This window comes from Lactuca virosa, chromosome 6 (assembly GCF_052849685.1).
Source record: "Lactuca virosa cultivar CGN04683 chromosome 6, Lactuca_virosa_CGN04683_v6, whole genome shotgun sequence".
In the NCBI taxonomy this organism is placed as follows: Eukaryota; Viridiplantae; Streptophyta; class Magnoliopsida; order Asterales; family Asteraceae; genus Lactuca; species Lactuca virosa.
The window spans coordinates 131,224,024-131,512,381 of NC_136431.1; the positions used below are offsets into that span (position 1 = coordinate 131,224,024).

The window sequence follows — 288,358 nt, forward strand, 5'->3', positions numbered from 1 at the left end:
ATTTTGGGCAATGTGTCTAGGTGTTCCACAGTGAAAACATGTCCTTTTCTTCACTGAGGAATTGGTTCTTCCTGCCCCTGGTGGCGTGTCCTTGCCTTGTCTTTTATTGTTCCCACAAGCACACTTGCAACAGGCAATCTGTTTCACTGGAATTGATGGCCTGTATTTCTCAACAACAGGTTTGTTAGGAGTGACTGAGTTAGAAGCAACAGGTTCAGAGTTCAAGGAGACATTGGTTTGTTCAATTGTGTTCTCCTTGTTCTCTTCTTCCACTACTTTACCTGCACAAGAAGTGGAAACATCAGTATTTTTCATCTCAGCACCCTCATTTGGCCCTGATTGTTCAGTCTTAACTAAAACTGGAACAGGGGGTTTGCCATACTTAAGGTGTGCTTCATTTTCAATTTCTTCCTTAGTCAGAGGGGTGAAAGTGTAGTGATCACTGAAAGGAGGTGGAACATCATGATACCCTAGACCCTTGTTTTGATTATCTTTAAATGTTAATTGTTTTTCTATCATGGACACAACTACCTCACTTGACACATCAAATTTTTTAAAGTTGAATTCAACATCTTTATATATTGCTTTTAATGCATCAAGTTCGGCAGTTACAGGATCAAAATCTTTCTTAAGATATCTATAATGGACACACTTGTCACTGTACTCTGCCTGTAATTCCCCAAAGTCCTTAGTCATGGCCTTTAGTTGTTCTATTAATGGTTTTAGGCCTTTCCTAAGTTGGTACCCCTCATATTTAAGTTCCTCATTTTCTCTTTTTAATAAATCGATGTGTTCACGTAAATTTTTAACAGTTTTAATGCAAGTTTGAGAGCATGAAACTTCATTGACCGGAATGTTTGAGGAACTCTTTGTTTAAAAATATGCCCTTTGACTTAAAACATCAAAAGTCAGCCTTGAAAGTCAAATTTAAAAAGTCAAATTTAAAAAAGTCAAACTTAAAAGTCAAACCGAAAAGCTAAGTCTGAAAATTTGAAAGTTAAACGAGAAAGTCAAAGTTTAAAGTCAAAGGTCAAACTTGAAGTCAAAGTCAAAATTTTAAGTCAAAAGTCAAAAAAATAAAAGTCAAACGTCAATTTAGAAATTCAAAAATTAAAAGCTAAAATTTTCGGAAGAAAATGGAATTTAAAAATAAAAGGAAATTTATTTTTGGGTTAAAAGTGTTAAAATGAGAAATTAGGATCGAATGGGAGTCCTTTTGAATTAAATTCGGAAGGTTTGGAACAAGGCACTTGCTAGTCCAACTGGTAAGGCGTTGGAATGATGAAGCAGGGGACCAAGACTCGATCCCTGGCAACCCCAAAATATTTTCCTCCTTTTTTTAAATGAACGCTGGCCGCGAACATTAGACTATCTGATCGAAGTCTCGCACACGCTGCTGACCGAGACTGAGGCTGCTGAACGAGCAACTGGGCGGAGGAGTTGCTGGGCCGAGGAGTTTCTGGACCGAGGAGTTGCTGGGCCTCAAACTGCTGAGCCGTAAACGTCCGAGAAACCCTAATTCGTGATTACGGCCGCCGCCAAGAAACCCTAGCTGTAAACGCCACCGCCGAGAAACCCTAGCCGTAAACCCTTCAATGGTCGTGAACCCTTCAAGAGCCGTAAACCCTTCAACCGTTATGAAAAAAAACGACTTTTTTCACCCTTTTTGCTCCAAAACTCGTTTTTATCAAAAACAGGAAGAACAAACCCCCCTATTTTGCCAAGATCTATCCAAAAACGCAGAAATCCTTCAAAAATAAGATCAAATACGCTCCAGATCTGACAAAAATGATTGATACAATCCAAGCTCTGATACCAACTGTAAGTCCCAAATCTGCTTGTATATCAATCAGTCTGTTTGATGGTGCGGAATCCCAATCAAACGGATGATGCCAGATCTAATGAACAATAAGTAGAAGAAGAATAAGATGAATCTAATGTATTGATGATATGAATGAAGATCCTTACAAGAGATTCACACACACACACACATTATTCTTCTCTCTAGTTTCTCTCTCTTATCTGTAAACTCCTTAACCACTCCTCACCCCTAACACACACACACACACACACACACACACACACACACACATATATATATATATATATATACTTGGGGAACAAGGGCCGTAAATGGGTTCACGGCCGTGAACCAGTTCACGGCCGTAACACCCACCTGGACCGTGAACACACCCATGAACACATCTAACCGCAAACACCAAGGATTTTACGGTCCTAGACTAAAAAATACAATTGCCTAGAAAAGCAAAGTATAAACCATAATTTTAGACCCAATACCAAGCACTTAGGGGTGTCATCACAAAATCATCGAGGGGCCCACATATATCGCTTTTATCCCTCCAAGGGTAAAAGGAATGGATAAACTTCGACTCATATGCTTGTCCTACTACTTTTTGAATCATACACAAAGGCACGTTTTGTAACATCAAGTTACTGATGCGTTTTCATGCAATCAATGTATAACCAACTCATAGTCAACAAGTCATATCTCTAGGTTTGAAGAATATAAGATATTATCATCTCATGATCACTCGCGATTAAAATCCATGAAGTGATTCAAATGAGCGTGGGTTTAATCCAATACTCGAATCTCATTCCAGGAGCACTCATGAATGTTGTAGCAACTCTTGCTATGTCCAACACGTTAAACATCTACAAGCCAACTTCATGACAGTCTTGATTCATATCTACTTCCAATATATGACTGATTGTGGAGAATTTGAATAACCTAGTTATTCGGGAAGTCAAAACCTGCAAAGTGAAACACATGAATAATACTAATCCTATATGGCCCCAAGCACCTTTGAGAGTAAATAAAACACCTTTTATTTAAACACCATATTGATTACTCATTATTCATTGTATAATGTTTCGAATTTATCAACTTAATACTTGAATTAAAACAATAGTGTTCCCATGCTCCAATGCATGTACAATATGTTTTCTAAACAATAGGTATGCCATACACCAAGTATGCACACTATGTTTGTCTATGATCCTTACTTTGTGAAATATACCAATTGAACATGATTCCAATGATGCTCATTTCACAAACCCAAATCCTTACGGTAAATGTAAGAATTCCAAATTCCTCCTATATAGCGAAATCCGTTAGATTCTAAACTTATATGCATTGATCCTCTTGTAATGACTATGCACAAAGTCACAAAGACTTTGCAACAGACATTACAAAGTATTCCAATGGAGATCAATTCCATGGAACCGAACTCTCAAATTCAAAGTACATTGCTTTGAACATCCTTCTTGCATTAAGTCTTCTAATCTTACATAGATTTAATGAATAACTTCCACCTATGGAAACATTTCCATATTCCTATTTTGACTATCACTTCTGAACAAGAGTTGCTTCTTTTCAGAATGTGTCAATATGGTACTTCCAAAATTAACACTATACTTCCGACTGTCCATGAGCAACCAATCTTTAGTAAACCATCGATTGTCCTTGACAATTGCTTAATCACTTTAGTCATATCAGATTCTAGACCTTTTCCCCTCTTAATGCCCTAGGCATTTGGAAAATTTAGAAATGATAAGTATTATAGCACATGTAATCGATCCTATACCCGAAGCATATGGGACACGATTCATGATGTCTCACATAAAGACATGATCCTAGACCACCCTTTTGCTACAATATTTTTTATTTGCCATGTTTTCATAATTCGACTATGAAGAGGGATGTCGTAATCATAATCGAAATTTGAGAAAGCAATATATATAGAATTTCCTTATGTGGAACCATTCTAACATAAAATTCATATATATATCCTTGACTAAAGATGAATAAAATATCAATCTAAGCTTTTAGAATTGAAATGAAGTATAATTTCCTCTCCCTTAATTATAGCAATACAACTTTTTCCCAATTGAAACTTTTGTTTTCTATAATTAACATTGCTAACTTGCATTACTTATCACAATCATAATGCTCCCACTAACATGATAATTGTTAGCATAACACTTATGCTCCCACTAGCTTTGACATGTACTCAGATATCAGCTGGACTTATAGAAATCAATACTTTATTGACTTTCTTACCAAAGTTCAGATTTCTGATACGAGATGCTTCGATAATACTTTATCAAAATCATACACCTTTCCTTAGATAGCTCATATGTGTGTCTAAATAATTTTAGAACTATTAAAAGGGATGTCGTAATCATAGTCTCAATTGTTTAGACCTTTTCCATTTCTCACAAGTCCATGTTAGTGTGTCAGTTAACCACACACGCTCCACTAACGACTTTGAGAATGCAAATATCATAATTGCTATCTACTTAAAATCTATTTGGTGAAAGCGTTTCCTCACCATCATTTTCATGAATCGGAGAGAAACCTTATGAAACTTAGATTTTATGGTGTACGTGTTCCTATTCCATGTGAATTTGTCAAAACCATAATCACAGGACAAGGTTAGTGACAAATCCAAACTCATATGGACTGAACTTGTGCAATCTTAAATTCTTGCCACCTGACAGCACAAGGGCCTGCCATTGGTTCCAAGTAGTTATGTAAACAACTGAGAACTTGTAGAACTCAGATGCATAGTCAACTTTAACTAGAATGGGCACATAAATAGGAATATGTCAACACGATAGGTTACAAACCTCAAGTCGAGCGCTAGTGATAAACTACAGGTTTTATTCTTGATCAGTTCTTGAAACTCTTTCAGGATCTTTAAGACTCCCACTGTCCTCTTGACATATAAGACTCTCTTGCCAAGAACCATTCCTTGACAAACAAATATTCAAGAGATAGTGCAGATTCTTATCAAGACAAACACTTCACACAGTTGGCCTTAGTTGGTCTTTGTTTTATCCAAAACATCACAACTTACCAACTTCAAATGTACAAGAGTAGAACACATTTTGCTCTTACATTTGACAAGTGTTATAAACCTTCTTTAAGATATGTCACTCAAGTTACAATCTTAGAGTATGACTCTAAGAATTGTTTTGGAATGAAGTATGACTCATCTTCTTGATTTAACCACTTCAACAATTCATGACTCCTCTTCTTAGCCATAAGAATGCACTAAGAGATCCTTAGAGGATGAATTGTGATATAGTTTCATAATCATTAATATGAGCATTAAAAATGATACTAAAGTACTCTCCCATCTTTACAAAATCGAGAAACTTTTATCTTTCTGCCTAATTTGATTTTTCTCATCTGTTCTGCCATACATCAAAACTTTTCCAATGTTTTAGAATTATACTTAAACTTGTAAGTATAACCATATTTACTAAACTTTAGTAAATCATGACGAATATTCTAATCGATCTTTTGTGGTGGACTTGACCAGTGCACAAGAATGTGTACTCGATCACTTAGTCCTTCACTTGACTCACATATACATGTGAACAAGGTATTAGTCTTAATTTTCCAAAGATGAAAATTCTCATTCATCATACAATACAACTTGCATGATTCCAAGTTTCAGTCCAATTGAAACTTGGGTGATGAGAATCTTTCCTTATTTGGTAAATTTAGATACTACCACAAAAGAAAGAATCAAATTCAAATTTCCAATATTGCTAGAAACATACAAAAATAAATTTTTCATAAATGCCATTGCAAGGAGATATAATAAAATAAAACAAAATTTTATTTATTTATAAAATGCAGAAAAAACTTTTTCCTTACAATGAAATATAAATGAAAAATATGCTATTAAATATTTCCTAGGATCTATCATAACTCCTAAGCAGCAGCTCAAAAATCCGATCTTCAAATCATGCAATTGAAATCCATCTTCACGATCAGATTTAGCATACTCTTCCTTTAAGTTTCCTTCCCTTTGCTTGATTCTACCATACATCAAAATTGTAATCTAGTCACATCATGTATTAAGAATCAACAATTAGGAACTTAATAGAGTTAGATAGTGGACTTAACTGAAGCAGAGTCAAACTTTTTGATTCTTCCTTCTCTCAGATCTTTCAGGTAGTTAGGGTAGCTTCGCAACCAATGCCCCTTCCTTTGGTAATAGAAACATATGGACCCTTTGAGAATGGTGCACAGGACTATCTCAGACTTAGCCTTTCTCTTTACCATCTGGTCAACCGGGTTGACCATGGCCAATCCCTTTCCATTAGGAAGAGAAAGATTTTCTGGATTTCCAATGTTACCATTGTCAATATCCATGGAAGTTTGGGAATTCGATCTTCCAATCAAATTTGCTTTACCAGTGCTCCAAATCATTGCTGATTCAGCAGCATCAAGCAAATAGGTATGATCATTAAGGGTCATGTCATAGTCTGTTACATAGTAGTCCTTAAAGAGCTCACTATGTGACATAGAAAGTGATTGAAGAACCTAGTCAACAACCAACTTTCTCAAGACTTTGACACCCAACTCTCCCGGCTTGTCAATATGTGACTTCATCTCCAAGAGGTGAGCACACATAGACTTTGCTTGCCAATAGGGCTTTAGTGACCTTGAACTATTCAAGAACTTGTGGGTTAGGGAGAATAATTGGAGGAGGTGGAGGAAGAGAAGTATGATTTCCATTATCCAACCACATAACATCATCTTCATTATGAAAGCTTGTTCCAAGAGATTTGGGAAGATCATAATTGTCTGAACCAGACATCTATGAGGGAGAAATTCAAGTTAGTTGATTAAAGTCCTTAATATAACACCCAATATGAAATATTAAGGCTAGGACCCAACACAATATTTTATAAATTGGAAGAGGGATGCCGTAATCCAAGCTACAAAATATTTGAAGGTAGGTGAATGACGATTCACCAATTTCCACCATGAAAAACGAAATAAATTATTAGGTTTTTAATTGGCTTTGAAACTCCTAGATCTTTTGAGATTCATTGAACTTTTCAATGTCATGTTTAAATCTCGATTGTGTCCTCTCAAGTTTGTGACTGGGATGCCGAGGATCACAAACAAGGTGTGAATAACCATGCAAATTAACTTGGTACCCTTAATTTTATCACCTAATCGATGTGCCGGTTACCCACACGCGCTCCATCGATCTATGATAAACATTAAGTCACCCTTTGCCACTCTTACTAGTCCATGTTAGTGTGCCAGTTACGCACACACGCTCCACCAACGACTTGGTAAGGTACAAAATGTAATTTCATGGGTTAGCACCAATTTCACATTTTCCTAAGTAACTAAGATTGGGAATTTATAAGTGTTTAGTTACTTAGTATTTATCATTATACTTTTAATGAAAATTATAGTCCTTGTCCTACCCGTTCGGCTAACGACCCTCCACCAGTCAAGGAAGCGGTGGGTGAGAGTGCACACCCATTAAACTGTCATTTTATAGGCAATAACCTTATACCCCCCTTATAGATCGACTTCATGAATAAGGCCTACTAACGGTAAGACTGACTTTGTTCTTATACATATATATATATATATATACATATATATATATATATATATATATATATATATATATATATATATATATATAACTATTAACTATTAATATTATAATAGTATAAGGGTTGAATTTAACTTTTAAAACTATAGGGTTTGGAATTAAAGTGTGTGTGAGACTTTACAATTTCCAAAAATTGAGGGCAAGTATTGAAACTATTCAAAAACTTTTCATTTCTATAACATATGAGTTTAATATGGCTTTTAATGGAAAGACTCTTGGATATCCATAACTTGAGGATAAGTTATGGAGCTCATAAAACAATTTATTGGAAGAGACTCTTCAAGTTCATAACCTAAGACTCTTTAATAATTCTTTTAAAGAAAAAACTTTTGGTTTTCCATAACTTGAGGACAAGTTATGGAATCCATTATAGAACATTTAGATCATCAAATAAACAAATTTATATGTCAAGAAAAACTATGATCTAGATTAAACTCATATGAACAAGACAATTCAAATCAAACAATTTTCATGTAATTAGCCTAACCATTAAATTAATACAAAACATGAATCTATTGACAATTATCTTTGGAATTGGATTAGAATGATCATTACCACATGAAAAACAGGTTTATAGGTTCAAAAACAGCTTAGGGTAATGATTCTAGTCCAATTCCAGCCTTAAAACATCGAAAATATGCAAACTGGAAGACCAACTTGTCGAGTTTTATAAGGAACTCGTCGAGTTCAAGCTTTAACACATGAACTCGTCGAGTTTTTGTCCAGAACTCATCGAGTTTTCAGTTTGGGCAGATTCTTGGTTTTGAAAAATAAGTTGCATCAAGTATAATTGAAAACAACCCTAGGCTCTGATACCACTGATGGGTTTTGAGCATTATAACACTCCTATGATGTACATGCAACCATATAAACCTTGGATCTATGTTTTCTCTATTATACATGCAAATATTCAATATTCCAAGGTTTCATCCTAACTCGCATAATATGAAGCAACTATACTACAAAAACCTATTTAAATGATATACCTTTTGATGGAGCTTGAAGTCTTGGTCTTTAAGAGCTTAGCCCCAATAGTGTGGAAGCCTCAAGTGGAATCACAAATCACCAAAAACACCTTGGAAAACTTGAGAGAATAGAATGCACACTAGAAATCGGCCCACTCTTGTATCCTCACACACTAGTGCTAATTTCAAGTGCCAAGGACCTCTTTATGTAGTATGGGTGATTAGGGTTTCTTCCATGTAAACCCTAATACCCATGACCTTTCATTTCCATAGGATCCATGGGTTAAAAACTCCATGGACTATCCATGCAAGCTTAGCCCAACCTAAATGAACTTTGCCCATGCTATATATATAAGAGTCCATATTTAATTAGTTCCTTTTTTATCACTAAATTAATTCAAAATTAATTCTTGATCAATACTAATTAAATAATATGATTACATATTAATATGTTAGAACTTATAATATATTAATATAAATAATAAAAATACTATTCTCAAAAGACTATCCATATAAATTGTTCTGGTAAAGTGCAACCCAAATGGACCATGCTACTCTCGGGTTGAATACATACCAATAATAGTTATGGGCTTAGACATCTAATCAAATAGAACGTACGGTGTATGTAATGTGTATGATTTGTGTGATGTATGTGATGTATGTATGGTATGTGATGCATGAGATGTATGTGATGATATGCTATGTGTGTTTTCCTAATATTGTACTTATGGTTGACTCACTTAGCATTTGCTGACACTTGTTTCTTTGTTTGTTGTTGCCTTGTACTGGTACAGGTAGCATATTTTGACGGGTTGGTAAGGATGGGGACTTTGGTTAGTTACATTCTAGCTTATGTTTTAGTATTGATACAATTTGGACATGTCGTGGAGTTTTCTTAACACTTGTTTTTGAGAATTTGTTTTTGATATGGTTTATGAACTTTATTTTGATGAATGATGTTTTTGGTAATAAAAGTAGCATTGGTGATGTTTTCATAAAATTAAGAATAAGACTTCTGCTAACATATTATGTTCAAAAATGTTTTAAAAGGAAAAAAAATTGGGTGAAAATCACGATGTTATATTTTGGCCAACAGACCAAACTACAAGGGTCGAATATGCCAAAAAGAAAGGTGTTTTAGTTAGGATTTTCAAGGAAGAAACACTTGTGGAGCTCGTTTCATACCATTTCGAAGCTAGGTATGAGTTACAACTTTCCCCCCAATGTCACCCTCAGAACTTCCCCACCGCTATGGAGACTGGAGTTGCCTCCTTCACACTCCAAACATCCTGAAAGCCACATGTTGCAGGATTTCTATTGTATAGTATGTTTCTAGTTTTAGCTGATCTCAAAGCCCTCAATCCTTGTCAAAAACTTCCTATAATCATCCACTAAGCTCAAGCATTCATTTGGTTGTGCTAACTCATGAAAAAAAAACACCTTAAACTTCACTAAAACCTTCATTTATCGAGAATTAATAGGATCTTGGAGTCGGGATTGTTTCAAGAGTATGGTAAAGTTCTAGAGCCATGAATCTCTTGATTGATCTTCTTTGGGATTTCCATGATGTGCTTGATCCTTGTAGCAAGCTTGGATCGAGCTGGAATGAGCTCTAGGCCGCTAAAAATGTATATGCACCATCGTGAGTGTTATGAGTTGATTTCTAAGGTTTGCAAACCATATAAACGTGTTTCCTTAAATCCAAATAATGTCTAAATGTTAGTAAATAAATTCATAATGTTAGAACCAAGCCGTACATCCTTTTTAGCTTAATAATCATGTTGCTTTAGATTAAAAAGGATAAATGCAAAAGAAATGCAAGAGTAAGGGTAGGTGTGTGTGTGTGTAAACTTTAAAATATGTTTGTGAAAAGATGAATAAAAGTGTGTGTCAATTAATGGATATATGTATGGATAAGTATGAGTGCATGGGTGTGAAATATGTTAAACGAATGACCACTACTAATGCATATCTGTATAGAATGGTAAAGAGATGTTAAAAGGTGCTTAATTATTGTAAATGTAATAAAGATGTTAAGTAGTATAATTTCAACCTAAATGCATATTAGTAATATTTGAAATTGTTCAAACACTAAGAAAAACCATGTGAATGATCATTAGTGTAACATCCATTAAATTCATGAATAATTTAAACTTTTAAAAACCAACCCAAAATTATAAATTGTTTACAACATAGTTTTCAAAACCTGTTCCATATCAGAGTTTACCAAAATCATAAGTCCAAAACATGAGGATGTGTACGGTCACACCTTCGCCTTCCCATGATCCTCTAAAGTACCTGAAGCATAACCCCAAAACTATAAGCCAACTCTTAGTGAGTTCCCCAAAGTACCAACACAACACATACTCATAAAAATAACAGTAAACAACATTCATATAGAGCCTTCAGTTTGACTGGAACGTCTATAGTCTATCTGGTACGCTCACAGAATCTTTAGCATGACTTGTATACCTCACCAGGCCTTCAGCCTATCTGTTACGTTCTTCGGGCATTCGGCCTAACTGGTACTCCCCACCGGCGTGCAGTCTATCCGGGACACCCTGGGTCTCTTGGACTTGAGCACATAACATTACCGCCTCAACACAACATACCATCACGTATCAACATATATCATATCAAACCCTAACTAGCATATACAGACAGTCATAAAGATCTAACTAATCACTAGGAATAGCATCATCCTAAATACCAAGATGCAGATCTAACAGATCACTACAACATACAATCATATGATAAATCAGGATAACAATCCAAAGGGGCCGGTCTTGGTTCCTTCGACCCAAAAGTAGTGTGAGAAAAACTCACCTCGCAAATCCGAAAATATAGCAGAAAAGAATATCGGTCTGCAACTCCACTCTACAGATCACCTATACACAGGGAAAGACCCAACACTAGGCTTCATAACAAATACCCAAAATGCCCCTAGGGTCAAACTAGGTCAAAAGTCAACAGTCAACGAAAATTCAACCCAGCTGAGTACCCCCAACGTACTCAACCTCTACGCCCAGTGTACTCTGCCCTTGACCAAAAGTGGGAAGTTGACCACCTACGCCCAACGTACGCCATGGTACGCCCAACGTACACAGTGGCCATGCAAAACATCCCTTAAGTGCTTAATTTAATAAGTCTAAATGTCCAAATCCAGATCCAAGTTTAAAAGGTGCTCCTAACCATAAAGTTTCCAACTTTATGGTTATGCATGCCTTAATAAGTCTCAAAACCAAAACCCTAGCTTGTCTTAACTACATAAGACGTCTATATCTTCCATGCAAGCACTAAATGAGTCAAGATAGCATTTTTACAACTTAATGCACCTCAAATCTTCAGAAAGGACAAATCCTTTGGTATTAGAGTAGCTCTTACTCATTAAGTCCAATAAAAAGGACTAAAAAAATCATATAACTTCACATCACTAGATCTTAAGGAAACACAAGTCAAGATCAAAGCTTTATATCTTCTGGAGCTTCCTAAAGAGGCAAATGTCCCAGATCTATAAGCTTGCTTTCATACCAATGCTCATTAATGAATCTTCTTTCTTCCTTCAACAAACCAAGAACACACACTCAAGCTTAAAACACACACTCAAGCTCAAACCACACACTCAAGGGTTAGGCTTTTCCAAAAATGTCTCAAGGAGAGTGGAGGCTGAAGTGATGAGGGAAATGAGGCTATAAAGATAATTATATAAGGGATTAACCCTAAAATTTAGGGTTTCCACACCTAGCGAGTAAGCACCGCATACGTTGATGTACACCCATCATAATAGGGTGCGCCCTAGTACGCTAAGCGTACACAGGTACACATGGCGTACTCCAATTCCTTCCAAAATTACAATTTTGCCACTAGGGCTTCCAATGGACACATCCTTCTACTTAGTGTCCAAAACGCGATATAAACAGATTATAGGGTTGAATTTAAAAGTACATGAACACCGGGATGATACAATTCTCCTCCAATTGATCTAGACTTCGTCCTCGAAGTCTGTTGCGGCGAATAGCTCTGGATAATGCTCCTGCATCTCAGCCTCCGCCTCCCAGGTCCACTCGGAGCCCCTATGATGTTTCTACTGCACCCTGACCAAAGGTATTTCCTTGTTGCACAACACCTTCATCTTTCTTTCCACAATAGCCACTGGCCCCTCAACATTGTTCAGGTGCTCATCGACCTGAATATCATCCAAGGAAACCACTACATCCCCATCCAATACGCACTTTCGTAGCTGTGAAACATGGAAAGTTCTGTGAATCTGACTGAGATCCTCAAGTAGATCCAATCTGTAAGCAACCTTACCAACCATGGAAATCACTCGAAACAGTCCAATATACCAGGGACCCAATTTCCCTCTTCCTGAAGTGTATCACACATTTCCAAGTTAAGACCTTCAGTAATACCATGTCGCCGACATAGAATTCCAACATGGATCAACACAGGTCGGCATAGCTCTTCTGTCAACTCTGTGTAGTCTGCAATCTCTACCTCATCTCCTGAATAAGCTTTATGGTCTGAAGGACCACTTCAGTTCGTCCCATAACCTTGTGACCAACCTCACCCCAACAAACTGGGGTATGACATCTTCGCCCATACAAGAGCTCAAAAGGCGGAGCACCAATGCTGGAGAGACAACTGTTGTTGTAGGAGAACTCCGCTAGAGGCAGGTAGGAATCCCAGCTCCCACCAAAATCGATAACACAGGCCTGCAATATATCCTCAAGGGTTTGTATCATCCGCTCACTCTGGCAGGTATAAAACTTCGTGCCCAGTTCCCCGTGGAACTTCTGCCCGAAATGGGAGGTGAACCGAACATCACAGTGTGAAACAATTGAGACCGGGACCCCATGGCGAGCAACGATCTCGTGAAGATACACATCAACCAACTTCTCGGCCGAAGAACTCTCCTGAATCGCTAAAAAGTGAGCACTCTTGGTCAAGCGATCAACGATGAACCAGATAGCATCAAAACCCTTTGCCGTCTTCGGTAACTTAGTGATAAAATCCATCGAAATCTGCACCCATTTCCACATGGGAACCTCCATAGGTTGCAGCTTTCCATGCGGCCTCTGATGCTAAGCCTTAACCATCCTACAGTTTATGCATCTCTCAGCATACCAGGCTATCTTTCTCTTCATACACGACCACCAATAGCTCAATCTCAGATCCCTCTACATCTTGGTGGACCCCGGATGGATAGAAAAATGAGACTTATGAGCCTCCTCTAACACAATCTGTCTGACCCCACCAGAGATTGGAACCCAAACCCGAATACATCGGGTCAACAGCCCTCGACTATCTGTGATAAATCTGTCAATCTTACCTCTGATCCTCTCTTTCTTCCAGTTCTCTTTCCGAACTCCCTCGGCCTGAACCTCCCTGATCAAACCCAAAAGCAGAGAACCAACCGATATCCACATACACGTCACACTTTCTGAAGACTACGCCGACTTGTGGCTCAAAGCATCCACTACTACGTTCTCTTTACCCGGATGGTAAAGGATCTCACAGTCATATCCTTGACTACATCCAGCCACCTACGCTGCCTCATGATCAAGTTTGGTTGTACCATAATATGCCTGAAACTCTTGTGATCTGTGTAGGCAGTACAACATACCCCTTAAATATAGTGCCTCAAAATCTTAAGGGCAAAAACCACTGCCCCCAATTCCAAATCATGCGTGGGATATCGTGACTCATGCAGCTTCAGTTGCCGCGAAGCATAAGCAATCACCCGTCCTCTATGCATGAAGACTGCCCCCAAACCGGTGATGGATGCATCACATAATACAACAAAATCCTCAACTCCCCCTGGGAGTGTCAATATCTAGGCCTCACATAACCTCTACCAAAGAGTCTCAAATGTTGACTGCTACTCTGGGCCCCATCAAAAATCCACCCCCTTCCTAGTCAGATGAGTGAGGGGTATCACAATCTTGGAGAAATCTTGAATGAATTTCCAATAGTACCCTGCTAAACCCAAGAAACTCTTGATATTGGAGGGAGATTACAGAACCTCCCACTGCATCACAACCTCGATCTTGGCCGGATCGACCAAAATCCCATCTTGGTTAATGAGGTGCCCAAGCAACTGGACCACTCGTAACTAAAACTTTCACTCCGAGAACTTAGCATAAAGTCCTTCTTGTCTCAAAACCCCAGAAGCTCAAGAAGGTTCTCCTCATGCTGCTCCTTGGACTTGGAATACACCAAAATATCATCAATAAACACAACGACGGAATGATCGAGCATCGTTCTGCATACCCGATTCATCAAATCCATAAATACCGTAGGCGCATTGGTAAGCCCAAATGGCATCACCATGAACTCATAATGCCCATAACGAGTCCGTAACTCGGTCTTCTCCACGTCCTCCTCTCTCACTCTGACCTGATGATACCCATACCTCATATCTATCTTGGAGAGCCAAGATGCACCTTGCAACTAATAAAAGAGGTCGTCAATCCGCGATAGGGGATAATGGTTCTTCACTGTTAACTTGTTCAACTCCCGGTAATCAATGCACATCCGGTGTGAACCATCCTTCTTCTTGATGAATAGTATCGACACATCCCACAGAGAACTGCTCAGTCTGATGAACTGCTTCCCTAGCAGGTCCTGCAACTGAGATGACAACTCCTGCATCTCAGGCGATGCCAAGCGGTATGGGGCCTTGGCAATCGGGGCCGCACCTGGCACAAGGTCGATCCTAAACTCGACCTGCCTATAGGGAGGCACCTCGGGTAGCTCCTCCAGAAACACATATGCAAACTCCCTGACAACCGGGACCTCTGAAACTGAAATCTTATCCCTAACATGCGTATCCACCACATAAGCCAAGTAACCCGCACACCCATGTTGAATATATTGACGAGCCATGGTCGCTGAACAAAACCCTGAACCCATCCTAGTGTCCTCTCCATAGATAACCAGTTCTCCCTAACCTGGAGTTCGAACTACTACTCGTTGGCCCTCACAATCAATCATGGCACCAAACCGGCTCAGCCAATCCATACCCACTATCACGCAAACATCTACCATGGGAATCAGAATCAAATCAATCGGGTAAGGCACCCCGAAGATCTGTAGCACACATTCCTGAAATACCGCAGAGGCAGAAACCCCGTGTTCGTTGGCGATAGAAACCCGCAGCAGACACTCTAACTCCCTAATAGGAAAATCAAACCCCTTACTAAAAGAGCGAGATACAAAAGACTGACTCGCACCCGAGTCGAACAACACAAGAGCAGGAAAAAAGTTCACTAGGAACGTACCTAACACAGGCATAAATATAAGCATAACACAAAACATAATCAACTGAATAATTAATAGGTACATATATGGAGCCGCTCTGGCCTCCTCGGTAGTGAACTGAAAAGTGCGACCTCGAGCCCTTCCGCGCTCCGCCCTCCCCTAACGCCCATCGGTGATCCTCAAAGTAGTTGGTGTCACGGCCTGCGCCGACTTGGCGGTGAGCAATGAACAGTTAACCTTCACATGACCAACCTGATAACAATGATAGCAAATCCTGGAACTTGGAGATTGGCCGGCTGAAGACAACCCCTCGCAAAATTCCCCTCTTCGCCATATTTGTGCCACACACCTCCTGATCGACAGGCCCCTCATGAACCTTGTCGCACTTCCCACAAGCGAGGCCCCTCTGCCCTCCAGATCTAGAATCGACAGCGTTGAACCGCTTCGACGCTAGACGCGACTGCGTCGGAGTCAGTCTAAAACTCTATCTCAATCTCACGCCGCCTGACGGCCTCCTGCATCTCCAATAAAGTATCATAATGTTTGGTGGAAACAAACTGCCTGATATCCATCTTGAGCATGCTCAAGTAATGGGTCTTCTGAGCCTGCTCAGAAGCAAACTCAGGGCAAAACATGGCCCTCTCTGTGAATATCCTGGTGATCTCTGTCACTGACTCAGTCCCCTGCCTTAGGTCCAAAAACTCATGGGCCAACCTCCCTCGCTCCACCCTCGACACATATCTAGTACGGAACATCTCCGTGAACTGCTCCCATGACACAACAACTCTCTGCTCAGTGGAATACAATCTGGTAACCAGTCTCCACCAATCCTTCACTCCGGACCTCAGAAGGTTTAAAGCGCACCTAACCTTCTGGTCAGTTGGGCAGGAGCAGGTAAAAAAGCATCCCTCCACATCAGACAGCCACCTCATGGCTATGATCAGGTCCTGAACACCATCAAAAGTCATAGGCTTCGTATTGTCGAAGTCCCAATACTAAAAAACCCGACCAGCACCAACCCCTGCAGCCGCGACGGCTGCAGCAGCAACAATCTCAACAATGGTTGTGTATCTGTCATCAAAGAACTCCATCATCGCGATATTGATAGACCCAAAAAGCTCCGGTATCTGCCCCCATACAATAGTCACAACCTCCTCATGGATAATTTCCCTGATACAGTCCTCAGTTACTGCCGGCCTATCCTGGCCACCCGATCCTGATCCTGATTCAGATCCCGCCTCAAATCGCCTCGTCATAACCATACTCGCAAATAAACCATGAACACATTAGACCCAACAATTATCATACCATGGAACCAACTCCCAGCAAAGCCCTAGGGGTTGTGACTTCCCTGACACGTGTGTAGGTCTTGTGCTTTCAATAGTGGGGGCCCATACTACCTTCCACATCTACACGTATTTGTCTCAAAGTATCATCACAACAACCCTAGCAATACACTACACAATATCACACACATGCGCTCCATCTTCACTTCCTAGAGTAACACTAAATATAAGGCAACTGGCCGGCTGACCCTACACAACTCACCCTACCACTAACTGCCACACGACCCTCCATTTGTTCCAGATAACAATCGCATGAATACAATCACCTGCCGTACAACATAAACAATCTTAGACTAAAAGATTCAATCCTACAACGGTTGGACTCAGACAAGAGCTGAGCAGTAGGACCAAATCCCTTATCCAAAGATCATGTAACCCATGTAGCATGTGACATAGCGTATTCACTCAATAGTCAGTTCACACCAGAAAGACTTATACAACAATCAGTCAAGTATTCTATAAGAGATAAGACATCATATATCAGACACTTCTATTATACAGTTCCTGAAGATCACTATCCTATTACTAGCATGATGTTCTAACATATCATAACATAATCTCAAATAAAGTGTGTGGTAATTTGGGGTCTACTTACTGGCTCCGACTGATCGTACACATCGCACCTCCTTAATTATTTTGAAAACCATTTGAAAATTGTTTTAAAAATCTTTTTCCTTATTTTGAGACTAGATTCACACGAGTGTTCCTCCAATTCAGTCAAACCAAGGCTCTGATACCAAGTTGTAACATCCATAAAATTCATGAAAAAATTAAACTTTTAAAAACCTACCCAAAATCATAAATTGCTTACAACATAGTCTTCGAAACATGTTGCATATCAGAGTTTCCCAAAATCATAAGTCCAAACCATGAGGATGTCGGTCAAGCCTTCGCCTTCCCGCGATCCTCTAAAGTACCTGAAACATAACTCCAAAACTACAAGCCAACGCTTAGTGAGTTCCCCAAAGTACCAACACAACACATACTCATAAAAATAATAGTAACAACATGAATACATAGCCTTCAGTCTAAATGGAATGCCCTACAGGCCTACAGTCTATCTGTTATGCTCACAGAACCTTCAGCATGACTGGTATGCCTCACCAATCCTTCAGCCTATCTGGAATGTTCTCCGGGCCTTCGGCCTGACTGGTACGCCCCATCAGCCTGTAGTCTATCCGTGATGCCCTGGGTCTCTTGGTCTTGAGCACATAGCAGGACTGCCTCAACCCAACATACCTTCACACATCAACATATACCATATCAAACCCTAAATAGCATATACAAACAATCATAAAAATCTAACAAATTACTATGAATAGCATCATCCTAAATACCAGGATATAGATCTAACATATCACTACAACAGACAATCATAAGATAAATCAAGATAACAATCCAAACGGGCCGGCCTTGGTGCCTTCGACCCAAAAGTTCAGTGAGGAAAACTCACCACGCAAAATTGAAAAGATAGCAGAAAAGACTATCGCTCCGCGAGTCCACTCTACAGATCACCTATACACATAGAAAGACCAAACCTTAGGCTTCATAACAAATACCTAAAACGCCCCTAGGGTCACACTAGGTCAAAAGTCAACGAAAAGTCAACCAACTGAGTACGCCCCGCATAGTCCGCCCTTGACTAAAAGCGGGCAGTTGACCACCTATGCCTAGTGTACGCCATGGTACACCCAGCGTACGCAATGGCCATGCAAAACCTCTATTAAGTGCTTAATTCTACAAGTCTAAACGTCTAAATCCATATCCAAGTCTGAAAAGGTGCTCCTAACAATGAAGTTTCCAACTTTATGGTTATGCATGCCTTAATAAGTCCCAAAACCAAAACCCTAGCTTGTCTTAACCACTGAAGACCTCTATATCTTGCATGCAAGCACTAAATGAGTCAAGATAGCATTTTTACGACTTAATGCTCCTCAAATCTTCTCAAAGGACAGATCCTTTGGTCTTAGAGTAGCTCCTACTCATTAAGTTCAAGAAAAGGGACTAAAAACTCATAAAACTTCACATGGCTAGATATTAAGGAAATGCAAGTCAAGATCAAAGCTTCATACCTTCTGGAGCTTCCCAAAGAAGCAAATATCCCAGATCTACAAGCTTGCTTCGACACCAAGGCTCCTCGATGAATCTTCTTTCTTCCTTCACCAAACCATGAACACACACTCACGCTCAAAACACACATTGAAGCTCAAAACACACTCAAGGGTTAGGGTTTGCCAAAAACATCTCAAGGAGAGTGGATGTTGAAGACGTGATTGAAATGAGGCTATCAGGATGATTATATAGGGCTCAACCCTAAAATTTAGGGTTTCCACACCTGGAGAGTACGCCACGCGTACGTGATGTACGACCAGCGTACTAAGGCGCACCCTAGTACACTAAGCGTACAAACGTACGTATGACGTACTCCCATTCCTTCCAAAATTACAATTTTTCCAGTAGGGCCTCCAATGGACACATCCTTCTACTTAAGGTCCAAAACGCAACATAAAACGATTATAGGGTTGAATTTAAAAGTACATGAACACCGGGATGTTACAATTAGGATGATAAAGGTAGGTAAATTGATATACCATGTGTAAAAGAGTGTAAAATAAAACTTAACATTTAAAAGAATGAACACATACTTAAATAACTAAGTTAAAAGGGTGAAATTATGTTATAAAGTGAAAAGTCCGACCTCGAAAATAATATGTTCTTTTACACAAGAGTGTAAGTATTTTAACCAAGACTATAATAGGAAGGATGGTAAAGTGTTGTACCTTAATTGGTAATTAGGGTTAAGTATATGTATGTATTTATGTAGAAGTTCGAAAAAGTTTCAGTGCCACGTAGCTCCTTGTATGGATACATCTTATTAGTTATTTAGGTGATTTCTCATTAACTTACTTATTATATGGACTATGTGATGTTATGTGTATGTTACACCATTATAGGTCCCAATAAGGTTTAGTGGTGTAATGGTGAAGGTCCTACTGTGGGTCGACTATTGAAGGTCCCAATGTGGGTAGGTGGTCTATATGTTGAGTCTATGGGTTGCGCCATTGGGCTTAGTTAAGTTCGGTCCATTTGTATTCACGGTTTGGGCCTGCCCAACCGTGTGTTTGTTTTTAGGGTTTAGTATTTATGGTGCATGCATGCATCACTTTTGTTACGCTTCTGAATATTTCTTTTGACAAGTACTATAACCCTAGCACACCTCTAAAGTAGAAAGTTCTTCATCGAGCTCTTCTGAGGTGTTGCAGTTTTAATCATTCGACATCTGTTTGATTCATAGTTGTGTTTATTGTTTTCTATTGCTTATTATTATCTCGTCGATATCTGTTTGAATCTATCGATCTAAGAGAACTTTATTCTCATCAATTGGTATCAGAGTGGGAGGTTGTGTAAATCATACACATCTCTTCTGTTTGAAGAATTTTCTTAGGGTTTCTGCTTTTATTGGATCTATTAACCCGTCATTCATTCATTGACGTTGTTCATAGATATCGATACTACCCTATTCAATCTTTACAAGTCTGATTCTTAACAGATATCTGAAAAAGTATTTCATGTCTCACGAAGATTCACAAACCAATCCAATCAACATCTCCAACAGCATTGGATCCACAACCAGAATCCCCATTCTATACACTCAAGACTATGACGTATTGACGCATCACTTTGATGACTATGTCGTTGGTTCTGAAAACAATGGTTATCTCATCTGGGAAGCAATAACATTGGGTCCTTTTGTTTATTCTGGAACAAATAGAACTATTAAGACTCAAAAGGAGTACAAAAAACTCTTGACCGATGTGGACAAGATTCCTCAAGTCGAAAAAGATAAATTGTTGTGCAACGTTAAAGCCATGAGAATGATCAGATTTGCTTTGCAATCTGATACCTTTCGGTTGGTAAGCTCTTGCACCACGGCAAAAGAGATCCGGGATAGACTTAAAGAGCTGTATTCCACTGATGAGGACCTAGAGCATTATATCCAAACTCTATTGCTCTCTGAGTTCGGTGCTTTCCAACAAAAGCCAGATGAAAAACTTATTCAGACATTCGATCGCTTCAATCATCTTTTGAGCAAGATGATCAAGCACGGCATTGGAAGAGAAGTGATCGAACAGAAGGTCACATTTATGAATGGTTTAAGACCCGAATGGATGGATGTAGTATCAACTGTGAAGGCTCACGAGCAGTTTAAAACCTATTCATTGGTGAAGATGGTGGGCATTCTCAAGTCTCATGAAAGTGTTGTGACAAAGGAAGCGAAAGTGGTGTCAGGTATGGGATCCTTGGCCCTTCTCTCTAAGTCGAAGAATGTGGCAGAAGATGAAGAAGAGTCGGAAATGTCAGAATGTGATCTGACAAGCGAAGAGTATGCAATGATGGTTTCCAACCCAAAGCAGTGTGCTCGCAAAAAGTTCCCCATCTCCAAGAACCGAAAATGGCAGGGAAGCTATAGTTCAGAAAAGGTAAAAGAGGAGATCAAAAATAATCCTCAAAAGGAAGACGAGAAGAAGGAGAGCAAACTGGTGGGAGACTCCGGATATGATTGCAACATCTACCATGGCAAAAACCACTTTGCCAAAGATTGCATGTTAATAAAGCTATCAGAGAAGAAGGAGGGTGAAGATGATGAAACATATTATATGCGCAACCTATCAGAGATAAAGAAGAAGAAAGCCTCTAATAGTTCAATGAATGCTTTGATTGTGCAGGAGAACGTTGTGGATGATGAGTTTTGTGGCGTAGAGGTCTGGTCTACAGACTCTGAAGATGAAGAGGTACGTAAACCCACGCATGGCAAGGCATTTGTGGCAAAAGAAGATGGTGCTGAGTTTGCAGGGAGATGCTTGGTGGTGACAGCTGGAGTGTCACAAATGAGGGGCTATACAACCGAAGGCGAGCGTGAGGAGGCGAATCTGAATGAAGATAAGTGTTTCGCTGCCAAACCTGTGAGCGAAAGGATCAACGACTGCGATCAGTTGATCAAGAAGGTACAATCCATTCTCGAATCACTTAAAATACCTGTAACAAACTATGAAAAGGAATTAAACGAATTAAAATTCAATTTTTCTAGTTTAAGAGGCAGTCTAATGCAAACACGCCTCACGAATGCTAACCTACCGATCAAATTAGCAGGGTGACATCCAAGAATGAGGAGCGAAGGATGTGGATAGAGAAGACGATGTTAGAGTTAGTTAGGTCGAGAGACGAAGTTATTTATTTGCAACGTGATAATTTGAAACTTTTGAAACAAAGAAACATTTTTTGCTTGATTGCTAAACGTTTATATACCAATATCATAGATTGTGAGATTGGCAAAAAGATTCACAAAATGATTTTGCCCTTCCTGGAGTTAAAGGAGGATGAAGTTGATATTGATGGTTATAACTGTGAATCTATTGTTTCTTCAGATAATATCTCTGACGCCTACAGGGTTGGTCTGGACAAAATCGAGTCCTTTATAAAGTCCAAAGACCATAAGGAGATGCTTAAAAATCTGTTGGATGAGAATGATAAATTGAAAATCAAGACCGAAACCATACAGAAATTTGATTCGTTGAGTACCAAGTTGAGTTCAGAAAACAAAATATGCGTCGAAAATACTTCTGAATTTGATGAGGACAGTGATATGAGTGAAATTTCTGTGGAGGATGTGGTTGACTGTTCAGAATTTGTCAAGAGCGAAACTGAACTCTCCAAAGGTCTTATATCTGAGAATGCGGATGAGTTCGCTCGAATGTCCCAAGAAAAATCCAAAGTTCTAAAACCGAAGGAAGTGGTTTATCAAGAGGTACAAACTGTACCAAGTCAGGTTTACACCACGTCAGGGGTTACTCAGAAACAAACGGCTGAACTTACATCCATAGTAAACGAAGATAACGCTGGTGGTTGTGATAATTATTTTTGGTCTACCCCAATCGACAATGCAGATGAGACTGTCGGTTTATCAGAGAGAACCTCATGGAGGGTTAGAGGCAGATATGTGGCAGAACCACTCAACAAGCCTGCAAGCTTTGATGTACCAAGCACAAGTGGTACCAAAGAAATCCCAAGCGAACCAATGACGACTACAAGCGAAACCTCTTCTTTGAAGAGCGAAACTCATGCTGAGAGACCAAAGCCAAAGGCAAACATACACAAGTCTCAAAAGCAGCTTGCTGAACAGAAACGCCAGCGAAACAAAAGATATCAAAAGAATCTTAATGAAAGGAAGCAGTTTTGGAACTCCCAAAACTCCGATTATGTTCGCAAAGAAAAGGCGTCAAATCTCAAGGCGAAAGCAGGATCAGAGGATAATTCTGATCCGTGCACTCACTGCCAATCCTGCAGTCAAGCGAACCGAAAGCCTAGTTTCGGTCCCAGAACAAATGTTGACAAGAACTAAAAGCCCAGTTTCGTTCCTAATTCTTGCAGCGACAAGAACGAAAAGACTAGTTTCAATCCCAAGACAAGTCTTGATAAGAACCGAAAGACCAGTTTCGGTCCTATATCCCATCCTCCTCATCCTCGACCAAAGAAAAATCCTAACAAGGATGTCAAGGATAGCAAGGGAAAAGGAAAGCTCGTCTCTGAAGACAAAATGCAGACAAAGAAGACGTCAGCTAACGCTAGGAAACTCGAAAACAAGTTTGTTAAAGATCAAAACAAAAATCCTAAATCTGATTTAAACAAACTCAAGGTCTTTACCATCAAAAGGAAAGACGAAACCACACTCATAAAAAGAACTTATTTGGTTGATCTTTCTATTGCTATTCCATGTTCTGTAAAAGGCTTACGTTGACCCAAGCAACTTTGGGTTCCTAAATCTGCTTGATTTTTGCAGGTTATAAGTGATGAGCAGTTCGACGACGAATGGTACATTGATGGTGGTTGCTCACGTCACATGACAGGAAGGAGGGAAGAGCTAAGGGAGTTTCGGGCTCTTAAGGATGGTGGATGTGTCAAATATGGGAATAATTCATATGGCACGATCAAAGGGTACAAAATGATCACAAACAGGGAATTCTCAATCCGAAAAGTAGCATATGTAGAGGGATTGCAACACAATATCATCAGTGTCTCTCAACTAGTTGTGGGAACTGGCTTGAAGGTTTCGTTCGATGATGAAGGTTCAGAGATGATGAAGGTTGTCCTGTTAAAATCCAAGCGAAAAGGAGAAACGTATCCTCTAAATCTTAACCCAATTCGAGGAAAGCTAGTTGTATGCCTTTTAATGAAAGCACGCTCTGACGAAAGTTGGCTATGGCACCGAAGGCTCTCACATCTCAACTTTAAGGATATCAACAAGTTGGTTATCGATGACCATGTACGAGGACTTCCACTTCTCAAATTTGAGAAGGCACACTTGTGCGCAGCATGCGAGATGGGAAAGAAAAGCCGAAAGAGTCATCCCATAATTGTTAACACAAAGATCATTGAACCTCTTGAGCTTCTTCACATCGATCTATGTGGTCCTTCGGCCATAAAAAGCATCAGTGGCAGTAAGTACATTTTAGTTGTGGTTGATGACTTTTCACGTTTCACCTAGGTTTTCTTTCTTAAACAGAAATCAGAGGAAACTCCAAATCTCAAAGCATTTATAAAGCAACTGGAACTTCAATTGCCAAAGGTGGTTAGAAATGTCCGAAGTGACAATGGGCTGGAATTCAAAAACCAAGAGTTTGAAGAATTTCTCGCCGAAAAGGGAGTGACTCACAACTTCTCTGCTCCCTATACTCCACAGAAAAAATGGCGTAGTTGAAAGACGAAACCGTTCGTTGTCTGAAGCGGCCCGAACCATGCTAAGATTTGCTTCTCTACCTCTGTACTTCTGGGCTGATGCAATTGCTGCTACCTGCTATACCCAGAACCGAACTTTCCTCAATAAGAGATTTTCCATCACTCCATATGAAATATTGAATAATCGCAAGCCAAATGTCAAGTTCTTCCATGCGTTCGGTTCAAGGTGCTTTATTTTGAACTCCAAGGAGAACCGAAACAAGTTTGATGTAAAAGCAGATGAAGGGATTTTTCTTGGTTACTCGCTAACTTCAAAGGCATATAGGGTTCTGAATAAATGCCCAAAGAAACTTGAAGAACCCTACTATGTCACCTTTGATGATAATTATGTGAAGAAACTGCAATCCAGCAAAGTACCAATGGAGGAAATCTTTCCAAAATCAGGTCAAGTCTCGGTTCCAATTTCCAATCTATTTGAAGAATACATGTTGCTCTTTGATGAACCAGAGAAAGCAATTCATTCTGAGGCAAAGGCAGTTGACAATAAGATCGACAACTTGAAGAAAATTATCGAGGAAGCAGCTAAAGAAATGGAAAGCGAGCATCAAGGACCAACCGAACAGTCAGGTCCAAGCGAACCTCGAGATCAAGGCGAACCCCAAAGCTCAAGCGAACCTACTCATAAATGTTCTACATTCCAGGGGGAGAGTTCATCTACACCAAGGTGACCAGACATACGATTCCAGGGGGGAGAACCCATCTCCAACAATTACCCATGAAAGTCCAATCGAGGAAGAGAATTCCGAACCAGATGTTGAGCTTGTCTCGTCATTCGGGGGGGAGAAAAACAATACAAATTACAAAGATTCTCAATTAGAATTCGGAAAAGAAATAAATACCGAATTGGATCCTGCCTATGATCCAAACTACCCTCCTCTCACAAAATGGAAAAAAGATCATCAAAAAACTCAAGTAATGTCACACCCCCAAATCAGAACGGCGGAAACGTTCGGGGGCGGAGAACGTCATGCTCAGTATCATAACCATAGTGAAGAAAGTAAACACAACCATCATAAATATAATTTAAAAGGTTACATCGTTTCAAAAGTACATGTTTCCAAATAAATTACATATGATGTCAATATATAGCAAAAGAATCTACTCCTTAGCGTCTTGACTTCAGAAATCTTGTGATTACCTGAGAATACAAGTTGTTTTGAAAGAGTATCAACATAAAGCTGGTGAGTTAATAAGCAATTTATGAATGAAAAATGAAAGATTTTCCTTTTTGTTTGTTACGAGTTTGTTTCCAAAAAATCCAATATTTTCTAAAGGTTTGTTATAGTCTTAACTAAACCAAGACTTAGTGTATGTAAGTAAATCGTCATACTTGTGTGTGTGTGTGTGTGTGCTTTTATATGTAAATAAAAACTCCTTAAATCCCCGTGAACTGTGTGTTTTGTTAATTCCGCATGTGAGATGTGATAACCATACTAAAACTCGAAGACCTCGTACTCGACGTTCTTCAGGCGTCGGAATGTTATGACACTTGTCACCCTAGACCTGCCGGTCTAGCTGTTGCAAGCAGCTTAGGTGCGAGTTTGTCAGACCCAATATAGATCTATACACAACTATCACGCTCTCCCTCTAGGAGATTCTGATTATAACTACAGGACTTTTATGTGGTACTTAAGAGTACCCAAAGGAGAATGTCTCACAAATTTATTCATTAACAAGTTCACGTAATTTGTAATGAAATACCCGTTTTGTAAATCGATTGTGTTACTGTTTTCTTTGTTAAACGAAGTGCTCAAACTATACCTATTATAGTTTATCAAAAGTGTTGTGTGTTTGAATGAAACCTTGTTATACATGTCTTTGTATTTCAATAAAATGACATTGAAAATACTAAGTGTAAATCGTACACACCTTGCTCAGCATGTTACAAGGTGTGAATAACTCTTAAACATGTTTTTGACAGTTTTACCCTTAACTGTCACTATGTTAGAATATTTAGAGAAAAATCATCGTAAGTCGAAACCTGAATCCGTAAACTCTGAGTGTTCGGAAAAAGAGTCTACTATGTTCATATATTTTTCTATAATTTTTGGTAGTCTCAAACCAGTGTGAAAATGTACATCTTCACAACCTGGTCCGATTTTGTTGCTGCAATGATAGGCAGTTTTGTCAAAATCACCATTAATTGTATAAAAATCGTATGGAGGTGTGCAAGTAGTCATTTTAAAGTTATAAACCTGAAATGTTTCGATATTAAACAGTTATGAAAAATATTAAGCTTAAGTTGTGTAAAACAGTTCGTGAACAGGTCACAACTTTTTCTGTTGTAAGCTGTCAAGTTAAGTTTTAAATATATCTTGGTGTTTTAACTTCTATCCCCCCCACCCCCCTGAAAACTAAATAAATCTGAAAAATGTACGGGTATGAACTCACCTTGAGTGATTTATTGAAGAGTAGATGGTTGAAGACAAGGAGTATCAAGTCAAGAACACTTGATGAACACGTGAAAGCTTGGATGATCCTAAGAACAATTCTTTGGTGTTAAAATGTGTGTAGATGATTCAAGGATGTTATGAAAACATTGAATAACACTTGAGTTTAGATGGAATACTTACCAAAAAGTGAAGTAATAGCTCAAGAGCACTAGCAAAAAGTGGTGGAAAGTAGAGAGAAAAGAAGCTTTCTTGAGGGGTTAAGAAGTGTGTAAGTTTGGAATGATCAAGGTAAACCAAGAAATCCTCCAGGGATTTCTTTATATAGAGAAGGTTGCTGGAGCAATTTGCAAGTTGAAATGATGTTTACCTTGGTTTGTGTGATGTGGATAAGATTGGGCTAATGAGAGGATGACACATGGAGGCGAGTGGGCACACTTGACCCACTTGTAGGGTAGAATACTCCTCTTAATATAAAATAATGATTTTTAATTAATAAATCCTTGAGAAATGAATAAAATATGAGTTTTGGTGGTTTAAAATGGTAAAAATATGAATTTGGTGAAAAATCCCTGTCAAAAACGTCAAAAACGGGCTTAGGAAGAGAAAGTAGTCGAAAACCGGGCATTAAGGAGCGAACCTGCGAGGTTCGGCTCTTAGGAGGTGAGAACCAAGAGAAGGGAGAAGGGACCGAAGGTGGAGGCTCGGTCCGAAGGTGGCAGGGAACCGAAATGGACCGAGGGCTCGGTATATTTCGGGTGCGAAAAGGTTCGGTCCTATGTGCTCAGTTCGGTTCTCAGGCTTCGGTTTAGTCTTGGCAGTTAGGTCCTGAGGGACCTTCGGTCCTAATAGGAGGGTTTCGGCTCTAAGAGGTTCCTTCTAAGAGGTTCGGTTCCTAAGAAGGGTTTCGGTCCTAAATGGCTGATTTTCAAGTTAACTTCCCGTTGCAAGCGGTTTTTGGCCAAGTTCAGGGTCGGGATGACCCGGATGACTATAAAAAGTTGAGAGAGATTTTGAGAGAGATTTGGGAGAGATTTCACATACTTGGAGAGATTTGGGAGAGATTTCATATACTTGAAGAGATTTCACATACTTGGAGAAATTGGGAGAGAGTTCACATACTTTGAGAGATTTCACATACTTGGAGAGATTTGGGAGAGATTTCACATACTTGGAGAGATTTCACATACTTGGAGAGATTTGGGAGAGATTTAATTTTAGCCATTATTATCGTATAATCTCGTAATGCAAGGTTCGTGAACCCCCGTTATGCTTCGTTTATGATCATTTCAAGTCCCCAAAAGGGTCCATAGTCGTGTTTTAATGCATTTAACTCCCTTTTTAGGGTTTTACATTGATAAGCACATAGATTCTCCGAGACACTTGAATTCTTGACATACAAATGCACATTTTTATACATAGAATAACTTTTAACGTACAAGTACTAGTTAAGTTTGACCGGTTTGACTTGTTGACTTTGACTTTGACTTTTACTTTTTGACTTTGACTGTGACGGTTGTCATATTATCCCCCCCGTTAGAAGGAATTTCGTCCCGAAATTTGCATTTCGAGTGGGACTTCAAGGGTTGGGGAATAGATGTGGGTACTTTTGCTTCATTTGGTCCTCACGTTCCCAAGTAAATTTGAGTCCTTGCTTGGCGTTCCAGCGGACCTTTACGATGGGAATGCGGCTTTGTTTCATCGATTTGACCTCTCGATCCATGATTTCAATAGGTTCCTCTACGAAGTGGAGGTTCTCATTGATCTCAATTTCTTCCAAAGGAATGACAAGGGTCTCATCAGACAAACATTTCTTTAAGTTCGACACATGAAAGGTAGGATGAATGTGATTAAGTTCCTGGGGTAATCGTAGCTTGTATGCCACCAGGACAATCCTGGCGAGGATTTCGAATGGTCCGATATACCTTGGATTTAGTTTCCCACGTTTTCCGAAACGTATTAATCCCTTCCAAGGTGATACTTTTAGTAGTACTTGATCCCCAACTTGGAACTCCAAGGGTTTTCGTCTCTCATCCGCGTAGCTCTTTTGTCGGTCTTGAGAAGCCTTCATTCGTTCTCGAATTTGGACGATCTTTTCTGTTGTTTCCCTTATAATCTCCGGGCCAGTGAGTGTGCTGTTAGGAACTTGCCCTCTTGCTAGTTGCGTATCGCCCACCTCAGCCCAGCACAGGAGGATCTGCACTTACAGCCATATAGGGCTTCGAACGGAGCAACTTTGATGTTAGTGTGATAACTATTATTGTATGAGAACTCGATAAGGGGTAAATGAGCATCCCAAGCTTTACCAAAGTCTATCACACAAGCTCTTAGCATGTCCTCTAACGTTTGAATGGTCCTTTCACTCTGCCCTTCGGTCTGTGGGTGGTAGGCTGTACTCATGTCCAGCCTAGTTCCCATAGCTTTATGCAGTGACTGCCAGAATCGTGACGTGAACTGACTATCTCTATCAGAGATAATGGATACCAGTACTCCGTGAAGTTGCACAATTTCTTTAATGTAGAGCCTCGTCAGTTTCTCCATTTTGTCTGTCTCCTTTATTGGTAGGAAGTGTGCGGATTTGGTTAATCTGTCGACGATGACCCAAATGGTGTCAAGTCCACCCATTGTCTTGGGTAACTTGGTAATGAAATCCATTATAATCCGCTCCCACTTGCACTTGGGTATCTCTGGCTGCTGAAGTAGTCCCGAGGGCTTTTGATACTCCACCTTAACCTTGGCGCAAGTCAGGCACTTGCCCACAAAGGTAGCTATTTCGGCTTTCATGTTCGGCCACCAATACAGCTTCTTGAGGTCTAAATACATATTGTCAGAGCCGGGATGCACTGAGTAACGAGTTTTATGAACTTCGTTCATGACACGTCCCTGAATCCACCAAATTTTGTGTCCAGACCCGGTTCATGAGACAACGAACTCCGTCATTCCTGACTTCAATATTTTTGTCCATTCCTCTCAACGCTTCACCTGCCACGTTCTCTGGTTTTAAGGCTTCTTCCTGTGCCTCTTTGATTTGTGCGGACACGTGTGAATGGATGGTCATGGTTAACGCTTTTACTCGGCGGCCCGAGTATTCTTTTCTGCTCAAGGCGTCTGCAACCACGTTGGCTTTTCCGGGGTGATAACGAATCTCACATTCGTAATCGTTTAGTAATTCCACCCATCGTCTTTGTCTCATGTTGAGTTCTTTTTGATTGAGGATATGCTGAAGGCTTTTGTGATCGGTGAAGATAGTGCACTTAGTGTCGTAGAGGTAATGTCTCCAGATTTTTAGGGCGAAAACTACTGCTCCTAATTCGAGATCATGCGTCGTATAGTTTACCTCGTGCGTCTTTAGCTGTCTTTAGGCGTAAGCAATGACTTTTCCTTGCTGTATTAACATACATCCTAGACCTTAGTTTGACGCATTGCAATAAACCACAAAGTTTTTGGTTCCATCTGGTAAGGACAAGATCGGAGCACTGCACAGAGTTCGTTTCAGCGTTTGGAACGCAACCTCTTGCTTATCCCCCCAGAAGAAAGTCACTCCTTTTTTAGTCAAGGTGGTGAGTGGTTTTGCGATTTTGGAGAAGTTTTGAATGAACCTTCGATAGTAACCGGCGAGTCCTAAAAATTGTCAGATCTCCGTGGGTGTTCTTGGTGCTGCCCAGCTTTCGATTGCCTTGATTTTTGAAGGGTCCACATGGATTCCTTCCTTGCTGACTACATGTCCGAGGAAATTCACTTCTCGAATCCAGAATTCGCACTTTGAGAATTTTGCGTACAATTTCTCCGCCCTCAGTGTCTCCAGGACTTGACGTAAATGCTGGCTGTGTTCTTCCTTACTTCGGGAGTAGACTAGTATATCATCGATGAAAACAATCACGAACATGTCTAAGTAAGGTCGACACACCCGATTCATCAGGTCCATAAACGTTGCGGGTGCATTAGTTAAGCCGAAAGGCATCACTACAAACTCGTAGTGACCATAGCGCGTTCTGAAAGCTGTCTTGGGAATATCCTCCTCTTGAATTCGTAGTTGATGGTACCCAGACCTAAGGTCAATCGTCTAGAAGAATCTTGCTCCTTGTAGCTGGTCGAAGAGGTCATCGATTTGAGGCAAAGGGTATCGGTTTTTAATGGTGAGTTTGTTTAATTCACGGTAGTCAATGCACATACGTAACGATCCATCCTTTTTCTTGACGAACAAGACCGGTGCTCCCCAAGGCGAGAAGCTTGGCCTAATGAAACCTTTGTTTAGCAGTTCGTTTAATTGACTGGATAATTCCTGCATTTCAGCTGGGGCTAGACGGTATGGCAATTTGGCTACGGGGTAGCTCCAGGAATTAAGTCGATTCGGAATTTGACTTGTCGAGGAGGGGGCACTCCTGGAAGGTCTTCCGAGAATACATCGGGGAAATTACAGACCTCTGGAATGTCCTTGATATCTTTCACTCCTTGTTCCTTGTCTACGACGTGGGCTAGGAAGGCGTGGTACTCCTTGCGGAGATACTTTTGAGCCTTGACACAAGAGATGATCTAAAAGTTTGAGCTAGGCTTGTTGCCATAGACGACGAGAGTTTCGCCACTCGGCAGATTAAGGCGAACGGCCTTTTCGTGACATAGGATTTCCGCATGGTGAGGACATAACCAATCAATGCCAATGATAACATCGAAACTTTTTATGGTGACCGGCATAAGGTCGATTTGGAAAGGGTGATTGTTTAAGGTGAGGTTACACCCGGTGTAAATATCGTTAGTGTTCTCTATTTTTCCGTTAGTCATTTCTACGGTGAATGTGTCTTTTAGTGTTTGTGGTGTTTGTTTAAGCAAACGTTTAAATTGGTGGATCACGAAGCTTTTCTCCGCGCCACTATCGAAAAGAATGCATGCGTATGTATTGTTGAGGAGGAACGTATCGGTAACCACAGTTGGATCTGCGACGGCTTCCTCATGACCTATCGCCAAAACTCTGCCCACTTCGCCGGGGTTGGGGTTTCTTGCCTTTGGGCAGTTACGTTTGAGGTGTCCTGCTTCTCCAAAACCATAGCAGGTTCGATTTGCTCCGGCGTTGGCGGCTTGTGCGTTCTGTTGGACCGAAGTTCTACAAAATCGGGTGGTGTGCCCCTTTTTGTTACAGTCGGTGCAATGCATTTAATGGCATGCACCGTTGTGGTGATAGCTGCACTTGTTGCACTTGGGTAGGTTCCCGGCGTATTGCCTTATCAGAGTTGGGTTGGTAGTGGTTGTGGCAGCGTGCACAGCAACCACTTGTTGTTTCTTGGCAGGATCTTGAGCAGGTTGGCCCTTCTTCTTCTCCCAGAACTTCCTTTTGTTGTTTCCCCCTTTTTCTTGCTCGGAGGTGGTCGTCACAGTGTCATGGCTGGCTTTATGGTCGATGAGTTGCTATGCCAGTTCCTTGGCACTATCAAAGGTAATTGGCTTTGAGGCCAATACGTTTCCTTGAACTTGGGGAGATAGTCCCCATATGTACCTTTCCACCTTCTTGCTTTCAGTAGGAACTATCCCGGGACACAGCATGGCTAGATCGCTGAACCTTGAGGTGTATGACAGGATGTTAGAGCCTGTCATTTTGAGACCCCAAAATTCTTCTTCCAGCTTCTGTATCTCGCCCCTGGCGCAGTACTCTTTCATTAACATGGTTTTCAGGTCTTCCCATGTTATCGAATTAGCCGCCGGGAGTGTTAGTGCCTTGACGTGGCCCTTCCACCAGGTGAGGGCTCTTTCGGAGAATGTGCATGTAGCAAATTTGACCGTGCTTGCTTCAGGGCATGCGTATATTTCAAAAATGGTCTCGGTTTTCTCGAACCATTGTAGCAATGCTATGACACCTCCGCTTCCGTTGAAGGTTTTGGGCTTGCCGTTAGTAAAGTCTTTGTAGGTACACTCTCTCGAGCGTCCCTGGCCGTCCCCATTATTAGAATTTGAGGTACCACTACCCGCACCTCCTGAATTAATGGGGTTGATTTGGGCTATCGCGGCTGCCACTTCGACCGTCACGGCAGCCTGGAACATTGCTGGGTCGAACTGAGGGGGCGGTGGAGGTAGTGGTGGCGCTGCAGCTCCCGCGGCCCGCCGCGTCTAGGATTTCTACGAGGTGGCATTTTCTGCCATATCAAGAATGAAAAGTCAATAAGTCTTTGATAATACTCACAAGTCGAGAGTTAAAACTAAACATTATTAGTTCTTTATATGCATCATGATTCCGGCTTGTAAAGATTTTGTATGAATCCATTCATACTAGAGGTCTATAGATAATGAAATATAGACTTTATGAATGCTCATAGTTTTGATTCACATGAAATGTCTGTACTAGAATCCATACCGGGCCCATCCATCGATCGTTTGAGGTATAATATTTATATAATTAAGATTAAATAAACTTTCGAACCTAATGGGTCTGCCTTGGGCCCACAACCGAACAAGGAACAGGATCCAAGGCGGAACCACCATTTCTAGGTCGACATGGTCTTAATTATATACAACTTTGATTTATACACCAAACAATCATAAATCAGACACCAGTAAATTTAATCTGAAAACAATCCCTGTCATTAACTTGATGTAATAAAGCAAATAGCGTGCCAAATTCATTGATATAACTTAGTATACAATATTGGGGAAAATTTGACCCTACAAGGGGTCTATGCTACATCAATGTATGGTAAAATTTTGACCGCTAAACAGATCCCGGAAGTGTAAACACTTAAATCGCGAGATTGAACATGAAATTCTAGAAAACAATAGTAATATTTATCCGCAAAACTAGATTAAACTGAAGCGAGCAGTGCAAACACTACTTGCGGCGGTTGAAGCTCTGAGGATCACGAAGTGAAGACACGAAGTTCCTTATTTCGGCTCTGGATTCAGCCGCCTGGCGTTCTGCATCTGCCAGACGTCCTTCTAGAGCGGCTCGAAGTTCTTGCACTTCAGTTCGGGTCGCGACCATTTCCCGTCGAAGAAGCTCGGTGCGGTCTCGAGTTCGATCGTGGTCATCATCCAACCGGCGAAGGCGAACATAGTTGACTTGGCTGGTGGCACCAACTTCCATGAGATGTCAGGTGTTAACTCTTGTTTGCTCTTCGTGGTACGTGACACGGTGAACTATGACAGGGAGGGCTCGGTCGGCTGATCCTCCTCTGCTGAGATCGTAGAAACCTCGTTGCATGCCATAGGGAGGACGTTGACCTTGCTCTCGGCTCCATCTATGTATAGTTTCGGCCCACTGGGGCGTCGGGCCCTGGAAGTGTTGCAGAGGGATAGGGGCAGGGTGTGGAACGTAAACTTCGGGTTCGGAGTCGGTTCCATCTGAGTCTTCTTCCTCTTCACCGTATACGGATTCTTCCTCTTCCATGGGTTCCTCATCCTCCTCCATGGGTTCCTCATCCTCCATGGGTTCTTCTTCGGGTTCTTCCTCTGGGTCTTCCACAATCCAACCGGCATTCCCTTGGTTGGGGAAGTAGGGATCACCTGGTATGTGAAATCCTGCCATTGCGCCTGTACGAGAATAGGGATAAGAAGGATATCACGAGAAATTTTGGGAATAAGAACTTAGTTATCGAAATTTATAATGTGGTTATTACGGTTTTTGAGTTAAAATACTCCTATAGTATTTTTATGTTTGATTCTCGAAGTTTTTGGTTAGTTGAAGACTTGTTGCTCATCATGATCCTTCTTCGGCATACATTGGTCCTACCTTGGCTAAATATAGTTGATCAGACTATATTCATCCAAGATCTGACTACATACCCCGAAGCTGAATCATGGTGTTCAACTTGTCTTGATACTTTTATGTTATTGCCATTATAATACTGAATTAGTATTTGCGATTGTATGAATACTTTTATAAAAAATATTACTTCATATTTTAAAGTATTTTTGAAAAGCTACGTCAGAGAATTTTTGTGTCGTTGTATTTATAGTTTGTATATCTTATGTGGTTCGATATACTTAGTTCACTATAAACAAAGCTCTGATACCAATCTGTCACACCCCCCAAACCAGAACGGCGGAAACGTTCGGGGGCGGAGGACGTCATGCTCAGTATCATAACCATAGTGAAGAAGTAAACACAACCATCATAAATATAATTTAAAAGGTTACATCGTTTCAAAAGTACATGTTTCCAAATAAATTACATATGATGTCAAAATATAGCAAAAGAATCTACGCCTTAGCGTCTTGACTTTAGAAATCTTGTGATTACCTGTATTACTGATTACCTGAGAATACAAGTTGTTTTGAAAGAGTACCAACATAAAGCTGGTGAGTTCATAAGCAATTTATGAATGAAAAATGAATGATTTTCCTTTTTGTTTGTTACGAGTTTGTTTCCAGAAAATCCAATATTTTCTAAAGGTTTGTTATAGTCTTAACTAAACCAAGACTTAGTGTATGTAAGTAAATCGTCATACTTGTGTGTGTGTGTGGTTTTATATTTAAATAAAAACTCCTTAAATCCCAGTAAACTGTGTGTTTTGTTAATTCCCCATGTGATATGTTATAACCATACTAAAACTCGAAGACCTCGTACTCGACGTTCTTCAGGCGTCGGAATGTTATGACACTTGTCACCCCAGACCTGCCGGTCAAGCTGTTGCAAGCAGCTTAGGTGCGGGTTTGTCAGACCCAATATAGATCTATACACAACTATCCCGCTCTCCCTCCAGGAGATTCTGATTATAACTACAAGACTTTTATGTGGTACTTAAGAGTACCCCGAAGGAGAATGTCTTACAAATTTATTCATTAACACGTTCACGTAATTTGTAATGAAATACCCATTTTGTAAATCGATTGTGTTACTGTTTTCTTTGTTAAACGAAGTGCTCAAACTATACCTATTATAGTTTATCAAAAGTGTTGTGTGTTTGAATGAAACCTTGTTATACATGTCTTTGTATTTCAATAAAATGACATTGAATATACTAAGTGTAAATCGTACACACCTTGCTCAGCATGTTACAAGGTGTGAATAACTCTTAAACATGTTTTTGACAGTTTTACCCTTAACTGTCACTGTTTTAGAATATTTGTAGAAAAATCACCGTAAGTCGAAAACTGAATCCGTAAACTCTGAGTGTTTGGAAAAAGAGTCTACTATTTTCATAAATTTTCCTATAATTTTTGGTGGTCTTAAACCAGTGTTAAAATGTTCATCTTCACAACGTGGTCCGATTTTGTTGCTGCAGTGATAGGCAGTTTGTAAAAATCACCATAAATTGTATAAAAATCATATGGAGGTGTGCAAGTAGTCATTTTAAAGGTATAGACCTGAACTATTTTCATATGAAACAGTTTTTAAAAATATTAAGTTTAAGTTGGGTAAAACAGTTGGTGAACAGGTCACAACGTTTCTGTTGTAAGCTGTCAAGTTAAGTTTTAAATATATCTTGGTGTTTTAACTTGTATTCCCCCCATGAAAACTAAAGAAAACTAGAAAATATAGGGGTATGAACTCACCTTGAGTGATTTATTGAAGAGTGGAAGGTTGAAGACAAGGAGTATCAAGTCAAGAACACTTGATGAACACGTGAAAGCTTGGATGATCCTAAGAACGATTCTTTGGTGTTAAAATATGTGTAGATGATTCAAGGATGTTATGAAAACATGGAATAACACTTGAGTTTAGATGGAATACTTGCAAAAAACTGAAGTAATAGCTCAAGAACACTAGCACAAAGTGGTGGAAAGTAGAGAGAAAAGAAGCTTTCTTGAGGGGTTAAGAAGTGTGTAAGTTTGGAATGATCAAGGTAAACCAAGAAATCCTCCAGGGATTTCTTTATATAGGGAAGGTTGTTGGAGCAATTTGCAAGTTGAAATGATGTTTACCTTGGTTAGTGTGATGTGGATAAGATTGGGCTAATGAGAGGATGACACGTGGAGGCAAGTGGGCACACTTGACCCACTTGTGGGGTAGAATACTCCTCTTAATATAAAATAATGATTTTTAATTAATAAATCCTTGAGAAATGAATAAAATATGAGTTTTGGGGGGTTTAAAATGGTAAAAATATGAATTTGGTGAAAATCCCAGTAAAAAACGTCAAAAACGGGCTTAGGAAGCGAATGTAGTCGAAAACCGGGCATTAAGGAGCGAACCTGCGAGGTTCGACTCTTAGGAGGTGAGAACCGAGAGAAGGGAGAAGGGACCGAAGAGAAGGGAGAAGGAACCGAAGGTGGAGGCTCGGGCCGAAGGTGGCAGGAAACCGAAATGGACCGAGGGCTCGGTCTATTTCGGGTACGAGAGGGTTTGGTCCTATGTGCTCAGTTCGGTTCTCAGGCTTCGGTTCGGTCTTGGCAGTTCGGTCCTGAGGGACCTTCGGTCCTAATAGGAGGGTCTCGGATCTAAGAGGTTCCTTCTAAGAGGTTCGGTTCCTAAGAAGGGTTTCGGTCCTAAATAACTAATTTTCAAGTTAACTTCCCGTTTCAAGCGGTTTTTGGCCAAGTTAAGGGTCGGGATGACCAGGATGACTATAAAAAGTTGAGAGAGATTTTGAGAGAGATTTGGGAGAGATTTCACATACTTGGAGAGATTGAGGAGAGATTTCACATACTTGGAGAGATATCACATACTTAGAGAGATTTGGGAGAGATTTCACATACTTGGAGGGATTTGGGAGAGATTTAATTTTAGCCATTATTATCGTATAATCTCGTAATGCAAGGTTCGTGAACCCTGTTATTCTTCGTTTATGATCATTTCAAGTCCCCAAAAGGGTCCATATTCGTGTTTTGATGCATTTAACTCCCTTTTTAGGGTTTTACATTGATAAGCACATAGATTCTCCGAGTCACTTGAATTCTTGATATACAAATGCACATTTTTATACATAGAATAACTTTTAACATACAAGTACTAGTTAAGTTTGACCGGTTTGACTTGTTGACTTTGACTTTGACTTTGACTTTTTGACTTTGACTTTGATGGTTGTCACAAGTAATCGGTGAAACATCTGAAGGAGTTCTTACTCGTTCTCAAATAAAAGCGAAGCAAACTGCTCTATTCTCTCAAGTAGAATTTTGCATGTTTAATTCGTTCGTCTCGAAAATAGAACCAAAAACGGTTAATATTGCACTTGATCACTCCGATTGGGTACATGCAATGCAAGACGAACTCCACGAGTTTCAGCGAAATCGAGTCTAGAGACTGATTCCCACACCAAAGGATGTATATGTGGTTGGATTAAAATGGGTAATCAGGAACAAGATGGATAAAGAGGGGAATGTAATTCGCAACAACGCAAGGCTGGTAGTCAAGGGATATTGTCAGGAAGAAGGTATAGATTACGAAGAAACCTTCGCTCCTGTAGCAAGGTTAGAGTCAGTTCGGATCTTTCTGGCATATGTTGCTCACAAGAATTTTGAAGTCTTTCAAATGGACGCCAAATTTAAATTCTTGAATGGAGAACTAGAGGAGACTGTATATGTTGAGAAACCACCAGGTTTCGTGAACGAAAAGTATCCTGATCATTGGTATATTCTGGATAAAGCCGTCTGTGGTTTGAAGCAAGCTCCTAGAGCCTGGTATGAAACCCTTACTCGATTTCTGAAAATGTCCAAGTTTAAACAAGGTTCGGTTGACCCAACCTTCTTTCGCAAGAAAGAGGGTGACCACTTAATGATCGTCCAAATTTATGTCGATGATATCATCTTCGGTTCCATGTATCCTAGCCTCACAGCTGCATTCAGGAAGTTGATGGAGACTAAGTTTGAGATGAGCTCGATGGGTCCAATTAACTTTTTCCTTGGCTTGAACATTAGACAGGGACCCGAAGGCATATTTATCAATCAGGAGGCTTACACAAAGACCCTACTGGCTAAGTTTGGCATGATGGGAGATTCCAAAGTAAAAGTTCCTATGGCATTTGGAACGAAGTTAACACCATCTTTGGAGAAACCAGCTGTTGATATGACCCTCTATTGGCAAATGATAGGATCTCTAATGTATCTAACAACTAGTAGACCAGATATTATGTTTTCTGTATGTTGTTGTGCCAGGTTCCAAGCTAATCCACGCGAACCTCATATGGTGGCTGTTAAGAACATCTTCAGATATTTGAAGCGAACCTCATCTCTCGGTCTATGGTATCCTGCTAAATCAGGATTTTTTGTTCAAGAGTTTTCTGATGTTGATCTTGGAGGATGTGGTTTGGACCGAAAGAACACTACAGGCGGATGTCAATTCCTCGATGGTAAACTCGTCAGCTGGCAGTCCAAGAAACAAACATGTGTTTCACTCTCTACAACCGAAGCTGAATATATTGCTGCAACATCTTGCACTTCCCAGGTCATTTGGATCAAAAGCCAATTAAGAGATTATGGCCTGAACATGAAGAAGATTCCACTTTATTGTGACTCAGAAAGCGCTATTTGAATATGTCACAATCCAGTGCAACACTCCAAAACGAAACATATAGCACTGAGATACCATTTCATCAAAGATCATGTTGAAGATGCTAATGTGGAAATTCACTTTGTTAGATCTGCTGATCAACTAGCTGACATCTTCACGAAAGCCTTACCTGAAGTAAGTTTTAATAAAATTCTCCAAGGCTTAGGAATGATGGAAGCTGAATCTGTACCGAAACTACTTTCGCCTCATTAAAATTGATCAAGCGAAATAGAGTGAATGCTCGGTCTATTTCGGCTCAGATTTTTTGGGAACCGAAATGGACCGAACGCGAAATAGAGCAAACGCTCGGGCTATTTCGGCTCCAGATTTTTCGGGAACCAAAATGGACCAAACGTGAAATAGAGCGAACGCTCGGTTTATTTCGGCACCTGATTTTTCGGGAACCGAAATGAACCGAACGCTCGGTCTATTTCGCCTCACTTCTTTTGGGAGTAGTTTCGGTTGTATACTTTGTACACTATGTATATCTTTTCTCACTTCCTTTCTTTTCAGAAAACTCAAAAATATTTTCCTTCTGTTTTTAATTCTTTTTCAGAAAATTCATAAAACCCAAAAATATTTTCCTTTCTGTTTTTAATTCTTTTTCAGAACATTCATAAAACCCAAAAATACTTTCCTTTCTGTTTTTAATTCTTTTTCATAAAATTCATAAAACCCAAAAATATTTTTCTTTATGTTTTTAATTTTTTTCAGAAAATTCATAAAATCCAAAAAGTATTTACCTTTCTGTTTATATTTCTTTTTCAGAAAATTCATAAAATCCAAAAAAAATTATTTTTTTTATTTGTTGCTTTTTATAAAACTCAAAAATACCAAAAATATCACTGAGATGTATCATTAGTCATTCAAATGATGGAGCTGGGACAGGTATATATTTCTTTATCTTTGTACTAGCTAAGTGTCCCTAGAAGCATGTTGTTGTATGTTGACCAAAGCCTCAAAGACTTCAAGTGAAGCCTTACTGATTTTGATATACACCAATCAAATCTTCCCAATCACGCTGATAAATTCACTTATGTCATGAGCTACCTTACTCGTCTCTCTTTGAGTTAAGAGTTGTCTGCTCGGTCCTTATTATATAGCAGAGGTACTTTCAGTTCTTTAACCTTCTTATCACTTTTCTCCATCTCATTTCGGTTCATAATCATAACCCTTGAGACTCTCAGTATTTACCACTGAGGTTTATGGTTACACAACATCTGTGTTGATGATCTTAGCTTCGTTTCACCATGTGCTAAGTTAAACCCAAAGTCCAACACCAATAACGAATTGACGGTGAACAATCAAATGTTCTAGTTTTCACCCACATTTTAACGAAACCACTTTCGTGCAAGATACCAGGAAATCTCTTTTTAATTTTTGTGCGATCTTTATGAAATTGTCTGACACCAAGGAGTTTCATCCCATAAGATCCGATTTATATTTTTGTTTTTGAGATTTCTACAAATATCACCAAGCCACTGAATATATTATCTAACCTACTTGTTTAATAGACTACACTGGTCTCACAAGTACTTCATCCCACTTTTGGTCTTATGTCAAGTACTGAAGTTCGGTTGAAGCTGAGCCACCCTTCATCCATAGTTTCGTGTCTACAATAGACATCACTTAAATCCCACAAATATTTTGCTTTATTTCTTTTCTATTGGCACACTCTTGCATGAAGATCATTATGATTTTCCCAATTCTTGTTCGTGGTACTAATGGCAATTTTTCAGATTTGATGTTTCGGTTGTAAATGCGATGGTGGTCTACAATGTAAAGGGCGAACATTGCAAGCTTTATATGAAGCGAAAGAGTTTGTCACAGTTTGAAAAGGAATTTGAAAAGTTTTTGAAGTTCAAACGGCGGTAACAGGATAAGATTTTAAACGGGAGTGTGAATTTGAAACGACTCCTAACATCACGCCTGATGACGTCTTTCTAGGGAAGCACAGTTGTCAAATCGTGCTTTTTCAGGCATCGATTCAGAAGATCGTCGAATCATTACTGTGGATTTTTTTCTCTCTCCTAGAGATGGTATAAAAGGTTTTCTCACACCTCTTGTATCACTTTACCAATTCACAATTCTCTCAAGAACACACCGGCGAATTTCAACTGTTCATCTTCTTCTTCACACCTGCAACAATGGCTGAATCTTCATCCGTTTATGAACAATCTGCCCGGTCCTCTCTCCTCACCATTAAACCAAATCAAAACCTCATCATTGATCTATCACCTTTCCAGTATGATCCCTACATGCTGCAAGTGGTTTAATGCCTCAAATATTCACCACTTCTCGTTGCCCTAACCAAGGTGGAGTGTGTTCCAATGGCGTTACTCTCTCAGGTCTACTCAACCGCTGTCTACGATAAAGCCAAGGAGCAAATTTTCTTTGATATCGTCAATCACAAGACGTTGATTTCAAAAGCTAGGTTTTGTCTGTTGCTAAGGATTGCTCTTGATGACTCCATGATCAACCCTGATTCCATCACCAACACTCAACTCTTCACCATGTTCTATGATGGTACACTGAGGTTCTCACCACTCTCACAAAGTTCAAGAAATCGTGACTTCCTCCTCAGTGGAATGGTCTATTTACCCTCCTCTCTAAGGGTTTATCGGAGAGGGTTGCAGGTTCTGACGGCGCAAGCAAGGCGTTCATGACCCTTCTCTACGGTCTATACCATGGGGTTAACATGGACTCTGGATCTATCTTACGGTCTCAAATGGTTCAAAGTATCAGTTCTACTTCACGCTTCTCTGAAATTTCTTGCGCTAGGTTTTGGACCCTTGTTACTCAATGGGCGATGGAGAAGCTTCACGTTCCAACGATGGCAGACTCCCTGATGTCGTCTATTGCCACTTTCCACACGACGAAGAACATTGTTTCTGATCCATCCAAATTTTTGTTTATTGGTTCAGTTCCGGAATCCATGTACCGGTGTGTTTCAAGTGAAAGTAAAGTGATTGTTGAGTACAAAAAGCTACCTCCTTTAGGGCCAAGGCAACTTACTCCTGAAATGCAAAACTCCCTAGACGTAGCAGATAAACCAGCGAAAAGAGGGAAGAAGCCTAAACGAAAAGGGGAGAAGGAAGGTCAATCCTCCACAGTTTCAACTCCCAAGAAGCGAAAGTCTGAGCAAGCAGCCACTACTGATCCAAAGAAGCGAAAGATTAAGAAGAAGGCCCACAAGCCGATGGCTCCTTCCCCTTCTTTAAGTGACTCTGACTACATTCCATCTGACCCGCAGCCCGAACCAGAGTCCAGTGATGACGACGCTTCTCAACACGAAACTCCGCCTCGAGGTAATTCGCTTCCGCCCTCACCAACTCATGAAGGTAACCGAAACTCACCTCCTCCTTCTCCTACACAATCGGTTCCTATTACCATTGCTCCGTTCCCACCTCCCATCTCATCTTCAACTACAACTTCAATTCCCATTCCTACCCCTTTATTCAATGAAGTTACCACAACTACTACTACTACAACCGAACCAACTGTTCGTGTCAACGTATCTGATATAGGGGCACCTATTTTCGAAACTGACACCCCAATTACCTGAAAACCTATATCCCCACCTCCCTCACACGAATCTGACCATGTTCTTGGAGGAGCAGAGATAGAGTTTGATTCAGTTTACTTCAGCCCTTATCAAGTACAGAGCGATGATGACGCTGACGCTCCTGTCACAAAGAGGCACATAAAGGATCTGAATAACAAGATTGACCAATTGCTTTCTTCGTCTTCTACTTCAAGTAATGCATATTCTGAAGCGGCTATCAAGGCTCTGTTGGCAACCTTTGTCAAAGAGCATGACACATCCATTTCCAATGCTGTCAAAGATATTGATGCTTCCACTTCCACATGTCAGAAAGCTTCTAGTGCCGTTGAAGAATACTCCAAAGATTGCAAGCAGGCGACCGCAAATGTCGAAAAACTAATTTCTGACACTCAAATTTTTCTTGATTCTCTTCAGGCTGCAGCTCAGAAAATGCTCAGATGGTGAATGCTTCTGTGGATACTCTTACCAGCTCGCTTCAAGCTGAAAAGAAGCACTTTGAGGAAACACGCAAAGCCATTCAGTCTGCCAACACTGAGCTTCACACCTCAGTTGATGCCCGTCTCACTCAACTTGAAGTCGAACTCGCTGTGGAAAGAAAGATAATGGATGAGCTAGATAAACGAACTTCTCAGCTTAAAATTCAGAACCTGAAGCTAAGGACGGTGACCAAGGAAATTGAAGAGCTTAAGTCTGAGCGAGAAGTAATCAAAAGCTCTGTTGGTGATGTGCATTCTGTTCTTCTGCATCTTCTGGAAGCACATGATTTGGTCCTTACCATCTCCATTCAACGCCGCTTGGCTGAGAAATTGAGACCTACTCTAGACATTCTGAGCAGGATAGAAGGTGTTCCGGAGGCCATTGTCCCTCCGAAACAAGGGGGAGAAAATATTACCCAGGGTTAGGGTCAATCAAAACCACCTCCAGTAAGCAAACCTATCAACCAACCAAAAGTCACTGCTGAACCGAAGGGTATGCAGCTTCGGGAAGTATGAAGGACAAACAAAAGAAGAAAATAGGTGATGATGATGAAGATGAATTCGATGATGTGGCTGGAACAGAAGAAAAAGGTTCCAAAATCGAAAGTCTCAAAATCAAGCCAAATGATCAAGAGCTTATGGAGAAGGTTCGTAAGGCAAAGGAAGAAGTTGACAGGGAGAGGAAACAGAAGGTAGCGAATGTTGTATCAGAACAGAGGAAATCTATGTTCCCTCTGTGAACTATGGAAAAGCTTCTGAAGGAAGTAATTGAAGCTCCAAGCTCACATTGGCTCGAACCGGTCCTTTCATTCGATCTTGAGAATTCCAAGGATTCTCAATTTGATATGCCAATCACCCGAAAGGCGTTCATCTTTTATTGTTTTGAGTGAACTGTTTCCATCCCCTCTCCAAACCCGAAGGTTGATAGAGACCTAATCGAGTACTATCTTATGTTCTCTCAACCACAATACCTGACTTGGAGTAAATAGAAGATCACAACAGTCAAGGTGTTGAAACCCACTTCAGCAGGGAAATTTATCAATGTCAAATTCAAAGTGACTCGAGGCTCAGACAGTTCGGTTCACACGATCTCCCTTGCTGACCTTTCAAATTTGAATCCTCATGACTGGATTCTCCTGAACAATATTTTGCTGACTAGTCAACAAGAGTATGAGCCTATCGTTGATCATATTAAGCGAATTCGTGTGTGCTATATTCTTGAAGTTGCAAAAATGGATCAGGAAATCGCCTCTGCCTTGAGAAGAGGCCCACTATCAAACCAATAGGAAAGAAAAGCGACATCAACTTGATGATGAAGGGTAAAATCGACCCACAATTTCCTACAGTCACGTTCCTCAGGGGCGAAGGTCAAAAATGCCTGTTCGCTCTTGTCGACAAACACCTGTTCTCCATTTCCTGCTTGGAGCATATTCTTGATATCATACACAGGTGCAATCAGAACAGTGAAGCAGATAAGAAGATGTTTTCATATATGCTTCGATGGTACATTAATTTTCGTCAAACTCTTCTTGCCATCAATCCAAAACTGTAAAAGACTGTGAAGAAAGTAACCGTTACTCAACCAAAGTGATCTCTCGCCTCAATTGGCGCAAATGGGGAGATTGTTTAGTCTATGAGTTGCGCCATTGGGATTAGTTAAGTTCGGTCCATTTGTATTCACGGTTTGGGCCTGTCCAACAGTGTGTTTGTTTTTAGGGTTTAGTATTTATGGTGCATGCATGCATCACTTTTGTTAGGCTTCTGAATATTTCTTTTGACAAGTACTGTAACCCTAGCACACCTCTAAAGTAGAAGTTCTTCATCGAGCTCTTCTGAGGTGTTGCAGTTTTAATCATTCGACATCTATTTGATTCATAGTTGTGTTTATTGTTATCTATTGCTTATTATTATGTCGTTGATATCTGTTTGAATCTATCGATCTAAGAGAACTTTATTCTCATCATTATATAGGGCAACTAGAGAAAAGCCTCTTAACTGAGGGAATCTAGTTTTGAGCAATGAACAGAATGCTAGCATACGTTATATGTTTAGTTATGTATGATGGAATGTAAGTAATATGTGACATATTACTTGAAGTATGTGTTATTATCTACTATTATACGTATTTCATATGATCTGTACAATGGATGATTGTTGCGATTACCCACTAAGCCTTAGGCTTATAGTTGCTACTTTATATTTTTATATCTAGGCCCCTTCAAGATCGAAGGGCAAGGAGATGACATAATTAGGAAATCTCATGGTTTTCTAAACAAACCTAGCTTTCACAATTTTACCGTAACATCCCAAAAATCACAACCAACATTTTCATTTTTAAAACCATTCCAAATCCATAAATTACACAAAACATAGTTTTCCAAAAAAACATAATAATGAATCAGAGTATCCCAAAATCATAAGTCAAGTACGAATCCAAGATAATGTGCACAATGACGCCTTCGCCTTGCCCCTATCCTCTGAAGTACCTGAAACCATAAAGTTAAAGAATAAGCCATAGCTTAGTGAGTTCCCCCAAATACCACACATAACTAAACAGATAACAACATACATATATGAGCCTTCAGCCTGTCTGGACCTCCTCACAAGGCCTAAATCCTATCTAGACCGCTCAACGGGCCTACGGCCTACCTAGACTGCCTCGCAAGGCCTATAGTCTATCCGGACAACCCTGGGTATCTTCTCCTTCAACACAGAGTAGGACCGCCTCAACCCAACCCCAATATGTCAACATATGCAGCAGATAAACATAAACATATAGCCAAAAAATATAGGTAATCATATAGATCTACCAACCTAATAGTTCGCTAAATTATAGCAACATCCTATATACCAGGATACATAAGATAACCTAGCTGGCTGTCATTCGTGCCTTCGACCCACCAGTACAATAAGGAAAACTCACCTCACAGTCTGAAAGATAGTTGAACTGATCACTGCTCCAACGCTGACTCTACAGATCACATATACTACAAACAAAGACCAAGCCTCAATCCACTACTCAAAATACCCCAAATGGCCTAATGTTAAACTAGGTCAAAGTCAACGGTAAATGGTAAAAAGTCAAAAGTCAACCTCCAGTTGGTCGCCATATCGTGGCCATCCTTGGCCATGTCGTGGCAGCGAAACGATAAAACAGATGAGCCCTAACCCAGTCGCCACACCGTAGTGACCTAATGTCACGCTGTGGGCACTAGGTTCCCAACAACTTAAATGGTTAAGTGTGAGAACAAGGTGATCTGATGCGCAGGGACAAGGTTTGAAAACTCAAACGTTGAGTTAATGCTTAAGATCAATGTCTGCTTACTAAGTAATGTTCCAGTCAAGTCTGGCAAGACCTGTCAAGTTTGAGTTAATGCATTTAACAAGGTATTCAAGATATTAATGAAGAGTGAAGATAATGATCAAGGTAAAGACAATAAATGAGGAAAAAGAAGAATGTTTGAGAGAATAACTTGAAAGGTGAAGTAAACTAGAAAATTTCTATATTTGTTTGAACAATCTGTCACTTGATTTATCATAGAAAGCTCCTTTAAATAGGAGACATATTATATTGTATTGACCAAATACAAACATAGGACCGGATAATAGAGTTGTTTATGACACTCTGATTATCTAGGTTTGACAAAATAGATTAAGTCCTATAACATGTTAAATCAAGCTAAATGAAAAATACAATTAATTCAGACATACAAAAGTACATTCGGACAACATCAACTCCGGAACATAGACTTCGTTCTAGACACCATCTTCACTCCAGAACACTGAATGTCTCTGGAATTACTTCTGACTTCGGAAACACCATCTGACTTTTGAACTGGCTTACCCCAAAACATACAAGGACAGAGATTGCTGGAGGTTCACTTTCAGGTTCCAACAATCTCCCCTAAGTGAACTTAGCAATCTGGTAAGTTTAGCTTGAATCTTCCTTGATGAAAACGTATGCCATGTACAACCATTCTCTAACCGTAATATACCATTGAAGCAATCTTACGAACTTTGCCTTCACATGCTCTGCAGCTTCAGACTTGGATGCTCGACTGATGAACTTCTGAAGAGCCTTAGTGGGAACCAGGTGCTTGTCTTGGACTCGGAAGAAGTCCTTCTGATTTGTTTTTCTTTGAAGGTAGACAAAGCCTAACACCGGTTCATCGATGGGTTCTTCTGCAAGGATTTCAGCTTCAGGAAGTTTGAAGTCGATTTTGGCAAAAAATTTATCTGTTCCGAATAGGTGGGCCAATTCGTAATCGCATCTGCAGAACTCATCAACGTAATCCTTAAGAAAGCTTAAGGCAGAATGGTAAGCTCCCATGTTGAGATCATCTGACTGGATGCTTCGGAAGTGAGCAGCAATAGTCAGGATATCATTTCGATTAAGAGTAGGGAAATCAGCATCTGTAATGGTCTTGCAGGTTGGTTTGTTCCAGAAGATGTGATATCGGAATAGAATACAGTTGAGTTCAAATTTTGTCAGTATCTTCCTTCCGAATCCGGAGATCTTAGTGATCCTTTTCCGAGACCACACTTCTTTGAGAGGAAGTGCGTTCTTGTCATAAAAGGTCTTGAGTCTTTCACGCTCAGTCTGGATGATCATTTGAGGATCATACTCGGGATGAAGAGGAGCAAATTTGGTGTAGAACTTGCTGAAGGGAGAAAGAGGAAGGTCAAGTTGTTCCGAATCATTGTTGGCAATGTCATAGTACATGAAGGGTACTATATCGACATCCTTTAGGATTCTTCTCGGCAGAAGGGAGAGATCCCTAACATTATATGGGGATTGTCATCTTTAAAGGATTGAATCCAGATGCTCTCTTTAAGGGCTTGAGGGATCTCTTCTTGACACCAACCACTCATTTCCATCATGTGAGGAGTATTGAAGGGATGGTCCAAAATGGGCTTCTTGCCTTTATCCTTAGACTTCTGAATAGTGGAGAGGATGTGTTGCATATTTTCATTGATTGTGAACTTTGGAGGAGAGGAATGCAGAGGCTCTTCAGGAATGTCATCTGGCTTCCGTAGTGGGGAGCCTTTGTCGATAGGAGCGATTTTTGGAGCCGGAATAGGAGACAACATCGAGGTAGTGGCTCGGAAGGCATCATCAGTCAATTCGCTTTTGGCCTTAGCCATTTCAATGCTCTTGTGAAGGACTTCAACCACAGTGGATGGCCATGATACTGCAGACCATATTCGTTGTTCTTCCTTCGTAAGGACCTTCACATGGAACTTCCTTGGAGCTTGCAATGCTAACACTCTCTCTGTTACAAACACATCTTCATCCTCACTGTCATCATTATCCTCAACACCTAGGATACTTGAAAGAACTTGAATACTGTCATCAAAATTTTCATTTTCATCTCGGAGCTGATATTCTGAGGCATATTTCCAGGGTTGACTTTGGCTTTCTCCCCCTCTTGCAACGGTGGGTCTGACAACCGTTGCAAGGACAAGTGACTCCTTCAAATCAGAAAAGGTCTCAAACACCTTCTGAAAGCTGGTATTGAGTTGAAGAGTCAGGGTGTCATAGGCTTCAACGGTGGGGGCTTGGGCTTTGAGATGATTAAACAACTCCTGAAGAATAGACAACATTTCATCGAATTTGTTATTTAGAGCATCCACAATGTTCCAACAGGCTTTGAGAAGCTTAAGGAGAACTTGCTGCATGATGAGGTTCGTTTCATCTCTCTTCGGAATCTCTTTACCTACTCATTGAATTTGCTTCTCATGACGAACATGAGTTTTCTTGATGAGGTCATTTGTGGCAGTTTGAGCCGAAGAGAGATAAGTTGATCAAGTTGGGCTTCACATTCATTAATGGTTGGTCCAAAGGTGTTGATTGCAGACAAGGATTTCAGGATTTCATCCAGTTTGGAATCCAATCCGAAAACCTTGACGTTAAGTCTGGTGTTAAGTCCGACCACTAAAGCTTCTATTGTGTTCACCTTCTTCATGGTCTCCAAAACAGAGCCTCGAATTTCATGGAGGGAAAATTGATCAACGTGAGCACTTGCGGAAGATCCGGTGTTCGAAGTGGAATTCTGGAACTTGTTCTTGTTGGCTTCTTGATTGGGTTGCTGTTAAGGAGAGTCAGGAGGAGTGGGAACAGCGTTGATGTTCTTGGGGGTAGACTCAGCTTCGCCCTAAAGAGTATCTTGGACATGATCCTCTTTATTGTTTTGTTCATCATCAAGTTCCGAAGAAGAGAAGGAAAGTCCGAAATCTAAATTTGGCCTATATGAGGAAGGATTTGAAGGAAATCGAGATGAGGAAAACATTTTGGGAGCAGGATTTGAGGCTCCTTAATCATCAAACATCACTTCATGAAAGGGATCTTCATTGGGATCGGAATGCATTGCATCATGAAGTGGATTTGTGGGAGTTTCTGCAGAAGCAAACTCCAAGGTAGTTACGTCATCAGTAGGGACCACGAAGGGCATGTTGCTTTGGATTGCCCTATTTCTCATTGAGATGAGGGTTGCTTCCACCTAGGATCTAGTGACTTCCGGATGTCTATATTGGGCCCTGTCAACAAAGTATTCCCATATAGGGTCGTTAACGCTTGGTCGTCTTGTACTCCTTCCGGGTATCAGACCAATTGAGTCATCGGAAGCAGGAGGGACAGCTCCCGCTTCGGAATGCTTAGGGTCCGGAACTGGGGTTCTGGACCGTGCATGTGTGGAAGAAATTGGGATATCAAAAGTGACACGTGGGTTTATTCCAAGGGGTGCAAGGAACTTGTTTCAACACCAGCATCAGCTTTTTGGGAAGGGGAGGGTCGATTATGAGCAGACTCCCCGTGAGTGTGTGCTTGTGATTTTGAAACATCGAGGGGTACCTCGGATGAGTGGGCAGGTGGGGTAGACGGATGGCCAGAGTCATCCTGAATGTCCTTGACTCCTTCCTGTTGAGATGAGGAGTCAACTTTAGATCTCTATTAGGCCTTAGGATTTGAGGGCGAAGTCTTTCTTTTAGCGGACTTCTTTTTCTTGCCTCCGGAAGGAACTACTTTGCCCTCGTCCGAAATAGGCTCAATACATACATGGGGAGATTGTGTAGGGCTATACACAACCGAAGTCTCTAAATGTTGTTTCAAGTAATGGGAATCGGACGGAATAAGGGGCCAACATATGTTCTGGTAAACGTCTAACAGGTCCGAAAGACCATTGGTCCGGAAGGTGATAGGTCTTGATAGTTTTAAAGGAGAGAAGTACCTCTTCTGGAATGACATTGACAGGAATTGGTTCTTGGTGTTCCTTGTAGAGTTGTTGAATAGTAAGAGCCCAAAAGCGAGGACTAGAGATCTCATGTGGCTTATGGTTGATGACAAACTTCCGAAAGTCTTGCCATAGCACTTCGGAAAAATCAACGGCATTGGGTTTTTTGGAGTAGATGTTGTAGACCACGTACATCCAATCCTTGCTCAGAGAGTCAGTACCGCCATGCTTGGCCGATAAACCTTGAATGATGAATTGCATCAAGACAGTCCATAATCCGGATACAACTGATTTCTTGAAGTTTTTGGCTTTGTATTCTTCGCTACACCCAATATGATTGAGAAACGACTGCAACTCTTCAGCCGCGGGTTCTTGAACAGTGAAGTTTGGTGGGTTTTCTGTAACCCCAATTGCCTTCAATAATGTTGATTTTTGAATGGGCACAATTTGATCTCCAGTAATGCGTCTTTCGAGAACTCCATCTTCAATCTTAATGCGATCAAAGACTAAGTGTAGTAGAGAAAGAGGAATGGGAGGATCTGGAACCTTTGAGAGAGGTACTGCAAATGGATGATGAGCGATGAACTCGATCATCACTCGAATCGATTCATCGTAGTCATTGGGATCGAGAGAGAATAGTTAGGTCGTTTCCCTGAAAAACGGTTCAATGGATATTGTTGATGATGAACCCTTGGAAGACTTCTTCTTCGTGATGGATTTTGAGGTATGGGTAGTTCTTTGGGATTTCTTGGTTGGAGATAAAGAAGCCATTGATGAAGGTGGGATGATAGCTTGAAGAACACAAGAACACTGAAGGAGATGTGAGGGTTTAGAGGGATTTGTGTGCGTAAAGAGACAAATGAGGGTTTAAAGAGGCTTATATAGGTAATGGAAACGGGTCGGATTAAGAAGGGCAATGATGAGATCCGAAATTGGGAACGGGTCACATTTAATTTTTTGCTATTTTGAGGGTGAGTTGACCTGTGATGACGAAAGTTCTTATTGGCTCTATGCCAGAATTAGAAACCATCGTTTGAGTGATGGGAAGTTTGCTTTTTGGAGACGTGCAAACGTGGTTCAGATTTCGAGGGTACAGGATAGGTAGCGAAAAGAGTAACCGTTGGAAAATGTTTCACCTTATAAAACTTTGGACTTCACAGCGTTTCATTCCGGAATAATGGTGTTTCGGAAGTTTTGAAAAATATTTTCATAAAATGAGAAGTCCGGGATGAAATTTTGTGAGTTGTTCCGGAATGAAGCATAAGAGCTTAAAATGGTCCAGAGTTATTTTGAAAATTCCGGAGACACAAGTTTTGAGATAATTCCGGAGCAAAGAATTTAAAAGATTCCGGAGAGGAAAATCTGAAATTTGAAAAAGATTTCTGGAGCAAAGTTTGAAATTCCGAAATGATCATTTAGATGTACCGGAGTGCATTTGAAATAATTTCCGGAGTAAGATTTGAAAAACTTTCGGGGTGAGATTTGAGCAAATGCCGAAGTTTAGAATACAATACCTTTCCGAATTTGAATTCTGGGTTGACCTTATGAAGTTAGTTCCGAGGTGAAAATTTGACCAATGTGACTATGTGGGCTATGGACATCATATGATAAGATGACCTGTACAACTTAGAACTCAAGTGGTGGTTAGAGATAAAGACAAGTAAAATGATCCTATATATTCCGAGAGACAATAGTTCCGAGATGAAAAATAATTTTGAGTTCGGAACCAATTTACTTTCTGATGTTTCCATCAGAGAGTGCAAGTCTCTTGAAAGAACTGAGTATCAGGCATCATCATACCCAATTTTTTCAGAAAACCATTGAATTTGGTTTCGTCTAATGACTTAGTAAAGAAATCAGCAATTTCATCGTCAGATGGAACAAAAATGATTTCAATGTTACCATTTAAGACATGATCTTTAATGAAATGGTATCGTATGTCAATGTGTTTCGTCATGGAGTGCTGAATTGGATTGTGCAAAATCGCAATGGCACTTTTAGAATCACAATAGATTGGAATGCGTTGAAAACGGTAACCATAATCCAAGAGTTGAGACTTCATCCAGAGAACTTAAGAGGTACAGCTGGCAGCAGCAATGTATTCTACTTCGGCTGTAGAAAGTGCAATGCAGTTCTGCTTCTTGGATGACCAACTAACCAATCAACCACCTAAAAATTGACAGCCACCAGATGTGCTTTTTTTATCCAATTGTATACCACCATAGTTTGAATCTGAATATGCTTGAAGTAGGAAACTCTCATTTGCTTGGTACCAGATTCCAAGATTCTTTCTACCTTTAAGGTATTAGAATATTTGCTTAACATCCAAAAGATGAGATATCTTTGTATTGACTTGAAATATGGCACACAAACATGTAGAAAATATGATATCCGAACGACTTACTGTGAGATAGAGTAGGGATCCAATCATTCCTCTGTACTTCTTTTCATCAACAGCTACACCTGAAGGGTCCGAAAAGATCTTGTGTCTGAATCCCATGGGTACCTTGGATGAGGCACAGGTGTCCATTGAGTACTTTTTGAGGAGTTCTGAAATATACTTCTCTTGGTGAATGAAAATTCCTCTATTAGTCTGTTTGACTTGGAGGCCAAGAAAGAAGCTTCATTCCCGATTCATACTCATTTGAAGTCTACTGACCATTAACTTAGCAAAGTCAGCAACCATTGAAGAATCGGTGGATCCGAAAATGATGTCGTCAACATAAATTTGGACCAGCATGAGATGCTTTCCATTTGACCTTCGGAACAAATTAGGATCTAGAATTCCTCTTTGAAAGCCTGAACGTTTGAGAAAATCAGTGAGGGTCTCGTATGAGAGAGGAGCTTGCTTAAGGCCATAGACAACTTTCCAGAGTTTGTAGCAATAATTCGGATATGATAGATTGACAAAACCGGGAGGTTGTTGAAGATATACTTTAGTATCAAGTTCACCATATAGAAAAGCACTTTTGACATCCATCTGGTAAACCTTGAAGCCTTTATGAGCAGCATAAGCAAGAAAGATTCTGATAGCTTCAAGACGTGCCACCGGAGCAAAGGTCTCATCATAATGAAGCCCTTCAATCTGTGTAATTCCTTTAGCCACCAATCGTGCTTTGTTTAGAATGATAACTTCTGCTGTTGGATTTGGTGTCTAAGCCCATAACTATAACTAGTATGTACTTGACTGTCACAACTAGCAATTTTAGCTAGGAAATTCTATGCTCTTGTAAACATTGTCTATGGTAACAATTGTAACCTTAACATGATGATATGTTTGATACTCATTCAATGACAACAAGTACAGTTCGGAATCATCAAGTAAAGATCAAAACTCTATACAAAACATTTCAAATAGTCAATTGAAAGTTGGAAACCCTACGCATACCGGTTTAAGTTCATTGTGAACTATGAATTCCTTATTGGGCCTAATGGACCAATAAGTTTCCAATTTGACTATCTTGGTCTAATGGGACCCACATTCATGAAACTTAACGTTTTGGGCCATAAGGGGTCTAAAATGGATTAGTTTACCCTTAATGGGCCTTATTAGGCCATAAATGATTTCCATTTACCCTAATGCATTTTTATTGGGCCGTAAACCACTCTAAGGGCCCAATGGGCCGAAAAATAATTTTTGGGCCTCATGACTTCGATCAAAGGCAAGGAATGACCCAAGATAACCCATTCCTTCCTCATAGCCCAATTAATCGGCCCATATATATACATATATACGTATATATATATATATATATATATATATATATATATATATATATATATATATATATATATATATATATATATATATACAAGTAAAAAAAAAGAGGGATAAATTGTGAACTTGCCACCTCACTTTTGCATGGTGGGTTTCCATGCACCTATCACTTCAACCCTCTCTCCTTCTCTCTTCTTTTACCCTTGGCCGAAGATCACAACACCCCCATCATCTTCATTTTCTCTCAAAAACTCTCTCCAAAAACTCCTCTTTACTCCTCAAATTTTCGTGAATTGTGTGGGTGTATCCAAGAATTCTTCCACAAAGATCACTTCTAGGTAAGTTGCTAACACATTCAAATGATTTGTCTCTATTTCATGCAAGAGTTCTCATCTATAAACACTCTATTTCATGATCTAGCTTCCTAGAACTTCTTAAGTTCGAAATCCATTCAAGAAAGCTTGCTAGGGCCGAAAAGTCACTCACATCTTCTTCAAAACCAAGAACAACAAGCAAAGGTGAGTTCATACACCCTTGTTTTTGGTTTTTACTTGTTTTTGGGGGAGAATACAAGTGTTCATGTGTAGATCTATGTATTATTGCATGTTGTGTGTGATTTTCTTGGTTTATGTTGTGTTTGTGTGATAAAACTCAATGGATCTATGAAACTTCAACAAAAATAAGTGAGATTCATAAACTCAAACACTCTAGTCACCATACTACAAAGTTGAAAGTGTTATACATGCCTAAGTTGTTAAAAACAAAAGACAAATCTTGTATAAGGATCATTTTTGGCAAATAAACAAAAGATTGGGACAAACGTGACACTTACGCTTTTATAGGGACCAAAAGGGCCTCATTAGCATAAAAATGAGTTTTTGTAATCATACTTTTCCAAAGGGCCAAAAGTGTAAAATTTTGCATTATGGGCCTTAATGTGGGGCTTACGGCTTTTTGGGCCCAAATTGCAACATTAACAAATTTTATGGATCAAAATGTTATGAAATAAAAACTCGAGCCAAAAATAAACCCACGAGGGGCTGAAAATGACACTTATTTAAAGAATTGGACCAAAAATATTAATTTTATAAAAATTGAGCCGAAAATGTCATCTTATTCAAAAAATAGGGCTAAAATTGTAATTTTCTGCAAAAATGGGCTGAAAATGTCATTATATGTATTTTTGGCCCAAGCCCATCAAATACTAAACATTTGGGGCGAAAATATAAATTTTTATAAATTTATGGACTAAAATGTTATTTCTAATTTAAAATAGACCAAAATCACATTTTATGTAAAAATAAACCTTTAAATGTTCAAATTAGTTCTTAAGGGACCTAAAGTGTAATTTTTTATAAATACGGGTTCAAATTATAGAATTTTGACGTATCAAACTAAAAATATCATTATAACAAAACATTGGACTTTTTATAATGCCATGGATAAATGATTCGACTAAATGAACTATACTATAGCAAATAAACGAAATACAGCAATGGTGCGATTATTGGGCCTAGTATTTGCTATACATGTTTATTGGGCCTTCGTGATCCATTTACATGTTTATTGGGCCCAATATATTTATCACATGTCTATTGGGCCTCAGTGACTCAATTACATGCTTAATCGGCCTAAATTAGTCTTTACATGTTATTGGGCCTTAGTGGTCCATTTACATGCTAATTTAGCCTGTAATAATTCATCATGTGCTTAATGGGCTTAAATGCATCCATGGCATACATAACAAGCCTGGAAATAACTTACATGTCTAATGGACCATAGTTGTCTTTTCTTCATGTTTGTTAGGCCTTATCTTTTCATTTCATCCATCATCTAGTGTCGAACTTTTAAATACAAATAACGTTATACAAATTCATGTGGAAACAATTGGGATCTAGTGAGACGTGTCGGTTGACATCACTGAGTGTATGGCTGTAGCCTGTAGTTATAATCAGAGTCTCCTGAAAGGAGAGCGAGAGTTTGTGTATAGATCTATACGGGGGTGACTCCCCCACACCTGAGTTATTCGCTACAGTTAAACTAGGCCAGTCTAGGGTGACAAAACCTTGATCGAAAATCCTGTGTATGGAAAAATGTCAAGACAGGCAAAATCAGTCACTATCATGCATGGTTATAATGACTCATATAGATATCCATTCCCATCACGACATTACGGAAATTAAAAACTCGTAAGTCATATTGATACAAGACAAATCATACGACAGTGCAAAGACCGTAACATTTTTATAAATCAGAAAATATCGGATTTTCTGGGGAAATACTATTATTCAAATACCACCTACTTACAACAGAAAGAATATAAAGAAATTTGAACTGCATTCCTACATGTTACTACTATGAAATTCACACATGCATTTATACTCGATTTTCACATCATTTTTCAGACTTTCTACAGAAAATATCGGATTTTCTGGGTTTTACAAACAATATAAAGACTTTCATTCAAACATGCTTATGAACTCAACAACATTATATATGTTGACCGTTTTCAAAATAACTTGTTTTCTCAGGTAACTGTTAAGCAAAAGGACTTTCAAGTGTGTATGGATTTATTTTGTGTAATGTCACTCATCGTACTATTAATATTTTGGAATTATGTAACCTAAGACAATGTACTTGATGTGAACAATACCAGTTGTAATATGTAATATTTTGTGATGAATGTGTTATTTTTCATGTATATTCATTGTGATGATATTTCAATTGATAATCACACGAGCCCTCGGACGTTTCCGCCGTGTTGTTCGGGGGTGTGACAGGTTGGTATCAGAGCATTGTTTATAGTGAACTGGCATATATCTAACCATACTTGATATGCAACTATAAATACAATGGGACTAAAACACTCTGAATAAAGTACATACATTAAAACAATAACATTAAAAGTCTCAAGAGGAAATGGAATGCTGTGATTAAACCCAGGCATTTATGTAGTTATATTAGGGGTAAATATAGCCTGATCAACTATATTTAGTCAAAATATGACCAACATATGTTTGGGGGTAATTGTGGCGGGAAATTGACCTAGAAACTTACCTCATATCCAAAACTTCTCAGGAATTCAAACATAAATAATGAAAATACTATAGGAGTATTTTGAAATTTTATATACACCCCTTTTACACACTTCTCACTCCCAGCTTCTCGCATAGCCACCATGGATGGAGCGCATCATGGCATTCTTTTCCACCAGAACCTAGTGGCTCATAGAGAGATTGAAGAAGACCCTGTGGTAGGACCTAAGGCAGCCTTTGACCTTGAGGGTGAGTAGTATACAGATATGGACTACGAGTTTGACGAGACTGATGACGACGAAGAGGACGATAAGAACACTGATAAAGTTCATGGCGAGCCTCCTACCACAGAAGTGCATCAGGACCACCCCATACCGCCAAGGGACTCCATTGGTGGAACCCGCTCTTCGGAAGAAGAAATTGCCGCACTTCGACAGCAGCTACTGGCAATAGAAACGCGAGTCGTGCAAGTGGAACAGGAAAGGGATGAGGTCATTAGAGAAATGACCGAGATGGCTACTTTGGTAGCGCAGCATTTTGGAATATGATATCGCCATTACTGTTAGACTCATCTCGTTATGACTTACTAGTATCGTTATGTTTCCTTTTATATGTATGCTACTTTATGTACTATCGACCATATGTTTAAGTGATTACACTACTCATAGGGTCGTCATGCTGTTGGATTATATGTTTCCCAATTTACTGTATGCCTTCTGGCAAATTTTCATGCATTAAAAACAATTACTATTAATGGAAATGCTTTATGTTTTTATCGTGATGTTGTTATCTGCTATGTGTTTATTTCCTTGTTTTATGTTAATACATGGAATCACCTAAATGCACACTCGATACGCCGAGTCTATGGAATTCTAAACTTGGGATACGATATGTACTCAACATCTTTCCGTTCTTTGACAGAAAGATGCCTCAAAGACCCAACCGTGGAAACAACGCAACACCGACCCCGCCGGAAATAAACTCACTTGCATTCCAAGCAACAGTGTCCGCTGCGGTCACTGCAGCACTTGCGCAGATTCGTAATGGAAACAACGAAGAAGGCAACGGACAGGGAACTAGAAGCACAAATCAAGGAACAAACCACGGAGCCACATGAACATGCACCTACAAGGACTTCACCAACAGCAAACCTCGAACCTTCAATGGAACGGGAGGTGTAATAGCCATGAAGCGATGGATTGAGAAAAATTTACGGGTGTCCGGATGGGTGCAAGGTCAAGTTTGCGGCTTGCACATTCACTGATCAAGCTCTCTCCTGGTGGAATGGCCACGTAGAGGCCATGACACTCGCGGTGGCGAACGCGTTGCCATGGGAAGAGCTTAAAGAAATGATGTTTGCTGAATACTGTCCAAGAGGCGAAATTCAGAAGATGGAACAAGAGTTGTGGAACCTCACGGTTCAAAACTCCGATATCGATGCATACATATCCAAGTTTAGTGAGTTATCTCTCTTGTGCCCCGGAATGATCACCTCAGAAGGGAAAAAGATTGAGAGGTTTATCTGGGGATTGACTGCACCTATCCAAGGGAATGTCATTGCGACAAACCCTGAGACGTTTGATAGTGCCAAGCGGCTGGCTAAGAAATTGTATGATCATGGAAACAAAAGGGTGCCAAAACAGGAGAAGCGGAGGTTAAGAAAGAAGGTGAGAGCAAGAAAGGGAAAACAACAAGAGAAAGGGAAAACAGAACTCCGAATCGTCAAAGAAACAACAAATTGTGACTGTCTATGCTGCAACTCAAGCTACCACCACACCATATGCTCCAATCTCATCCACGCCAAATGCTCCAAAGCAGTACTCAGGAAATCTCGCCAAATGTAACAAATGCAACTTCCACCATCAGGGGGAATGTAGAGAAATGATTTGCACAAGGTGCAACCAGAAAGGCCATACAACAAAGTACTGTAGGACTCAGCTTCAACAAAATCAGACTCCAAACAACAGCAACAACAACAACAATAACAACCATAACAATAATGATAACAACACCAATGCTGGGGCCAATCATACATGTTACGGATGTGGGAGAACCGGGCATTTTAGGCATAATTGCCCCAATGTTAACAATCAAGGAGCTGGAGGATCCGGAAGAGTTTTGACTTTGGGACAAGGTGAAGTAGTCCAGGACCCTACCGTTGTCACCGGTACGTTCCTACTTAACAACACATATGCATGCATCTTATTGGACAGTGGAGCATAACGAAGTTTCGTTACTAACAAGTTTAAACATTTACTAAAACAACGACCCCAGAAGCTCAATGAAACCTTCACAGTGGATATCTATAAATGTTAACACTAAAGAATTGTCACACCCCGAAACCGGAATGGCGGAAACGTTCTGGGGTGGAGGACTTCATGTACAGTATCACAACAATGCATAATAGTAAAGACAAGCAACAACATCCATTGCATTAATAGAATAATTTTGATACAAGCGCGTTATGTTTAGTTTGTAAGACACCAAAATGAATGATCAAAAACAAAAGATGAGTCTTGTATGTGATCCATCTTCTCAAAAGCTTCATCGGTACCTGCCTACTGATGACCTGAGAATACAAGTTATTTTGAAAAGAGTTTATCAGCATAACGTTGGTGAGTTCATAAGTATTTAGTTTCATTGCCTGTATGAAAATGTTTGTAACGACGTAGTGTAAATGTTCGTAGCTGTTTGTAATTGTTTGCAAATGTTTGTAAATGGTTGGACTCCCTAGAAAATCCTATATTTTCTACTGAACAGTAGTCTTCTACCAAGACCCGGCTATTTGTATGTTTGTTCTTTTGTAGTATAAGAGTTTTCCCCAGTGAAACTATCATTATGAAAATATAGTTTAAGACCTCAGTTATGCAAGATGATTACAAAATAAATGTAATAGCGGAAAGTAATGTTTTACCCCAGCAGTATCACTGCTGGCTAAAAGTGATGAAAATACAGACTCCAGGTAGTATTAAATGTACGATACACCTCGGGGAGTCTGTTTTGCCTTTAATTCTTAATTGGTTAATTAAAGGTTTGAATGTGAACTCGTATGTAACCATGCTGATCGACGGCTGAATAACGGATGACCCTCCGGTGTCATATGTAGTGAGGTAACATTCGGTCACCCCTTGGCCTTGTCGGCTGGGACTGTAGCTAGCAGTCGGGGTGTGGGAGTGTCTGTCCCGTATAGATCTATACACACAATGCCTGATCTCCCTCCAGGAGACTCTGGTTACAAAGTGATACCACAATGAAGTGTCGTATCGAGAAGTAGTATGTCACATTCTGATTATCATATTCAAATGTTGGTATAGTATGTCATAGTGTAATAATGTTTTCTCTGCACTAATGTATAGTATAGCTTCTTGTATAGTGTATAGTATGCTCTCTTGTATAGTGTATAGTGTGTATTGACTCATAACTGTACTGAATCTTGTATGTGTCATTGTAATAGTAATAGTGAGAAGTAATTCCTTGACTATACCTATTATAGTTAAATAGTAATGTTGTTTGTATGCCTTCGTTACACAAAGGTACTGAACTGAAGTGAAATCTTTTGTATCCAACACATATATACGATATATAACTAAGATTTCAACGACATTCGGACAAATAACAGGATACCCTAAGTCCACAACCAAACAAGGAACATGAAATAAGGTGAGCTATCAGTCCTAAGTCCTTCAAATCTTACGTATATAAATATATTAGTATAGATATGAGTTTTGACAACAATGCAAGTTTAAAAAGATTTGAAAACAGTTTTAGCATCTAAAACAGTCTAATAAAGGGTTTTGAAGTGCTTGAAATCCATAAGTTTGATAGCAATTTGAAAGCAATAGAAAATCTTTCTGTTTGTTCTAGTCATTAATCACATGTGATTAAAGAAATAACTAGAATGTTTCAACTTGTATCCCCCCCATAAAAGCATTTAAAATCATTTCAAAGGTTGATTAAGGGGTATGAACTCACCTCTGGTGAGTAACTCGAATGAAAGATCGATATAGGATTGTTGGGTGTCAATTGGAGTCTTGAGCACAAACGAATCCTATTTAACATATAATTACACATATATGAATACATTTAATGTATACAACCACTAATGGTGATACGGACATGCCTTAAGGACATACAAACACTTAGAATTAAGTGTTACCAACACATATGGTTGCCCATAAGGGGTGTATGGCCCTATATTGGAGTGTAAGGCCACAAAAACATGGGTTTTGTGTGTGTGCGGCCAAGTGTGTGTGCGGTCGCACACTCACTATGAAGTGTGTCAAAAACGTGTTTCCAAGCCTTAGGAATGTTCTAGGGAAGGTGTTTTGACCATTGCTTAGCCGGAATGGAGGTTTGTTGCTATTTTGGACCCTTAAAATGGCGTGTGCGATTACACATGGTGTGTGCGGTCAGGTCTGTGCGGCCAAGCCTGTGTGCGGCCGTACACTCCCATAGAAATGTGTCAAAATCGATTTTCCAAGGCTTTGTGATGATCCTAAGAAGGTGTTTTGGCCGATGCTATGTTTAGATGAGTGTTTAAGTCCATTTTAGGACCAAAAGATGTGTGTGCGGTCACACATGATGTGTGTGCGGCCGTACACACATGAAGATGATCTAGAATGATGATTTCATGGATCAAACTCAAGGAAAAGGCTTTCTAATGTGTTGTATCAATGATCTAAGGATGTTTACTTACTTGTCTTGACGATTGGAGAGGAAAACTTGAAGGATTCTTGAGAGAAAATGTTCCAGCTTTGAAGGAGTGGAAAAAGGGTGTAAGGTTGGCTTAGGGTCCTTTATATAGGCTGGAGTTTGAGGCAGGGAGGGTGTGCGGTTGGTTGTGTGCGGCTGGCTGGCCGTACACTCGGGTGTGCGGCCGCACACACCTTGCTTGGTGTGTTTGGCCCGATTTTGTGATGCTACACACATTCTAACCCTTCCTAAGACTCATATCTAGGTTATACTAAGCCTAATACACTTATATAGACCCAAAACTTCATTACAAAATAGCAAAACGAGGCTAACTTTGATAAAAATGAAGAATGTACAAGTTAGAAATTTCGGGTTGTCACATCATCCCCCCGTTAGAGGGAATTTCGTCCCGAAATTAGAGTTCAATCAACTAAGTTATTACAAATAACTAAGTAAAAAGATGAGGATATTTATGTTTCATTTGATCCTCGCGCTCCCAAGTGAATTCCGGTCCTCGCTTGGCGTTCCAGCGAACCTTCACTATTGGGATACGACTTTGTTTCGTTCACTTGACCTCTCGGTCTATGATCTCTACTGGCTCTTCCACGAAGTTGAGGCTCTCATTGATCTCGATCTCGTCGAGTGGTATTACAAGAGTCTCGTCGGATAAGCACTTTTTCAAGTTTGAGACGTGGAAGGTAGGATGTACGTCACTAAGCTCGTGGGGTAGGTTGAGTTTGTAAGCTACAGGGCCAATACTAGCGGGAATCTCGAAAGGCCTTATGTATCTTGGATTTAGCTTTCCACGCTTTCCGAAGCGTATCAAGCCCTTCCAGGGCGAGACTTTCAAAAGGACTTGGTCTCCCACCTGGAATTCCAAAGGTTTCCTTTCTTTGTCTGCGTAGCTTTTCTGTCGGTCTCTAAAGGCCTTCAATCGCTCACGAATCTGAACGATCTTCTTTGTCGTTTACCGAATGATCTCCGGACCTATGAGAGTGCCGTCAGGAACTCGTCCTTTAGCTAACTATGTGTCACCCACCTCAGCCCAGCACAGAGGGGACCTGCACTTCCGGCCATAGAGGGCTTCAAATGAAGCAGCCTTTAAGCTAGTGTGATAACTGTTGTTGTAGGAAAATTCGACAAGGGGTAAGTGAGTATCCCAGGCCTTCCTAAAGTCGATCACACAGGCTCGCAACATATTTTCTAAGGTTTGGATAGTTCTCTCACTTTGTCCATCGGTGTGTGTATGGTAGGCTGTACTCATGTCCAGCCTCGTTTCTAAGGAGCTTTGCAGCGACTGCCAGAACCTTGAAGTGATCTGCTCCCACTTCCATTTAGGTATCTCATGTCCATAGTGATATGCTCCCACTTCCATTTAGGTATCTTCGGTTGCTGAAGTAGACCTGATGGTTTCTGGTATTCGACCTTGACCTTGGCGCAAGTAAGGCATTTACTTACGAAGGTAGCAATCTCTGCTTTCATGTTAGTCCACCAGTATAACTTCTTAAGATCCAGATACATCTTATCTGAACCCGGGTGGACGGAATATCGAGTGTTGTGCGCTTCCTTCATGACCAAGTCTCTGAAACCACTATGTTTCGGTGTCCAGATCCTGTCCATGAGGTATAAAGCTCCGCCACCCTTGACTTCCAAGTCCTTATCCATTCCTCGCAGGGATTCTCCCGCCACGTTATCAGGTTGCAAGGCTTTGAACTGAGCCTCCTTAATTTGTGCGGATAGATGCGAATGGATAGTCATAGTTAATGACTTGACTCTTCGACCAGAATATTCTTTCCGACTTAGGGCGTCCGCTACTACGTTGGCATTACTCGGATGATAACGAATTTCGCATTCATAGTCATTGAGTAGCTCAACCCACCGTCGTTGTCTCATATTGACCTCCTTCTGCTTGAATATGTGTTGTAGGCTTTTGTGGTCTGTAAAGATAGTGCTTTTTGTACCATACAGGTAGTGTCTCCAGATCTTCAGGGCAAACACAACTGCTCCTAATTTGAGGTCGTGAGTGGTGTAGTTGACCTCGTGTGCCTTCAGCTGTCTCGAGGCATAGGCGATGACCTTACCTCGTTGCATCAGAACACAGCCGAGCCCTTGATTTGACGCATCGCAATAGACCACGAAGTCTTCTGTCCCTTCGGGGAGGGACAATATCGGTGCGGTGCATAAGGCTCGTCTTAATGTTTGGAACGCTTTCTCCTGCTTCTCTACCCAGTCAAAGGCCACGCCTTTCTGGGTCAATGTCATAAGGGGTTTAGTAATTCGAGAGAAGTTCTGTATGAACCTGCGATAGTAGCCAGCGAGGCCTAGAAATTGACGAATTTCTGTAGGCGTCTTCGGTGCTGACCAGTTCTCAATAACTTTAGATTTGGATGGGTTCCCTATTCGCTAACCATGTGTCCTAAGAATTCGACTCTCCGGATCCAAAATTCGCATTTAGAGAACTTCGCATAGAGTTTCTCTGATCGTAAGGTTCCTAGGACTTGTCGCAGATGACCACTATGCTCCTCCTTGCTTTGTGAGTAGATAAGTATATCATCGATGAAGACAATGACGAACCGATCTAAGTAAGGACGGCATACCCTATTCATCAAGTCCATGAACACTACGGGGGCATTGGTCAATCCGAATGGCATCACTACGAACTCGTAGTGTCCGTAACGAGTTCGGAAGGCTGTCTTCGGAACATCCTCCTCTAGCACTCGTAACTGGTGATACCCAGATCTTAGATCAATCTTAGAAAAGTAGTTCGCCCCTTGCAGCTGGTCGAACAAATCGTCTATGCGAGGTAGAGGGTAACGATTCTTGGTTGTAAGCTTGTTGAGTTCCCTATAGTCGATGCACATACGGAACGATCCGTCTTTCTTCTTGACGAACAAGACCGGGGCTCCCCAGGGTGAGAAGCTTGGTCTTATAAAGCCCTTGCTGAGCAGTTCGTTAAGTTGACCTGACAGTTCTTGCATCTCTGCCAGTGCTAGACGATAAGGCGATTTGGTTACGGGGGTAGCTCCTGTCACTAAGTCGATTCGGAACTCGACTTGACGTTGCGGGGGTAACCCTGGGAGTTCTTCCGGAAAGATGTCAGGAAAATCGCGCACTACGGGGAGGTCTTTTAGGTATTTGGTCTTTTGGTTCGCATCGACTACGTGTGCAAGGAATGCATGATATTCCTTACGCAAGTACTTCTGGGCTTGAATACTTGAGATGATACGAAGGCTCGTACTGGGTTTGTCTCCGTAGATCAACGGAGTTTCGTTATTTGGTAGCTTTAGGCGGACTGCCTTCTCGAAGCACAGAATATCGATACGATGGAGACTCAACCAGTCTATGCCCACAATGACATCGAAACTCTTGATTGCTACTGGTATGAGGTCGATTGGAAACAAGTGATTATCTAGCGTGAGGGTACAACCTATGTAAATCTCGTTAGAACTCTCTGTCTTTCCGTTGGCCATTTCTACGACGAAGGGTTCTTTTAGTGCTTGCAGTGCTGGATTAAGTAAGTGTTTAAATTTTTGGTTTACGAAGCTCCTCTCTGCCCCACTATCAAATAGTATACAAGCATATGAGTTATCGAGAAGGAACGTACCCGTGACTACGGTGGGGTCTGCCACGGCTTCATTATGGCCCATAGCAAGTAGTCTTCCTGCTCCTCCCGCATTCCTAACTTTCGGACAGTTTCTTTTGAAGTGCCCTGTCTTGCCACACCCGTAGCAGGCCTGACTTACTCCTGCACCCGGGACCTGGGTGTTAGGTTTGGGTGGCGCTCTGCAAAACCGGGCGGTATGGCCCTCCGGTCGCAATTGGTGCAGTGCATTTCCCGGCAAGGGCCGTTATGATGGAAATTGCACTTGGTGCACTTTGGTAGGGTCCCTGCATATGGTTTGGCTGGTACAGGAGTAACAGGAGTGGTGGCAGCATGGACAGCCACAGTCTGTTGGTTCTTGGAAGAGGGTTGAGCTGATTTGCCCTTCTTTCGGTCCCAACGCTTTCTCTTGTTGTCGGCTGTTTTGGTTGGTGCAGAGGCAGCCGTTGTAGTTGTTGTTGGAGTAGAAGGAACCTCGTGATCGATCAGCCTGTGGGCCAATTCTTTGGCACTATCAAAGGTCGCAGGGTGCGATGCTAGAACGTTCCCTCGATACGGGGGTACCAGACCCCAGATGTATCTTTCGAATTTCTTGCTTTCAGTGGGGGCCATGTTGGGACATAGCGTCGCCAGGTCGCTGAATCGGGCCGTATAAGCCACTATGTCGGAACCTTTCATCTTAAGGTTCCACAGTTCCTCCTCGAGTTTCTGAATTTCGCCCCTCGGGCAGTACTCTTTCGCCATTAGATCCTTCCGTGTCTCCCAACCCATAGTGTTAGCTGCTACCAGTGAGAGTGATTTGACGTGGCCATTCCACCATGTCAGGGCCCTTTCGGTGAAAGTGCAAGCAGCGAACTTTATCTTGCTTCCTTCGGGGCAAGAGCACATCTCAAAGATTTCTTCAGTTCTTTCGATCCATTGGGACAGCGCAATGATCCCTCCGGTTCCATTGAATTATGTTGGTTTGCAGCTGATGAAATCTTTATAGGTACACTGCCGTGTACGTGGTTGGATTTCACCATGACTAGAGTTGGTGCCCGTTCCAGCTCCACTTGCACCAGCAGAATTCACTTGAGCCATGGCTGCGGTCACGGCTGCTTGAAACATCACCGCATCGAACGGCGGAGGGGGTGGTGGTGGTGGATTTTGATTCACAGGTGTGCCTCTGGTCGGACGCTTGCGGGGCGGCATCTTTTACTGGAAGTTTATAGAGATGATGATAATAGTAAGAATTAATTGAAAGCATGATGAGAGTGTTTCATGGACTAAATCGCCATAGTCCAACCATCAGATAGAGGTAGAACAATAGAGTAGGGAAAACACAAAGGTATAGACTTTCCCATAGATTAGATAACTGCCAATATTACTGGTATTAATGATGTAAAATGAGTTCGGGGAAAATGACCTAACAGTAGGTCTTACATCAAACCATAAGGGAAAATGTTCGCAGCTTAGAAGTCTAGTTAGAGTACTTTAAAAGTTAGGAATATTTTACAGACAACTGCTCCATAGAGCACAGAAAAGAAAGGCTATTCCTTATCCCAAAAGAAAAGATGAGTCGACATCTTCTACCGGCGACGGGTATCCCTCGGAGTTCCATGACTTCGGCTTGGGATGCAGCTAGTTGTTGCTGCAGAGCCTCGTTGGTCCTCCTAGTCCTTTCCATAGCCTCTTCGAGTTGGCGAATGCGGACCGTGTTAATGCCAGAGTTGGCGTCCACTTCCATCAGTCGGTCGATGGCTGCACGACCTTGCTCGACGTTCCGAACAATCCTCCAGACCGTGATGGGTAGGACTCGGTCAGCTGAGCCTCCCTCACTTATATTGTAAAAGCTTCGGTCTCCGTTGAAAGGTAAAGGCTGACCCTGCTCATCACTCCAACGGTTCAAGTTTGTTGCCCACAAGGGTGTGGGACCTCGAAATGATGGACATGGGTTGTGATTCGGGACTTGGCCTTCTTGGGGTAGGTTGTTGACCTCTGGTTCGGAGTGAGAGCCATCCGAAAAGCCTTCTACGAGGTGATCATCCAAAGGGATTGGATGGTCCTCCTCTGGCTCCTCATCGAGCCACCCACCCTTGCCTTGGTTGGGATAATACGGATCGTCGGGAAGATGGAAGCCAGCCATGTTATCTATGCGAGAATGGGGAAAAGAATAGTTAATACACGTACTAATGAAGATCCTTTTTAGTTTGCACATAAGTAATTATAGTAACACCAAAATACTGCTATAATATTATAGGTTTATGTTCTGTTCTAATGTTCCCGTTGTAGTAGTATTGGTAAGTTTTTAGACTTGTTGCAACACCACAATCATTCTTAGGCACATGCTAGTCACTCCTCGGAAAATATAGTTGATCAGGCTATATCCCCCTAGATTTGACTATATGTCTCTAAGCCTAATTGTGTTGTTCAACAATCGTAATACTTTTGTTCTGACCTAGTATGATACTGACCTTGGTGTGAGTAGATGTATGTATACTAAGTTAAATATTTTTATTATTTAAAAGTATAAATTCTTGGTCAGAGTGTTTTAATCCCGATGCGTTTATAGTTTGTATATCTTTTATGGGTTGATATACTTGATTCACTATAAACAATTCTCTGATACCAATTTGTCACACCCCAAAACTGGAACGGAGGAAACGTTCTGGGGTGGAGGACTTCATGTACAGTATCACAACAATGCATAATAGTAAAGACAAGCAACAACATCTATTGCATTAATAGAATAATTTTGATACAAGCGCGTTCTGTTTAGTTTGTAAGACACCAAAATGAATGATCAAAAACAAAAGATGAGTCTTGTATGTGCTCCATCTTCTCAAAAGCTTCATCGGTACCTGCCTACTGATGACCTGAGAATACAAGTTATTTTGAAAAGAGTTTATCAGCATAACGTTGGTGAGTTCATAAGTATTTAGTTTCATTGCCTGTATGAAAATGTTTGTAACGACGTAGTGTAAATGTTCGTAGCTGTTTGTAATTGTTTGCAAATGTTTGTAAATGGTTGGACTCCCTAGAAAATCCTATATTTTCTACTGAACAGTAGTCTTCTACCAAGACCCGGCTATTTGTATGTTTGTTCTTACTTGTCTTGACGATTGGAGAGGAAAACTTGAAGGATTCTTGAGAGAAAATGTTTCAGCTTTGAAGGAGTGGAAAAAGGGTGTAAGGTTGGCTTAGGGTCCTTTATATAGGCTAGAGTGTGAGGTTGGGAGGGTGTACGGTTGGCTGTGTGCGGCTGGCTGGCCGTACACTCGGATGTGCGGCCGCACACACCTTGCTTTGTGTGTTTGGCCTGATTTTGTGATGCTACACACATTCTAACCCTTCCTAAGACTCATATCTTGGTTATACTAAGCCTAATACACTCATATAGACCCAAAACTTCATTACAAAATAGCAAAATGAGGCTAACTTTGATAAAAATGAAGAATGTACAAGTTAGAAATTTCGGGTTGTCACAACAACCACTCTTTTCGAATAGATTTGATGCCTGTAAATGTTAGGAGTTTTGATGTGATAATTGGAATGGATTGGTTAAGCCCCTATCATGCTAATATTATGTGTCGCGAGAAGGCCGTTCGCCTTCATCTTCCCAATCACGAAACCCGAATAATCTATGGGGATAAACCCATCACAAATCTTCGCCTTATCTCGTGTATCATGACACAAAGGTGTCTACATAAGAAGAACTATGCGTTCCTCGCTCACGTCGTAGATAAAACCAAAGAAGAGATAAACATTCATAACAACCCAGTGATGTGCGACTTTCCAGATGTATTTCCTGAAGATCTTCTAGGGATACCTCCAGAAAGGCAAGTCGAATTCCTAATCGACCTCGTGCCTGGAGCCACTCCGATCGCCAAATCACCCTATAGGTTGGCTCCCGCTGAAATGCAAGAATTATCAAGCCAACTGAGTGAACTCCTGGATAAAGGATTCATAAGACCAAGCTTCTCTCCATGGGGAGCTCCGGTTATTTTCGTTAAAAAGAAAGACGGATTCTTCAGGATGTGCATTCACTATAGGGAACCGAATAAACTCACTATCAAAAACCGGTATCCCTTTCCACGAATCGATGATCTATTTGACCAGCTTCATGGGGCTAGTTACTTTTCGAAGATAGATCTGAGATCCTGTTATCATCAACTCAAATTTTGAGATGAGGACATTCCTAAGACTGCTTTCCGAACTAGCTACGGTCATTACGAATTTGTCGTGACGCCCTTCGGTCTAACAAATGCCCCCGCTGCATTTATGGACCTCATGAATCGAGTCTGCCGCCCATTCCTTGACAATTTCCTGATCGTTTTCATCGATGATATTATCGTATACTCTCGAAGCAAAGAAGAGCATAGCCAACATCTCCAACAGATCTTAGAGACCCTGCGGGCTGAAAAGTTGTATGCGAAACTCTCCAAATATGAGTTTTGGATCCGCAGTGTAAATTTCTTGGGTCACGTTATCAGCAAGGAAGGAATTCATGTAGATCCTTCCAAGGTCAAAGCCATTAAAGGCTGGGCAAATCCGACAACACCAACGGAAATTCGCCAATTCTTGGGTCTTGCAGGCTACTACCGAAGGTTCATTCAGAACTTTTCCAAGATAGCCAAACCTTTCACCACATTGACACAAAAAGATGTACCTTTCAACTGGATTGAGAAGCAAGAGATTGCCTTCCAAACCTTGAAGCAAGCCCTCTGTAGTGTACCAGTGATATCCTTACCGGAGGGAACCGAAGACATCGTAGTGTACTGTGATGCTTCGAATCAAGGTTTAGGTTGTTTCCTTATGCAACGCGGGAAGTAATTGCGTATGCGTCTAGGCAACTAAAAACTCAAGAAGTGAATTACACCATCCATGATCTCGAGCTGCGAGCGGTGGTCTTCGCCTTGAAGATTTGGAGGCACTACCGTTATGGTACCAAGTGCACCATTTTCACCGATCATAAAAGCCTCCAGCACATTTTAAATCAAAAGGAACTAAACATGAGGAAACGGAGATGGGTTGAGCTGCTAAATGATTACGAGTGTGAGATCAAGTACCATCCAGGAAAGGCTAACGTGGTAGTCGATGCCCTGAGCCGAAAGGAGTATTTAATTCGTCGCGTGAAGACTCTGTCAATCACCATCCAATCTCATCTAGCCTCACAGATCAAGGAAGCCCAATTGGACGCATTGAAACTGGAGAATGTCGCTAGCGAATCACTGCATGGAATGGATAAGGGACTTGAAGTTAAAGAATACGGAACTCACTACTTCATGAATAGAATCTGGGTTCCCAAGATGGGGGGATTCAGAGAAGTAGTCATGCATGAAGCCCACAAGACGCGATATTCTATTCATCCGGGGTCAGATAAGATGTATCTAGATACCAAGCAACGTTATTGGTGGCCAAATATGAAGGCAGAGATAGCCACTTACGTGGCCAAGTGTCTTACTTACGCCAAGGTGAAAGTGGAATACCAAAAGCCCTCGGGATTATTGCAACAGCCAGCGATACCCGAGTGGAAATGGGAAAGGATAACCATGGACTTCGTGACCAAATTACCAAAGACAACAGACGGATTGGATGCTATCTGGGTAATCGTCGATAGGTTAACAAAATCCGCTCATTTCCTACCAATAAAAGAATCCTACAAAATGGAAAAGCTGACTCGAACATACATCAAATAGATCGTGAGACTCCATGTAGTGCCAGTGTCTATTATCTCGGATCGAGATAAGAGGTTCGCTTCAAGATTCTGACAATCTCTTCAGAAGGCAATGGGAGCACAGCTACATATGAGCACTGTCTATCACCCACAGACGGATGGTCAGAGCGATCGTACCATCCAGACACTTGAGTACATGCTCTGAGCTTGCGTGATTGACTTCGGCAAGTCATGGGATGCCCACTTGCCTCTGATCAAATTCTCATACAACAACAGTTATCACACAAGCATCAAGGTTGCTCATTTCGAGGCGTTATATGGTCACAAGTGCAGATCACCTCTATGATGGGCTGAGGTGGGTGACACCCAGCTAGCAAAAGGGAAATCACTGAACAATACTTTAATAGGGCCAAAGATTATTCATGAGACGATAGAGAAGATAATCCAAATCAAAGCTCGACTTCAAGTATCGCGAGACCGACAGAAGAGCTATGCCGACAAGCGGCGAAAGCCATTAGAATTTCAAGTTGGGGATCGAGTGCTATTGAAGATCTCTCCCTGGAAAGGGGTGATTCGCTTTCGGAAACTGGGAAAATTGAACCCGCGATACATTGGACGGTTCGAGATTCTTGCCCGAATTGGTCAAGTGGCTTAAAAGCTGCAGCTACCTGCCGAGCTCAGCAACGTACACCCCGTGTTCCATGTCGTGAATCTGAAGAAGTGTCTATCAGATGAAACTCTTGTCATTCCTCTAGAAGAGATCGAGATCAACGAGAATCTCTTGTTTTTCGAAGACCCAGTCAAGATATTGGATAGGGAAGTGAAGCATACGAAGCAAAGCCGCATTCCGATTGTGAAGGTTCGATGAAACGCCAAGCGTGGACCGGAATTCATATGGGAACGCGAAGACCAAATGAAGCAGAAGTACCCTCACTTATTCTCGCATCCTCAAACCTAGTTTTCAAAAGAATTTCGGGACGAAATTCCCTCTAACGGGGGGATGATGTTACAACTAGCAATTTTAGCTAGGAAATTCTATGCTCTTGTAAACATTGTCTATGATAACAATTGTAACCTTAACATGATGATATGTTTGATCACGAAGTAAAGATCAAAACTCTATACAAAACATTTCAAATAGTCAATTGAAAGTTGGAAACCCTACGAATTCCGGTTTAAGTTCATTCTGAACTATGATTTCCTTATTGGGCCTAATGGACCAATAAGTTTCCAATTTGACTATCATGGGCCTAGAACCCTCAAATGGGCTCTAATGGGACCCATATTCATGAAAATTAACGTTTAGGGCCATAAGGGGTCAAAAATTGATTAGTTTACCCTTAATGGGCCTTATTGGGCCATAAATGATTTCTATTTACCCTAATGGATTTTTATTGGCTCGTAAACCACTCTAAGGGCCCAATGGGCCGAAAAATAATTTTTGGGCCTCATGACTTTGATCAAAGGCAAGGAATGACCCAAGATAACCCATTCCTTCCTCCTAGCCCAATTGATCGGTCCATATATATACATATATACGTGTGTGTGTGTGTATATATATATATATATATATATATATATATATATATATATATATATATATATATATATATAAAGAGGGATAAATTATGCACTTGCCACCTCACTTTGCATGGTGGGTTTCCATGCAACTATCACTTCAACCCTCTCTCCTGCTCTCTTCTTCTACCCTCGGCCAAAGATCACAACACCCTCATCATCTTCATTTTCTCTCAAGAACTCTCTCTAAAAACTCCTCTTCACTCCTCAAATTTTTGTGAATTATGTGTGTGTATCCAAAAATTCTTCCACAAAGATCACTTCTAGGTAAGTTGCTCACACATTCAAATCATTTGTCTCCATTTCATGCAAGAGTTCTCATCTATAAACACTCTATTTCATGATCTAGCTTCCTAGAAATTCTTAAGTTCGAAATCCACTTAAGAAAGCTTCCTAGGGCCGAAAACTCACTCACATCTTCTTCAAAACCGAGAACAACAAGCAAAGGTGAGTTCATACCCCCTTGTTTTCTGTTTTTACTTGTTTTTTGGGGAGAATACAAGTGTTCATGTTTAGATCTATGTATTATCGCATGTTGTGTGTGATTTTCTTGGTTTATGTTGTGTTTGTGTGATAAAACTCGATGGATCTATGAAACTTCAAAAAAATTGGTGAGATTCATAAACTAAAACACTGTAGTCACCATACTACAAAGTTAAAAGTGTTATACATACCTAAGTTGTGAAAAACGAAACACAAATCTTGTATAAGGATCATTTTTGGCAAATAAACAAAAGATTGGGACAAAAGTGACACCTACGGTTTTATAGGGACCAAAAGGGTCTCATTAGCTTAAAAATGAGTTTTTATAACAATCATACTTTCCAAAGGGCCAAAAGTGTAAAACTTTGCATTATGGGCCTTAATGTGGGCCTTACGGCTTTTTGGGCCCAAATTGCAACATTAACAAATTTTATGGATCAAAATGTTATGAAATAAAAACTCGAGCAAAAAATGAAAACCCACAAGATTAGGGGCTGAAAATGACACTTATTTCAAGAATTGGACCAAAAATGTTAATTTTATAAAAATTGGGCCGAAAATGTCATCGTATTCAAAAAAAGGGCTGAAATTGTAATTTTCTTCAAAAATGGGCTGAAAATGTCATTATATGTATTTTTGGGCCAAACCCGTCAAATACTAAACATTTGGGGCGAAAATATAATTTTTTATAAATTTATGGACTAAAATGTTATTTCTAATTTAAAATAGACCAAAATGACATTTTATGTAAAAATAAGCCTTTAAATGTTCAAATTAGTTCCTAAGGGACCTAAAGTGTAATTTTTTATAAATACGGGTTCAAATTATAGAATTTCGACGTATCAAACTAAAAATATCATTATAACAAAACATTAGACTTTTTATAACGCCATGGATAAATGATTCGACTAAATGAACAATACTATAGCAAATAAACGAAATACAACAATTGTGCGATTATTGGGCCTAGTAGTTGCTATACATGTTTATTGGGCCTTCGTGATCCATTTACAGGTTTATTGGGCCCAATATATTCATCACATGTCTATTGGGCCTCAGTGACTCAATTACATGCTTAATGGGCCTAAATCAGCATTTACATGTTATTGGGCCTTAGTGGTCCATTTACATGCTAATTTAGCCTGGAATAATTCGTCATGTGCTTAATGGGCTTAAATGCGTCCATGGCATACATAACAAGCCTGGAAATAACTTACATGTCTAATGGACCATAGTTGTCTTTTCTTCATGTTTGTTTGGCCTTATCTTTTCATTTGATAGATCATCTAGTGTCGAACTTTTAAATACATACAACGTTATACAAATTCATGTGGAAACAATTGGGATCTAGTGAGACGTGTCGGTTGACATCACTGAGTGTATGGTCGTAGCCTGTAGTTATAATCAGAGTCTCCTGGAGGGAGAGCGAGATTTGTGTATAGATCTATACGGGGGTGACTCCCCCACACCTGAGCCGTTCGCTACAGTTAGACTACGCCAGTCTAGGATGACAAAACCTTGATCGAAAATCCGGCGTTTGAAAAAATGCCAAGACAGGCAAAATCAGTCACTATCATGCATGGTTATAACGACTCATATAGAGATCCATTCCCATCACGACATTACGGAAATTAAAAACTCGTAAGTCATATTGATACAAAACAAATCATACGACAGTGAAAAGACCGTAACATTTTTATAAATCAGAAAATATCGGATTTTCTGGGGAAATACTATTATTCAAATACTACCTACTTACAACAGAAAGAATACAAAGAAATTTGAACTACATTCCTACATGTTACTAGTATGAAATTCACACATGCATTTATACTCGATTTTCACATCATTTTTCAGACTTTTTACAGAAAATATTCGATTTTCTGGGTTTTACAAACAATACAAAGACTTTCATTCAAACATGATTATGAACTCACCAACATTATATATGTTGACCGTTTTCAAAGTAACTTGTATTCTCAGCTAACCGTTAAGCAAAAGGACTTTCAAGTGTGTATGGATTTATTTTGTGTAATGTCACTCATCGTACTATTAATATTTTGGAATTATGTAACCTAAGACAATGTACTTGATGTGAACAATACTAGTTGTAATATGTAATGTTTGGTGATGAATGTGTTATGTTTCATGTATATTCATTGTGATGATATTTCAATTGATAGTCACACGAGCCCTCAGACGTGTCCGCCGTCTGGTTCGGGGGTGTGACATTGACCCGATTGTAGCATGGTCCTTTTTGGTTGCCTTCACCAGTGCAATTTGATAGGATGGATTTTGAGAATAAGGTTATTTATGGTTTATTAATATATTACAAGTATAGTATATTAATACAAAATTATTTAACTAGCATTGATCAAGAATTAATTTATTAATTTTGTGATCAAAAGAGACTAATTAAATATATGGGGATTGATTATGTAAATCAATGATTCTTGTACTATGGGCCAATGATCCATGATTATGTAGATGGGCTAAACTAATCCATGGATAGTCCATGGAGGTTAAAACCCATTGAGCATGAGAGTGTGGAAAGTCATTGGTTATTAGGGTTTACCAAGTGTAACCCTAGCATGTGCAACACTATAAATAGAACCCTCCATGAGCCAAAATTGGTTGCACCTTCTCTTTGAGATAAGTAGCTTATTCTCTTAAATCATCCTCTTGCATATTGGTGTTTGTGAACCATTAGAGGCATCACACTTGAGGTGCTCAAGCTTTCAAAGGTCAAGAACTACAAGTCCTTCTAAAAGGTATGTCATCTATGTAGATGTATTATTCATTTGGCAATTTGTATGCTAGTTTGGAAAATGCTTTGGAGAAATTGAAAATATGCATGTATAATAGAGAAAACATAGATCCAAAATGTGCACCATATCAGTGTTATAGTGCTCAAAACCTAACAGTGGTATCAAAGCCTAAGATTGTTTTCTATTATATTTGATGCTTACTAGTTTTTCAAAGCTGAAAAAGTCGAAATTTTGTCCTCTGACTGGTGAACTCGCCGAGTACATGAACAGACTCGATGAGTCCACTCAGTAACGGAGGAACTGGCCGAGTCCAGTTCATGTACTCGACGAGTTAAAGGCTCTGTGTGTAGACTTTCGAGTTTCTTGGCCTGGTTTGGATTGGGAACACTACCGTAAACTGTTTTGGATCATTGGAAAAAAAATTTATGATATAGTAGTGCTTGTACTCATCCAAACACAAGATAATTGTCAAAGTTTTAAAATAATTGTTGTTTTTATATGATAAACAAAATTCCTTTCAAATTGCTGACTAGAAATTATCTTGATTATGAGTTTAGTTAGATCATAGATTATGTGATAATTTTAGATGTTAGAAAAATGATCTAAATGAATTTTAATGACCTCCATAACTTGTCCTCAAGTTATGGAAAATGAAAGGTCTCATACATTAAAATCCAATTAAACTCATAAGTTATGAATATGAAGAGTTTTGACAAGTTTCAAAACTTGCTCTCAAGTTTTGGAATTTGTAAAGTCACTCTAATGATACTTTAATTCCAAACCCTAGAGTTTTAAAAGTTAAAATTCAACCCTTATACTTTATAATATTATAAGTTAAATATGTATATATATATATATATATATATATATATATATATATATATATATATATATATATATATATATATATATATATATAAGACAAAGTCGGTCTTACCGTTAGTAGACCTCATTTACGAAGTCGGTCTATAAGGGGGTATAAGGTTACTGCCTATAAAATGGTATTTTAATGGGTGTCCACTCTCACCCACCGCTTCCTTGACTGGTGGAGGGTCGTTAGTCGAACAGGTAGGATAGGACATTAATTCTCCCCTATTAAAAGTATAATGATTAAAAAATAAAGTAACTAAACTTTTATTAAATTTCCCAATCTTAGTTATTTTAGGAAAAATGTGAAAAGGTGCTAATCCATGAAATTACTCTTTGCACCTTGTTAAGTCATTAGTGGAGCGTGTGTGGTTAACCGGAACACTAATCTGGGACTGACAATGTGTGGCAAAGGGTAAATTGGTGTTAATCATAGATCAATGGAGCGTGTGTGGTTAACCAGCACATTGATTAGGTGATTTGTAACATTGGGTGTACCAAGCTAATTTGCATGGTTATTCACTCCTTGTTTGTGATCCTCGGCATACCAGTCACAAACTTGAAGGGCACAATCGAGATTTAAACATGCCATTGAAAAGGTTCAATGAATCTCAAAGGATCTAGGAATTTCAAATCCAATTAAAAATTAATAATCTATTTCGTTTTTCATGGTGGAAATTGATAAATTGTCATTTACTACCTTCAAATATTTTACAATTGGATTATGGCATCCCTCTTCGCAATTGTAGAATATTGTGTTGGGTCCTAACCTTAATATTTCATATTGGGTGTAATATTGAGGATTCTCATCTAATCTAAACTTTTTTCTTCTTCATTTATAGATGTCTATCCCAAACAATGCTTCCAACCCAATCCCTTCAGGCTCTTTCTCCCTCATAAACCTATGTGACAGGGTCATTTTCGATGGCTCGAACTTCAATGACTGGATTCGAAACATCAGGATGACTATTCGCTATGAGGACAAAGAATATGTCCTAGATAAAGAGCTTAAAGAGATTGATGTCACCACTGCTACTCCTGAACAAATCATTGAACACACTACTCATGAGACGGATGCGACAAAGGTGTCGTGTCTAATGATTGCAACCATGACTGCTGAGCTGCAGAAGTCCTATGAGGACTACTACCCCTATGAAATGTATCATGATTTGATGGAAAGATACCATCAAAGTGCTCGGCAGGAGAGGTATGAGATCATTGCATCCATGAAGAGTTGGCCATAGACCCACTTGCAAAAGATGCAGAGATTTGTGGACCGCTTGCTTAAATTAAAAGTCAATTTTGATGAAGAGTTGGCCATAGATATCATTCTACACTCTTTACCTTCTTGCTATGATCAGTTTCATATGACTTATCATATGAACAAGGAGGAAGTCACTCTTAGCAAGCTTCAAGGCCTTCTCAGGACTGCAGAAAGCAATCTGAAAGGCAAGTCGGTTGTGTCTACTCCTACTACTACTTCTGCCCCTGTTCTGGCAATCAGACATGGGAAGTGAAAGAAGAGGAAGGCTCCCTCCAAGAGCCGCAAGGGAAAGTCTCTTGATGGATCCTCTTCAAGTGGAACCAAAGTTGGTTCTATTAATCGCTCTTCCAATCCGACGGAAGTAGAGTGCTTCCACTGTCATGAAAAAGGGCACTAGAAATGAAGTTGCCCCAAGTACTTGCAGGACATTAAGGATGGGAAGATCAAACCCTCCTTTGCAGGTATTTACATTATTCAGTCTAATAACTCATCACATGCTAATTCTTGGGTCCTTGATATAGGTTGTGGTATTCACATTTGTTCTGATTTGCAGGGACTAAAAGGAAGTAGGGATGTGGAGCACGGGTAGATAAACTTAATTATGGGAAATAGAAAAGTGTCGCTTGTGACCAAGATTAGAGTTTATTCTTTATTTCTTAGTAATGGTTTAAATTTGGATTTGAATAATTGTTGTTACTCGGCTGATATGGCGAGAAATGTTATTTCCTTTCATAGCTTGTATAAACAAGGTTTTACCTTTTCCTTTAATAATGAAAATGGTGGTATTTATTCTTATTGTAATGGTGTATTTTATTTTGAAGGATTACCTTGCAATGGTAAATATGAAACTATGATGGTTGTAGATAACTTAGGAAATAATGTGTTGAATATTGATTCTTCCAATGAATTGGATAAGGAATGCTTGTGGCATTGTCGTCTTGGACATGTCAGCAAGAAGCGTATAGGCCAACTCCAAACGGATTGAGTTTTGGAGTCATTCGACTTAAAGTCGGATGACACTTGCGAATCTTATTTACTTTGAAAGATGACCAAATCACCCTTCACTGGTACTTGTGAAAGGGGTGAAGGTCTATTGGATCTCATACACACTGATGTGTGTGGACCATTCAGAACCGCCACAAGGGATGCTAACCGCTTCTATGTGACTTGTACTGATGATTATAGTAGATATGGGTATATCTACATAATCAAGCATGAGTCAGAATCTTTTGAAAAGTTCAAAGAGTTTAAGCAAGAAGTGGAGAATCAAATGGGCAGGAAGATAAAGATGATGCAATTCGATCGAGGAGGAGAGTATCTTAGTATCTAGTTCCTAGACTATCTTAAGGAATGTGGAATTGTTTCACAATTGACGCCACATAGGACACCACAGCTTAATGGTGTGGCTGAGAGGCGCAACAGAACCTTGCTAGACATGGTTCGTTCCATGATGATTCGAGCTTTGTTACCTATCTCATTCTGGGGGTATGCCTTAGAGGTTGTCGCCCATATCCTTAATCTAGTCCCTACCAAAAAGGTTTCCAAAACACCTCACGAGATATGGACAGGGAAAGTTCCCACATCAGACCACATCAAAGTTTGGGGTTGTTAGGCTTTTGTGAGAAAAGAAACTCACGACAAGCTCGAACCTTGGAGTGAGCGATGCATTTTCATCGGCTACCCACAGAAATCCATTGAATATCTCATCTATAGACCGAGTGACAATATTGTCTTCATTGCAAGGAGATCAGTCTTTCGTGAGAGATAGAACTCATAGGCCAAGGAAAAAATAGGAGGCAAATTGACCTTGAAGAGCTTCAAGTGTCAAGCGGTGAAGGAACCTAAAACACTAGCAATCAACCTGAGGAGGAAACTCCAGTTGATCCAATTGACAAGTCCTTACCTCTGAGGCATTCCAGTAGAGTTAGAAATACACCTGAGGTTTATGGTTTCCATATTACTACTGAAGGTAGTACATTTGATAGCACACTGGTAAATTTGGATGAACCTAATAACTACAAGGAAGCCATGGCAGGCCCCGAGTCTGCAAAGTGAAAAGAGGCTATGGACAGTGAGATTCAGTCCATGTATGACAATCAAGTTTGGAACTTGGTTGATAATGTATCGGGTCGTAGGACAGTCGGGTGCAAATGGATCTTCAAGAACAAGACCGACATGGATGGGAAAGTACACATATATAAGGCGCGGCTGGTTGCGAAGGGCTTTACTCAAACTCCGGGAGGTGACTATGATGAGACCTTCTCACCAGTAGCGAAGATTAAATCTATAAGGGTTATGATAGCCATAGCTGCATTTCATGACTATGAAATATAGCAAATGGATGTCAAAACCGCTTTCCATAATGGAAAGTTGGCTGAAGATGTTTACATGAGTCAGCCAGAGGGTTTTGTTAATGCTAAGTACCCTAACAGAGTGTGTAAGCTTGAGAAATCCATTTATGGATTGAAACAAGCATTTCGCAGATGGAGTCTTTGTTTCGATGAGAAAGTCAAAGAGTTTGGATTTTCGAGAAGCGAGGATGAGTCATGTGTGTATATCAAGGCTAGTGGGAGTATAGTTAGCTTTCTGGTGTTGTATGTGGATGACATACTACTCATAGGAAATGACATTCCAACCTTATAGGAGGTTAAGTCCTGGCTTGGGAAGTATTTCTCTATGAAGTACCTTGGAGAAGCTGCTTACGTCCTAGGGATAAGGATATTCAGAGACAGGAGTAAAAGACTAAATGGACTTAGTCAAAGTACCTACTTGGATAAGGTGTTGAAATGATTTAGCATGGAGAATTCAAAGAAAGGTGACTTACCCATCCAAGGCAATGCCAAACTGAGTAAGACTCAGAGTCCGAGTACAGAGGCTGAAATAGCATAAATGAGTCATAGACCATATGCTTCCGCAGTTGGTTCGATCATGTATGCTATGACTTGTACCCGTCTTGATGTGGCCTTTGCTTTGAGCATGGTCAGCAGATATCAAGGGAATCTTGGTAAAGCTCGTTGGACTGCAGTTAAGAACATTCTTAAGTACCTGCGGAGGACTAAGGACTGGGTCCTTACCCTCGGTGGGAGTGATGACTTGAGAGTGACAGGGTATAGTGACGCCAACTTCCAAACTGAGAGAGATAATTTCGTCTCTCAGTCGGGTTGGGTGTTTACCCTTAATGGAGGAGCAGTAACATGGAAAAGTTCCAAGCAGGAGACTGTAGCTGATTCAATGTGTGAATCAGAGTACATAGCAGCAAGCGAAGCATCGAAGGAGGCGATATGGTTGAAAAACATCATCGGAGACCTTGGAGTAATTCCATCCATAAAGGAGCCTGTGGAGATTTTCTGCGATAATGAAGGGGCGGTTGCCTTAACCAAGGAACCGAGAGATCATGGTAGATCCAGACATATCGACAGAAAGTACCACTTCATAAGACATCAAGTAGAAGAAGGGCACCTCGTGGTAAAGGGGATATCGTCAGAGGACAACCTAGCAGACCCCTTACAAAGGGACTGACTAGGGTTAAGCACTTGCAGCATGCAAGGGGCATTGGGCTAAAGGACGATATTAGTTTTAGTAATTAGATAAATCGAAACTTGTAATAGCTAAATTGTAATTGACATTTGAGGATTGAATAAAATGAGTTTTATTTATAAGTAAAGTTACTGTCTTGTGTCAATTATTTACTATTGTTTCACTGTGCATGTTTTGACTTCCAGAATAATAAAATTATAATTATTATTATTATTCAAACTGTCCACAGTCGATCATACGTTGGAAGTAAGTATGAAATAAGACTGTCATGAGTTGGCTTGTAGATTGTCTAAGGAGTTATACATAGCAAAAGGGTGCTACACCATTCATGAGTGCTCCTGAAATAAGATTTGAGTATTGGATTCAACCTGCGCTCACCTGAATTACTTCATGGAATTTATCACGAGTAATTGTGAGAAAATAATATCATATAATCTTCAAACAAAGATATATGAGTTGTTGACTACGAGTTAGTCGTGCATTGATGGCATGAAAACGCATCAGTAACTTGATGTTATAAAACGTGTCGTTGTGCATGATTTGATGAGTAGTTAGTACAAGCATATAATGTCGAAGTTTATCTGTTCCTTTTATCCTAAAAGGATTAAAAGCGATATCTTGGGCTCCTCGATGATTCTATTTTGACTTATGTGTCGGGCCCGGTCAGAATTAAATTGATGTGTTCAGTTATGTTCTATGTCAGACGAATCAGAAATCGGGAAACAAATCGCAGGAGAATAAGCATGACTATGTTCCATGTGTTTGTCTGCATAGATATCTTGAGAACAGAGGAGTATATGATCCCTTATCTGAAGGACGCGTCACTGACTAGGTCAGAGTTCGACAACGGCTTTTGAAAGCTTATGATTGCTAAGTCGGATCCTAAAGTGCATAAGTAGTAATAGTTATTAGACTTATCCAAGAGGGAGACTGTTGGATTTGGGGTCTAAGCCCATAACTATAATTGGTATGTACTTGACCCGATTGTAGCATGATCCTTTTAGGTTGCCTTCACCAGTGCAATTTGATAGGATGGATTTTGAGAATAAGGTTATTTATGGTTTATTAATATATTACAAGTATACTATATTAATACGAAATTATTTAATTAGTAATGATCAAGAATTTATTTATTAATTTTGTGATCAAAAGAGACTAATTAAATATATGGGAATTGATTATGTAAATCAATGATTCTTGTATTATGGGCCAATGATCCATGATTATGTAAATAGGCTAAACTAATCCATGGATAGTCCATGGAGGTTAAAACCCATGGAGCATGAGAATGTAGAAAGTCATGGGTTATTAGAGTTTACCAAGTGTAACCCTAGCATGTGCAACACTATAAATAGAACCCTCCATGATCCAAAATCGGTTTCACCTTCTGTTTGAGATAAGTAGCTTATTCTCTTAAATCATCCTCTTGCATATTAGTGTTTGTGAACCATTAGAGGCATCACACTTGAGGTGCTCAAGCTTTCAAAGGTGAAGAACTACTAGTCCTTCTAAAAGGTATGACATCTATCTAGATGTATTATTCATTTGGCAATTTGTATGCTAGTTAGGACAATGCTTTGGAAAAATTGAAAATATGCATGTATAATTAAGAAAACATGGATCCAAAGCATTTAGGGTTGCATGTGCACCATAGGAGTGTTATAGTGCTCAAAACCTAACACCTGGATCATCTAATTTGTTGCGAAACACCCATCTAGTACCAACAACGGGATGGTTCTGGAGGGGAGGGACGAGAGACCAAACTTCATTTCTATCAAATTCTGCCAATTCTTCTTGCATGGATGTAATCCAATCAGCATGTTCAAGTGCTTCTTTAATGGATTTGGGTTCAACCATTGAAATAAATGTCGAAAAATGACATTCATTTTGAAGACTTGTGGCAGAGCAAGTTTGTACGCCAACGTTTGGGTTTCCAATGACTTGGTTTGGAGGATGATCTTTGGTCCAAACATGTAACCTTGGAACTTCTTGTGCGGAAGACGATCCAATATCAACAACGGGGTTGTGTTGCTCCCCCTGAATAGTTTGAACGTGTGGATGATGCTCCCCCTGAACTTCTCAACCGGATAGGTTGACGTCATCTTCAGGTGGGAATTCAAATAAATTTGCATCATCATCGATGTTGATAGGATTGGAATCGAATTCAGCAACTGCATCATGAAATCCATCCACATTTGATTCAAGGGAGGAGTGACCATTCTCCCCCTCAACCTGAGAAGGTTGAAACGGTTCAGAATCAAATGGAGGAAGACTTGGTGTCGGACCGGACACGTTTTGGGAGACCGGAGCTTCGGACATGGTTGGTCTTGTTTGAGATTCCGAATCAAGAGCTGTTTCTGAGGGTCCGAATAAGGTCATGAAGTCAACTTCAAAGAGTGTTTGCTGGTTGGGACATCCTGGCACTGGAGCATCGGACTCCATGATGTGAGTTGTAACATGGGTTGGGTCAGAATTCCGAACGAAGTTGTCATCAAAGGTAACATCAAAGCTTTCTTCCAGAACATGAGTTCTCTGATTAAGCACTCGATAAGCCTTTGATTTAGAAGAGTTACCAAGGAAGATGGCTTCATCAGCTTTGGTTTGGAACTTGGTAAGCTGATCACGATTGTTCTTGATGAAGCATCTGCATCCGAAAACATGAAGAAACAAGATAGTTGGCTTCCGACCGTTCATGGCTTCATACGGTGTTTTGTTAAGGCGTCGATTGATGATACTTCTATTCTGAGTAAAGCATGCAGTAGAAACAGCTTCAACCCAAAGATAGAGTGGAAGATATGCAAAGTTGAGGATGGATCGAGCAGCTTCAACAAGTGTTCTGTTTCATCGTTCAACTACACCGTTTTGTTGAGGAGTGTATGGAGCAGAAAAATTGTGGTCGATGCCCTTCTCGGTAAGGAAGTTTTCAATGGTGGAGTTGGTGAATTCCAAACCATTGTCACTTTGGATTCTCCTTACAGGGAGTTTGATAAGAACTTCAATCCCTTTGATAAAGTTAATGAGCTCGGAGGCTGTTTCTGATTTCAGCCTTAGGAAGAAGACCCAGGTGAACCTAGTAAAGTCATCCACAATCACAAGAATGTACTTTTTGTAATGCAAACTATCAACTGTTGATGGTCCACACATATCAATGTGTAGAAGTTCCAATGGTTCCGAGATTGATTTTTTAATGATGACTGGATGACCCTTCTTTGACTGCTTTCCACACTCACATGCAGCACATAAATGATCATTTTTGAACTTGAGGAGTGGCAAACCTCTAACCATTTCACCCGAAACAACATCCTTCATATATCTAACATTCAAGTGAGCAAGCCTCCAATGCCATAACCGACTGGCGTCAGGAACAGCTTTTGAGATTAGGCATAGTTGGTGCTTGCCTATGATCATGTTGATATGAAGAGGATACATGTTCTTGTTATGATTTGACTTGATCAAGCATTCATTTCGATCTTCAGACATGACGTAGCTATGTTTCTTGCAGAATTCAACTCGACGATTTACATCAGCGAGTTGAGCCACACTTATCAAATTATGCTTCAAGTCAGCTACATATGCCACGTTTGAAATGGAGAAGTTTCCATTGGTAAGGATGCCATAACCTCGGATCTGAGAATTTGAATTGTTGCCATACGTCACATAGCCAACATTTAATGCAAGTTTGAGATCTCGCAGAAAGTCCTTCTGCCCCGTCATGTGCATGGAGAAAGCACTATCAATATAGCATATTGTATCTTGCTCCATAGCATAGAGTGCCTGCAAAATTAGTGAGTGATGGAGTTTTTAGGCTCCGAGTTAGGTTTTGGGACAAAGTCACGAGTCTTAGGCTTCGGTAGTGACTTTTGAGCAACTAATGGTTTGGAAGGTTTGTTCTGAGATTCTTTAGGAAACAAACAGAAGGTAATAGTTCATTCATCTATCCAGTAGTCATACTCAATGACATTAGTGTTCGGAAAAGCTTTCTTCGGACTTTTAACTTCCGGAGTAGTGGGAACTACTTTGTCTACCGGAGTGGTTGTTTCATCAATGTGAGTTTTGACTTTCCAAACAAGGTTTTGTTTTGAAGATTTTGAAGATTTTGTTTTCTTAACACTTTTTGTTTTGGTTGATGGCACATTTGTTTTTGAAATTTGAGGTTTAAAAATTGTGCCATCGGTTTTTGCAATGAAAACAAGATGAAACAGTCCGAGGAGAGGTGTTTCGGACAGATGTGGTGCTTACACTTGACTTTTTAGGAATAGGACTGACCACTTTCTTTGGTTTTACAAGACTAGGAGGATTGGAAGGCCTTTTGAGGATCTTAGTGGGTGTAAAGGAGTTTTGACTATGGGTTGATGAATGAGAATTCTGAGATACACTTTTTTTTCGAGTTCTCAAGGAATCTTTAACTTTTTCTAGTCTTAACTTCCTTTTTGTGTGCGTTTCGAGCTTCCACTTTTGGATCTACAATATCCTTCCTATTCAACATTGGCTTTCTTTTGGAATGAGACGAAGATTTGGATGTTTGTCCTACTGAGGGATTGTTGAACACAGGATTAATGGGAACTAGATTTGTTTTGGAAATCCCTTGAGGTTCAGAATCACATGAGATTTATTCATCAACATCACTGTCTAAAGATGCCCAAACACATTCTGAAGGTTCAAAAGCCGTTGATTCCGGAAAATTTTCCTCAACAACACAGTTTTTAGAAGGGTTGTGGTTCAGATTAGGAACAACAGACTTTGGAGTACTAGGGTTGAGTTTAGAGGTCCGATTCAGGTCCGGGTTTGTCAGAGGCGGAAATTGCGTGGAATCGGGACACTTGACAACTATAGGCTTAAAATCAGGAATCAAAGATGCAAAATGGTCAGGAGTCTCATGAAGGGGTGACAATGGAGGAATAGGTGTATCCAAATGTTTAATGTTCGGAACATCTCCCATAAAAGTCAGATTTTGTAATTCCTTCAAGGGACGAACAACTGGTTTCGGAAACTCACTTCCGAGACCAGGAGCTTTTGACCAAGGATGACGAAAATTGTAAGTCATCCTTTCATTTGCTTCAAGAATGTCTATGGCATGGTGCATGACATCAATCTTAGCATTAAGACGTTTGTTATCAGAAGTTAAAACATTTCTTTCCTAATAAGTGATTTCACATTTGTCTTTAAGAATGATACATTCATCTATTGACATTACAAGCTCATGTTCTAAACACTGTATTTTTAACTTCTTATCCTCGAAATGTAACCTAAGACGACTCAATCCACTATCCTTCTTCTCACTCGCTTCTATGGCTGACTCATAGCCTTTGTAAATGATGTTCATATCTGATTGGATCTGGCTTAGATATGGTTCACAAAGAGACAAATCAAAATTATTATTAGTAATCATTGATTTTACCTGTTGAATGATGCTTCTGCCAGGTGCATCGTTAGTAGCTATGTAGCAGTAGTTCGACTCAGCATCTTCATCGTCTCTTTCTGACCCAGACGACCAATAGCCTTCATCACATTCAATTTCTTGTCGAGCCATAAGACACATGTTTCTGCCAGTGGTTACATCATCATCATCTCTAGACGACCAATACCCTTCCACATCTCTTGATACAGTGGTAACAAAAGCCTTTTCACTTTCAGCCAATTCTTGAGCTCGGCATGCATAGTAACCAGAGTCGTTGATCTTTGGTTTTTATGGGACTTCAGCCAAGCTATCTTTAGCAAAGTGTTTTGCATGTGCACGTTTTTGACACACAATCTTGGGTTTTTCAGACTTCGGAAGCTGTGGAGGTTCTGCGGTGTGATTCGGAGTAGGAAGATTAGGCTTGTAGGCTAGTGGGTTTTCGAAAGGTTTGTTGAATGGTTGATGACTATTTTGGTGAGGAGCTTGAAAACAATTTTTTTGGTGAGAATTTTGGAATCAATTTTTCTAAGGCTTGTTGAAAGGATGGTTGTATTTCATGGATAGAAGAGCAAACTGTTGTTGAAAACGTAGTTCGGAGTCCATTTCATCAGGATTAAGAGTTTCCATAGATTGAAAGTTAGTGTTTGTATGAACAGGAATGGTTGGAGGTGAGGGTTGAATAGGAGGAGTGTATGGAACAACAGCGGTGAGAGGGTCCGAAATGGTTGGGTTTGAGGTTTGTGGATCATAAGAACTGACTAAGGCAAGAGGACCTCCAGTGAGTTCGCGTAGAGTTTGAGCAACATTTGACTCATGACCTTGAAGCTCATCAAAAAGTTGATAGAGCTTGAGCTTTTTCAGAGATCCATTACTCTAAATACATGATTTCACGTTTCCCTATCCCTTTCCAAGACTATTGATGAACTTAAGATTGTACTCAAGTTGAGTTCAGACTATCCCATGAGCTGTCATGTTGTTGACAACAATTCGGCATCTATTTGAGGCTGAAGCAATAGATTCACCAGGTATAGTAGTGAAAGTGTCAAACTCATTGACAACCGAAGTCAAGAGCTTATCCTTCATGTTCCTTGACCCTTCAAACAAATCTTGAAGTGTGTTCCAAATCTCTTTTGCTGACTTGCACAGTTTGATGTGCTCAAAGAGAGAAGGTGGAACACCAAACACCATTTCCAAAAAGTCAACTTGATCAGCATGTAACTTTTCAAGATCATCAGCAATGAGAGGTGCTTGTCGTTGTTGATCCTGTCCCAAGAGAGTTGCAGCAGCATCTCTAACCACGGTTCGAACTGGAACATGAGGACCTTCTTTAACGGATCTCCAGATAGATTCACCTTTCTCTTCTCCAAGTAAAAATCTTTCCATTCTAACTTTCCAGTGATCATATTCTTCAACAACTAGCAGTGGGGCACGTGTAGGGCAACCCACGCTATTTGCTATTTGCATTGAATACCTTTGTTAAGTATTAGAAGCAGCCATTAAAGTTAAGATATTTTGAGCAAAAGTGGTATATAGAAGAACTTTTATCCTGAACACATAAATGATCGAAATACCAAGGTAATCTCGAATCAACTATAATCTGATCTTATGGATTCAAAGGACAACCACTCAAGCTCTGATACCAATTGTGAGAACAAGGTGATATGATGCGTACAGACAAGGTTTGAAAACTCAAACCTTGAGTTAATGCTTAAGATTAATGTCTGCTTACTAAGGAATATTCCAGTCAAGTATGGCAAGACCAGTGAAGTCTGAGTTAATGCATTCAACAAGGTATTCAAGATATTAATGAAGAGTGAAGATAATGATCAAGGTAAAGATAATAAATGAGGAACAAGAAGAATGTTTGAGAGAATAACTTGAAAGGTGAAGTAAACTAGAATATTTCTATATTTTTTTGAACAACCCGTCACTTGATTTATCATAGAAAGCTCCTTTAAATAGGAGAACATATTAAATTATATTGACCAAATACAAACATAGGACCGGATAATAGAGTTGTTTCTGACACTCTGATTATCTAGGTTTGACAAAAGAGACTAAGTCCTATGACATGTTAAATCAAGCGAAATGACAAATACAATTAATTCAGAAAGACAAAAGTACATTCGAACAACATCATTCCAAACATCCACTCCGGAACATAGACTTTGTTCCGGGCACCAGCTTCACTCTTGAACACTGAATGACTCCTGAACTGCTTCTGACTTTGGAAACACCATCTGACTTCTGAACTGGATTACCACGGAACATACAAGGACAGAGATTGATAGAGGTTCACTTTCAGGTTCCAACTTTTTCCCTTTAGACTCTCCAAGAGATAAAGATCTCAACTCCTAGGTCCAAAAAAGGGCAAAGCATAACTTTGCTTAATGAATAAGCACTTAATCTTGAAGACCTCTTGTCCAACATTTCCAGAATGGTTTCTAGCACTATAACTAACATAAAAATCCATCCATTTCAGACATGCATTTCTTGAACTCCTATTAGGTCAAAATGAGGGGTAATGGCCAAAAATCCATGCATGACACCAAAACTCATTTCTAATCCAGATCCAAAGCATCAAATACCCCAAATGGCTTGGAGATTTATAAAGTTGCAAACTTTATGAGACCTCACCACTCAAACCCATGAAGACATGAAGAAAAAGGACAAAATCTAGGATTCATAAAGTTGCCAAGGCACGGTCAATGGTTGAGCACGGCTTGTTGACTGACTATTGATTGTTGACTTTTTGACCAGGTTGAGTTTTGGGCAATTTGTTAGTTTTAGTTAGTACACTAAGTCTTGGCCTTCTGTGATTCATTAAGTGGTATGTAGTATCAACTTCTTGACCTTGTGAGTTGTGGTGTAGTCTACTTTGATTTGTGAGAAGAGTCTTCTCACTATACTGTATAGTGTCACACCCCCGAACCGGAACAGTGGAAACGTTCGAGGGTGGATGACGTCATTGCACAGTATCATAACAGTTGAATATAAATGAAAACCAGAAAACAGATAACTGAAAAGCAGAAAACATGTAACGACGACGCCGGCCCTCAAGAAGGGTTGAATACCCGTCTATTGGTTTCCTGAGAATACAAGTGATTTTGAAAAGTGTCAACAATTAAGTTTGTGAGTTCATAAGAATTTTGAAATGAGAAAGGTTTGTAGCTGTTTCGTGAAAAAATATGATTTTTGTAAACTTCTAGAAAATCCGATATTTTCTTTAAAATGAGTGTAGGTCTTATCCTCAAAAACCTAAATGTATGTATATTCCTTTGTATCATTTCCTTGTAATGTGAGAGTGTTAGTATCCAGAAAATCCAATATTTTCTTAAATATGAATTGTAGTCTTAAACCCTAAAAACAAAAAGTGTAAGTAGTGTTTTGCTGAAAATGGTATGTAGTTTTATCTTTTTATAAAACTATTGAAGTGTAAGTCACCCCGTAAACCAAGTAATGTAGTTGATACCTATGTGAGTTATTATAACCATGCTTAATACGACTATTGGCATGTACGACGTTCTTTAGGCGTCGGAATCGGTAGACTTTTGTCACCCTAGACTTCCCGGTCCAACTGTAGCGAACATCTGAGGTGTGGGGTTGTCAAACTCGTATAGATCTAAACACAACGGTCTCGCTCTCCCTCCAGGAGACTCTAGTTATAATACAGGACTTAAGGTGTACACTAGATAGGTACGGTGAAGAGAGTGTCTCACGAGAGCATCAACAAATTCACGGGAACTATACCCATTACAGTTTATTATGAATGTTTTGTTAAGTCCATTTATATAATCAAATATATAAATACATGTACGTTATCATGTCTACATGTTTTAAAAGATTATAACATAAAAACTTATATCCAAACACATGCATAAAAACATTTAGCATGATGAAGATAATTTCTAGTTTTTGACTTTTCTGTCCATGTTTTCAGAAAAATTATAGAAAAATCATCGTAAGTTGAAATCTGGATCCGTAAACTCTCAAAGCTTATAAAACGAGTCTAATTTTTCCATAATATTTTTCCCTGACCTTAAGTGGTTCCTAACCAGAGCAAAAATGTTCATTTTTACAGACTCATCCAAAAATGTTCTAAAATGATAGTTAGGTTTGTAATAATCACCATAAATTTTAGAAAAATCGTATATACACGTGCGAGTAGTCCTTACAAAGGTATAGACCAGAAATATTTTCATATTTAACAGTTTTAAAATATATGAAGTTTAAGTAGGGCAAAACAGTCCGTGAACAGACCACATATTTTCTGTAAAAAGCTGATTTTTAAGCTTAGATATGTTTTAGTGACATAACTTGTAGTTTTAGTTTGAAAAGCCTTTAGATCATTCAAATAAGATTTGTTTACTTGTATTACCCCCCTAAAAACTTTGAACAACTTGAAAATGAAGGGGTATGAACTCATATTGAGTGGATTTCTTGGTGGATAAAGAGATGAAGATGAAGATTTCGAGCCTAACACTTGGATGGTGTTGATGATCTTCTTGGAAATGTTAGTATCCTAAGGTTTAAAAGATAATAATGTGTGTACAATTGATGAAACTAACATAAAATTGCATTAAAACACTAGAGGTTCATGAAATTTCTTACCAAAAACCTTAGGACCAGCTTGGAGAAGGTGATTCTTAGGAGAAATCGGACTTGTTCTCGAGAGAAGGAAGGAGTTGAAGTAACAAGAAGGTGGTAAGAGTGGGAAGAACCCACTATTGGCTGAGATTTAAATAGGAGGGAGGAGATTCCTTCCTAGATATTCGTTGGTTAATTATATGCCTTACATGGAGACATGGGGGGGGGTACTTGGATGTTCAACATGGAAGTATGGTGGTTACTTGCATTTTTTTCATGGAGGTATGAAGGGTAAGAGAATATAAAGTTGTTTGTGGTTAATTGTGTGCTTTGCATGGGGATATGTTGGGTAAAGGAGTGTAAAGGTGAGATGACAAGTCATTTGATCAAACCTCGGTCTCCCCAACTATTCGTGATTCTTAAACCGAGGAGAGGTTTTCGGGTTTTGAACCCACCAAGATCAGGAGGGACTTCGGTCCTAGGGTGGCCGAGAACAGGGAGTTTTCGGTCCTGCCTTGTTGCCTTGCATGGGTTTTCGTTCCGAGGGAGGGGGTTCTCGGTTGTGAGTCTTCTCGGCCCAAGCTTGAGTGTTTCAACTACAAATTGAGATTTTCAATTCCTTAATCCAAGTTTAAAAAATCCTCCATGCAAATTGAAATTTCCGGAAAATTTTGATCTATCACATTCAATCTTCAAATTTTTATTACAACAAGATTGTGATGTGGTTTTATACTATCTATAGAGGTACATTGCTTGATCAAAATTTCCTGGTTGTCACATAACCCTCCCCCCCCCCCCCCCAATTAAAGGGAATTTCGTCCCAAAATTAGTTTAGAGTAGGCACTCATGAACTGGGGAAGAGATGTGTGTATTTCTGTTTCATCTGATTCTCCTGTTCCCAAGTGAATTTGGGTCCTCGCTTGGCATTCCAGCGGACCTTCACAATTGGTATTTGACTTTGCTTCGTTCTTTTGAATTACACGTCCATGATCCCCATATATTCCTCTTTGGGGTGTAGGTTCTCGTTTACCTCGATTTCGTCGAGTAGGTCTATAAGATTTTCGGCGGACAGACACTTCTTATGGTTGTATACGTTGAATGTGGGATGTATGTCGCTGAGTTCTTGTGATAACCAAAGTCTATAAGCTCTTTGTATTTAATTTTTCCATGCTTCCTAAGCGTGTCATCCCCTTTTGGGGCGAGACTTTAACCTCACGCGGTCGTTGACTTGGAAATCTACGGGTTTTTGTTCGTTTATCAGCATAGTATCCCTTGTGGTTGTTGACTTTAACCTCACGCGGTCGTTGACTTCTGGGATATCCTTGATGTCTCTCACTCCCTGTTCTTTATTATGATTGTGGGCTAAGAAAGAGCGTGGTATCCCTTGTATATGTATTTTTGAGCCTAGATACATGGGACGATTCGGAGGTTTGTGTCGGGTTTGTCGTTATAGATAACACGGGTTTCGTTATTTAGTAAGTTAAGTCGAACAGTTTCTCGTAACGTATGATACAGGTTTGGCGAGGGCTTATCTAAAACATGTAAATGGTCGCGTCGGAGTTTCCTACTGTTACTGATTTTAGGTCGATTTCGAAAAGAATGTTCGTTTAGAGTTAGAGTGTACCCTAGGTATGTATTCTTGGTTGTTTTTGTTTTTCTCCTAGTCATTTCTACCGGGAATATTTCCATGAGTGTTTGAGGGTTTTTGATTTAGCATGCAATTATTCCTTAGGACTTATGAGTTTCTTTTCCGCATCTCTATTGTAAAGTACGCATGCATATGAGTTAGTTGGAGAGAAGTGTACTGGTTTTCACAGTAGGGTCCTTCATTGCCTCCTTGTGTTCCATGGTTGAAATGATTCCAACGTCTCGAACATATTTTTCCTTAGTCCTTGGGCACTCTCTCTTGAAATGCCCCGTCTCCCCGCATTCGTAGCAAGCCTGACTCATTCTAGCTTTAGCGGCTTGGGTGGCCTGTCGGGTTGGCACTCTACAAAAGCGAGTGGTATGCCCTTTTCTGTTGCAATTCTTGCAATTCATCTCTCGGCAGGATCCTTTGTGATGGAAGTTACATTGATTGCATTTAGGCAATTTCCCCGTATATGGTTTCGCTGGTACGGAGTCAGTAGGGGCAGCGGTGGTATGGACTGCCACAATTTGTTGTCTTTTGGCAGGTTCCTGAGTCGAGCGGCCCTTGCTCTTGGTCTAGAACTTTCGCTTCTTGGGTAGTACCCTTCCATTGTCGTGGGTGTTCATGGGTTTGTGATTTGGGGTGTCCTTGCAGGAACACACCCGCTGGTGTCCTTGGTTGCCAACGGGGTTGTCACCATGACGGCTGTCACGATGGCTGTTATAGTGGCTTGGAATGTAGGGAGGTGCATTTGTAAAACTGGTGTTTCGCCAGTATGCTGGTCACTTCCTTGTTGTGGCATGATTCTGTTGTATGGTATGAAACGAGTCTGTAAGTAACTATGGTCGTTGCTAGTTGTATCTCATCTATATTTATATGTATGTACATACGCATATAAATTACATGTTTTGTTGTTTGATTCCCAAATGTTTCCATCACATCATCAAAATGTACTTATGGTGGTAAGTAGTAGGGATTGTACGAACGTTAAGTTATCAAAATAGAACATAACCATCAATTCATTGCGTTGCCTTGGGTTACATCGGTCTTGGAAGGCATACCTCTCTTGATTTACTACTACTAGTTGTGAGGAAGAACATAATAATCATAACACATAATGCGAGTAGTGTAGTCACTAACTGACTCGGTTATACTAGCCTATCATATGCCAAAATGGCACACAAGGTTCCCGACCATCTCACTCATTTCACGAGTGGCCTCTTCCGTTCTTTGTTCTGATAAGATTGCCCTAGCCTCAGCTGCAAGGATATGTTGTCTCATGGTGGCCACTTCTTCCTTAAAGGAGTGTAGACGGTTCGTAATCTCTTCCTGTTCGGCTTGCTGGTTCAGTATAGCTCCTGAATGGCGTTCTTGTTCTTCGCGGATCCGTAGAATCCACATTGTCGCATTTCGGGCTTCGCCTCTAATCTCCATTACATCATGATGGAGAGCCTGAACCCGGGTGTCTAGACGGACCACTTGTGGTACGATCGGAGGTGGTGCTTGATTTGTGAGGGTGCTGGAGCCTGTAGTATGGTGTAGTAGGTACATGACTAATGCGGATCTCCAGCCGTCTTGTGACAACCTTCACTTTCTGGTCAAGTCAAAGTCAAAGAAAGTCAACAAGTCAAACTGGTCAACTCAACAAGTGCTAATATGATTAGGGATTTCTTTATGGTTACTAATGTATGACTCTAAATCTTAAATGCAAAGTAACACTTGAAAGTTTCAAATGTTCAAAATTCTAAACCCTAAGCAAAATGAAGGAAGTAACAACTCTATAAAACACTATCACGTGCCCTTCGGGGGTGTATAACACTCAAAATGGGATTTAACTAAGTTTGCGGTCTTTGAACTACCAAGAAAAACATTAATAAAGGCTCCCGACAAACTCTCTCTCAATCTCTCCCATTGTATCTATCTCTCTCCCAAATCTCTCCAAGAATATGAAATCTCTCCCAAATTTCTCCAAGTATGTGAAATCTCTCCCAAATCTCTCCAAGTATGTGAAATCTCTCCCAAATATCTCCAAGTATGTGAAATCTCTCACAAATCTCCCTATGCACCTTCCTCAGTCGAAAACAGCCCAAAACCAATGGAGAAAACCCAAAAGGACCCTCTTGGTCCGGAACCCTCTTGGTCCAGAACCCTCTTGGTCCGGAACCCTCTTAGTCCGGAACCCTCTTGAGAACCGGACAAATTCGCATCTTCGGACCTCCCTCAGCTTCGCACTCCTTCACTCCGGAATGCTTTTACCTCACACGTCTCGGAAGACCTCGCCCCGGACAGCCTCGCACTTCGGAAGCCTCTGATCCGCTTCGGAAGCTGCTGACCCGCTCCGGAATCGTAGAAGTGACTTCGGAATATCCACCTTTGGCTCCGGAATTGTGATTTTGACTCCGGAACCCTCGCAGGTTCGCTTCCTTTTCCCGGTTTTCGACCACTTTCGTGTTTTAAGCTCGTTTTTCATGATTTTCGCGTGGGATTTTCACCCAAACTTATATTTTGACATATAAGGCCATATATATTCACATTTTAATTGCATTTTTGGGGAAATGTTAACTTAAGAACAATTTCTAATGGGTGAGATATTGTGTTAGAGTCTTGATTTTCCATGAAGTGTGACTCAAGCTAACCCCCATACCCACATAGGACAACCCTCAGTCACTATTCATCCATACCTAAGTTAACTGTTTGTCTTCTCACACCTCTCCTCGAGCTGGTAACTTGATAAAAATCTGGAAACCCTCAACTCCCCTTCCACTTTACTTATTCTCTCACCAAAAAGCAAACACTTCTCTCTCATTTCCCTCTCTAAGAACTCGAGACTCCAAGGCTGCCTTTGAGCTTTTCACCCTCATTCAGTAAGTATTCTCATCCTACATTGAACATTCTTCACTCCTTCACTCAGATTATGAATCTCTCATGACAAATAACACCATAATTGTTCTTAGATCTTCAACTCTCCAAGCTCCTACCAAGTGTTCTTGACTTGAAAACCCTTTCTCTTCAGCATACATCTAAGGAAACCACTCAAGGTGAGTTCATACCCCTACATTTTCATGTTTTATTCTAGTTTTAAGGGGGGGATACAACTTAATTCACCAAAAACTTAATTAAACGCAAACACTAGTTTTCATCAGAAAAGTTGAGTCTCATTCACGGGCTGTTTTGACCATCTTAAACTTAATATCTTTCAAAACTGTTTTGTATGCAAGTAGTTCAGGTTTATACCTTTCTAATGACTACTATCACATCTCCATACGATGTTTCTAATATTTACGGTGATTTTTACAAAAACTGCCTATCATTTCAGAAACGAATTCGGACCAGCCTGTGAATATGAACAATTTCACACAAGTTAGAGACTTCTAAAAATCATAATAAAAATTATGCATAACTAGACACATTTAATAAACTCTCAGAGTTTACGGATTCAGTTTTCGACTTCGTATGATTTTTCTATGATCATTTTAAAACAGTGAAGAAAGGTTAAAAACTAGTTAACAGTTTACTACTTACACTTTGTAACATGTTGAGTAAAGTGTCTATCCTTGATGACTCTATCTTTTACATGTGTTTTCTGCTGAGTTACATTTAAATGACAGAAATGATTCACAAAATTCTAAGAGTCCTTTATCATTTTAAACATACTACGTAAAGAGGGGATTTATTTCCACCACTCAAAAAGGTTTTATACTCAAAACACACGTAAACTCGTTAACGTAAGTTGTGAGACAATTCTTCAAATTGTACTCTTAGAGTACGAATTAAAAATTCCTGTAAGTTATAACCAGAATCTCTTGTAGGGAGAGTGTGATAATTGTATATAGATTTATATTGGGATTGACACCCCACACCTTGCTGCTAGCTACAGCGGGACCTGAAGGTCTACGGGTGACAAAAGTCATAACAAATTCTAACGCCTGAGAAACGTTGTAGCAGGTCATCTAGTTGTAGTATGGTTATAACGACTCACATAGGGATTTAACAACACTTAAAGTTTACGGGAAATTCTACTTTAAAAAGGGTTTTATCTATTTAAAACTGCATTCTTCGTTACAACTACGAAGCACACTCATACATTCGGTCTTGGGATTTAAGACTACATAACATTTATAAGGAAAATATTGGATTTTTCTTGTATATACGTTACATTTACAAATAAGGGTTTTACAATCACTACAACCAAAATCTTATGAACTCACCAACTTAATTGTTGACACTCTTTCAAAACTACTTGTATTCTCAGGAAACCAGTGAAACAGGTGATCGTCTGCTTTTGAGGATGGGACGCAAGACGTCAATTAATACATTTTGTGATCATAATGTAATTGTTTTTGAAACATGTGAACTCATACTATGGTGTAACTTTATCAATTATATTTATGATGGTTGTATTTAATATGATCACTATTATACTCGTTGTTGTGATACTATACATGAAGTCATTCCCACCCCGGACGTTTCCGCCATCCTTTGTTTGGGGGTGTGACAGATTGGTATCAGAGCATTGTTTATAGTGAACATAGTATATCAAACCACATAAGATATACAAACTATAAAGACAAAGGGACTAAGATTCTCTGATTTTAATGTTTTTCCCTACAAATATACTTTTAAAAATAATAAAAGCGTTATTTTTATGAAAAAGTATAAGTACATACATGCATACCCGTATAGTGTCACGTCTAAGGAAAACGTGAAAGTTAAAAATAAAGGAGTTGTGCAATGTGAACATGCCTTGGGATATGCAATCAAGTCTGGGAGGAATATAGCCTGATCAACTATATTCGTCCGAGAAGTAACTAGTATATGCCGGGGGATAGTCATAGTGGACAAAAAGTCTATCAACTTACCAACACCCATACAAGAAACACGTTAAGAATCAAACACAACCGTTAAAATACTATAGGAGTATTTTATGTTAACTAAGCACAATATTTCTAGATTCATTATGTGCCTCTTACACCCCTATTATCGTACAGACGACATGGCAGGATTTCATTTACCCGGAGACCCCTACTTTCCGAACCAGGGGAATGGTGGTTGGTTAGAAGCAGAACCGCAAGAGGATGCCGAGGAAGTATTCGAGGAGGAGCCCAAAGAAGACCCCGAAGAGGATGAAGAAGAAGAAGAATTGGAGGATGAAGAAGAAGAGGAGGAGCCAGAGGAGGAAGTCATCAACCCTCCGCTGGGAACCGTTTTGGCTACAACGGGCCTGAGCCCCGTTGGGAAACAGTGATCGAGAGATGGAGCCGTCAACAACGACAACGATCACCATTTGGAAATCAATGAGGTTACTACGACCTCAGTCATGGGGGACCGGCTGACAGAGCTCTCCCAATCGTGATCCAACAAATCACGAACCTGGGAGACCATAATAGGGAAATGGCAGATCGAGTTTGGGATCTCAACGCTGTTGTAGAAGCCTCAGATGCTCGTACCAGGGACTTGGAAAAAGACTTCTATCCCATGGACCAACTCATCGAGGACCTTACCACCGCTCGGACGGAGGTAAGGGAGTACCAGGTAAGGCACGTAGCTCTCGAGGAGAGAGTGATCGCGGCCGAACGCCGAATTGCGGAGCTACAGGGAGCCTCGACCTCGTCTCAAGGCCCACAAGGGACCAGCTGATACCACCCGCCTCGAGTAGTGCTTGCAACTACTCACATTTTGTTATAAATTAGGTTTACGATTATGTGTTGGGACTACTCTTTCCTGCAAGTAGTTTTGACCCTACGTCTAAGCGATTACACTAGTCGAAGGGTCCATGTGCTGTCAAAATTTTTCGTTATGTTGATATAATGTAGACCTTCTATAAGGCCAAATTTGCCTAAGAACATGTACTAAATGGTATCAATGAAAATTGGCATGCATTTTATTTTATTGGGAGTTTACCTCAGATTAAAAAACATAGCATTACAAACGATTTGCTTATGGTAACTCTAAGATTTTTTTTTAATATATACCTCAAGGTTATATGTAATTAAGAGGAAATCGACTTAGAAATGGTGAGTCCGCCTTGGATCTTGTTCCTTGTTTGGTTGTGGGCTTAGGGCAGACTCATTAAGTTCGACGGTCTATTGAACCTTAGTTACACACATCTAGTATACATTGAGTGGTCTTATGAGTGGATCAGGCATGGAACAAAGATTACAAGATTTCATTTGAGTCATTACTATTAAATTCATGAGTTTATTCATATAGACTTCTACCATGAATTGTTTGCAACATTTGAAAATTCGGAAAATACTATACTTGAAAACTAATAACCTAGTTTTACGACACCCGACTAATAACCATTACTAAAAGACTTATACTCATTTCGTCTTTAAAATTCTATGACAGAAAGATGCCACCTCGTAGGTCTACTAGACGCACTGGCAGGACACAAACAAATCCACCACTGTCGTCTCCCCAGTATGATCCTTTTATGTTCCAGGCTGCGGTTACGGCCGCAGTGGCAGCTGCTATGTCCCAAATCAGCACTGACGGCTCCAGGAGGATAGGGAGCGGTACTAATAACTCCACTCAAGGAGATAGCCAAGGGCGTTCGAGAGACTGTTCCTATAATGACTTCACTAATGGCAAACCCGATTCATTCAATGGTAGCGGGGGAGTCATCGCTTTGATGCAGTGGTTCGAGAAGACTGAATCTGACTTCGAGATCTGTGCATGCCCCAAAGCAAACAAAGTCAAATTCGCAGCTTGCACTTTCACCAGCATGGCCCTTACTTGGTGGAACGGCCACGTAAAATCTCTAACTCTTTCCGTGGCTAATTCGATAAGCTGGGAAGACTTGAAAAATATGATGCTGAAGGAGTATTGCCCAAGGGGTGAGGTGCAAAAAATTAGAGCAATAATTATGGAGTCTCAAGATGACGGTCTCTGACCTTGCAGCTTACACTGCCTGATTCAATGATCTAGCACTCCTCTGTCCGGCGATGGTCACTCCAGAAAGCAAGAAGGTGGAACGATATCTCTGGGGATTATCTTCCCAAATTCAAAATAGTGTGTTGGCCATCCATGCTGCCACTACTCCTTCCACTCCAGCACCACTGAGACAATATGTTGGAACCCTTCCCAAGTGCAACAAGTGCAACTTTCACCACAACGGTCCTTGTCGAGAAATGCACTGAAAAATATGTAACAATAAGGGGCATATCGCCCGTTTCTGCAGGGCATCTGCCCAACAAGCCAACCCAGCCGCCAACGCCGGAGCAAGTCGAGCCTGTTACGGCTGCGGGGAAACTGGGCACTACAAGAGGGATTTCCCAAAAGCTAGAAACGCAAACACCGGCGGTGTCGGAAGGATCTTGGCCTTAGGGCAGGGAGAAGCAAGGGAGGATCCTACGGTGGTTACCGGTGCGTTTCTCCTCAATAACTCATATGCATGCATATTTTTTGATAGTTGAGCGGAGAGGAGTTTCGTTAGCCACAAATTCAAACAATTATTAAAACAAAATCCCCAATCACTAAAATATACATACGTTGTAGAAATGGCAAATGGAAAGACAGAAAGCACTAACGACATATACTCATGGTGTACCCTCACTCTAGACAATCACTCATTCAAAATCGATCTATTGTCGGTTTCAATAAAAAGTTTTGACATCATCATTGGCATGGATTGATCAAGCTCAAATCATGCTGACATTCTGTGTTACGAAAGGGCCGTACGCCTTAATCTGTCGAGTGGCGAAACAGTTGTCGTCCACGGCGACAAACCTAGTGCAAACCTACAAATCATCTCGTGCGCCAAAGCCCAAAAGTACCTCCGTAAGGAATACCACGCCTTCTTAGCCCACGTAGTGGATAAGAAACAAGAGGTGAAAAACATCAAGGACATTTTGGAGGTCTGTAATTTCCCGGACGTATTCCCAGAAGACCTTCCCGGAGTCACACCCACACGACAAGTCGAATTCCGAATCGACCTAATCCCCGGAGCTACCCCCGTAGCCAAAGCGCCCTACCGTCTAGCGCCAGCCGAGATGCAAGAACTATCCAGCCAACTAAACGAACTGTTGAGCAAAGGGTTCAATAGACCCAGCTTCTCGCCTAGGGGAGCACCAGTTCTGTTTGTGAAAAAGAAGGATGGATCGTTTCGCATGTGCATCGACTACCGTGAGCTAAATAAGCTTACCATCAAAAACCGATACCCCTTACCCCGAATCGACGACCTATTCGATCAACTCCAAGGAGCCTCTTACTTCTCAAAGATCGATCTGAGGTCGGGATACCATCAACTACGGGTTCAGGAGGACGATGTTCCCAAAACGACATTCAGAACTCGGTACGGTCACTACGAGTTTGTAGTAATGCCTTTCGGGTTAACAAACACACCCACAGTGTTCATGGATCTAATGAATCGGGTGTGCCGGCCTTACCTAGACAAGTTCGTGATTGTCTTCATAGACGACATCCTGGTCTATTCAAGGAGTAAGGAAGAGCATAGCCAACATCTACGACAGGTATTGGAGACACTAAGGGCAGAGAAGTTATATGAAAAATTTTCGAAGTGTGAATTTTGGATCCGAGAAATGGACTTCCTCGGCCATGTGGTTAGCGAGAAAGGGATACACGTGGATCCCTCCAAAATCAAGGCAATCGAGAACTGGTCAGCACCAAAGACGCCTACAGAAATCCGCCAATTCTTAGGCCTCGATGGCTACTACCGGAGGTTCAACCGGAACTTCTCCAAGATTGCCAAACCACTTACCACCCTAACCCAAAAGAGTGTAACTTTCAGCTGGGGAGAGAAACAAGAAACCACCTTCCAAACATTAAAACAGGCCCTGTGCAGGGCCCCTATTTTATCCCTGCCAGAGGGAACCGAAGACTTTGTGGTCTACTGCGACGCATCAAACCAGGCCCTTGGATGTGTGTTAATGAAACAAGGAAAGGTCATTTCCTACGCATCGAGGCAATTAAAAACGCACGAGGTCAATTACGCCACACATGACCTCGAATTGGGAGCAGTAGTATTTGCCCTAAAGATCTGGAGGCACTACCTTTACGGAACAAAGTGTACTATCTTTACCGACCACAAAAGCCTTCAGCACATCCTCAATCAAAAAGAGCTCAACATGAGGCAGAGACGATGGGTAGAATTACTGAATAATTACGAGTGTGAGATTCGTTATCACCCAGGCAAGGCCAACGTGGTAGCTGACACCTTAAGTCGAAAAGAATACTCAGGTCGCCGAATAAAGTCATTAACCATGACAATCCATTCGCACCTGTCCATGCAAATCAAAGAGGCCTAGCTGTAAGATTTGAAGCCTGAGAATGTGGCGGGTGAGGCATTAAGAGGAATGGATAAGAATCTAGAAGTCAAGGACGACGGAGCTCGTTATCTCATGAACCGAATTTGGACACCGAAATTTGGCGGGTTCAGGGACGTCGTCCTGAACGAAGCACACAAAACTCGATACTCCATACATCCCAATTCGGACAAGATGTACTTGGACCTAAAGAAACTCTACTGGTGGCCGAACATGAAAGCCGAGATCGCTACCTTCGTGAGCAAGTGTATGACTTGCGCCAAAGTTAAGGTAGTGTACCAAAAGTCTTCGTGTCTACTCTAGCAACCTGCGATACCCAAATGGAAGTGGGAACGAATAACCATGGACTTCATAACCAAACTGCCTAAGACAACGGGTGGTCTTGATACCATTTGGGTAATCGTCGATAGATTGACCAAATCCACACACTTCCTGCCAATAAAGGAGACCGACAAGATGGAAAAGTTGACTAGGACGTACATCAAAGAGATTGTACGACTACAAGGTGTGCCGATATCCATTATCTCTAACAGAGATAGTAGATTCAGTTCACGGTTCTGGCAGTCCTTACAGAAGGCTCTAAGGACTAGGCTAGACATGAGTACGGCCTACCATCCACAAACCGACGGGCAGAGCGAAAGAACTATTCAAACCTTGGAAGATATTCTAAGAGCTTGTGTTATTAACTTCGGTACAACATGGGATACCCACTTACCACTTATTGAATGCTCGTACAACAACAGTTATCATACTAGCATCAAGGTCGCGCCATTTGAAGCTCTTTATGGCCTCAAGTGCAGATCACCACTGTGTTGGGCTGAAGTGGGAGATACGCAGTTAGCAAAAGGGCAAGTCCCTAACAGCAGCCTCACTGGACCTGAAATCATAAGGGAAACTACGGAAAAGATTGTTCAAATTCGAGAAAGACTGAAAGCATCTCGAGATCGACAAAAGAGCTACGTCGATAAGCGACGCAAACCCTTGGAATTCCAGGTTGGGGACCGAGTGCTACTGAAGGTCTCACCATGGAAAGGAACGATACGTTTTGGTAAACGTGGTAAACTAAATCCAAGGTACATCGGTCCATTCGAAATCCTTGCCAGGATTGGCCCGGTGGCATATAAACTTCGGCTACCCCAAGAACTTAACAACGTACACCCGACCTTCCACGTGTCAAATTTAAAGAAGTGTCTATCTGACGAGACTCTTGTGATCCCACTCGAGGAAATCGAGGTCAACGAGAGTCTCCACTTCGTAGAAGAACTGGTAGAAATCATGGATCGAGAGATCAAGAGAACAAAACAGAGTCGCATCCCTATAGTGAAGGTCCGTTGGAACGCTAAACGAGGACCCGAGTTCACCTGGGAACGCGAAGATCAGATGAAACAAAAATACCCACACCTCTTCCCAAACTCTTGAAGTCTCGGTCAAAGTAATAATTTCGGGACGAAATTCCTTCTAACGGGGGGATAATGTGACAACCGTCACTTTCTGGTCAAGTCAAAGTCAAAGAAAGTCAACAAGTCAAACTAGTCAACTCAACTAATGCTAATATGATTAGGGATTTCTTTATGGTTACTAATTTATGACTCTAAATCTTAAATGCAAAGTAACACTTGAAATTTTCAAATGTTCAAAATTCTAAACCCTAATCAGAATGAGGGAAGTAACAACTCTATAAAACACTATCACGTGCCCTTCGGGGGTGTATAACACTCAAAATGGGATTTAACTAAGTTTGCGGTCTTTGAACTACGAAGAAAAACATTAATAAAGGCTCCCGACAAACTCTCTCTCAATCTCTCCCATCGTATCTATCTCTCTCCCAAATCTCTCCAAGAATATGAAATCTCTCCCAAATCTCTCCAAGTATGTGAAATCTCTCCCAAATCTCTCCAAGTATATGAAATCTCTCCCAAATCTCCCTATGTACCTTCCTCAGTCGAAAACAACCCAAAACCAAAGGAGAAAACTCAAAAGGACCCTCTTCGTTCGGAACCCTCTTGGTCCGGAACCCTCTTGGTCTGGAACCCTCTTGGTCCGGAACCCTCTTGAGAACCGGACAAATTCGCATCTTCGGACCTCCCTCAGCTTCGGACTCCTTCACTCCGGAATGCTCTTACCTCGCACGTCTCGGAAGACCTCGCCCCGGACAGCCTCACACTTCGGAAGCCTTTGATCAGCTCCGGAAGCTGCTGACCCGCTCCGGAATCGTAGAAGTGACTTCGAAATATCGACCTTTGGCTCCGGAATTGTGATTTTGACTCCGGAACCCTCGCAGGTTCGCTTCCTTTTCCCGGTTTTCGACCACTTTCGCATTTTAAGCTCTTTTTTCATGATTTTCGGGTGGGATTTTCACCCAAACTTATATTTTGACATATAAGGCCATATATATTCACATTTTAATCACATTTTGGGGGAAATCTTAACTTAAGAACAATATCTAGTGGGTGAGATATTGTGTTAGAGTGTTGATTTTCCATGAAGTGTGACTCAAGGTGTAACATCCCAAAATTCAAGACCAAAAATTTCGTTTTGATTAATTAAAAACCGCTTAATAAATTTTGCTCAATCATTTAATAACATTCTTAATAAAATAATTATAAGAATTTTAAATCCCAAAGATCAACTAGTGCGGAAAACATGGTGTGATGCGCTGCGATCGCCCCGAGCTCCTTCCTTGGAAAAACATTAGTACCTGAAACAAATAGCTGAAAACCGTAAGCACGAAGCTTAGTGAGTTCCCCAGATACCACATACCATACATATCAACTGATCCATACATGCCATATGTAACCATGAGCCATACATAACAAACATATCCATAATCAACTAAGGTGCTATGTGCCAAACATAGTCTTGCTGTTATGCCACGGGCCGCACGTGGTCTTTCTTGTCAAGCTTGGGGCCACTCCCTGGGTCTTACAGACAAGTGCCAAGGGGCACCCCCTAGTCTTCCATGCAAGCATCACAAAGACAACTATACATACTACTCTACTAGGCTACTCAGCATACAGTGTGCCAGGAGCCACCTCCGGGTCTTTCATTCATAATAGCATATAGTATGCCAGGAGCCACCTCCTGGTCTTTCATACATGTTGCCTAGGGTTAACCCCCGGGTCTTCCTACCATACATAATAACATACTGTGTGCCAGGAGCCTCCTCCTGGTCTTTCATGCATAATGCCTCGGGCTAACCCCCGGGTCTTCCTACCATACATAAACTAAATGGGCTGGCATTATGGCCGTAGACCCATACAAACAGTGAGGAGACTCACCTCGATGTCGTGTAGTGTCAGTACGATCCTCGGCATGGAAATCAGCTCGTCTCAACTCTTCAATCCCTACACAACAACCCTTCTCGATTACTAATTCATAATCATAACCCTGTTACAATAGTCAACCCAAGTCCAAGCCAACAGTCAAGGTCAAACCCTGGTCAAAGTCAACATCCAGTTGACTCGACTCGCCGAGTTGGCCCTCCAACTCGTCGAGTCCCTTTTTCCATAAAATGCTAAAACCCTGATTCTACCTGCCGAGTCTAGCAACCACTCGACGGGTCCTTCTTCACCCATAACATCGGGACCATCTTCAACCGACTCGCCGAGTTCATCTCCCTCATATGAACGTGTTCAGTCTATGACTCGCCGAGTTGTATGAACAACTCGTCGAGTCCATCTTCATGAGTTGGGAGATTGCCTTGGACTCGCCGGGTCTGTTCATAAACTCGTCGAGTCCTATGATTTCCAGGTCCAAGACAAACCCCTAGCAGGCTGAGTGTTCCTTCCACTCAATCTAAACCATTTCCAGAAGACGTTTTGGGGGAAAAAGCGTCCCGACTCGCCGAGTCACCCAAGTGACTCGCCGAGTCCCCCTTTGTCCAAAACTATATAGTTGATTACAATGGGTCTCAATGCATCAAAACCATAGATCTGACCTCCTAGGGTCCATTTCATACGTAAAGTTCCAATCTTGACGTTCATGCATGGGGTTTTTGGCTCAAAAAGCCATAAAAGAGGTATATATATGAAGCATGGGTCTCCCATGGCCATAAAGTTAGCACCTTTATGCCATGGGAACCCTCAATGGTTCCAGATCTGAAGCACAAACCCACTTATGCACACAATTCCGACTATAGCTTCACTAAGGTTTAGGAAAAAGGTAGAAAATAGCCCCAAATCAAGATCTAAGCAAAGAATAGTAAACGTTTCAGCTTTATACCTCAAGTGAGCTGGAATTGGGGCACAACCTCTAGATCTACTAACTTCCACTTGAACTTCCAAGCTTCCTTCTTTTCCTTCAACTTCTAATACACACAAAAGGCACCAAAAATATCAAGAACACTCAATAATGGCCTAGGGTTTCGAGTTAGGGTTTCTCTGGGTTGGGAGGAACAATGGACGCTGGGTTGAGGCAAGAAAAGTTGTTTAAATAGGGTGCAAACCAAGAACATTATGGTTTTGTCCAGACAGCTTCTACTCGTCGAGTCGGTCCCCCGATTCGTCGACTAGGTTACTAAAACTCCCGCATAATGTCGAGTTTACTCGACGACTTAAGGATCCAACTCGCCGAGTCCTAGAGTAAATCCCAATATTTCTTGAATTCGAAAACGTACCAAGAACCGGGTGCTACACAAGCTAACCCCCATACCCACATAGGACAACCCTCAGTCACTATTCATCCATGCCTAAGTCAACTGTTTGTCTTCTCACACCTCTCCTCCAGCTGGTAACTTGATCAAAAGCTGGAAACCCCCAACTCCCCTTCTTTACTCACTCTCTCACCAAGAAGCAAACACTTCTCTCTCATTTCCATCTCTAAGAACTCGAGACTCCAAGGCTGCCTTTGAGCTTTTCACCCTCATTCAGTAAGTATTCTCATCCTACATTTAACATTATTCACTCCTTTACTCAGATTATGAATCTCTCATGACAAATAACACCATAATTGTTCTTAGATCTTCAACTCTCCAAGCTCCTACCAAGTGTTCTTGACTTGGAAACCCTTTCTCTTCAGCATACATCTAAGGAAACCACTCAAGGTAAGTTCATACCCCTACATTTTCATGTTTTCTTCTATTTTTAAGAGGGGGGGGGGGGGAATACAAGTTAATACACCAAAAACTTAACTAAACTCAAACAACAGTTTTCATCAGAAACGTTGAGTCTCATTCACGGACTGTTTTCACCATCTTAAACTTAATATCTTTCAAAACTGTTTTGTATGAAAGTATTTCAGGTTCATACCTTTCTAATGACTACTTGCACATCTCAATACGATTTTTCTACAATTTACGGTGATTTTTACAAAACTGCCTATCATTTCAGAAACGAATTCGGACCAGCCTGTGAATATGAACAATTTCACACAAGTTAGAGACTTCTAAAAATCATAATAAATATTACGAATAAACTAGACACATTTAATAAACTCTCAGAGTTTACGGATTCAGTTTTCGACTTCGTATGATTTTTCTATGATCATTTTAAAACAGTGAAGAAAGGTTAAAAACTAGTTAACAGTTTACTACTTACACTTTGTAACATGTTGAGTAAAGTGTCTATCCTTGATGACTCTATCTTTTACATGTGTTTTCTGCTGAGTTACATTTAAATGACAGAAATGATTCACTAAATTCTAAGAGTCCTTTATCATTTTAAACATACTACGTAAAGAGGGGATTTATTTCCACCACTCAAAAAGGTTTTATACTCAAAACACACGTAAACTCGTTAACGTAAGTTGTGAGACAATTCTTCAAATTGTACTCTTAGAGTACGGATTAAAAATTCCTGTAAGTTATAACCATAATCTCTTGTAGGGAGAGTGTGATAATTGTATATAGATCTATATTGGGATTGACACCTCACACCTTGCTGCTAGCTACAGCGGGACCTGAAGGTCTACGGGTGACAAAAGTCATAACAAATTCTAACGCCTGAGAAACGTTGTAGCAGGTCATCTAGTTGTAGTATGGTTATAACGACTCACATAGGGATTTAACAACACTTAAAGTTTACGGGAAATTCTACTTTAAAAAGGGTTTTATCTATTTAAAACTGCATTCTTCGTTGCAACTACGAAGCACACTCATACATTCGGTCTTGGGATTTAAGACTACATAAGATTTTATAAGGAAAATATTGGATTTTTCTTGTATATACGTTACATTTACAAATAAGGGTTTTACAATCACTACAACCAAAAGCTTATGAACTCACCAACTTAATTGTTGACACTCTTTCAAAACTACTTGTATTCTCAGGAAACCAGTGAAACAGGTGATCGTCTGCTTTTGAGGATGGGACGCAAGACGTCAATTAATACATTTTGTGATCATAATGTAATTGTTTTTGAAACATGTAAACTCATACTATGGTGTAACTTTATCAATTATATTTATGATGGTTGTATTTACTATGATCACTATTATACTCGTTGTTGTGATACTATACATGAAGTCATTGCCACCCCCGGACGTTTCCACCATCCTTGGTTTGGGGGTGTGACACGTCTCCTTTAGCCCATGCATGTAGCTGGTTTCCCCCTTATGGAGGTGTATCCTGGACAAGTTAGATGTCAACAACGAAGCTTGCCCTTGCATGGCAATATTTTCTTACTAGGTATGTTCATCCCAAGAGGACCCCTATCGGGCACTTACATACCTGGAAAGAAGGAGGAGAAAGGGTCTCTTGCCCGCTCCCGATAGGGTAAGGCTTGCTAAGGATCTCTCCAGCGCCTTCATCCTCGTCTGACTCCTTATCAAAATCCTCCCCTTCGTAATCCACCTCTTGGTATTCTTCAGGACCCACTTCTGGGTTCTCCTCATGAACCTCTTCTGGCTCCTCCTCGATCCATCTGTTGGCTGCTATGGCAGGGTAGTAGGAGTCTTTGTGGTGAAATTCAGTCATGTTGTCTGCGCGATAATAGAGGTATGAGAAATACGTAGAGGATTTAAGTGTGTGGTGCTATGATATCCTAAAATACTCCTATAGATTTTAAATGTTGAGTTTGATTCTGGGTATCTTAGTGCTGGTAAGTGTAGACTCGTCGTTTACTACGACTATTTCCCAACATATGCTAGTTACACCTCGGATAAATATAGTTGATCATGCTATATTTATTCAAGGTCTAATTACATATCCCGAGGCCTACCCGTAGTGTTCAAATCATCATACTACTTTTATAATATAGTTATTATGGCACTGTTCCTAGAATGTATGCATGTATGTATACTTTTATAACAATGCTTATATTTAGAAAAAGTTTATTTTTAGTCAGAGTGTTTTAGTACCATTGTATTTATAGTTGTATATCTTGTATGGTTTGATATAAAAGTTCACTATAAACAATGATCTTGTTGAAAAATGTTTTTATATGTGATCATCACTGAAATAAGACGAATTGGTTTTATATTATCTAACAAATATTATCAGTTATTTCAGGTTGCGTGGATTCGTGCTTAATTATGAAATAGAAAAATATGCAAAAGACGAAATACGCAAAGACGGAAAAATAGACGCAATATTTGGTCGTTTGAAGACAAAACAAATCAAGACTAAAATTGTCAAGAATTTAAAAACCTCAAGGGTCAAAAATGGAAATTCAATTCACAATTGGATATATATATATATATATATATATATATATATATATATATATATATATATTATAAATATATATATATATATATATATATATATATATATTATATTGTATATATATATATATATATATATATATATATATATATATATATATATACACATGAATCATGCATATATATATATTGGAAAGAAATCTTCACAAAAGCAAAAGTACCAAACATCATGTGTGCTTCCAACCTTTACAATCAATCACTTCATTACTTTTCCTTAAACAAACAAGAGTTGCTTGATTCCTTTGCATATATATAGATGCATGTTTACATGAGTTTTTGTGTGTGTTTTGTGTTTCCTTGTAATATATCTCCTATTACTCTCTCATCTCCAGAAGAATAAACACATAGCCAACCTCAAAATACTCTCCAAACACCCTCCAAATACCCTCCTTAAATCTCCTCCAAAAACCATTTCAAATCACCACAACCATCACCACCTTGCTGTTTTTCGACATCAGAATTTGAAAGTTAAGAAAAAAATCACCGAGCACAACTCAACAAGATAATACGGGAGAGATTTGCACCGCAAATTATTCAGGACCTTACCTACATCCAGGAATTTTCCTCGATTTTTTTGACCACTGCAAACCCCAGAGAGACGCGAGAGAGAATTGGCTAGCCAGAGAGATTTACTACGAAAATCTATATTCATAACCACCCAAAGCTCTTTCAACATCACCCTCTTTGTTACCTTATACCACCAAAACTACAACCTTATTCCACCTTCTACCACCCTCCAAATACCCACTTCAACCTCATCAAATCACCTTAAAAAACCTCATACCCACATACAAAAAACATTACCCGTGTATTTTGTATCGTTTTGTAAACAATTCATTGTTACATAAAAAGAACTTACTGTTACTTACCGGATGGAACTTTGAACAAATAGAGACACAGTCTATTAAGATCCAGTCCAATTCTAAACCAGTTCAGTCAATTTATTGACGAACCGACTTTATATATATTTATATATTTATATATTTTATTACAGCTTTACGTCATTTAAATACTGTCATTTATTTCATTTATAGCTTTCAGTCATTTATAGCTTTCCAGTTTATATTTATTCCGCACTTCTTGTTGAAAATATACGATCTGATTACCACGAATAAAGGCTTCAACAAAAAAAAAAGTGCGGAATAAATATAAACTGGAAAGCTATAAATGACTGAAAGCTATAAATGAAATAAATGACAGTATTTAAATGACGTAAAGCTGTAATAAAATATATAAATATATAAATATATATAAAGTCGATTCGTCAATAAATTGACTGAACTGGTTTAGAATTGGACTGGATCTTAATAGACTGTGTCTCTATTTGTTCAAAGTTCCATCCGGTAAGTAACAGTAAGTTCTTTTTATGTAACAATGAATTGTTTACAAAACGATACAAAATACACGGGTAATGTTTTTTGTATGTGGGTATGGGGTTTTTTAAGGTGATTTGATGAGGTTGAAGTGGGTATTTGGAGGGTGGTAGAAGGTGGAATAAGGTTGTAGTTTTGGTGGTATAAGGTAACAAAGAGGGTGATGTTGAAAGAGCTTTGGGTGGTTATGAATATAGATTTTCGTAGTAAATCTCTCTGGATAGCCAATTCTCTCTCGCGTCTCTCTGGGGTTTGCAGTGGTCAAAAAAATCGAGGAAAATTCCTGGATGTAGGTAAGGTCCTGAATAATTTGCGGTGCAAATCTCTCCTGTATTATCTTGTTGAGTTGTGCTCGGTGATTTTTTTCTTAACTTGCAAATTCTGATGTCGAAAAACAGCAAGGTGGTGATGGTTGTGGTGATTTGAAATGGTTTTTGGAGGAGATTTAAGGAGGGTATTTGGAGGGTGTTTGGAGAGTATTTTGAGGTTCGCTATGTGTTTATTCTTCTAGAGATGAGAGAGTAATAGGAGATATATTACAAGGAAACACAAAACACACACAAAAACTCATGTAAACATGCATCTATATATATGCAAAGGAATCAAGCAACTCTTGTTTGTTTAAGGAAAAGTAATGAAGTGATTGATTGTAAAGGTTGGAAGCACACATGATGTTTGGTACTTTTGCTTTTGTGAAGATTTCTTTCCAATATATATATATATATATATATATATATATATATATATATATATATATATATATATATATATATATATACAATATATACAATATACATACATATATATATACAATATAATATATATGCATATATATTTATATAATATATATATATATATATATATATATATATATATATATACACACGAACACTTATATATATATATATATATATATATATATATATATATATATATATATATATATATATATATATATCCAATTGTGAATTGAATTTCCATTTTTGACCCTTGAGGTTTTTAAATTCTTGACAATTTTAGTCTTGATTTGTTTTGTCTTCAAACGACCAAATATTGCGTCTATTTTTCCGTCTTTGCGTATTTCGTCTTTTGCATATTTTTCTATTTCATAATTAAGCACGAATCCACGCAACCTGAAATAACTGATAATATTTGTTAGATAATATAAAACCAATTCGTCTTATTTCAGTGATGATCACATATAAAAACATTTTTCAACAATTTCCCCCTATGTGATCATTGATGAAATAAGGATAGATATAATCACATTAACAGTCTTAATCTTGAAGATTTGGGATAAAAGTTTTGTCAATGAGAAGATATATATAAAACCATTGTAATCGTTTTGAAAGTTTGTGACTTGGTTTAACATATCTTATGTAAAAGATTTTCAGAAATTTGTTTCCGAATCAAAGTCTCGGGTTCGGTTATCAAAGGGTAGTCATATATGTATCTAAAGAAATTTCCTTAGATTTTATTGCATTATTAATGACGACAAGTGGTCTAACAGGTCGATTCAGATGAACGCTCATAGGTATAGCTCACACTTCACTTGGGTGTTTGGTTGTTCTGGCAGCAGAACAAGTTAATGATCACTAAAAATGAGTGATATCTCTCTCTGACAACTCACACTCATATTGGAGGTGTTCAGCTATGCTTTTCCTGTAAAGTCACCTAGTCTCATTATTAGATAATCAATCACATAAGACTGGTTTCGGCATTACTCAGCGGGTTTCTTCATTCATGCCATTAAAGTTCACTCTCTCTCCGTCGGGAAATACATGTAGAGGGGTTTAGCAATTTTCATAGTGCAGTTTGCAACTAAGATTCTTTAGTGATGAAGGCTACAGTATCCCAAGAAATCCATTGTTGTTGCAGCTTCTTCTTTGATAGTATCCTGTTTGTTGATCAATATCGATTTATTGTAAAAAGATATTTTGTTTTAGCATTGAGAATTTGCTACATTTGAGACCTTTTTAAGAGTATTTGACTTGAGTGATTGAGATATCTTCTTTTGTGAAAAATGGTTAAAACAAATCGCGGGATTTTATGATTTTTGTTTTGAAATAACCATTTGGTTGAAAGTTTGTTTGAAAATACCAAATATAGAATATTTTTTTTTGTTTTGTTTGGTATATCTTTATTGAATCCATTTGTTTTCTTGTTGATTTGTCTTTGAGGATTAGATGTTGATAGATATTTGTTTCTCCTTTGGTTTTCTTGTAAGGATATGTCGTTGTTTGCTTGATGGATCATGGGATCGCAAGTCTTCATTTTTGGTTGGCTTTTATCTAGGTAGGGATAGGTGGCATAAAAGACAGTTTGTCTAGTATGTAAGAAATGAATGTATCGTCCCTGGTCATTTTGATATCTAAGCAAAAATGAGACCGTGACAAGGTATAATTGGGTATACCTTATAAGCAATAGTGACACACCTAAGCTCACAAGAAATGATTTCCACAATGATTTAGATCGACGAGGCACAAATTCTCACATGGGTTTTTGTTTTCATCTGAACCTCCTAACCTTATGTCCCTTGATTGTTTAAAATCGTCAATAATGAAATAAAATCGAAGGAAATAAAGTTATATACATTATGAAAAGTAGCATATTTGAACCTTCACTCCAATTGAGAATCAATATGACTTAAAATCTTCATCGAGCATAAGCATCTGAAAATTAAGTCAAGAGAAGATTAATCACAAGGTTCTATAAAAGCTTATTATGACAAGTCTTTTATTAATTTTTTTTGAAGATTTGTTTTTCTAAATGTTTTTGGAAATATTGGTTATTTGAATGTTTTTGGTAATTTTTAAAAGGAAAGCAATTTTCAATTGTTTTTGAATTTTCCTTTTGAATGAAAGTAAACACACTTTTGTACAAACAAAAAGTAAAAGTTTAAGGATAGATGTTATCTGGATTTAACATTCCTAGACGGCCTAGGAAGTATTGAAACTTTGTTTCATCGAGAGCCTTAGTGAAGACATCGGCAATTTGATCTTCGGTGTTGATGAAGTGCAATTCGATATGACCCTTTTCAATGTTGTCTTTGATGAAATGATATCGAATATCGATGTGCTTTGTCATGGAATGGTGAACGGGATTGTGAGAAATGGCAATTGCACTGGTTGAGTCACAAAATATGGGAATTTGTGAAATTTTGAAGCCATAGTCTCGCAGTTGAGTTTGCATCCATATGACTTGCGAACAACAGCTGGCGGCAGCGACGTATTCAGCTTCTGCTGTTGATGTGGATACACAAGTCTGTTTCTTTGAAGTCCAAGTCACTAGTCTACCTCCTAGGAATTGACAGCTACCAGATGTACTCTTTCTATCTAACTTGCATCCTCCATAGTCTGAGTCGGTGAAAGCATTCAGCTGAAAATCGGATTTAGCTGGATACCAAAGGCCAAGTTTGGGAGTGCCTTTTAGGTATTTGAAGATGCGTTTCACAGCAACTACATGGGATTCCATAGGATTTGCTTGGTATCTGGCACAGACACATGTAGAAAACATGATGTCAGGTCTGCTGGCAGTGAGGTATAAGAGTGATCCGATCATTCCACGATATCTTTTCTGATCAACAGGTTTGCCATTTAAGTCTGCATCGATTTTGTATCCAAAAGCCATTGGGGTTTTTGCGGTATTGGATTTGTCCATTGAAAAGCGAGTTAGTAGGTTTTTGACATAATTCTCTTGGTTGATGAAAATGCCATCAGTTGACTGTTTGATTTGAAGTCCGAGAAAAGTAGTCATCTCCCCAATCATGCTCATTTCAAATTTGCTTTTCATTAGATCTGCAAACTTAATACTCAAAGATTCATCAGTAGAACCGAAAATAATGTCATCAACATATATTCGTACGATTAAAAGATGTTTATTAAAGATTTTACGAAAGAGGGTTTGATCGATTGAACCTCTTTTAAAACCTGATTCTTCGAGAAAGGTTGTCAATGTGGCATACCAGGCTCGGGGTGCTTGTTTCAAGCCATAGACAGCTTTCTGCAATTTGAAGCTGTGATCAGGAAATTTGGGATCTTTGAAACCTAGTGGTTGTTGGATGTATACATCACGATCTAACTCTCCATGTAGGAATGCACATTTAACATCCATTTGGAATACTTTGAAGTTCTTATGTGCAGCATATGCAAGAAAGATGCGAATTGCTTCAATTCTGGCAACTGGAGCATATGTTTCATCGTAGTCGATTCCTTCTTGTTGTGAATATCCTTTGACTACGAGACGTGCCTTGTTTCGACAAACGATTCCTTGATCGTCAGTTTTGTTTCTGAATACCCATCTTGAACCTATAACAGAAACATCGGGTGGGGTAGGGACAAGATTCCATACGTCATTTCTTTCAAATTCTTCTAGCTCTTCTTGCATAGCTTTTACCCAGTCTGGATCTTTGAGAGCAGAATGTATGGTTTTGGGTTCAGTCATGGATAAGAAGGCTCCAAATAAACAATCATTAGAAGTTGCGGCTCTAGTTTGGATGCCTGAGTTTGGATCTCCGATGATTTGGTCAGTTGGGTGGTTTCTGGTCCATTTTATTAAGCGATTCTCTTCCGCTATAATAATTGGAATTTTAGTATCCCATTGTTCTTCTCCGGGAGTTTCATCTTGGAATAGGTTTGAAGGTTCCCCCATAAATGATGCATCAGGATTGTTTTGGATATTTGGGGATGGGGTATTTAAAGGAGGAATTGGTGTTTGTTCCAATGAAGAAGTATGTGTAGGTGGTTCCCCCTCGAATTGATCTGCATCATTTCGGTTTGTTTGTGGAGTTCCTTCAGTGGTCGTTCCTGTAGAATCAATAGAAGTAGTTAGAAGTTCAGAATTGTAAGCGGTTTTGGGTTGTTCAAAAAGTAAATCAAGATCGATTTCAATATCTCTGTCAGGAGAAGGTGTTTGTTGAATTGGATTTTGAAAAATATTATCGATCATTTTTGAACCAAAATGTTCACGATCCAATTTCCTGACATAAAATTCATCGAAATGAACATCGGTACTTTCTTCAATTACTCTGGTACGTTTGTTCAGTACTCGATAAGCAGCTGAAGAAAATGAGTAACCAAGGAAAATTCCTTCGTCCGACCTTGATTCAAATTTTGAGAGGTGGTCTTTATTGTTCTTTATGAAGCATCGACAACCAAAAATATGGAAAAATTTGATGTTTGGTTTTCGGTTGTTAATGACTTCATATAGTGTTTTATGAAGATGTTTATGGATTAAGGAACGATTTTGAGTGTAGCAAGCTGTGGCTATTGCTTCTGCCCAGAAGTATTGTGGCAGATCAGCGAAGATAAGCATTGATCTTGCAGCTTCACATAGAGTTTTGTTCCTTCTTTCGACAACTCCATTCTGTTGTGGAGTGTATGGGGCTGAGAAGTTATGTTCAATTCCTTTATCTTTGAGAAATGAATCTAGAGTCTTGTTTTTGAACTCTAAACCATTATCACTTCGGATTCTTCGAACAGGTCGTTTGAGCTTCAGTTCGATTTGTTTTATGAAGTTGATCATCTCTTCAGGTGCTTCTGATTTTAGTCTTAAGAAGAAGACCCAAGTAAAGCGCGAGAAGCCATCAACGACAACAAGAATGTACTTCTTCCCTTGTATGGTTTGGGTTTTGGCAGGGCCACAAAGGTCTATGTGCAGCAATTCTAGTGGTTCGGATACACTAGATTCTGAGATGCTTTTGTGAGTGGATTTGGAAAGTTTTCCCTTTTCACATGCAGCACACAGAGTTTCATTATCAAGCTTCAGAAGTGGCAGTCCTCTAATAAGATCATCGCCGATCAGTTTGTTGATGTACCCAAAGTTTAGATGGGAAAGGCGGCGGTGCCATAACCAACTGATATCTGTTGGGGCTTTTGATAGCAGACATATATCGGGTTTACCATAGATAAGATCCATGTCAAGTGGATACATATTTCCGGCACGGTAAGAATCAACAATGATTTCTTTGGTTTTGGCGTCCATGATCAAGCTTCTTTGTTTGGTGAATAGGACTTCAAGATTGTTATCACACAGTTGAGAAACACTGATGAGGTTGTGTTTCAGGTCATCGACATAGGCAACTTTCTTTATGGTGAAGTTATCATTTGTTATGTTTCCATAACCCTTGATTTTTGCCGTCATGTTGTTGCCGAAGGTAACGTCTTGATTGGTTTGGGTGGGTTTGAAGTCACGAAGGTAGTTTCGGTTTCCTGTCATATGCTTGGAGCAGCCACTATCAATATACCATGTATCATCCTTGGGTTCTCCAGCATTAGATACCTGCAATTTAGACAGAAGATTTAGGTACCCAAATCTGAATGGGTCCTGGTTTGTTAGTTGTTTTTATTTTGGGTTTTTTGTTTACTGAACTTCTTGTAGCATTTGACTTCATATTGCTATAAGAGTTTGGTTTATAAGGATGGAATGGTTGAGGTTTGATTTTATTTATCAAATTTTCCCAAAAAGTGATTTGTTTCTGAAAATTCGTTGGTTGATAAAATCTGTGATTTGGTGAATGATATCCTAGATGTGAAATTTTTTTTGAAAAGTTATCTTCATATCTGGGATGTGATTGGCGGTTATGAAAGGCTTTTTGAAGATGATGTTTTGAAACTTTCTGATTTGGTCGTTTTTGAAAGTTCCTTGAATTTTTAAAGGTGATCTCTTGAAAGCGGTTTTCAAAAGGTTTTTGAAACGGTTTTGGTTTTTGTTTGGAAACCTGTTTTTGAGGTATGACGTATGGTTTAACAGGTTTCTTTGGTTTGTTTTCAAAAGCCTTTGGTTTGTTAAGTGAGGTTATGGTTGCTTCATTGGTATGTTTGATTTGGTTTGTTGAAGAACTAGCAGAGTTTGTTTCAGATTTTACAACTCTTTTGATAGACTTTTTGGAAACAGTGAAAGCAGTGTCATCTGGGCTAGAGTTGATAACTGTTTCGTCATCTGAATCTTCCTCATTAGCAGATGTGAAAAGATCTGGAAGAGTGGATTCAGAGTTTTCACAAATTGTCATGTTTTCTTGTTTACCTAGTTCATTTTCAAAGGATTCTCTTCCAATTCCTGGTCTGTAATTCGTATCAATTTTGCCAGTTCCTAAGGTGTTTGCTTTGGTGAAAACATCATCACTTAGTTTTCTAGCAATTTTGATAGAATTCATATTCCATATCAATCTTTTGTTTTCAGATTCAAGAAAATTGGTTTGGTTTAAAGAATCAGTCAGTTTTTCATTTAAAGTTTTGTATTTTTCAGTTGATTCTTGAAAGTTTTGTTTCAACTGAAGGATTTCCTTTTCTAAAACATCTTTTGTTTCAGAGGAAATGACTGACTGATTTTTTTGTTCCAAATCCTTTTTCTGAATTAGGGTTTGATTTAATTGTTCCAAGACGTGATTATAATCTTCTGATTTTCTTTCAACGTCTCTTTCCAATTTGTTCTTTATCCTTGTTGATTCTCCAAATTTGAGTTGCAAGGTTTGTAACTCAGATTTGCAGATATCGGAATTGATCATTGTGTCATGATATTTTTTGAGACCAGCTTCTAGACTTTTCTCAATCTTGGTTATATGGGACTCAAAAATTGATTTTGAAAGACCAAGTTCAGAGATCATAGACCATACCTGTTCTATGACGTTTGGAGCTCTTGAAGGTCTATCAACACCAACTACGAAACAGAAGTTTGATTGTGTTGGTTCATTGTCAGCTTCGTCTTCAGAAGTTGGCCAGTATTCCACGTTTGGTTCATGGATTGCCATCAATGCTCTTTGCTTATCTTGATTTTCCTGTTTCTTTAATTCATCGGCTTTTTGAGCGTAGTATGCTGAGTCTTTGACTTTGGTTTTGTTTTTGGCTCGACATTCTCTGGCATAGTGATTAGTTCATTTGCAGTTGTGACAAATGATCACTTCTTCATCACTGTCATCCTTTTGACTTTTAATCGGAAGTCTTTCAGGAGCTTGAGTTTGGATTTGTTGGGAAGATTGGGAAGGGTTTTGTTGGAATCCAAAATTTTGGTTGTTTTGAAAGCCATTGTTTTGATTAGTGTAACCTTGATTGTGGAATCCTCTGTTTTGGTTTTGAAAACTGTTGTTTTGGTTATTGTTATGATGACTTGAGTTGGGATTGTTTTGAAATCCCTGGTTTTGAAAACCTTGGTTTGAATTGTTTTGGAAGGAAGGTCTTTGAAAATTTTGTCCAAAATAAGGTCTTGGTTGAAAACCTGAGTTGTTTTGAACAGGTTGAGGTCTTGGTTGAAATCCAGAATTATTTTGTCCAAATGATGGTCGGTTTTGAAAATTTGGTTTAAAATTCGATTGACCGTGATTTGGAATAAATCTCTGGAGGTTTGTGTTTGCTACCAAAGCACACAGTTGTTGGTAGTCTGCTTCATCATTTAAATCAGATTGATCAAAAGAATTGTTCAAAAAGGGTTGGTTTTGAAAAGATGTCTGATTAAAATGATTGAAGTTTTGTTCATTAAAAGGTGTTTGGTTTTGAGAAGATGTGGAAACGAGAGCAAGTGGTCCTCCAAAAGCTGTAGTGGTTGGTGGGTCAATCGAGGATTCATACGATTGAAGTTCTCCATACAAATTGTATAAAGTTTCAGTATGAATGGCTGGATTTCCCTGAATGATGAGTTTAACCATCTTCCAGCTTTCGTAAAGATTGTTTAGAAACTTGAGATTTATCTCGTGTTGTGTCTTTTTGATGCCCAAATTGTTCATTTTTACCATGATAAAATTGAACCTATCATAAGCATCATGGATGGTTTCTGATGAAAGCATCTTGAAATTATCGAATTCATTTAAAACATATGTTCTTTTGTTTCCAATAATTCTTTGATTTCCACAAAAACGATTTTTTAAATTTTCCCAGATTTGATTTGCAGTCAACAGTATTATGTCATACATTTGACTTAGAATATTGTGGGGAATTCCAGACACAAGTTCCTTTTTGGCTTGGAGTTGCAGCCTTTTTTCGGTTTCAGCAAGAGTTGCTTGATTTGTAACAAGAGTAGTCATGTCTTCTGGAGTAATATATGTTCCTTCTACACAATTCCAGACATTTTCGTTTATGGAGTTGAGATGAAGATTCATACGGCCAACCCATGAATTATACTCTTCGGGAATAAGTATGGGTGCCCGTGAACCAGATCCCAAGCTGTTAGCAATAGAAACAGAGTTCATGTTGGAATAATTAGCAGAAGACATAATAAAATTTTTGTTTTTGAAAGGATTTTGAACAAGTGATATTAAAATGAAATTTTTAAAGAAAAGCTTATGGAAGGTTTATAAACGCTAACCAAAAGTTTTCGACAAAAATATTAAATTAAATCACACAAGCTCTGATTTTTTTTTGTTTAAGATTTTTTTTTTTTTAAATTTTTTTTAAATTTTTTTAATTTTTTTTTTAAGGATTTTGAACAAGTGATATTAAAATGAAATTTTTAAAGAAAAGCTTATGGAAGGTTTATAAACGCTAACCAAAAGTTTTCGACAAAAATTTCAAGGTAAATCACACAAGCTCTGATACCAATTGTTGAAAATATACGATCTGATTACCACGAATAAAGGCTCGGATACCAGTTACTGGGTGACATATATATATATTTAAGGAGATAAGATGCGGAAAAAAATAAGAAGTGCGGAATAAATATAAATTGGAAAGCTATAAATGACTGAAAGCTATAAATGAAATAAATGACAGTATTTAAATGACGTAAAGCTGTAATAAAATATATAAATATATAAATATATATAAAGTCGGTTCGTCAATAAATTGACTGAACTGGTTTAGAATTGGACTGGATCTTAATAGACTGTGTCTTTATTTGTTCAAAGTTCCATCCGATAAGTAACAGTAAGTTCTTTTTATGTAACAATGAATTGTTTACAAAACGATACAAAATACACGGGTAATGTTTTTTGTATGTGGGTATGGGGTTTTTTAAGGTGATTTGATGAGGTTGAAGTGGGTATTTGGAGGGTGGTAGAAGGTGGAATAAGGTTATAGTTTTGGTGGTATAAGGTAACAAAGAGGGTGATGTTGAAAGAGCTTTGGGTGGTTATGAATATAGATTTTCGTAGTAAATCTCTCTGGATATCCAATTCTCTCTCGCGTCTCTCTGGGGTTTGCAGTGGTCAAAAAAATCGAGGAAAATTCCTGGATGTAGGTAAGGTCCTGAATAATTTGCGGTGCAAATCTCTCCCATATTATCTTGTTGAGTTGTGCTCGGTGATTTTTTTTCTTAACTTGCAAATTCTGATGTCGAAAAACAGCAAGGTGGTGATGGTTGTGGTGATTTGAAATGGTTTTTGGAGGAGATTTAAGGAGAGTATTTGGAGGGTGTTTGGAGAGTATTTTGAGGTTGGCTATGTGTTTATTCTTCTGGAGATGAGAGAGTAATAGGAGATATATTACAAGGAAACACAAAACACACACAAAAACTCATATAAACATGCATCTATATATATGCAAAGGAATCAAGCAACTCTTGTTTGTTTAAGGAAAAGTAATGAAGTGATTGATTGTAAAGGTTGGAAGCACACATGATGTTTGGTACTTTTGCTTTTGTGAAGATTTCTTTCCAATATATATATAGATATATATATATATATATATATATATATATATATATATATATATATATATATATATAATATACAATATAGATACATATATATATACAATATAATATATATATATATATATATATATATATATATATATATATATATATATATATATATATATATATATATATATATCCAATTGTGAATTGAATTTCCATTTTTGACCCTTGAGGTTTTTAAATTCTTGACAATTTTAGTCTTGATTTGTTTTGTCTTCAAACGACCAAATATTGCGTCTATTTTTCCGTCTTTGCATATTTCGTCTTTTGCATATTTTTCTATTTCATAATTAAGCACGAATCCACGCAACCTGAAATAACTGATAATATTTGTTAGATAATATAAAACCAATTCGTCTTATTTCAGTGATGATCACATATAAAAACATTTTTCAACAGATCTGATACCAATCTATCACACCCCCGAACCGGAATGGCGTAAACGTCCGAGGGTGGTGGACGTCATTGCATAGTATCATAACAGTTGAATATAAATGAAACATCGCAACACAAACATTCATACATTAAGATTTCAAGTATTACATTGTTTACAAATCTATGTTTGTTCAAAAGTTGAATACAGATAACTGAAAAGCAGAAAACATGTAATGACGACGCCGACCCTCAAGAAGGGTTGAATACCTGTCTACTGGTTTCCTGAGAATACAAGTGCTTTTGAAAAGCGTCAACAATTAAGTTGGTGAGTTCATAAGCATTTTGAAATGAGAAAGGTCTGTAGCTGTTTCGTGAAAAAAATATGATTTTTGTAAACTTCTAGAAAATCCGATATTTTCTTTAAAACGAGTGTAGGTCTTATCCTCAAAAACCTAAATGTATGTATATTCCTTTGTATCTTTTCCTTGTAATGTGAGAGTGTATGTATCCAGAAAATCCAATATTTTCTTAAATAAGAATTGTAGTCTTAAACCCTAAAACCAAAAAGTGTAAGTAATGTTGTGCTAAAAATGGTATGTAGTTTTATGTTTTTATAAAACTATTGAACTATAAGTCACCCCGTAAACCAAGTAGTGTAGTTGATCCCTATGTGAGTTATTATAACCATGCTGAATATGACTAGTGCCATGTACAACGTTCTTCAGGTGTCGGAATCGGTAGACTTTTGTCACCCTAGACTTGCCGGTCTAACTGTAGCGAACAGCTGAGGTGTGGGGTTGTCAATCCCGTATATACACAACGGTCTCGCTCTCCCTCCAAGAGACTCTGATTATAATACAGGACTTAAGGTGTACACTAGATAGGTACGGTGAAGAGAGTGTCTCACGAGAGCATCAAAAAATTCACAGGAACTATGACTCATTTTTCTTGTAAAATGAAATAATTATACTTTTGAATAATTATATGGTTCGTCCAAAAAGATAAAGTAGTATTGGTGACTCATAAACTATACCCATTATAGTTTATTATGAATGTTTTGTTAAGTCCACTTATATAATCAAATATATAAATACATGTAAGTTATCAGGTCTAGATGTTTTAAAAGATTATAACATATAAACTTACATCCAAACACACGTATAAAAACATATAGCATGATGAAGACAATTTCTAGTTTTTTGACTTTTCTGTCCATGTTTTTAAAAACATTATAGAAAAATCATCGTAAGTTGAAATATGGATCCGTAAACTCTCAAAGCTTATAAAATAAGTCTAATTTGTATATAATATTTTTCCCTGACCTTAAGTGGTTCCTAACCAGAGCGAAAACGTTCATTTTTACAGACTCGTCCGGACATGTTCTGAAATGATAGGCAGTATTGTAAAAATCACCATAAATTGTAGAAAAAATCGTTTGAACGCGTGCGAGTAGTCCTTAAAAAGGTATAGACCTGAACTATTTTCATATTGAACAGTTTTGAAATATATGAAGTTTAATTAGGGCAAAACAGTTCGTGAACATACCACATATTTTCTATAAAAAGCTGATTTTTAAGCTTAGATATGTTTTAGTGACATAACTTGTATTTTTAGTTTGCAAAGCCTTTAGATCATTCAAATAAGATTTGTTTACTTGTATTACCCCCCTAAAAACTTGGAAAAATTCGAAAATGAAGGGGTATGAACGCACCTTGAGTGGATTTCTTAGTGGATAAACACTACTAGAAAGTTGAGTTTCTGCTACGGATTTAGAGAGTGATTTATTTTGTAGCAAATTTTAGGCTTATAGAGTGGGAATTACTAGAGATCTATGATGGTTTAGACGATTGTGTTATTTATTTATTATATAGCATATTAGAGAGGGTTTAGTTAGGGATCAGCTACGGATCTCACAAAGTATTTATCGACCCACCCTTATTCCTCGGTAATCGGTGGAAAACGAAGGGATTTGGCGAGGGTTCAACGAGGGAAAAAAATTATCGACTTTTTGCCATCTGGTACGTGTTTAGCGAGAGAATGCCGATGGAGCATACGCACAATATGTTTTTTTAATTGACGATCTCTCGCTGAAATTGGCGCAATCCAATTCCAGTTTCACGACGTTTGTGTAAGTTTCCTTCACTCCCAAATCTGCTTAATCACTCCAATTGAACACGCATCACTCTCGAGTTACAGCTTAACCTAATCTCACCCTCTCCGTTTAAACAGATGACGACACCATGGACCATTGCAGCTTCCGATTCCGACAGCCTCTACATTCTTAAAATCTAAAATTATTCTTCGTTAACTTCCGATTCAGGTAAATCTCTTGATTTTATTTGATTTAGTCATATATTAGGTTAGGTTTGGTTCGGTTGCACAATATATTATGTTAGGGTTTAATTTCTCCATTTTTTTCCCTTTTTCAGTTGGTGTTCCTCTTATATCGATTGCGTCTATATTAGAATAGATACTTAGAATTAGAACTTGATTTGGGGCTTGATTGGTTGCTTTAGTCATATATAAGCCTAGCAGCATAAGTTTTGTGCATCAAAGCTTCATCCTGAAGCTCTCCTGTCATCTCTGCCATCTCTGTACATGCATCCACAAGCTCTTCAACAAGCCCAACAACACCAGTTTCATAGGCAATCATTGTTTGAATGGAGAAGAGTCATCACCCATCTCATAGTTGTAGGATGAACTGCTTAATCAAAAAAGTAAGTTATCAACTTGGAGGAGACAATCTTATGTCATTGTTCAAGAAGCTCTTCTGATGTAATGGTCACTACTAGATCAATTAGCATCTCAAGCAACATGGAGGTGACACATTCTGATATACAAGGGTTGTTTATCAACAAATGTTCTACTTGTGTTTTGTTATTCACATTTACATACTTCACCCCATGATTTAGAATTACAACTTTTTCAGATTCTCCACCTTCATCCAAACCATATGACTGTTTCACAATATGCATCTTGCTAGTAACTCGATAGATGCCCCTAAAAATACATATAATATAGCAAACAACACTCCAAGAACATAAAAAATATAAAATACCCTTTGGTCTCGATGACCTTTTTACCATTCTAGTCACATGAGTAACATCACCATCAACATTGCTGATTCTACAAAACCTAGGATTCCGTCCCACCATCATCTTCTCCGGTTTTCCAATTCTGATTCACATCGGAATCGGGTATTCCAGACTTGTCATTTATATCTAGAGAAAATAAACATACAAACGACAAAAAGAACTTGCATATCAGCTAACAGTTTACATTATATTAATACCACACCGATGACAATGAACTCTTGAATGTTTGGCTCAAACTCTCCCCTGTTCACAGTTGGGCTCAAGAGTTCTCACCATTTTCCATCTGATAAAGACCCCCAAAATGTTAGCCAAATGTAAAGGAATGTACACTAAGAAAGGTGAAAATCATAATTTATTTACATTTCAATGTCAAACATTGTCAATGATTGATAAACAAACCTTGTATATCAGAATGTTTTGCTTCTTTTTTTTTATGTTTTATGTGCCTTACATTATGTTTAGTTCTTCATATTTATTAAATAGGAGGTGGGAGTGAAGAAGTTTCAGTCCTGCTTTACCTAGAGTTGAAGAGAGAAGCAACTGTTGAGCCTCTGTTCTACTCTATTTTCTTCTTTCTGGATCAGGTGTTATTGTTTTTGTCCTCTTACACGTCCCTTCTTCACATTCTACACTTAATTTTTATAATAGTTTGGTCAAATATTTATTTGGTGTTAGATTTGTTATATATTTTAGTTGTTTGATTGTTTTATAAGTTCCTGCATGCTTATTCTATCAATAAGGAGGTATCAATTCACAAGATTAAAATTGAAATGTACCTTTTGGTCATGGAGTTGTTTTTATAAGTCTTATAACTACAAAAAACATATATGGTGTTTGTTTTACATCAATATGACTTTCTAACTATTTGTCAAAGACTATTTAGTCTTCTGCTTTTGTATTTTTCTAATAGGTTTTTTACATAATGCTTTAGTAAATCAAAATCAACATATGTCACCGTTTACATATTTTTACTCCCTATGACTAAGAATGTGTTTGGTAGACTAGTTGAATAATTAGATTTTAGTTGAAATACTAGCACTTGTCTGATATAAACTAGCTAATAGTTAATAATTTAATAACATTTGGTAAAAACTAACTAATAACCTAGATGAAAAATATAAAATGACATTTAAATATATAATGCTAAAAAATAACATATATGAGATACTTGTGGAAAAAACTCGATATTTCAAATAGTTTAAAAAAAATACTAGGTTATAATCATCTTACAACCACCAAATATTTCCATTTGTATGGTTTGATAGACTTGTAAGAGTGTATGTTAATGTTAATATTGTTCATCTAATTCCTTGTAGACTTGAAAAGCTTAGATTAAAAAGTATTTGTGAACAGTTTGATCTTCGATTCAAATCTCAACTTCATGTTTTGCCATGTAAAAATATTATAAAAAATATAAGTTACCAAAGTAACAATATCAACTAACTCTAAGTTTACTTCCTACAAGGCTCTTAACCTTGTGATAAGAAAAAAAAGTTAACTACTATTTTTCATTCTGATCAAAATTGAAATGCATTGGATGTTATTTTGTTTACCCCTGGTTTGCTTTTCTCTTTTCTGACCGTTTTACCCCTGGGCACCAATGCATGGATCTTTGCTCTGTTTTGCCCCTGGTTCCTTTTGTTGAAAAACATGATAACAATAGTTTAAAACTAGGAAAGATCATAAGTTCACCCCATGTCTACATCTAACATCTTTTTGAGTACATATCATCCAACTAATGCTGATGTGGCAAATCGAATAACAAATAAATGTCACAAACATACATAAGAGTTAAGACAACCTCATATAAGTTCATAATTAAACCAACACCAAAACCTTTCAAATGTTACAAAAACAACTCTTCAAAATCTTGAAAAGTGAAAACAAATTCGTGTATCACCTCCAAAATCACTCATTCCGAGTTCCAAAATGAAAAGGAAAAAAAAGATCAAACAAACAAACAAAACATTGCTCAGAAACTAGTAAAAAGATTCCTTTTTACTAGTTTTGCTAATAATCCATTTTCCAAAATTGATATGAAACATTGAAATAAGGACCAATTTTGGAAAAGCATTGGATTTTGGACTAAAAATGTAAGAACCAGAAAAAACGGGAACCATTTTAGTAATTTAGTTTTAGTCTATATGTTATCTTATGTACCTGAGATGGAGTCCATACTACTTGACTAATGGCATCCATAGCAGCCTATCTGAATCCTTCCACAGATGCAAACCATTGTGCAGTTGCCCTAAAAATTGTGGGATTTTTTGTCCTCCAATCATAAGGATACTTATGCTATAATATCACGAACACAATGGCATTTAAGTAATTAACTATAAATTTATATTAAACCATTTCAATGGTGTCTTTATGACTTAATGTAAGGTTCCACCATGACAATTTATGAAAGTTGATCCAAGTGATCAATTACAGCAGCATTCACATCTCCTAACACATCATCTACTAGGGATATTATTGGCAAATTGTATTTTAATCCTGTTATATAATCATCTTGTCCATATCCAGGGGCAGTATGGACAAGTCCAATTCCTGATTCTGTTGTGATGTAATCTCCTCCAATCACAATTGGACATTCTTGCCCATTTATTGGGTGTGCATATATGTTCAAAATAAGTAATTTCAGAAAAAAAAAGTAAGTCTTAATAAAAACATGAAACTATGAGACTTGTTGGTTGGATGGAATCGCTCATTCCAATGGAATGTATAGAATGAATGGAATGAACAATTCCATTCCTTCCTAAGTATACCTGCAATTTTCAAGATCTAAGCCCAAAACTGTTTTCTTAACAGCAAGTTTCACATTCCATTTGGAATCCATCTTTTGAATTCTTAACTTGATTGAAACTCTGATGTTGATTCTTGGAATTTTGTTCCAAGAATCAGATCTGTACATAGGGGCACATTCGGGACATTCATTTTCATTGTCTTTTTTTAGTTTCATTTACTGTGTTTGACTTCAGATTGAAGGGAAGTGTTATGTTTATCACTTAGTTCATCTTCATGGAGTGTTTTGTTTTAGTTGCAGCCTGTTTTGTTCCTATTCATATATTTTTCACCTAAGGTCTTTTTTGTTTATTCTCTTTTGATTATTTAACAACAATATCTTTAAAACTCATTATAAATTATTATTTAATTATTTTTATTTTATTTATTTCCCCAAAAAGTTATTTCCTATTAGAAAAGGCAAAATTGTTAGACCTATTTTAGAGAATTGAATATTATATTTGAATATCCACATTGGAATTTTGTTTTCTTTTCTTTAACAGTAAAAAATGAAAGTGTTTACTATGGACCATGTTAAGCACTCTTTATAGACAATTCACTGTTTTAAACTTTAGTACAGTTTTGCATGTAAAGAATTGAGTGAATTACTAAAATGACCCCTGTGGTATATGAAAACTACAGATTCAATCCAACTTCAGATCTCTGACATGGGTCATTCTTGGGTTTCATTTTGTTGTGGTTTTGGTACCCTCCAACTAACAACTTTAGATATCAGAACTTAAAATGAGGGCAAAATAGTCATTTGAAAGGTGTTTAACAAAATGAAATCACAAGTATGAACCATGTAACAAAATCCAAAACTGGACTGAACCTGTAATTTCCACTATACCACAGAAAAAAAAAACAAAAAAATGATACTTAATATTTTTCATTCTGATCAAAATTGAAATGCATTGGATGTTATTTTGTTTTCTTTTCTCTTTTCTGACCGTTTTACCCCTGGACACCAATGCATGGATCTTTGCTCTGTTTTGATAACATGATTTCAGAAAGATTCACATAGTTCTTTTTGTTGAAAAACATGATATAACAATAGTTTAAAACCTGGAAAAGATAATTAAAAAAATCGAAACACACCTGCAACCACAAACCATCTTTTAACATTTCAAGTGACTTTTTCAAAAGTCTTTTTTTAGCTTTTTTATTGTGTTTGACTTTTAAGTATTTTCCCTATTCTACACAATCATGTATCCTTGGTTGAATCGTTGTTGCTCACTGTCCATGTAGAAGTTTACAAGGTTCATAAAATTATTAATATATTCTCTCGTAGATTGATTTATTAACTAGTAAATTACAAATTTGGTCCTTGTGCTATATTGTTTTTCAGATTTGGTCCCTAAAAGAATTTTGTGTGTTTTTTATATCCATATGGATTCATTTTGCTTTAAATTTGGCCCCTCTGCGATTTTTTTTTGTTTTAATCTCCCCATGGTTTCATTTTGTTTTGGAATTATATGGTAAAATGACAAATTTGCCCTAAATTTTGTATTTTTAATATAAATTTGATAAGGGCCTAAGGGGGGATAAGATGGTCATTTTGCCATGATCTAGCAACAAAATTTCTTTTTGATAAACCACATTTTTGCCTTACCGTTTTTTATTAGAGCATATCCAATCCTGGTAAAATTATCATTTTGCCTACATTTATATATATTTTTTAATAAACCACAATGATAAAGTTTTGTAATATATTTTTGGTCAAACCAAAACTAATAAGTTATACCAAAATTAATAATGTATATAGATATTATTATATATTAAACTAAAAGTTTAATTTTATAAAGAAATATCCGACTAAATGTACGGGTCATACAACCAACCTTTTTTGTCTTCATCTTTGGAAATACAAAATTAATTAATTAAAAATAAACCGGAAACAAACATACACAAAACTGTAATCACACAACTTCCACATTAGAAAACGCTTAATGTCTTCATCTTCGGAGGACAAATGCTTCTTCGATAATAGTATATTCAAATGCACATATTTGGAGATAGAATATGAAATTTCTAAACACCATTTACACACACAACATTTAGGAAAAAAAAAAACATGGCTTGGTTGTAATTGTGAAGGTTTATTACAACATTTAGTATCTATACCCAATCTATATGCACGATTAAGATGGTCATATGACAAATAACTAAAATTAGAAGAATACATATTATCCATCTCCGACATTTACCTCTACAATACAATAAGCACAATGAATATACTTTGAAATGTTAATTTTTTTATTAATAGATTATATAGCATAGTCACTTGTGTAAGCATATTGAAGCTCTATCTTATTCTTTGCTATATGTCTATCACTTAGAATTTATTTGATTACTTTCTCTCCCTTCCAGCTCTTGTTTATTCCAAAGTATGAAGTAATAGCAGCTCTTGTCATTATCTAAGTTCTGAATAGTAGTTATATATTTGGAAAAAAACTTAAATAAATTAGAAGATGGCTCTATTTCCAAACATATTGGGGGTTCTATATCTATTCTTCAACATAAGAAAAGAATGGTAAGATGTTTGCATCTCACCTTAGTTTCCACTTAGACTATTGATTTTTTGTTTTTTTTAATGTATTACTAACGGATTTTGTAGCAAGCAATGTTTAAACGCCCTCCTACAGGAGTTGAACTTGATGCAATGTTGCACACTAAACAGTCTACTCAAGAGTACATTACACCAAAGGCAGCTAAAGTTCAGGTATTTTCAATTCTTTTGTAGGAAACAAAACTTCCTACTACTCGGGTTAATCACTTGGTTAAAGCAACAAATTGATAGAAAACTAATGTTTTGTAAGTAGTAATCAACTTACAAAAGAAAACGAACAAATTATTATCTCTAAATGTTTGATCCTCTGCCTAGTTGTAATTAATTATTTTGTAAGTAGTAATCAACTTTATGCAAGGTTTGATTCGATAAGACTAAAAATGGTTTATCATTGATTAATTATAAAAACAAATACCAAAGTTTGAGTATTAATTAATAGGAGGCTTATGAAGTGGTTCATCCCATTCCTCGATTATGATTTTAATGGAATGGAATGAACCATTCCATTCCTTCTTTCATGTTTCTGTTTTTTCATGTTTTTTTTGTTATAATAGGAGGCTTAGATAATGAAACATGGTGTGATGTTTCCGGAGGAGTCAAGAAAGGAAGAATATATGGATTCGGATCTGTGTCTGATCCAGTAGGCTTTTTGGAAGGAACATCTAGAACAATAACATCCCAAGAGGTTCGTTTAATTTTTTACTTTATAAAAATTTCCTATCATGGCATTGTACTTACAAAGTTTAATATCATGGCATTGTACTTACAGAGTTCCCTATCATGGCATTGTACTTTAGGTTCTCTATGAACGTGTATGAAACGAGATGCCTGGGTAAATGGATGCTAAAGCTGCAGAAATGGACGCTAAACATCAACAAATATGTGAGGAAATAGATGCTAAAGATGCAGGAATAGGTGCCAAACAACAACAAATTGATGCAAAATATGAAGCAATGGAGAAGATGTATGCAGCCTTGCAAAAAATGATGGGAAATTGAAAATTAGAGGTAATATGATGTTAACCATTGGTATTTGATGTTTTTCAATGACTTGGTAACCTTTTGTATTTGATGTTTTTGATTGTTTTGAATAATGTTTTATAGGAATGAGAACCAAAGATGATTGGATGAACATGAGATGAAGAGAGCAACTAAAATGTTATTTTGAAGTTATGTTTTGTGAAAACTCATTTCCTGATGCTTATTTTGAAGGTTAAACTTTTTTCTGTTTGTACCTCTTTTGCATACTTTGGATTTCTTGCTATTAAAATGTTCTCAAATGTTGGGAGTTTGATGTTATGTGGACAGTTTTGTTTTTGGATGTTTTTTTGAATGATAGTTTGGTAACCTTTGATAGTTTTGGTATTGTAATGGTTGGTTGTATCATTATTTGATGTTTTTTTTTGTATAATAGTTTGATGATTTTTTGTTTTAGAATCATAATAAAAAACACATGATATTACATGTTTTCGATGCACCAGTGAGGGAAAAAAATAATGTATGAATTTTGCGAGGGGTTAGCTACGGAAAAAAATTCATGTCTAAAGTTTGCGACGGATCAATCACGGAAAAAAAATTAATGTATGAATTTGCGAGGGATTAGCTACGGAAATAAATCATGTTTATAGTTTGCGACGGATCAGCAACGGAAAAAAGAAAAATTAATGTATAAATTTTGCACGGGATTAGCTACGGAAAAAAAAGGAAATTTGCGACAGAAAAGCAACGGAAATTTTGTCGCCAATGTCCTGACTAAATGTATTGAGTGACCATTTAGCGATGGATATTATGTCGCCAAATTTGTCACAAGGGAAAATCGATCCGTCGCTAAAACACTCGCTCGGTCATTAGCCACATTTTAATTATCTATGGACTGTATCTGTCGCTAATCCATCGCAAACAACATTTAGCGACGGAATAGCGACGAATTCGTCCGTCTCTAAAGCCCATGTTTCTAGTAGTGAAAGAGATGAAGATGAAGATTCCGAGCCTAAAACTTGAATGGTGTTGATGATCTTCTTGGAAATATTAGTATTCTATGGTTTAACACATAATAATGTGTGTAAAAATGATGAAACTAACATAAAATTGCATAAAAACACGAGAGGTTCATGAAATTTCTTACCAAAAACCGTAGGACCAGCTTGGAGAAGGTGATTCTTAGGAGAAATCGGACTTGTTCTAGAGAGAAGGAAGGAGTTGAAGTAACAAGAAGGTGGTAAGAGTGGGAAGAACCCACTCTTGGCCGAGATTTATATAGGAGGGAGGAGATTCCTTCCTAGTTATTCGTTGGTTAATTATATGCCTCACATGGAGACCTGGGGGGTACTTGTATGTTCAACATGGAAGTATGGTGGTTACTTGCATGTTTTTCATAGAGGTATGAAGGGTAAAAGAATGTAAAGTTGTTTGTTGTTAATTGTGTGCTTTGCATGGGGATATGTTGGGTAAAGGAGTGTAAAGGTAAGATGTCAAGTCATTTGGTCAAACCGCGGTCTCCCCACCCATCCGTGATTCTTAAACCGAGGAGAGGTTCTCGGGTTTTGAAGCCACCAAGATCAGGAGGGACTTCGGTCCTAGGGTGGCCGAGAACAGGGAGTTTTCGGTCCAGCCTTGCTGCCTCGCATGGGTTTTCGTTCCGAGGGAGGGGGTTCTCGGTTGCGAGTCTTCTCAACCCACGCTTGAGTGTTTCAACTACAAATTGGGATTTTTAACTCCTTGATGCAAATTTAAAACATCCTCCATGCAAATTGAAATTTCTAGAAATTTTTGATTTATCACATTAAATTTTCAAATGTTTATTACAACAAGATTGTGATGTGGTTTTATACCATCTATAGAGGTACCTTGCTTGATCAAAATTTCCTGGTTGTCACATAAAGAATGCTAGATTGTCTTTCTGACTCTTACATGTATGTTGGGCGAGACCCGTTATGTATGTTGTGGAGTGTTATGTATGTTGGGCGGGGCCCGTTATGTATGTTGGATGGGGCCCGTTATGTATTATGGGCCAGACCCATATTGGTATATGGTTTTTTGAGGAACTTACTAAGCTTTGAGCTTACTGTTTAAAGTTATATTGTTTCATGTACTTCTAGTAACAAGGGGGAAGACCCAACTTGATTACACTGCATCCATCAATTGTTTCTGCACCGTATGATTTTAGGATTGGTATGATGTTTTTATAAAATCTATGAACTCATGGTTGGAATATTTGACTTACGATGTTTATGGAATGGTTTTTAGTATTTTAAAAATGAAGATTTTTCTTAGTTTTTTTTGGGTGTGTTACAATTGCCAAGAAGCAGGCAGGAATGATGTGAAACAAGTATTTAGTGTCATTAAGTGGTGTTGGCACATACTCAAACTCGCAGCACTATCATTCATATGATTCCTAAGGTTGCAAAACATAATGTATATGTGCATCATATTATATATAATTTTAGAAGAATGAACGAAAAGTGATATGCTACTAGAATGAAAACTAAATTTTTTCAGCCTTTGAAGGAGTAGTTGTTGGTATGCCACAATATAGAGCAAACGGAAGGGAAGTACGTGATCGTGATATCCATCATGCCCTTTCGTGTTGATTTGTGCAACATACTTACATGGCTAACATATAGATTTTGATCGAGTATAAGCACGATGATCTGTTTGATGATACATATGAAGATTCATATTTGTTCGTCGAGGATTCAGACGAAATTTCGGAAGAAAATTCGGTGTGATGTAATATATTAATTACTGTTATATTTTAGTGTTGATTCTTTATATTTATTTTGTAATAATTATTTTCAAGTAATAAAATATTTCTATTTTTATTAACTTTGTGTTTAATTATATTTTTTATTAGTTTTTTTACTAGTTAAATTATAGCTACGATGTTACCCGCAGCGCGTTGCGACCACAATAAAGAATTTAAGTAGTAGAAAGTAAGTTACTACATGTCGAAAATCGACAAAAATGTAGTTTCTGTTTTTAAGCGGCGAGGCGTAGACAAACTCGAATTAATATAGACACTTACATATTTTTTTTTTTAAATTAACGAAAAAAAGTTCAAATTTGTCGTCAAAACGTTGATGACGTCGAATATATGACATATACATAAAAATAAGCACGTAGAAATTTAGTTTTTTTAAGTTAACAAACGAAACATATTAGAAAAAATCAAATTCTGTTATACAACAAAAAATAAGAACCAAAGTTTAGAAAATGGGGGGAGAGGGTGAAAGTGATAATGTACAAACTCGAAGTTGAAGGAGTCAAAATGACATTAAAAAAGAATATATGTGAAAAATGTAATTATCAAGGTTCTAAATAATGTTGGCATGATTTGGCAGCAATGTCAAGTCTTAGGTTTTTTCGAGTCGTGACGAGCCACGTCGTATGAAAGACATAACTTAAAGCAATAATTTTATAGATAATTAATAATTTAATATATATTTTCTACTATTTTATATATATATATATATATATATATATATATATATATATATATATATATATATATATATATATATATATATATATATATAGAGAGAGAGAGAGAGCTAGGTTCAAATGTGGATTGACATCTATTGTGCGGACGTATGAACAATGCTATTCTGTGAAAATGACAAAGAAAATATGTTGTTTGATAATATGAATACGTCCAATCTTACATAATTATTGTCATTATCACACATTCTCACAAATTAAATCGTGTATAAGGTTATTATAGAATTATTATTATTATTCTCATTCTGTAAGAATGTTTATTGAGTCGTATTCTGTCAGAATGAAAATGAGTGAAAAACGATGTATGAGAACAAAAATAAATAAGAATTAGTGAGAATGAATGAAAATGAAGATATTTTTGTAAGGTTGAACGTATTCGAATGACTAAACAACATATTCTCTTAGTAATTCTCATATAATAGCGTTGTTCACACGTCTGCATAATAATTGTCCATCCACATTATAACCTAGCCCTATATATATATATATATATATATATATATATATATATATATATATATATATATATATATATATATATATATATAATTTAAGACCACATTTTATTAAAGTTTGACAACAAATACAAGCCTTGAAGTCATGGAGTGCTATGACGATTTTTTTTAGAACCATGGTAATTATACGAAATAGAGGGGTGTAGATTATCTAGTTAAAAATAAAAATGATTAAAATGACATTTTAAAAAGTGAAGAAATAAAAGAAAAAAAATCATTTTTCAAAGTAGAATTCCATGTTAAAATCCGGAAAGTCAAAATGATATTTTAAAAAATAAAAAATAAAAACAATTATTTTTCAAAATAAAAAGATACAAACTATCGCTGAAAACGTCTATCAACTTAAAACAAAATAAAATAATTTGATAGGAAATGAAGTTCCTAAGTTGTGAAAAACAAAAGGAAAATTAGGCGACACAAAAGGAAAAAGAAATTGTAAAATATGACCAAACTGGTCTTATATATTTTTTGTATTAAAGAGCACGATTTTTTTCTACATGAGATTAACATTAGGAAACAGCCAGAACCGTATAGGCGATAAGCAAGTGGGTAGGCGGGTTGCTCAATCTTAATGGCAAACATGAAACACTAGTATGTGGTCAATGTGGTCAATCCACTAGTTCACCACGTGTCCTACGTAACATCAAGCATATACTACCGTTGACACGTATCATGCCACCTGCCAACTATCATCCTTGTATATATATCGGCGACGTTCACCTTCTCATTAAATATATTCTCCGCTTTACTCTATTACTATATTTGGATTTGGATTTGGATTTGTCAAGCTTTTTGATTGATCTAAAATGGCGGAAACAGTGGGACGAAGCATTGCTGCACCATTGCTGTTCCTGAACCTTGTTATGTACTTTATCACCTTGGGATTTGCTAGTTGGTGTCTTAACAGGTTCATCAATGGCCAGTCCTACCATCCTAGTAAGTTATCTATCTGCCCGCAGCTACCTGATGCGTACTGTTGCAATATCTGACCTTTTCTATTGCAGGTTTTGGAGGAAATGGAGCAACAGAGTTCTTCTTGGAGTTTGCCATTCTAGCTTCTGTTCTTGGAATAGTCTCAAAATTCGCAGGTGGCAACCACCTTAGGGTATGGAGGAACGACAGCCTTGCCGCCGCTGGATCATCTTCTCTGGTTGCGTGGGCCGTCACTGCTCTTGCTTTCGGGTAATATTTTTGGTTTCACATGCAAGTAAGTTAATGGTAACAGGTGATTATTGAATTAGGTAATTGAGAGTTGAATTACAGGTTGGCATGCAAGGAGATAAACGTAGGAGGACACAGAGGGTGGAGGTTAAAGATGGTGGAAGCATTCATTATAATCTTGGCATTCACGGAGCTGTTGTATGTAATGTTGCTGCATGCCGGTTTGTACAGCAGCAGGTATGGACCAGGCTACCGTGACGGCGACTATGGAGTTGGAGGGCATCATGCGGAAGAAGGTGTCATCAAAGGGACCAGAGTTTGATCGTCGTTGAATATGCTATATGTATGCATTAAGGTATAGATATATGGTAGTATAAATATAAAGGAAGGTAGATTTAATTAATATCAAGATGTTAATTAGGTTAAATGGTGTATGTAGTAGAGACTGGGATTAATTAACCAAATCTTAATCAGGTCTTGCTGTGTTTTAATAGTCTAGTAGTCACTGTACTCATGGGTTTCAGAACATCGGTTTCACAAAGATCGGCTTGTTAACGGTATCATTTTGTTTGGTTTTAGAATACTTGATTGAATAATATAGTAATATAATTATAATTATAAGTACTTAATATAAGAGTAACCCTCTTTTACTTGTAGAGCCTACTTAATGACGTGTGTTTTCAAATAAATCGTTAATATCTTTTGTTTGTTTGAGTTTTCTTTCTGCCGTTTTCTTTTTATTAAATCTTTTGTTTTTTTTGAGCTTTCTTTCTTCCCTTTTCCTTTCATTAAAGGATATCTATTGGAATTTAAACAAAAAAAAAAAATTGAAGAGTGAAATACAGTCTTGGTCCGTGTGGTCCTTATTTTGGGAAAAGTAACACCTTTGGTCTTTAGGAGGGTAAAAGTAACACCACGGGTATTTAGGGTTTTGGTAACATTGGTGATAACACCAACAGACCATTACCATCAGCCCCAACACCACCGTCAACATCGCCACTATCGGTGATATCACCAATCACCATCATCTTCAATCACCATCATGAATCAATCACCACCACACAACACACATGTTGCATCATGCCTATATATATATATATATATATATATATATATATATATATATATATATATATATATATATATATAAAAGACGAAAACACATTTGCACCAATCACCCACAACCATTATCCATCAGCCCCAACACCGCTAGTCATATATAAGACGAAAACACATTTGCACCACTGTAACAACCGGAATTTCGGGTATGATAGTTCGTGTTTCGATTTTGAGGATTTAGGAGGGACTCGACGAGTCGTAAGTCTGACTCACCGAGTCACGTCGTGTTGATCACGTGGATTTAATGAGCGGACTCGACGAGTCTAAGTATGGACTCGCCGAGTAGGTACTGGGCAGAGAAAACCCTAAGTTCCGGGGTTGGAGCCTATTTAAAGGAACTTATGACCTTGGATGCGCCTCATATCTCCTGTGAGAACCCTAAATCGCCATTGGAGCCAAGGGAGAGTTATTGTGATGAAATCAAGTAATTTTGGTGTGATTTTGCAAAGGAAGTGAAGGGATTCAGCTAGAAGGACCAAAGGAGGTTGTTATTATGAGACATCCAAGAAAGGATCTCCATTCTGAGGTAGTATTTCGCCCATTCCTTTTGTTTTGTGTAGAATCCTTGAATCTAGGGTTTTCTTTACCCTTTCTTGGATAGTATATGATGCATATGAGGTCCCAATGTGGAAAAAGTCTTAGATCTGGACCTTAAGAGGTGGAGTCCCAACCATTCTGATTTATGCTGTTCCTTTGGAGATATGAGCCTAGGTTGCCATTTTAGAAGCTATTTCACCAAAAGAAGCCTTATGTGTGTTGCATGAGTGCAAAGATTGGACCTTTACGTGATTATTGAGCATTGGGAAGTCAGATCTATAGGTTAGAGAAACATATCTAACCTCAGAAGGTCATATGAGTATTGCCATGGAAGGAGCTCGTCGAGTCGAGTCGGGTTGCCCCGCGATTCGTGTCCAGTGGTAACCCGTCCAGTGAAAGGTCAACTCGACGAGTTGAGTGAGGCTTTATAAAGATTCAGAGGACACGCATGGACTCGTCGAGTCACGCGAGTGCACTCGATGAGTCTGGTCAAAGTTTGACCATTGACTACGGTTGATTTCAGTTGACCTTAGGGTTTTGGTCATGCTGAATCAAGAGAGGTCAGGAAGGGTAGAATGGTCTTCTACCCATTCATTAGAGATGAGGACAAGAGGAAGTATTAATTAGAAATGTTTGCCTTATGTGTTAGGCGGAGGCTCGATATTATCAAGCCAGAAGGTTTACTAGACATCATGTGAGGTGAGTCTTCTCACTATACTTTACCTAGAGTGGTAATTATGTGTGACCGGACGGTCTTATGTGCTATGATGAGTATGTGATGTATGCTGTTATATGATATGTATGTGCTATGTGATGAATCAAAGAATCGAGTATAAAATGAATTAGAGTATAAAATCAAGTAAGAATGCGAAATTGAACACCGGATGTAAATATGATCTTGTTTCAGCTCTATTACGCTTTCGAATGTTTACAGAGTACAAAGACAGGTCTGTAAAAACTCTTATCTAACTCTAGTACCTATTTATAGGGGACAGAAAGCGTACAAAAAATATACTAAGGCATAGACACTTAAGCTTCGAATAAAAGCTCCTTAGTAAAATAGATTACAAAACATTCGAAGAGTGCAAAATACATTTCGACTAATTACAACATTTTGACCCTTACAATCTCCCCCTTTGGAATCATAGTCGAACTTCTTAATTTGTAAGAAGCTGGATGGAATACAGCATCACTCTTCGAATTTCCGTGTACCAGGAAATAATATTCTTTAGCTCTTTCTTATCTCCTTCATTGTTCTTCTTAAAATGATTCATACGAACAATTAAGTTCGTATATTGAGACGTTGAATATCTTTCCACTTCGCATGCCTGGAATAAGAAACGTTTTGCTTTTCCAGCCTTGTCTTTTCCTGCGAAGACCATCCCAAAAGGCTTCAAGCAGATTTCACCATCAACATAGTTTTTCAATTCTACTTGAGTCTTCGTAGGAGCCATTGGAGCTTTTATTTCCATACCTTTAGCTGTAGCTAACTCCACATCTGTTAGGGCCAAGCACTCATAATAATTTTCGATGAAAATCTTGATGTGAGCAACCCCAAGCTTAAATTCATCAGGTTTAGTGTTTTAAAGATATGAAAACGATTTGTCTTTCAGAATCAATGCAACTTGTATAAGATCATACAAGTTCATTAATGGAAAATCTGCAATTGTAAATTCGCAAATATTTCCATTTTCCCTAGCAACCACATACTTGATATTTTGGACTGTGTTTTCGAACACCAATCCTTTTTCATACTGATTACTTTCTTGATCTTTATCAATGACCAAACTTCCTCACGGGCTTTTGCAAGAACAACATGAAATCTAATTTTCATGTGTGTACCATCATCCTTTTCTTTGAAATTTCCTTCTGCTTTAAATTGAGGCATGATGAACATCATTTCATTTATTGGAAAGTCCAGCTGACTTGAATCAGTATTCGTAACCATATAACTTTGTTTTGGGTTCTTCTCAAACGAATACATATGATTAAAAGCTACCTTGGCCTCAATTGTTTCATAATTGTAGTGTTTGGACGGATCACCTTTGTCCATGCCCTTCGGATCACTTGCACGCTGAGTCATTATGCTTTGAATCAACCTTAGCTTTTCAATTTCAGCTTCTGCTTCGGCTTTCCTTTCTTCTTTCGATTTTTCCACCACTATTGTTTTCCCTTTATCTTTCAAGACTGAATCATCTTTCACCTCCTTTTTTTCGAACTAATCCCAACAGTATTAGTAGGTTTACCAATCACAATTCCTTTCGAAATTGGTCTTGTAATTGGCATAGTTGTTACGACTGTTGAAGTAACCGGCCCATCAGATGCTATAACTGGCTTTGTTATTGGGATCTTTGAAGAAAACAACTTTCCTACAACCTTCGCATCATCACCACTAGCCTTCGAATCACCAGTTTTTCTTTCTCCCCCTTGCACCCCTGTGAAAACAGGTGGGGCATTTGTGGTTGGAAGAAGGCTTGATATGTGAGAGAAAGGAGCAAGTTGCTTGTTGAGAATTGCTTCGAATTGTAGGAACTTTTGAGATAAAAATTCAGGAGTAATCAGGGAAGAAGAAACCGGCTGGACAGATAGTTCTTTTAATTCCTTTAACAAAGTAATCACTTCCAAAAAGTTGGTACGTTCTATTGTTGAAAGTTGAGGACTCAAACTTTCATACAATTTGACAAATTTTGTGACAGCGTCACAAATAATATCAATCTTCTGATTCAGAGATGCATTGTCTTGTTGAACATTTGCAATCTCTTTTTGCATATCTTCGCGAAGTTCACGAATCTGCAAATTGACATCCTCCCTGACTTTCTTTACGTCTTGAACAAAGAGAACATGCCTTTCCTTTGTTACATTCTTTAATTCTTTCATATCTCCGACAAACTTCGAAGTTTGAGAATTGATTCGTAGTTCATTGTTTTGATCACTATGATCAACCTTCTCCAAAATTCGTGATTCGGAGTCTTTAATCATCCCAGATACTTTACTTACGACTCTGGCTTCGAACATTTTCAACAAAGTATCAACCTCTAAACTTGAAACAGACGAAATATCCCCCCAGATCAGCTTGAGATTGAATTATAGAATTCAACTTCTGATTCAAAATTTTAAACTGCTTCATTGTCATCAGCATATGATCTGGAAAATCCTCTTCTTCTTCATGAAACTCTAATTCCTCAAACGTACCACCAAAACCCTCATTATCAGTTTCTGTCTCCATAAAAACGGTTTCTTGAACGGTTGAATTAGGTTTGGGTGTATCAGTGGATTGAGAAGAAAAAATAGAAGTAAAGGGTTGATTGATAATGTTTTCGAATGTAGGGGAATCAGTGGTTGAAGTAATTGGAATAATTGGTGGAGGTAAAGAAACAATATGTTCGAAGGCTATAGAAGTTGGATGACCTTGATCTTCTTTCTTCGAATCTCCTTCACCCATATTGACATTTGCATCCGTATCAGATACGTTTGCAGGGATGCCTGAAGTTCGTACCTCCTCAGAAACTAATTTGGCAACCGAATCTTCGGGTGGTATGACTATTGTCTGCTTAGGAGTTGAACTTTCTGCGTGAAGAGTTACTTCTGGTGTTTCAGGAATTCTTTCATCGTCATCTTTTGTAGACTCAGTAGAAAGCATAAGCTTTCGTGTCTTCTTCTTCTTCTTCTTTGACAGATGTTTGGCCATATCCTCAGCCCTTCGTTTCTTGGATAATGGAGAAACAGGTGCTGACACTTCTCGAATTAAAACACCTTGATGAGTGACATGAGGTTTTCGGACCACTTTATGTGTTGGAGACTTGCTTTTATGTGTTGACTTCATTTTGATTCTTCGAAACATACCTGTCTTCGAAGGAATGATCACTTGCTCTTGAGTATCTTCAACAACAGGCTCAATCAATTGTGTCTCAGCAACAGACACTTCAACTGTAAGAAGCTTCTTCTTTGGAGATTTCGAAGATTTCAACTCTGTGATTTTGTTTTCAAAAGAAGTAGTTTCATTCTTCTTTGACCGCTTGGATTTCTTGTCTTCCCTTTCCAATAGTATCCCAGTCTCGACAGTAGAATCAATAGTTTTCAAATATGCCACTAAGACAGAATTCGAAGGATCAACTCTTTTGAGCATTGCATCAGGAATACGAGCAACAGATGGAAAATCCTCAGCACTATCTGTGAGATCCTTCGGATAGTGGTACGATTGAAAAACAACCTTTTCCTCATCATTGGGTACCAAAATCCCTTCCTTGTTGTAAAAATATTGCAAAATCAAGCTCCAGTATCATGCACAAGAAATACCATGAAGAGCATTCGTGTGTTCTACACTCTTTTGGAATTCCTTCAACAATTGTGTAGAATAATCCACTTGAAGATCATAGTATAGCCCAACAACCATGGCATATACCTCCATTCTTCCTTTATCAAGACCAATTGTTCTCCCAGTTAAACATCTCAGAAAAATACCAAATAAGAAATTCCAGATACTTGGAAGACCAGATTTCTTAAAATCACTAATCTTGGATAGTTGAGGCTGATATCCCATCTCATTAAACATATGAACGATTTGAGGGAATGTGAAAGCAACATACGGAGGTGAATTCGGAATTTCAAGAATTTGGCAAAAGAGTTTCTTTGATAATCTGACCTTTTTGTCATTCACCAGATGGAAAGTAATGGTATCAGAAGCTTTGTTGTAAGTAGCGGTTGATCCTGGTTGAGAAAGCCACGACATTGGAACTGAGAACGAACAGAACATCGCCTTAGACAAAACAGAGCTCTTCAAGGCAACGATTAACATCTTCAATTCTTCCGGGTATTTAGAGACATCACCCTCCAAGTAATAGTTAGTTGCTTGAATCTTCATAATTGGTAATGAAGAGAGATCATCGGTGGTATGAGAAGGATCAGCATCAACATGAACAGAAGTCGCCATTGTTAGGGTTTGAAAACTTTGAAGATCAGAGAACTTGGGAATTTTTCTTTTTGATCGCGTAAACTGATAAGGAACCCTTGAATTCCTTTTTATATGTAACCCTGAAGTTTGAATTTGAAGCGGGATGTATATTTAATGAGATCTGACGTGGCACCTTGAAAATCGGACCATTACTGCGTAAAAGTGGCCATGCGTCAAAAAGTAGCTGTCACATCACCTTCAAATCCAGACAAAATACCATACGTCATTAAAAAAACAGCCTGTATTGTTATCCCCAAGAAGATTGTAACCGTCAGAACCCTTCGTATGGAAGCAAGGCTCTTTCACTTTTGGGATGAAAAGCGAAGTCATATGCCAGATGTTTGAAATCATCAGCCTGAGTCGGTATTACTCAGAACCTCAAGGATTTCGTGAGTGCAGTGTTCCAAAGAATTTAGACGAGAAACAAAGATAAGAAAAATTTGGGATACTGTGATGTCAAAATATTAATTTGACACAAAGGCAGATAAAATCCCGGGCAAAGATTGCTTCATTAATCATTAAGAGAAATGATCAACAGCTTGTGTAGGTTCCCGTGAAATACAATCGAATACTTGTAAATAAGTATCGAAGGGCTTCTTTTATAATGCTTCGTGGGTAGTTAAAAAATTTCGTTACATGTCATCCTAAACATAAGGTGATAAATTCTAACAAAAATTACTTGTTTGACCTGTGTAGTCAGAGACAAGTTTGTTTTGATAAATTTTAAGTGACATTGAAGTTCGAATGAAACTCACACGAAAATCATATTCAAGAAAAAATTTGTGCTGGATCTTGTTGGGTAACAAACATCATGGGTTTAGAATGTTTGATCAATACCACTCATACAAAATGAATATGATTTGAAGTTTCAAATTTTGGTACTGAACCAAATGTTTCGTGAAAATCTGGAACACAGTTCCCCGTCAATTCCTTAAAAGTTTAGAAAATTGGGTTTCACTTTCATCACGGTCTCATGATGTCAGATCATAAACACATATTTTTGATATATCTAAGTCTCGATGGGTTTGATCAGAGACCTCTCGGACATATGTCTTCGTGTGTGATCGTGTAAGAACTTTATAGGTGAAAAAGATTGATGTAAGACACGAAAGGTACCTCTGTTATATTTGGACAAAACAGTAAACTCTTAACTCATTTTGAGAAGAGTCAGGTAGCTTAGGAGACTAATATGAATATAAGCCTTATTGTGAAGAAATTTTCGTATGAATAATTTCATTAAGGCTTTCGTTCACACATATTGAGTCATTGGAGGCTTTGGACAACATGCAGCAGCATGCTTCTAGGGACAACTTAACTAGTTCAAAATATTGAAAAATTTATCGATTCGTACGAAAAATGTACCTGACCCTAGAACTGCAAGCATAATCCACTGTGTATCATCATGAATATTTGCAACAAAGTACTAAAAAGAAATAAGAAACACAATATTTTTGTTGTTTTGATTTTTCGAAAATAGAGACAGAACAAAAACAAAACAAAATCTTTTTGGATTTTTAATTTTTCGAAAATTAAATGACAAAACAAAAACAAACGAAAATCTTTTTGAATTTTCAAATTTTTCGAAAATTAAATGACAAAACAAAAACAAACGAAAATCTTTTTGGATTTTTAAATTTTTCGAAAATTAAATGACAAAACAAAAACAAACGAAAATCTTTTTGGATTTTTAATTTTTCGAAAATTAAAACTAACTGTACTTGTTGCAAATACACGAAATTTTATCATCCCCTGACAAGTGACAAATTTACGAATTCGAAGGGGTTCGAAGCGTTGACTATGAACATTAACCTCTGAATCAACCCTTCAAATATATGATAAATTTACGAATTCGAAGGGGTTCGAAGCGTTGACTATGAACAGTAACCTCTGAACGTTGACTGTTATTGCTTTGTCTTTCATTTAGCGCCTCTGAATGATTCCTGGTCAATTATCATTCTCCTTTTTCGCATGGAACAGAATTTCCATCTATCATTCCAAGTCCTTCTAAAATTTTCACAAATGATTTTTCATCTAAAGGTTTCGTGAAAATATCAGCTAACTGATCAGTTGTTTTCACGAAATGTACTTCAATATTTCCATCCTCCACGTGATCCTTGATGAAATGATAACGAAGAGCTATATGTTTAGTCTTCGAATGCTGCACAGGATTATGAAAAATTCTTATTGCACTTTGAGAATCACAATATAATGGAATCTTTTTCATATTGATTACATAATCACGCAATTGACTTTGAATCCATATAATTTGTGATGTGCAAGCAGCAGCAGCTACATATTCTGCTTCAGCTGTTGAAATTGATACACATGTTTGCTTTTTCGACTGCCAGCTCACCAATTTGCCATCGAGAAATTGACATCCACCACTTGTGCTTTTTCTATCAAGATTACAACCACCCAAGTCTGCATCCGAATAAGCTTGTACAAAGAACCCAGTTTTTGAAGGATACCACAATCCTAACGAAATTGTTCCTTTAAGATAACGAAATATATCCTTCACAGCAGTGAGATGTGGTTCTCGTGGATTTAACTGATACCTAGCACAATTACACACAGAGAACATGATATCAGGTCTACTTGCTGTAAGATAAAGTAATGAACCAATCATGCTCCTGTAAAGAGTTAGGTCAACTGCAGGTTTATCTAACGAACGTGTCAACTTTATGCCTGTTGCCATAGGAACTCGTAACTTTGTGCTATTCGTCAATCCAAACTTCTCTAGCATATTATTCGTATATTTTTCTTGATTAATAAAAATTCCTTCTCTGCTTTGACGAATATTCAGTCCAAGAAAATTATTGATTTTTCCCATCATGCTCATTTCGAACTTACTTTTCATCAAATCTTCGAATTCTCTAGATAAGGCAGGGTCAGTTGAGCCAAAAATAATATCATCAACATAAATTTGAACAAGCATTAGATGATTCCCAACTTTCTTTCGAAATAATGTGGGGTCAACAGATCCTTGTTTAAATTTAGATTGTTTCAAAAATGAAGTAAGAGTTGCATACCATGCTCGTGGTGCTTGTTTTAAACCATAAACTGCCTTATCTAAAATATAAACATGATCTGGATATTCTTCGTTAATAAAACCTGGGGGTTGTTCCACGCAAACTGTTTCTTCAAGCTCTCCATTTAAAAATGCACACTTCACGTCCATTTGATAGACATCAAAGTCTTTGTGAGCTGCATAAGCCAGAAATATACGAACAGCCTCGAGTCTTGCGACAGGGGCAAAAGTTTCTTCATAGTCGATTCCTTCTTGTTGTGAATATCCTTTAACAACAAGTCTGGCTTTGTTTGGAACGATATTTCCATCTTTGTCAGTTTTGTTTTTGAAAATCCATTTTAACCCGACAATCGAAACATTTTCAGGTTTAGGAATTAATCTCCAAACCTTGTTTTGTTCAAATTCATACAATTCAGATTGCATAGCAACAACCCAATCTAAGTGTTCCATTGCAACCTTAACTGTTTTTGGTTCAATTTTAGAGATGAAAACATTGAACATGCAAAATTCTTGATGAGTATTTAATACCTCATTCTTTGGACGAATTTGAGCTCTTGTTAAAATACCCTCTTGTGGATTTCCAATTATTTGATCTTTCGGATGATCTCTTGTCCACTTTTCCAATGACGGATAAGCTGGATCAAATTCCAAAGGTGCATCTTCATATAAATCATCATTCTCTAAACCTGCAATCGAACAAACATCATCAAAATCATTATTATTCTCAATGTTTTCTAAATGCTCCCCTTCAACATTATGCTCCCCCTCAACATCAGCATTCAATCTCTCATTCTCCCCCTCGAAAGAATGCTCCCCCTCAACTAGAGTGTTCGAATCCAAGTGCTCCCCCTCCACTGGATTATGTTGCATACTTTCGCCTTTCTCTTGAGAAATTGATGTTGAATCATCAGTAAACTTCGTTAACTCAGAGAGATGATTATCATTTGCATTAATTTTAGCATCAACAGCATGATCTGAAATACCAAAAATTAAATCATAATCAATATCTAAGGTTTGTGAAGATTCAGATTCATCTTGTATTTCTTTTAGAATAGGATGATTTTCACACTGCGTTTCGGTTTGTTTAATATAGTAATCATCAAATGTAAGATTAAAAGTTTCTTCAACTTTTCCAAACTTGATATTTTTTATTGTTTCCAAACTTCACTACTCCAGCATTCTTTAGGCTTCGAAAATCACGTAAATTCTCCTTCTTCCCAGTCATGTGACGAGAGCAACCACTATCAATGTACCATTTATTATCATATTACTCGTCACATAGTACCTACAATCAGTGGAAAAATTTAGGTACCCAAGGCTTTTTGGGTCCTTGGAAATTAGACTTCAATTTCGAATGTAATGATGAACTTTTAACCCAATCACAAACTTTGGTTTTGAGACTATCAATTAAGTTCACATCTTCATTTAAAGGAACCGAAACATAAGATTTTGATGGTTTCGAATGTTTACTGACATTTCCCTTCGTATTCTGTGTTTGTGAATGTACATTCTTTGTTTTGATTACTGGTTTCCATGCTTTGACGGATATGTTCGAATCCTTAGAAGATAAACTTCCATTTGATGAAGTATTTACATACTTTTCATAGGCTTCGTGAATTTGCTCCTTTGAAAATGAATTCGATTGATACATTTTTCCTTTGCCTTCAAGCCAATGATCAATGTTCTTCCTTGAAGTTATCCCTTTTTCATGTGAAATTTTCATTGTTTCTTTCTTTGTATGATTAGGAAAATTTGGCTTTTGAGGAACAAAATCAACTTTTGGATTGGTTAGAAAATATTGACCATAAGATGTATCAACAGTGGATTTAAAATATTGACGTTGAAAGAATTTTTGATTTGGATTTGATGTATTTGAAATATTAGTTTCTGAAACTTTCGAAAACTTTGGTTGTTTATACACTTCAGACCTTGAATGATTTGATTGTGATGAATGTTGATTATTTGTTGAAAAAGAGGAATTTTTATCTTTGAAAACATTTTTGGGTGATTGTGATTCAGACATCTTTTGAGACTCAATAATCTGCCAAAATATTTTCTTCCTAGCTTGTCTTTTTGAAATGTTATTTTCCTTCGAAAATTTGTCAATTTGATCTTTGAATTCCTTGGAGTTTAGTTTGACAACTTTTTCATTTTCCTTTACAACTTGTTTTGAATTCTCTTTTTTGAATTTTTGATTTTTCAACCCATTTTCTTTGTGGTTTTTGACGATGAAAAACATACGAATTCTTTGTTAGGTTGTTTTCAACTGTGCTTTGATTTGCAAAGAAACCTTCATCAGTTGTTTTCAAATTATCTTCTTCAACTAACTTCTTTAATTATGGTTTGATATTCTCAACATTTCCAGTAGTTACGAATACTTGATTTGGAAAAATGACATCATCTGTACACTTGAAATTTGGATAAACCACAGTATTCGTTTCAAGATAATGATCACCTTTTTCATTCATTACTTTTTCGAACTTTAGTGTATCACCATACACTTGATCAACCACTATCCGAGGAATTTCTTCTTCCTTCGAAGATTTCTTTTCCTTCGAAATTTTCTCTTCTTTTTCATCATCCCTATCATCAGTTTGACTGTCTCTGAGATCCACGAAGTCCATATCACAAACTTTCGAAGTTGAGGGTATATCAGTTTCTTTCTTAACCATCAAATCCTTAACTTTTTCTTTCCCTTTAAATGTTGATGCAACATTAACAACAGACAACTGGGAACAATCAACATCCTCAAGATCACTAATTTCACTATATTGTCAGAATTATCTTCAATATCAGCAAAATTAGAATGAGAATCAGATGTTGAATTCTCAGTCTTTTTCAAAATTTGAATTTGTTCAGATTTAGTCAAAGTATCATTCACTATGTTAACTTATTCATTCGCATCAAGACATTCATCAATTTTGACAATTTCATATTTATATCTATCATCAGGAACTTTGTCAAAATCAACTATTATTTTCTCACAATCATACGAAATATTATCTACCTTAGCTCTTTCGTATGCTAGAAAAGGTAGTAATTTTCTATGTTGCTCTTTACTTATTTCACATGAATGATGTAAATCAGTTAATTTGCCATAAAGTCTCTTAGCAGAATTACAGTATATATTTCTTTGTGCTAGCAAAAGTTTGACTTCATTTGATAAAGTATCCCTATCACACATAATATTCGTTATCTGTAATTCTAAACAATCAACTTTACTTATTTTCATGTCTAATCGCTTTTTGGTCTCTAATAACTCCATGGACAACTTGTTGGCCTCATTGCTAGCAGACACAACAATTGAATCAAAATAAGTAACAGTCTCATCAAAAGATATTAGTTCAAAGTCATAAGCATGTGTAGGAATATTAAAAGATTCGAGAATATTACGTACCTTTGTTGTCATTGGAGATTTTTCTGCTGTGTTGGATACGAAGCGTCTTCCTTTCACTTCGAATTCCTCTTCATCTGAGTCCTCCTCCATCTTCGCATACATTGCTCCATGTGTTGGATTCCTCAATTCTTCATCGTCTGATCCGGATGACCATATTTGATAAGTTTCATCCTCCTCCTGTTCACCCCTTGCGACAGTGATAAATTCTTAGCTTTCGCACGAACCTCCTCAAGCCTCTCTGCATAATAAGACTCATCTTTTACTTTATTCTTTCTCTCATCCTTCTTCCGAAGCATACAATCATTCGTAAGATGATTGGATCCATTGCAATAATGACAATCAATACCAGCATCACCTTTCAGATTCTTCTCACTCTTTCCTTCAGACATTTTCGAATCTTTCTTCTCAACCTTCTTTTTCTCCTCAACAACAGTTTTACTCACAGTACCTCCTTTTACATCAGCAAGCATAGCCTTCGGATTGAACGACTTTTTGAAAAACTTCTTAACACGATTATTCGAGTAAAATGCTATTGCCTCATCATCCGAATTCATGATGAATCCCTCTTCTTCCTCAGAATCACCATTTTCAGCTTCTTTCTCAGATATCTTTGACACAAGTGCCAATGGACCTCCCAAATTCAGCTTCGTTTCCTCAGCAATTTCATTTACCTCAGTTTCGTGTGTCTTCAACTGATTGTACAAATCATTGAGAGTTGATGTATCAAAACTTTGCTGATTCTTCACCATCATACTCACGCTTCTCCATTCTTTTCGAAGACCCATCAATAAAATGATATTGAATTCCATTGAAGTCCTGGTAATTCCATAACGATTACAACGTTAGATTAACTCGTTCAGTCGATCATAGTAGACTTCAATTGTTTCACCTTCTTTTTGTTTGAAATCTTTCAGCTCGACCAAACACTGTTTGACTGAATTGATTTTCGTCTTCTCACTTCCTTGAAACTTATCTTTCAGATTGTTCCAGATCTCCTTTGCAGTTGTACAACTCCTTACATAATTGTACACAACTGGAGGTAAAGCTCCTCGCAATTCCCTCATACACCTCTTCTCCAGTTTCTTCAGACGATCAGTTTGATTATCAACACCAGAACTTGTAGAAGATGATCCAATTGCTTGAACATTCACTAGAACATTGACATTTCCAGTGATACATGACCATAATTCTTCATCAAGACCATTCAGATAATCCTGCATACGATCAGCCCACTGATCATAATAATCAGGGATTAGCATTGGAATTTTGGTTGATGATCCTAACAAATGAGAAAACGAGGTCATCGAATTGAGATTGAAGCTCGCCATTGTTGTACGGAAGATGATTTTGAAAATTTTTAAGAAGATTTGGAAATTTGAAAACAAACTGGTTGAATCAAATCGGAATTACAAGAAGAACACTCGATTCAACAACTCAAATGCAGAATCAAATCACAAACTAAAATCTAGACAAATTTTCCACTCTCAAAAAGTGCGAAAACTTTTGAACCAAAAATTTGATTCAAAAACTTTTTAAATAGATGAAAATCAGATCACAGATGTGATTCCAGCTCTGATACCAATTGATGAATCAAAGAATCGAGTATAAAATGAATCAGAGTATAAAATCAAGTAAGAAGGCGAAATTGAACACCGGATGTAAATATGATCTTGTTTCAGCTCTATTACGGTTTCGAATGTTTACAGAGTACAAAGACAGATCTGTAAAAACTCTTATTTAACTCTAGTAAATATCCCTATTTATAGGGAACAGAAAGCGTACAAAAAATATACTAAGGCATAGACACTTAAGCTTCGAATAAAAGCGCCTTAGTAAAATAGATTACAAAACATTCGAAGAGTGCAAAATACATTTCGACTAATTACAACATTTTGACCCTTACACTATGTTATGTTATGAGTATTATGATATGGACCGGAAGGTCAACAGTGTATGGGCCGGAATGGGACCGGAAGGTCGGAGAAGTGGGACCGGAAGGTCAGAGAAGTGGGACCGGAAGGTCTAACAGGATGATGGGACGGAAGTCCCCTGAGACACATTGACCGGAAGGTCTTGTAGAGTTATAGCCTTGAGTGGCGTATATGCGTATGTGGTATTTTGGGGAACTCACTAAGCATGCGTGCTTACCGTTTATGTGATATGTGTTTCAGGTACTTCAAAAGATCGCGGGAAGGCACCGACAAGATTGTACACACACACTACGTTGGGGAAGAGCTACTGTGGATCTTGGATTTTATATGATGATTTTGAAAACTTTGTTAAATGAATATTTGGTGTTGAACAATATGGTATATGTTTTTTTGAATTGAAAATGAAAAATTGGTTTGAATTTTCACGACATTACAAGTTGGTATCAGAGCTTTGGTTTGAGGGATTCGGATACACCTTCGGGCATATCTGAACTAAAACTGAGGATTTGAGAAAAGTTTTCAAATGAAACAATTTTCTAAGATAATTAAAAGATTTGCAAGAAAGCGGAGAAGAGCAGTGTGTACAATCAGCCAGCGCCCGGACGGTGATTTCCCAAAATACCCTTACATTATGTGTTATGAGATATTATGTGATATGCTATGTATGCTAGAGTAGGCTAGGTATTCATATTAGGACTAGAGTGGCCTGATTTGTGATGCCTTAGCCTAGGAGATTGCTGCTGCTATGAGATGCCTCGAGAGTGAGTAGGTAGGAGTGAGGAGAATTGTGAGGGGTCTACCGAAGGGTAGCCTGTGCTTAGCGAGAAGTAGGGTACTTGTGATCTGGGATCCTAGGAGGAGGACTTGGGATGAATGTTGATGCGGTGTGGAAGGTAGTATAGGGCCCGTACTACTGGAAACACCGGATCGGTGAGCAGTCCAAGTAAGAATCCTTAGGGTACTAAGGAACAAGTAGGGTTGGGTGATCGAGTGCGAGTATACTCGATCGAGTCTCTGGTACCCTTGTGTTGTGTTTTCAGAGACCTCATGGTGGGTACACGTCACACACCAGAGAGCAGCGGAGTTAGCAATAACAAGGTTCGCAGGACGATTCGTGATGAGGTGGCCGCGACCATGCGAGAGGTCATACTCGAGATGTTTAGGTCTATTGAGACCACATTGATTGAGACGTTCGATGAGCGATACGCTGCTGTTTCGTAGGCTGCTGCTGCTGCAGTCACCGCAGCTGTCGCAACTGCTAGGCCGCAAGGGGGTGACTTGTTGCTGTACCGGGAGCTCAGCAACACGAAGCCACCAGAGTTTGATGGGACAGGATCCGATAGCCGCGAGAGGCGATATCATGGTTCGAGTACCATGATTAGTAGTAGAGCGAGAGGTGAAATCATGGTTCGAGTACCATGATTGGTAGTAGATTGAGAGGAGATATCATGGTTCGAGTACCATGATTGGTAGTAGATCGAGAGGAGATTTCATGGTTCGAGTACCATGATTGGTAGCAGATCAAGAGGTGATGTCATGGTTCGAGTACCATGATTGGTGGCAGATAGAGAGGTGATGTCATGGTTCGAGTACCATGATTGGTAGCAGATCGAGAGGTGATGTCATGGTTCGAGTACCATGATTGGTGGCAGATTGAGAGGTGGTGTCATGGTTCGGGTACCATGATTCGTAGCAGATAATGCTTGTACAGCTTTCCGGTTATTCCGTCATGAATGATTAGGCCGAGATCGGATGCGATAGAGTATGGGGCCCAAGGGCCAGACTAAATGAGTTTTGATGAGGCATACCTTGAGAGGGAAATCGGTTTAGTTCCGAGGAATCGGTGATGAGATGACAGTGGGAGTCGCAAGACTCAAGGATGAGTAAGGATGGTGTTTTATGGGGGATTGTGGCCCGAGTTGAGCAATCAGCCGATAGTGGAAATGTTGCTTTCTGTGACCTAAGTGGTGCTATTTCTGTTCCCGGTGGGGAAACGTAAGAGGTATTGAGGTTTCGGTTTCTGAGCTGGGGGTGAACCCTATGGGGTAGCATCGTTAGCGATCTTCCACCAGGGTGGCTAGGCAGTATGTCTTCCATAAAGTAGTAGTATAGCATGAACCAGTTGTCAGTAGGGACTGAGACGGTCAAGAGCAAGGAGATACCCCATTTGAGTATAGTAGAGCATGTGTTAGCCGCAGCGTCGGGCGATCACGAGGAGTATATCGGGGCGGTATCCCTTATGGTCTATGCCGGATATCGGGTATGGGAGTGAAGTCCCTGCTCTTATGGTAATTTATGTGATGGAACGATGGTTTGGGAGTCGAGGATTAGGAGTATGATGATTCATTATTTCCGAACTAAGAGTCAGGATTTTTACTGGACAGTCGAGATGTCTGGTAATGGATTGGTATGAGATTCGGAATGATTAGAGGCAGTCATGATGAGAAGTTTCTGAGGATTTCATTAGAAATCCGGTATATTGGAGTTGCTTAATCTCCATCGGGGAGATTATCGCACAACACCTTCCAAGGGTAAGTGTGATGTTTCCGGCGGAAACGGTCTGTGAGATAGATTGTTAGTGCGCTAATTGGTGATGGTCCGAACCCTGAGTGGGGGAGGACCGGGTACTTTATTGAGGGGATCTGAGATTTGTTCAAAAGCGGTTAGAGATCTGGATATAGAGATCTGCGGTTCAGGTTCATGAGATCATGGGCATTGGTGGTCGAGGTGAGACGTAGAGCGAGATAATGCATGTAGTGCATGTTGAGAACGGATGAGTGTCCCCACGACAAGTAGCCGTGGGTCGGAGACCTTGAGGTGGTTAGGAAATTCTTCGAGATTAAAAAAAAAAAAACCGAAGTAAACATATTTTTGTATTTTTTAATTTTCTGATTTTTGTTTGATTTTTAATTTTTTTTTAATTATCCCCCTAAATTTGTGCATAGAGGAAAACTATGAACAAATTTAACAAAAACAAAAATGATAACTAAATTTAAGACTTATTTGGGATCAAAGTTGTCAGGCAATTCAATATCGTTTATCAGCACACACCTACATGTCTAGATCTAGTCAATCACTGGTATTGTAGTTCACTTAAACACAAAGGATATTTGACAAATTGGACAAATTATAAGTGAAAAGACATTGTGATCTTTATTCCTAAATGGACCATTTGGCTGACGACGACCAAGGATATTGTTATCCACTTAAATTCAGCAGCAAGATCTACAGACAACCTATTAAATGGTTCAATTTGAGATGCACTAGAACGTGTTCTCCACTTTCCGACGTACCCCAGTAACCAAGAACTTCCAAAGAACTCTTTACTTTAGGTGAGTATTCAATCATTAAGAGAGAAGATAGGTATAGAAATGCATATGTTGTATCCCAGGTCGGATGTCTTCCAATCATGCAGAGGGAACAACATATGACTAACATAGATAGAGGATTATAGAGATAGTAGGGTGCATATGCTGTGTCCCAGGTTGGATCTTCTGATGACACAGAAGGGACAACATATGGCTAACAGATAGAAAGAATTTCATAGATAAGAAGATGCATAGAGATAGAGTTGCATATGTTGCATTCCAGGTCGGATATGTTCCAATCACGCAGAGGAAGCAACATATAACTGAAAGATAGAAAGCAATAAAAAAAATTTCTACAGACCTACTTTATCAGAACCCCCCAGTCGCCCTATCAGTACCAGAATTAACGACATGAGTCCATACATCGAGGAAATGTTAAGCCACAATTCTAGATATATATAACTTTTAGTGTATCATGCAGGTTCCCATGTTTATCTCACTGCTCAATCTACCCAAGCGTCGTATTGTGAGTCTAAATAGAACTATCTAAGTCCATATTGGCAAGTCCGTGCATTGTCAATCAATGTCTAGTCCTTTTGAATCCTTTGTGCCTACCAGCACATTGAACACAGAGTCTAGACAGTTCAGATTCAGTTCCTTACACTTGTTTAAACTGCCCGTTATCACTCAATCTTGATATCACTTCCCAAATAACACCTGCAAACGAAAAACATAAGAACATATTTTTGTAATTTTTGATTTTTCTTAATTTTTGTATTTTGATTTCTCCCCCTGAATTTGGGCATGGGGAAGAATGAAAATAAAATAAATGTGCAAATTTAAGAAATTGTCTTTGAAACGAATCATTTTAAGAAAAACTCAGGAGTATCGAGAAGAAAACTCAAACCGTAATTCATCAATTTAAGGTGCAACCAGATGATCTGAGAACAGCACGCATATTTCAATCTCAGAACAGATCCGAAAATTCTTCACATCGTTAAGCACAAACCCCATTTGTGATCCTTTCCTTTCTTTCTTTCCCGCAAAGGACACATACATTCACTAAAAGTTTTGAACGTTGTACAGTTGAGAGATGTCCCATATCATGTGCTTGGAATAGCCACTATCAAGAAACCGAAGTCTGATGATACGCCTCCATAGGTGCTCCAGCACAGAGTGCGAGATTAGTTGGTCTTTGGAACCCAATCGATTTTGAAAATGGGTTGACCTTTGTCATCAACGCAAATTACTCTATCCCATGACATATCGTGCTTATCACAAACAGAAGATGAAGAAATGTTAGAATCATTTGAAGATTTGGGAGTATGAACCTTTGGTTTAACCCATTTCTTGTTCGAGCGGATGGATGCCTTATCACTTGATTTTGAACATGAAGCCGATTGCCGAGATGACTTTGACCTAACCGGTCTTGGTTTCACTGGACCATCTCTTGAATTGGACTTCTTGGCAAACATTCCCTTCTTGACCTTGGGAGTTGGATTCTTGGCCTTTTGCGCGTTCCAGTCACCATTGCATGATTGTGACTTTGAAGGGTTTCTTTTGGAAAATCTCCTTCTTGGCGCATTCTGCCATCCTTGTGCATAGTAGGAAACATATGCACGATTCAGACAATTTTTGGCAATGTGTCCAGGTGTTCCACAGTGAAAACATGTTTGTTTCTTCATGTAGGAGTTGTTTCTGCCTGTCCCTGGTAGCATGCCCATGCCTTGTTTCTGATTGTTCCCACATGTACACTTGCAGTAAGCACTCTGTTTTGCTTGTTTTGGTGGCCTGTATTTACCAACAGCAGGTTTATTAGAGGTGACTGAATTAGAAGCAACAGATTCAGAGTTCAAAGAGTTATTTGTTTGACAATCAACAGAATCAACAGAACTAGAATTAATTTTGTTCTCCTTGTTCTCTTCTTCAACTACTTTACCTGCACAGGAAGTAGAAACATTAGAATCCTTTAGCTCAACACTCTCGGTTGCCCTAGATTGTTCCGTCTTAACTGAAGCTGGTACAGGGGGTTGGCCAAACTGAGCAGGTATTTCTTCCTCATTAGTTTCAATGGGTGAGGTATAGTTGTCATTGAAGGGAGGTGGAACATTGTGATACCCTAGACCCTTGTTTTGATTATCTTTACATTTTAGTTGTTTTTCTATCATGGACGCAACTACCTCACTTGACACATCAAATTTTCTGAAATTAAAATCTGCATTTTCAAACTTATTTTTCAATGTGTCAAGCTCGTCACTCAAGCTGGCAAGCTGTCTCTTAACATAGCTATAATTTTCACATTTATTACTATATTCTTCTTGAAGTTTTCTAAAGTCCTTTGTCTTGGCCTCTAGTTGTTCTTTTAAGGGGTTTTGGTCCTTCCTAAGTGTATATCCTTCATATTTAAGGTCCTCATTTTCTCTTTTTAATATATCGATTTGATCACGAAGAAACTTAATTGTAACTTCACAAGATTGAGAACATGAAACTTCATTAACTTTGGTGTTTGAGGAACTCATTGTTTACCAAAAGTACCCTTTGACTATAAACCTTAAAAGTCAAATTTAAAAGGTCAAACTTAAAAGTCAAACTTAAAAGTTAAACTGAAAAGCCAAACGTGAAAACTTAAAAGTTAAACGAGAAAGTCAAAGTTGAAAGTCAAAGGTTAAACTTGAAAGTCAAAGACAATTTTTAAGGTCAAAAGTCAAACTAGTAAGTCAAAAAATCGAAAGTCAAAGCATTATGCCGAAAACGAAACTTCAAAATTAAAAAAATGAGTTTTTGGGCCGAAAATGTCAAAAATTCGAAACTTGGACCGAAAATGCAAAGTTCCTTGGTCCTAATCGAGACGACTCGCTGCTGACTGAAAAAGGCTGCTCCCTCGCACCGAAAACCAATCTCGGCTGAGAACCTCCGGACGCTCTACCGAAATTGCTTCAGACCGGAAACACCGCAAACCGATTTCGCCCGTAAACACGCTTCTGACCGAATACTCCTCGGAAAACCCTAGCTCCTGACCGAAAACCGCCGCCAGGGTCTCACTGGAAGCGACCAAAAAACATGATTTTTTCACTTTTTGAAGCAAAACTCGATCTAAAACTCAATTTAATGAAGAGCACGAAGAACAAACACCCAATATTTTGTCCAAAACAACTCAAAAACGCAAAAACCTTCAAGAAAAAGATCAAAAACGTTCAAAATCTTACCAATTTAATTGATATGATCCAAGCTCTGATACCAACTGTAAGTCCCTAAATTTACTTGACGTATCAATCCGATCCACTTGATGGTGCGGAATCTCAATCAAGTAGATGATGCAAGATAGAATGGAGAAGAAGAAGAAGAAGAAGAAGAACAAGATGAATCTTCAATGTATTAAATGATTTGAATGATGACCCGGTTACATAAGATTCATACACACACTTGCACATTCTCTCTACTTTCTCTCTCTAGAACACAATTATGACAATGATAGCTCCTTCCTTGACTGAAAACGTCCCACCCTCTCTAATGCTTCCTAAAACAAGCCCCTAATGACTATTTATACTTAAGGACCCAAAATACATAGCCCAAACCGAAAAGCCAATAGCTTGACCGAAATCACATGTGATTTCGGTCCAAACAACAATTAAACCCAATATTGTTTTTGGTCCAAGACCAAAAACTACAAATGCATAGAGAAGTAAAGTATGAACCATATTTTAGACCCAACACTTTCAATTTTTCATCAATCTGTATTTCTTCGTCAACACGTTCTGAGGAGGAGGATGAAAGTCCAAAGTGGAGAAGAGTGGAAGATCGCCAACGGAAGCGCTATCATCGTCGAGCATGAATTTTGGTGAGTGTTTTTCATCCGAGGGAGGCTGGAAGTCATCACCATGTAGAGACTTTGGAGAATCATCATGGATGATTGTTGTGTCATGAGCTTCTCCTGTGGCAGCGGTCTGGGTTGGATCCGACGAGGTAAACTCTTTATCTGTTTCTGCATCAATGGGAGCAGTGAACGACAAGTTGCTTTGAATGGCCCTTTTTCGCATGGAGAGGAGAGTGGCTTCAAATTGAGCTCGAGTCAGCTCCAGATATCTTTTATAAGCCCAGTCAACAAAGTCATTCCATTTATCGTCAGTAGTACCTGGTCATCCTTTAACTGAACCATGTATCAGACCAGTTGGGGCTCTAGAGGTTGGAGGGACATCTCCAGCTTCTGAGAGCTTAGAATCTAAGGCAGGGACCCCATATTGTGCTTGTGTAGAAAGAATAGGAATGTGCGAAGTGACATGTAGGTGTGTTTTAGGGGGATGCAAGGAACTATTGTCAACACATACACCATCTTGTTGGGAAGATGAGGGTGGATTATGTGGAGACTCCCCGTGATTATGTGCGAGTGGTTTTGAAACTCCGAAGGGCACTTCGGAAAAGTGGCCAGGAGGGGTTATCGGATGTCCAGAGTCGGACAGAATGTCAATGTGCGATCCCTTTCGAGAGGAACCACTGAATTTGGATCTCTTTTTGGCAGGATCTTTGGAAGGATAAGTTTTTCTTTTAGCCATCTTTTTCTTTTTACCACCAGTCAAGGTTGGTATGTTCACATCCAAGGGTTGATTTTCATCCGAGACTGGGGCAGACTGTGTTGGGAAAAACACAGTCGAGGTCTCCAAATGATGTTTGAGAAAATGTGAGTCGGATGGAAGAACAACCAACATATGTTGTGGCCACCAAGTAGTAGGTCTGAAGGATGACTGGTTCGGAAGCCTATACATTTTAATAGCTTTGAATGATAGAAATACCTCTTTTGGTTCAATGTTGATGGGAATTGGCTCGCTTCTTTCTCTATAGAGTTGTTGAAGTGTAAGAGCCCAGAAACTCAGACTGGAGATCTCGCTTGGCTTTCTCTTGATGGCAAACTTCCGAAAGTCTTGCCATAGGACTTCGGTCAGATTGAATACATTTTTCCTTCCTGAATAGATGTTATAGAAAACATACAACCAATCCTCGCTCATTATTTCCATTCCGCCATGTTTGCCTGATAAACCTCGAAGAATAAGGTGCATTAAAATGGTCCAAAGTCCAAGAACCGCCGATTTCTTGAATTTCTTCCCCTTGAACTTTTCATTTTACCCAATATCATTTAGAAACGTCTGCAACTCTTCAGACATGAGTTCTTGCACTTGAAAATCCTTGGGGTTTTTAGGAATTTCAATTGCTTTGAGGAATATTTGCTTCATAATGGGAACAATTCTATCTCCTGTGATTTTCGTCTCAAGAACACCATCTTGGATTTTGATTCTCCCAAAGGTTGTGTGAAGGATGCGTAACGGGATTTGAGGGTTTGGGGTTTTGGTCAGTGGAATAACAATGGGCTGATGGGATATGAACTCGATCATCACTCGAATGGATTCACCATAATCCATAGGATCGAGTGAAAACAGTTGGGTTGTTTCACGAAGGATCGGTTCAGTGGATGAAGATGAGGTTGAACCCTTCTATGATTTCTTCTTTGTGGAAGGCTTTGAGATTTCAGGGATGTTTTGAGAGGAAGCCATTGTTGAAAGTATTAGTGCTCGAAGAACAGTTGCAGAGAGAATATTGGAGAAGAAGATGGATAAAGGCGTGAAAAATCAATAGTTGACATTTGAAATTTTTTTATAGGTTGGACTTTCGGGACGAGTTTAAAAAAGCGTAATGAGGACACCCTTTTGAAAACTGGGTTGCATTTATTGTTTTTCCTAAATTAGCATGCTTAAAAACCGCAAGAGCGAAAGATGGGATGGCCATACGTGCGAAAAGAGAAAATCGTCGTTTCAGTTGAGTTGATGTGCACTTTATCGAGACATGTGAAAAAGCATGTTTGTTGAGGAGTTAAGGATAATCATTAAAAAAATTACTGTTAACTCAATTAATAAAAATATTTCCGAATTAAAAAAACTTTAATGAAAGCCTTTTAATTTCTTTTGCAATAGAGGATCTCGGAATATGAAAGTTCCGAGATGAGATGTTATAAGATACTTCGAAGAGAATATGAACACATCATTAATATATCATATAGAGTTCAAGATGGCACAGTCTTGGACTGGATATCAAAGGTAAAATGCAAGAAGATCTTAGAGGACAAATTTAAACAGATTGAGATTCAGAGACATGAAGGTTCAAAGTTCATACAAGATTAAGAGGTGAAGGCACATTACCGTTTTGGACTTGAATTCCGAGGTGAACCTTAAAATACTTCATTCGAGATAAATTTCGAGGAGAGATCAAAACAAACACACCAATGTAACTATATTGGTCATAATATCCAAGAGATGAGGAAAGTTGTACATCTTAAAACTAGAATAAGAGGTTAGACAAAAAGACACGTAAATTGATTCTATATTTTCCGAGATGAAATGATTTGACTTTGGAATTATTTCACTTTCTGATGTTTCCATCAGAGAGTACAAGCCTCTTAGAAGAAATGAGCATCATGCATCATCATACCGAATTTGTTTAGAAACTCATTATATTTTGTTTCGTCTAATGCTTTAGTAAGGACATCAACAATTTCATCTTTAGATGGAACAAAAATAAGTTCGATGTCTCCTTTTAAAATATGATCTTTGATGAAATGGTACCGAATATCGATGTGCTTCTTCATGGAGTGCTGAATTGGATTGTGAGAAATCGCAATGGCATTTTGATAATTACAATAGATTAGAATTTGTTCAAATCGATAACCATAGTCCAAAATCTGAGATTTCATCCAAAGAACTTGTGAAGTGCAACTAGAAGCAACATTGTATTCCACTTCGGCTATTGAGAGAGCAATGTAGTTCTGTTTCTTAGATGTGTAACTAACCAATTTTCCACCCAAAAATTGACAACCTCATGAGGTGCTTTTTCTATCAAATTGAAGACCTCCATAGTTTGAATCGGAGTATGCCTGAAGAAGGAAACTTTCATTTGCTGGATACCAAATTCTGAGGCTCTTTGTACCTTTGAGGTATCAGAATATTTTCTTGACAGCCAGAAGATGAACATCTTCGGATTGACCTACAATCTGGCACATAAGCATGTTGAGAACATGATGTCCGGACGACTTGCTGTAAGGTAGAGTAGCGATCCAATCATTCCCATGTACATCTTTTGATTGACAGCAACACCAGACCGGTCCAAGAAGATCTTGTGTCTGAAACCCATATGAACCTTTGTAGAGGCAAAAGTGTCCATCAAATACATTTTCAGAAGCTTGGAAATGTGCTTCTCCTGGTGAATAAAGATTCCTTTATTCGTTTTCTTGACTTGGAGTCCGACGAAGAAACTTAATTCACGATTCATGCTTAACTTTGCAAAATCAGCAACCATCATTGAATCTGTGGATCCAAAAATGATGTCGTCAACATAGATTTGGACTAACATGAGATTGTTTCCATTTGATCTTCGGAATAGGGTAGGATCGAGAATTCCTCTTTGAAGACCAGAACGCTTGAGAAAATCGGTGAGGGTTTCGTACCAGGCACGTGGCGCTTGCTTAAGGTCATAAACAACTTTTCGGAGTTTGTAGCAATAGTTCGGGTAAGAAAGATTCACAACACTAGGGGGCTGTTGGACATACACTTTGGTATCCAGTTCATCATTAAGAAAAACACTTTTAGCGTCCATTTGGTAAACCTTAAATCCTTTTTGAGCTGCATAAGCAAGAAAGATTCTGATGGCTTCAAGATGAGAAACAGGAGCGAAAGTCTCGTCGTAATCAAGTCCTTCGATCTGAGTGAATCCTTTTGCCACCAATCATGCTTTGTTTCGGATAATAACTCTGGCGTCATTAAGCTTGTTTTGGAAGACGCATCTTGTACCAACAATAGGGGATTCTGAGGAGGAGGGACGATAGTTCACACTCATTTCTATCGAATTCTGCTGATTCCTTTTGCATGGATGTAATCCACTCAGCATGTTCTAATGCTTCCTTGATGGATTTTGGTTCAATCATTGAAATAAATACCGAAAAATGACATTCGTTTTGGATGTTAGTAGCAAATCAAGTTTGAACACCAGCATTGAGATTTATGATGACCTGATTTTGAGGATGATACTTTGTCCAGATGTGTAATCTCGGAAGATCTTGTGCAAAGGATGATCCGACATCAACAATAGGGTTGTGTTGCTCCCCCTAAACAATTTGAATTTGAGGGAGATGCTCCCCCTGAACTTCTGAACTGGATATGTCGACATCGTCTTTGTTCGGAAAGTCAAAGAAGTTAGCATTGTCGTGGTTCTTGTTCGGAGTAGGATCAAATTCAGCGAATTCATCTAATGCATCTTGAAATCCATCCACATTTGATTAAAGGGAAGGATGAACATTATCCCCCTCAACCTGAGAAGGTTGAAACAGTTCGAATCAAATGGATGAAAGGTAGGTGTCGAACCAGAAACATTTTGAGAGATTGGAGCTGTAGTTGATGTGGATGATCTAGATCGAGATTCCGAATCAATAGCAGTTTCTAAAGGTCCGAACAAAATTTTGAAGTCAACTTCATAGGTGATTTGAGAATCCGGAGACCCTGTAGATGCAACATCGGACTCCATGATGTGAGTTGTGACATGAGTTGGGCCAGAATTCTGAACATAGTTGTCATCAAAAGTGACATCAAAGCTTTCTTCAAGTACACGAGTTCGACGATTCAGAACTCTATAGGCTTTGGATTTTGTTGAGTATCCTAAGAAGATTGCTTCATCGTCTTTGGGTTTAAACTTGGTGAGTTGATCACGGTTGTTTTTGATAAAGCATCTACATCCGAAAACATGTAGGAACGAGATACTCGGCTTGCGACCATTCATGGCTTCATACGGTGTCATGTTGAGACGTCGATTAATGATACTTCAGTTTTGAGTAAAGAAAGCGGTGGACACAGCTTCAGCCCAGAGATAGAGAGGTAGATTAGAAAATTTGAGCATTAATCAAGCGACTTCAACGAGCATTCGGTTTCTTCTTTCAGCCACACCTTTTTGTTGAGGAGTGTAGGGAGCAGAGAAATTGTGTTCTATTCCTTTGTCAGATAGGAATTTCTCAATGGTGACAATGGTAAATTTCGAGCCATTTTCACTTCGGAATCTTCTCACAAGAAGTTTGACAAGAACTTCAATTCCATTGATGAAATCAATAAGTTTCGAGGCTGTTTCACAAATTTTTGCCTAAGGAAGAAGACCTAGGTGAACCTTGTGTAGTAATCAACAATCACAAGAATGTACTTTTTGTGATGCAAACTTTATATAGTGGAGGGTCCACAAAGATCAATATGCAGAAGTTCTAATGGTTCCGAAATTCGCTTTTCAAAAATAACGGGATGACCTTTCTTGGATTGCTTCCCATATTCACATGCAACACATAAATGATCATTTTTGAAATTGAGGAGTGGCAGACCTCTGACCATTTCACCGGAAACAAGATCATTCACATATCAGAAGTTTAGATGAGAAAGCCTTCGATGCCATAACCAACTGACATTGGGAACGTTCATTGAGAGAAGACAAAGTTGAGGCCTGCCAATGATGATGTTAATGTCTAATGGATACATGTTTTTGTTGCGATTGGATTTGATTAGACATTCTTTCCGATCTTCTGTCATGATGTAGCTATGCTTTGTTTAAAACTCAACTCTTCGGTTGGAGTCAGTGATTTGTGCCACACTAATCAGGTTGTGTTTCAGGTCGGCTACATATGCCACATTTGATACAAAGAAGTTGTCATTTGTAAGGATGCCATGACCTCGGATCTGAGAATTGGAGTTGTTGCAAGGATCATTACAAGAGGCTCAGTTGCAGTGCGACAATGTTGATTGTCCCAGAGAAGCGGGAAGGATGGTGCTGAATCCAGCAACCATCGTTCTTGCTAGTATTTTATATTGCGTTAATAATGTACTCTAGTACCATTTATTTAAGCATGTGTGTTGGTGCGTTTCTAGACGACTTTGTGCTTGTCGTGATCTTGTTCAGTTTATGATCATGTTATGCGAGAAGATCACTTGTTGTGGGCACGAGCAGTAATGCTACTTTGGGAGCATCAAAGTCATTAATATGACAATCAAGGCTTTCTTACAAATTGTTAGGGAGCTATAAATCACATAGGCATAGTCATTAATATGACAATCAAGGCTTTATTCCAAATTGTTTAGCTCATTTTATTACTTCTTTTCCTAGTTTATTTTAGTTCATTCCATCTCATTTTAGTTAATCTTCATGCACATTTTCTCTTTTTGTTATTTTTCTCCTTTATCGGGTGCTTTCCAGTCTTTTGAGCTTAATTGAAGGATTTACCGAAGACTATTCGACTTGGAGGTATGGAAGGGATGTGGGACCTTTGGAAGCTTGCGGTTTGCATGTGGACTTGAAGTGGTGCAAATGGGCCAGTTTTCAACATAATCAAAGGACCTAGTTGGGCTTAATTTTAGATGAAGAAAGATGATGAACTGAAGAGAATTTGAGCTAAACAAGATCAAGGAAGCAATGGGCCATCTTGGGAGGTTTTATAAGACACAATTGGGCTATCAAGAATCTTTGCATGTGGGCTGGACCAATAAGTAAAGGAGCAAACTAGAAGGCCAATCAAAGGGGCCAAATGGCCCACTCAACAGAATTCACGCAGGCCGCCTGTGCTCCAGAACTTGTCCGTGTGTCCTACAAATGGTCTGTGTGTACTCGCCAGGCGTCCGCGTACAACATGCAGTGAAGAAACCGGGTTTTGTGCTTTTGCCTCTATTTTGGGATGGTTGGTGGTTATTTCCAAAAGAAATTTAGATCCGATTTTTTTAACTTTTCTCTGGAGTTTGGAGCTTCAAGAACACCAAGAACATTGTGAAGAACATCATCTTTTCACTCTTAAATCTTGCTACATGTTTGGTACTATCTATTTTTATTTTAGTTTCTTGAGTTTAGCCATGCTAAGCTAAACTTATTATGGTTGACTTGGATGTAATTTCTTGAATAATTCGGTTGTTTTAAAGAACTCCATGAACTTCTGTTGAATATCTATGATTATATTTTCTATGAAAACTTCCTTCATGTTTATATATCTCTAGTCATGAATATTGATATGTGAATGTTATTTTTGTTGGTTAAATTCTTGGCTAAGTAATGGGTCTTCAATTTAACAAGCAACAATTAGTTTAAATGTTTGTTTTTATTTCATTTAGACTAAGAAAATATTTTCTCCATAGTGGTAATGAAATCAATAGATTACTCTTTGGATTTGCTGACTCTTAAAACCTAATGCTAATTGATTTTCACAAAACTACATGCTTCATTAGTTTTGTGACTTTGATTTAGGAAATGTGCTATGAGCTTCTCTAGTCATTTTAATACAAAAAAAGTGTTGAGGCAAGTTATGCTTATAAATTGCTATAGCCAAGTTAGATTATAAATACAAGTATTGCACCTTGGTATCCTCATGATTATTTAACCAAGTGTTCAAGTGATGAAAGTCCAAAGTCAACCATCTTTCTCTTATTGATTTTACATCAAACTTTTCTTTTGTTGAATTGTGTTTTTAAATCTTAGTGTAATTCTAGTTTTCTTTTAAACATCTCAAAAGATCAAAATCCCCCATTTTTATTTTATTTTACTTTTACAAGTGTTTGTACAACAAGACTTTCATAGAACTAACGAATTGAACCAATCTCTGTGGATTTGACCCCTTTACCACTATACACTATTTTAGCGTGTAATATTTAGGGTATTAATTTTGTTGGCCTCGACAACCACCAAGCATCAAAGTCATTAATATGACAATCAAGGCTTTCTTCCAAATTGTTAGGGAGCTATAAATCACATAGACATAGTGAACTTGGGCGTTAATTGATTATGGGTAGCAGCAAATGATGGTTCGAATGCAATTCGGGGAGAACCGACCTTTTGGCGAGAAAGCAAGAGGGGAAACTCCACTTTCGGTTTCGACATGAAGGTCCAGAATAGTTGCGAAACAACTATGTAGGGTTATTAGTCTCGGATTTTTTATGATGATGAAAAGAGAAATGAGTCTTCTACCAGAATACGCTAAGTCTATAAGTTTTCCCATTGTGCTTCTCGAGGAATGGTTAGATTTTACTTCCAAGTGTTAGGTAGGATCCAAGAATTGACTGAATTCTCGAGTACGCTTTAGATGGACAAAAAGAACCATATAGGTCCATGCCTTAAAGGATGTAGGAGTTATCCTCACAGCATAGGAGCAGATGGATAAGAAATTTGCTAGGTCGAGTAGTCGCTAAAAGGATCGTCGAGTGCTTTCGTGAAGAAAAAGGATGGAGCACTCAGGGTATACATCAGATTTAGAGAGTTTGGGTTAGCTTGTTGTCTGGATTTAGTTATCCTGTGCCAGGGATTGAAAGATGTAGTATCAATGTCAGAGGGGAGTGTGTTTTTCTTCACATGATCTTTTTGTGCTATCAATTGATGTGTGTATAGGTAGAATAAGGAACGCCTAGAAGGAGATTTTTAAGATGGACTATATCCATTAAAAGATGTGGTAATACCTTCCAATGTTTGCTAATGTATCAGCGGTATACATAAGATTGGTGGATCGAGTCGTTGATCCATGTTCGATTAGCAGGTGTTGGTGTTATCGTCAGCATCTAAGATTATTCTAGGATCCTTGAAAAGGAGTGGTAAAGTTTTCGGTAAGGGATCGTCTCTTCGTCAAATTCTCTGAGTGTTGCCTTGGTTGTGAGGGGCTTACTTTCAGGGCATATCACCAACTGTTTTGGTATCATGGTTGTGTCAGCTAGGGTTCTGAAGTCTCCTTATGGAAATAGGAGTTATTGTAGGTCAGTAGGGTATCGTCAGAAATTTGTTCAGGCTTTTCAAGTTTTTGGGTGCACAGTTTCAGTTGGTGTGATAGAGAACACATAGGATAGTAGGAGACCAGTGAAATTTTTCCTAGGCATGTTTGTTTAGTTAAGGGTTATCTTAGATTCATAGATCGTCGAGTGAGTGTCATAAGGGTTTCACGTAATCTGAATGAGATATCCTAAGAACTCTTGATCCGTATTCATTTCATGGTTCTTGTCTGATATATTGCTTTCTAATAGGAACAAGCATTTGAATGTCTATCCTATTTGCTGACTATGTGAGACTATGCATTCTTCTGGTGATGTGTTAGTGTTATCTTAGACTTCAGGGTAGACAACGTGTTTTGGCTAGTACATATCTTGCTTTTTTTTATTATTAGATAAATGTCAAGACGATGATAATTGGTTTCCTTCAGGTCGATGGGATGACAATCGTGAGCCTACAGGCATGTCGAGTTGTTAGTGGTGAGTCTTCAGGCCCGATGTGGGATGATGACAAGAATAGAAATGTGTCGTGAGTCAATAGTCTCAGTAATTTAATTTTGTCACAACATATCGTGAACCTGCTCGTGTACAAATTACTCAACATCAGTTGTGTTTCGATGCAGTTCGGGTAGTTAGAGCCTTGCTGGAAGGCTATTAGTAACGTAGTGGTCGTTATCGTCTAGTGCTGTGAGAAATGTTTGACTTGTTGAAAAGGTAATAGTTGTGCTCTAGAAGTTTCGTATTGGGCTTTAACACTTCAGTTGAGAATGAGTTTATTTTCAGGTTGTTTAGTTCCTGAACCAGGTGGATATACCGATTTTGATGTGAGGTTGTCAGTTGATAGGAAGGGTATACCTTGGAAAGGTGTTTTTTTGATAGGAATTAAGGATGGTGTACCAGAATCCCATCCTAGGCATGATCCGGAATGTGGATTTCATTGAAATGTTATGGATGGATTGTCTTAGGTATTAGCTTCATAGTGGGATTGGTAGTATTCCTCATCAAAGGAATGGATAAACAATCTACGTCAGGAAGTAATCATTAGTTTTATAGTACCTATTCTAGAAGCCCATACCGAAGAGCTCCGGGTTTGGGGGAAATTTGTGAGGAGTTTATATGGTGGAAACGAAGTTTTGTTTATTAGAAAAAGTACAACTGTGTGGAATTGATGTGGCAAACTGGCTAGGTTCTGATTAGTCTCGAAAACCCTGATAAGATGGTTTGTGGGCACTATCTTGAAGTTAAGTAGGATCTGGATTTCGGGGATGAAATCCTTGTAAGCGGGGGAGAGTTGTAACACCTGGTTTTCACTTTCAAAAATATATAAACCCTTGTTTATAAAAATGAAAGTGAAAATACTTTGTGTATTAGACGAACACGTAGATATAAAGAATGTCAAAAAACGGAGTTTGTATGAAGAAGTTATGATTTTTATAAAATTTGGCAGATTTTATAAAAATCACCGCGACACGGTCCCGAGAAAGCACGACATGGTGCATTTAATGCACTAACTCCACTGATCTAAGATTGCGTGCAAGTGAGAGTATCTCAGTCGGGTTAGTGGCTGCAGCACGATGACCAAATTTCAACATTATAAAAGGATGATCACCCCTCCTCATTTCTTTGCACCATTCTCTTTCAAAGAGTCTCTTTTTTTTATCTCTCTCTTTCTCCATCTCTCTCTCTACCTTGAGCATTTTTGGTCCTTTGCGATTCAACATCTCGTTTTGTAGTATCGTTTACCGAAGCGCTGGAAGTTTTGGAAGGATCCTCAGGAGAAGGACAAAGCGTCAAATTTCTACTCACGGCTATTTGGATTTCATCAGTTGGGTAAGTTACACTTTCACTTAAGTATAACTTGATATGGAATATAGCCATTGTCGTTATTATAAACTTGTGTATTATATTAATTATTAATCCCAATTATTATACTGATTGATCTGATTACGGGTGTGGTGTCTAGGATAAACACATTGACCTCGTTGTTGGATTTCAGAAAAGCTATATGCCGAAATGATCCTACCACCTGACTGTCTTGACTGGCTAATCCTTATTGATAGTCATTTCAGTATTAATGGGATCAATGAAAGATCTAGCTATTTAGTTAGTAGAATTCCATAGTTGTTGATCAGTTATAGTATTATAGGTTTATACTTGTTTGGCGTGCCTATTCGCTAGTGGGAATGCTGGTAGTTGTTCGAGTAAATTGTATAGGTGAGTTTTCTTACTATACTATATATTACAGTATGTATCCTTTATATGTTAGGATGTAGTTATGTTGTAGTATACTGTTAGGCAAGCATACTAGTTTATTTAGTTTCTTGTTGTGTTAGATTGTTCGCTTGTTTATATGTTATATCATGTGGGGAGTTGAGAGCATTTCAGCTATGAGCTGAAGGCCAAGATACTCACGGCAGATCAACTTTATGATGAAGGATAAAGGGGCGCAACAACTTTATGTTGCAGGACAAAGGGGCAGACCAAATTTATGTTGAAGGCCAAATGGGAAGACTAGCTTTATATGGAAGGCCAAAGGGGCAGACTAGCTTTATGTCGAACGCCGAAGGGGCGGACCAACTTTATGCTAAAGGACAAAGGGGCGGACCAACTTTATATAGAAGGTGATGATTTACATGTGTATACTAGAATAGTCATTTGTATGTTTGTTTTTTATACATGTGTTTGCATGAGGAGTTGAGGGCAGAATGGTGACAGGTCGTAAGCCTATGGACTCGTATTGACGGCGCAACGACGATCAATTATGAGTCCAGATACACATGTTATCGGTGGGACAATGAAAGTTCACGAGACATTGTTTGTATGTATTGTATATGTATTATGATATGGTATTTTTGGGAACTCACTAAGCCTTAGCTTACAATTGTTGATTCAGTGATTTTAGGTACTTCTTCATATTGTTGGTGGGGGCAAGGCTTGATTGTATATGAGCATCGACATCATGTTTTGAGATTTCTGCATGTTATATTTTACAATTTAATTTGAATAGTAATTTTTGATTATCAAACAAGGACTTTCTTTATGAATGAATGCATGTTTAAATGAGATATTATCTTTTAAAAATTAAAATTTTGGGTTGAAAAATTATATGTTACAAATAGCTTTCTATAACTTTGGATAATGCATCACCCAATGATGTATGTGTTGAGTTGCTTAAGAACTAGTTTTGTTTTATGAAGTCTTTGGTATATGATGGCAAGTTATTTCATCTTAGATGTTGTGCTCTTATTCTAAATATGATTGTATAATATGGGTTGAAACAAATCGATGTTTTTATGGAGAAAGTAAGAGATTGTGTGAAATATGTCAAGGGATTGACACTAAGAAAAGACCGATTTATTCAAATTTTCTCACAAAATCTTCTAGACTTCCAAAAGGCTTTGGTGCAAGATGTTCCTGCTAGATGGAATTCTACTTATAAGATGCTTTCTTGTGCAATTTATTATCGTCTTGCCTTTTATCATTTAAGCTTGAGTGATTCGAACTTTTCATCCTCTAATGAATACATGTTAGCTTCTAAAAAATCAACAGTGACATCTAAGTTGGCATCTTTACAAGGCAGTGGCAAATTAATCCTCGACAAAGTAGTGTTGGAAATGTTGGCAGAGGCTCTAATCATAGTATTTTTGAGGTAAATCCTTTTTTCATTACATTTGCTTTATATTTTTTTTAAGTTTTTTAATGTATTATAACTCTTTTTCATATTTTATGTAATATAATTGGAGTTTGATGAATACGATAATGATGATTTCGATTCGACCAAAAAAAGTCAATTGCAAGTAAACCTTCTTGATCCAAGAACTTAAAGAACTTCCTCTATTAACATGCTTGAGTTTTTAGAAATCCCAACAATACAAGTATCCGGAATTAGCTAAAGTAGCTATGGATATATTTTATGTTCCCGTTTTAATAGTAGGATTTGAATCGACTTTTAGTCTCAGTGGAAGAATTTTGAATGAATAACGAAGTTCCATGAAGCCTGACATTGTTTAAGCTTTAATTTGTAGTAGGGATTTGTTGTTTGGAGAAAAATGTAATATTTAATAATTTATTGTTTACTTATATTAACTACTATTTTCGATTGATTTTTTATTTTTATTTTTCTTATCTAGTTGATGCACATGTTGAAGTTAATAAACTAACTCAAAGCGTCGTGGATATGAACGTTGTCGATGACAAAGCAGAGGTTATGAATTCTAATAAACTTTAAGTTGATGTTTGGTCAGTTATTTTTGATGCCAATTGTAGATTTTCACTTATGTGTCTTGTAATAAGTCAAATTTAACCTCGCATATTGTTTCTACTTGAAGGTTAAAACTCATCATAAAGAAGAAAACGGTGTTGAAAATTGACAAAAGATTTTGTTTTTGGCAGAAAAAATGGGAATTGTGGCTATTAGCACTTGAATTTATTTGTGTTTGCATTAATGTTTTTTTTAATATGTTTGCACTTGAATTTATCTGAGATATAGTCCTTAAGTTTAAAAAACCTCATAGATAGTTCCTATGGTTTCAAATTTTTTAACAAATAGTCCCTCACCCACTTAAAAAGACTTATTTACCCTTTTTAATATATTTTGACTTTCTTTATTTAAATCGATTTTAAAAGAAAAAGAAAACTGAAAATAAATATGTTAGGCCTACACCTCTCTCTATCTCTCTCCTACTACAAGACTCATCTCCTCATCTCTTTCATCTTATTCTTCTTCTTCACTTGATAGATCATCTTCTTCCTCAAAACACACACACACACACACAAATCTGTACCCAGTAATACCCATTAATGCAAGAATAGAAGTTTATAAACCATAGTTTCAAACTTTAGATATTATCAACCATGGAAAAAGCAATCTGGTCATCAAACCCGACCCATATTTGTCACATCCCCAAACCGGAACAACGGAAACGTTCGGGGGCGGAGAACGTCATGTACGGTATCAAAACAATTGTATCATAGTAATCAAAGAAAACACAACCATTACATTGATAAAATATAGCATTTACATCTGTTCAATACATAGTTTGTATGACATAAAAAATGTATAGCAAAAGTGTCACACCTCCGGACTAGACGGCGGAAACGTCCGGAGGCGGGTGACTTCATTATGCAGTATCATCACAATTGAATATAAATGAAACAGAGCAATCCAAACATCATACATTGAGATAACAAACTTACATTGTTTACATATTGTATTTGTCCTTCAAATTACACAAAAGAGACATAAGCAGAAAAAATCCAAACTACAGCAAAATAGTCCTTCTTTCGCGCCCCTTTTTACCTGCTTACTAGATCCCTGAGAATACAACTCGTTTTGAAAAGCGTCAACTAAAAAGTTGGTGAGTTCATAAGCATTTTTTTATAAAATAGTTTTAAACTTGTTTAGAATCCTTTTTGTTGTACTTTCAGAAAATCTGATATTTTCTATGAAATCGTTTGAAGTTGTCACACCCCGAAACCAGAACAGCGGAAACGTTCGGGGGCGGAGGACTTCAGGTAAGTATCACAACACATGCAATATAGTAATCAAAGTACAAACAACCATTGCATTAATATGTATAAGTTTTACAAAAGTGTTTAAACATTACATATTCAAACACTAAAGTAGGTACAGTAGAAGACAAGAGTCGCGGTACGGTACTAGGTAGTCTTCGCAAAAGCTTCGGGAGTGTACCTGTCTACTGGATTCCTGAGAATACAAGTTATTTGGAAAGAGTAGATCAACATTTAAGCTGGTGAGTTCATAAGTATTTTAGTTCTGTTAAGTATACTCTAAGTTCTTTGGAAAAGTTCACTGGTTCATCCAGAAAATCCTATATTTCCTGAGGTGATAGCCTGATAACCTCAATAGTTTCCCTCTGTAATTACTTAGTTTACACTAATTATATATAATCCAATATCGAATGGACAGTTAAATGGGTGTATCTGCCCTAAGCCCACAACCAAACAAGGAACAGGAAGTAAGGCGGAAGTCACACATTTCACTGTTATACTAGTTTAAAGCGATTGAATGACTAAGTTCCATTTGATAATTAGTTTAATTCCATAAACCGATTCATTTGTAAAAGTGGTTTAATCCCATAAACCGTTTCATTTGTAAAAGTGGTTTAATCCCATAAACCGCTTCATTTGTAAAAGTGGTTTAATCCCATAAACCGTTTCCTTTGTAAAAGTATTCTTAGTTATATCTGTTCTACAGTAAAACATTAGTATTAACCCTGGAAAATATTATATTATCCATAATACTGCCTTGTGGTTTTAAATGTTCAAAACCAAAAGTACAAGTATATTTACGATACTTGATTTCATGATACATAGTTCTTACTGTATGTAAAAACTACAGAAGGTATATTTGGTCAGGATGTAATTATCTTTTCTTACTGTTTTAAGAGAAGTATATTACTAAGTAATTCACTCGTTGTTTTATCCATGTGAGTTCTATTAACCATACTAATATGACTGATATACATGCGGCGACGTTCTTCAGGCGTCAGAAATGGTATGATATTTGACACCCTAGGCCTGCCGGCCAAACTGTAGCGAATAGTAGAGGTGAGGGATTGTCTGTCCCATATAGATCTATACACAAATTCACGCTCTCCCTACAAGAGATTCTGGTTAATAAGTTAGGACTTAAGGTCGTACTTAGATAAGTACACCATGAAGAGTCTCACAAATTTATTGTTTCAACGAGATTTACGATGTGTTATTACCCCGTGATTGCTAACCCTAGTACGTTGTATTTGTACCTTTGTTAATGCAAATCTGGTATGATGTATTATTACCTCGTGATCGCTAACCCTGGTACTCTGTATGGTACCTTTGTAATGCAATCCCGGTATGATGTATTATTACCTCGTGATCGCTAACCCTGGTACTCTGTATCGTACCTTTGTTAATGCAATCCTGGTATGATGTATTGTTACTTCTTTAATATGTTGTTCATATATTAAAGGTATTATACATATCCTGGTATAGTTAAATAAATTTTGGTACTTTCCTTGGAATGTGAATCATACTTGTATATTTAGTTTTGAATCATAAATTATACCTATTATAATTTATATGTTCTATCTGATTAGCATGATTTCTCATGGATGAACACCTTTGCTCAGCATGATACAAAGGTAATGATACCGAATGAAGTAACCTTTTATATTCATATATGTATAATATATATATATATATATATATATATATATATATATATATATATATATATATATATATATATATATATATATATATATATATATATATATATAATTAAGAAGGAAACGACCTTCGGACAAATAACACCACCTTAATTCCACATCCAAACAAGGAAAAGGAAATAAGATAATTCATTAGTCCTAAGCCCTTCAAATCTTATTTATATATTTATACATATATAAACATGATTTTGGCAATTATAATTTGAAATAGTTTATACAACCTTTTTCAAAAAAATTAACGGAGTTTACATGACTTTAAGTGATTTTGGAAGTATTTGGTGATCCTTAAAAACATAAGGAAACCCTTTGTGTGATTATTATCACATACAATTATTAACACAATTTATATTGTGTTGAACTTGTATTCCCCCCCTAAAAAGCATTTAAAAACCATTAAAAAGGTAAATTATAGGGGTATGAACTCACTTTGATAAGCGGTGATTCGGGCAGCGTTTCATTTCCCGGAAAGGAGTTTGTTTGACGAGAAACCGGCTTAAATTGAGCAGAGTTTCGACTGCAGAGAGGTTAACTTCTCGTGAATTCCGGGGCTCCGGGGCTTGGTTCGGGTTTTAGACACGATACCGGGGCCTTGGGGGGTCGTGAGGAAGTTTAGGGGGTGAAAAGGTGAAAAATGGTGAAATTTGGGGTGAAAAACCTCTCAAATCCGAGAAGTCTCGCACCCTTTATATAAGGGTGCGAGGGTTCGGCCGAGGAGGTGTATCATCGGACAGGTGGCGACGCTCGGACAGCTGGCGAGGGCGAAGGCGAGTCAGCAGGACACGCGGCAGCTTCGCATGCGAGGGGGAGGATGACTCAGCAGCCACGCGTCAGAAGGAGGAGCGAAGCTGGAGGCGGTCTCGGAAGCTTCCTCGGTGGTGTCAGATCAGGAGTGGACCGAGCTTCGGTCCAATCAGGAGATGCCACACTAGACTTCGGTCCAATCAGCAGCGAACACGTGTCCCATACGTGGAAGCCTCGCATGCGAGGGTGACGTGGCCGAAGGGGGTCCATGTGAAAATTCCCGGTTTTCAACATTTCTTGATTTTCGTGCCAAAAACTTGCGAAATTCATAACTTTCGCATACGAGCTCCGTTTTTGGCGTTCTTTATACACACGCGTAGGTAAAATTATACTCTACGACTTTCGTTTAGACTTCGTCGGCAAATTTCGAATTTATTTTTAATATTATTATTTTTAACAGACCAGGACAGAAAATCCGTTCAAAATTCATAACTTCTTCATCCGACGTCCGTTTTCGTCTGTCTTTTTACCGTTGTGCTACTTTTGATGAGACCTTTGATTCTCGTTTAAGTTGTGTCGGCTAAATATCGATCGATTTATATTTCGAATTTTTAGATGTCTACTGCTAAACCGAAACATAGAAAAATCATAACTTCCTCATACGAAGTCAGATTTTTACGTTCTTTTTATGAACGTTCTCGGTTTAACATATTCTACAACTTTCATGTAGATTGCTAAGGCTAAAAATCCTTTTATCGAAAATTCACTTTTTACACTGAACAGTGTTTTGTCGGTTTTGTCGCGGATTTTCGATTGGTCATAACTTCTTCGTTATAACTCAGATTTCAGTGTTCTTTATACTTTTGGAAACCTTGTTACAATCTATACCACTTGGTTTATCCTAATTACAATTATTGTTAAATTTATTTTTGACCTAAATTTGACTGGTGTCACATTATCCCCCCGTTAGAGGGAATTTCGTCCCGAAATTAAGTCTAAAGTGATACTCATGGACTAGGTCTAATCTTCTCTTTCCCAAGTGAATTCAGGTCCCCAGTTTGTAATCCAGCAAACCCCACTAACGGGATAAGACTTTGCTTGGTTCTTTTGATTTCCCTATCCATGGTTTTCATTGGTTCTTTTACAGAGTGTAGACTTTTATTTAACTTGATTTCATCGAGTGAAATAACAAGTGTTTTATCGGATAGACACCTCTTTAGATTAGATATGTGAAAGGTGGGATGAATGTTATTAAGTTTTTGTGGTAGTTTAAGTTTATAAGTACAAGACCAATTCTAGTAAGAATATCAAATGGTCCTATGTACCTTGAATTTAGTATTCCACGCTTTCTCAAGCGTATTTTGTCCTTCCGGGGTGAGACCTTCATATAACAAGGTCATCAATCTTGGAATTTCAAGGGTTTTCTTTTATCGAAGCCGTAGCTTCTCTGATTAACTCTGGAAGCTTTATGTCGCTTCCTGATTTGTATTTTGTTTTTGGTAGTTTCTCAGATGAATTCCAGATCAGCGAAGGTGCTGTGTGGAAATTGGATCTCTAGCTAGTTGCATATTACCTAATTTAGTCCAGTGCAAATAAGATCTACACTTGTGACCATAGAAGGTTTCGAATGGAGCAACTTGAATGCTAGCGTGATAAAGGAATCGACTAATTGGTAATTGGCTATCGCATTCTTTACCATAGTCGATCACATAGGCTCATGAATACTCTAGTTCCAAGAGATTTTTGAGTGACTGCCTGAATTGGGAGATGATTCTATTATCTCAGCAGAGATAACAGATATTGGAATACCGTGCACTCACACGTTCTAGTTATCTTCTCTACTTGCCACATTTTCAGGTTTCAAGGCTTCTTGTTGAGCCTCCTTACTTTGTGTGGACAGATTTGAAAGGGGTTATCATAGTCAATGATTGGCTCTACGACCTGAGTATTCTCTCCGACTTAGGGTGTCAGCTACTATATTGGCTTTGTCGAGATGATAACGAATTTTGAATTCGTAGTCATTTAGTAGCTCGACCCATTGTCGTGGTCTCATGTTGAATTCCACCTGGTAGAATATATGATGAAGGCTTTTGCTCCGAAGTTCATGATAAGACTCGTACTTGGCTCATCTACCATCACCTCGTGTATACCAGTCGTATATAATTTAGATTTCACAAAACGTTCGGATGGGTGACTCTGCCCCAGGTCCACAACCAAACAAGGAACAAGAGATAGGGCGGAATTACACATCCTTAATCTTGTTAAATCTAAATTATATACCACTCTCGTGTATACACTTAGCAGCGATAGATTAACTTAATGAGTTCTTAGTCTCTATTCTTGAACTTGACCTGCGGTACAACGATTTTCCTATGAGATCTATTGGGGTACTTCGGTAGTTACTGACTTCTAAGACTACTTCGGTGCTTTTCGTTTGAAGTTTCCTGTCTACTGGGTAGGCTAGAATGGTGTGGTACCCTTCACATGGGTACTTCTGAAGTTTTAAAATGAGAGACAACCTAAAAGTTTGCGTTATGGATTGGAAGAATTTCATCTTACGACTGATTAAGGAAAAAGTTCTCTTATACAACATAAGAATTTTCACAAGGTAAGGGCCAGGCCAAACCATGTCGAATGAGGATGTCGGAATTTTCTCGACGAAAAAGATATTAAGTCATTATGGGAGGAATGATTAGTAGGATGATATCCTATGTACCTAAGTTTTCAAACTTCTGGTTTTATTCTGTTATTATCGCTACGAACCCCTTTTTGATTCGAAATTGGCGGGTACTACCAATATGAGGGTTCTGATAATTTGAAATTATGAACTTTCATTAAAGGATCCTTACTAGGTCTCTCTATAATCGCTTGGTGTATACAAGTCATGTATAATTAAGATTGGTAAGACCTTTGACTGAGCAACCATGCCCTAAATCCACAACCAAACAAGGAACAGGAAATGAGGCGGGATTTATCACTCTAAGTCTACAAATCTTAAATATAAATGACCCTTATGTATACACTAAGTCATCATAGTTTGCCTGTTAGGGTTTCAAATTTCATATAATTGTTGTGATTTAATTTGAACGGGAGAGTAATCATAATTATAGATAATTATCGGGGTTTGGAAGCGTACCAAAATATAGCAGGGTTCTTTGATGCTTTCCCATGTAATGGGGTCAAACTCCTCCTGCTCCCCCATCGTTCTTCTCTGTTGGACAGTCCCTCTTGTAATGTCCTATTTTACCACAAAGGTGACATATGGGAATGGTTCCAACATCGGTAGTTGAAGTGATGAACTCAACCGGAATTCTACAGATGCGGGCGGTATGCCCCTTCAAGTTGCATCTATTGCAATGTAGCTCTCGGCAAACTCCATGATGATGGTAGTTGCACTTGCTGCAATGTGGGAGGTTTCCTAAGTACGGCTTGGTCGGTGCTAGAATAACAGGGCTGATGGGGGTATTGACTGCCCCAGTTCGTTGCCCTCTATTAGGTTCTTGAGTTGAACAACTCCCTTTCTTGTTTTCGAACTTTCGTTTCAGGATATTAGGCTTAAGGTTCGAAGTGTCCTTACAAGTAGGTGCTCGTTGCTGTACTTGGCCATCATCACGATCGGGGTTACCGATCGAATTACTACTAACACTTGCATTGTTAGCATTAAGGTGTGCCATGACACCTGCTACAGCTGATGTGACCGCAGCTTGAAACGTAGCCGCATCTATCTGAAGGATTGGTGTTTCGCTGGTCGGTTGGTTACATTTCTTTGGAGGCATGATTTTGTTACATGATAAGAAAATGAGCTCATGAGCGACGATAGTTGTCTCTAGATGTATTATAACCATTGATATCTACGTATAAATCTTTCGTTTTGTTATATTGTTCTCAATGATTCGACCTGCATCCCTATGATGCAGTCCTTGTAAGGAATAGAATTAAGTTTCTAGAATGGTTATGAACTGAGTATCATCCGAACTAAGTTACCTTCGTTTGGTGGATATCGTTTTCCAATTTTCGAAAATATTCGAAAACAATTCATAACAGTGTCTACATAAAATAGACTTATGAATTTGAGAAGTAATCACTATCAATTAAGATTTTGTGATCTGATTTATTATTATTAGCCGTGACAGGAAAAGAGGATAAGCTTAAAATCTAATGTGAGTCATGAAATCACTAACTCACTAGGTTGAATCGACTTGCTAGTTATTACTTAGATGAAAAGGCGCTCAACACTTCACATGAATCACACGTGGTTTTCTTTTGTTCTCTGTTCTATTCTGGGTGGTAATGATTTGTTTCCTCCTGGTATCTATAAGGTGTCCTTCTCCTCTGTAGGTATATTGAATTCCCGAGCTGTCTTACTTCTGATTCGGACACTGATCCTTATTACTTCGTAATGAAGATTTTGAATCTCGGAAGTTCACGCGAATCTCTCATTGGTGTCCTTAATAGGGTAAGGGCACTAAATGATTTCTATAGTTTATTTACTTCTCATATGTTTCTTTCTTGAAATTCTCCTAATGAAATTCTGTTGGATCCTCCTTGACTCTTCTATTGATTGCTGGAGTAACTATGTTTATCTAACGGGTTTACACGAGAATGGGAATGTCTAAAGAATTTATGAGAAAATTTAAATTTTTACGAAGGTGATCCTTTCTGGTCCTTCTATAATCACATGTTGTGTACCGATTATATATAATCCAGATCAAATAGACCTTTGAGTAAGTAATCCTACTCTAAAACCACATCCAAACAAGGAAAAGGAAGTAGAGTGAAAATCACATATTCTAAGTCTATAAAATCTCGGTTATATATAACCTTAACGTATCCACTTAGTAATTATAGACTTATCAGAAAAGATCTTTTTAACACTTCCTCGAGGTTATTTATGGTATCTAAAATACCTCCATGGTATTTTAATTATAAGTTTGATTCTTGGACTTCTAGATATAAGAACTTGACAAGTTTTCAGTTTTCTTGTTATATCATCCTAAAATACTCCCATAGTATTTTAATCTTTATGTTTGGTTCTAGAATTCTTCTAGTACTTAGGTAAGTTTTAGACCTGTTGCAACACTACAATCACTCCCCAAACACATGTTGGTCATATCTCAAACGAATATAGTTGATTAGGCTATATTGATCCCAAATATGATTACGTCACTGTCTAGGTTTAACTGTAATGTCCAACATCCAAATACTTTTGTTTTGTTCTTCTTGTGATACTCATTCTAGTATATATATTATGAATGTACTTATACTTTTATAAAATATTGTTTATATTTTTAAAGTATAACTCTTGGTCAGAGTGTTTTTATCCCAATGGGTTTATAGTTGCATATCTTTTTTGACTGATATACTGAGTTCACTATAAACACTGCTCTGATACCAATCTGTCACACCCCCAAACCAGAACGGCGGAAACGTTCGGGGGCGGAGGACTTCAGGTAACTATCACAACACATGTAATATAGTAATCAAAGTACAAACAAGCATTGCATTAATATGTATAAGTTTTACATAAGTGTTTAAACATTACATATTCAAACACTAAAGTAGGTACAGTAGAAGACAAGAGTCGCGGTACGGTACTAGGTAGTCTTCTCAAAAGCTTCGGGAGTGTACCTGTCTACTGTATTCCTGAGAATACAAGTTATTTGGAAAGAGTAGATCAGCATTTAAGCTGGTGAGTTCATAAGTATTTTAGTTCTGTTAAGTATACTCTAAGTTCTTTGGAAAAGTTCACTGGTTCCTCCAGAAAATCCTATATTTCCTGAGGTGATAGACAGATAACCTCAATAGTTTCCCTCTGTAATTACTTAGTTTATACTAATTATATATAATCCAATATTGAATGGACAGTTAAATGGGTGTATCTGCCCTAAGCCCACAACCAAACAAGGAACATGAAGTAAGGCGGAAGTCACACATTTCACTGTCAATCGGATATTACTTATGTATAACTATGATGTAGCAATTAAGGAATTATAGAATTAACCACTAAAGGTCCTTTGTGTTATACTAGTTTAAAGCGATTGAATGACTAAGTTCCATTTGATAAGTAGTTTAATTCCATCAACCGATTCATTTGTAAAAGTGGTTTAATCCCATAAACCGTTTCATTTGTAAAAGTGGTTTAATCCCATAAACCGTTTCCTTTGTAAAAGTATTCTTAGTTATATCTGTTCTACAGTAAAACATTAGTATTAATCCTGGAAAATATTATATTATCCATAATACTGCCTTGTGGTTTTAAATGTTCAAAACCAGAAGTACAAGTATATTTACCATACTTGATTTCATGATACATGGTTTTTACTGTAAGTAAAAACTACAGAAGGTATATTTGGTCAGGATGTAATTATCTTTTCTTACTATTTTAAGAGAAGTATATTACTTAGTAATTCACTCGTTGTTTTATCCATGTGAGTTCTATTAACCATACTAATATGACTGATATGCCTGCGGCGACGTTCTTCAAGCGTCAGAAATGGTATGATATTTGACACCCTAGGCCTGCCGGCCAAGCTGTAGCGAACAGTAGAGGTGCGGGATTGTCAGTGCCATACAGATCTATACACATATTCACGCTCTCCCTACAAGAGATTCTGGTTAATAATTCAGGACTTAAGGTCGTACTTAGATAAGTACACCATGAAGAGTCTCACAAATTTACTGTTTCAACGAGATTTACGATGTATTATTACCCCGTGATTGCTAACCCTGGTACGTTGTATTTGTACCTTTGTTAATGCAAAGCCGTTATGATGTATTATTACCTCGTGATCGCTAACCCTGGTACTCTGTATCGTACCTTTGTTAATGCGATCCCGCTATGATGTATTATTACCCCGTGATCGCTAACCCTGGTACTCTATATCGTACCTTTGTTAATGCAATCCTGGTATGATGTATTATTACCTCGTGATCGCTAACCCTGGTAATCTGTATCGTACCTTTGTTAATGCAATCCCGGTATGATGTATTATTACTTCTTTAATATGTTGTTCATATATTAAAGGTATTATACATATCCTGGTATAGTTAAATAAATTTTGGTACTTTGTGACAACCTGAAACTTTTTTGCTTTGAAAGCTAAGTCAGTCCGCTCAACTGAGTGTCAGACTCATTTCTAATGAGTTCTAGCCTTGTTAAAAGTCATTCTAAGGAGTTTTAGCCAAGTACACTTAAGGAATGAGTGTTAGAATGTACCTGCTAGAGACACTGTTCAACAAATCAAGCCTTAACCTCATCAAAAAGAGTTCACGGCCACAACACTTGAGTTTACGGCCGTAAACTCAAGGTGGGCCGTAAACTCCTCCTTACAACCTCATATCCTTCAACTTTCTTTCATTATTTCATTTCCAACTCAAGAACACTCCATTTCTCTCTCAACTATCATCCCGATTTTCATCCTAGATCTTCAAAAACATAAGTGTTCTTTCCTTAATTTGTTGTTACACTTCATCTCCTAGTTACACTCTTTGATTTCATCCATGAAAACATTCATTTTAACTAGATCTTCAAATCTTCAAGTTCACCAAGAACACCAAGAACGCACACTAGTGTTCTTGGACCTTAATCACGATTTCAACCCTCGATATCGTAAGTACTCTTCCTTATACTTGATATCTAGTTAAGACTCATGCTTCGAACCTTGAAAATATCAAAAATGCAAGACCAAAAGGAGTTTACGGCCAAGCAATCTCCCTTGGCCGTAAACCCCTATAAAGGTGCCATTTGAGCCCTAAACTCTTCCTAAGGCTTGGATTTGAGGCTAGAACACTCCCTTGTGCTTTGTAAGACCTTGAATCATCACCAAACTCATCATCAAAGAGAGTTTACGGCCAGGAGTTTACACCTGGGCCGTAAACCCTCATAAGTGTGGTGTCTTGACTCTTGAGCCTTAAACCATTCTAGATCCTTGCTAAACCTTAGAACACTTGAACCCTTGAAACTCCTTGCCTTTAAGACCCAAAATAAGTCTATTTGGAGAGTTTACGGCCGTAGGTTTACACCCTGGCCGTAAACACCTCAACACCCTCCATTAAGTTGGTCTTTCTCATCCTTGTGTAGAGAAATGGTCCCTCAAGATTCCCTAACCTTCAAGCACCCTCTTATGCATGTTTGACCATGCGTTTACGGCCGTAAACTCCCCTGGCCGTAAACACATGGCCGTGAACACAAACCCTTGGTCTTAAACATCCTTTAGTTGAATCACATGTGATTCCAACACTTGGTCAAAGTGTTTCCTAGTCCCGTGAGGTGTTTCTTGCATTTGGTTGCTTCAAAACCCTATATTTATGTCATTTAGGAATTTTTAAGTCTCGGGACTTCATTCGTGGAGCTTCTCATCCTTACGCGCGTATTTGTTGAATCACCCACATCAGGTGAGTTCATACCCCGTAATGAATCTTTTAACTGTTTTAAATGCTTTTAAGGGGGGTGGGGGGGGGGGGGGAATATAAGTTAAACACAACGATAATTGTGTAAATGTTTGTTATAAACATCTTTCAAAAGAATGCTTATGTCTTTTATAAGTGATCAAAACATATCAAAAACTATTTTAAAGTTATGTTGCTTTATAGTTTAACCGAACTCCATTTTTAAAGCACAAGCATAACTTAGTAGATAAAGGAGTCTTTTCAATAACAGCCCAAGTAAACATACTAGTAAACTATAATAGGTATAGTTTAGAGATTCAGTTCATACTAGACACAATACACGATACCATGAGTGAACATACTATAACAAGTGCAGAGAGGAACACACTATACTAAGTACCGGGAAAAACACGTTAATATATCTTTCCGGGTTTGCGTTGACACTGGTACGATTTCACGTACCACGACTAGCAGGCACGAGGTGATAAACTTAATAATATATCTTTCCGGGTTTGCGTTGACACTGGTACGATTTCACGTACCAGGACTAGCAGGCAAGAGGTGATAAACTTAATAATATATCTTTCCGGTTTTGCGTTGACACTGGTACGATTTCACGTACCAGGACTAGCAGGCCCGAGGTGATAAACTTAATAATAGTTATACCCAACCTAAGTAATCTAAAAAGAGTACATCTATAAAGAACCCGACGATAATAAACAAGATACATAACTTAGTCGTAACATGAACATTCAGTAGAAGGGAACCTATAATGCTAACCTTATGATTCATTAATGTATATATCAAGGGATATATATAAATAGGATCTGACAGGTAATAGGATGTGTGCCTTCCGCTTCATTTTCTGTTCCTTGTTTGGTTGTGGGCTTAGAGCGGATTTACCCAACCTATTATCCATTCGATCTTAGTTATATATATGTTTTGTATACATTAAGTCATCATAAGGGGTACCAGGTATGGGTCAAGTCATAGAATACTAATTCAATGCACAGTTTTGTAGTACAAAACATACTATACAAATCATAACTTTTTGTTTACAAAACTAGAAACTTACCAGTAAAGGGTTTAATCCATTTTATTAAACCAGTATAACTTAAAGGACCTCAGGTGGTTAATCCTACAATACCTTAGTTTATACATCAAGGTTATATATAATTAATATCCGATAGGTAGTTGGATGTGTGCATTCCGCCTCATTCCCTGTTCCTTGTTTGGTTGTGGGCTTAGGGCAGATCCACACAATTAACTATATGTTCGATATTAGATTATATATAGCTAGTATAAACTAAGTGATTATAGAAGGAACCATTGTGGTTACAGTTTTTATTATAAGAAATAAGGGTTTTCTTAAAGAATCTTTTCATCAAATATAAAGGAACTATTACAGTTAACTCCGTGAGTACCAAGGGAATACACCAGGTTATATACAATAAGGATCTAACAACCAATGGGATGTGTGCCATCCGCCTCATTCCCTGTTCCTTGTTTGGTTGTGGGCTTAGGGCAGATACACACAATCGATTGTTTGTTTACTCTTAGTTTTATTTAACTTGTATTCATTTAGTACTCATAGAAAGGATTGTAGAGTCATTTTTACTTATCTTTCATCAAAGCAGGAAATATAGGATTTTCTGGAGGAACAGGCGAACTTTTCTAAACAAAACTTATAACTTTCTACAACTTACTAAGCTTTCTACAACATACTTACATCACTAAATCTTATAAACTCACCAGCTTAATTGTTGATCAACTCTTTCAAAATAACTTGTATTCTCAGGAAACTAGTAGACAGGTACTCGCTCTGGGAATTCAGAAGATGGAGCAGTATAGCTTCATGTCTTATTTTGTTATGTGCTTATGTATCTTATGTTTCATGAACAGATACTTTGTAAACACTTTCTTTCTAATGAAATGGTTGTTCATTACTTTGATTACTATGATACGTGTCTTGTGATACTAAACAGAACGGTTCTGTCGTTCCGGTTTTGGGGTGTGACACATTGGTATCAGAGCATTGTTTATAGTGAACTAAGTATATCCACCGATAAAAGATATACAACTATAAATACAATGGGGCTTAAGTGCTCTGGATAACAATATATTTTTAAGAAGATACAAATACTTTATAAAAATATACCTACTTGCTTATACATGTATACATACTAGAACAAGTATCACAAGAAGAACAGAACATAAGAAGTTAAAGGTTGAACATTGTGGTCAAACCTGGACAGTTATGTAATCATAGCTAGGATCAATATAGCCTGATCAACTATATTCATTCGAGATGTGACCGACATGTGTTTGGGAGTGATGTGGTGTTGCAACAGTCCTAAAAATTACCTAACACCAGTCAAGAGATTTCTAGATCATAACATGAAAGTTAGAATACTATAGGAGTATTCTATGATACTATAACACGATAACAAGTTTGAAACATACCAAGTACATTACATTAAAATACTATAGGAGTATTTTAGGAACTATATAAACAACTTATGTGATAACTTAAAAGACTCTTACGGATAGGTCTATAATCTTGCAATGTACATTTCCAAGGTTATATATAATTGAGATTTTATGGACTTAGAATTTGTGATCTATGCTTCCCTACCTATTCCTTGTTTGGTTGTGGTTTTGGAGTAGGATCACTTATTCGAAGGTCTATTTAATCTTGAATTATATACAACTTGTATACATTGTACAATTATAAAAGGACTCTGGAAGGATCACCCCATAAAGTTACCTTAAATCTCATAGATTCTTTAGTCACTTCCATTCTGGCACGACAAGCCCAGGTAGATGTAACCACTTCCTCATAGTAGACAACAGAAGAGTCAGGAGGAAACGAGAGCAAGCTCATGAGAAGTTTTCAAAGAAGGATCAACCGGAGTAACCAAAACGTCTTATGTGTCACACTAATAAATAATAATCTTAGTTAACTTAAAGAGTTAGTGGAAACACTATTCATATTATGTGTTATGATTATTTTCTTTACATGCAACTGGTAACAGTTATTCAGGTCACATATATTCATTCGAGGATAGTCATTTCTAATTCATAAAGTTTATTCGGTATAGACACTTTTATGAATTATTTCCAGAACCCTGTGGAAGTCAGGACCCGACACATTCAGAACTAGGATAACCTTGTCTTTCAGCTTCCGGCTTTTATCCACTGCTATAGACTTATCCCATCTCATCTTTGTATTTTTTAGCAAAGATGCCTCCTTGTAGATCGAGTAGACGCACTACTCCGATAACTCCAACTCAACCGCCACTACCCCCGCCACAGTTCGACCTAGCTGTTTTTCAGGCAGCGGTAACAGCAGCAACGACAGCCGCCCTAACCCAAATTCGCACAAGTGGTATCAGTGGATCTGGTAGCGGTGCTCACCTAACCAACCACGAAGATACCCACGAACACCCAAGGGAATGTTCGCATAAGGACTTCATGAGCTGCAAACCCAAATCCTTCAATGGAGATGGAGAAGTCATTGCTCTGATGCAATGGTTCGAGAGAACAGATTCAGTCTTCAAAATCTGTTCATGCCCAGAAGGGAGCAAAGTCAAGTTTGCTGCCTGCACCTTCTCCGGAAGGGCCCTAACATGGTTGAATGGCCACGTTAAGTCACTGACTCTAATAGTGGCTCACTCTATGGGCTGGGAAAACTTGAAGGAAATGATGATGGGAGAGTACTGCCCAAGGGGCGAAGTACAAAAGCTGGAACAAGAACTATGGGAGCTCAAGATGGTCGGCTCAGACATAGTGGCCTACACTGACAGGTTTAGCGACCTGGCAGCACTGTGCCCCGGGATGGTTACCCCGGAGAGCAAGAAGATAGAAAGATACATCTGGGGTCTGACTGCCCCGACCCAAGGTAATGTGTTGTCTTCTAACCCAGCCACATTCGATAGTGCCAAACGCCTGGCCTAGCGACTCATCGACCATGAAGTTCTCCAAGGCATAGAAGTCCCGGCTCCCGAGCCATCAAAAGGAGAGGACTATAATCAGAAGTCGGGGAACAATAGGAAGAAGAAGCGAACAACACAGGAACCCCCGCAAGAGCAACAAGCGAGTACGATGTACGCCGCTACGACACCTACTACTCCAACACCTGCCAGTCGATATGATGGAACCCTCCCGAAGTGTGGAAAGTGTAACTATCACCACACCAGAGTATGCCGGGAAATGCAGTGTCTGAACTGCCACAGAAAGGGACACACAGTCCGTTTCTGTAGGGCACCGGCTCAACCGATCTCCCAAGTCCTCGGAGTTGAAGAAAACCAAGCCTGCTATGGCTGTGGTGAGACTGGTCACTACCAGGAGGACTGCCCGATAACAAGGAACTCAGGCGTGGATGGACGCATTCTGATGATCACCGCGGGAGAATCAACCCCAGAGTCGTCAACGAGCAGCGGTACGTTTTCGAAATAGTAATTACTTTAAAAATTAACTTATATTTATATATAAGATTAAAACTTGGGGAAAACACTTAAAAAGTAATTATAATAACTCACATATTGAAATAAGATCACAGGATTCAAGAGAACTAAGAGATCCGTTCTGAGAAGCTATGATGGCTTAGTATGTACATTAAGAGTTGTGCATAGCTAAGATTTTGTAGACTTAGAGTGAGCGATTCCGCCTTAATTCCTGTTCCTTGTCTGGTTATGGATTTGAGGCATAGTTACTCAGTCGACTGTCTAATTCATATTAATTATTCATAATTTGTATATGACAGACGATCATAGTGGTATCAAGGAGGATCGTAGTTTAAAGTATCAATACCAGTTATCAAAGCACTTTCATTTGTATGTATGCGCACATAGCGGTACGATACGTAGGGGTGTTAACATCAAAAGGAAAACATAAAGCACTAGAACATTTACAAAGTGTACATGGTCGAACACACTAAGGGTACATTGTCGAACACACTAGGAGAACATTGTCGAACACACTAGGGGTACATTGTCGAACACACTAGGGGTACACTATCGAAAGCGCTAAGAGTACATTTTCGAGCACACTAGGGATACATCATCGTATAACAGACGTTTCTTTCAAATCGGCCAAAACTTTGTTCAGTAAAGAGTCTGTTTCTATATTTCGTCATGAATTGGCGTGGTCCTCACCATACTAAGTTCATATGTTTCTATCGCCTCGACCGTCAGGTTCTCGAAACCTTCATCATTCGTATCGACAGTCCGACCTAAACCTCAGTTTCGTCTTTCGTATTCTAAACCCCGAAGTACTCATGCGAAGAGTACTTTGTCCTCCGAAGCCTTATTGTCAGATGTCCGCAAATCGTCACGAAATACCACTCGTCCAACAGACCAAGTTCGAACACAGAGGCTATGGACGAATACAGTCCACCTATCACTATTCAGTGTATACGCGAGGGTGGTATATGATTATGATTATGCAGATTTAGTATGTGTGCTTCCGCCCTATCTCCTGTTCCTTGTTTGGTTGTGGACCTGGGGCAGAGTCGCACATCCGACCGTCTAACTAAATCTTAACTTTATACGACTTGTATACACGAGGTAATGATAGATGGACCAAGTACAATTCCTATCATGAACAATAGGGCAAGGTGGCCAGGTCTACGAGTTGGTATTCCGCCAATCAGAGGAGCGCAACCCTAGTATTACTGCTAAGAAAGCTAATTTCGGGATGAAATTCCATCTACCGGGGGGATGATGCGACAACCCGAAAATTTTTTGCTTTGAAAGCTCAGTCAGTCCACTCAACTCAGTGTCAGACTCATTTCTAATGAGTTCTAGCCTTGTTAAAAGTCATTCTAAGGAGTTTTAGCCTAGTACACTTAAGGAATGAGTGTTAGAATGTACCTGCTAGAGACACTGTTCAATAAATCAAACCTTAACCTCATCAAAAAGAGTTCATGGCCACAACACTTGAGTTTACGGCCGTAAACTCATGGTGGGCCGTAAAATCCTCCTTACAACCTCATATCCTTCAACTTTCTTTCATTATTTCATTTCCAACTCAAGAACACTCCATTTCTCTCTCAACTATCATCTCGATTTTCATCCTAGATCTTCAAAAACGTAAGTGTTCTTTCCTTAACTTGTTGTTACACTTCATCTCCTAGTTACACTCTTTGATTTCATCCATGAAAACATTCATTTTAACTAGATCTTCAAATCTTCAAGTTTCACCAAGAACACCAAGAACACACACTAGTGTTCTTGGACCTTAATCACCATTTCAAGCCTCCATATCGTAAGTACTCTTCCCTATAATTGATATCTAGTTAAGACTCATGCTTAGAACCTTGAAAACATCAAAAATGCAAGACCAAAAGGAGTTTACGGCGAAGCAATCTCCCTTGGCCGTAAACCCCTATAAAGGTGCCATTTGAGCCCTAAACTCTTCCTAAGGCTTGGATTTGAGGCTAGAACACTCCCTTGTGCTTTGTAAGACCTTGAATCATCAACAAACTCATCATCAAAGAGAGTTTACGGCCAGGAGTTTACACCTGGGCCGTAAACCCTTATAAGTGTGGTGTCTTGAGCCTTAAACCCTTCTAGACCCTTGCTAAACCTTAAAACACTTGAACCCTTGAAACTCCTTGCCTTTAAGACCCAAAATAAGTCCATTTGGAGAGTTTACGGTCATAGGGTTTACACCCTGGCCGTAAACACCTCAACACCCTCCATTAAGTTGGTCTTTCTCATCCTTGTGTAGAGCAATGGTCCCTCAAGATTCCCTAACCTTCAAACACCCTCTTATGCATGTTTGACGATGAGTTTACGGCCGTAAACTCCCCTGGCCGTAAACACATGGTTGTGAACACAAACCCTTGGTCTTAAACATCCTTTAGTTGAATCACATGTGATTCCAACACTTGGTCAAAGTGTTTCCTAGTCCCGTGAGGTGTTTCCTTGCATTTGGTTGCTTCAAAACCCTATATTTATGTCATTTAGGAATTTTTAAGTCTCGGGACTTCCTACGTGGAGCTTCTCATCCTTACGCGCGTATTCGTTGAATCACCCACATCAGGTGAGTTCATACCCCGTAATGAATCTTTTAACTGTTGTAAATGCTTTTAAGGGGGGGGGGAGGAATACAAGTTGAACACAACGATAATTTTGTAAATGTTTGTTATAAACATCTTTCAAAAGAATGCTTATGTCTTTTATAAGTGATCAAAACATATCAAAAACTCTTTTAAAGTTATGTTGCTTTATAGTTTAACCGAACTCCATTTTTAAAGTACAAGCATAACTTAGTAGATAAATGAGTCTTTTCAATAACAGCCCAAGTAAACATACTAGTAAACTATAATAGGTATAGTTTAGAGATTCAGTTCATACTAGATACAATACACGATAACATGAGTGAACATACTATAACAAGTGCAGAGAGGAACACACTATACTAAGTACCGGGAAAAACACATTAATATATCTTTCCGGGTTTGCGTTGACACTGGTACGATTTGAAGTACGAGGACTAGCAGGCACGAGGTGATAAACTTAATAATATATCTTTCCGGGTTTGCGTTGACACTGGTACGATTTCACGTACCAGGACTAGCAGGCACGAGGTGATAAACTTAATAATATATCTTTCCGGGTTTGCGTTGACACTGGTACGATTTCACGTACCAGGACTAGCAGGCACGAGGTGATAAACTTAATAATATATCTTTCCGGGTTTTCGTTGACACTGGTACGATTTCACGTACCAGGACTAGCAGGCCCGAGGTGATAAACTTAATAATAGTTATACCCAACCTAAGTAATCTAAAAAGAGTACATCTGTAAAGAACCCGACGATAATAAACAAGATACATAACTTAGTCGTAACATGAACATTCAGTAGAAGGGAACCTATAATGCTAACCTTATGATTCCTTAATGTATATATCAAGGGATATATATAAATAGGATCCGACATGTAATAGGATGTGTGCCTTCCGCTTCATTTTCTGTTCCTTGTTTGGTTGTGGGCTTAGAGCGGATTTACTCAACCTATTATCCATTCGATCTTAGTTATATATATGTTCCGTCTACATTAAGTCATCATAAGGGGTACCAGGTATGGTTCAAGTCATAGAATACTAATTCAATGCACAGTTTTCTAGTACAAAACATACTATACAAATCATAACTTTTTGTTTACAAAACTAGAAACTTACCAGTAAAGGGTTTAATCCATTTTATTAAACCAATATAACTTAAAGGACCTTAGGTGGTTAATCCTACAATACCTTAGTTTATACATAAAGGTTATATATAATTAATATCTGATAGGTAGTTGGATGTGTGCATTCCGCCTCATTCCCTGTTCCTTGTTTGGTTGTGGGCTTAGGGCAGATCCACACAATTAACTATATGTTTGATATTAGATTATATATAGCTAGTATAAACTAAGTGATTATAGAAGGAACCATTGTGGTTACAGTTTTTATTATAAGAAATAAGGGTTTTCTTAAAGAATCTTTTCATCAAATATAAAGGAACTATTACAGTTAACTCCGTGAGTACCAAGGGAATACACCGGGTTATATACAACAAGGATCTAACAACCAATGGGATGTGTGCCATCCGCCTCATTCCCTGTTCCTTGTTTGGTTGTGGGCTTAGGGCAGATACACACAATCGATTGTTTGTTTACTCTTAGTTTTATTTAACTTGTATTCATTTAGTACTCATAGAAAGGATTGTAGAGTCATTTTTACTTATCTTTCATCAAAGCAGGAAATATAGGATTTTCTGGAGGAAAAGGCGAACTTTTCTAAACAAAACTTACAACTTTCTACAACTTACTAAGCTTTCTACAACATACTTACATCACTAAAATCTTATAAACTCACCAGCTTAATTGCTAATCAACTCTTTCAAAATAACTTGTATTCTCAGGAAACTAGTAGACAGGTACTCGCACTGGGAATTCAGAAGATGGAGCAATATAGCTTCAAGTCTTATTTTCTTATGTGCTTATGTATCTTATGTTTCGTGAACACATACCTTGTAAACACTTTCTTTCTAATGAAATGGTTGTTCATTACTTTGATTACTATGATACATGTCTTGTGATACTAAACATGACGTCCTCCACCCCAGAACGTTTCCGCCGTTCCGGTTTTGGGGTGTGACATACTTTCCTTGGAATGTGAATCATACTTGTATATTTAGTTTTGAAACATAAATTATACCTATTATAATTTATATGTTCTATCTGATTAGCATGATTTCTCATGGATGAACACCTTTGCTCAGCATGATACAAAGGTAATAATACCGAATGAAGTAACCTTTTATATTCATATATATATATATATATATATATATATATATATATATATATATATATATATATATATAATTAAGAAGGAAACGACCTTCGGACAAATAACATCACCTTAATTCCACATCCAAACAAGGAAAAGGAAATAAGATAATTCATTAGTTCTAAGCCCTTCAAATCTTATTTATATATTTATACATATATAAACATGATTTTGACAATTATAATTTGAAATAGTTTATAAAACCTTTTTCAAAGAATTTAACGGAGTTTACATGACTTTAAATATTTAACATGACTTTAAGTCATTTTGGAAGTATTTGGTGATCCTTAAAAACATGAGGAAACCCTTTGTGTGATTATTATCACATACAATTATTAACACAATTTATATTGTGTTCAACTTGTATTCCCCCCCTAAAAATTATTTAAAAACCATTAAAAAGGTAAATTATTGGGGTATGAACTCACTTTGATAAGCGGTGATTCGGGCAACGTTTCGTTTCCCGGAAAGGAGTTTGTTTGACGAGAAACCGACTTAAATTGAGCAGAGTTTTGACTGGAGAGAGGTTAACTTCTCGAGAATTCCGGGGCTCCGGGGCTTGCTTCGGGTTTCAGACACGATACCGGGGCCTTGGGGGTCGTGAGAAAGTTTAGGGGGTGAAAAGGTGAAAAATGGTGAAATTTGGGGTGAAAAACCTCTCAAATCCGAGAAGTCTCGCACCCTTTATATAGGGGTGCGAGGGTTCGGCCGAGGAGGTGTGTCATCGGACAGGTGGCGAGGCTCGGATAGCTGGCGAGGGCAAAGGCGAGTCAGCAGGACACGCGGCAGCTTCGCATGCGAGGGGGAGGATGACTCAGCAGCCACGCGTCAGAAGGAGGAGCGAAGCTGGAGGCGGTCTCGGAAGCTTCCTCGGTGGTGTCGGATCAGGAGGGGACCGAGCTTCGGTCCAATCAGAAGATGCCACGCGAGACTTCAGTCCAATCAGCAGCGAACACGTGTCCCATACGTGGAAGCCTCGCATGTGAGGGTGACGTGGCCGAAGGGGGTCCATGCGAAAATTCCCGGTTTTCAACATTTCTTGATTTCCGTGCCAAAAACTTGCGAAATTCATAACTTTCGCATACGAGCTCTGTTTTTGGCGTTCTTTATATGCACGTATAAGTAAAATTATACTCTACGACTTTCGTTTAGACATCGTCGACAAAGTTTGAATTTATTTTTAATATTATTATTTTTAACAGACCGGGACAGGAAATCCGTTAAAAATTCATAACTTCTTCATCCGACGTCCGTTTTCGTCTGTCTTTTTACCGTTGTGCTACTTTCGACGAGACCTTTGATTCTCGTTTAAGTTGTGTCGGCTAAATATCGATCGATTTATATTTCGAATTTTTAGCTGTCTACTGCTAAACCGAACTTAGAAAAATCATAACTTCCTCATACGAAGTCAGATTTTTACGTTCTTTTTATGAACGTTCTCAGTTTAACATAGTATACAACTTTCATTTAGATTGTTAAGGCTAAAAAGCCTTTTATCGAAAATTCACTTTTTACACTGAACAGTGTTTTGCCGGTTTTGTCGTGGATTTTCGATTGGTCATAACTTCTTCGTTATAACTCGGATTTCAGTGTTCTTTATATTTTTGGAAACCTTGTTACAATCTCCACCACTTGGTTCATCCCAATTACAATTATTGATAAATTTATTTTTGACCTAAATTTGACTGGTGTCACATTATCCCCCGTTAGAGGGAATTTCTTCCCGAAATTAAGTCTAAAGTGATACTCATGGACTAGGTCTAATCCTCCCTTTCCCATGTGAATTCAGGTCCCCAGTTTGTAATCCAGCAAACCTTCACTAACGGGATAAGACTTTGCTTGGTTCTTTTGATTTCCCTATCCATGGTTTTCATTGGTTCTTTTACAGAGTGTAGACTTTTATTTAACTTGATTTCATCAAGTGAAATAACAAGAGTTTTATCGGATAGACACCTCTTTAGATTAGATATGTGAAAGGTGGGATGAATGTTATTAAGTTTTTGTGGTAGTTTAAGTTTATAAGTACAAGACCAATTCTGGTAAGAATATCAAATGGTCCTATGTACCTTGAATTTAGTATTCCACGCTTTCTCAAGCGTATCTTGTCCTTCCAGGGTGAGACCTTCATATGACAAGGTCATCAATCCTAGAATTTAAATGGGTTTTCTTTTATCAAAGCCGTAGCTTCTCTGATTAACTCTGGAAGCTTTATGTCGCTTCCTGATTTGTATTTTGTTTTTGGTAGTTTCTCGGATGAATTCCAGATCAGCGAAGGTGTTGTGTGGAAATTGGATCTCTAACTAGTTGCATATTACCTAATTTAGTCCAGTACAGATAAGATCTGCACTTGTGACCACATAAGGTTTCGAATGGAGCAACTTGAATGCTAGCGTGATAAAGGAATCGACTAATTGGTAATTGGCTATCGCATTCTTTACCATAGTCGATCACATAGGCTCATGACTACTCTAGTTCCAAGAGATTTTTGAGTGACTGCCTGAATTGGGAGATGATTCTATTATCTCAGCAGAGATAACAGATATTGGAATACCGTGCACTCACACGTTCTAGTTATCTTCTCTACTTGCCACATTTTCAGGTTTCAAGGCTTCTTGTTGAGCCTCCTTACTTTGTGTGGACAGATTTGAAAGGGGTTATCATAGTCAATGATTGGCTCTACGACCTGAGTATTCTCTCCGACTTAGGGTGTCAGCTACTATATTGGCTTTGTCGAGATGATAACGAATTTTGAATTCGTAGTCATTTAGTAGCTCGACCCATTGTCGTGGTCTCATGTTGAATTCCACCTGGCAGAATATATGATGAAGGCTTTTGCTCCGAAGTTCATGATAAGACTCATACTTGGCTCATCTACCATCACCTCGTGTATACCAGTCGTATATAATTTAGATTTCACAAAACGTTCGGATGGGTGACTCTGCCCCAGGTCCATAACCAAACAAGGAACAAGAGATAGGGCGGAATTACACATCCTTAATCTTGTTAAGTCTAAATTATATACCACTCTTGTGTATACACTTAGCAGCGATAGATTAACATAATGAGTTCTTAGTCTCTATTCTTGAACTTGACCTGCGGTACAATGATTTTCCTATGAGATCTATTGGGGTACTTCGGTAGTTACTGACTTCTAAGACTACTTCGGTGCTTTTCGTTTGAAGTTTCTTGTCTACTGGGTAGGCTACAATGGCGTGGTACCCTTCGCATGGGTACTTCTGAAGTTTTGAAATGAGAGACAACCTAAAAGTTTGCGTTATGGATTGGAAGAATTTCATCTTACGGCTGATTAAGGAAAAAGTTCTCTTATACAACATAAGAATTTTCACAAGGTAAGGGCCAGGCTAAACCATGTCGAATGAGGATGTCAGAATTTTCTCGACGAAAAAGATATTAAGTCATTCTGGGAGGAATGATTACTAGGATGATATCCTATGTACCTAAGTTTTCAGCGCTTCTGGTTTTATTCTGTTATTATCGCTACGAACCCCTTTTTGATTCGAAATTGGCGGGTACTACCAATACGAGGGTTCTGATAATTTGAAATTATGAACTTTCATGAAAGGATCCTTATTAGGTCTCTCTATAATCGCTTGGTGTATACAAGTCATGTATAATTAAGATTGGTAAGACCTTTGACTGAGCAACCCTGCCCTAAATCCACAACCAAACAAGGAACAGGAAATGAGGCGGGATTTCTCACTCTAAGTCTACAAATCTTAATTATAAATGACCCTTATGTATACACTAAGTCATCATAGCTTAGCTGTTAGGGTTTCAAATTTTATATAATTGTTGTGATTTAATTTGAACGGGAGAGTAATCATAATTATAGATAATTATCGGGGTTTGGAAGCGTACAAAAATATAGCAGGGTTCTTTGATGCTTTCCCATGTATTGGGGTCAAACTCCTCCTGCTCCCCCGTCGTTCTTCTCTGTTTGACAGTCCCTCTTGTAATGTCCTATTTCACCACAAAGGTGACATATGGGAATGGTTCCAACATCGGTAGTTGAAGTGATGAACTCAACCGGAGTTCTACAGATGCGGGCGGTATGCCCCTTCAAGTTGCATCTATTGCAATGCAGCTCTCGGCAAACTCCATGATAACGGTAGTTGCACTTGCTGCAATGTGGGAGGTTTCCTAAGTACGGCTTGGTCGGTGCTAGAATTGTTGGGTTATGAGCATTCTAACACTCCTAAGTGTACATGCAACCCTAAATACCTTGGATCTATGTTTTCTCTATTATACATACAATTATGAACATCCAAGGTATTATCCTAATCTAGCATACAAAATAATAAATATAACAAGATAGAATACATACCTCTTTGATGTAGAATGTCTTCATGAAGCTTGAGTGCCTAGTGCCCCAAGTGTGACACCTCAAATGGTTCACACAACACCAAATACACTTGGAATAACTTGAGAGAAACTTGAACACTCCTTGAAATCGTCTAGCCCTCACACTCACACATTAGTGCACGATTTCTTGAGCCATGGGATTCTTTTATATGGTGGCTATTAGGGTTACACCATGTAACTCATAACTTTACCCATTCCTTATGCTCCATGGATTTTAACCTCCATGGAGTATCCATGGGTCACCCCATGGACTTAGTCCAACATAAGGAATCTTGGATCACAAGCCCACATATATAAGAATGAATGATTTACACAATCAACCCATATATTTAATTAGTCTCCTTTTGATCACTTAATTAATTCCAAATTGATTCTTGATCAATACTAATTAAATAACCTTATTAATATATTAGAACTTATAATATATTAACCAACCTTAAGTGTTATTTCTCTCATTATAGTCTATCCAAATGCATGATGCCATGCAACCCAAATGGACCATGCCGGGTCGGGTCAAGTCTTACCAATTATAGTTATGGACTTAGACATTAATCCAACAGTCTCCCACTTGGATAAGTCTAAAACTATTATTGCGTATGACTTTAGGAGCCGATCAGCAATCGTAGCTCTCAAAAGCTTCTGTCTAACTCTGACCTTGTCGATGAACTCTGACCTTTGTCAATGACTTGTCCATTAGATAAGGGATCATATATTCCTCCATTCTAGATATCATATGGACTGAGACATGGATTATCAATCATTCTCTCTGTCCATTTGTTGTTTACCGATTTCCGATTCATGATGACTGACTGATTGAACAAATCAAATCAGTCCTGGCTTGGCCAAGCACTCACATGTATCATCTTTAAATCATCGAGGGGCCCACATATATCGCTTTTATCCCGAAGGTAAAAGGAATGGATAAACTTCGACTCATATGGCTTGTTCTACTACTTGTTGAATCATACACAAAGGCACGTTTTATAACATCGAGTTACCGAATGCGTTTTCGTGCAATCAATGTACAACCAACTCATAGTAACAACTCATATCTCTAGGTTTGAAGAATATAAGATATTATCGTCTCATGATCACTCGTGATAAAATCCATGAAGTGATTCAAATGAGCGCGGGTTGAATCCAATACTCAGAACTTATGAGCACTCATGAGTGTTGTAGCACCACTTTGTCCACCAACTTGGACCTCTACAAACCAACCCATGACAGTCTTGATTCATATCTACTTCCAAAATATGACCGACTGTGGATGGTTTGAATAACTTAATCATTCAGGAAGAGCGACTTAGTTATTCTGGAAGTCAAAACATGCAAAGTGAAACACAAGAATAAATGAATCAAATATGGTATCAAACCCAATGAATATAAATAAACACTTTTATTTATCACCATACTGATTACTCATTATTCATTGTTTCGGTTTTATCAACTTTATACTTGAATTAAAAACACTAATTGTCCCATGCTCCAAGCATGTACACTGTGTTTTTCTTAAACAATAGCTTTGACATACACCAAGTATGCACTCTATGTTTGTCTATGATCCTTACTTTGTGAAATAAACCAATTGAACATAATTTCAATGATTCTAATTTCACACTCCCAAATCCTTATCGAAAAATGTGAGAATTTCAAATTCCTATCATTTATCGAAATCTGTTTAGATTTTAAACTTATATGCACTGACCCTCCTGTAATGAATATGTACAAAGTCACAAAGACTTGTCAACAGTCATTATAAGGTATTCCAATGGAGATCAACTCCATGGAAACTAAGTCTCATATTCAAAGTACATTGCTTTGGACATGCTTCTTGCATTAAGTTTTCTAATCTTACACAGATAACTTCCACCTATGGAGACAACTCCATATTCCCATTTTGACTATCACTTCTGAATAAGAGATGCCTCTTTTCAGACTATGTCGATATGGTCCTTCCAAAATTAGCACTATACTTCCAACTGTCCCTGAGCAACCAATCTTTGATAAACCTCAGATTGTCCTCGACAATTGCTTAATCATTTTAGTCATATCCAATTCTAGACCTTTTCCCTTCTTAATGCCTCTGGGCATTTGGAAAATTTTAGAAATGACAAATATTATAGCACATGCAATCGATCCTGTACCCAAAGCAAATGGTACACGATTCATGATGTCTCACATAAAGACATGATTCTAGACCAGTTTTTGGCTACAATATTTTTATTTGCCATGTTTTCAAAATTTGACTATGAAGAGGGATGCCGTAATCATAATCGAATTTTGAGAACGCAATATATAGAATTTCCTTAAGTTGAACCAATCCAACATGAAATTCATATATATATTATTGACTAAAGATGATTAAGGTCTCAATCTAAGCCTTTAGAACTGAAATGAAGTATATCCTCTCCCTTAATTATAGCAAAACAACTTTTTCAATCCCTGTAACCTCACGAATTGAAACTTTTGTTTTCTATAATTAACATTGCTAACTTGCAACCTTTGTCATAATTATCATGCTCCCACTAACATGATGATTATTAGCATAACACTTATGCTCCCACTAGCTTTGACATGTACTCAGAAATCAGCTGACTTTCTTACCAAAGTTCAGATTTCTGATACTAGATTGTTTTGATAAAACTTTATCAAAATCATACACCTCTCTTAGATAGCTCACATGTGTGTCTAAACAATTTTAGAACTATGAAAAGGGATGTCGTAATCATAGTCTCAATTTTTTAGACCTTTGCCACTTCTCACAAGTCCATGTTAGTGTGCCGGTAAACCACACACGCCTCACTAACGACTTTGAGAATGCAAATATCACAATTGCTATCTAGCTAAAATCTACCTACTGAAAGTGTTTCCTCACCATCATTTTCATGAATCGGAGAGAAACCTTATGACACTTAGATTTAATAGTGTATGTGTTCTTATCCATGTGAATCGTCAAAACCATAGTCACAAGACAAGGATAATGACAAATCCAAACTCATATGGACTGAACTTATGCAATCTTAACTTCTTGCCACCTGGCAGTACAGAGCCTGCCATTGCTTCCAAGTTGTTATGCAACCAATTGAGAACTTTCAGAACTCCTATGCAAAGCCAACTTTAACTGGAATGGGCACAGAATATGTCAACATGATAGGTTATAAACCTCAAGTCGTGTGCTAGTGAAGAACCTCAGGTTTTATTCTTGAATAGTTCTTGAAATTCTTTTTAAGATCTTTAAGACTCCCACTGTCCTCTTGACATATAAGACTATCTTGCCAAATATTCAAGAGATAGTGCGGATTCTTTATCAAGACAAACACTTCACACAATTGGCCTTAGTTGGTCTTTGTTTAATCCAAAACATCACAACTTACCAACTTCAAATGTACAAGAGTAGGACACTTTTACTCTTACATTTGACAAGTGTTATAAAGCTTTCTTTAAGATATGTCACTCAACGTATAGTCTTGGAGTATGACTCTAAGACTTGTTTTGAAACGAAGTATGACTCATCTTCTTGATTTAACCATTTCAACAATTCATGACTCCTCTTCTTAGTCATAAGAATGCACTAAGATGTCCTTAGAAGACCAATTGTGATGTGGTTCTTTAATCATTAAGATGATCACAAAACATGATACTAAAGTACTCTGCCATCTTTTCAGATTTGAGAAACTTTTATCTGTCTGCCTAATTTGATTCTTCCCATTCGTTCTGCCATACATTGAGACTTTTCCAATGTTTCAGAATTATACTTAAACTTGTAAGTATAACCATATTTACTAAAATTTAGTAAATCATGACGAATAGTCTTAACGAGCTTTGTGGTGGACTTGACCAGTGCACAAGAATGTGTACTCGATCCCTTTAGTCCTGAACTTGACTCACACATCCATGTGAACAAGTCTTAATTTTCCAATGCTTGAAAGTTCTCATTCATTATACTATTCAACTTGCATGATTCCAAGTTTCTATCCAACTGAAGCCTTGGGAATGAGAATCTTTCCTTATTTGGTAAATTATGACATTACCACAAACGAAAGAATCAAGTCCATTTTTTTTTCAAATATTGCTATCAATGGAATCATATAAACAACCATTTTTCACAAATGCCACTTGTAAGGATATTTAAAATAAATATAAAATTAAAACTTTTATTTTATTTCAAAACTTTGCGGAAAAAACTTATCCTTATAGTGCAAATGCATACGGAAAGACTTGTTGTTATCTATTCCTAAGCAATATATCATAACTCCTAAGTAACAGCTTCAAAATTCTGATGCGATCGAAATCCACCTACGCGATCAGAATCAGCATATACTTCCTTTAAGCTTTCTCTCTATTCTTTGATTCTTAAAACATCAACATATGACCCAGTCACATCATGTAATGAGGATCTTAGAATAGAAACTTAACAGAGTTAGATAATGGGCTCTACCTGAAGTAGAGTCAGACTTATTGACTTTAACATCCTTAGGTAAACTTGGCAGCTTTGCAATCAGCGCACCTTCCTTTGGCAAAATAAACATATGGACCCTTTGGTAATGGGACTATCTCAGACTTAGCCTTTCTCCTTACCATTTGGTCAACCGGGTTGACTATGGCCAATCCCTTTCCATTGGGAAGAGAATGCTTTTTCTGGATTTCCAGTGTCACCATTGTCACTGTCCATAAAGTGTTTGGGAAGTTGATCTTCTAATCAAATTTGCTTTACTATCGTTCCAAATCATTGCTGATTCAGCAGCACCAAGCAAATATATATGATCATTAAGATTCATGTCATAGTCTGTTTCATAGTAGTCCCAAAGGAACTCACTATGTGACTTAGAAAGTGATTGAACATCCAACTTTCTCAAGACTTTGACACCCAACTCTCCCAGCTTGTCAATATGTGACTTCATCTCTAAGATGTGATCACACATAGACCTTGCTTGCCATTAGGGCTTGAGTGACCTTGAACTTGTGGGTTAGGGAGAATAATTGGAGGAGGTGGAGGAAGTGAAGTTCCAAGAGATTTAGGATGATCATAGATGTCTGAACTAGACATCTTTTGGGAGAAATTCAAGATAGTTGATTTAAAGTCCTTAATATAACACCCAATATGAAATATTAAGGCTAGGACCCAACACAATATTTTATAACTTAGAAGAGGGATGCCGTAATCCAAGCTATAAAATATTTGAAGGTAGGTGAATGACGATTAACCAATTTCCACCATGAAAAAACGAAATAATTTATTAGGTTTTAATTGGATTTGAAAGTCCTAGATCTTTGAGATTCATTGAACTGTTCAAAGGCATGTTTCAATCTCGAGTGTGCCCTTCAGGTTTTGTGACTGGGATGTCGGGGATCACAAAACAAGGTGTGAATAACCATGCAAATATACTTGGTACCCTTAATATTTACCCCTTAATCAGTGTGTCGGTTAACCACACACGCTCCACCGATACTATGATAAATATTAAGTTACCCTTTGCCTACCTTGTTAAGTCCAGGTTAGTGTGCCGGTTAACCACACACGCTCCACTAACGACTTAAGCAAAGTGCAAAGCGTAATTTCATGGGTTAGCACCAAATTCACATTTTCCTAAGTAACTAAGATTGGGTATTAATAAGAGTTTAGTTACTTAGTATTTATCATTAATACTTTTAATGAAAGGAGAATTATAGTCCTTGTCCTACCCGTTCGGCTAACGACCCTCCACCAGTCAAGGAAGCGGTGGGTGAGAGTGGACACCCATTAAACTGCCATTTTATAGGCAGTAACCTTATACCCCCCTTATAGACCGGCTTCGTGAATGAGGCCTACTAACGGTAAGACTGACTTTACTCTTATACATATATATAAATATTATTAACTTATAATATTATAAAGTATAAGGGTTGAATTTTAACTTTTAAAATTCTAAGGGCTAACTTGGACTTAAAGTATTCATAAGTGAAAACTTTTCAAATTCCAAAACTTGAGGGCAAGTTTTGAAACTATTCAAAACTAATTAATTCCATAACTTATGAGTTTAAAGTAGTTTTAATTAAAAAAAAAAAACTCTTCAAGTTCCATAACTTGAGGACAAGTTATGGAAGACTTTAAACTAATTAATAAAAAAAATAACTTTTTTTTATTGTAACTTATGGAACTAATTAAGGTTACACTTTTTTTTTAATTTAATGAAGAGACTCTTGAACCTCCATAACTTGAGGACAAGTTATGGAGTCATAAAACCATTTAATTAGAACTAGACTCTTCATTTTGTAACCTTTGCCAACTTTTATGAGTTTTATGATTCTTAAATGTTACTTTTCATATAACTTGAGGACAAGTTACAAAAACACACTTTGGAATCAACTCTAAGATTAAAATGGATTGAAAACAACTATTTCACACAACTTTTCTATTAATCTAAGAACCTCATAAGAACAAGATAATTCAAATCATCAATCTTCAAGAAATTAGCATGAACATACAAACTAATACAAATCTTGAAATTATGACAATTATCTTAGAAATTGGATTAGCATGAACATTACCACATCAAAAACAATTATCTTAGAAATTGGATTAACCTCCATGGAGTATCCATGGGTCACCCCATGGACTTAGTCCAACATAAGGAATCTTGGATCACAAGCCCACATATATAAGAATGAATGATTTACACAATCAACCCATATATTTAATTAGTCTCCTTTTGATCACTTAATTAATTCCAAATTAATTCTTGATCAATACTAATTAAATAACCTTATTAATATATTAGAACTTATAATATATTAACAAACCTTAAGTGTTATTTCTCTCATTATAGTCTATCCAAATGCACGATGCCATGCAACCCAAATGGACCATGCCGGGTCGGGTCAAGTCTTACCAATTATAGTTATGGACTTAGACATTAATCCAACAAGAATAACAGGGCTGATGGGGGTATTGACTGCCCCAGTTCGTTGCCCTCTGTTAGGTTCTTGAGTTGAACAACGCCCTTTCTTGTTTTCGAACTTTCGTTTAAGGATATTAGGCTTAAGGTTCGAAGTGTCCTTACAAGTAGGTGATCGTTGCTGTACTTGGCCATCACCACGATCGGGGTTACCGATAGCATTACTACTAACATTTGCATTGTTAGCATTAAGGTGTGCCATAACAGCTGCTACAGCTGCTGTGACCGCAGCTTGAAACGTAGCCGCATCTATCTGAAGGATTGGTGTTTCGTTGGTGGGTTGGTTACATTTCTTTGGAGGCATGATTCTGTTACATGATAAGAAAATGAGCTCATGAGCGACGTAGTTGTCTCTAGTTGTATTCTAACCATTGATATCTACGTATAAATCTTTTGTTTTGTTATATTGTTCTCAATGAATCGACCTGTATCCCTATGATGTAGTCCTGGTAAGGAATAGAATTAAGTTTCTAGAATGGTTATGAACCGAGTATCATCCGAACTAAGTTACCTTCGTTTGGTGGATATCGTTTTCCAATTTTCGAAAATATTCGAAAACAATTCATAACAGTGTCTACATAAAATAGACTTATGAATTTGAGAAGTAATCACTATCAATTAAGATTTCGTGATCTGATTTATTGTTATTAGCCGTGACAGGAAAAGAGGATAAGCTTAAAATCTAATGTGAGTCATGAAATCACTAACTCACTAGGTTGAATCGACTTACTAGTTATTACATAGATGAAAAGGCGCTCAGCACTTCACATGAATTACACGTGGTTTTCTTTTGTTCTCTGTTCTATTCTGGGTGGTAATGATTTGTTTCCTCCTGGTATCTATAGGGTGTCCTTCTCCTCTGTAGGTATATTGAATTCCTGAGCTGTATTACTTCTGATTCGGACACTGATCCTCATTACTTCTTAATGAAGATTTTGAATCTCGGAAGTTCATGCGAATCTCTCATTGGTGTCCTTAATAGGGTAAGGGCACTAAATGATTTCTATAGTTTATTTACTTCTCATATGTTTCTTTCTTGGAATTCTCCTAATGAAATTCTGTTGGATCCTCCTTGAGTCTTCTATTGATTGTTGGAGTAACTATGTTTATCTAACGGGTTTACACAAGAATGGGAATGTCTAAAGAATTTATGAGAAAATTTAAATTTTTACGAAGGTGATCCTTTCTGGTCCTTCTATAATCACATGGTGTGTACCGATTATATATAATCCAGATCAAATAGACCTTTGAATAAGTAATCCTACTCAAAAACCACATCCAAACAAGGAAAAGGAAGTAGAGTGAAAATCACATATTCTAAGTCTATAAAATCCCGGTTATATATAACCTTAACGTATCCACTTAGTAATTATAGACTTATCAGAAAAGATCTTTTTAACACTTCCCCGAGGTTATTTATGGTATATAAAATACCTCCATGGTATTTTAATTATAAGTTTGATTCTTGGACTTCTAGATATAAGAACTTGACAAGTTTTCAGTTTTCTTGTAATAGCATTCTAAAATACTCCCATAGTATTTTAATCTTTATGTTTGGTTCTAGAATTCTTCTGGTACTTAGGTAAGTTTTAGACCTGTTGCAACACTATAATCACTCCCCAAACACATGTTGGTCATATCTCAAATGAATATAGTTGATCAGGCTATATTGATCCCATATATGATTGCGTCACTGTCTAGGTTTAACTGTAATGTCCAACATCCAAATACTTTTGTTTTGTTCTTCTTGTGATACTCATTCTAGTATATATATTATGCATGTACTTATACTTTTATAAAATATTGTTTATATTTTTAAAGTATAACTCTTGGTCAGAGTTTTTTTTATCCCAATGGTTTATAGTTTTATATCTTTTATGACTGATATACTGAGTTCACTATAAACACTGCTCTGATACCAATCTGTCACACCCCCAAATCAGAACGACGGAAATGTTCGGGGGCGGAGGACTTTAGGTAAATATCACAACACATGCAATATAGTAATCAAAGTACAAACAACCATTGCATTAATATGTATAAGTTTTACATAAGTGTTTAAACATTACATATTCAAACAGTAAAGTAGGTACAGTAGAAGACAAGAATCGCGGTACGGTACTAGGTAGTCTTCTCAAAAGCTTCGGGAGTGTACCTGTCTACTGGATTCCTGAGAATACAAGTTATTTGGAAAGAGTAGATTAGCATTTAAGCTGGTGATTTCATAAGTATTTTAGTTCTGTTAAGTATACTCTAAGTTCTTTGGAAAAGTTCACTGGTTCCTCCAGAAAATCCTATATTTCCTGAGGTGATAGACTGATAACCTCAATAGTTTCCCTCTGTAATTACTTAGTTTATACTAATTATATACAATCCAATATCGAATGGACAGTTAAATGGGTGTATCTGCCCTAAGCCCACAACCAAACAAGGAACAAGAAGTAAGGCGGAAGTCACACATTTCACTGTCAATCGGATATTACTTATGTATAACTATGATGTAGCAACTAAGGAATTATAGAATTAACCACTAAAGGTCCTTTGTGTTATACTAGTTTAAAGCGATTGAATGACTAAGTTCCATTTGTTAAGTAGTTTAATTCCATAAACCAATTCATTTGTAAAAGTGGTTTAATCCCATAAACCGTTTCATTTGTAAAAGTGGTTTAATCCCATAAACCGTTTCATTTGTAAAAGTGGTTTAATCCCATAAACCGTTTCCTTTGTAAAAGTATTCTTAGTTATATCTGTTCTACAGTAAAACATTAGTATTAATCTTGGAAAATATTATATTATCCATAATACTGACTTGTGGTTTTAAATGTTCAAAACCAGAAGTACAAGTATATTTACCATACTTGATTTCATGATACATAGTTTTTACTGTAAGTAAAAAGTATAGAAGGTATATTTGGTCAGGATGTAATTATCTTTTCTTACTGTTTTAAGAGAAGTATATTACTTAGTAATTCACTCGTTGTTTTATCCATGTGAGTTCTATTAACCATACTAATATGACTGATATGCATGCGGCGACGTTCTTCAGGCGTCAGAAATGGTATGATATTTGACACCCTAGGCCTGCCGGCCTAACTGTAGCGAATAGTAGAGGTGCGGGATTGTCAGTCCCATATAGATCTATACACAAATTCACGCTCTCCCCACAAGAAATTCTGGTTAATAAGTCAGGACTTAAGGTCGTACTTAGATAAGTACACCATGAAGAGTCTCACAAATTTATTGTTTCAACGAGATTTACGATGTATTATTACCCCGTGATTGCTAACCCTGGTACGTTGTATTTGTACATTTGTTAATGCAAACCCGGTATGATGTATTATTACCTCATGATCGCTAACCCTGGTACTCTGTATCGTACCTTTGTAATGCAATCCCGGTATGATGTATTATTACCTCGTGATCGCTAACCCTGGTACTCTGTATCGTACCTTTGTTAATGCAATCGTGGTATGATGTATTGTTACTTCTTTAATATGTTGTTCATATATTAAAGGTATTATACATATCCTGGTATAGTTAAATAAATTTTGGTACTTTCCTTGGAATGTGAATCATACTTGTATATTTAGTTTTGAATCATAAATTATACCTATTATAATTTAATGTTCTATCTGATTAGCATGATTTCTCATGGATGAACACCTTTGCTCAGCATGATACAAAGGTAATGATACCGAATGAAGTAACCTTTTATATTCATATATGTATAATATATATATATATATATATATATATATATATATATATATATATATATATATATATATATATATATATATATATATATATAATTAAGAAGGGAACGACCTTCGGACAAATAACACCACCTTAATTCCACATCCAAACAAGGAAAAGGAAAGAAGATGATTCATTAGTCCTAAGCCCTTCAAATCTTATTTATATATTTATACATATATAAACATGATTTTGGCAATTATAATTTGAAATAGTTTATAAAACCTTTTCCAAAGAATTTAACGGAGTTTACATGACTTTAAAGATTTAACATGACTTTAAGTCATTTTGGACGTATTTGGTGATCCTTAAAAACATAAGGAAACCCTTTGTGTGATTATTATCACATACAATTATTAACACAATTTATATTGTGTTCAACTTGTATTCCCCCCCTAAAAAGCATTTAAAAACCATTAAAAAGGTAAATTATAGGGGTATGAACTCACTTTCATAAGCGGTGATTCGGGCAGCGTTTCGTTTCCCGAAAAGGAGTTTGTTTGACGAGAAACCGGCTTAAATTGAGCAGAGTTTCGACTGGAGAGAGGTTAACTTCTCGAGAATTCCGGGGCTCTGGGGCTTGCTTCGGGTTTTAGACACGATACCGGGGCCTTGGGGGGTCGTGAGAAAGTTTAGGGGGTGAAAAGGTGAAAAATGGTGAAATTTGGGGTGAAAAACCTCTCAAATCCGAGAAGTCTCGCACCCTTTATATAGGGGTGCGAGGGTTCGGCCGAGGAGGTGTGTCATCAGACAGGTAGCGAGGCTCGGACAGCTGGCGAGGGCGAAGGTGAGTCATCAGGATACGCGGCAGCTTCACATGCGAGGGGGAGGATGACTCAGCAGCCACGCGTCAGAAGAAGGAGCGAAGCTGGAGGCGGTCTCGGAAGCTTCCTCGGTGGTGTCGGATTAGGAGTGGACCGAGCTTCGGTCCAATCAGGAGATGCCACGCGAGACTTCGGTCGAATCAGCAGCGAACACATGTCCCATACGTGGAAGCCTCGCATGCGAGGGTGACGTGGCCGAAGGGGTCCATGCGAAAATTCCCGGTTTTCAACATTTCTTGATTTTCATGCCAAAAACTTGTGAAATTCATAACTTTCGCATACGAGCTCTGTTTTTGGCGTTCTTTATATGCACTCATAGGTAAAATTATACTCTACGACTTTCGTTTAGACTTCGTTAGCAAATTTTGAATTTATTTTTAATATTATTATTTTTAACAGACCGGGACAGGAAATCAGTTAAAAATTCATAACTTCTTTTTACCGTTGTGCTACTTTTGACGAGACCTTTGATTCTCGTTTAAGTTGTGTCGGCTAAATATCGATCGATTTATATTTCTAATTTTTAGCTGTCTACTGCTAAACCGAAACTTAGAAAAATCATAACTTCCTCATACGAAGCCAGATTTTTACGTTCTTTTAATGAACGTTCGCTGTTTAACATATTCTACAACTTTCATTTAGATTGTTAAGGCTAAAAAGCCTTTTATCGAAAATTCACTTTTTACACTGAACAGTGTTTTGCCGGTTTTGTCGCGGATTTTCGATTGGTCATAACTTCTTCGTTATAACTCGGATTTCAGTGTTCTTTATATTTTTGGAAACCTTGTTACAATCTCTACCACTTGGTTCATCCCAATTACAATTATTGATAAATTTATTTTTGACCTAAATTTGACTGGTGTCACAGAAGTCTTGCTTGAAAATTTTGGATATATGCGTCCATGTCGTTACTTCTTGTTCATCCTTATAAGGAGTGATTTTTGAAAAGTAGTATAATTTGTAAAGACGAGCTGTGTTCGAGAATAGTTCTTTTGAGTAGTAATAACCAACAGTTTCCAGAAAATCCCCTATTTTCAAAAAGAATATAGTTGTAAATCTTGTTTTTCTTATCGGGTATAATTTGAGTATGCGTTCTAGTTTATCGTTATCGAAGTCGTATAAAATCATTTACTCCAGAAAATCCTATATTTTCTCCTATAAAATATTCATAAGTTCTGTTTCCAATTGAGTATACTTTTATATGTGTGTGTTAGTTTATCGTTTTCAAAATCGTATACAAACGTTTCCCCAAAAAATCCTATGTTTTCTGATTTGTAAAATAGCAGTATTAAAACTCTAATACTTGTTTGGTGAAAGAAATCAACATGGCGATTGTGGACATTCCGCCCAATGAAAAAGGACAGTCAACATAACAAATGCGGACCATCACTACCATGCATAGGGTAGTCAACACAACATGCCAAAGTTTATTTATGAGGTTTTCCTTACATAAATTTTCTAGATGCAATAACATATTCTTGTGAGTCGTTATAACCATACTAATATGACGGAGACCTGTTTTGGTGTTTCTCAGGCGCCCATGTTTTGCTTAAAGACATTTGTCACCCTAGACTGGCCGGTCTAGCTGTAGTGAATAGCAAAGGTGCGAGGTGTTAACCCCGTATAGATCTATACACAAATTCCCGCTCTCCTCCAAGAGACTCTGGCTATAACTCCTTACAGGACTTTAGACGTACACTAATCTTTTTATATTTTGGTACTTTTGAGATTCGTCTCACTAGAATATTAACAACCTTTTGAGCAAATCGTTGAGATCCATTATTTATTAAATAAACAATGATACTTGTACTCGTTGACTAGATCTATCGTTTTCGTTTATTCAAATTAATCCACTTTGAATTACAATTATAAAAAATGACACAATATTAATTAAAGGTGTCATGAGTAATTCAAAACTAGGTGCATCGTTGAGAATGGCCCAATTCTTCTAAAATGTTCATTATGGATTTTATACTTATGAAAGATTTAAAAAGGGCCTTGTTTATCCAAAAAATTCATTTTCGGTCCCTTTAGAATTTTAGATGTTCAATGATTCTTCAAATCCATTTCGTGTTCCAAAAATGATATATATATATATATATATATATATATATATATATATATATATATATATATATATATGGACGAAAAGTATCCCAAGATATCAATATTTTCATAACTTAATATTTTTGAAAATATTAGTTTCAATCTTTTGTTTAAACAATTTCCCTGAACAATCCTTGTGACTTTTGGCGTAAGATTTTATGAATGATAATTCATATAAATACTAGTTTTTACTTCAAATCAACAATAGTTTGTGAAATATAGTTTAAGTTCTTGGGACTTAACCAAAATCTCGAATTATGGGCTTCTACAAGGAGTTTCATGAGTTTTAACACATATATTACAACATGCAAAAATATGGACAGTAAATAGTTGATGATTTCACAAGACCTTTGACTTGTATCCTCCCCCAAAAACAATACAAATCTTGAAAAAGTAGGGGTATGAAACTCACCTTGGTTTGATTTGGTCGGGTTTTGAAGTGTAGTGAAGAGATCTTGATCCTAAGCACTAGAATGCCCTTGTTGAACTCTTTGAAGCCCATATTATTCTAAGGAGGTTAAAATAGGACCTTGTGTGTAAATGAGATGATTTTAACAGAATTATATATATGAATACTAGGAGATTTCGAAATAGCTCACCTAATTTCCAAGGACCACCTTGATGATAAAGATTTTTGGAAGAATCCACTTGTTCTTGAGGGGAGTTTCTTAAATGGGTGAGGAAAGGATTCTTGAGGAAGTATGAAGTCTCCAGGGAGTGAAATGAGGTAAGAGTGAGGATTAGTAAAGAAAAAGGAGTTCTTCTTTTACATAAAGGAGGTGAAGTTGATTTGAAGTGTGCTTGGAGATCTGGAGGATATTACATGTTTATCTGTGACCACCTTGGAAATGGTTGAAATGTTGCGTCAAAAAGTCAAAGGCATTTGTCTTATTCACATCTCATGGTTTAAAATAATATCTTTTGAAATTTTTAAATATTATCATAAATGTTCAAATTTGGCTTAAAATAGCAGTTTAAGGGGTCTAAGTTAGGAACAATACGAGTTTGGATGAATTTCCGGCGTCAAAATACCTCAAAATGATGAAAAGTTCCAAAATGGGCAAAAATCTGGAGTCAAACAGCGGGTTCCGGAGCCAAAGCATGAGTTCCGAAGTCGGCTCCCATTTTCCGGAGTCAAACCTTAGTTTCCGGAGTCAAGCCTCACTTCCGGAGTCAGCTCTGATCCGGACCCAACTCTTCCGAAGCTTCGAGGCGGTACTTTCCGAAGCGAACACGAAGGCTCCAAACGGGATTGTCCGGAGTAGTTATTCTGGAGCGAGATTGTCCGGGGCATGCTGGATTCCGAAGCACATTAATTCCGGAGCCATTTCTGACGGTTCCGAAGTGGGGAGGGGGTTCCGGATCAAGGTAGTTCCGAAGCAGAACAGGAGGTTCCGAAATAAGAGGGAATTCCGAAATGGGAGAGTTCCGAACTAGGATTTCTCTTTTAGGTTTCTCCTTTCACTTTGAGCTGATTTTGACTAAGGAAAAACTACATGGAGAGATTTGGGAGAGATTTGAGATACATGGAGAGATTTGGGAGAGATTTGAGATACATAGAGAGATTTACATTATAACACTTTAATGTGTTAGCACAAGTCTCACAATAGTCATTGCTTACATGAGGACGAAATTTCCTAGCCAAAAATGCTAGTTGTGACATCATCCCCCCGTCAGATGGAATTTCGTCCCGAAATTCTTTCGAAAGGTAGGGTCATGAATGCGGAAATAAGTGAAAGTACTTTTGCTTCATCTGGTCTTCGCATTCCCAAGTGAATTCTAGCTCACGCCTAGCGTTCCCTAGAACCTTCACAATCGGGATGCGGCTTTGTTTTGTGTGCTTAACTTCTCTCTATCCATAGTCTCGATAGGCTGATCAACGATTAGGAGGTTCTAGTTCACTTTAATCTTGTCTAGTGGAACTGGGAGGGTTTTGTCCGATATACACTTCCTAGGTTCGACACATGGAATACAAGGTGTACGTCACTAAGCTCGGAGGGTAGTTGGAGTATGTAGGCTACCGGGCCGATCCGTGCAAGGATCTCGAATGGTCCGATGCATCGGGGATTTAGTTTACCTTTCCTTTCAAATCGTGCCATCCTTCCCTGGGGGAAGATCTTTAATAATACTTTGATCCCCTACGTGGGATTCCAAGGGTTTAACCTGCTATCTGCATAGCTCTTTTGTCGGCCTCGCGATGTTTGGAGCCGTGTTCGGGTTTGGACTATCCTTTCTGTTGTTTCTCGCATAATCTCGAGTCTAGTGAGTGTGCTATTGAGCGTTTGTCCTCTTGCCACATGGGTGTCTCCTACCTCAGCCCAACAGAGGATGATCTGCACATCTGGCCACACAGGGCCTCGAAGGGTGCCACTCTTATGCTCGAGTGGTAGTTGTTGTTATATGAGTACTCGATTAGAGGCGGGTGGGTATCCCAAGCTTTTTCAATTTCTATTACACATGCTCCTCTTTAGGGTGTGGGTTCTTGTTTACCTTGATCTCGACAAGTGGGATTTCTAGAGCTTCGGTGGTCTGACACTTGTGAGCGTTGATTACATGGATGGTGAAATGTCCGAAACTGGGTTCTTAGGTTAATCGGAGGCTATGGGTTATTGAGCCTATCTTGGCGAGGAAATTTGAATGGTCTTCTAGGGATCGGAATCCTGGTGTCCTAGAAGTATAGTTTTCTGGGCCCTAAGAGTTGGTACTATGGTCCCCCAAGGTTGAGTCTGCGTGTGATGTAGTTGACTTTATGAGTCTTAGATTATCTTGGGAGTTTTCTTCCTATGGTTTTCCGGGCTAATGGTAGGTCGGCCTCTGCCAGTTCCTTGCTGTTGGTTGAACAAGTCTCCGATTCGGGGTAGGGAGTATCGATCTTTGAGGGTGGGTTTGTTTGACTTGTTCGTAGTCAGTGGTGCTTATGGAAATTTCGTCTTTCTTCCTTATGAGTTAGATAGGTGCTTCCTACGGTTAGGGATTTGGTATGATGTTTCCTTTATCTATTATGTCAATCTTGTGATCATACACTATCTATTTTTGTGACCGTACTAAGTGGCATCGGGGGTTTGGTTATAGGGGTGGTTCCAGGAGTCGAGGTGATTCTATCTCGGCTTAGCACTTGGTTGCGATTTCCAAAGGGATTTTTGGGAATCTCTAGTGAAGGTTGGAAGCCTTTCGGATTCCCTTGATGTCTTTTTTTTTCTTGATTTTAATCTTTATTGGGGCCAGGAAAGAGCGTGTTATTTCTTACATAAGGACTTAGGTGTGTGGTTGCTAGGGATTTGTCGTTACCGGCTGAAAGAGTTTTGTTATCCAGTTATGTAAGACGAAAGTCTATTTGCAGTGCTCGAAGTTTGTATGGTGAGAATCAAGTCAGTCCGTGCCAACTGATGACATTGGACTTCTTTATTATAACAGGTGTTACATCGATTGGGCAGAATGGTTGTTAGGAATGACAGGGTGTTCTATGTTCATGTTCTTATCACTACTAGTTTCGTTCTTGTTGTTACCATTGGGTCTATTTTGTTCCTGCTTGCTAGGTGTTTTAGTAGCACAAGGGCGTTGCCATAAGGCAAGGGAATTCGTAATCCGAATTCTGCTAGGTTTTTCTACTATAGATGGATGTGACTTAACTGTACATACTTAGGGTTTTTAAAAGATAATTGATTGCGGGGCTCTGTCCTGATCAATATTCAGCCCAGGGACAGGATAATAAGGCGGGATCACACGCTCTTAGTTTGTGGAATCCTAGCTATATATGATACTAACGTTCATATGGAACTATCATGGTCCATTCGTAAGGATCTCTAGCTTCTCCGTGATTTACAAGATTTGGTCTAATGAAGAAGTAGTTTTTGGATTATGTTTTTAATTGAAAAAACATTTTTTGATAATTTGATGCCTAAAGTTTATTGTGGGAACGTACCAAAAACTGCGGTAGGGTTCCTTGTCGCCTCTTCCTGTCTTGTTGTCAACTCCTCCGTCAGTCATCTCGGTTGGACAATCTTTCTTGAAATGTCCTGCTGCACTGCATTTGTGACATACTGGACTTACTTCTGGCTTGAGGGTCGGAGTGAAGCATGGGGTCGGGGCCCTACAGCAGCGAGAGGTGTGCCCTATCTTGTTGCACCTTTTGCAACGAAATTTCCGACAGGCTCCCCGATGATGGTATTTTCACTTGCTGCAGCATGGAATGTTCCCAAGATATGATTGTCTCGGTGTGGGAGGAGTAGGGTTAGTAGGCGTAGGGACTGCTCCCGCTTGTTGCCTTTTAGTAAGCCTCTGAGTCGAACTGCCTCCTTTTTCGATCCCGAACTTTCTTTTCTTGTTCTTAGGTTTAGGTTTTAGAGTGCATTGGTGAGTCGTCCTTCGTTGGTTTCCTTGGTTGTTGTTACGGTTGAAATTATCGACACTGCTTCCAATTTCGTTTGTGTTGTTGGCATTGAAGTATGCCATGACGGCTGCCACGGCAGCTGTTACAGTGGCTTGGAAAGTGGCAGAGTCTATTCGTAGGACCGGTGCATCGTCGGGGTACTAGTTATTTTCATGAGAAGACATGACTCTGTTGCACACAAAAGGTGAGCTGGTAAGTACTCGTAGTTAATTCCAAGTGAGTTTACTCGTATAATCTTATCGTGTTGGTGCTAATTGCGTCAACCTACATCCCCATGATATAGTTATGGTAGAGAGTGGAAACATATATTGTATGACGTTAAGTCCGTCAAAATAGCACATAGTTAGCAACATAGTTAGCGGCTTTGGTGGTATGTGTTCTTGTAGGGCATACTCCTCTTGGTTTACTACTACTGGTTGTGATTAAAGACATTATGAACCTAAGGCGAGTTGTGTGGTGATTCTCCTATACCGATATGGCGCACAAAGTGCTTGACCATTTCACGTATGTTATGAGAGTTCTTTTTGTGTTCCTTACACTACTAAGGCTGTCCTAGCCTTGATTGCTATGAGTTGTGGTCTCCAAATGACCACTTCTTCATTCAAAGAGTGTAGATGGTCTGCATAATTTTCTAGTCCTACTTGTGGGTTTCGTAAGGCATTTGGAATGGTGTTCTTGTTGCTTGTGGGGGATCAGATTTACATTGTTGTACATTGGGCTTTGTTTACGGTCTCCATTACTCCATGACAGAGAGTTGGAAACTGGGAGTCAATTCGGGTTACTTGCGGCCCAAACGGAGGTGATGCTTGATTCGTGAGGATGTTGGCTATCGGAGTTCAGTGCACGTTGATTGTAGATCGGATTGTCTTTTGTGGAGATGCACCCCGAACCGGGTAGGAGTCAATCACTAAGCTTGTCTTTGCATGGGTATTGTTTTGTTTCTAGGTATGCCCATTCCAGGGGCACTTATATTGGGTGTTTACGTATCTGGGAAGAGAAAGGTGAAAGGGTCTCTCGTCTACTTCCAGTTGGGTAAAGCTCGTTAAGGGTTTCCTTGGTGCTTTCATCCTTGCTGGGCTCTTAGTCAGAATCCTCCCTTTCACAATTCATCTCTTGGTATTCCTTAGGATCCACTTCTCGGTTTTCCTCATGGACTTCTTTTGGTCTCTCCTTGCCCCATCCGCAAATCACCGTGACAGGGTAGTAGAATTCTTGGTGAGGAATTTCAACTATGTTGTTTGTGCAAGAATCAAGGTACGAGATATACGGGGAAGGTTTAGTTGTGGCAGGGGCCTATAGTATCCTAAAATACTCTTATAGTATTTTAAACTTGATGTTCGATTCTAATGTTCTCTTGTACGTATAGTTGATAGGTTTTAGGTTTGTTGCAACACCACCATCACTCCCAAGCACATGTTGGTCATATCTCGAATAAATATAGTTGATCAGGCTATATTTATCCCAGATATGATTACATAACTACCCAGGTTTGACTGTAGTGTTCAACCTTTAGTTACTTTCGGTTTCTTCTCGTTATGATACCGTGCTAGTAAGTATGTATACCTTTATAGAGTACTTATATCTTTAAAGCATACTCTTAGTCAGAGTTTTTAGTCCTGTTTTATTTATAGTTGTATATCTTGTATGGCAAGATATACCAGTTCACTATAAACAATGCTCTGATACCAATCTGTCACACCTCCGGACCATACGGCGGAAACGTCCGGAGGCGGGTGACTTCATTGTGCTGTATCATAACAATTGAATATAAATGAAACAGAGCAATCCAAACATCATACAATGAGATAACAAACTTACATTGTTTACATATTGTATTTGTCCTTCAAATTATACAAAAGAGACATAAGCAGAAAAATTCCAAACTACAGCAAAATAGTCCTGCATTCGCGCCCCTTTTTACCTGCTTACTAGATCCCTGAGAATACAAGTCGTTTTGAAAAGCTTCAACTAAAAAGTTGGTGAGTTCATAAGCATTTTTTTTATAAAATAGTTTTACACTTGTTTAGAATCGTTATCGTTGTACTTTCAGAAAATCCGATATTTTCTATGAAATCGTTTGAAGTCTTGCTTGAAAATTTTGGATATATGCGTGCATGTCGTTACTTCTTGTTCATCCTTATAAGGAGTGATTTTTGAAAAGTAGTATAATTTGTAAAGGCGAGCTGTGTTCGAGAATAGTTCTTTTGAGTAGTAATAACCAACAGTTTCCAGAAAATCCCCTATTTTCAAAAAGAATATAGTTGTAAATCTTGTTTTTCTTATCAGGTATAATTGAGTGTGCCTTCTAGTTTATCGTTATCGAAGTCGTATAAAATCGTTTACTCTAGAAAATCCTATATTTTCTGCTATAAAATATTTGTAAGTTCTGTTTCCAATTGAGTATACTTGCATATGTGTGTGTTAGTTTATCATTTTCAAAATCGTAGAAAAACGTTTCCGCAGAAAATCCTTTGTTTTCTGATTTGTAAAATAGCAGTATTAAGACTCTAATACTTGTTTGGTGAAAGAAATCAACATGGCGATTGTGGACATTCCGCGCAATGAAAAAGGACAGTCAACACAACAAATGCGGACCATCACTACCATGCGTAGGGCAGTCAACACAACGTGCCAAAGTTTATTTATGAGGTTTTCCTTACATAAATTTTCTAGATGCAATAAAATATTCTTGTGAGTGGTTATAACCAGAATAATATGACGGATACCTGTTTTGGTGTTTCTCAGGCGTCCATGTTTTGCTTAAAGACATTTGTCACCCTAGACTGGCTGGTCTCAGGCGTCCATGTTTTGGTTAAAGACAGCGAAGGTGCGGGGTGTCAACCCCGTATAGATCTATACACAAATTCTCGCTCTCCCTACAGGAGACTCTGGCTATAACTCCTTACAGGACTTAAGACGTACACTAATATTTTTATATTTAGGTACTTTTGAGATTCGTCTAACTAGAATATTAACAACCTTTTGAGCAAATCGTTGAGATCCATTATTTATTAAATAAACGATGATACTTGTACTCGTTGACTAGATCTATCTTTTTCGTTTATTTGAATTAATCCACTTTGAATTACAATTATCAAAAATGACCCAATATTAATAAAAGGTGTCTTGAGTAATTCAAAACTAGGTGCATCGTTGAGAATGGCCCAATTCTTCTAAAATGTTCAGTATGGATTTTATACTTATGAAACATTTAAAAAGGGCCTTGTTTATCCAAAAAAATTCATTTTCGGTCCCTTTAGAATTTTAGATGTTCAATGATACTTCAAATCCATTTCGTGTACCAAAAATGATATATATATATATATATATATATATATATATATATATATATATATATATATATGTATATATATATATATATATATATATATATATATATATATATATATATATATATATATATATATATATATATATATGGACGAAAAGTAGCCCAAGATATCAATATTTTCGTAACTTAATATTTTCAAAATATTAGTTTCAATCTTTTGTTTAAAATATTTCCCTGAACAATCCTTGTGACTTTTGGCGTAAGATTTCATGAATGATAATTCATATAAATACTAATTTTTACTTCAAATCAAGAAATATAGTTTAAGTTCTTGGAACTTAACCAAAATCTCGAATTATGGGCTTCTACAAGGAGTTTCATGAGTTTTAACACATATATTACAACATGCAAAAATATGGACAGTAAATAGTTGATGATTTCACAAGACCTTTGACTTGTATCCTCCCCCAAAAACAATAGAAATCTTGAAAAAGTAAGGGTATGAAGCTCACCTTGGTTTGATTTGGTGGGGTTTTGAAGTGTAGTGAATAGATCTTGATCCTAAGCACTAGAATGCCCTTGTTGAACTCCTTGAAGCCCAGATTATTCTAATGAGGTTAAAATAGGACCTTGTGTGTAAATGAGATGATTTTAACAGAATAATATATATGAATACTAGGAGATTTCGAAATATCTCACCTAATTTCCATGGACCACCTTGATGATAAAGATTTTTGGAAGAATCCACTTGTTCCTGAGGGGAGTTTGTTAAATGGCTGAGGAAAGGATTCTTGAGGAGGTATGAGGTCTCCAGGGAGTGAAATGAGGTAAGAGTGAGGATTAGTAAAGATTGTTGAATCATAAAAGTGACCCTCTTGAACTTGAGCTACCGCAGCTCTCAAGGATCCGCAGTCAAACCTTCATCAGCAACCTCATCCGAAGTCATCATCAACCGCAGCTTTACTTACTAGTTTACTTAGTTTAACTTTATCTACTTTTGTTGTAGTATTCTCTATTGTCCAGTATGCCTTGCATGGCTACTCTTAGAGAATTGATCCAATGTAATTCTTGAGTGTCTATATATAGATCTCAATCTTTCTTATTCAAAATACAACGATGCTATCAATTACATCTCTCACTTCTATCTGATTACGCATCTTAAATCTCTCCTTACTCTCAAAGTTTACTTGAACATAACTAAATATTATTTCTCTTCGGAGCAAGTCATTCGTAACTTAATCACTAAGTTTGATCTCACTTACTAACTTGGTCTGAATGCATTCCATGTTATGAATCAACTTATGTGTATACTTGATATAACACTTGCTGTCATTTATATTGCTGTCATTTGAATCAACTAACTTATTATTATTGTTGAGCTTTTAGATCCTTTGAGATAAACTATTCCGCAACTATACTTGTTTTAAAGTTTGTTCAAGTGTGTCTCAAGTTTTTCTCTCAAAAATTGGTATCAGAGCCATAGTGGTTACTTTTTGAAAAACAAAACTCTGATTTTCAAAAGGCCTTCTATACCACTGAAGCTCATTTCTTAAAAAAACTTCAAAAAAAAAAACAAGGAAAAATGGCAGAAGCATTATCTCTGAATATTTCCAACAGTGTTGGTGGTTCAAATCAAGCCCCAATATTGGTGGCAAATGAATATCATCACTGGTCCCGAAGAATGGAAAGATACTTAAGGAGACTTGGTAGAGATGTATGGCGATCCGTAGAAGAAGGACCACATGTCCATGTTCTTACACCAGTTCAAACTGATGGCGCCACAGCCAGACTAGGAGGAGGACAACCAGTCATGAACCGTCCCACCAAAGATGATCTCGAGAAAATGGAAAATAATGTTGTTGCTTTTTATGAAATATCTTGTGGAGTTGCTCCTGACAACTTCGACGTTATCATAAACTGCAAATCAGCAAAAGAGATCTGGGAAGTTCTCAAGAATTTGTACGAAGGCTCAGAACAAGCTCAAGATAAGAAGCTCACAACTGCACTTAATGAGTTCAACAATTTCAAAGCTCATACTGGTGAAAGTTTAGAAGACTCCTTTAAAAGGTTCAACCTGATAGTCACCAAGTTATCGAATGCTGGCACCATCCGCAGTAACCATGAAACAAACCTTCAGTTTCTCAACGGTTTGGGAAGACATTGGACTACTGCTAAGATGATAGTTCAAGGGGATAGAAAGATTCATTCTTTGTCTCTCTACAAGCTCTACGGGGAACTACAAGCACAAGAATCCACCGTACTCAAAGACTGTGCTGACTTTGGAGGACCACTCGCTCTTATAGCACAAGCTCCACATAATCAATCCTACTCTCCCTCGTATGACACTACACCGCAGTCATACGAAGCCGACTCAGAGTATGATGATGAAGAAGAATTTCAGAAGGCTATTGCTCTTGTTAGTCAACAGTTCAACCGGCTACCACCTCCTTCTTTTCGTAAGAATCAACAGTTCAACAAACCTCCATTCAACCATAACTTCAATCCGCAGAATAACCATTCTTGTTATCCTAAAAGTTCTCATCCACCACCGCAATCTTAAAATACTCAACCAAAGGAGGCATCGCAGTCCATCCAAACCACTGACACCGGTACTCCCTCAGAAGACAAAAGTGATGTTGTGATTTGTCACAAGTGCAACAAAGAAAATCATTTTGCAAAAGATTGCAATGCAAATGTAGTGAAAGATAGAGCATTCTATCTAAGAATGGCTCAAGAATTGGAAGAAAAGGAAAAGGCGAGGGCATGCGTAGCCCATGTCAAAAGAGACCATCAAGTTTGGTCATCCGGAGATGAAGAAGAAGCCATCAACAATGTCAAAGGAAAAGGCAAAATCTGCATGCTGGCAACTACGGATGATGATGGGTCTACAAAGCTGGAAAAGAACTACTGCTACATGGCAAAAGATGGAACTCTAAGCATCGTCGAACAAGGTAAAACTCATTATTCAAACTCTAAACTATAACATGCATGACTGTCAACCATTCATAGACAATCTCAATGACACATGTGATGCCGTCCTTACAGACTATAACAAAGCTTTAGATGAGAAGAACATAGAGTCCCAAGAGATGTTTCATGTAAGAGGACGACTGGACAACAAAAGACTCAAAATGGCTATGTTAGAAAAGGACTTAGAGTTAGAAAAAGATGCAAGAATGTTGAGTGAAACACAACTAGAGATAGCTTTGAACTAAAGAGATTTAGCTCAGAGTGAGATTGTACGCTTAAATCTATTAATATAAAAATTGTTCAATGAAAGTGAAGCTATTGAAAATTTGGTGAATAATGGAACTGTGGACAATACATACAATTGGGGTTGGTCCAATGGATATCCTACCGCAAAGGATTCCTCACCCCGGTTTAACAAAGATCGACTATATGTCCCTCCGGACCGAGAATTTCATTTCCCAGTCAATGACAAGACCTTTCCCAAAGATATCATAACACACTTCGGTAGACTTCATAATCTAAGTAATAACTGTGTCATAGAGGAAATTGTGCCTGAGGTTTCGGGTCACAGAAGTGATCAAACTCCTATATGTGGCACAATCTATTCAAATTCTCAGACCTCATCAGTTGTTGATGAAGAAATTGTCATAGAAAGTCCCGAAGTCTCACAGGACTTCCCATCTCTGCCCTCAGACCGCAGTGTCTCTCACTGTAGTCATGAGCCGCAGAAGTCCCACAAAACTCCCACTGAAGTCCCAACTCAGACTTACTCTGCGGTAGTCAAATCATCCTTACCGCAGTCCTCAATAAAAAGCTCTGTGACTCTTCAGCCAATTCATCATGAATTACCCATAGAGAACTTTGAAGTGGGTCAATGCTCTCAAAACCATGAATCTTCAAGTTCGGATGAATCAAGCCCTCGTTTTCAATAAATTTCAAATGCTTCCAGGAAACCGCATCTGAACACTAATGACTGCGGTTCTCCAAAAACCTTAGCAAAAAAGGCTTTCAAAGAGGAAATTCGATCCCGAGACACAAATCGACAAATCTTTTCTAAAAACAAAAGACATATCAAATTTCCAAAATCTAAGAGTCTAGAAAAGTTTGTTTTCTCGCACTATTTTTCAAAAAACTATCCCATCAAGAAAACATGCAAAAAGGAATGTACAGTTTCAACAGTCATTCCAAACTCATCTGACACAACCCAAAAGAAAGATAGGTCTTTTCGAAGCAATGGTTTTCAAATCTATTCCTCAGGTGATCCAAAATGGAAGGGTATCTTACCCACTCCAACACTTTTAAAATCACATCAAAATTTTAACAAGTGGAAGGGCATTTTACCAAACCCAATAAAAAAAATCCAAAGAATCTACACGTGCTAAATCTTTTTCGAAACAAACTTTTTCAAATTCCAACAGCACCAATGTCAGATATTACCAACCTCAGACCGGTCACAAGCTTATCTCATCATTTAGACCGCTGACCGAACAAAGTGTCAGAGCAAGAGATAAAATTTCAGCATGTCAATGTCAATGTAGTTGTCAAAATGGTTTATCTCATGTCAAATCTGATCCTTTTCAGAAATCTTGTAACTTTTCTAAAAAACGCAACACTCCAAAAACTCACAAACACCCAGGACTAGGATTAAAAGTTGACACGAAACTAGTCCCTGCAACCTCGGTTCATGCATCATTTAAAAAATCATCTTTTGGCACAGGCTCCAAACTAGTTTGGATGCCTAAACTAACCGTGTAATTCTCAGGCCTTGTGCAAGGAGGAACAAGAAGAAGAATGGTTAATCGACAGTGCCTGCTCCTTGCACATGACCGGAAGGTTAGAATACCTTCGGGATTTTAGGCCAATTTGCAACGGTGGCAATGTCACATTCGGCAACAATGCAAATGGGATAATTTGAGGTTATGGTGTTCTTACTACGGGAAACTTTTCTATTCAAAAGGTTTCTTATGTAGAAAGCCTTAAACACAATCTCATCAGTGTTGGTCAACTATGTAAGGCAGGCCATCGAGTTGAATTTGATGACCAATTTTGCTATGTCATGACAAGCGATAGGAGCATGTGTCTGATCAAGTCCCGATCCGAAGGTACTATGTATCCTCTGGACGTGTCTCTGATCATAGGCAAACCGCAGTTATGCTTCCTATCCAAAGCAGTATCTGAAGTCAGCTGGCTATGGTACCGCAAGCTAGCTCATCTCAACTTCAGATACATCAACAATTTGGTCACCGGAGAACTAGTCAGACGTCTTCCAATCCTCAAGTTCAGCAATGATACTCTTTGTCCTGCATGTGAATGTGGAAAGCAATCCAAAGCAAGTCACCCCATGGTGATTGACTCCTCAATTTCTGAACCATTGGAACTCTTGCACATTGATCTCTACGGTCCATCTACCGTAGCCAGTCTTCATCACAAGAAATACATACTGGTTATAGTTGATGTCTTCACACGGTTCACCTGGGTTTCTTTCTTAAGACTCAAATCAGAAACTCCGCAGATATTGATCAATTTCATCAAGGAAATTGAACTTCAGATCAAGTTACCAGTACGACGTATCCGAAGTGATAATGGAACCGAGTTTACTAACCATCTCCTAAATAGTTTCTTGTTTTCAAAGGGCATCACTCACAACTTCTCAGCTCCCTACACACCGCAACAAAATGGGGTAGTAGAGCGAAGGAACCGCACTCTATTAGAAGCTGCAAGATCTATGCTCAACTTCGCCCACCTTCCTCTCTACTTCTGGGCCGAAGCAGTGGCCACAACTTGCTTTGTACAAAACCGAATCATTGTGTGCAAACGTCTCAGCAAAACACCGTATGAGGCCTTAACAACCGCAAGCCAAATGTCTGATTCTTCCATATATTTGGGTGTAGATGTTTCGTAATCAACAACAGAGACCACCTTAACAAATTCGCACCGAAGTCTGATGAAGGCATCTTCCTTGGCTACTCCACTAACAAAGTTACTTATAGGGTTCTCATTAGACGCACAAGGCTAATAATTGAAAGCTTCGATGTGAAATTTGATGACTATCACATCCGCAACACCACTCCATCAACCGAAACCACAACAATCCTAGAAAGTGATATTCCTGCCTCTTCGGGTCTACTAAACATAGTTGAAGTAAACTATGATGATCTCTTCGACCCTGTAGAAACAGCCAAGTTATCCGCAGTTCTTGTGTCCCTGGAAGCTCAGCAGCAGCATGCTGACGTATCTGGTCCTACACCGTCCGATGAGGTATCACTAAATACTTCCACCTTGCCGGTTGAGAGGGAAAACTCAACTCCGGACCATACAACAACCATCGAGGTTCCAGTACTAGAAGATGCAGCTCCAATCCCTATCCGTAGAGTTTTTCAACCATCAAACTTTTCTTCGGACTCGGATGATGAAAACATAGAGAACATTGACACAAGAATAGACTCGAGGATTATCACACTCCCATCCGCAATCCAGGGGGAACCTTCTCAGGTTGAAGGGGAACTCCCGTCTGCACTCTAGGGGGAACCTTCACCATCTGCCCAAGAAAACTCTGATCCCACCTTTCCAGTTCAAGACAATTCAGCAGGATGTTCTCAAGTCCAGGGGGAACTGCCATCTCCAACCGTAGAGTCTTCCGATATTGAAGACATTCCCTCTACCGCAGCTGCTGATCATCTGAAACCCTGTCTACACGTATGGACGAAGGACCACCCACCAGGTCAAATCATCGGCAACCCATCCGCAGGTATCCAGACTCGATCTTCCAAGGATTTATCTGATCACTGTCACTATGCAGCATTTATGTCCTCGATCGAGCCCCGAACGATCAAAGAAGCATTACTAGAACCAGACTGGATATCCGCAATGCAAGAAGAGCTAGAAGAATTCAAAAGAAACAAGGTATGGCAACTCGTTCCGAAGCCGCAAGGTCACACCATTGTTGGTACTAGATGGGTGTACAAGAATAAGTTGGATGAATCCGGTGCGGTCGTTAGAAAGAAGGCAAGGCTAGTTTCCAAGGGATATATTCAACTTGAAGGTATTGACTATGATGAAACGTATGCTCCGGTAGCACGAATGGAAGCCATCCGAATCTTCTTAGCATACGCAGCTCACAAGAACATCAAGGTTCATCAAATGGATGTGAAAAGTGCTTTTCTCAACGGTGAATTAAAAGAGGAGGTTTATCTTCAGCAACCTCCGGGCTTTGAAAGTCTTGAATTCCCAGACCACTACTAGAAGCTTGAAAAAGCAGTCTACGGTCTAAAGCAAGCCCCAAGAGCATGGTACGAGACTCTCTCTGAATTTCTTGTCTCGTCCGGATATAAAAGAGGAGTGATTGATCCCACTTTATTTAGAAAAGCAAATGGTAATCACCTTATACTTGTACAAATATATGTGTATGATATCATCTTCGGATCAACTAATCAAAAAATGGTGAATGAATTCGCTAAGCTCATAACCAACAAGTTCCAAATGAGCATGAAAAGAGAGATTAACTTCTTTCTAGGACTTCAAGTGAAACAAGTCCCTCAAGGGATATTCATTCATCAGGAGAAATACACCACTAAATTGTTAAATAAATACTCAATGGACAACTGTGATGGGTTTTGAGCATTCTAACACTCCTAAGTGTACATGCAACCCTAAATACCTTGGATATATGTTTTCTCTATTATACATGCAAATATGATTATCCAAGGTATTATCCTAACTAGCATACCAAAACATTGATACTAGGATACTAAAATAGATAGAATACATACCTTGTTGTTGTTGCTTGACTCCATGAAGCTTGAGAGCCTAGTGCCCCAAGTGTGACACCTCAAATGGTTCACACAACATCATGAACTCTTGGAATAACCATGAGAAGAAGACATACATGTTCAAATCGGCTAGCCCTCAAAATATGTATCACTAGTGCCAATTTCTTGAACTAAAGGGGTTCTTATATAGTGTGGCTATTAGGGTTACACCATGTAACTCATGACTTTACCTATTCCTTATGCTCCATGGGTTTTAACCTCCATGGAGTATCCATGGATCACCACATGGGTTAAACCCAACATAAAGGAATCTTGGATCATAAGCCCACATATATAAGAATGAATGATTTACACAATCAATCCCCATATATTTAATTAGTCTCTTTTTGATCACTAAATTAAGTCCAAATTAATTCTTGATCAATACTAATTAAATAACATGATTTCATATTAATATATTAGAACTTATAATATATTAATATGTCACAAAATGTCTTTTCCTCATAAACGGTCTATCCAAATGTTCCGATGCCATGCAACCCAAATGGACCATGCCGAGTCGGGTCAAGTACATAGCAATTATAGTTATGGACTTAGACACTAATCCAACAGTCTCCCACTTGGATAAGTCTAAAACTATTATTGCGTATGACTTCAGGAACCAACTGGCAATCGTAGCTCTCAAAAGCCGCTGTCAAACTCTGACCTTGTAGATGAACTCTGACCTTTGTCAATGACTTGTCCATTAGATAAGGGATCATATATTCCTCCATTCTAGATATCATATGGACTGAGACATGGATTATAATTATTCTCTCTGTCCATTTGTTGTTTCCCGATTTCCGATTTATGACGACTGACTAATTGAACAAATCAAATCAGTCCTGGCTCGGCCGAGCACTTCCATTTGTCATCATCAAATCATCGAGGGGCCCACAGATATCGCTTTTATCCCGAAGGTAAAAGGAATGGATAAACTTCGACTCATATGGCTTGTTCTACTACTTGTTGAATCATACACAAAGGCACGTTTTATAACACCGAGTTACCGAATGCGTTTTCGTGCAACCAATGTACAACCAACTCATAGTAACAACTCATATCTCTAGGTTTGAAGAATATAAGATATTATCGTCTCATGATCACTCGTGATAAAATCCATGAAGTGATTCCAATGAGCGCGGGTTGAATCCAATACTCAGAAATTATGAGCACTCATGAGTGTTGTAGCCCCTTGTCCAACATCTTAGACCTCTACAAGCCAACCCATGACAGTCTTGATTCATATCTACTTCCAACATATGACCGACTGTGGATAGTTTGAATAACTTAGTCAATCAGGAAGAACGACCTAGTTATTCTGGAAGTCAAAACATGCAAAATGAAACACAATAATAATAGAATCTAATATGGTATCAAAACCTATGAACATAAATAAAACACCTTTTATTTATCACCATATGATTACACATTATTCATTGTATACTGTTTCAGCTATCAACTTTATTCTTGAATTTAAAACAATAGTTGTCCCATGCTCCAAGCATGTACACTATGTTTTCTAAACACTAGTCATGCCATACACCAAGTATGCATACTATGTTTGTCTATGATCTTCACTTTGTGAATTAGATCAATTGAACATAACTCCAATGATCCTCTTTCACAGTCCCAAATCCTTACTGCGAATGCAAGAATTCCAAATTCATGCCATTTACTGAAATCTGTTAGATTCTAAACTTATATGCATTGATCCTCCTGTAATGATTATGCACAGAGTCAGAAAGACTTGACAACAACCATTACAGAGCATTCCAAGGAGATCAACTCCTTGGAAACATCCTTCTTGCATTAAGTTTCCTAATCTTACACAGATTGAATAATTTCCAACTTTGAAACATTTCCATATTCCTTTTGACTATCTCTTCTGAACAAGAGTTGCCTCCTTACAGATTATGTCAATATGGTCCTTCCAAAATTAACACTATACTTCCAATTGTTCTTGAGCAACCAATCTTTGGTAAACCTTAGATTGTCCTCGACAATTGCTTAATCCTTTTAGTCATATCCAGTTCTAGACCTTTTCCCTTCTTAATGCCCCAGGCATTTGGAAAATTTTAGAAAGGATAAATATAGCACATGTAATCGATCCTATATCCGAAGCATATGGGACACGAGTCATGATGTCTCACATAAAGACTAAACCAGTCTTTTGCTATAACATTTCCATTTCTATTTGCCAAGTTCTCATAATTCAGATTATGAAAAGGGATGCCGTAATCATAATCGAATTTTAGAACGCAAATAATGGACCCATATATAGAATTTCCTTATGTTGAGCCATTCCAACATGAAATTCATATATATATCCTTGACTAAATATGATTAAAATCTCAATCTAAGCTTTTAGAATTGAAATGAAGTATAATTTTCTCTCCCTTAATTATAGCAAAACAACTTTTTCAACCCCTGCAGCCTCACGAATTGAAACTTTTGTTTTCTATAATTAACATTGCTAACTTACAGCCTTTATCATAATTATCATGCTCCCACTAACATGATGATTATTAGCATAACACTTATACTCCCACTAGCATTGACATGTAATCAGAAATCAGCTGGACTTCTAGAAATCAATACTTTTTTGACTTTCTTACCAAAGTTCAGATTTCTGATACTAGATTGCTTTGATAAAACTTTATCAATATCATACACCTTATCTTAGATAGCTCACAGGTGTGTCTAAACAATTTTAAGAACTATGAAAAGGGATGTCGTAATCATAGTCTCGATTGTTTAGACCTTTACCACTTCTCACAAGTCCATGTTAGTGTCCTGGTTAACCACACACGCTCCACTAACGACTTTGAGAATGCAAATATCACAATTGCTATCTAGCTAAAATCTACTTAGTGAAAGTGTTTCCTCACCATCATTTTCATGAATCGGAGAGAAACCTTATGACACTTAGATTTTATGGTGTATGAGTTCCTATCCATATGAATTTTGTCAAAACCATAATCACAAGACAAGGTTATCGACAAATCCACACTTATATGGATTAAACTTGTGCAATCTTAAATTCTTGCCATTTGGCAGATCAAGGGCCTGCCATTGCTTCCAAGTAGTTGTGCAACCAATTGAGAACTCTCAGAACTCCTATGCAAAGCCAACTTGAATAGGCACATACATGTCGACACGATAGGTTATAAACCTCAAGTCGTGTGCTAGTGAAGAACTTCAGGTTTTATTCTTGATTAGTTCTTGAGACTTTCAAGACCTTTAAGACTCCCACTGTCCTCTTGACATATAAGACTTTCTTGTCAGATATTCAAGAGATAGTGTGGATTCTAATCAAGACAAACACTTCACACAATTGGCCTTAGTTGGTCTTTGTTTTATCCAAAACATCACAACTTACCAATTTCAAATGTACAAGAGTAGAAAACTTTTACTCTTACATTTGACAAGTGTTTTAAATCTTCTTTAAGACATGTCACTCAAGTTACAATCTTAGAGTATAACTCTAAGAATTGTTTTTGGAACGAAGTATAAATCATCTTCTTGATTTAACCACTTCAACAATTCATAGCTCCTCTTCTTAGCTACCAGAATGCACTTAGAGGATGAATTGTGATAAGGTCTCTTAATCATTAAGATGATTATATAACATGATACTAAAGTACTCTCCCATCTTTTCAGATTTGAGAAATTTTTATCTTTCTGCCTAAGTTGATTCTTCTTATTCGCTCTGCCATACATTGAAACCTTTTCCAATGTCTCAGAATTACACTTAAGCTTGTAAGTATAACCATATTTACTGAATTTTAGTAAATAATGATGAATAGTCTTAACGATTATTTGTGGTGGGCTTGATCAGTGCACAAGAATGTGTACTCGATCCTTTACTTGACTCACACATCCATGTGAACAAGTACTTAGTAAAAAGGAACTAACTATGTGACTTAGAAAATAGTTGAGTCACCAACTTTCTCAAGACTTTGACACCCAACTTCCCCGGCTTGTCAATATCTGACTACATCTCCAAGATGTGATCACATATAGACCTTTGCTTGAGTGACCTTAAACTTTTCAGGAACTTGTGGGTTAGGGAGAATAATTGGAGGAGGTGAAAGAAGTATGATTTCCATGGGACATCATCTTCATTTAGGAAAGCTTGTTTCAAGAGATTTGGGAAGATCATCTTTTGGGAGATATTCAAGAGAGTTGATTTAAAGTCCTTAATATAACACCCAATATGAAATATTAAGGCTAGGACCCAACAACCTATTTATAACTGGAAGAGGGATGCCGTAATCCAAGTTATAAAATAGTTGAAGGTAGGTAAATGACGATTTACCAATTTCCACCATGAAAAACGAAATATAATTAAGTTTTAATTGGATTTGAAACTCCTAGATCTTTTGAGATACATTGAACTTTCAATGGCATGTTTGAATCTCGATTGTGCCCTCTCAAGTTTGTGACTGGGATGCCGAGGATCACAAACAAGGTGTGAATAACCATGCAAATTGACTTGGTACCCTTAACTTTATTATCTAATCGATGTGCCGGTTAACCACACACGCTCCACCGATCTATAATAGAGTCAAGTTACCCTTTGCCACTCTTACTAGTCCTTATTAGTGTGTCGGTTAACCACACACGCTCCACTAATGACTTGGTAAGGTACAAAGTGTAATTTCATGGGTTAGCACCTTTTTCACATTTTCCTAAGTAACTAAGATTGGGAATGTACAAGTGTTTAGTTACTTAGTATTTATCATTAATACTTTTAATGAAGGGAGAATTATAGTCCTTTCCTACCCGTTCGGCTAACGACCCTCCACCAGTCAAGGAAGCGGTGGGTGAGAGTGGACACCCATTAAACGGCCATTTTATAGGCAGTAACCTTATACCCCCCTTATAGACCGGCTTCGTGAATGAGGCCTACTAACGGTAAGATTGACTTTATCTTATACATATCTATATAATTAAAATTATAATAATAGTATAAGGGTTTGAATTTTAACTTTTAAAATTCTAAGGGCTAACTTGGAATTAAAGTATTCATAAGAGAAAACTTTTCAAATTCCAAAACTTGAGGGCAAGTTTTGAAACTATTCAAAACTAATTAATTCCATAACTTATCTGTTTAAAGTAGTTTTAATTAAAAAAAACTCTTCAAGTTCCATAACTTGAGGACAAGTTATGGAAGACTTTAAACTAATAAAAGAATGTAACTTTTCTTTATTTTGTAATTTATGGAATTAATTAAGGTTACACATTTTATTACTTAATGAAGTGACTCTTGAACCTCCATAACTTGAGGACAAGACTCTTCATTTTTGTAACCATTACCAACTTTTATGAGTTTTATGAAACTTAAATGTGACTTTTCATATAACTTGAGGACAAGTTACCAAAACACATTTTAGAATCAACTCTTAGATTAAAATGGATTGAAAACACATAATCAATTAACTTTTCTATTAATCTAAGCAACTCATAAGAACAAGATAATTTAATCAAACTTTTTCATGTAATTAGCATAATCACTAAACTAATACAAAACATGAATCTATTGACAATTATCTTTGAAATTGGATTAGTATGAACATTACCACATCAAAAACAGGATTATAGGTTCAAAAACAGCTTATGGTAATGTTCCTAGTCCATTTCTAGCCAAAAAAACTCGAAGATATGATGTCAGGGGCTCCTACTCGTCGAGTGTATCAACCTACTCGCCGGGCAGGATGATTTTCTTCATGGACTCGGCGAGTTCATCAGTGGACTCGGCGAGTCCAGTGCCCAGAATGCCCGAAATTCGACTTTTTCCGCATTTTTCAGCAATTTGCATCAAGTATAATTGAAAACAAGCCTAGGCTCTGATACCACTGATGGGTTTTGAGCATTCTAACACTCCTAAGTGTACATGTAACACTAAATACCTTGGATCTATGTTTTCTCTATTATACATGCAAATATGATTATCCAAGGTATTATCCTAACTAGCATACCAAAACATTGATACTAGGATACTAAAATAGATAGAATACATACCTTGTTGTTGTTGCTTGACTCCATGAAGCTTGAGAGCCTAGTGCCCCAAGTGTGACACCTCAAATGGTTCACACAACATCATGAACTCTTGGAATAACCATGAGAAGAAGACATACATGTTCAAATCGGCTAGCCCTCAAAATATGTATCACTAGTGCCAATTTCTTGAACTAAAGGGGTTCTTATATAGTGTGGCTATTAGGGTTACACCATGTAACTCATAACTTTACCCATTCCTTATGCTCTATGGGTTTTAACCTCCATGGAGTATCCATGGATCACCACATGGGTTAAACCCAACATAAAGGAATCTTCGATCATAAGCCCACATATATAAGAATGAATGATTTACATAATCAATCCCTATATATTTAATTAGTCTCTTTTTGATCACTAAATTAAGTCCAAATTAATTCTTGATCAATACTAATTAAATAACATGATTTCATATTAATATATTAGAATTTATAATATATTAATATGTCACAAAATGTCTTTTCCTCATAAACGGTCTATCTAAATGTTCCGATGCCATGCAACCCAAATGGACCATGCCGAGTCGGGTCAAGTACATACCAATTATAGTTATGGACTTAGACACTAATCCAACAAACTGTTCTTCGGCTAAGGTCCCCATGGCCTTCGGATATAAGATATCTGCTGATCCCTCAGGCGAATCAGTGGATCACAAGACTTATAGAGGTATTATTGGCTCATTGATGTACCTCACCGCAAGCCGACCAGACATCGTCTTTGCAACAGGTGTATGCGCAAGGTACCAGGGTGACCCAAAAATGTCACACATGACCGCAGCCAAGCAGATTCTAAGATACTTAAAGGGTAGCAAGACTCTTGGCTTATGGTACCCCGCAGGGAATGACTTCAGCCTACAAGCATTCACTGATGCGGATCATGTCGGATGCAGACTAGATCGAAAAAGCACCTCTGGTGGATGTCAATTTTTGGGTGGAAGACTCGTCAGCTGGTCATCAAGAAAACAAAATTGTGGGTCACTGTCTACCGCAGAAGCTGAATACGTGGCCGCAGCCAGCTGTTGTTCACAAGTCTTGTGGATGAAAACACAACTTATGGACTACGGATACAGAATGCTGTGGATACCAATTTGTTGTGACTCTGAGAGTGCTATAGCGATTTCTCACAATCCAATTCAGCACTCCAAGACAAAACATATTGAACTACGGTATCACTTCATCAGAGACCACATCCTGAAAGGTAACATTGAACTAATTTTTGTCCATACTCATGAAGAGATTGCTGATATATTCACAAAGGCACTTGACTCTACAAAACTCACAATTCTTTTTGAATTGATAGGTACCGCAGACCACCCTTGGTCTCTGTTGCGGTCCTAATTGAAGTTATTTATGATAGATAGTTTTGGTATATCCTGTGTACCGCAGTATATGTACCGCAACTATATATCATATTTATCTTTCAATGGTCCTTATTGTTTGTTGTTACTAATTTTTGTTCAAGTGTTCTCCTCAGTTCTTCTACTACAGTCATCCAATCATCCATCCGCAATGACAAAAGATCCATCTGCAATGAAGTCTCAATCCGCAATCACATTGATTGATTTCTCAACTGTTTCATTAATTATTGAATCATGGTGTGCTATTTAATGATCCTTCATTAAATAAGAAAAACATTCAAAAAAAAACATTCCTTGTGTAACATATCACTGTCCCATTTCCACTTTTTGAATAAACCTTGTGTCAGACCTATTTTGGGTATGATGACAAAAAGAACGATTTTCCATAAAAAAATCCCTTTTTAAACTGTCTCTTCCTATTACCCCAAAACGTCAAATCGGTTACATCTTCCCCTTTTACACAACGGATCAAACCCACCCTCACCACACGTTCTTCAGACGTGATGTCTTAGACTGACACTTCATTAAATGCTAACCCCTTTTGGTAAATCTCGAAAAATAAATTAAACCTTTTCTTATCTGTGGCTGACATTTTCTCTCCTAATCAAAGAAAACACCCAAACGTTTTTACCTTATCTAATTTCACTTACGGTAAAATCAATAACCGTTTCAAATCTGCCACTATAAACCCCCTTCTTCTTCCCCAAGAAAGTTTCTACGCTTTCTGAACATCGAACTTCTTCTCCTTCATCTTCTTGCACTCTGTTTTCCTGAAAGTTTCTTCAACTCTCAAAAATGGTGAAATCTGGTATCTCAAAGAAACATTCCAAGGCATCTGCCTCAGCAAACCCAACTGGTTCAGATTCTGCTTCAAGGAACCAAATGCCAACGATTGCTTCAAGCAATTTTAGGGTTGTGTTCAAAGAGCATTCTTCCTATAATGCTCCGATCAAGTTGATGATCAAGTTCCTGTCTAATCACCCACTGTTTGGTCCCTTCGATTCATTCACAGATGTGGTTCCTCTTTCAACCCTCTTCAAATGTGCCTTCTCTGCATATCGACCCCTCGATAATCTTCAAGAAGTGCATCTGAATCTGGTGAACGACTCTTTGGTCATTCTGACCAAGGAAAAATTCCTCAATGCCATCAATCAGTTAGTTCATCCTTCAACCAAGGTCTTCACTCCAAGCATGGCGGACATTCTTTCTGCACTCTACCAAATGGGTTACCAGAAGAAGATCAAAAGGCATAGGCGAATTCAAGAAAAATCAGTTGCCTGCGGTGTGACAGTTCGTTTGCCACTTCGTGATCCGCAGCCTGTTAGGCAGAACCGGTGGCACTGATAACATGGGTCTCAAGCTATTGGAGTTAGTGTGGAGTATTTTCACTGGCCACGATGTCAACTACGGTCAAATCTTGTGGGATGACTTCTTGCAGTACATTCCCAAAGAGAGTCCAAGAGAAAACCCTACCGAACTCACATTTGCTAGGTTCTAGTCTCTATGCATCTCAGATCTTCATGCGGATGCAGGACTTAGCATGGGCAATGATATCAACCTCTTCATCACTAAAGATCTTAAAAGGTACAATCGTTCTACTGATCAATATGTTTTTGGACCCATTAGACGGCTACCAGTCCACATTCTATCTACCCTTGGTCTTGAAACCACTGATGTCACAGACCATATGGAGGCTACGGAAGGTATTGACCCATACCTTCCTACCCCGCCTCTACAAACCAGATCCGCACTCACCATCCCTTGTAGTACCGCAGTCCCATCCTCCACCACTCTATCCAACTTGTCTTTATCAAAAAGACGCAAGCAGTTAGCCTCAGTCCATCAAGGCCCCCGCAACATCACCAAGAAACATGGAACCCCAAAGAAGAAAGATACTCCCAAACAAGCTGAACCTTCAAAGAAACGAAAACTCAAACAAACTGTGCCCTCAGATGACGAATCAACCGAAAATCGATCTCACTCTCCCTCTATGAGTGATTCTAATGAGGATGCACAACCCATCTCTATCCTCAAGAAAAGAAAAACCAATCCCACATACCAAATGTGTGACCGGACTGATACCTCAGCCTCTTAAAAGGCTCTGGTAATCCTTGGGGTGGCCGCAGACCCATTCAATACCACCATCAAATTCCACTCAGACACAGAAAGTGTGTCTGTATCAACTCAACGTGGAGACTCACCCCCAGCTCACTCCCAAGGGGATGGAACTGTTTCTCGCCCTAAGGTCTCCAGGGCTTCCCGTCTACATTTCTTTTCTCCAGAGGAGTTGAACTCCATCCTTTTGTCTGTAACCCAAACACTGCAAACACCTTCCCAACTGCAGGGCAATTCTTCCGCCTTTCCCAGAACTGAGCCGAGGCCAGACTTGACCACTGGTCAAGGAGACCGAGGAAGCTCAGGAAATCCTACTCTACTTACATCTTTACAGGTGGTTTAGGCACGGTGAGCACCAATGTGCAAGGATCCGTGGACCCATGGGACACCTCGGTGCGATTCCAAGGATTTGACGGTGACGAATCGAATGATTCATGGTTACACTACACTCCGGTCTTTGAATCCGATATCAAGAAATATGACGCTTTCCATAGGGAATTTTAAGCAAGGAAGGATCAGCAAATCAAGCAACTTCAACAGAAACAACAGGAAATTCAATCCGTAGCCAAGTATTGGGCGGACGCAATCAACAACGACAATACCGTAGCCACCATTCAGAAAGTACAAGAGTGGATGTCCATAATGGCTGAGACAATCTGCAAGGCTCATTCAACTCATGTTGGTGAATGTACATCTAAACTCCCTCCAGCTCCAACTCCAACTGTTAGAGATTCTCACACGAGGGAACCGCAATCGAAGTTAGCTCCGCTCCTACCTTCGGATTCGATGATTTTGATCTCAATGAGGTAAATCAGCCTAACCATTTTGATGATGATTTAATGATGTTTGATGAGGAAGATGAATCGAGTGGCTCTCAACACTCAACCTCCAAGCCGAAAGAGAAAAAGAAGAAAAAGAAGATCGATGTGTCCAGAAACGAAATTCTAAGTCTACAAGCCAAAGTAGATCATATTCTTGCTGCGGTTAAGCCCATTCAACTGCAACCTGAAGACATTCCAGGACCGCAATCCTTAATTGAAAGAATCAAACGACTGGAAATCCGTGAACGACTGGCTGCTGAGCGAATTTCTCTGAAAGTTGAAATGGGGATTCGATCCCTGGATACAAGTCGCCAGGCTGATCATAAGCAATTCATGGCTGCTGCGGAGCACCTCATCTCTGAGGTATCCGCAATCAAGGTAGACTTACAAACAGCCATTACGGACCAGTCAACTCACTCTCAAAAGCTGATAGATGAAACTCACACTGCCTACGAGTCCATCATCTCGGTTCTTCAATCTACCATCAACAGACTGCAACGCTCTCTGTCTTCAAACTTTAATGGTCCTGAGATTCTTCAACTTACCAAGGAGATACATCGACTGCTCTTCAACACCGCCATCCCAGACAATCAGCAACTGGCTGATGCTCTCAAAGCTCAATTTCAGGAGGTGTGTGCTAAAGTCGATGGTCTTAAGCAATAGATTGAGGAAGCTCCGGATTTGCATTCCTCAAGAGGGGGAAGTGATGAAGTCCATCATTCAAACAACATCTCTCATAGGAGCCCCCCCCCCCCATCATAACTGACAAAGTTCCCTCACCACAACCATCTCCTCACAAGAATCCAATCCATCAAATTCCACCGCAACATCAGTCTACTCCGCCAAAGAAAATCACTCAAGAAACTCCCTCTCCTGAGCGACCAGAGACTCCTCCCCACTTCAAGAATCTAGAATCCAACATGTCATCCGAACACTCCAATGACTCTCCCGCAACGAAACAGAAGAAAGCATATTGGAAAGCAGCCAAATTTTCTGAACTTATCTGGAGAGAAAACGGATTCGACATCACCATGGATGAATCCTTAGTCAATTCCTGGATCAATCCCCACCGAATACTACTGGATGATGACTACAAACCCTACCTTACTTATGCTGAACCCCCTTCTGACGGTTACTGGGATGTTCCAATCTCCCCAAATGCTAAATACTTCACTGTATTTGAGCAGTTTGACCGCAGCCTACCTGATCACAAGAGACTGCCCATGGAATTTGAAAGACTCACTCGATTCTATGCTAAACATGCTTCTTCAATAGAGAAAATCTGGTCTAATGATAGACCATCCGCAGTCAAGAACTTTAAGCCCCGGAAATTCATGAAAGCTGACTTCATACAATATACTCTTACAAGAAGGAATCAGGACTACGTTCGCACCCAAGCTGACTTCCCATGTATGAATCCAGAAGAAGTCTTCCTGATAGCAAAGGTGTTCCAACAGAAAAGCGATAAGTATCCGAAGATGAAGATAGCACTTGAAAGGGCAAGCATATTTCTAAGGGAAACCGTCTGTGACTTCGCAAAGATTGATGCATACATTTACCCTACTATTGCCAAAAAGTTCGATCTACCACCACTTGATCCTGCATCGATGCCTACTGAATGGTTATCAAGAGAGATCCCTAGGTGCAACAAACTTCCCAGAACTTGGAGTCATTTTCAAAAGAAAGGTTGATAAAATCAAATACTTCATTCCCATGACTGCCATGAATCGTCTCACAAGGAAGCAACTTGAAATTTTTCAAACCGCAGTTGAAAGATCAAAACACACGACTGCCGAAGTCAAGTTCGAAATTTTAAGAAGGATCACCTAGTTGGAAAATATCATAAAGTTTTGGTGGATTCTAATCAAGTTCCTAAAACTTGATAACTGAAGAGAAGTTAAAGAGGTCACTTAGGGGGAAATTGTTGAATCATAAAAGTGACCCTCTTGAACTTGAGCTACCGTAGCTCTCAAGGATCCGCAGTCAAACCTTCATCAGCAACCTCATCCGAAGTCATCATCAACCGCAGCTTTACTTACTAGTTTACTTAGTTTAACTTTATCTACTTTTGTTGTAGTACTCTCCATTGTCCAGTATGCCTTGCATCGCTACTCTTAGAGAATTGATCCAATGTAATTCTTGAGTCTCTATATATAGAGAGCTCAATCTTTCTTATTCAAAATACAACGATGCTATCCATTACATCTCTCACTTCTATCTGATTACGCATCTTAAATCTCTCCTTAATCTTAAAGTTCACTTGAACATAACTAAATATTATTTCTCTTCGGAGCAAGTCATTCGTGACTTAATCACTAAGTTTGATCTCACTTACTTACTTGGTCTGAATGCATTCCATGTTATGAATCAACTTATGTGTATACTTGATATAACACCTGTTGTCATTTATATTTCCTTACATTTTCGTAACTAACTCTCTAATTATCTAACTCGTTAACTTATTATTATTGTTGAGCTTTTAGATCCTTTGAGATAAACTATTCCGCAACTATACTTGTTCTAACGTTTGTTCAAGTGTGTCTCAAGTTTTTCTCTCAACAAAGAAAAAGGAGTTCTTCTTTTACATAAAGGAGGTGAAGTTGATTTGAAGTGTGATTGGAGATCTGGAGGATATTACATGTTTATCCGCGACCACCTTGGAAATGGTTGAAATGTTGCATCAAATAGTCAAAGGCATTTGTCTTATTCACATCTCATGGTTTAAAATAATATCTTTTGAAATTTTCAAATATTATCTTAAATGATCAAATTTGGCTTAAAATAGCGGTTTAAGGGGTCTAAGTTAGGAAAAATACGAGTTTGGAGGAATTCCCGACGTCAAAATACCTCAAAATGATGAAATGTTCCGAAATGGGCAAAAATTCGGAGTCAAACAGCGGGTTCCGGAGCCAAAGCATGAGTTCTGAAGTTGGCTCCCAATTCCGGAGTCAAACCTTAGTTTCCGGAGTCAAGCCTCACTTCCGGAGTCAGCTCTGATCCGGACCCAACTCTTCTAAAGCTGTGAGGCGATACTTTCTGAAGCGAACACGAAGGCTCCAAACGGGATTGTCCGGAGTGGTTATTCCGGAGCGAGATTGTTCGGGGCATGCTGGATTCCGAAGCACATTAATTCCGGAGCCATTTCTGACGTTTCCGAAGTGGGGGGGGGGGGGGGGGTTCCGGATCAAGGTAGTTCCAAAGCAGAACAGGAGGTTCCGAAACAAGAGGGAATTTCGAAATGGGAGAGTTCCGAACTAGGCTTGCTCTTTTAGGTTTCTCCTTTCAGTTTGAGCTGATTTTGACTAAGGAAAAACTACATAGGGAGATTTGGGAGAGACTTGAGATACATGGAGAGATTTGGGAGAGATTTGAGATACATAGAGAGATTTTCATTATAACACTTTAATGTGTTAGCACAAGTCTCACAATAGTCATTGCTTACATGAGGACGGAATTTCCCAGCCAAAAATGCTAGTTGTGACAAAAAGTATAAAAGACGCGACTCTAAAAGCTCTGTCTTCTCAAAAACCTGTAGCGTACCTGTCTACCGGTTCCTTGAAAATACAAGTGATTTTGAAAGTGTATCAACATTTAAGTTGGTGAGTTCATAAGTATGTTTTTGAAATGAAAAGCCTGTCTAGGTTCTTTGAATATGTTGTAGTGTACTTCTAGAAAATCCAATATTTTCTATAGCGAATGAAACGCAGTCATAGGCCTTAAGGCCAAAACGTATGTTTGTTACTGTACTCTATTCTAGAAAATAGTATACTGTAGTAGTGTCTACAGTAAGGTTTGTAGTAATGTTTGTAGTAGTGTCTGTATGAAAACCTTATTGTATAAATGTATGGAATCCAGTAGCTGTAGTGTGAAATAGTGTACTGTAGTTTTATTATTTAATATAAAACCTTTGAAGTAGTTTTAATCCCGTAAACAACTGTTTTAGTTGATACTATTGTGAGTTTCATATAACCATGCTTGATATGACCAAGTGGCCTCTACGACGTTCTTCAGGTGCCGGAATGTTATGACATTTGTCACCCTAGGCCTGCTGGCCTAGCTGTTCCAAGCAGCTCAGGTGCGGGATTGTCAGTCCCGTATAAATCTATACACAAAGTCATGCTCTCCCTCCATGAGACTCTGGTTATAATTTATAGGACTTGAACCGATACCCTAATGGGTATCCCGAAGTAGTGCCTCACAACCCTGCATTAACTAGCTTACGTGTGGTGTAGTAGTGTTCTCTTGTACTTGAAACTGTATGAATTACCTTGTAGTGATGTAGTGTAAAATAATTATACTTAAATAATTATTTAGTAATGTATCCTTGAATTAGTGAAATAGAGTAGTGTTCCATAAACTATACCTATTATAGTCTAAATGTATGTTCTTGTTAATGTGTAATGTTTCTTGAGTTTGTAAAATAGTGTAGTGATTCACAAACTATACATATTATAGTTTGAATGTATTATCTGAAATGAATTGAAAACCTTTGTAATTTATCTGTGTGCATAAAGCAGTAATAAAGAGTTGAATAAAGTTCCCTTTTTATCGACATGTTACAAAAGGGTCAAAATAGATATATAAATATATTTTAATAGTTGCAGTGATAAATCGTTTTAAAACAATTGCGAAGGTTTCGAAATGTTTTGAAATCGTTTGAATATTAACACAAAAGTCCTTGTGTTTTACTTGTATCCCCCCCCCCCCAAAAAAAAAAAACATAGAACAATAGTGAAAACGTAGCGGTATGAAATCACCTCTACTGCGTGTTTGAATAGCGAATTGTAGTGACGATCCTCGGCTAGCGTACGCGCGAATAATGTTATCCTAAAATAATTATATCTGACGTCGTATTTAAATTAACAATACATTAATTTAAATAGTAGGTTAAATAATGATTTATTTATGCAAGGAATACTTACAAAGTTATTTGGATTTATTTGAAATGTTGAAATGGGTTTTCGGTGGACAAAATGGAGTTTTCGGTTGACTTAATGAGTTTTCGGTGTGTTCTTGTGTTCTTGAGTGAATGCTTGAAGATTTGAAGAATATTATGAAGATTTGAATATGGGATGAATGTTCTTGATGGTAATATGAAGATTTAAAGGGAATCTGGGTAAACTCTTGAAGATTGAGAGGGTTCACAGATGATACTTGAGAGAAATTTAGGGTTGTTTTCGGATGAAATGTTGAGAAATGAATTGGTTTACGGATTAACATGTATATATATATATATATATATATATATATATATATATATATATATATATATATATATATATATATATATATATATATATATATATATATATATATAAGGGTGGTTTACGGTTCATAATGAACCCCTTATTCCTTGGGTTTTCGGTCCACAAATGGACCCATATAGAGTTTTTGCCCCTTAAAGTCAAGGGGGAAAAGGGTTTTCGGATTTGAGTAAAAAGGGAAAAGTTTTTTAGGTTTTTAGTCAAGGTGAAAAGTTTACTGTTTCACTTTCCATCCCTTAGTGGTTTTGGATTTGCTTCATCCTAAATAAGGTGTTTCCGGTTTGGCTTTGGGATAAGATTCCTAAAACCGTAAACTACATTCATACGCTTTTAAACCTTTAATTTCCTTAATTTTAGTTAAGTGTTGGACTTGTATTCGCTTGCATTAAACCTATTTTGTATTAATACTTATATATAGGTTAAATAAGCATGCACACTAGGCATCCAAAGTTCTTATAACAACAATATAGGCGGTGAGTTTTTACTTGTACATGCATGTAGTCTAGACTTTTATTAACTTAAAACAACGGGTTGTTACAATATTCCAGCTTAGATTCCTCCTCCACATATAATAGTTTCACCACCATGTACAACTTCCTCTCTCCAGTGACTAAAGACATGGTTAACTGTAAGCATCAATTGAAAGAATTTGAGACTGTAATGCTTTTAGATATGTATGAAGATTTGGTTGGAAATGGTGGAATCGAGCTTCCAAACATGGAAACCTAGAAAGAAATGGTGGAGTGTGTTCCAAAACATGACCTGAAACAGGTTCTAATCCTTAGTGCAAATGCAATTTCAAACAACAATTCTTAACCGTCATAATTTTAATATAAGAGCTCCAGCAGATGGTGTTATTCGCCGGAGAACCGATCTGATGATCTGCTAATCACTAAAAGCTTCACCGGAGAACAAATACGATGATGTGCTAATTGCTTAAATCTTGCAAATGACGATATGAAGAAATGCCATATAATCAAACCCTACCATACTCACCCAAATCGCTTAGACATCCATCATCTTCAAGACCACTCTATTTATCTATAAATTACATCTCTAGAGAAAAATGATTTCTCTTCAATGTCACAGTGAATGATGGGAGAAGACTGATAGAGAAATCCAACTGAGGAAGGAGGTTTGGTAGAGGTTATCTCAAAGAAATCCCAACACAACTATTGTTTATTATGGGTATGTGCAAATATCAACCATGATCCCCCCTCCCCTTGAAAATTATCGTCTCCCTATCACCTTCTTCTTGAAGGGATTTCTAAAATGATTTGGTTCTTATTGAAACAAATATCTAGTCGGAGACTCACCAAAAAAAACTAAAGGGAGTAGCGGGTTATCTTGAGAGAGAGAGAGAGATATGGGCCCAAATTATTTGTATTCCTTTTTCTTTTTGTTTTAAATAGATTTAAATAAAGAAAATCAAAAATATATTAAAAAGGGTAAATAAGTCTTTTTATGTGGGTGAAGGACTATTTGTTAAAAGTTTTAAAACCACAAGGACTATTTGTTAAAAGTTTTGAAACCACAATGACTATGAGTTTTTTTAAACTTAGGGACTATATCCGAGATTTCAGAAACCACAATGACCATATGAGGCTTTGTAAAAAATTAAAAGAGAGAAAATTACATGAATTGTCCATCGTGCAGGTGCCAAAAGACACGTTTCAGTCTCTATTTTTACAAGTTCATTTAGATCGTGTATCATTAGTTTAAAAGTTACACGCTTCATCCATCCAGACATAAAGAGACCCATTTGCCCTTATTTATTTGTTTTTGATTTATTTTATATTTGTTTGTTGGTAATTAATTAATTATTGATTTGTTTATTATTAAAAATAATTATTATTTCTTTTTAAAAAAAAGAAATGGGCCCTTAACACGTTGATTACATGTCACCCACCCATTTCTTCTTTAGTACATCTCGTATCTACCATCACCACCCCACCCGCGACTCCTGCAATATCTCCGGCCGACTCCAATACTTTAATTGCGATCCAACCCAGTCAAAACCACAATCGATCACCTCCCAGAAAACCCGTTGCTCTCTGTCACACCCCAAAACCGGAACGGCGGAAACGTTCTGGGGTGGAGGACGTCATGTTTAGTATCACAAGACATGCATCATAGTAATCAAAGTAATAAACAACCATTTCAATTGAAAGAAAGTGTTTACAAAATATGTGTTCACATATCATAGACTACAAAGTAAATAACAAAACAAGACTTGAAGCTATACTGATCCATCTTCTGAATTCCCAGAGCGCGTACCTATCTACTGGTCTCCTGAGAATACAAGTTATTTTGAAAGCGTAGATCAGCATTTAAGCTGGTGAGTTCATAAGATTTTAGTGATGTATGAAGTTGTAAGAAAGTTGTAGTAAGTTGTAAGTTCTGTTTTAGAAAAGTTTGCCTGTTCCTCCAGAAAATCCTATATTTCCTGCTTTGATGAAAGATAAGTAAAAATGACTCTACAATCCTTTCTATGAGTACTAAATGGATAAAAGTTATATAAAACCCAGAGTAAACAAACAATCGGTTGTGTGTATCTGCCCTAACCCACAACCAAACAAGGAACAGGAAATGAGGCGGAAGGCACACATCTCATTGTTTGTTAGATCATCGTTGTATGTAACCATTGCGTATTCACTTGGTACTCACGGAGTTAACTGTAATAGTTCCTTTATATTTGAATGAAAAGATACTTTAAGAAAACGCTTATTTCTTATAATAAAAATGGTAACCACAGTGGTTCCTTCTATAATCACTAAGTTTATACTAGCTATATATAATCTAATATCGAACAGATAGTTGATTGTGTGAATATGCCCTAAGCCCACGACCAAACAAGGAACAGGAAATGTAGCGGAAAGCACACATCCAATTACTTGTCGGGTATTAATTATATATAACCCTGATGTATAAACTAAGGTATTATAGAATTCACCAACTAAGGTCCTTTAAGTTATATTGGTTTAATAAAATGGATTAAACCCTTTACTGGTTAAGTTTCTAGTTTTGTATACCAAAAGTTCTATTTGAAAAGTATGTTTTGTACTAGAAAACGGTGCATTGAATTTGTGTCCTATGACCTGGCCCATACCTGGTACTCCTTATGATTACTTGGTGTATACGGAACATATATATAGCTAAGATCTGATAGATAGTAGGCTGGATGAATCTGCTCTAAGCCCACAACCAAACAAGGAACAGGAAATGAAGCGGAAAGCACACATCCTACTACCTGTCGGATATCAATTAATATATATCCCTGAATGCATACACTAAGAATCATAAAGTTAGCATTATAGGCCCCTTTCTACTGAATGTACTAGACTCGACTGTTCTGTTTGTCGTTTGTAAAATGTAAGTTTTCCCTAGTTTATAACTATCTTGACTCGAAAATAGTTTGCATTAACTTTCAAGTGGAACTGTCACAAAATGAAATTAATGGGAAAAGTATAAGTACACAGTTGTCTTTTGAATTGACAACCTGTCGTACTGATTACCTTAAAACATGTTTGTTTTATTAAGGTCAAAATGTGATGAATAGTCCCCATACTATACGCTCTCCCTGCAAGAGATTCTGGGAACCAAACGCGACTTCAGCAAACGTGTTGCTGAGCCGTGAAGTAGGCTCACATTTAAGTTATATGATCATGTATACCCAATTTTACTATCACCTTTTGTTTAGAACAATGAGTTAGTGATTCATTGGTATAATTAGATCCTATAGTTGTTCTCATGCTATAGCATCTTAGTATGTTCGTTTTGTTCTAGTATCTTAGTATGTTCCTTCTGTTATCGTGTATTGTATCTACCTTCCTGTTTCTCTTTATGTTATCGTGTATTGTATCTACCTCCCTGTTTCTCTTTATACTATGTTCTAGCATCTAGTATGAACTGAACCCCTAAACTATACCCTTTAGAGCTTACTAGTGTTTTACTTGAATTGTTACTGAAAAGACTCATTTTTCTACTAAGTTATGATTGTACTTTAAAAACGGGGTTTTGTTAAACTAAAAAGTATCATAACTTTAAAAGAGTTTTTGAAATGTTTTGATCACTTATAAAAGACATAAGCAATCTTTTGAAAGATGTTTATAACAAACAATTACACAATTATCATTGTGTTCAACTTGTATTCCCCCCCCCCCCTTAAAAGCATTTAAAACAGTTTAAAAGATTGATTACAAGGGTATTAACTCACCTTATGTGGGTGATTCAAACGAATATGCGCGTAAGGATGAGAAGTTCCACGAATGAATTTCCGAGACACAAACAAGTCCTAAATGACATATATTGACATATATTGGCATAAATATAGGGTTTAGAAGCAACCACATGCAAGGAAACACCTCTAGGGACTAGGAAACACTTGGACCAAGTGTTAGAATCACATGTGATTCATCTAAGGGGAGTTTACGACCACTTTGAGGAGTGTGCGGCCATAGTTGTGCGTCCATAGTTGTGCGGCCGCACACTCATGGTAATAAGTGCACAAAAGTGTTTTCCAAAGGTAGGGAGGCTTGTGGGACAATTTCTCACCAAGTGTTGAAGCTAGAAATGCATTTTGAAGGCCCTTTAGGGGTGTTTTGAGGGGTGTACGGCCACACATGGGTGTGCGGCCGCACACACCTTGTGTTCATGAGTTCTGGGCATTTTTAAGGTGTTAATCTAGTGTTCTTAACAAGATTTAAGCATAGGGAAAGAGTACTTACGATCCGGAGGCTTAAGAAGGCTCAAAATCACCAAGAACAAGTGTGTGTTCTTGGTGTTCTTGGCGAAAGATGAAGATCTAACATAAAAAGATCTTTTCATGGATGAATCAAGAGATGTTTAGAACATCGAGGAAGATATCAAGAAGGGTAGAAGGATCACTTACGATTTTGGAGGATTTGGATGAAGAACTTGATGATAGTTGAGAGAGAAATCCGATTTCTAGACTTGGAAACTGAAGAAATGACTTAGGAATGATGGGATAACACTCTTGAGGAGGGGGTGTACGGCCAACATGGGTATATGGCCGCACACTCATGTGTACGGCCGTACACTCCCTCAAATGGAGTGTAGGGCTTGATTTCAAGGCTAGAAGTGTACGCGACCCAATCCTATACTCAATGCTTGAATGTACTGAGCTTTGAACCTTTAAACGGACTCTAAACAAGGCTAAATGATAGAAGAAACGAGTCTGACACTCAGTTGAGTTAACTGGCTGGGCTTTACAAGGCAAAAAAATTTCGGGTTGTCACATCATCCCCCCGTTAGATGGAATTTCATCCCGAAATTATCTTTCTTAGCAGTACTACTGGGGTTGCGCTCCTTTGATTTGGCAAAATACCCACTCGTAGACCTGGCAACTTTGCCCTACTGTTCATGATAGGATTCATACTCAGTCCATCTATCATTACCTCATGTATACAAGTCGTATATAATTAGGATTTGTTAGACGGTCGGATGTGCGACTCTGCCCCAGGTCCACAACCAAACAAGGAACAGGAGATAGGGCGGAAACACACATACTAGATCTGCATAATCATAATCATATACCACACTCGCGTCTACACTAAATAGTGATAGTTGGGCTATATTCGTCCTTAGCCTTTGTGCTCGAACTTGGTCTGTTGGACGAGTGGTATTTTGGGAAGGTCTGCGGAACATACGACGGCAAGGCTTCGGAGGACAAAGTACCCTTCACACTAGTACTTCGGGGTTTAGAATACGAAAGACAAATCTGAGGTTTAGGTCGGACTGTCGTTACGAATGACGAAGGCTTCGTGAACTTGACGGTCGAGGCGATAGGAACATATGAACTTAGTATGGTGAGGACCACGCCAACTCATGACGAATGATAGTAACAGACTCTTTACTGAACAAAGTTTTGGCTTATTTGAAAGAAACGTTTGTTATACGACGATGTACTTCCCTAGTGTGTTCGACAATGTACTCTTTGTAAACGTTCTAGTGCCTTCTGATTTCTTATTGATGTTAACACTTCTACGTATTGTACCGCGATAAGCGAGTACATACGGTGAAAGCGCTTTGATAACTAGTGTTGGTACTTAATACTACGATCCTACTCGGTACCACTATGATCGCCTATCATATACAAGTTATGAATAGTTAAGATGAATAAGACGGTCGACTGAGTAACTCTGCCTCAAATCCATAACCAAACAAGGAACAGGATTTAAGGCGAAATCACTCACTCTAGGTCTGCAAAATCTTAGCTATGCACAACCCTAGTGTACATACTCAGCCATCATAGCTTCTCTGAACGGATCTTTTAGTTCTCTTGAATACTACGACTTGTTTCAATTAGTGAGTTATTGTAATTACTTTTAAATGTTTTTCCCAAGTTTTAATCTTATATAAATATAAATTAATTTTTGAAGCAATTCATAGATCAAAGACGTACCACTGCTCGCTGACGACTCCGGGGTTGATTCTACTGCGTTGATCATCAGAATTCGTCCATCCGCTCCTGAGTTCTTTGTTATCGGGTAGTCCCTCTGGTAGTGTCCAGTTTCACCACAGCCATAGCAGGCTTGGTCCTCTTCAGCTCCGGGGACTTGGGAGATCGGTTGAGTCGGTGCCCTGTAGAAACATACTGTGTGTCCCTTTCTGTGGCAGTTCAGACACTGCATTTCCCGGCATACTCCGGTGTGGTGATAGTTGCACTTTCCACACCTCGGGAGGGTTCCAGCATATCGACTGGCAGGTGCTGGAGTAGCAGGTGTTGTGGCGGCGTTCATAGTACTTGTTTGTTGCTCCTGCAGGGTTTCCTGTGTTGTTCACTTCTTCTTCCTCTTGGTCCCCGACTTTCGTTTATAGTCCTCTCCCTTTGATGGCTCAGGAACGAGGACTTCTACACCATGGCGGACTCCATGGTCTATGAGGCGCTGTGCCAGGCGTTTGGCACTATCGAATGTGGTTGGGTTAGAAGACAGTACATCTCCTTGGATCGGGGCAGTTAGACCCCAGATATATCTTTCTATCTTCTTGCTCTCCGGGGTAACCATCCCGGGGCATAAGCTGCTAGGTCGCTGAACTGGTCAGTGTAGGCCACTATGTCTGAGCCGACCATCGTGAGCTCCCATAGTTCTTGTTCCAGCTTTTGAACTTCGCCCAACGGGCAGTATTCTTCCAGCATTAACTCTTTTAGGTTCTCCCAACCTATTGAGTTAGCCACTGATAGGGTCAGTGACTTAACATGGCTGTTCCACCATGTCAGGGCTCTGTCAGAGAAGGTGCGGGCAGCAAACTTCACTTTGCTCCCTTCTGGGCACGAACAGATTTTGAAGACAGAATTGGTTTTCTCGAATCATCGCATCAGAGCGATAACTCCACCAATTCCATCAAAGGAATTGGGTTTGCAGTTTATAAAGTCCTTGTACGAACACTCCCTGGGGTGTTCGTGAGAATCTCCGGGGTTGGTTAAGTGGGTACCGCTACCAGATCCGAGGGTACCACTTTCGCCGAAGTGAGCTAGAGTAGTTTCCATTGCGGAGGATATCATTGCTGGCAGATCAGCAGGATCGAACTGTGGCGTTGGAGTTGGAGTTATCGGAGTAGTGTGCATGTTTGATCTGCGAGGAGGCATCTTTGCTAAAAGAATACAAAGATGAGATGGAATAAGTCTGAAGTAGTGGATCTAATCCGAAAGCTGAAAGACAAGGTTATCCTAGTTCTGAGTGTATCGGGTCCTGGCTTCCACAGGGTTCTAGAAACAATTCATAACAAAGTCTATACCAAATAAACTTTATGAATCAGAAATGGCTATCCTCGAATGAATATTTGTGACCTGAATAACTGTTACCAGTTGCATGAAAGAAAATAATCCTAACACATAATGTGAGCAGTGTCTCCACTCGCTCATTAAGTTAAACAACATTATTATTTATTAGTGTGACGTATAAGACGTTCTGGTTACTTCGGTTGATCCTTCTTTGAAAACTTCTCATGAACATGCTCTTGTTCCTCCTTGACTCTTCTATTGACTGCTATGAGGAAGTGGTTATATCTATCTGGATTTGTCGTGCGAGAATGGAAGTGTCTAGAGAATCTATGAGATTAAGTGAAACGTTATGGGGTGATCCTTACAGAGTCCTCCTATAATTGCACAATGTATACAAGTTGTATATAATCTAAGATTAAATAGACCTTCGAATAAGTGATCCTACTCCAAAACCACAACCAAACAAGGAACAGGTAGTGAAGCGTAGACCACAAATTCTAAGTCTATGAAATCTCAATTATATAAAACCTTGGGAGTAGACATTGAAAGATTATAGACCTATCCGTAAGGGTCTTATAAGTTATCACATAAGTTATGTACATAGTGCCTAAAATACTCCTATAGTATTTTAATGTAATGTACTTGGTATGTTTTAAACTTGTTATCGTGTTATAGTATCATAGAATACTCCTATAGTATTCTAACTCTATGTACTTGATCTAGAATTCTCTTGACTGGTGTCAGGTAAGTTTTAAAACTGTTGCAACACCACATCACTCCCAAACACATGTCGGTCACATCTCGAATAAATATAGTTGATCAGGCTATATTAATCCTAGCTGTGATTACATAACTGTCCAGGTTTGACCACAGTGTTCAACCTTTAAATACTTCTGTTCTATTCTTCTTGTGATACTTGTTCTAGTATGTATATATGTATAAGCAAGTATGTATACTTTTATAAGGTATCATTATATATTTAAAATATATTCTTATTCAGAGCTCTTCGGCCCCATTGTATTTATAGTTGTATATCTTTTATCGGTTGATATACTTAGTTCACTATAAATAATGCTCTGATACCAATCTGTCACACCCCAAAACCGGAACGGCGGAAATGTTCTGGGGTGGAGGACGTCATGTTTAGTATCACAAGACATGCATCATAGTAATCAAATTAATAAAAAACCATTTCAATTAAAAGAAAGTGTTTACAAAATATGTGTTCACATATCATAGACTACAAAGTAAATAACAAAACAAGACTTGAAGCTATACTGCTCCATCTTCTGAATTCCCAGAGCGCGTACATGTCTACTTGTCTCCTAAGAATACAAGTTATTTTGAAAGCATAGATCAGCATTTAAGTTGGTGAGTTCATAAGATTTTAGTGATGTATGAAGTTGTAAGAAAGTTGTAGTAAGTTGTAAGTTCTGTTTTAGAAAAGTTTGCATGTTCCTCCAGAAAATCCTATATTTCCTGCTTTGATGAAAGATAGGTAAAAATGACTCTACAATCCTTTCTATGAGTACTAAATGGATACAAGTTATATAAAACCCAGAGTAAACAAACAATTGGTTGTGTGTATCTGCCCTAAGCCCACAACCAAACAAGGAATAGGAAATGAGGCGGAAGGCACACATCCCATTGTTTGTTAGATCATCGTTGTATGTAACCCTTGCGTATTCACTTGGTACTCACGGAGTTAACTGTAATAGTTCCTTTATATTTGAATGAAAAGATTCTTTAAGAAAACCCTTATTTCTTATAATAAAAATGGTAACCACAGTGGTTCCTTCTATAATCACTTAGTTTATACTAGCTATATATAATCTAATATCAAACAGATAGTTGATTGTGTGAATCTGCCCTAAGCCCACAACCAAACAAGGAACAGGAAATGAAGCGGAAAGCACACATCCAATTACCTATCGGGTATTAATTATATATAACCCTGATGTATAAACTAAGGTATTATAGAATTAACCACCTAAGGGCCTTTATGTTATACAGGTTTAATAAAATGGATTGAACCCTTTACTGGTTAAGTTTCTAGTTTTGTATACCAAAAGTTCTATTTGAAAAGTATGTTTTGTACTAGAAAACGGTGCATTGAATTTGTGTCCTATGACCTGGCCCATACCTGGTACTCCTTATGATTACTTGGTGTATACGGAACAGATATATAGCTAAGATCGGATAGATAGTAGGCTGGATGAATCTGCTCTAAGCCCACAACCAAACAAGGAACAGGAAATGAAGCGGAAAGCACACATCCTATAGTTGTCCCCATACTATACGCTCTCCCTGCAAGAGATTCTGGGAACAAAACGCGACTTCAGCAAACCTGTTGTTGAGCCGTGAAGTAGGCTCACATTTAAGTTATATGATCATGTATACCCAATTTTACTATCACCTTTTGTTTAGAACAATGAGTTAGTGATTCATTGGTATAAGTAGATCCTATAGTTGTTCTCATGCTATAGCATCTTAGTATGTTCGTTTTGTTCTAGTATCTTAGTATGTTCCTTCTGTTATCGTGTATTGTATCTACCTTCCTGTTTCTCTTTATGTTATCGTGTATTGTATCTACCTCCCTGTTTCTCTTTATACTATGTTCTAGCATCTAGTATGAACTGAACCCCTAAACTATACCCTTTATAGCTTACTAATGTTTTACTTGAATTGTTACTTAAAAGACTCATTTTTCTACTAAGTTATGATTGTACTTTAAAAACGGGGTTTTGTTAAACTAAAAAGTATCATAACTTTAAAAGAGTTTTTGAAATGTTTTGATCACTTATAAAAGACATAAGCAATCTTTTAAAAGATGTTTATAACAAACAATTACACAATTATCATTGTGTTCAACTTGTATTCCCCCCCCCCCCTTAAAAGCATTTAAAACAGTTTAAAAGATTTATTATAGGGGTATTAACTCACCTTATGTGGGTGATTCAAACGAATATGCGAGTAAGGATGAGAAGTTCCACGAATGAATTTCTGAGACACAAACGAGTCCTAAATGACATATATTGAAATATATTGGCATAAATATAGGGTTTAGAAGCAACCACATGCAAGGAAACACCTCTAGGGACTAGGAAACACTTGGACCAAGTGTTAGAATCACATGTGATTCATCTAAGGGGAGTGTACGGCCACTTTGACGAGTGTGCGGCCATGGGTGTGCGGCCAGGGAGTGCGTGGCCGCACACTCATGGTAATGATTGCACAAAAGTGTTTTCCAAAGGTAGGGAGGCTTGTGGGACAATTTCTCACCAAGTGTTGAAGCTAGAAATGCATTTTGAAGGCCCTTTAGGGGTGTTTTGAGGGGTGTACGGCCACACATGGGTGTGCGGCTACACACACCTTGTGTTCATGAGTTCTGGTCATTTTTAAGGTGTTAATCTAGTGTTCGTAACAAGATCTAAGCATAGGGAAAGAGTACTTACGATCCGGAGGCTTAAGAAGGCTCAAAATCACCAAGAACAAGTGTGTGTTCTTGGTTTTCGTGGTGAAAGATGAAGATCTAACATAAAAAGATGTTTTCATGGATGAATCAAGAGATGTTTACAACATCAAGGATGATATCAAGAAGGGTAGAAGGATCACTTACGATTTTGGAGGATTTGGATGAAGAACTTGATGATAGTTGAGAGAGAAATTCGATTTCTAGACTTGGAAACTGAAGAAATGACTTAGGAATGATGGGATAACACTCTTGAGGAGGGGGTGTACGGCCAAAATGGGTGTACGGCCGTACACTCCCTCAAATGGAGTGTAGGGCTTGATTTCAAGGCTAGAAGTGTACGCGACCCAATCCTATACTCAATGCTTGAATGTACTGAGCTTTGAACCTTTAAACGGACTCTAAACAAGGATAAATGATAGCAAAAACGAGTCTGACACTCAAGTGAGTTGACTGGCTGGGCTTTACAAGGCAAAAAAATTTCGGGTTGTCACATCATCCCCCCGTTAGATGGAATTTTGTCCCGAAATTAGCTTTCTTAGCAGTACTACTGGGGTTGCGCTCATCTGATTTGGCAGAATACCCACTCGTAGACCTGGCAACTTTGCCCTACTGTTCATGATAGGATTCATACTCGGTCCATCTATCATTACCTCATGTATACAAGTCGTATATAATTAGAATTTGTTAGACGGTCGGATGTGCGACTCTGCCCCAGGTCCACAACCAAACAATGAATAGGAGATAGGGCGGAAACACACATACTAGATCTGCGTAATCATAATCATATACCACCCTCGCGTATACACTAAATAGTGATAGGTGGGCTGTATTCGTCCTTAGCCTCTGTGCTCGAACTTGGTCTGCTGGACGAGTGGTATTTCGGAAAGGTCTGCGAAACATACGACGGTAAGGCTTCGGAGGACAAAGTACCCTTCGCACGAGTACTTCGGGGTTTAGAATACGAAAGACAAATCTGAGGTTTAGGTCGGACTGTCGTTACGAATGACGAAGGCTTCGTGAACTTGAAGGTCGAGGCGATAGGAACATATGAACTTAGTATGGTGAGGACCACGCCAACTCATGACGAATGATAGTAACGGACTCTTTACTAAACAAAGTTTTGGCCGATTTGAAAGAAATGTTTGTTATACGATGATGTACTTCCCTAGTGTGTTCGACAATGTACTCTTTGTAAACATTCTAGTGCCTTCTGATTTCTTATTGTTGTTAACACTTCTACGTATCGTACCGCGATGAGCGAGTACATACCGTGAAAGCGCTTTGATAACTAGTGTTGGTACTTAATACTACGATCCTACTCGGTACCACTATGATTGCCTGTCATACACAAGTTATGAATAGTTAAGATGAATAAGAGGATCGACCGAGTAAATATGCCTCAAATCCATAACCAAACAAGGAACAGGAATTAAGGCGGAATCACTCACTCTAGGTCTGCAAAATCTTAGCTATGCACAACCCTAGTGTACATACTCAGCCATCATAGCTTCTCTGAACGGATCTTTTAGTTCTCTTGAATACTGCGACTTGTTTCAATTAGTGAGTTATTATAATTACTTTTAAATGTTTTCCCCAAGTTTTAATCTTATATAAATATAAATTAATTTTTAAAGCAATTCATAGATCGAAGACGTACCGCTGCTCGCTGACGACTCCGGGGTTGATTCTCCTACGGTGATCATCAGAATTCGTCCATCCGCTCCTGAGTTCTTTGTTATCGAGCAGTCCCTCTGGTAGTGTCCAGTTTCACCACAACCATAGCAGGCTTGTTCCTCTTTAGCTCCGGGGACTTGGGAGTCTTCTCACTGTACTTTACCTAGAGAGGTAATTATGTGCGACCGGAAGGTCTTATCTGCTATGATGAGTATGTGATGTATGCTGTTATATGATATGTATGTGCTATGTTATGTTATGAGTATTATGATATGGACCGGAAGGTCAACAGTGTATGGGCCGGAAGGTCAAGATGATGCGGACCGGAAGGTCGGAGAAGTGGGACCAGAAGGTCAGAGAAGTGGGACCGGAAGGTCTATCGGGACTATGGGACGGAAGTCCCCTGAGACACATTGACTGGAAGGTCTTGTAGAGTTATATCCTTGAGTGGCGTATATGCGTATGTGGTATTTTGGGGAACTCACTATGCATTTATGCTTACCGTTTATATGATATGTGTTTCAGGTACCAGCGAGGATCGCGGGAAGGCGCCGGCATGATTTGTACACATTGATGGAGTTTTATGTATTTGAGATCTTGGGATTGTTTTATTTGGTGGACATGTGTTACATTGGATTTTGATATTTCGTATGAATGAAATTATGTTTTAAAAATGAAAAAAAATTGTTTTGGAAATTCACGTTGTTACAAATTGGTATCAGAGCCTTGGTTTGAGGGATTCGGATGCACCTTCGGGTGTATTTGAACTCAAACTGAGGATTTGAGAAAGTTTTTCATAAAAGAAACAATTTTTCTAAAAAGTAAAGGAATGTGAGAAAAGCGGAAAGAAGCTGTGTGTACGATCAGCCAGCGCCCGAACGGTGATTTCCCAAAATACCCTTACATTATGTGTTATGAGATATGATATGATATGTTATGCATGCTAGAGTAGGCTAGGTATTCCTATTAGGACTAGAGTGGCCTGATTTGTGATGCCTTAGCCTAGGAGATTACTGCTGCTATGAGATGCTTCGAGAGTGAGTAGGTAGCAGTGAGGAGCTTATGAGAAGTCTACCGAAGGATAGCCTATGCTTAGCGAGATGTAGAGTACTTGGGATCTGGGATCCTAGGAGGAGGACTTGGAATGAATGCTGATGCAGTGTGGAAGGTAGTATAGGGCCCGTACTACTGAAAACACCGGATCAGTTCGCAGTCCAAGTAAGAATCCTTAGGGTACTAGGGAACAAGTAGGGTTAAGTTATCGAGTGCGAGTATACTCGAGCGAGTCTTTCATATTTTTATGTCATATTTCAGAGACATCATGGTTGGGACACGCCACAGACCAGAGACCAGCGGCGTGAGTGACGAGGAGCTTCGTCAGATGATCGACGATGAGGTAGATGCGGCTATCCGAGCAGAGATACCGAAGATGTTTGGGTCTATTAAGACCACGTTGATTGATACATTCGATGAGCGGTACGCCGCGGTTACTGAGGCTGCAGCCGCTGCAGCTACGGCAGCTGTTGCTGCTGCTAGACCTCAGGGGGGTGACTCGTTGCTGTTCCGGGAATTCAGCAACACGAAGCCACCAGAGTTTGATGGGACACTGGACCCGATTGCTGCGATGAGATGGATTTCTGATATTGAGGGATGCTTCTACACCTGTTCGTGTCCGGAGCATCTGAGGGTACGGTTCGCGCTGAACCAGCTCCGCTTGGGAGCGAAGGATTGGTGGAAGTTTGTAACGACAAACTTCACTCTTGCAGAGATCTCAGAGGTGACCTGGGAGAGGTTCACCACCATGTTTAGAGACGACTATGTTCCCCCCGTGGAGAGGTAACGGTTGGCATAGGAGTTCTTGTCCCTCAAGCAGGGGACGGAGTCCGTGACTGTGATTACACGGATGTTCCACGAGAGGGCGTTGTTTTGCCCTGAGCACGTGTCGTCTGAGCAGGCACGCATGAGCCAGTATTTGAGCATTCTGAGGAGGGACATTCGGGAGTTCGTGGCGAACTCGACTTACCGGACATTTGATGAGCTCCAGGCAAATGCCCGGAAGAGGGAGATTGAGCTAGAGACTCAGGCCGGGGAGGAGGCCAAGTCTCAGAGGAGGGACAGGCGACCAGTACAGGTACAGCCGGCAGCCAAGTGGGCTAAGCCCGCTGATACAAGATCTGGAGGCCAGAAGGGCCGCACTTGTGGGAAGTGCGGCAAGGGACATGACGGAGTGTGTAGAGCGGGTGCTAGCTACAAATGTGGCAAAGAGGGGCATATAGCCAAGGACTGCCCCAAGGGATTTATGGTTTGCTTTCATTGCAACCAGACGGGTCACCGGAAGGCCGAGTGCCCACAGCTGTTACAGGGATCAGCGCAGGGATCTGCCCCTGCTACTGCACGAGCTACTGAGGATCGGCCAGTGAAGGCCGAGGCACCGAAGGCTCGCGGGAGAGCCTTCCAGTTGACAGCGGAGGAGGTCCGCACAGCGCCCGATGTCGTTGCTGGTATGTATTCTTTCATTAGTTATGCTGAGTTGAGATATTGTGCTTATATTATGATACGCGTAGGTACTTTTCTTGTGAGTTTTGTACCTATTTTGGTGTTAGTTGACTCGGGTGCGAGTCGATCTTTTGTGTCGCTAGCGTTTAGTCAGCACATCAGTATTCGACGAGAGGCGTTGAGTCGACCTCTACGAGTTTCCGTAGCTGACGAGCGAGTGGTGTATGCTACTGACGTGATTCGAGGATGTGTACTCGAGATCTTCGGTGTTGAGTTCCCGATAGATCTGGTCCCGATTGCGATGGGGGACGTTTGCGTTATAGTGGGCATGGATTGGTTGAGCAGATTTGGGGCGATTATAGACTGCGAGCAGCAGATGGTGACGAAACGAGACCCTAGTAGGGGAGTGTTGACTGTATATGGCGAGGGTACCCGATGTGGGTCAGCATTTTGCTCGGCTTCCAGAGCGAGACAGAGTTTACAGCAGGGCTGCAGCGGGTTTGTAGCTTATGTGATGGATACGCGAGTGGCCGCAGAGAGGCCGAGTTCGGTTGATGATGTTCCGATAGTGCGTGAGTTCCCGGATGTTTTTGCCGAGGAGTTGCCTGGTGTGCCTCCCGAGAGGCAGGTGGAGTTCCGCATCGATTTGGTTCCGGGGGCAGCGCCTATCGCCAAGGCGCCTTATCGCCCTGCGCCGCCAGAGATGCAGGAGTTATCCTCGCAGCTTTAGGAGCTGCTGGGGAAGGGGTTTATTCGACCGAGTAGCTCGCCGTGGGGAGCGCTGATCCTTTTTGTCAAGAAAAAGGATGGTTCACACCGGATGTGCATTGATTACCGGGAGTTGAACAAGTTGACGGTCAAGAACCGTTACCCCTTACCAAGGATCGATGATCTGTTCGATCAGTTATAGGGAGCGTCTTGGTTCTCCAAGATAGATTTGAGGTCTGGGTAACATCAGATGAGAGTGCGGGATGAGGATATCCAGAATACGGCGTTCAGGACTTGTTATGGGCATTACGAGTTCGTGGTGATGCCTTTTGGGCTCACCAATGCACTGACAACGTTCATGGATCTCATGAACAGGGTGTGTAGGCCGATGTTAGATCGATCGGTGATCATGTTCATCGACGATATTTTGGTGTATTCGAGATCCCGAGAGCAGCATGAGGAGCATTTGACGGAGATCCTCGGGGTTTTGAGATCGGTGAGGCTTTACGCCAAATTCTCCAAGTGTGATTTCTGGTTACGAGAGGTCCAGTTCTTGGGGCATCTTGTTAATCAGAATGGGATATTGGTCGATCCGGCCAAGATTGAGGCGGTGATGAGTTGGGAGGTGCCGAGATCCCCCACCGAGATCAGTAGTTTTCTGGGGTTGGCCGGCTACTATCGGAGATTTCTCAAGGATTTCTCCAAGATTGTCGTGCCACGCACCAGGTTGACCTGGAAGGGAGTTTCTTTTACGTGGGGTCCAGAGCAGCAGACCTCGTTTGAGACTGTTCGCCAGAGACTGTGCGAAGCCCCGGTGTTAGCCCTTCCAGAGGGAATGGAGGATTTTGCAGTGTATTGTGACGCATCGATATCGGGGTTGGGTGAGGTGCTTTTGCAGAGAGGGCACGTGATAGCGTACGCATCGAGGCAGCTGAAGCCTCACGAGGTGAGGTATCCCACCCACGATTTGGAGTTGGGGGTCGTGGTGTTCGCCCTCAAGATATGGCGTCGTTATTTGTATGGGGTTTGGTGTATCATATACACGGACCACAAGAGTTTGAAGTACTTGATGGATCAGCCCAACCTGAACATGCGCCAGAGGAGATGGTTGGATGTGGTAAAGGATTATGACTGCGAGATCCTGTACCACCCGGGCAAGGCTAACGTTGTAGCCGATGCCCTGAGCCGTAGGGCGGAGAGTGCCCCCATACGAGATATTTGTATGAGGATGACGGTGATGACTCTGGTGTTGGATACCATCCGAGAGGCCCAGGTAGAGGCTGTGAGACCGAAGAACCGCAAGAGAGAGCGGGTGATTGGGCAGGTATCTGAGTTTGTTACCGATAGCCGAGGGCTTATGACCTTTCAGGGTCGGATTTGGGTGTCGTTTACGGGCGGGGCACGTACCATCCTGATGGAGGAGGCGCATAGATCGAGGTTCTTGATCCATCCCGGGGCCACTAAGATGTATTTGGACCTAAAAAGAGATTATTGGTGGCGCTGTATGAAGAGGGATGTTGCATGGTTTGTTAAGAGGTGCTTGACCTGTCGCAAGGTTAAGGCCGAGCACCAGCGTCCGCATGGCAAGTTGCAGCCACTTGAGGTTCCCCAGTGGAAGTGGGAACAGATTTCTATGGATTTCATCACCAAATTGCCGAGGACCGCGAGGGGTGTCGATGCAATCTGGGTGGTCGTTGATCGGCTGACGAAGAGCGCTCACTTCCTTGCTATCAGTGAGAGCTCTTCCGCAGAGAGACTGGCAGAGATGTATGTGAGAGAGGTGGTATCATTGCATGGAGTACCGATCTTGATTGTGTCAGATCGAGATGTACGTTTCACTTCCAGATTCTGGAAGAAATTCCATGAGGAGTTGGGTACAAGGTTGCATTTCAGCACCGCTTACCACCCACAGACGGATGGACAGAGTGAGCGGACGATTCAGACGCTCGAGGACATGCTTCGAGCATGTGTGTTGGACTTCGTAGGAAGTTGGGAGACGTACTTACCATTGGCTGAGTTTTCCTATAACAACAGCCACCATTCGAGTATTGGTATGCCTCCCTTCGAGTTGTTGTATGGGAGGAGGTTTCGGACTCCCATCTGTTGGGGAGAGGTAGGGCAGCGAGTGATGGGTAGCACTGAGATAGTGCTTCAGACGACTGAGCAGATACAGCAGGTCAGACAAAGGTTGCTGACAGCTCAGAGTCGCCAGAAAAGTTATGTGGATAGGCGACGATCTGAGCTCGAGTTTCAGGTTCGTGACTTCGTACTCTTGAAGGTATCTCCTTGGAAAGGAGTGATCCGATTCAGGAAGAGGGGCAAGCTGGGGCCCCGGTACATTGGTCCTTTCCAGGTGACCGTGAGGGTAGGCAGGGTAGCGTATCGTTTAGAGCTACCTGCGGAGTTGAGCCAGATACATGATACCTTCCACGTGTCTCAGTTGAGGAAGTGTATAGCTGACGAGTCGGCGGTAGTGCCTCTAGAGGATATTCAGGTGGATGCGAGCCTCAATTATGTTGAGAGGCCGATCGCGATCCTGGATCGGAGGATCAAGGTTCTGAGGAACAAGGAGTTGCCCCTGGTTCAGGTCCAGTGGCAACATCGAAGAGGGTCCGAGCTGACTTGGGAGCCGGAGTTGGAGATGCAGGAGCAGCATCCAGAGTTGTTTGCAGAGTGAGACTTCGAGGGCGAAGTCTGATTCTAGTGGGGGAGAATTGTAACATCCGGAATTACAGGTATCATATTTTAATTATTTAGTTTGTGTCAAGAATAGGGACTCGACAAGTCGACGCCTAGACTCGTCGAGTAGGATCGCGATTGCTGACTGGATTTAATGAATGGACTCGACGAGTCGGCAAGTTGACTCGACGAGTCGGCGCTGTGGACAGAAACCCTAAATCCTCGGGCCTGTGCCCTATTTAAGGGATCTTATGGCCCTCATGTGCGGCCACCTTCACCCTTGAGAGCACCAGAGAACCTGAGAGCATTGTGAGTGAGAAAATAAGCCATTTTCATCATTTCTAGTGTGATATTGCAAGAAAGAAGGAAGGAGGGCAAGCTAGGCAGATTGAGGAGCTCAGATCTACTACCATTTGATCAGAAGAGGCTGCTAGAGATATAAATCTATGCTCATTCTCGTGTATATGGTGATCTACTTGAATCTAGGGTTTTCTTATGCCTTCTTTAGCTTGGATTCGAAGCATATGAGGTCCCCAGGTGGAATTCTTCTTAGATCTGGACCTTAAGAGGTCCAGAGAGTCCTATCTATCCTGCTTTATGCTATTCCTTTGGAGATATGAACCTAGGTTGCCATCTTAGAAGCTATTTCACCAAAAGAAGCCCTATGAGTGTAGCATGAGTGTAAAGGTTGGACCTTTACGTGATTATTGTGTATGGGAAGGTCAGATCTATAGGTTAGAGAAGCAGATCTGACCTCAGAATGTCTTTTGAGTGTTGCCATGGAGGGAACTCGCCGAGTCCATAAGGGGACTCGACGCGTCGAGTCGGGTTGCCCCGCGATTCGTGACCAGTGGTAACCCGTCGAGTGAAAGGTTAACTCGATTAGTCGAGTGAGGATTTATGAGGATTAAGAGGACACGCATGGACTCGCCGAGTCACACGAGTGCACTCAACGAGTTTGGTCAAAGTTTGGCCGTTGACTAGGGTTGACTTCAGTTGACCTTAGGGTTTTGGTAAAGCTGGTTCAAGAGAGGTCAGGGAGGGGTAGAATGGTCTTCTACCCATTCTTTAGAAATGAGGACAAGATAAAGTATTGATTAGAGATGTTATTATGTTGATAGGAGGAGGCTAGGTCGGGTTATCGAGCACGAGAGGTTATCCGACATCGTACGAGGTGAGTCTTCTCGCTATACTTTACCTAGAGTGGTAATTATGTGTGACTGGAAGGTCTTATGTGCTATGATGAGTATGTGATGCATGCTGTTATATGATATGTATGTGCTATGTTATGAGTATTATGATATGGACCGGAAGGTCAACAGTATATGGACCGGAAGGTCAAGATGATACGGACCGGAAGGTCACAGAAGTGGGATCGGAAGGTCTGCCAGGACTATGGGACGGAAGTCCCCTGAGACACATTGACTGCAAGGTCTTGTAGATTTGTAGCCTTGAGTGGCGTATGTGTTGTATGTGGTATTTTGGGGAACTCACTTAGCATTTATGCTTACCGTTTATGTGATATGTGTTTCAGGTACCAGCGAGGATCGCGGGAAGGCGCCGGCATGATCTGTACACATTGATGGAGTTTTATGTATTTGAGATCTTGGAATTGTTTTATTTGGTGGACATGTGTTACATTGGATTTTGATATTTCTTATGAATGAAATTATGTTTTAAAAATGAAAAAAATTGTTTCGGAAATTCACGTTGTTACACCTAAACTACACCCTTTATAGCTTACTAGTGTTTTACTTGAACTGTTACTAAAAAGACACATTTTTCTACTAAGTTATGATTGTACTTTAAAAACGGAGTTTTGTTAAATTAAAAAGTATCATAACTTTAAAAGAGTTTTTGAAATGTTTTGATCACTTATAAAAGACATAAGCAATCTTTTGAACGATGTTTATAACAAACAATTACGCAATTATCATTGTGTTCAACTTGTATTCCCCCCCCCCTTAAAAGCATTTAAAACAGTTTAAAAGATTGATTACAGGGGTATGAACTCACCTTATGTGGGTGATTCAAACGAATATGCGCGTAAGGATGAGAAGTTCCACGAATGAATTTCCGAGACACAAACGAGTCCTAAATGACATATATTGACATATATTGGCATAAATATAGGGTTTAGAAGCAACCACATGCAGGGAAACACCTCTAGGGACTAGGAAACACTTGGACCAAGTGTTAGAATCACATGTGATTCATCTAAGGGGAGTGTACGACCACTTTGAGGAGTGTGCGGCCATGGGTGTGCGGCCAGGGAGTGTGCGGCCGCACACTCATGGTAATGAGTGCACAAAAGTGCTTTCCAAAGGTAGGGAGGCTTGTGGGACAATTGCTCACCACATGTTGAAGCTAGAAATGCATTTTGAAGGCCCTTTAGGGGTGTTTTGAGGGGTGTACGGCCACACATGGGTGTGCGGCCGCACACACCTTGTGTTCATGAGTTCTAGGCATTTTTAAGGTGTTAATCTAGTGTTCTTAACAAGATCTAAGCATAGGGAAAGAGTACTTACGATCCGGAGGCTTAAGAAGCCTCAAAATCACCAAGAACAAGTGTGTCTTCTTGGTGTTCTTGGTGAAAGATGAAGATCTAACATAAAAACATGTTTTCATGGATGAATCAAGAGATGTTTACAACATCAAGGAAGATATCAAGAAGGGTAGAAGGATCAGTTACGATTTTGGAGGATTTGGATGAAGAACTTGATGATAGTTGAGAGAGAAATCTGATTTCTAGACTTGGAAACTGAAGAAATGACTTAGGAATGATGGGATAACACTCTTGAGGAGGGGGTGTACGGCCAACATGGGTGTACGGCCGCACACTCATGTGTACGGCCGTACACTCCCTCAAATGGAGTGTAGGGCTTGATTTCAAGGTTAGAAGTGTACGCGACCCAATCCTATACTCAATTCTTGAACGTACTGAGCTTTGAACCTTTAAACGGACACTAAACAAGGCTAAATGATAGCGGAAACGAGTCTGACACTCAGTTGAGTTGACTGGCTGGGCTTTACAAGGCAAAAAAATTTCGGGTTGTCACACTCTCTATTCTTTTCGTCTCATAACCCTAGCAGCCGCTACCCACCAGCTGAGCAAATTTCGTTGTGATTCTAAATGGAGCGTTGCAGATCCAAAAGGTGGCAAGGTGTAGTACCTGGGTGAGGGGTTTCTTAAAGCTCGCAGGGATGACATCGGTGGTCTGATAGTTCGAGTTCACCACCTTCACCTCGGCTGAACATCACCTCTCCCCCTTTTCTTCTTTGATTCTTTGAATATAAAGTTTTATTGTCGATTTCTGTAACATTCATAAAGTTCTGGAAAATTTTAAACTTTTTAAACAACCCAAAAATCATCATTGTTTACAAATTGTTTTCAAAATAAGCGTCACATCAGAGAACTCCCAAAATCGTGAATTAAAATATGAGGAGGTGCACGATCACGCCTTCGCCTTCCCGCGGTCCTCTAAAGTACCTGAAACATAATCCAAAACTATAATCCCAAATCTTAGTGAGTTCCCCCAAAATACCAATACATAACAAATAGCACATATAATGACAGCATGTAATAGGTCCACAACTATACAGACTGGATTACCCCTAAGCCCATAGCATAAGTCTGGCTTGCCCCACGGGCCCACAGCTTATGTCTGGCTTGCTCCCCAGCCTGGTCAGTCAGCAGACTGAGTATCGCTATGTTGGGTTTTAGTTCAAAAACAGTTTCTTAAACTTGAAAAATATGGCAACGGAAGACTTTTATTTTGAAATAAGATAAACTTTTTCATACCCACCGAGGATCTTATTGCAAGTTATAGAAAGATTAAACAGCAACCAAAGGAAGGATGAAGAAATAACAACCTTTGTAGTTCTTTGGGTCCTCTAGGGAGGCTTGGAAGTTGATGAAGAATGTGGAACCTTTGAGACACCAACAATGACTCAACTTGATGAGATGCTAGTCCAAAACTCTTAAACACTTAAGCTTTAAGTTCTTATCAAAGTAAGAACATAAAGAGAGCAAAGATGCAAGTGATCTTCAAAGCAAGAACAAGAGATGAGAGAGTCTTACCACTCTCTACATATCACGGTTTTGGAACCAAAAAAACAAGACCAAATGAAAGCCCCATGAAGCTAGTATTTATAGCATGAAGTAAAGTCCATAAGTCATTAACCAGTTATCACTTTATCACTTTAGACACACTTGTCTCCCATGCTTGTAAGAATAGCCATGCCTTTTCATTAAAATATTAGAAAAGCCATCCCTCTTTATGTCCCTTCTTATTTTCGGCCATCATGAAAGAAAAGGAAAATGAAGTTTATATTTATATAAACTCAAAGTTTATAAGATATAAACTTTGTCTTTTTGCTATAAGACAAAAGGCTTTAATAGTCCAAAAGTTTGTTCATGACTAATTAATTCATACATTATGAAATAATATGTTACTTGCTAATGAAAATTAATTATTTCCTATAAATAAATAATTTCCAGTTTAATTATATGAGTTTTATTGAATATTTACTAAAATCAATTTCTAATAAATAATCAATGGTATCAAGTTGTTGTTAGTGTGACCCATTAGTATCATATGTTATTTCGTAATATCACTTTAATATGACTCTTGAGCATACTAGACCTTTCAATCTCCCACTTGCGCAAGACTCATATTAGACTGATATAGACAGTGGTGAACGTCTAGCAACATTTCACTGTCCCTAAGAGCACACGACTGTTTGTACCATTTTATCAACGCCCAATTCCCAAAAAGCTCAAAGCTACAATTGGTGTATAAGGTAAGTTTATCAGTTATCCCTTTGCTACAGACATCATGTTGAACATGAGATTCGGATCGCGATCAATCTCATTATTCGTTCAACATTTGATAAGGCGCCTTAGATGTCTAACTCTCAACACATAAGAGGTACAAATCCCATCTTGATTACATAAGCCTCTTGCATAGTTCACACCATACCTGAAAATGGCTTTTATAAATGACCGGTCAAGGAACAACATTGGACCATATCGAAGCATAGTACTCCCAACACTCAATTCCCACTATGTATCTCAGGTGCTAAGGATACAAAGATGGTAACTTTTAATCAAGTATCATTCATGACAGGAATCCATGAGATGATCTTGATGCGGGTCAATTCAATACTAGTTCTCTGACAAGTACCTATGAAACTTGGTTACAACCACTTGCCTACTTTCATCTAGTGAGAGTCAAACAATCCAATTTCATATTAGTCTTACTTCATAATTGCTCCCACAGTTATAACCGACTATGAACCTTTAGAATAATAACATTATTCATGGATTAAACATGTTAATATAGAACACAACAAGTATTAATGTGATGACTATATCCCAATATATCATAACATTATCTAATAGTTGTTGTTATAATGTTCCAATATCCAAATACTAAATCCAAATCAAAAACTCATTTCTAGAATTATAAAGTCTTGTAGCTGAAGTGTGACCATTCATACTTAGCTCAAAAGAATGACTTTATCAATGGATCTGACAAAATTTATTTGTGTGTATTCTGTAAATATTATCATCTCCTTACTTAACTTTACTTTAGGTATAGTTAAATATCTTGGAGAATATGATTGGTGTTCTTTCGTGACATAGAATCTCTAAGCTTGATTAAGTATACTCTCGAAGTCACAAAGATTTCTATGTGATTCTTGAATGGCAGTAATCAACATAGTTTTTTAATGATCCCATTCATCCGATCATATTTGAATTCAACTTCTAAAATAGTGTATTCTTATATTGTAGTTGATTGTGTCATTATGTTTTTCTTGGACCTCATTCCAACAAAGCTTACCCTTCATTCCATAATGAAGTCAAAATCCAATTATAATTCATAATTATTTATATATGTTTAGAAATTAACATCTTGTGTAGCTCTTTCCATAAAGATCCTTTCTAAACTGATTGTCTCATATACATTCTATTAGTTCTTCTAAAGTACTCTTAGAATGCTCTCTTAGTCATCCAGTGACTTAACCATGTATTCAATTAGTATTCTATTACATGCTTACAACAAGATCAAATACTATATCCTATGTATAATATGGAGTAAATGATGGATTCATTTGCCAAGAAAATGGAATATAAATCATTTTATCTAGTTCAAGCCTATGAGTTATGTACTTTTGAGGCTAGCTCAAAATGATGTCGTATGACAATGCCAAGAATTCTTCAAAAGAATTTTGTGTCTTGATCCCTTTCAAGATATTACCAATATATGTATAAGGATATGAAACTTTTAATATTCATTTTATCTATCCCTTACAGATTTTACATTCTAATAATATATCTTCTCTTTCCTAAGTCTTTCATTTTAGGAACACTTTCCGAGTCAAGGTGAAAACGACCTTGCTTAGTCAGAATGTGATTTCAAATGATTTAAGTATGTCTCATTCATACAAGATTAGGAATTTCACTATGCTCCCACTAGTTCTTAGTAAACACACATGTTCTATTCATTTTGATATAAAAACATACATTGTGGTTTTACATTAACATGATGATAACAACATTAAGATGTTTGCTTTTTATCCACAAGTGGGTCTCAAGCTCTACACATTTTGTTTAGGATAACATGGATAAAGAACACCTCCAGGCTTATCTTCTAGTAGATGTCTATTAAGAAAAGTTGTCTTTCTCGAAATCTTTTTACTATATCTCATATTCAGAATATGAATTTATAGTAAATAATATCCATATTGATCTAATCAAAGCTACTTGTTAGAAAGGTTTGATCATAGTTAATGTCATGATTATGATGAGGACCATAGTCAATGACATGAGTATGAGAAAATCCTTTTCCTAAAAGTCTTGCTTTAAATGTGTATGGTTATCCATGTAATTTATTCTTTCTGGATGAATCATTTTCTCCTTATAGCCTTGCTATAGGGATAAATGTAATCAAGCCCATACTTGATTCTCATACATGGATTACATCTCATGTTCATGACTCTAAGGGGTCGTTTGATAGTTGCTGACTGGGTTAGAGCTGACTGGGTTAGAAATGTTGACTGAGTCAATATCTGACTGGGTTAGAGCTGACTGGGTTAGAAATGTTGACTGAGCAATCTGGTCATGCAAAGTAGTCATATAGTCAACGGCTTCTGGTCACGCAAAGTAGTCATATAGTCACCTTCTTTATCCATGTGTCCTGTTAGATGTCAAATAGAAATTACATTTAAATCAATAATATAACAATCAATAACATAACAATCCATAACATAACAAACCGTAACATGTAAATACTAAAAGCATAACATTCCATAACATATAACATAACTGCACCTAAGAAAACAATCCATAACATAACTAAACCATAGCATACTAATGTCAAACAATGAACCATAACATACTAAAGTCAAACAATGAACCATAACATACTAATGTCAAACAATGAACCATAACATACTAAGGACCAGTTTCATTTAAAATAACAAGATTACTGAAATTTCTTCCTATATATTTAGCATCTACAACCATGATGCATTTCACCTGTGCATCTCTACGAGTTACTAGTCACAAACCCAAAGGATTTTTTAATGTTGTATGGCCGTTTAACAACTATAGTAACAGCATGTGCCAATGTGCTATACATAATACAGTAGGCATATATTTGAATGTAAAGGACACCAAATTGTCAAAAACACATTATGAAATCAGATTTCATAAACAAAAACAGATTATAAATTGATTTTATGCTAACCCTTCAATCTAATTGAATCAAAGAATAATGAAAGAAGTAATTTCAAACTTTGATTTCAGAATGAAATCAGTAATTTGACAACAAACATGAAGGGTTTTGTGATTTCAGAAAAAAAAAGCAAAAAAAAAAACCGAACATTACCTGCAGTCGAGCTCCTCACCGGCGCTGTGTGTTCGTCGCCGGAGAAGATGACGCAGGAGGTGAAGTCGCGGAAGAAGATGTAGGAGATGGAGGCAATCAGCAGGTGTTGGGGATCGGTATTTGTCTAGGTTATTGGCGAAGGAGACTGGAGGCGAGCAAGGGCAAAAAAAAACGCGTACCTTATTTTCCAGTCAGGAGGTTTTTTCGGACTGACCGAGTAAGTGGAATGGGGTGGAATGGGCTGACCGAATCAGCTATAATATGTCATTAACAAACATCTGACTACTGACCGAGTAAGCAGTCAGCACTGACCGGACCCGGTAAGTTCAAATCAAACAAGCCCTAAGTTATTTATCAGATTCGATATCTGACATAGCATCTTGGTACTTGATGGATTTTCTAGAAACCATCAATAAAAGCTCATCAATGAGAGATTCCACATTTCTCAAGTCATAGATGATTTTTACCATTAATGCGAAAAATGTGTGTTTGTGAATAGCTATTATTCAAATTTATCAATCCTTGTTAAAGACTAATGTCAACTATTACTACATAAGGTTATGGTTCTTGAGCTGCTTCAAGTTCCATGTACCTCCCACTCGCTTTGTCATTAGAAGCTTGCTTTCTACTAACTTAGCTTTCACAAGAATTAGAGAACTTATTTTTGGTGGGTTTGCATATGATAATCTAAGCCACATTTAGAGTATTATACAAATATGTATTTAGTAGATTTTGGGTTTAGAAGCGTTAGTCCTACATCGACTTCAAATCCACAAAACATTAAGTAACATGAAGATGGAGCCCTTCCATACCAATTCTTATAAATTGTTTAATCTACTTATTATTTGGTGTTTGTATTCAAGATACAATTAATATTGATTGAAGTGTTATCCCAAAAAGATTAAAGGAGGATATTTCTACCGATTAGAAAGTAAATCATACCAAGTAAGATTTAATTCATCAATTATTATCATTAAGGCCTTAGATGGTTCTTACTGGTTTGTATCTAAACTTTTGAAACCTTCAACGAAGATTTCATAATTATTCTTTACCATGTAAAATATAATTAAAACTACTATAGTTGTTAATGAAGTTGATTTGGTATCTTGTTCTTAATCTCAGACATTCATTAGAAAGGAAGTCGTACACCAAAGTGTATAGTTCCTTAATTATTTTCTCTACACCTTAGTGAAAATATCATTAGGAATCCTTTACATATAAACAAGGTTCACATATGTCAAATAAACGACATTATTTTCCTTCAAAGATCCCTTTCTTGAAGTTGGAATATGTGAATGTCATTTATATAATAAAGATAACAATGTCCAAGATGATTTTGATTTAAAACAAGTTTAAGTCAAAAGTCCTTGTATATAGAACTTGATTTTATTTATAAAATGTTGATATATACTTTACAATTCTATTAAGAGATCTAGTCTCATAAATAGTAGTTAATCATTTCTGAATATGAATATTATCATTATGACAAACGATTGAGTAACTGACCAAAAATTTGAATAAAATAATTGAGACATAAATTTAGACATGCTAAATTAAAACATACATTGTTCCAAAACAAATATTGTTTTACATTACAAGTAATTTATGCTCTATGCATAAATAATAAACTAAACTACAAGAGTGTAGTTCCAACTTGATTGTGCTTAGTTGGTTACTCTTCAATAAATATATGTAAGCCATTTACAAATATTCGATTAACATTTAAGTTCCAAGTACCTAAGTGTTACATGAAAACTATGAGTTTTATCTAGTAGATACCAGAAGTACTAGTCTTTTCCAGACTTTTTTTCCAAATAAGATGAGTAAATCCTCTTTCAGTGTCCAGTTTCTTCACAAAAGAAACAAGATCCATCTATGTGGGCTTTAGTAGATTTATTGTCCTTAAAGGTGTTCAGTCCATGAAACATGGGCCTCTTAGATCACACTAGGTGACTCTTTTAGCCTTGGATTATTCCAATGTTTAAACTAGCTTTAAATAAAATATCACTGTATTTATTGGAATATTGTTTGACCTGTTATATCATCAGATATATGTTTAAATTATCCAAGACTTCCTAGAAGTCAAGAACAACTTATTCCTAACTTGCGTTAGAAGCATCTTTATCATCACAGTGATGCATTTACTAGGTATCATGTTCAGGTTTATTGCTCAAAGCAAATAGTTTAGGACTAAGACATTTACGTGTATACAATTTCATATATCTTACGAGATTGTCTCTTAAGACATGAACCCATTCATTTGAAGTTGTATCTATTGAATGTTCCTGGAATAAGATTCGAGTATTGGATTAAACCCACGCTCATTTGAATCACTTCATGGATTTTATCATGAGTGAATCATGGACGATAATATCTTATATTCTTCAAACCTAGAGATATGAGTTGTTGACTATGAGTTGATTATACATTGATTGTACGAAAACGCATCAGTAACTTGATGTTCTAAAACGTGCCTTTGTGTATGCTTCAACAAGTAGTTAGTACAAGCATATGAGTCGAAGTTTATCCATTCCTTTTACCTCATAAGGATAAAAGCGATATTTGCGGGCCCCTCGATGGTTTAGTGATGACACCCCTAAGTGCTTGGCCAAGCCTGGACTGATTTGATTTGTTCAATTAGTCAGTTGTCATAAATCGAAAATCGGGAAACAACAAATGGACAGAGAGAATGATTATAATCCATGTCTCAGTCCATATGATATCTAGAATGGAGGAATATATGATCACTTATCTAATGGACGCGTCATTGATTTGTTCAGAGTTCGACAGCGGCTTTAAGAGCTACGATTGCTAGTCGGGTTATGAAGTCGTACTTTCAATAATAGTTTTAGACTTATTCAAGTGGGATACTGTTGGATTAGATGTCTAAGCCCATAACTATTATTGGTATGTACTTGACCCGACAGTAGCATGGTCCATTTGGGTTGCATATCATCAGGACAATTTGTTAGGATAGACTCTTGAGAGAAGGTTATATATGGTTTATTAATATAGTATAAGTACTAATATATTAATATGAAATCAAATGGTTTTAATTAGTATTGATCAAGAATTAATTTAGAATTGATTTAGTGATCAAAAGGAGACTAATAAAATCTATGGGGACTAATTATGTTAATTAGTTATATTTATGTGTGTTGGGCTTATGATCCATGTTGGACCAAGTTTATGTATGGATACATAAAGAGTTGGGCCACATGAACCATGGATCATAAGACCCATGGGCATGGATTTGGGTTATATCCATGACCCTAGAAATCCCACATATAAATACATGTTTCATTTCCCAAAATCGACACAGGTGTATTCTTGGAGTTCATGGTGGTTTTGGGTGCATGGAGATTCTCTCTCAAGTTCCTGCTTTGTCCATGATGTGTTATGATTCCACTTGAGGCTTCTACACTATTGGGGCTAATCTCTTAAGGCTAGATACATCAAGACTTCAATCTCCACCATGAGGTATGTTATCTTAACTAGATTCTTGTGTGGTATATGATAATTGTATGCTAGTTATAGGTTTAATACCTTGGAAACACCATTGCATGTATAATTAGTAAAAACATAGATCCAAGGTATTTAGGGTTGCATGAACACCTTAGGAGTGTTAGAATGCTCAAAACCCAACGGAAACTTCCACCAACCCTGCAGCACTCGTATATGCTAGCCATACATACCACTGGACCTTATAGCCATTCGAATATTTGATCCTACCGTAAGCCCTTCATCAAACAACAATAGGAAATAAGGCCAAACCAAAAATTCTCAGGCTATAAGATCTTAGTTATATATAACCATGATGCATACACTAAGCAACTACAATAATGTTGCAATTCCACAAAAGAAGGCCCTAGGCTATCAGGCATCAAATTAATCAGGAAATTCTATCCTGCAATTCCTGAAGATCCCTAGCCTATCACTAGCATGCTGTTCTAACATATCACAATATCAAATAACAGTGTGGTAATTTGGGGTCTACTTACTGGCTCCGGCTGATCGTACACATCGCATCCTCCTTGAGTATTTTGAAAACCATTTGAAAAATCATTTTGAAAATCTTTTCCTTAGTTTGAGACTATATTCACACGAGTGTTCCTCCAATTCACTCAAACCAAGGCTCTGATACCAACTTGTAACATTCATAAAATTCTGGAAAATTTTAAACTTTTTAAACAACCCAAAAATCATCATTGTTTACAAATTGTTTTCAAAATAAGTGTCACATCAGAGAAATCCCAAAATCGTGAAATAAAAAATGAGGAGGTGCACAATCATGACTTCGCCTTCCTGCGATCCTCTTAAGTAGCTGAAACATAATCCAAAACTGTAAGCTCAAAGCTTACTGAGTTCCCCCAAAATACCAATACATACCAAATAGCACAAATATACTGACATCATGTAATGGGTCCACAGCTCTACAGAATGGATTACCCTGAGCCCACAGCATAAGTCTGGCTTGCCCCACGGGCCCACAGCTTATGTAAAGCTTGCTTCCCGGCCTGGTCAGTCAACACACTAAATACCGTTAAGCCCTCAGTACGAGTCTGGCATGCCCTGCCGGCCCTCATCTCGTATCTGGAATGCTCATGAGTCCTCAGTATGAGTCTGGTATGCCCTCCCTGGCCCTCAGCTCATATCTAGCATACTCCAGGGTTTGTTGGCTACAGCACAAAGCAGTACTACCTCAACCCATCCACACAATATGTCGACATATAACAGATAATATCTGTGACATCCCTAAATTCATGGTCATTTTAAAAATTTTATTTATGCTTATTTTAAAATCAGAGTATCCTTTTTAAAGAACATTGTTGTAGAATTTTGTTCCCAGAAAACATGATAAAGGTTTTATCAAAGCATTTCCGAAGAAATGTATTTGTAAATATTAAAACATTGGGATGTCATCGTCAATACAGAAACATAAGCATAAACAAACCTTACATTCTTTTACACTAGTAATTTACATCTCCTTTAATCTCTCAGTGTAACGTAGCTTCGTATCGACACCTGTGATACAAATAAACTGAGTGGGTCAGGTTGGGAAACCTGGTGAGTACATAGGGTTTTTAATCCACAATAATAAAGTTATTATGTTTAATCATCAAAAAATAAACCCAATTACACATCCCCATTACCTTCTTTCTGGAGTATCTTCCCTAAGAATCATCTATTCATCATTATTTATTCCTAAGGATTGTCCTAAGGAATAAGCATGAAGTCCATAGTTGTCAGAGTTTATATAACAGGCACTAAGTCCATAGTTGTCAGGGTTCATCTAACAGGCGCTAAGTCCATAGCTGAAAGGGTTTATGTAACGGCCGTAGATTCGAGCTAGTCAATTTAGAGACGATAAGCGTCAAAAATGACTTTTTAATAGAAGATTATTTAGAATGAATAATCTTAACCAAGTCATAGTATATGTTACACGGGTTCCGTACATATAAAGAACGCCGAAATCCGAGTTATAACGCAGAAGTTATGGCTCGTCGAAGTTTTACGGCAAAACCGGCATGGCACCGAGAGACGTAAATAGTGAATTTACGATAGAAGACTTTTTAGCCTTAGTGACCTAAACAAAAGTTGTATTATACGTTAAACCGAGAACATACATAAAAAAGAATGTCAAAATCTGACTTCGTATGAGGAAGTTATGATTTTTCTAAGATTTTGCATAGCAGTGCACAGCCCGAAATTTGAATTTTAGATCGATCGATTTTTGGTCAACGCAAGACGAAAACGGACTTCGGATGAAGAAGTTATGAATTGTTAACGGACTTTTCCTGTCCCGGCCTGTTAAAAATATAACTTTAAAAATGAAGTCAAAATTAGACGACGGAGTTCAAATGAAAGTTGTAGAGTACGTCTCCACCTACGCGTGGATATATATAGCGTCAAAAACGGAGTTCGTATGAACAAATTACAAATTATAATAGCATATTTACGTATTAAAATAAAGTATAAATCATATATACGTACACATATATATACATATGTATATATCATTAGAAAGGTATCGACGATGCGGTCATTATAAGACTAGTGTTGAATACTTTTGACATTAGTTTAGTACAAATATCGTTAAATCTATTTAAAATAGTATTGAGAAGGGGTGTTTAGTCGTTTATATAACTATAAGGTCATTAAATAATTATGGAGGGTAGTTTTTGTAAATTCAATTACTATAAATAAGAGCTTTGGGCTCTCATATTTCTTGCACCATTCTCTTGATTCAATAGTCTTTCTCTTCTTATCCCCCGAGCATTTCGGTCCCTCGTGATTCGACTTCTCTTTTTGTAGTTTTAGTATAGTAAGGTGAGCGCTGAAGCGCTACACGAATATTTCCTAGAAAGATTCAGCGACGAAGTTCTGCCCCTGCAGAGCCCGACTCCTAACTAAAACCCCCTTATAAGTAAGTTATGCTTACCCTATTTTAATATAGCTTATATTTAAAATTAATATTGTTATTATGAACTTATAATAAATATTTGGGCTATTATTATGACTTATATAAGTGTCGTTATAATATCTTTTAACTACTTGCGGTACGGGGAATCAGGTTTAAAGGGCCGCATAGGGTTGTTGGATTTCAGAAGTGCTATATGCCAAAATGGTCCTGCCCTCTGGTGTTTTATGTCTGGCTCCTGTCTGTACATTGTGATTGGAAAATATTGTTTAAACGCTTATATAATAATAATAATAATAATAATAATAATAATAATAATAATAATAATAATAATAATAATAATTAGTCACGGTAAATATTAGACTAAAATCTAGTGGTAATAATATTAGGTTTCGTCGATGGAAATTATTTTTAAGAAGCGAAGCGCTGTCTGAGTTCAGAATCACCACCTTAAGAAGTGAGTGCATAGTTACTTTCATCTTACATATAGATATGAAGTATTTTAATATAAATTACGTGCTATGTGTGCATATTGTCTGAATACTTGTTGTCTATGTTGAATGAAAGATTTTATACATGTTTTAAATTATTTAAACTGTATATGTATTTTATATCTACAAAATATGTTGGGTAAAACATGGGTAGATGAAATATGAATTGAATGTTGAGATAAGAGGTGATATAGACCATGAGATAAGGGTGAGAGGTGAACAATGAGAGAAGCCTTTTACCCAAGCGTGGCCCCGTCATCTAGCATAGTATGGATGACAACCACGGACTATTGTAGACCGTCCAGCGGAACACTAGCAGGCTCGCAACCTGTAGGTGTTGTGAACGATGTGTTCACCCAGTGTACTCTAAACCTTGACAATCATACAGACATGGTGCCTAAACCTTTGCGATCATGCAGACTTGGTGCCTAAACCCTGGCGACCATGCAGACTTGGCGCCTAAACCCTGGCGACTATGCAGACTTAGTACCCGTTGTGTAAACCGTGGCAACGATGGACTTCGTGCCAATTCCTTAGGATGATCCTTAGGAATGAATGAATGAGGAATAGTTGATTCTTAGGGTAGATCCTTAAGAATAAAGAAGATAATGGGGATGGGTAATTGGGTTGATTGTTTGATGTTTAAACATAATAATTATATTATTGTGGGTTGAAAACCCTATGTACTCACCAGGTTTCCCAACCTGACCCACTCAGTTTATTTGTATCACAGGTGTCTATATGAAGTTACATTATACTGAGGGATTAAGGAGATATAATCACTAGTGATAATGAATGTAAGTTCTGTTTATGCTTATGTTTCTGTATTGACGATGACATCCCAATGTTTTAAAATGAATAAAAATACATTTCTTCGAAAATGCTTTGATAACGTATTTATCATGTTTTTTCGGGGAACAAATTCCGCAACATTTTTATTAAAAGAGGTGCTCTGATTTTTATAAAGCATAAAGAAAACTGGTCTTTTCTGGCTGTGAAAATGGGGATGTCACAGTTGGTATCAGAGCATTAGTTTAAGCGAACTAGGAATAAGGATTTATTTCTAGACTTAAACTTAGAATGCTAAGCGATGATGGTGAGGAGTGTGTCTAATATATTTTAGGTAGTACACCTAAATAGACGCAAACACTAGCTTATTTAAGGAAAATGCCTAACATGCTTTTATGTGCTAAATGATTTGTGATGCTTTATGCTATCGTTTGATCGGATCTATGGTTTGTTGCCGACCTGATCTGGAAACTTTATGTGTTCAGATTTCTAAACGTATAATTACGGTATTAGAACTGGCATGTAACTTTTTGGAGTGATAAGGAAATTTACACGTCGATCGTAAATAATATCTTTCATATCTTAATTCTCGTCATTACACACCGAACGTCTGAATTGGTGTATAGATCGAAATATCAAGAACCCGAAGTGGAGTCGGGAACGCAAATGGAAATAGGAATCAACAGCCCCCAGTGATTGAGCAAATACCTGTTGTAGTAGAAGTTGCACCTGAACTAATCACCATGGCTGGAGTACAAGCCATGATTCAGGCTATGTTAGTTGAAGAAAGGGAAGAAATGAGGAGGATGTTGCATGAAAATAGGGACGAACCTACCATGCCCATTGAACAACCTGAGCTGATTCCCGAGAAATCGTAGGAAGGGAACTATAGCCGCCCTGTGACTCAAGTTGGAACTCAAGGATAACGAAGGAATGGCCCGGAGAGGGGAAACGACAAGGATGGACGAATGTATAAGAACTTCTTGGGTGCCAAGCCACCAAGCCTTTCCGGAAGTCCGAAGCCGGTTGAGATTATGGACTGGATCTTCGAAATGGAGATGGTGTTTGAGAGCTGTGAATGTAGCGACAAGCAAAAGATCGTCATTGCAGTCAGACAACTAAAGAATGGAGTGCTAAGTTGGTGGAAGTTGTTGGCAGATACAATGCCACGAGGAGAAGCCATGCGAATGTCTTGGGAAGCATTTGTGGAGCAGTTGAAAATGCAGTACTACTCAGAGATAGATCTGATAGACCTAAACAACGAATTTCAGAACCTGAAGAAAGGAAAGATGAGTGTGGATGAGTATGCCACCGCATTCACCGAGAGGATGAAGCTATTCCCCTACTTGTTGCCTACTGAACTCTCCAAGATCGATAGGTTTGCTAACGGACTGCCCACAGACTTTGGCCTAACAGTCAAAATGGCAACTACCTTGAAAACAGTCGTTAGAGTAGCCAGGAATGTTGAGACCAAGATTAGGGAAAAGGGTCTGGAGAGAGCTGAAGTTGGTGAGAAAAGGAAGTATGAAGGATATTCAAAATCCAACAAAGAAAGGAAATTCTCAAAGACTGAAGGAGGAGGAGGTGAAGCTAAGTGGTGCGAGAAGTGTAAAAAGAAACACTTCGGGAAATATAGCGAGGGGGTGACTTGTTACAAATGTGGAAAGACATGGCATTACGCCAGCAAGTGTGCATCCAACACGAGGGTGTGCTATAGATGTAACAAAGAAGGGTGTGTTTCTAAATACTGCCCGGAAAAAAACGAGGCAGCAAGGCCAGAAACGCCACTAAGGCCAAGGGCATTCCACATGATCCTCGACGAAGCAGAAAACAACGCAAGAAATCGAGGATGAGAAATTCATACCCGAAGATCGAGTTATGAAGTAGCCAAGGGGATAGAATCATATGATGTAGCCTATTAGAGGCATAGTCTAGGGTGAACTTGAACACCTTTGTAATAGTTTCAAGAAATAATAATAAAACCTTCGTTTTGTTATCTGGTGTGTTAAAATGTTATGTGATTTTCTTGTATGGTGACTTGGAAAACTGCGAGACAATACCTGGGACGAGTATGAGTAGGTGTGAATGGTAGTAGAGGCCTATACTATCGGAAGCACAGGACTCGCACTTGGATCAGGGAAAGTCACAAGGTTACCAAGAAGCTAGTAATTGATTCCGTTTTGTTCCTGTATGTCGTTACCATTGTTTCAGTAATGACTAAGACAGATGATTATTTCGACCCTAGTGGTCATATCAAATTGAGTCCGACTAAGATGAGTATGTTACGTGGTTCAGAGAACCATGATCAATGTAGCATCCAACTTAAGCCAAAAGATTAAAGTAAAAGATAAGCGAAGCAATCAATAGAAGTATTGCAATCGTTGTTGGAGTAAGAAGCTTGTAGCTAGAAATGTTACATACTAAAATGTGATCATATCACATTAGAACATGAAGATAGGTATATTCCATTCTGGAATTTGACTCTAAGAGAGCTGAGTCTAAGCGTTGCATCATACGATGAGAGGTCATTACAACACGACCCATCAGTCTATCGTGGAAATCAAATAAACTTAACTTAAGTTTGTTAATAAGAAGAAGGAGTCTCTGATAAAGAGCGAGTTTGTGACATGAAGGTCATTATTGAAAGTCTAACAAGACATACAAATCGGGTGCAAGATCAAGCACCGCTTGCAGTCAAGAAGATCAGGAGTTAAATACGCATTCGAAGAAACATAGAAGTTACGAGTACCACCTAGGATGAAGAGATAATGTAGGGAGTCATTATACAACCCTGTTTCGTTGATGATTCCGGGATGTAATCATCCTAAGGGGGAGATAATTGTAACGCCCGTAGATTCGGGCTAGTCAATTTAGAGACGATAAGCGTCAAAAATGAATTTTTAATAGAAGATTATTTAGAATGAATAATCGTAACCAAGTCATAGTATATGTTGCAAAGGTTCCGTACATATAAAGAACGCCGAAATCCGAGTTATAACGAAGAAGTTATGGTCCGTCGAAGTTTTACGGCAAAACCGGCACGGCACCGGGAGACATAAATAGTGAATTTACGATAGAAGACTTTTTAGCCTTAGTGATCTAAACAAAAGTTGTATTATACGTTATACAGAGAACATACAAAAAAGAACGTCAAAATCTGACTTCGTAAGAGGAAGTTATTATTTTTCTAAGATTTGGCATAACAGTGCACAGCCCGAAATTCGAATTTTAGATCGATCGATTTTTGGCCAACGAAACCTAAATAAGAATTGAAGATCTCATTAATAGTAGTGCAACGGTAAAAAGACAGATGAAAACGGGCGTCGGATGAAGAAGTTATGAATTTTCAACGGACTTTTCCTGTCCTGGTCTGTTAAAAATATAACTTTAAAAATGAAGTCAAAATTAGCCGACGGAGTCCAAATGAAAGTTGTAGAGTATGTCTCCACCTACGCGTGGATACAAAGAGCGTCAAAAACGAAGTTCGTATGAACAAATTACAAATTATAATAGCATATTTACGTATTAAAATAAAGTATAAATTATATATACGTACATATATATATATATATATATATATATATATATATATATATATATATATATATATATACATATGTATATATCATTAGAAAGGTATCGACGATGCGGTCATTATAAGACTAGTGTTGAATACTTTCAACATTAGTTTAGTACAAATATCGTTAAATCTATTTAAAATAGTATTATGAATGGGTGTTTAGTCGTTTATATAACTATAAGGTCATTAAGTAATTATGGAGGGTAGTTTTTGTAAATTCAATTACTATAAATAAGAACATTGGGCTCTCATATTTCTTGCACCATTCTCTTGATTCAAGAGTCTTTCTCTTCTTATCCCCCGAGCATTTCGGTCCCTCGTCATTCGACTTCTCTTTCTGTAGTTTTAGTATGACATCCCCAATTTCACGGCCAGAAAAGACCGATTTCGTTTATGCTTTTTAAAATAAAATCAGAGAAATCTTTTTAAAAGATGTTACAGAATTTGTTCCCAAAACAAAACATGATAAAATTTTATCAAAACCTTTCTTTAAGAAATATATATTCTCATTTTATATTAAAACATCGGGATGTCATGTTCCGATACAAATCAAAAGCATAAACAAGACATTATAAGCCTTACATCAGTTATTTACAACTACTGGCCTATAATCCAAAAATCACTCATTGTCATCATCCGACTATGCTCGGGGTCCACTACCTGTAATAATAAAAGCTTAGTGGGTCAGGCTTGGAAGCCTGGTGAGCATATAGGGTTTTCAACCCACAATAAATAATAAACTCTTTAAGTTTATCAATCAACAAATAATTTATTAATTTCATCAACCAAAAACAACCCTAATTACCCATTCCCGTTATCCTCGCCTTACGTCCCTAAAACAACTATCACAAGGGACCTAGCCTAAGGATTTTCATTAGGGGTGACAACATTGCTTCGGGGGTTCCTCGACAATTTATGTCAAATAAGGCAACCAATGGGGTGACAACTTTGCTTTCCTCAGCAAATTATGTCAAACAAGATAACCTAACATAAAACAACCAATAAGGTGACAACATTGCTTTCCTCAGCAATTTATGTCAAATAAGGCAAACATCGGGGTGACAACACTGCTTTCCTTAGCAATTTATGTCAAATAAAACAAACACCGGGGTGACAACATTGCTTTCCCTCAGCAATTTATGTCAAATAAAACAAACACCTGGATGACAACATTGCTTTCCCTCAGCAATTTATGTCAAATAAGACAACCAATAGGGTGACAACACTGCTTTCTTCAGCAATTTATGTCAAATAAAACAACCAATGTGGTGACAACACTGCTTTCTTCAGCAATTTATGTCAAATAAAACAAACATCGGGGTGACAACATTGCTTTCCCTCAGCAATTTAATAAAACAAACATCGGGGTGACAACATTGCTTTCCCTTAGCAATTTATGTCAAATAGGCACGAAGTACCATCGTCGCCAAGGTTTATACAACAGGCACTACGTCACATAGTCGCCAGGGTTTATACAATAGGCACTACGTATCATAGTCGCCAGGGTTTATCTAATAGGCACTACGTCTCATAGTCGCCAAGGTTTATCTAATAGGCACGAAGTCACATCGTCACCAGGGTTTATCTAATAGGCACGAAGTCACATCGTCACCAGGGTTTATCTAATAGGCACGAAGTCACATCGTCGCCAAGATTTATACAACAGGCACTAAGTCCATAGCTGCCAACATACTAAATCTGTAGCTACCAACGTACATCTATACTGTACTAAATTCATAGCTACCAACGTACATCTATACTGTACTTTTATCCCTCATACTTTATCTACCCATGTTTTACCCAACATATTTGAAGATAAAATATATATACATTTTAAATCATTTTAAACATGTATAAAACATTCATTCAACATCCATCTCAAATAAACAAACAACATATATACACATATTATGTATTTTATATAAAATACTTCATATCTATGTGTAAGATGAAAGTGACTACACACTCACCTGATTTAATGAAAATCGGGCAGCAATTCGTTTCCTAAAATGATCGTTTCTAATAAAACCGGGAGTTTTATTGAGAAACCGGGCTCTGCGAGGGTCGGGCCTCGAAACCGAAAAAATAAATTTCACGGGCTTCTCGGGTACTCCGGGGCGTATTCCGAGGGTTATAATCGATACCGGGGCTTCGGGGGACGTCTAGATAGCCAAAATATTGAAAAAGGGGCCAAAATTGCCAATTTCCTAAAAGTAGTCGGGCAATCTCGCAGGCCTTGTATTTATAGGCGAGGGTTCGGACCGAGGGGGGGGGGCAGGTGGCAGCAGGTGGCTCGCATGCGAGGCTCCAGGTGGCTCGTGCGAGGCTCGGACACGCGACGACACGCGGCATCTTCGGATTGGACCAGCGAAGCTCGGATCGAAGAGTCAGTGTACACGCGTCGGATGTGCAAGGGCCGAGACTTCGGTCGAATCCGGAAGCGACACGCCTCGCCAGCTGGCCTCGGGTGAATCAGTAATTTGGACACGTGGCTTGCATGAGTCACCAATTTCGTACACGTGGCACTCATTCAGCGAAGGTGACGTGGTCGAAGCCACCTATGCGAAATTTCTCGGTTTTCGCGCCAAAACTTCTAAAATCCATAACTTTCGCATACGAGCTCCGTTTTTTACGTTCTTTATATGCACGCGTAGGTACAATTACACTCTAGAACTTTTGTTTAGACTTCGTCGGCTAATTTTGACTTTAATTTTTATATTATTATTTTTAACAGACCGGGACAGGAAATCCGTTAAAAATTCATAACTTCTTCATCCGACGTCCGTTTTCGTCATACATTTTACCGTTGTACTACTAATGACGAGACCTTCCATTCTCGTTTAGGTCGTGTCGGCTAAAAATCATTCGATCTAAAATTCGAGTTTTTAGCTGTCTACTACTAAGCTGAAACTTCGAAAAATCATAACTTCCTCATACGAAGTCAGATTTGGGCGTTCTTTTTATACATACTCTCGGTTTAACGAGCACTGCGACTTTTGTTTAGATCACTAAGGCTAAAAACTAGTTTATTAAAAACTCACTTTTTACGACATTCGGCACCGTGCCGGTTTGTCGCGAAACTCCGACAGGTCATAACTTCTTCGTTATAACTCGGATTTCGGCATTCTTTATATATCCAGAAACCTTGAGACATATACTAAAACTTGGTTAAGATTAATCCTTCTAAATAATTTTCCATCAAAAAGTCATTTTTGATGCTTATCGTCTCTAAATTGACTAGCCCGGATCTACGGGCGTTACAATTATCTCCCCCTTAGGATGATTACGTCCCGGAATCATCAACGAAAATAGGACTTGTATAATGATTCCATACGTTATCTTTCCATCCTAAGTAATAACCATAATGCTCAATCTTACACCTGCTCTTCGTACTAGGTTGGACTTTCAATCGTAACTTACAAGTTACAAAATAAATCCTTATTGAGGACTCCTTCTTCTTCTTAGGATAAGTACTTCCCCTTATCTATTGTAACAGATCGACGGGTCATGTTCTAATGACCTTCATCGGATGATGCAACGTCTAGACTCAAGTCTCTTTGAGTCAAATTCCAGAATGGAATATACCTTCGTTCGTATCTTAATGTGATATAATCACATTTTAGCATATAGCATTTCCAGCTACAAGCTTCATTAACAACGAGTGTGATGCTATCAATCGCATTAATTTCAACCTTCTGAATTTAGTCAGATGCTACATCGAACTTGGTCCTCCGAACCATGTAACAAACTCATCGTAGTCGGACTCAATTTGATATGACCACTAGGGTCGGAATAACAACCAACTTACTAGTCATTACTGAAACAACGGTAATGACATATCCCAATAAAACGGAATCAATCACTAGTTTCTTGGTAACCTTGTGACTTTCCCTGATCCAAGCGTGAGTCATGTGCTTCTAGTAGTATAGATCTCTACTATTATTCACACCTACTCATACTCGTCCCAAGTACTGTCTCGCAGTCCCCAAGTCCTAAAATCACAAAACAATTTAACAAATACGAATGTGTCCAATTAATCATAGAATTTTCCTAGACTCTACTAGGACTTCTTCCACGCGTATCTTCAATCATCAATTCTACTTCAACTTGGTTGGTGATGGAAATTCCAGACGATGGGACAACTTCAAGAATTACACCAACCATTCATCATCATGCCAATCGGAGGTGTACTTCAGACGTACCGTACCCCTCTAAACATTCCGTTATTTTATTAGACATATTCTAAAGGCAAGATACCACTCTTACGATATCTTCCGATAGGTATCATTCACTATCATAACCTTTTCATTTCCTCCATCTACTCAATTCTCTATGAGTCTTTACCATAACATTTTGTACACCCAAGCAGGCGTTCGGTGTACCGGGCGAGAATTTAAGATAGGAAAGCTTTATTTACGATAGACGTATAAATCTCCTCATCACTTTGAAACGTTTACATGCTAGTTCTAATATCGTAGTCATACACTTAGAATCCTAAACACATAAAGTTTCCAGATCCGGTGGGCAACAGACCATAGATCCAAACAAATAATGGCATATATGGCAATCATATAGCATTTAGCACATAAAACCATTTTAGGCATCTTTCCTAAAATAAACTAGTGCTTGTGTCTAAAATATGGTAGACACTCATCTCACAATCATCACTTAGCATTCTAAGTTTAAGTCTAGAAACCCTACAAATTTCTTAGTTCGCTTAAACCTGACTCTGATACCAACTGTGACATCCCCAATTTCACGGCCAAAAAAGACCGATTTCGTTTATGCTTTTTAAAATAAAATCAGAGAAATCTTTTTAAAAGATGTTGCGTAATTTGTTCCCAAAACAAAACATGATAAAAATTTATCAAAACCTCTCTTTAAGAAATATATATTCTCATTTTATATTAAAACCTCGGGATGTCATGTTCCGATACAGATCAAAAGCATAAACAAGACACTATAAGCATTACATCAGTTATTTACAACTACTGTCCTATAATCCAAAAATCACTCATTGTCATCATCCGACTATGCTCGGGGTCCACTACCTGTAATAATAAAAGCTTAGTGGGTCAGGCTTGGAAGCCTGGTGAGCATATAGGGTTTTCAACCCACAATAAATAATAAACTCTTTAATTTTATCAATCAACAAATAATTTATTAATTTCATCAACCAAAAACAACCCTAATTACACATTCCCGTTATCCTCGCCTTACGTCCCTAAAACAACTATCACAAGGGACCTAGCCTAAGGATTTTCATTAGGGGTGACAACATTGCTTCGGGGGTTCCTCGACAATTTATGTCAAATAAGCCAACCAATGGGGTGACAACTTTGCTTTCCTCAGCAAATTATGTCAAACAAGACAACCTAACATAAAACAACTAATAAGGTGATAACATTGCTTTCCTCAGCAATTTATGTCAAATAAGGCAAACATCGGGGTGACAACACTGCTTTCCTTAGCAATTTATGTCAAATAAAACAAACACCGGGGTGACAACATTGCTTTCCCTCAGCAATTTATGTCAAATAAAACAAACACCTGGATGACAACATTGCTTTCCCTCAGCAATTTATGTCAAATAAGACAACCAATAGGGTGACAACACTGCTTTCTTCAGCAATTTATGTCAAATAAAACAACCAATGTGGTGACAACACTGCTTTCTTCAGCAATTTATGTCAAATAAAACAAACATCGGGGTGACAACATTGCTTTCCCTCAGCAATTTATGTCAAATAAAACAAACATTGGGGTGACAACATTGCTTTCCCTTAGCAATTTTTGTTAAATAGGCACGAAGTCACATCGTCGCCAAGGTTTATACAACAGGCACTACGCCACATAGTCGCCAGGGTTTATACAATAGGCACTACGTCTCATAGTCGCCAAGGTTTATCTAATAGGCACGAAGTCACATCGTCACCAGGGTTTATCTAATAGGCACGAAGTCACATCGTCCCCAGGGTTTATCTAATAGGCACGAAGTCACATCGTCGCCAAGATTTATACAACAGGCACTAAGTCCATAGCTGCCAACATACTAAATCCGTAGCTACCAACGTACATCTATACTGTACTAAATTCATAGCTACCAACGTACATCTATACTGTACTTTTATCCCTCATACTTTATCTACCCATGATTTACCCAACATATTTGAAGATAAAATATATATACATTTTAAATCATTTTAAACATGTATAAAATATTCATTCAACATCCATCTCAAATAAACAAACAACATATATACACATATTACGTATTTTATATAAAATACTTCATATCTATGTGTAAGATGAAAGTGACTGCACACTCACCTGATTTAATGAAAATCGGGCAGCAATTCGTTTCCTAAAACGATCGTTTCTAATAAAACCGGGAGTTTTATTGAGAAACCGGGCTCTGCGAGGGTCGGGCCTCGAAACCGAAAAAATAAATTTCCCAGACTTCTCGGGTACTCCGGGGCGTATTCCGGGGGTTATAATCGATACCAAGGCTTCGGGGACGTCGAGATAGCCAAAATATTGAAAAAGGGGCCAAAATTGCCAATTTCCTAAAAGTAGCAGGGCAATCTCGCAGACCTTATATTTATTGGCGAGGGTTCGGACCGGGGGGGGGGGGGGGGGGGGGCAGGTGGCAGCAGGTGGCTCGCATGCGAGGATCCAGGTGGCTCGTGCGAGGCTTGGACACGCGACGACACGCGGCATCTTCGGATTGGACCAGCGAAGCTCGGATCGAAGAGTCACTGTACACGCGTCGGATGTGCAAGGGCCGACACTTCGGTCGAATCCGGAAGCGACACGCCTCGCCAGCTGGCCTCGGGTGAATCAGTAATTCAGACACGTGGCTCGCATGAGTCACCAATTTCGGACACGTGGCACTCATTCA

At 38.5% G+C, this 288,358-nt stretch overlaps 1 protein-coding gene across 1 annotated transcript; it reads left to right on the top strand.

Annotated features, from left to right (window-relative positions):
- Positions 1–137,257: 137,257 nt before the first annotated feature.
- On the top strand, positions 137,258–138,172 carry LOC145121613 (membrane protein PM19L-like). Its single transcript, XM_079057331.1, has 3 exons — positions 137,258–137,424; positions 137,493–137,670; positions 137,752–138,172. Exons 1-3 carry the CDS (start codon positions 137,295–137,297, stop codon positions 137,969–137,971), a joined length of 528 nt encoding a protein of 175 aa, XP_078913457.1. The 5' UTR covers positions 137,258–137,294; the 3' UTR covers positions 137,972–138,172.
- Positions 138,173–288,358: the final 150,186 nt, after the last annotated feature.

Excerpts from the sequence above, each read along its gene's own strand:
- LOC145121613 (XM_079057331.1), top strand. The coding sequence starts at position 137,295 with ATGGCGGAAACAGTGGGACGAAGCATTGCTGCACCATTGCTGTTCCTG. Across the intron at positions 137,425-137,492 it reads TGGCCAGTCCTACCATCCTA|GTTTTGGAGGAAATGGAGCA; the intron begins GTAAGTTATCTA and ends TTTCTATTGCAG. Across the intron at positions 137,671-137,751 it reads GTCACTGCTCTTGCTTTCGG|GTTGGCATGCAAGGAGATAA; the intron begins GTAATATTTTTG and ends GTTGAATTACAG.